The 207,616-nt window shown below is 47.0% G+C and overlaps 2 protein-coding genes, 1 long non-coding RNA gene and 1 pseudogene across 8 annotated transcripts, besides 13 other annotated features; 1 reads left to right on the top strand and 3 right to left on the bottom strand.

Moving 5' to 3' along the window:
- LOC124903667 (uncharacterized) lies at positions 7,537 to 10,583 on the bottom strand. The gene is made up of 2 exons (XR_007065030.1): positions 10,061 to 10,583; positions 7,537 to 7,856 (listed from the first exon to the last, which is right to left on the bottom strand). It is a non-coding gene; the product is annotated as an uncharacterized LOC124903667 (long non-coding RNA).
- Positions 9,808 to 9,857: an enhancer, noted in NCBI's record as "active region_10581". NCBI's record gives its function as "activates an Ori minimal core promoter by ATAC-STARR-seq in GM12878 lymphoblastoid cells {active_cell/tissue: GM12878}" and the evidence as "EXISTENCE:reporter gene assay evidence [ECO:0000049][PMID:35858748]".
- On the top strand, positions 10,137 to 74,833 carry COG7 (component of oligomeric golgi complex 7). Of its 2 annotated transcripts, none has more exons than NM_153603.4 (17): positions 10,137 to 10,500; positions 17,365 to 17,513; positions 18,162 to 18,278; positions 20,681 to 20,849; positions 28,608 to 28,690; positions 29,659 to 29,781; positions 38,379 to 38,577; positions 44,499 to 44,626; positions 46,205 to 46,359; positions 49,762 to 49,878; positions 52,966 to 53,031; positions 57,064 to 57,250; positions 59,492 to 59,632; positions 65,197 to 65,280; positions 69,979 to 70,093; positions 70,803 to 70,946; positions 74,240 to 74,833. In NM_153603.4, the coding sequence occupies exons 1-17, from the start codon at positions 10,332 to 10,334 to the stop codon at positions 74,404 to 74,406; spliced, it is 2,313 nt and encodes a 770-aa protein (NP_705831.1). In that variant the 5' UTR covers positions 10,137 to 10,331; the 3' UTR covers positions 74,407 to 74,833. The 2 variants fall into 2 exon arrangements, with proteins under 2 accessions (NP_705831.1, XP_016879359.1); XM_017023870.2 differs by lacking the exon at positions 10,137 to 10,500 and adding an exon at positions 10,564 to 10,583.
- Positions 10,148 to 10,477: an enhancer, noted in NCBI's record as "active region_10580". NCBI's record gives its function as "activates an Ori minimal core promoter by ATAC-STARR-seq in GM12878 lymphoblastoid cells {active_cell/tissue: GM12878}" and the evidence as "EXISTENCE:reporter gene assay evidence [ECO:0000049][PMID:35858748]".
- Positions 38,513 to 39,058: an enhancer, noted in NCBI's record as "H3K27ac-H3K4me1 hESC enhancer chr16:23435589-23436134 (GRCh37/hg19 assembly coordinates)". NCBI's record gives its function as "activates a minimal SCP1, AML or CMV promoter by ChIP-STARR-seq in primed H9 embryonic stem cells {active_cell/tissue: H9 hESC(primed)}" and the evidence as "EXISTENCE:reporter gene assay evidence [ECO:0000049][PMID:30033119]".
- Positions 46,646 to 50,946, bottom strand: RN7SKP23 (RN7SK pseudogene 23; annotated as a pseudogene).
- Positions 63,284 to 64,207: an enhancer, noted in NCBI's record as "OCT4-NANOG-H3K27ac hESC enhancer chr16:23410440-23411363 (GRCh37/hg19 assembly coordinates)". NCBI's record gives its function as "activates a minimal SCP1, AML or CMV promoter by ChIP-STARR-seq in naive H9 embryonic stem cells {active_cell/tissue: H9 hESC(naive)}" and the evidence as "EXISTENCE:reporter gene assay evidence [ECO:0000049][PMID:30033119]".
- SCNN1B (sodium channel epithelial 1 subunit beta) lies at positions 82,032 to 185,095 on the bottom strand. Of its 5 annotated transcripts, none has more exons than XM_017023525.2 (14): positions 184,986 to 185,095; positions 179,522 to 179,589; positions 114,416 to 114,734; positions 110,252 to 110,525; positions 107,837 to 108,027; positions 95,367 to 95,470; positions 91,864 to 92,027; positions 91,443 to 91,550; positions 87,471 to 87,588; positions 86,086 to 86,161; positions 85,940 to 85,997; positions 84,559 to 84,620; positions 83,157 to 83,232; positions 82,032 to 82,905 (listed from the first exon to the last, which is right to left on the bottom strand). In XM_017023525.2, exons 2-14 carry the CDS (start codon positions 179,568 to 179,570, stop codon positions 82,525 to 82,527), a joined length of 1,980 nt encoding a protein of 659 aa, XP_016879014.1. In that variant the 5' UTR covers positions 179,571 to 179,589; positions 184,986 to 185,095; the 3' UTR covers positions 82,032 to 82,524. The 5 variants fall into 5 exon arrangements, with proteins under 5 accessions (XP_016879014.1, XP_011544215.1, NP_000327.2 ...); XM_011545913.3 differs by lacking the exons at positions 179,522 to 179,589; positions 184,986 to 185,095 and adding exons at positions 139,748 to 139,772; positions 160,889 to 161,024; NM_000336.3 differs by lacking the exons at positions 179,522 to 179,589; positions 184,986 to 185,095 and adding an exon at positions 160,889 to 161,024.
- Positions 82,767 to 83,268: an enhancer, noted in NCBI's record as "H3K4me1 hESC enhancer chr16:23391379-23391880 (GRCh37/hg19 assembly coordinates)". NCBI's record gives its function as "activates a minimal SCP1, AML or CMV promoter by ChIP-STARR-seq in naive H9 embryonic stem cells {active_cell/tissue: H9 hESC(naive)}" and the evidence as "EXISTENCE:reporter gene assay evidence [ECO:0000049][PMID:30033119]".
- Positions 97,364 to 97,658: a silencer, noted in NCBI's record as "tiled region #1348; K562 Repressive non-DNase unmatched - State 22:ReprW". NCBI's record gives its function as "represses a minimal TATA promoter and a strong SV40 promoter by Sharpr-MPRA in K562 cells {active_cell/tissue: K562}" and the evidence as "EXISTENCE:reporter gene assay evidence [ECO:0000049][PMID:27701403]".
- Positions 97,441 to 97,500: an enhancer, noted in NCBI's record as "active region_10579". NCBI's record gives its function as "activates an Ori minimal core promoter by ATAC-STARR-seq in GM12878 lymphoblastoid cells {active_cell/tissue: GM12878}" and the evidence as "EXISTENCE:reporter gene assay evidence [ECO:0000049][PMID:35858748]".
- Positions 114,605 to 115,106: an enhancer, noted in NCBI's record as "H3K4me1 hESC enhancer chr16:23359541-23360042 (GRCh37/hg19 assembly coordinates)". NCBI's record gives its function as "activates a minimal SCP1, AML or CMV promoter by ChIP-STARR-seq in naive H9 embryonic stem cells {active_cell/tissue: H9 hESC(naive)}" and the evidence as "EXISTENCE:reporter gene assay evidence [ECO:0000049][PMID:30033119]".
- Positions 127,080 to 127,359: an enhancer, noted in NCBI's record as "active region_10578". NCBI's record gives its function as "activates an Ori minimal core promoter by ATAC-STARR-seq in GM12878 lymphoblastoid cells {active_cell/tissue: GM12878}" and the evidence as "EXISTENCE:reporter gene assay evidence [ECO:0000049][PMID:35858748]".
- Positions 160,792 to 161,308: an enhancer, noted in NCBI's record as "H3K4me1 hESC enhancer chr16:23313339-23313855 (GRCh37/hg19 assembly coordinates)". NCBI's record gives its function as "activates a minimal SCP1, AML or CMV promoter by ChIP-STARR-seq in primed H9 embryonic stem cells {active_cell/tissue: H9 hESC(primed)}" and the evidence as "EXISTENCE:reporter gene assay evidence [ECO:0000049][PMID:30033119]".
- Positions 161,309 to 161,826: an enhancer, noted in NCBI's record as "H3K4me1 hESC enhancer chr16:23312821-23313338 (GRCh37/hg19 assembly coordinates)". NCBI's record gives its function as "activates a minimal SCP1, AML or CMV promoter by ChIP-STARR-seq in primed H9 embryonic stem cells {active_cell/tissue: H9 hESC(primed)}" and the evidence as "EXISTENCE:reporter gene assay evidence [ECO:0000049][PMID:30033119]".
- Positions 170,318 to 170,397: an enhancer, noted in NCBI's record as "active region_10577". NCBI's record gives its function as "activates an Ori minimal core promoter by ATAC-STARR-seq in GM12878 lymphoblastoid cells {active_cell/tissue: GM12878}" and the evidence as "EXISTENCE:reporter gene assay evidence [ECO:0000049][PMID:35858748]".
- Positions 182,899 to 183,421: an enhancer, noted in NCBI's record as "OCT4-NANOG-H3K27ac hESC enhancer chr16:23291226-23291748 (GRCh37/hg19 assembly coordinates)". NCBI's record gives its function as "activates a minimal SCP1, AML or CMV promoter by ChIP-STARR-seq in primed H9 embryonic stem cells {active_cell/tissue: H9 hESC(primed)}" and the evidence as "EXISTENCE:reporter gene assay evidence [ECO:0000049][PMID:30033119]".

Raw genomic sequence — 207,616 nt, 5'->3', positions numbered from 1 at the left:
CATAACCCCGCTCTCTTCCCTGAGCTCATATGGTACAAATCAAGCACTTATGTGTTGAAAGTGCTGCATGTTAAAACTCTGGGGTAGCAGTTCCCTCATAGTTTCCTTGTATCCTCTCCCTCCCGCTGGCACCATTCCCAGGCAGCCAAGCAGGCCGGACTTTTCCCTGGCAACCCTCTCGCCTCAATTCTGGCAGCCCTGTGCGCTAGAGTGAACCAAGTGTGGGCTGGGGAGTCAGGTTTAATTTCTAGTTTTTTACCATCTATGTAGCATGTTGGGCAAGTCAGTGGTCTCTGGGCCTCAGTTTTTATATCCGTAAATGGTAAAAATGTTAGAAGTCTACTTCACACATTTTGGTGAGAATGTCATGAGGTGTACAAAATAGCAGATAGGATATTCTATAAATTTAGGTGCGCTAGAGTGAACCAAGTGTGGGCTGGGGAGTCAGGTTTAATTTCTAGTTTTTTACCATCTATGTAGCATGTTGGGCAAGTCAGTGGTCTCTGGGCCTCAGTTTTTATATCCGTAAATGGTAAAAATGTTAGAAGTCTACTTCACACATTTTGGTGAGAATGTCATGAGGTGTACAAAATAGCAGATAGGATATTCTATAAATTTAGGTGCTATTTCTCAAATCACCTTCACATCTGAGATTTTCTTAACTGTTGTAACAGTGGTGACTTCCATTTCATCACTGTTCATTTCACAGCCTCTCCTGCTCTCATAAAACCACAGAAATTGTTCTAAGAATACTGATAACTTATGAATATTTTTATAGGCAGCAGAAAAGGTTGATACTTTTAATAAAATCTGACCATACCAGCTGGGCGTGGTGGCTCACACCTGTAATCCTAGCAGTTTGGGAGGCCAGGGCGAAGGATCATGAGATTAGGAGTTCAAGACCAGCCTGGCCATGTACTAAAAGTACAAAAATTAGCTGGAAATCGCTCGAACCCAGAAGGTGGAGTTTGCAGTGAGCCGAGATCGTGCCACTGCACTCCAGCCTGGGCAACACAGCAAGACTCCGTCTCAAAAAAAAAAAAAAAATCTGACCATACCCTTTGTTAAGATCAGGATCAGCTGCAATAAACAAACCCAAAGTAACAGTCGAAATGTTTATTTTTCTCTGTATTAGTTCCTTAGAACTGCTATGACAACGTGCCGCAAGCTGGGTGGTTTAAGTCAACAGATGTGTTGTCTGAGTTCTGTGGGGTGGGAGTCTAATATTGGAGCCATGGTGCTCCCTCCCTCTTGGTGGTTGCTGGCTTCCACCATCTTTGACTTCCTTAGCCTGTAGCTGCATAACTCCAGCCTTTGCCTTCATTGTCACGTGGTGTTCTCCTTGTGCCTTCTTTACAGACCATTTTTTTTCTTTTTTTTTAAGAGACATGCTGGAGTGCAGTGGCATGGTCATAGCTCACTGCAGCCTCAAACTCCTGGGCTCTAGGGATCCTCCCAATTTGGCCTCCCAAGTAGCTAGGATTACAGATGCGTGCTGCCACACCTGACTAAGTTTTAGATTTTTGTAGAGATGAGGGCCTCACCGTGTTGCCCAGGCTAGTCTTGGACTCCTGGCCTCCCAAAGTGCTGGGATTACAGGCATGAGCCACCATGCCTAGCCTGACCCTACTGCATCTCTAATCATATTTAATTAGTACTGCATATCTTTTTGGATTAAATAAAATCAATTGCCCTAGCATTCAAGTTTCTCTACAGCATGGCCTCATCTCAGCTTTAGTTTCCTCTTTTGGAAATAGAAATACTACCTGCCTTAACTCAAAAGGCTGTGAGGAAACTGTGTGGTGGCTCGAGCCTGTAATCCCAGCACTTTGGGAAGCTGAGATGGGAGGATTGCTTGAGCCCAGGAGTTTGAGACCACCCTGGGCAACACAGTGAGACCCCTGTCTCTACAAAAAAATTACCTGGGAATGGTGGCATGTGCCTGTAGTCTCAGCTACTTGGGAGGCTGAGGTGGGAGGTTGGCTTGAGCCCAGGAGGCAGAGGTTGCAGAGGAGGCAGTGGTGAGACAAGATCACACCACTGCACTCCAGCCTGGGTGGCAGAGCCAGACCCTGTCTCCAAAAAGGCGGAAACTGTCATACTGGATTGAAAACACCACCACCACCAAATTCCAACTCTATGCTGTCTGCAAAAGGTACACTTAGGTTCACAAATCAGTTGGAAGTAAAGGATAAAAAATTAGCCATGCAAGTAGTAATAAGAAAGCTGGAGTGGCTGTGTTAATATCACACAAAATACTTTTTTTTCTTTTTTTTGAGACAGTCTTGTTCTGTCTCCCAGGCTGCAGTGCAGTGGTGTGATCTCACCTCACTGCAACCTCCACCTCCTGGATTCAAGCGATTCTCCTGCCTCAGCCTCCCGAGTAGCTGGGATTACAGGCGCCCACCACCATGCCTGGCTAATTTTCGTATTTTTAGTAGAGACGGTTTCACCATGTTGGCCAGACTGGTCTTGAACTCCTGACCTCAAGTGATTCGGCCTCCCAGAGGGCTGGGATTACAGGTGTGAGCCACCGCACCTGGCATAAAAATAGACTTTAAGACAGAAATATTACTAGAGACAGAAAAGAACATTTAATAATGATAAAAGGTGAATATACCAGGAAGACATAAAATTATAAAATGTATATGCACCTCACATCAAAGCCCCAAAATACCTAATGCAAAAATTAAATAGAATCAAATGTAAAAATGGATGATTCAATAATAACTGGAGGCCAGGTATGGTGGCTCATGCCTGTAATCCCAGCACTTTGGGAGGCTGAGGTGGATGGATCACGTGAGGTTAGGAGTTTGTGACCAGCCTGACCAACATTGAGAAACCCTGTCTCTACTAAAAATACAAAATTAGCCGAGTGTGGTGGTGCATGCCTGTAATCCCAGCTACTTGGGAGGCTGAGGCGGGAGAATCACTTGAACCTGGGAGGCGGGGGTAGTGGTGAGCCAAGATCACACCATTGCACTCCAGCCCTGCCAACAAGAGCAAACTCCATCTCCAAAAAAAATAAATAAATAAATAATAGGGCCGAGTGCAGTGGCTCACACATGTAATCCCAGTACTTTGGGAGGCCAAGGCGGGTGGATCACGAGGTCAGGAGTTCGAGACCAGCCTGACCAACATGGTGAAACACCGTCTCTACTAAAAAATACAAAAATTAGCCAGGCATAGTGGCACATGCCTATACTCCCAGCTACTCAGGAGGCTGAGGCAGAAGAATCGCTTGAACGCGGGAGGCAAGGTTGCAGTGAGCTGAGATCGCACCACTGCACTCCAGCCTGGGCGACAGAGCAAAACTCTGTCTCAAAATAATAATAATTGGAGATCTAAATACCTTACCTTCAGTAATGACAGAACAACTACATAGAAAATCAGCAAGTATATAAAATAGTTGAACAACACTATTAATGTAGCTAAAATATATATGACACTCCACCCAATAACTGCAGATATATATTTTCAAGTGCACATGGAACAGTCTTCAGGATAGACCAATGCTAGGCCATAAAACAAGTCTCAATAAATTTAAAAGAATTTAAGGGCTGGGCACGGTGGCTCAGGCCTGCAATCCCAGCACTTTGGGAGGCTGAGACAGGGGATTGCTTGAATCTGCAGGGGATTTTGAAACCAACCTTAACAGCAAAGCAAGATGCCATCTCTATAAATAATAAAAGAATATAAACCAGCCGGGTGCGGTGGCTCACGCCTGTAATCCCAGCACTTTTGGAGGCCAAGGCGGCTGGATCACAAAGTCAAGAGATGGAGACCATCCTGGCCAACATGGTGAAATCCTGTCTCTACCAAAAATTCAAAAATTAGCTGGGTAGGCTGGGCGCGGTGGCTCACGCCTGTAATCCCAGCACTTCGGGAGGCCAAGGCAGGCAGATCACGCGGTCAGGAGATCGAGACCATCCTGGCTAACACGGTGAAACCCCGTCTCTACTAAAAATACAAAAATTAGCCGGGTGTGGTGGCGGGTGCCTGTAGTCTCAGCTACTCGGGAGGCTGAGGCAGGAGAATGGCGTGAACCCGGGAGGCGGAGCTTGCAGTGAGTGGATATTGTGCCACTGCACTCCAGCCTGGGCCACAGAGCAAGGCTCTGTCTCAAAAAAAAAAAAAGCCAGGTGTGGTGGCAGGTGCCTGTAGTCCCAGCTACTTGGGTGGCTGAGGCAGGAGAATCGCTTGAACCTGGGAGGTGGAGGTTGCAGTGAGCCAACATCGTGTCACTGCACTCCAGCCTGGAGACAGACTGGGACTTCGTCTCAAAAAAAAAAAAAAAAGAATATAAATCATACCAAGTATGTTTTCCAATCACATGGAATTGAATTAGAAATCAACAACAGGAAATCCAAGAAATACCCAATTATTTGGAAATTAAACAACATGCTTCTAAATAACCCATGGGTTAAATGAGTCACAAGAAAAATTTAAAAACATTTAGAATCAAACAAAAATGAAAACATCAAAATTTATGAATTACAGCTAGAGCAATGCTTCAGAGGAAATTTTTTTTTTTTTTTTTGAGACAGAGTCTTGCTCTGTTGCTCAGGCTGGAGTGCAATGGCGTGCATGATCTTGGCTCACTGCAACCTCCGCCTCCTGGGTTCAAGTGATTCTCCAGTCTCAGCCTCCTGAGTAGCTGGGACTACACGTGCCCACCACCACGCCCGGCTAGTTTTTGTATTTTTAGTAGAGACAGGGTTTCACCATATTGGTCAGGCTGGTCGTGAACTCCTGACCTCAGGTGATCCAACCACTTCGGCCTCCCAAAGTGGTGGGATTACAAGTGTGAGCCACCGCAGCCGGCCTCAGAGGAAATTTTTTTTAGAGACGGTCTCACACTGTCACCCAGGCTGGAGTGCAGTGGCACTGTTATAGCTCACTGCAGCCTCAAATTCCTGGGCTCAAATGATCTCTGGCCTTTCAGGCTTTTGAGTAGCTGGAACTACAGTTGCAAACCACCATGGCTAGATAATTTTTTTTAACTTTTTGTAGAGACAGTGTCTTGCTTTATAATTTTATTTTTTGTTTTTATTTTTTCCTAGCCATTAGACTATGAGGGAAAAATTAGTAATTTTAGATGCCTATATGAGAAAATAAAGTATTTAAAATCAGTAACCTAAGATTCTACTTTAATATACCAAAGAGCAAACTAAATTCAAAGAAGGAAACTGATTAGCATAGAGATCAATAATAGAAAATGAAAAATAGAAAAAAATTAAAGTCAAAGTTGAATAGAAAAAAAATTAACAAAGTCAAAATAGGTTCTTTTTTTTTTTTTTTTTTGAGACACAGTCTTGCTCTATCACCCAGGCTGGAGTGCAGTGGCCTGACCTCGGCTCACTGCAATCTCTGCCTCCCAGGTTCAAGCAATTATCCTGCCTCAGCCTCCTGAGTAGCTGGGATTACAGGCGCCAACCACCACGGCTGGCTAATTTTTGTGTTTTTAGTAGAGACGGGGTTTCACCATGTTGGCCAGGCTGGTCTCAAACTCCTGACCTCAGATGATCTGCCCGTATTGGCCTCCCAAAGTGCTGGGATTATAGGCGTGAGCCACCGCACCCGGCCTGCAGCTGATTCTTTTAAAAGAGCAACAGAATTCACAAATTTCAGCAGACTGACCAAGGGAAAAAAAAATTACCAAAGTCAGGAAAGAACAGGCAGACGTCACAATTCTACAGATGAGAAAAGACTATATGAGGATCCTTTGAACAATTTTATGCCAACAAATTATACAACTTGGATGAAATGGACAATTATTTTTGAGATGGAGTCTTGCTCTGTTGCCCTGGCTGGAATGCAGTGGTACAATCACGGCTTCCTCCAACCTCCGCTTCCCAGGCTCAAGCAATCCTGCCTCAGCCTCCCTAGCAGCTGGGACTACAAAAAAAACACAAAATAAAAAAAAATTTAAAAAAATTAGCCATGCAAGTGTAATCATAAGAAAGCTGGAGTGGCTATGTTAATATCACATACAATAGACTTTTTTTTTTTTTTTTAGACAAAGTCTTGCTCTGTCTCCCAGGCTGCAGCGCAGTGGCGCAATCTCACCTCACTGCAACCTCCACCTCCTGGATTCAAGCAATTCTCCTGCCTCAGCCTCCCAAGTAGCTGGGATTACAGGCACCCACCACCATGCCCGGCTAATTTTTGTATTTTTAGTAGAGACGAGGTTTCACCCTGTTGGCCAGGCTGGTCTCGAACTCCCGACCTCAAGTGATTCGGCCTCCCAAAGTGCTGTGATTACAGGTGTGAGCCACCGCACCTGGCCTAAAACCGACAATTTTTTTTTTTTTTTTTTTGGGTGGAGTCTTGCTCTGTTGCCCAGGCTGGAGTGCAATGGCGCAATCTCCACCTACTGCAACCTCCGCCTCCTGGGTTCAAGCAATTCTCCTGCCTCAGCCTCTCGAGTAGCTGGGATTACAGGTGTGTGCCATCATGCCCAGCTAATTTTTGTATTTTTAGTAAAGACAGGGTTTCACCCTATTTGGGCCAGGCTGGTCGCGAACTCCTGACCTCAAGCTATCCGTCGCCTTGGCCTCCCAAAGTGTTAGGATTACAGCACTTTGTGCCTGGTCCCAAGATTCATTTGCCATCTTAAAATCAATTACTATATCATTTGAATAGAATGTGACAAGAACCACATGATTATCTCAATAGGCAGAGAAAAAAAAATACAAAATCCAACATCCTAAAAAAACTCTCAACAAACTAGGAATAGAAAGGGACTTCTGGCCGGGTGCGGTGGCTCACGCCTGTAACCCAGCACTTTGGGAGGCAGAGGCAGGTGGATCACCTGAGGTCATGAGTTCGAGACCAGCTTGGCCAACATGGTGAAACCCCGTCTTTAGTAAAAATATGAAAAATTAGCCACATGTGGTGGTGGGCACCTCTAATCCCAGTTACTTGGAAGGCTGAGGCAGAAGAATCGCTTGAACCCGGGAGACGGAGGTTGCAGTGAGCCGAGATTGCGCCATTGCACTCCAGCCTGGGCAAAAAAAGCAAAACTCCGTCCCCCCGCGCCCGCCCCCCCAAAAAAAAATTGCAAAGGAAAAAGTGTCTATTCACAGATGACATGATCCTGTATGTAAACAAATCCCAACCAACACCCCAACACACAAACTAGAAGACAAATTTAACAGTCAAATGGTACAAGATAAATCTATAAAAATCAATTGTTGCTGAGTGTGGTGGCTCACGCCTGTAATCCCAGCACTTTGGGAGGCTGAGGCAGGTGGATCACCTGAAGTCAGAAGTTCAAGACCAGCCTGGCCAACATGGCAAAACCTCGTCTCTACAAAAATTAGCTGGGTGTGGTGACACATGCCTGTAATCCCAGCTACTTGGGAGGCTGAGGCAGGAGAATTGCTTGAATCTGGGAGACGGAGGTTGCAGTGAGCTGAGATTGCCCTGCTGTACTCCAGCCTGTGTGACAAAGCAAGACTCCATCACACACACACACACAAAATCATTTTTCTGTAACAAGAAACTATGAAAATTAAGAAAATTCCATTCATGTTAGCATTAAAAGGAAATACTTATTTTATTTATTTATTTTTTGAGATGGAGTCTCACTCTGTCACCCAGGCTGGATAACAGTGGCCCGATCTCTGTTCACTGCAACCTTTGCCTCCCGGGTTCAAGCAGTTCTCCTGCCTCAGCCTCCTGAGTAGCTGGGATTACAGGTGCACACAACCACGCCAGGCTGTTTTTGTATTTTCAGTAGAGACGGGGTTTCACCATGTTGGGCAGGCTAGTCTTGTATGGAACTCCTGACCTTGTGATCCTCCTGCCTCGGCCTCCCAAAGTGCTGGGATTGCAGGCATGAGCCACTGCACCTAGAAAAGGAAATACTTATAAATAAATAAATTTAACAAAATAAGTGCAAGACTTGTATTATACAATGAAAACTACAAAATATTGCTGAGAGAAATTAAAGAAGATCTAAATCAGATCTAAATCCCCAGGGGTGATTCCTACTAGGGAACACTTGGCACTGTGTGGACAGATTTTTGGTTGCCACAACTTGGAGAGGATGTTGCTCCTAATGGGTAGCGGCCAGGGATGCTGCGAAATATCTTACAATGCATAGGACAGCCCCCATAACTAAAAATTATCTGGGCTCAGTAGTGCCAAGGCTGAAAAATTCCCATCTAAATAAATGAAGAGGCGTTTCATGCTATGGATTGGAACAGTCAATATTGTCATGATGGCAATTCTCCTAAAATTAATCCAACAATTCAACAGTTCAACATAATCCCTGTCAAAATCCCAGCAGGATTTTTTTTTTTTTTGGGGGGGATGGAGTCTCGGTCTGTTGCCCAGGCTGGAGTGCAGTGGCGGATCTCGGTTCACTGCAACCTCTGCCTCCTAGGTTCAAGCGATTCTCCTGCCTCTGCCTCCTGAGTGGCTGGGATTACAGGCGCGTGCCACCATGCCCAGCTAATTTTTTTATTATTAGTAGAGATGGGGTTTGACCATGTTGGTCAGGCTGGTCTCAAACTCCTGACCTCATCATCTGCCTGCCTCGGCCTCCCAAAGTGCTGGGATTACAGGCGTGAGCCACTGTGTCCTGCCTAAATTTTTAACAAGAGCAAAGTAAGAGGACTTACACTATCAGATTGCTCCCCTCGTCTCCCCTCCCTGCATTGCTCCCCTCCTCTCTCCTTCCCTCCTCTCCCCTCCCCCCAAATAACTGGGACTCCTAGCAGAAGGGTTACCCCAGTTAAAACCTACTCAACCCAGAAGAATGAGACAAACCAAGGGAGATGCCAATGAAAAACGAGTGACTATCAGGCCTGGAGATGGCAGCCAGCCACTCATACCCCAATGGCAGGCCAACCTGGAAAACTGTCCCCTGTAGGGTTTCCAAGGATGACATCTTGTCCTCCCCCTTGGGTTGGTCCCACTCTTGAAACAACATAAAAACTTAGAACCTAAAGAATACCCTCATACCTTCCCCTACCTTTTCTTCTTTTCTTTTCGAGACAGGGTCTCGCTCTGTCACCCAGGCTGGAGTGCAGTGGCGTGATCACAGCTCACTGCAGCCTCGACCTCCTGGGCTCAGGCAATCCTCTCACCCCAGCCTCTCGAGTAGCTGAGACTACAGGTGTGCGCCACCACACTCAGCTAATTTTTAATTTTTTTGCAGAGACGGGGTCTTCCTATGTTGCCCAGGCTGAGAAATTGTTTGTGATTATGGGTTATGCACAGATTTCTCAGCCGCAACACCAAAAGCATGATCCATAAAAAAAGGTGATAAGGAACTTAACAAACTTTAAAAGGTCTGCACCTCAAAACACATCATTAAGAAAATAATTAGTTAGGCCAGGCGCGGTGACTCACGCCTGTGATCCCAACACTTTGGGAGGCCGAGGCAGGCGGATCACCTGAGGTTGGGAGTTTGAGGCCAGCCTGGCCAGCGTGGTGAAACCCCATCTCTACTAATAATACAAAAAGTAGCCGGGCGTGGTGGCACGCGCCTGTAATCCCAGCTACTCGGGAGGCTGAGGCAAGACACTCGCTTGAACCTGGGAGGCGGAGGTTGCAGTGAGCCGAGATCGCGTCACTTCGCTCCAACCTGGGCGACAGAGCAAGACTCCGTCTCAGAAAAAAATAAAGAAAGAAAGAAAAAGAAAGAAATAGCCGGGCGTGTTGTCGCGCGCCTGTAGTCCCAGCTACTCTGGAGGCTGAGGTGGGAGGATCGCTGGAGCCCAGAAATTTGAGGCTGCAGTGAGCTGAGATCGTTCAATTGCCCAGGAATTTGAGGCTGTAGTGAGCAGAGATCGTTCAATTGCACTCCATTGCTGCCCACTGCGCTCCACTGTTGCCCAGGCTGTCCTAGAACTCCTGGCCTCAAGCGATTCTCCCGCGTCAGCTTCCTAAAGAGCTGGGATTACAGGCGCGAGCCACCGCGTAAATGCGCTAATGTATGTCAGGGCTTTATAGTAAGCATATAGTTTAGTCCTCGGCAAATGTTAGCAGACATGGGATATTTGTCGGTGCCGGGAGCTCTCAGTCCGGGGCGTTTTCCCACACCCACCTCTGCTCAGCGCTCCGGACGCCTGCAGTCACTATGGTAACGGCCAACGACTTCCGGAAGAAGAACGGCGGGCGGCGAGGGTCATTCCCAGCCGCAAACTGAGTGCGCTGAGCGGGGAAGCGCAAAGGGGCAAGTTACCCGTCCTGGCGTTTCTGGGGTTCGCCTCGGAGGCTAGCCTCGGTGCTCTCGCAGGCTCGCTCGCTTCTGCATCCCCGTTGCCGCCCGGAGCCAACTCTTAAGTTCTGGACGCCAGGCCTGAGGCAGTTCCGCCATGGACTTCTCCAAGTTCCTGGCAGACGACTTCGACGTGAAGGAGTGGATCAATGCGGCCTTCAGGGCCGGCTCCAAGGAGGCGGCGTCCGGGAAGGCGGATGGCCACGCAGCCACCCTGGTGATGAAGCTGCAGCTGTTCATCCAAGAGGTGAACCACGCCGTGGAGGGTGAGCCGCTCGGGGCCCTGGCCGCGGGACCCTCCCCTGCTCTCGGCTGGGCAGAGGTCACCGAACTTGCGTGAGGCACTCAGGTGGGCGGGGCACGCATGGACAGCAAATACCCTCGGCAAAAGAGCAAGCCCCGAACTCCTGATCACGTCAGCGGGAGTCTCAGCTGGGTGCCGGGCTGTCTTGAACACTTGCTAATTTTGGGTGTTGTTTTTCCTCCTCTGGCTGGGCTATAAGTTTCCTTTTTCTTTTCTTTCTTTCTCTTTGTTTTTTCTTTTGAAACAGGGTCTCTCTACAGTGGCTCGATCATAGCTCACTGCAGCCTCGAACTCCTGCACTCAAGCGATCCTCTCGCCTCTCGAGTCGCTAGGACTACAGGCGCGAGCCACCGCGCCCCACAAATTCTGTTTAAAAAAAAAATTGTAGAGATGGGATCTCACTGTGTTGCCAGGCTGGTCTCAAATTCAAATTCCTGGGCATAATGGGTTTTCCAGTCTTGGCCTCCCAAAGTACTGTGATTATACCTGTGAGCCACCACATCTGGCCTGAAGTTTCCTTTTGGAACTTAAAAGAGTGGATCTTATTGCAGTAGCTCTTCTCTAAATAATTCAATAGCAGATCTCTGGGATTCCCTTTTTATTATTATCCATAGGCACTGGAAGACAAGATGGATCTTTTTAAATGCTAGAAGTTTTAACCAGTTCTTAACATGTCTTTGTTGAGGCACCTTCCAGAATATAAGATAAAACAACTCCAGTTTCTGTTATAGTGACTTGAATCTCAGAGTCAAGAGCCCAGTGTCAAAGAAAATTGGCTTTGACTTTTTGTAATCTAGGAGCACGAGTCTGTGAGGTGTTTATTCAAAGAGTTAAAGAGCCTGTTTTGTACCAAACAATAAACTGTAAAAAGAAAAAAAAAGTGAATTTTGAGAGTATGAAAGAATAGCCAACAGATCCATATATCTGGAAAAAACGTATTATAGTATAGGTATAAGAGAATGACACAGATCTAGAAAACATTGTTTTAGTGGATTTTATTTCAGCTGAGGAAGATAGGCTGGTCTCAGTGGAGACTTAAACCTTTTTTTTTTTTTTTTTTTTGAGACAGGGTCTCATTCCTCATTCTGCTGCCCAAGCTGGAATGCAGTGATACCATCATAGTTCACTGCAGCCTCAAACTCTGGGTTCAAGCAGTCCGCTCGCCTCAGCCTCCCAAGTAACTGGAACTATAGGCATGTGCCACCATGCCTGGCTAATTAAAAAAAAAAATTTTTTTTTAGAGACAAGGTCGCACTATGTTGCCCAGGTTGATCTCAAATTTCTGACCTCAAGTGATCCTCCCATCTTGGCTTCCCAAAGCCCTAGGATTACTGGTGTGAGCCACCACGCCTGGCCTAAACCATTTGTTGAGGATAAGTTAAATTATAAAAAATAACATGCACTGGCAACCATTTCATGTAACTCCTCAACTTGACTTTTATTCACCGTGTGTTGATTCACTGTGTGTTGATTCAGTACGTACTGCACACAAGTCTCTCTCCTAGGCTCAGATGGAAAGACCAAACAGACTGCTTCCACTGGGAGTGGATAGTCCAAGAGATGTTCCCATTTTTGTTTGTTTTTTTGTTTTTTTTGAGACGAAGTCTCGCTCTTTCCCCCTGGCTGGAGTGCAGTGGCGCCATCTCAGCTCACTGCAACCTCCCCCTTCTGAGTTCAAGTTATTCTCCTGCCTCTACCTCCTGAGTAGCTGGGATTACAGGTGCGTGCCCCACCCCTGGCTAATTTTTGTATTTTTAGTAGAGATGGGGTTTCATGATGTTGGCCAGGCTGATCTTGAACTCCTGACCTCAGGTGATCCACCCACCTCGGCCTCCCAAAGTGCTGGGATTACAGGCATGAGCCACTGTGCCCGGCCAGATGTGCCCATTGTTTAAGAAAAGGTAGGGAGGGGGCTCTATTTCACTGCAGATTGTTTTCTTTCTTTCTTTTTTTTTTTGAGACAGGGTCTCACTTTGTCACCCAGGCTACAGTGCAGTGGTGTGGTCAGTGCTCACTGCAGCTTCACCTCTCGGGCTCGAGGAATTCTCCTGCCCCAGCCTCCTGAATAACTGGGACCACAGGCTTGTGCCACCATGCCAGATGGCACAATTTTTTGATTTTTTGTAGAGATGGGGTCTCACTATGTTGTCCAGGCTGGTCTCAAACTCCTGAGCTCAGGCGATCCTCCAGCCTTTGCCTCCTAAAGTGCTGGGATTACAGGCGTGAGCCACCGCGCCCAGCCCTTATTCTTTATTGTACCTTGCATCTTTTACTAATTATTGAGCATCTACTATGCATGTGTCCAGAAATGGGCAGTGGGGAGGAAAAGTTTATCTTGCTCGAGCTTGCTGCCTTTGGGGAAGATAGAAACAGTAAATTACAATGACGGATGGCTTTACTCAGAATAGAATCTGGAGTTGTGAGAACTGTCAGGAGGGTGCAGTTACTTCTTGTTTAGGAGAATCATAAAGCACTTGCCCTGTGTTAGACCTTGAAGGAAAACTTTGTAGGGCAAAGAGGAAAGGACATTAATAATAATATAATAGCAAATTGGCTGGGCGCAGTGGCTCATGCCTGTAATCTCAGCACTTTTGGAAGGCTGAGGCGAGAGAATCACCTGAGGTCAGGAGTTCCAGACCAGCCTGGTCAACATGGTGAAACCCCATCTCTACTAAAAATACAAAATTAGAGGTGGGTGTGGTGACATGCGCTGTAGTCCCAGCTACTCAGGAGGCTGAGGCAGGAGAATCGCTTGAACCCAGGAGGCAGAAGTTGCAGTGAGCAGAGATCCCACCACTACACTCCAGCCTGGGTGACAGAGTGAGACTCTGTCTCAAAAATAATAATAATAATGATATAATAGCACATATATGAGGTTTGGTACATGTCAGACACTCTTTTTGGTGCTCTATATGTATTAACTAAGTGATTCTGAAACATGGGTTGCAATGCTTTCCTTGCCTCCCCTTATCCTTGTTCCTGCCCTCAGGAACAGGGACTATTTGGAAATTGGTGGGAGGTTTTTTTTTTTTTTTTGAGATGGAGTTTCAATCTTGTTGCCCAGGATGGAGTGCGATGGAGTGCAATGGCGTGATCGCGGCTCACTGCAACCTCCGCCTCTCGGGTTCAAGCAATTCTCCTGCCTCAGCCTCCCGAGTAGCTGGGTGTATAGGCATGCGCCACCATGCCTGGCTAATTTTGTATTTTTAGTAGAGATGGGTTCTACATGATGGTCAGGCTGGTCTCGAGCTCCCAACCTCAGGTGATCTGCCTGCCTCGGCCTCCCAAAGTGCTGGGATTACAGGCATGAGCTATTGCGCCTGGACTGTGGGAGCTTTTTTATTTATTTTATTTATTTTTTATTTTATTTTATTTTATTTTATTTTATTTTATTTTATTTTATTTTAATTTAATTTTATTTTTTTGAGATGGAGTCTCGCTCTGTCGCCCAGGCTGGAGGGCAGTGGCGTGATCTCGACGCACTGCAAGCTCTGCCTCCAGGGTTTACACCATTCTCCTGCCTCAGCCTCCCGAGTAGCTGGGACTACAGGCGCCCGCCACCACGCCTGGCTAATTTTTTGTATTTTTAGTAGAGACGGGGTTTCACCTTGTTAGCCAGAATGGTCTCGATCTCCTGACCTTGTGATCCACTCGCCTCGGCCTCCCAAAGTGCTGGGATTATAGGCGTGAGCCACTGCGCCTGGCTGTGGGAGCTTTTTTAGTTGTTGCATTAAAGGGGTGACATTCAGTGGCATTCAGACATAAGACATTCAGTGGGAGGACCCAGTGATGCTTAATGTCCTGCAGTGCTTGGTACAGTCCTGCACAGTGAAGAATTGTCCTGGCCTAAATGTGAATAGTACCTGCTTTTGGGCATGGTTATCTAATTTAAACCTGACAGTTATCCTTAGAGGTAGGCACAGTTATTATGTCCACTGTAGACTTGTAGAAACTGAGGTTGAGAGAAGTTAAGTAACTTGCTCGGCATCATGTTCCTAATGAATGGAGAGCCTGGACTGAACCCAGACAGTTGGCTCCAGAGCCCAGGCCCTTAACCATTATATTTCACTACTTCCTTGGTATTAAAGAGAGAGAGAGAGTAACATATGCACAGGAGTGTGGCTATAAGAAGGCGTAGTCCAGGGAAAGGTGAGAAGTTCAAACAGAGCTGCATGAATAATATCAATAAACAGTCTGGGTGTGATCTCAGTGCTTTGGGAAGCTGAAGTGGGAGGATTGCTCGAGGCCAGGAGTTCCAGACCAGCAGTTCCAGACCAGCCTAGACAACATAGCAAGACCCTATCTCTACAAAAAATTAAAAAACTAGCCAGCATGGTGGTTCATGCTTGTAGTCCAGCTACTCGGAAGGATTGCTTGAGCCTAGAAGTTCGAGGCAGCAGTGAGCTAGGATTGCACCACAGCACTCCAATGTGGGGGACAGAGTGAGACAAGATAATTAGTAGTGTTATTATTAGAGAATCACACTTTTGTAGGGGAAATGTAACTGAAGATGAGGCAGATAAATAGATCGGGATCAGCCTGCGAAAGACCTTTCTGGCCAGCCTTGGGAGTTTGGCTTTTATCCCTTAGGCAGTAGGTAGCCTTCATAGGTTTAAAGCTTCATTTATTTTTATGCAAGATGAGACAAGGGCCCAAGTCTGCGATGAGGAAGGGTGATTGTAGCCGTTCAAGCACATGTTGAGGACCCCAAATTGGAGGACCAATTTCTCCATTTAGTCAGTCAACAAATATTTATTGGGCACAAACTCTTTTCTAGGTTCTAAAAATACACTGTTGAACAAGACCCAGTGTTGGATTGGAGAGGTCCACAGGGGCCACGTTATGCAGGGATTTTATTTTTATTTTTATTTATTTATTTATTTATTTTTGAGATGGAGTCTCACTCTGTTGCCAGGCTGGAGTGCAGTGGTGTAATCTCAACTCACTGCAACCTCCGCCTCCCAGGTTCAAGTGATTCTCCTGCCTCAGCCTCCCGAGTAGCTGGGGCTACAGGCACACACCACCACACCCAGCTAATTTTTGTATTTTTAGTAGAGACAGGGTTTCACCACGTTGGCCAGGCTGGTCTTGATCTCTTGACCTCGTGATCTGCCTGCCTCAGCCTCCCAAAGTGCTGGGATTACAGGCATGAGCCACCACGCCTGGCCAGGGATTTTATTTTATTTCTTTATTTTTAAGAAACAGGGTCTTGCTCTGTCACCCAGGTTAGAGTGCTATGCAGGGATTTCAGTGTCACATTAAAGAGTTTGATTTTAAGGCCAGGTGCGGTGGCTTATGCCTGTAATCCCAGCACTTTGGGAGGCTGAGGTGGGTGGATCACCTGAGACCAGGAGTTTGAGACTAGCCTGACCTACACAGCAAAACCCCGTCTCTACTAAAAATATAAAAATTAGCCGGGCATGGTGGTGCACAACTGTAATCCCAGCTACTTGGGAGGCTGAGGCAGGAGATCACTTGAACCTAGGAGGCAGAGGTTCCAGTGAGCTGAGATTGTGCCACTGCACTCCAGTCTGGGTGACAGAGGGAGACTCTGTCTCAATAAATAAATAAATAGAGTGTGAATTTAATTTAAAAATAAGGCATTGTAAGATTTTTAAGCAGCAGAGTAACATGGTTCAGGAGGCTATTGCTGAGGTCCAGAAAAGAGATGATAGTGGCTTCAACTGGGGTGATGGCAGTGAAGATGATGAGTAATGGGTATATTTAAGATATTTTTAGGCTTGGCATTGTGGATCACACTTGTAATCCCAGCATTTTGGGAGGCCTAGCCAGGCAGGTCCCTTGAGCCCAGGAGTTTGAGACCAGCCTGGGCAACATGGTGAAACTGTCTCTGCAAAATATATAAAAATTATTCAGTCCTGGTGGTGTGTGCCTGTAGTCCCACCTACTTGAGAGGCTGAGGTGGGAGGATCACCTGAGACCAGGAGGTTGAGGTTGCAGTGAGCTGTGATTTCACCACTGCACTCCAGTCTGGGCAACCGAGTGAGACCCTGTCTCAAAAATAATTTTAAAATAGGCCGGGCCTGGTGGCTCATGCCTGTATTCCCAGCACTTTGGGAGCCCAAGGCGGGTGGATCACCTGAGGTCAGGGGTTCAAGACCAGCCTGGCCAACATGGTGAAACCCCGTCTCTACTGAAAATACAAAAAATTAGCCAGGCGGGTGGCGGGCGCCTATAAAACCAGCTACTCAGGAGGCTGAGGCAGGAGAATCACTTGAACCTGGGAGGCAGAGGTTGCAGTGAGCCGAGATTGCGCCACTGCACTCCAGCCTGGGTGACAGAGCGAAACTCTGTATCAAAAAAAAAAAAAAAAAAAAAAAAGACCATGGAAAGCAGGCATTGGGGCCAGACCTATCTGAGGCTTACTTTTAGCTCTGTAAGATCTTGGGCAAGTTACTTTAACCTCTCTGAGTTTTCTTATCAGTAGGAGGTGGCTGCTAATGACCGCCGTGGACATTAAGTAATATGATGTATGCAAAGCTCCTGGGGCATGCCTCCTTGCAAGTGGAGTTATGATTTCACTGGTGGTGGCAAGTTGGTGTTGGGACAGGTTGATTGTTGATTCTTTGTGATATCAAAGGCCCTTTCCCATCAGTCTGGGGACGTGATCCCGGCAGGGGCCACCTCACTGCCCATCTCCTCTCCTGCCCCATATTTTCTGCAGGCTCCAAAAACCGTTTGGTTGGTCGTGCATTTCCTTTCTGTTGTCTGATTTGTTTCCTGTATTTTACTGGTGGCTGGTCCAACTTTCACCTTTTGTGGCTATCGCTGTTGTTGTTGTTTTTTTTTTTTTTTTTAACTACAGAAACAAGTCACCAAGCTCTCCAGAACATGCCCAAAGTGCTCCGTGATGTTGAAGCCCTAAAACAGGAGGCATCTTTCCTGAAAGAACAGATGATTCTTGTCAAGGAGGACATTAAAAAATTTGAACAGGACACATCTCAATCCATGCAGGTATTTTGGCTCCTTTTGGCTCCTGTTGTAAATGGTGATTCTTGCTTTGGGAAGGTGGTCACTCTCGTAAGGGCTTTAGAACAGCACGGTGTTTTGGGAGGCCAACCATCACTCAAGATTCTGCCCAGCACTCCAGCTATGCTCTTTTTTTTTTGAGACAGAGTGTCGCTCTGTAGCTGGAGTGCAGGCTGCAGTACAGTGGCGTGATCTCAGCTCATGGCAACCTCCACCTCCCAGGTTCAAGCGATTCTCGTGCCTCAGCCTTCTGAGTAGCTGGGATCACAGACGTGCAACACCATGCCCGGCTGATTTTTGTATTTTTAGTAGAGACAGGGTTTCACCATGTTGCCCAGGCTGGTCTGGAACTCCTGGTCTCAAGTGATCCTCCCATCTTGGCCTCCCAAAGTGCTGGGATTACAGGCGTGAGCCACTGTGCCTGGCTCCCCGAAACTATGCTTTTGCTTGGGTCTTTCAGCTGGTTCATCTCTTCAGCACTGCTGAATAAATTTAGCCAGATGATTGGTGTTTTGGGAGACAGAAGCTCCCTAAAGACAGAAGCAAGCCACCATACTTACATTTCAAGTCCCTGGTGGCAGATGGAGAAAAAGGACCTACCCCTTCATTTTTCACCCCTCACGCCTCTTTCAGGTGTTGGTAGAAATTGACCAAGTGAAGTCCAGAATGCAACTTGCTGCCGAATCTCTTCAGGAAGCAGATAAGTGGAGCACGTTGAGCGCCGATATTGAGGAGACATTTAAGACTCAGGTAGGTTTCTTGTTTAGGGGATGTTATGAAAGGTATTTAAGCAAGAACTTGAGGTTTGGAGAAAGCAAAAGAGATACAAAGTTGATAGCCAATAGCAGCATTCAGAAACCTTCAGACTCAGGGTGGGGAAGATCTGAAGCTGCTCGGTGTGTTTCCAGCCTCTTTAGCTTGCACCCTCTGTGTGACTGAAGCCTCTTAGTCACAGAATGAGTTCAAGAGAAGCCTTGATAAAGATGTACAGGCACCAGGCACTGTGGCTCATACCTGAAATCCCAGCTCTTTGGGATGCTGAGGTGGGAGGATCACTTGAGGCCAGGAGTTTGAGACCAGCCTGGGCAAAATAATGAGACCCCCGTCTCTACAAAAAAATTAAAAAATTAGCCAGGTGTGGTGCTGCACATTTGTAGTTCCAGCTACTCAGGAGGCTGAGGTGGGAGGATCTCTTGAGCCCAGGAGTTGAAGGCTACAGTAAACTATGATCATACCACTATGCTGAGGGACAGAGCAAGACCCTGTCTCAAAAAAAAAAAAAAAAAGAAGAAGAAAAGAAAAACCAGCACAGGCAGAGAAGGTTGGGGGTAAATGGACGAGAGGGTGGAACATGGGGAAAGGGGAGCCTTATATACCTTGGGGACTTGGTGGGTTATTGACCCCTTCTGAGGCTGCAAAGTGTGGAAAATAGTAACATTTTCCACCTGGGATGTAAGGATGAAGTAAGATGATGTCTTATGAAGAACTCTTACTCAATTGTAAAGCAAAATGAATGATTTATCAGTCAGTTTTTTTAAAAAGTTACAAATGCACATGGGAACAAATTTATTACACAGGAATAAACTGCAAAAAATAAGTTTTTTTCCTAACCCTGACCCCCACCTTAGTCCTCTAATTTTTCTTTTTTTTTTTTTCTTTTGAAACGGAGTCTCATTCTGAAGCCCAGGCTGGAGTACAGTGGCATGATACCTCCACTTCCTGGGTTCAAGTGATTATCCTGTCTCAGCCTCCCGAGTACCTGGGATTATAGGCGCGCACTACCATACCCGGCTAATTTTTGTATTTTTAGTAGAGATGGGATTTCACCATGTTGGCCAGGCTGGTCTTGAACTACTGACCTCAGGTGATCTGCCCTCCTCGGCCTCCCAAAGTGCAGGGATTACAGGCGTGAGTCACCATGCCCGGCCGGGGGCTAATTTTTCTTGTGCGGACAAGCCCTGTTATCAACTTTATGCCCATCCTTCCAGATATGCACATACATATTTATGTTCCCTGCCCCTTTTTTTCCTCACAAAGCTCATTGTGAACACTGCTTTTCACTTTATTTTTTCACTCAACAATCTATCTTTTATTTATTTATTTATTGAGACAGAGTCTTGCTCTGTTGCCCAGGCCGGAGTCCAGTGGCATGATCTCGGCTCACTGCAAACCTCTGCCTCCTGGGTTCAAGCGATTCTCCTGCCTCAGCCTCCCGAGTAGCTGGGATTACAGGTGGACGCCACCATGCCTGGCTAATTTTTGTATTTTTAGTAGAGATGGTTTCACCATGTTGGCCAGGCTGGTTGCAAACTCCTGACCTCAGGTGATCCTTCAGCCTTGGCCTCCCAAAGTGCTGGGATTACAGGGGCGTGAGCCACCCTTCCCGGCTGCCTGACCAATTTCTTAAAATGTTTTGTAAAGACAAGGTCTTGCTATATTGGTCAGGCTGGTCTTGAACTCCTGGCCTCATGCAATCCTCCTGCCTCAGCCTCTGAAAATGCTGAGATTTATAGGTATAAGCCATTGTGCCCAGCCTGGATGTGAATATTTTTAAAACTCTTAGCACATATTGCTAAATTGCCTTCCAGAAAGACAGTATAAATTTAAATTTATGATACCAGATTGTCTTTTTTCTTTGTACCCTCACCAACAATAGCTATTATAATTTTTCAAACACTTTTCCAATTTGTTAGGAGGAAAATGACACTTTATTGTTTTAATTTAATTTGCATTTATTTGAGTACAGGTTTTTTGTTTTTTTTTTGAGACGGGGTCTTTCTCTGTTGCCCAGGCTGGAGTGCAGTGGTGTGATCTTGGCTAACTGCAGTCTCCACCTTCCAGGCTCAAGTGATCCTCCTGCCTTAGCTTCCTGGGTAGCTGGGACTACAGGTGCGCATGACCACACTCAGCTAATTTTTACTGTTTGTAGAGACTGGATCTTGCCATGTTAACCAGGCTGGTCTTGAACTCCTGGCTTCAAGGGATCCTCCTGCCTCAATCTCCGAAAGTGCTGGGATTACAGGCATGAACCACCACGATGCCCAGCCCCATTTTCATACTTGATGAGTTGCCTTTTCATGTATTTTATCTATTCCCAATTGAGGCAGTAGGGATCATTTAAAATAAATATTCTCTATTCTGGTCTTTTCTAGGACATAGCTGTGATTTCTGCCAAGCTAACAGGTATGCAGAACAGCTTAATGATGCTTGTTGATACACCAGACTACTCAGAAAAGTGTGTGCACTTGGAGGCACTGAAGAACAGGCTGGAGGCCCTAGCCAGTCCACAGATTGTAGCGGCATTCACCTCTCAGGCTGTAGGTGAGTGCTAGCTGCTTCTCATCTCTGTGTATATCTCTCTATAAAGATAAGGCCTTGTAAGTCTTCAGTTTTTAGAATGTCTTAATGGTGATTGAATTACATAGATTAGAAGGAACTCTGTAATTTTTTTTTTTTTTTTTTTTGAGACGGAGTCTTTCTCTGTCACCGAGGCTGGAGTGTAGTGGCGCAATCTTGGCTTACTGCAACCTCCACCTCCTGGGTTCAAGTGATTCTCCTGCCTCAGCCTCCCGAGTAGCTGGGATTACAGGCGTGTGCCACCACACCCAGGTAATTTTTGTATTTTGAATAGAAACGGGCTTTCACCATGTTGGCCGGGCTGGTCTCAAACTCCTGACCTCAGGTGATCCCCTCGCCTCGGCCTCCCAAAGTGCTGGGATTAACAGACATGAGCCACCGCGCCCGGCCAGGAGTGTCTTTCTATTGCTTTTATGTGTAGAAAGCAATAACTGCTTTTGGAATTCTTGGGTCACACACTTTCTCCTTCAGAATTCTTCATTGTCTTCTGCCATCTATATTTATTTTTCTTTTCCCGCAGAATGTCTCACAAAACAGCCAAATATACTTCTGTAAAGGCAAAAGGTGAAATGCTACTTCTGTGAATTCTGTCTTCTAGTGCGAATGCATTTCCCTCTATATTCTGATAAGTATGAGATTGGCCTGCTGCTTCTTCCTATTATTTTTTTTTTGTATGTAGCTTGTTTCTTTTCCCTGAATAGTTATAACAGGACTGACAAACATTTCCTGTAAAGGGCCAGATCATAAATATTAGTATTTGGCGGCCTTGTGGTCTCTCTCACAGATACCTCTGCAGTTGTGGCACAAAAGCCCACTCGTAAATGGATGGGCTTTGCTGTGTGCCAGTAAATTTTTTTTGTTTTTTTAAGACGAAGTCTCGCTGTGTTCCCCATGCTGGCGTGCAGTGGCGTGACCTCAGCTCAATGCAGCCTCTGCCCCCCAGGCTCAAGCGATTCTCCTGTCTCAGTCTCCCGAGTAGCTGGGATTACAGACGTGCGCCACCACACCTGGCTAATTTTTATATTTTCAGTAGAGATGAGGTTTCACCATGTCGTCCAGGCTGGTCTTGAACTCCTGATCTCAAGTGATCTGCCCACCTCGGCCTCCCAAAGTGTTGGGATTAGAGGCGCGAGCCACCATGCCTGGCCAAGTAAAACTTTATTTACAAAAACAGATGGCAGTTTGGCCTGCTGGCGCATAGTTTGCCAAATTATGGCTTATAAGATTCTTTTACCTTGTAGTTTAGTAACTTCTCTAGGTTCTTTTTCAGTTTTGAAAATTTTTAACTTTTCCAGGACCCAGCGTCAGCCCTTTTCACCTACCAATTCATATCTTCATTTATAGAAAATCACCTTCCTTAAAAATTTTTTTTTTCTGTTTTATTTGTTCTCTTTTCTGTCTTTGAGAACATCAACTATCTGTTCATTAGCTCTCCTTTTTCCCTCTCCATATATATCATATTTTCTCTGGTCTCTTTTGGATGTTTGCCTGCTCCCTCTCAGTCCCCTCCTGCCATGTGTGGTTTTTCTAAAGCTTGTTTTTCATTTGACTGATGGGGTTTTCTGAAGTATCTGTTCCGGAGCATATATGCAGGGCAGCGTGAATCCATGACTCTGGTTTGCAGTCCTCAAACTTCACCCAAATAAACTCTCTACTTATTTAAAAAAATAAAGTATCTGTTCTCGGCCGGGTGCAGTGGCTCATGCCTGTAATCCCAGCACTTTGGGAGGTCAAGGTGGGAGGATCGCCTGAGCCCAGGTGTTTGAGACAAGCCGAGGTATCACAGCAAGACCCCGTCTCTACAAAAAATAAAAAATTAGCTAGGCATGGTAGCGCACGCTTGTAGTCTCAGCTGCTCAGGAGGTTGGGGCAGAAGGATCGCTTGAGCCCAGGAGTGACAGAGTGAGACCTTGTCTCAAAAAAAAAAAAATAGGTTTTGTTTTCTTTGTTCTTCTAATTAATTTTTAATTTTTGTTATGTCATGATTTACTTCCTAATTTTTTTCCTTAGCTCTGCCAACCTCCCTTTGTATCTCATTGTAATACCTTAGATTCTTTTTTTTTTTTTTGAGATGGAGTCTCATTCTGTCACCCAGGGTGGAGTGCAGTGGCATGATGTCTGCCTCCTGGGTTCAAGCGATTCTCCTGCCTTACCTCCCAACTAGCTGGGATTACAGACATGCGCTACCACACCTGGCTAATTTTTTGTATTTTTAGTGGAGATGGGGTTTTGCCATGTTGGCCAGGCTGGTCTTGAACTCCTGACCTCAGGTGATCTGCCTGCCTTGGCCTCCCAAAGTGCAGGTATTACAGGCGTGAGCCACCGTGCCCAGCCTATTTTTTTTTTTTTTTTTTTGTATAGATGGGGTCTTGCTATATTGCTCAGGTTGGTCTTGAACTCCTGGCCTAAAGTGATCCTCACACCTCAGCCTCCTGAAGCCTTAGGTCCTGTTAAAGAAAGGACATGTAATTTCTTTGAGAGTGTGAAGCAATTATTGCCTAAAATTTTCTTCTCTTTCTTAGGGAAAATCTTTGGAAGTGTTCTTTTTTAGAAAAAAATTTAAAAAATTGTGGCAAAATGCATGTAACAAAATCTACCATTTTAATAATTTTTAAGTGTGCATTTCAGTGGCATTAAGTACATTCACGTTGCTGTGCAAACATCACCACCATCCATCTCCAGAACTTTTTTCATCTTTCTGAACTGAAATTTCATACGCATTAAACAGCAACTGTCCATTCCTCCTACCCTCACCTGCCAGCAATCATCATTCTACTTTTGTCCCTATGAATTTGACTACTCTACATGCCTCCTATAAATGGATTCACATAGTATTTTTCCTTTTATGGCTTAGCGTAACATCTTCAAAGCTCATCCATGGTGTAGCATGTGTCAAAATTTCCTTTCTTAAGGCTGAATAATATTCCATCTCATATATTACCACATTTTCTCTATCTATTCATCTGTTGATGGACATTTAGGTTATTTCTACCTTTTGGCTATTGTGAAGAATGCTAGAATGATCATGGGTGTACAAGTGTCTGTTTGAGTTCCAGCTTTCAATTCCTTTAGGGATCTACTCAGAAGTGGAATTGCTGGATCATATGCTTATCTTTTTTTTTTTTTTTTTTTTTTTGGAGACACAGTTTAACTCTGTTGCCCAGGCTGGAGTGCAGTGGCATGATCTGTCTGTTTGAGTTCCAGCTTTCAATTCCTTTAGGGATCTACTCAGAAGTGGAATTGCTGGATCATATGCCTATCTTTTTTTTTTTTTTTTTTTTTGGAGACACAGTTTAACTCTGTTGTCCAGGCTGGAGTGCAGTGGCATGATCTCGGCTCACTGTGACCTCTGCCACCCAGATTGAAGCGATTCTTGTGCCTCAGCCTCCCGAGTAGCTGGGATTAAAGGTGCGCACCACCACACCTAGCTAATTTTTGTATGTTTAGTAGAGATGGGGTTTCACCATGTTGGCCAGGCTGGTCTCGAACTCCTGGCCTCAAGTGATCCGCCCGTCTTGGCCTTCCGAAGTGCTGGGATTACAGGTGTGAGCCACCACACCCGGCCATATGGTAATCTGATGTTTAATTTTTTGAGGAGCTGTTATACTGTTCTCCATAGTGGCTGCACCATTTTACACTACCACCAGCAATGCACAAGGGTTCCAATTTCTCCACACCTTTCCAACCCTTGTCATTTTTTGTTTTTTTTTGGATTATAGCCATACTAATTAGTATGAAATGGTATCTTATGGTTTTGATTTTCATTCCTCTAATGATTAATGATATTGAGTGTATTTTCATTTGCTTATTGACTATTTGTATATTCCTGGAAAAATGTCTATTCAAATCCTTTCCCCATTTTTGTTTTGTTTTGTTGTTTTTTGAGACAGGGTCTTGCACTGTCACCCAGGCTGGAATGCAGTGGTGCAATCATGGCTCACCGCAGCCTTGACCTCCCAAGCTCAAGTGATCCTCCCACGGCAGCCTCCCAAGTAGCTGGGACTACAGGTGTGCACTACCACGCCCAGCTAATTTTTTGTTTTTTGTAGAGATAGGGTCTTGCTATGCTGCTCAGGCTGGTCTTAGACTCCTGGACTCAAACAATCCTCCCTCCTCAGCCTCTCAAAGTCCTGAGATTACAGGCGTGAGCCAGGGTGCCTGGCCCTTTACCCAATTTTATATTGGGTTATTTGGTTTTTTGCTGGTGAGTTGTAGAAATTCTTCATATATTCTGGATATTATTCTTTTATTGAATATATCTTGCAAATATTTTCTCCCATTCCATGGATTGTGTTTTCATTCTATTATTGATAAAATCTTTTGATGCCCAAGTTTTTAATTTTTTTTTTTTTTTTTTGAGATGGAGTCTTGCTCTGTCTCCAGGCTGAAGTGCAGTGGCTTGATCTCGGCTCGCTGCAACCTCTGCCTCCCGGGTTCAAGCGATTCTCCTGCCTCAGCTTCCCGAGTAGCTGGGACTACAGGCGTGTGCCACCACACCCAGCTAATTTTTGTATTTTTAGTAGAGATGGAGTTTCACTGTGTTGGCCAGGATGGTCTCAATCTCTTGACCTCGTGATCCACCCGCCTCAGCCTCCCCAGGTGCTGGGATTACAGGCGTGAGCCACTGTGCCCGGCCCCAAGTTTTTAATTTTGTTGTAGTCCAATTTATTGAGTGCATAGGTACCGTGGTGGAGTTTTCTTTGTTTCTGCTGATTCATGTTTGTGTGTGATAGTGCTTTTGTTCTGGGCCTGGTATTCACTGAAAAATAGTGGAATTTCCTTGGAAGCCCCTCCTTGTTTAAGAGCGCTTTCCTTTAGCCCTTGATTGAAAGTTTATATTCTCCGCTGTGCTCTTCAGTTAGCTAGAGAGAATGGCCTCAGTACTCATCTCCAGCCCTGTAATTCCCTCTCTTCCTCATTTGTTAATTCTTTATTTTGAGTCTTTTCTTCATTCACAGAATTCTAAGGCTGGAGCTGGGGGGTTGGAAAGTTACCATCTAGGAGCTTTGTTCCTCACATTCTCTTGTGAATTTGTGGCTACTACAGAGCTCACTTTTCTGGTTGGGGTTACATCCAGTTCTGTGGGGTTGGGGGAGTGGGAGTGGGGATGGAGAGGTGGTGGCTCCATGCATTTAAGCTTTTTTGTTTGTTTCCTTCTGAGTGAGCTGGCTTCTGGGAGCTGGTGTTGGATTTGAGTGATGCCTGGTGGTTCAGCATCATGGGTTTGGTTTTGGAGATAAGCAGTTTTTGACAGCTTTTGTGCACAAATTTGAATCAGGCTTGACTCTAGGCAGGACATGGATTCAGAAGGCGAAAATGGCGCTTTTGAGCTCCATAGGCTGCCTCCTCTGCTGGGCCGCAGTGGAAACAGCCCTCCCTCCCATGCCTGGCCCAAGCCCCCTTGGCCCCCAGTCTTTGGCCCTTTGTACTGTTCTGCACCACCCTTAGCGCCCAGACTTTTACCAGCTTCCCCACCCATTGTGGCCCAAAGTGATTAGATATCTAGTTGGGATTCTCTGAAATATGTAGTACAGATATTTTCCTGGCTTCAACGCAGATAAAACAATGTTTTCTTTTGGTGATTAATCTTAATTTTGGCAAGCATCAGGAAGGGTTCCCCCGCCCCACAGGTAATGTGCTGTTTATAATCAGCCATGTTTCCTGGAAGGCTGAGGTAGTTCTTTATCTAACAGTTTTTACTTTTTATTTTTTTTGAGACAGAGTCTACACTCTGTTGCCCAGGCTGGACTGCAGTGGTGTGATCTCGGCTCACAGCAACCTCCAGCTCTTGGGTTCAAGCGCCTCAGCTTCTGGAGTAGCTGGGATTACAGGCATGCACCACCACGCCTGGTTAATTTTTTATATTTTTAGTAGAGACGGGGTTTCACCATATTGGCCAGGCTGGTCTCGAGCTCCTGACCCCAGATGATCCACCCACTTCAGCCTCCCAAAGTACTGGGATTATAGTCATGAGCCACCTCACCCGGCCTAGCTAACAGTTTTTAAAGGGAATTCTCTGATAAATTTGTTCATCCCCAACATGTTCCCCTTTTCCATCTCCTAAAATGACAATGTGAGTATAGCCAAGTATACATGCCCAGTTCATTTTATATAACCAATGAATTCAGCTGATACACTGAAGCAACTTTTTATAGAATTATTTTAATTAATTTTTTTGCTTCTCACTGGTCAAACCCAATTTATAGAATTTTGTTTTTTGAGCTAGAATCTTGCTCTGTCACTCAGGCTGAAGTGCAGTGATGTGATCACAGTTCACTGCAGCCTTGTCCTCCCAGGCTCAAGTGATACTCCCAGCTCAGCCTCCTGGGGTTTACAGGTGCACATCATGCCCAGCTAATTTTTTCTATTTTTTGTAGAGGGGTCCTGTGTTGCCTAGGACATTTTTGAACTCCTGGGCTCAAACAGTCCTCCCACCTCAGCCTCCCAAAATGCTGGGATTACAGGTGTGAGCCACCACACCTGGCCTATGGAATAATTTTAAATGTAACAGGAAGATTCACTTATTTAAGTGTTCTTATGAAAATAATAAGCATTTTAAAGGCAAATATTCGTTTTCTAACTCATGGATTTCTGCCCATTAAGTCAAGTTCCACTGGCAGGTCTCCAGCGCTTAGCTGGGTGTCCCACAGCGGTTGCTGTTACAACATTTCCTTCTCAGCAGTTTATTGGGCTTCCCAGAAGTGAAGGGGAACAGAGCAAATATAAGAAGTTTGGAGACCTGTTAGCTCAAGGCTTTTTTTTCCCTTCTTTTGATATAGTTCTAAGGCTGTGGCATGTACATTTTGGCCAGAAGGGGGCGGACAGGAGCCAGAGGTGGCGCTGCTGTGCACACTATTCAGAGACTGCACTGAAACCCACCTTCCTGTCTGTCCAGCGGTGAGCCTGGAAGCAAGTGCTTTGCCCAGTCATTTCCTCTGCCCTTAGGGAAATATGTCAGAAACTACTTGATATTAAGCCCATAACTTGGGTCTTAGAATCCATTGTTATGTGTGGAATGCTAATAGTTACCAAATTATTTGATTTTATGTTTTGTTTTTTTGTTTTGCTTTGTTTTAGAGGGAGTCTTGCTCTGTTGGCCAGGCTGGAGTGCAGTGGCGCGATCTTGGCTCACTGCAACCTCTGCCTCCCGGGTTCAACCAATTCTCCTCCCTCAGCCTCCCAAGGAGCTGGGATTACAGGTGTGCACCACCACGCTCAGCTAATTTTTGTTTTTCTTTTAGTAGAGATGGGGTTTTGCCATGTTGGCCAGGCTGGTCTCGAACTCCTGACCTCAGGTGATCCGCCTGCCTTAGCCTCCCAAAGTGCTGGGATTACAGGCATGAGCTACCGCGACCAGCCCAAATTATTTACTTATTCCTCAAACCACCAGATATGTTGACATATAGCAGTTCAGTGTGTTTGCTTTTTTAAAGTTCCCATCTGGTATAATCGAAGTAGGAATTTTGAAAGACATAAATAACCTCTCAGTATCATGTTAAAATATGAATTCTGTGAGGAACAGTGGGGAATACCTTGCAGTATCTGGTTTTCACGTCATGCTTATTTTTCAAATTTATGATCCTCATGCATGAGTTAATTCAGTATCTAGGCAGGAACTTGTGAATACTAGCTTCCATATATCCACCTTCATCCTGGTGAGTTTTTTCTCATGTCTACACCAGAAAGGCTGGTAACAGTATATATACATTGTATGTTCTTTAGATCAGTCCAAAGTGTTTGTGAAGGTGTTTACTGAAATTGACCGGATGCCCCAGCTCCTGGCCTACTACTACAAGTGTCACAAGGTAAGAAGCTGTGCGCGATGACAGTTGTGCAGTTGTGGAATGCTCATAACTCTGGGTCACAGAATCGCAGGTTCATAATTCAGAAGGTAAGAACATTTGTCTCCTTGCCCTCTGGCTGTTTTTCTCTTAGTTAGCCAGTAGGGGGTGCTCTTGGTCTAGCATATGGATTTGTTTAATTGCCAGTTGGAAAAAGTTATCCGTTTTCATTCTCTTTTCTGTTTACAGCTGGATTCATTATAGACTTGAAACGTTGTTTTAATTTATTCTCATTTTTGTCTTTTAAGGGAGATTTATGTCTTAAGCTTTATTACACCCTCAGAAGGCAGTAAGAATTTCTCTTTTTTTCTTTAGAGATAGGGTTTCACTATTTTGCCCAGCCTGGAGTGCGGTGACTATTCACAGATCCGATCATGGTGCACTACAGCCTTGAACTCCTGGGCTCAAGTGATCCTCCCGTCTCAGCCTTGTGAGGAGTTGGGACTACAGGCGCGTGCCACTCCACCTGGCTTGGAATTTTATGTTTTCTAGGTTTGCTGAAGTTAGATTGCCAAAAAACTTGACAGCTTCCTGAACTGACCTTAATTCCTTCAAGTCCAGTGCTCTGTGTCTTTTAAGCAGTGATGTTAGGACATGAAGCTTAAACATACATGTCTGCCCGCTCTTGCCCCAACATCTATTCAGAAGAGTGATGGTGTGCCAAGTGGTTGCACATTACATGTTTTTAGGGCAGGATAAATGGAGAGGGGATCACATCCGCAGGGTGACAGATTAAAGCTGTGAATCAGTGCAGATAACTGCAAATGTTTTTTTTTTTTTCCTGCCTTTCTTTGAAGTGAATGGACCTCACTGGGCTGCCCAGTGAGCCCATTGAGCAATCCGTGATTACGCTGGGTAGCAGGGCAGGGCAGTGTTCACAGGCAACCTATGTTGACGTACCCAATAAGGTTCCCTTTGTTCTGTCTCTGCAGGTGCAGCTTTTAGCAGCCTGGCAAGAGCTGTGTCAAAGTGACCTATCCCTGGACCGGCAGCTTACCGGACTCTATGATGCCTTGCTTGGTGCTTGGCACACACAAATCCAGTGGGCTACACAGGTAACAGCTCATTTTTGTTCTAGGGAGAACAGAGTCTGTGGTGACAAGGGAACGGGTGACTGCCTCGGGAGTGGCCACCCTCAACTGCAGAGCACAGCTCAAAGAACTTCCCCGTTTGTTGCTGTCATTCAAGGGGTTAAAAAATAACCAGTTAGGCCGGGTGCGGTGGCTCACACTTGTAATCACCACACTTTGGAAGGTCGAAGTGGGCGGATCGTTTGAGCCTAGGAGTTCGAGACCAGCCTGGCCAACACGGTGAAACCCCAACTCTACAAAAAATGCAAAAGTTAGCCAGGTGTGGTGGCACAATTACTAAGGAGACCGAGGCAGGAAGATTGCTTACGTCCAGGAGGTTGAGGCCACAGTGACTATGGTCGCACCACTACACTTCAGCTTGGACAACAGAGCAAGCAAGACTGTCTCAAACAAACAAACAACAAAAGAAAAAACGATAACCAGTTAAATGGTTTAAGTTTAAAAGATAAGCTTAGAAATCCACGTCAGTGAAATCTTTAGGTCTCCACTGAAACTCTTCTTACCACTCTTATCTATAACTTAAATAGGACCTAATGTGACAATGCCGCCTGTTGTCCAGCAAGGGAGCCTGTGGAATTCCTGAAGGCCATTTTCTTCCCATCTAAAAGCAGGAGGCCCCTCGTCAGGTGGTGTTCGAATGAACAGGAATGTTTTTATCTTTACTTCAGGTAAAATTTACCTACCTGAAGTGAGTCTCCCTTGTTCTCATGATACACCAAGAAGTAGGGGAAGAGATAATTTTAAAGGTACCCCCTGACTAGGAGTGAGGAGAGACAGAGGAACTTTGTTTCAAGTGGCAACTATCCATCATTTACTTTCCTCAAGTCTCTAGGCATTTCCAGCCATAAAGGTTTTAAACCGTTGTTCTCTTGCCTTGAGACAGGAGGCACAGTAGAACCTCTTGTAAGCAGGGGAAGAGCCTGTCTTACTTTGCAGTAATGACTTACTGGGCCTGTTTCTAGTGTGGCTTATTTTATTTATTTTTTTCTTATTTATTTATTTTTTTTCTCCAAACCCTTGTGTTGAGGGCTGATTTTCAATAGCACTCAGATAGAGAGCTATTGAAATAGATTGCAGTGAGGGAGCTGCTCTGCTATGTACGAAACCCCAACCTAGAAGCAGGTCATCTACGAGTGGTTTAGTGTCACGTTCCCCATATTTTATTTTTTACTATAGTTGTGAATCACTCTTCAGATGTTCATCAGTCATTTGCTGGAATGAATTTGACTAAGGTTGGAGAGAATTCCTTATACCGGGTCATGTCATTCAAGTTGTTGGTTAAAGCACTTTTCTCCATCCTTGTTCTTTTTCCTTGAACTAACCTAATTCATTCTTAGGATTTTGTTTTGTTTTGTTTTGTTTGAGACAGAGTCTTGCTCTGTCATGCAGGCTAGAGTGCAGTGGCATGATCATGGCTCACTGCAGCCTCGGCCTCCTGGGTTCAAGCTGTCCTCCTGCCTGAGCCTTTCAAGTAGCTAGGAATACACGTATGTGCCACCATGCCTGGCTAATTAAAAAAAATTTTTTTTGTAGAGATAAGGATCTCACTGTGTTGCCCAGGCTGGTCTCTAACTCCTGGCCTCAAGTAATCCTCCCACTTTGGCCTCCCAAAGTGCTGGGATTACAGGCATGAGCCACCATGCCTGACTTTATTTTATTTTTCTTAAGAAGAATATTTCTTTTTTTTTTTTTTTTTTCTTCAGACAGAGTCTTGCTCTGTCACCCAGGCTGGAGTGCAGGGACACAATCTTGGCTCCCTGCAACCTCCGCCTCTCTGGTTCAAGCAATTCTCCTGCCTCAGCCTCCTGAGTAGCTGGGATTACAGGCATCCGCCACCACTCCCAGCTAATTTTTGTGTTTTTAGTACAGATGGGGTTTCACCATGTTGGCTGGGCTGGTCTCGAACTCCTGACCTCAAATGACCACCCACCTCGACCTCCCAAAGTGCTGGGATTACAGGCATGAGCCACTGTGCCCGGCCAAGAAAAAAATTATTCATGTGTTCTTGCCTCTTCTACTACTTCTTGTATCACAAGGATAAAAACAGTTCATGTCCATACATACGAATGCCTTTCGTCATCTAAGAAAAAGAACTTAGACTTCTCAGACTTCTCTTTGGGCCTCATCCTAGATTTTGGGAGACATGAGTTTCTGCTGATTTATACTGTTGGCCTGTGGCCCATTTTCTTTTCAGGATGGAAGCATAATAGTTGGGCTGTCCCCTCCTGAAGGTCGGTATAGCACACAGGAGCCAGGGCACATGTGTCTCCTTCAGATTTTTCCCCTTAGCATTTTCATATGAGAAATTTCCAATATATAAAAATGTTGAGGGAATTGTACAGTGAATACCCATGTAGCCACCTCCTACGTTGTACAGTGTGCATTTTGCTCTATTTGCTTTATTGCAGATCTGCCTGTCTATCCCTGTCTCTGTCTGTTCATTAATCCATCTTATTTTTTAAAATTATTTTTATTTGTATTCTTTTTTATATAAAAATATTAAATTAAACAGAGATGGGGTCTCACTATGTTGCCCAGGCTGGTGTCGAACTCCTGGGCTCAAGTGATCTTCCCGCCTCAGCCTCCCAAAGTGCTAGGATTACAGACATGAGCCAAAGTGCCCAGTCAATCATCTTATTTGTTTTACTCATTTCAAAATAAGTTACAAGACTGGGCGTGGTGTTTCACACCTGTAATCCCAGCACTTTGGGAGGCCGAGGCAGGAACATCACCTGAGGTCAGGAGTTCGAGACCAGCCTGGCTAACATGGTGAAACCCCATCTCTACTAAAAATACAAAATTAGCTAGCCGTGGTGGCAGGCGCCTGTAATCCCAGCTACTTGGGAGGCTGAGGCAGGAGAATCGCTTGAACCTGGGAGGTGGAGGTTGCTGTGAGCCGAGATTGTGCCACTGCACTCCAACCTGGGCAACAGAGCGAGAATCCATCTCAAAAAAAAAAAACAGAGTAAGTTGCAAACTTCATTCACTTCAGACCATACATATTATTAACTAGAGTTCAATGTTTACTTACATTTTTTTTAGGTAAAATTGTGAAATACAATCTTTTTTTTTTTTTTTCTGAAACAGGGTCTTGCCCTGTTTTCCCCACTGGAGTACGGTGGCATGATCATGGCTCACTGCAGCCTTGACCTCCCTGGGCTCAGGTAATCCTCCCCTCTCAGCCTCCTGAGTACTGGGACTACAGGTGCGTGCCACCACACCCAACTAATTTTTGTATTTTTTGTGGAGACAGGGTTTTGCCATGTTGCCCAAGCTGGTCTTGAACTCCTGGGCTCAAGTGATCCTCCCACTGTTGGGCTGCACGCCTCCCAAAGTGCTGGGATTACAGGAGTGAACCACTGCACCCAGCCATAGTGATCTTAAATATGCCATCCCATTCATTTGACAACTACAAATACCTGGGTAGCCTAATCCCCTTTCAGGATCCAGAACATCCATATCACCATCGCCCTGGAAAGTTCCCTCATGCTCCTTCCCAGTTGGTCTGTGCACCAGCACCCTTAAGGCAACCACTGCCCTGATTTTTTCCATCATAAGTTAGTTTAATGTGTTCTAGAATTTCACCTAGATGGAATCAGACAGCATTTCATCTTTTGTAGGCTTCTTTCACTCAGCGTGTTTTTGAGATTTGCTCGTGTTGTTTGTATCACTAGTTTGTTCCTTTCTGTTGCTGAATACTGTTACATGGTGTGAATATACCTGTTTGTTTACACTTTTTTTTTTGAGACGGAGTTTCGCTGTTGTTGCCGAGGCTGGAGTACAGTGGCACGATCTTGGCTCACTGCAACCTCCGCTTCCCAGGTTCAAGTGGTTGTCCTGCCTCAGCCCCATGAGTAGCTGGGATTACGGGCACACACCACCATGCCCAGCTAATTTTTGTATTTTTAGTAGAGATAGGGTTTCTTCATGCTGGCCAGGCTGGTCTCGAACTCCTGACCTCAGGTGATCTGCCCACCTCGGCCTCCCAAAGGTGCTGGGATTACAAGCGTGAGCCACTGCACCCAGCCTGTTGACACTTCTTATTGGTAGACACTTGGTATGTTTCCAGTGTTGGGCAATTATGAATAAAGGTGCTTTGAATATTGTTCTGTAGGTTTTTTTTTTGTAGACACATGTTCCCATCTCTTGGGTAAATACCTAGGAGTGGAATTGCAGGGTCAAATCGTAGGTGTATGTTTAGGTTTGTAAGAAACTGCCGAGCCAGGCGTGGTGGCTCACACCTGTAATCTCAGCACTTTGGGAGGCCAAGGCAGGAGGATTGCTTGAGCCCAGAAGTTTGAGACCCACCTGGGCAATATGGCAAAATCTTGTCTCTACAGAAAATACAAAAATTAGTTGGGCGTGGTGGCACATGCCTGTAGTCTCAGCAACTCAGGAGGCTGAGGTGGGAGGATCACCTGAGCCTGGGAAGTTGAGGCTTCAATGAGCCATGATTGCTCTACTGCACTCCAGTCTGGGCGACAGAGTGAGACCCTGTCTCAAAAAAAAGAAAGATGGCTGGGTGTGGTGGCTCATGCCTGTAATCCCAGCACTTTGGGAGGCCGAGGTGGGCGGATCACCTGAGGTCAGGAGTTCGAGAGCAGCCTGGCCAACATGGTGAAAGCCTGTCTCTACCAAAAATACAAAAAATTAGCCGGCCATGGTGGCAGATGCCTGTAATCCCAGCTACTCGGGAGGCTGAGGCAGGAGAATCGCTTGAACCTGGGAGGTGGAGGTTGCAGTGAGCCAAGATCGCACCATTGCACTCCAGCCTGGGCAACAGAGTGAGACTCCATCTCAAAAAAAAAAAAAAAAAGAAAAGAAACAACCACATTGCTCAAAGTGGTTGTACTTTTTCCACTCCTACATAGTGTGTGAGAGTTCTGGTTGTTCCACATCCTTGCCAAAATTAGGTGTTGACATTCTCTTTAATTTCAGCCATGCTGGTGGGTGTGTAGTAGTATCTCATCATGGTTTTTATTTGCATTTCCCTGATGACTAAGGATGTTGAGGAACTTTTCACGTGCTTATTGGCCATTTGTGCATCTTCCTTTGCGAAATGTCTATTCAGGTCTTTTGTCCATTAAAAAAAAACAGGTTATTTGCCTTTTTATTATTGAGTTGTAGCAGGTTTTTTTTATTTTTTATTTTTTATTTTTTGAGACAGAGTCTTGCTCTGTCACCCAGGCTGAAGTGCAGTGGCATGATCTTGGCTCACTGCAACCTCCGCCTCCTGGGTTCAAGCAATTCTCCTGCCTCAGCCTCCTGAGTAGCTGGGATTACAGGCATGTGCCACCATGCCCAGCTAATTTTTTTTTTTGTATTTTTAGTAGATATGGGGTTTCACTATGTTGGTCAGGCTGGAGTACAATGGCATGATCTGGGCTCACTGCAAACTCCGCCTCCCCAGTTCAAGTGATTCTCATGCTGCAGCCTCTGGAGTAGCTGGGACTGCAGGTGCATGCTGCCATGCCCGGCTAATTTTTGTATTTTTTAGTAGAGACAGGGTTTCACCATGTTGCACAGGCTGGTCTCGAACTCCTGGCCTCAAGTGCTCTGCCCACTCGGCCTCCCAAAGTGCTGGGATTATAGGTGTGAGCCACCGTGCTAGGCCTTGAATTTTAAAAATAACATTTAAAAATAACGAATTTGGTGGTGGTCTAGAGGGTGAACTGATGAGGCTATGCTGGAGACAGGTAAGAACCTTTGGTAGAGGATGGTGATGGAAATGTTGAAGTTCAAGAAGAATAAACAGTTGTTAGGACCTGGTAACTGATGAATGGACCACAAGAACAGAGAGTCAGAGGGCAGTTTTCATCCTGGTTCAATGGAGATGTTACTGACGGGAACACAGAAGTTGGAGGAAGCAGGTCTGGGGAGGTCAGTGGCAAAACAATGAATTCCAATTCTGACTGCTTTTAAATTCCAAGTGAGAGTGACGCATCCTAATGGTGACATCCAGTAGGTGGTTGGAAGAAACACAAATTGGAGAGTCCTCAGCAGTTTAGCTGTTTTTTGTTTTTTTTTTTTCTTTTGAGACAGAGTTTCTCTCTGTTGCCCAGGCTAGAGTGCAGTGGCGCTATCTCAGCTCACTGCAACCTCCACCTCCTGGGTTCAAGCAATTCTCTGCCTCAGCCTCCCGAGTAGCTGGGATTACAGGTGCCCACCACCACATCTTGGCCTCCCAAACTGCTGTGATTACAGGCGTGAGCCGCCGCGCCTAGCCTGGTTTTTTTTTGTTTGTTTGTTTGCTTTTTTGCAACAGAGTTTTGCTCTTTCGCCCAGGCTGGAGTGCAGTGGTGCAATCTCAGCTCACTGCAGCCTCCACTTCCTGGGCTCAGGTAATTCTCCTACCTCAGCCTCCCCAGTAGCTGGGACTACGGGTGCACACCACCACACCTGGCTAATTTTTGAACATTTTTTGTAGAGACAGGATCTTACTTTGTTGCCCAGGCTGGTCTCAAACTCCTAGGCTCAAGCGATCCTCCCACCTTAGCCTCCCAAAGTGTTGGGATTAGAGGCATGAGCCACTCTGCACTTGTCCTGAATTTATTAACTCTAAAAGTATTTTGTGGATTAAGATTTTCTACACATAAAATAATGTCATCTGTGAACAGAGATAACTCTTGTTTTCAATTTGGATGCCTTTTCTTTCTTTCTTTCTTTCTTTCTTTTTTTTTTTTTTTTTTTGTCCAATTGCTCTGGCTAGGACTTCTGGTTCTTTGTTGAATAGAGTGGCAAAAGCAGGCATCCTTATCTTGTTCCTGTTCTTACCATCTCTTACCAATGGGTATCACGTTAGCTGTGGGTTTTCATATATGGCCTTTATTATGTGGAGGAAGTTTCCTTCTATTCCTAGTTTAGTGTTTTTCTCATGAAGGGTATGGAATTTTGTCAAATATATTTTCTGCATTAATTGAGATGATCATGTATTTTCCCTTCATTCTGTTAATGTGGTGTATTACATTGATTCATTTTAAAAAATTAGAGATTTATAATATTTTTATTTTTTGAGCCTGGTCTCAAATTCCTAACTTCAAGTGATCCTCCTGTTTTGGCCTCCCAGGTGCTGGGATTACAGGGCTGAGCCACCACTGTGCCCGGCCTTGATCCATTTTTGTTTAGTTTAACCATTCTCACATTCCTGGGTGAATCCTACTTGATCATGGTGTACAATGTTTTTTAATATGCTGCTGAACTCAGCTTACTAGTGTTTTCTTGAAGATGTTTACATGTGTATTCATAAGGCATGTTGGTTTACAGTTCTTCTCTTTTCTTTGTTTCTTTTGTTTTGAGACAGAGTCTTGCTCTGTCACCTAGGCTGGAGTGCAGTGGCAACATCTCAGCTCACTGCAATCTCTGCCTACCAGGTTCAAGCAATCCTCCTGCCTCAGCCTCCCAAGTAGCTGGGATTACAGTCGTGCACCACCATGCCCAGCTAATTTTTTTGTATTTTTAGCAGAGACGGGGTTTGACCATGTTGGTCAGGCTGGTCTCGAACTCATGACCTCAAGTGATCCACCTACCTAGGCCTCCAAAAGTGCTGGGATTACAGGCATGAGCCACCACACCTGGCCCATAGTCCTCTCTCTAGTTAATTTTTGGTGACCATCAAAAAAATGCCACATGAATGTGTTCGTTAGATTTGAAAATAACTAGACACTTGGGGCCACTGATAGACATGAACTTGCCAGTTGTTCTAGGCAAGTTGCAAGTTCCAAGTCTTGCCAGTTTACTTTCTGAGCATGTTCACATTTGCCATGAGGAAAACTTTGGGCTTATAGCTCTAAACTAGATCACTTTTCATCTATCAGGGGAGATCCTTTTGAGATGACCCAGGAGATAGCTTCTTTAAAAGTTATACTTCTTTAAAAGGTGATGTGGCTCACACCTGTAATCCCAACACCTTGGGAAGTTGAGGAAGGAGGATCACTTGAGGCTAGGAGTTTGAGACTAGCCTGGGCAACATAGTGAGACCCCGTCTCTACAAAAAAATAAAATAAAATAAAAAATTAATCAGGTGTGGTAGTGTTCCTGTAGTATCAGCTACTTGGGAGGCTAAGGTGGGAAGATCACTTGAGCCTGGGAGTTAAAGGCTGCAGTGAGCTATGATTATGCCACTGCACTTCAGCCTGGGTGGCAGAGTGAGACCCTGTCTCAAAAAAGTTTTTAATTTTTAATTTTAATTTTTATTTTTTTGAGACAGAGTCTCGCTCTGTCACCCAGGCTAGAGTGCAGTGGCACAGTCTTGGCTCACTGCAACCTGCACCTCCCGGGTTCAAGTGATTCTCCTGCCTCTGCTTCCCGAATAGGTGGGATTACAGGCATGCGCCATCACACCCGGCTAATTTTTGTATTTTTAGTAGAGACAGGGTCTTGCCGTGTTGGCCAAGCTGGTCTTGAACTCCTGGCTTCAAGTGATCCACCTTCCTTGGCCTCCCAAGGTGCTGGGATTATAGGCATAAGCCACCGTGCCTGGCATCTCAAAAAAGTTTTTTAAAAAAGGTGGGCTCCTATTTGGCTCCATGTGCTAAGGCAGGTACACCTCTCTCTCACTGCAGGTTTTCCAGAAGCCCCACGAGGTGGTAATGGTGCTGCTGATTCAGACCCTGGGGGCCCTCATGCCCTCGCTGCCCTCCTGCCTCAGCAACGGCGTGGAGAGGGCAGGGCCCGAGCAGGAGCTCACCAGGCTGCTGGAGTTCTACGACGCCACCGCCCACTTCGCCAAGGGCTTGGAGATGGCACTGCTCCCCCACCTACGTAAACATTCCTTCCTGCCAGTTCTCTAGCTTGTCTTTACTCGCTCTTTCTGAAGCTTCTGGGGCCTGGATTTGTTTGCCTTTTCAGATGACTGATTTTACAGAAATGGAAGGGATCGGTGTTTTCCTTCTCAGCAGATGTGGAGGGCTTTTCCATGAAAAAACATTGCCATCAAGGAAATAGTTGTTTAATATCTTTGCCTGGCTCCAGTGCTGCCTGGGTGCCTTACATGCTCTGGGGAAGTGATGGACACCTCTGTGGGGCTTGGGATATAAAAGAGGCATCACAGTGAGGCAGGTAGATGTTATGGCAAAGAGTTGGCGGCAGATTACACCAGGAGGCAAGTGTGCTTATCCTTTGAAGTCATCACGAAGCCTCAGACATTTCAACCTCAAAAGTCAGTTTTAGAGAACAAACAGGCTACAAGGGCTTTTTTTTTTTTTTTTTTTTTGAGATGGAGTTTCGCTCTTGTTGCCCAGGCTGGAGTGCAATGGTACGATCTTGGCTCACCACAACCTCCACCTCCTAGGTTCAAGCAATTCTCCTGCCTCAGCCTCCCAAGTAGCTGGAATTACAGGCATGCAGCACCACGCCTGGCTAATTTTGTATTTTTAGTAGAGATTGGGTTTCTCCATGTTGAGGCTGGTCTCGAACTCCTGACCTCAGGTGATCTGCCCGCCTCGGCCTCCCAAAGTGCTGGGATTACAGGCATGAGCCACTGTGCCCAGCCTACAGGGGCTTTTTGAAGGAGCAACAGCAAGTGTCCCAGGGCAGGGGAGCTGTGTTAGGACTACAGGTGGTTGTAGAGAAAATGGGCTTTCCCCGGTGGCCGACTGAGAGCAGAGCACCCCTTACTCCCATTTGGGTAAACAGTGCCTGGTGTGTGATGCTCTCCAAGCTCTTTCCCGTCTATGTTAAAAGCTTTATAAATTTTTAAAGAACACAGACCCCGTGACGCATGTTGCTGTCAAATCAGGAAATTGCTTCAGGAAGGCCTTGTTCTGCTGTTCGGCGGCTGTGTGTCACTGACTTGGTTTATTTAATAGTTCTTCTCTTTAATTACATCTGTGTATAATTGCCTTGTACGTTCCAGGGAGTGTGTTTATTGTTCGGATTCCTGATGACTCATCGGTGTTTTTGGCATGCTCACAGGTCAGGCCTTAGTTATGGGAAAGGCCCAGTGGATGGGGAAGCTTCCAAGGGACCGTGATGCCTTTGTGGAAGTGGCTAAGGAGAGTTGAGAGAGCTGGGCTAAGGCGAGTTGCTGCAGCACAGTGGGACGAAGGTGGAGCAAGGAATGGCTGCATCCTTCCCCTGGGGATGGATGTAGTGGGGAAGAGAACCACCCTTGAGACAGATCTGGAAGTGCTTTGCTAGTCAGCCATGGGACGAGTCTCACTCTCGCCCAGGCTGGAGTGCAGCGGTGTGATCTTGGCTCACTGTAACCTCCACCTCCTGGGTTCAAACAATTCTCCTGCCTCAGCCTCCTGAATAGTTGGGACTACAGGTGTGTGCCACCACACCAGGCTAATTTTTGTATTTTTTAGTAGAGATGGGGTTTCGCCATGTTGGCCAGGCTGGTCTCGAACTCATGACCTCAGGTGATCGACCCGCCTCAGCCTCCTGAAGTGCTGGGATTACAGCAGGTGTGAGCCACCATGCCTGGCTGGGACTTTAGATTTCATTTTTTTTTTTTTTTTTTTTGAGACAGAGACTTGCTTTGTTGCCCAGGCTGGAGTGCAGTGGCGTGATCTTGGCTCACTGCAACCTCTGCCTCCCAGGTTCAAGCAATTCTCCTGCCTCAGCCTTCTGAGTAGTTGGGATTACAGGCACACACTACCACACCTGGCTAATTTTTTTGTATTTTTAGTAGAGACGAGGTTTCACCATGTTGGCCAGGCTGGTCTCAAACTCCTTGCCTCAAGCAATCCACCCATCTTGGCCTCCCAAAGTACTGAGATTACAGGTGTAAGCCACCACACCTGACCTAGATTACTAATGATTCTCCCTGAGGTTTTCCAAAAGAGTTTTAGTTTTTCTTTTAACTTAAAAATTTTTTGGAAACACACACAAAAATAAAAAGAGAGCAAGAACAATCCATAAACTCATCAGTCAGAGCCACCAACAACATTATTTGCTTCCAGTAATACAAATATAAATATACATTGTTCACAAATATTAATATACTTAATATCTACCATATAAATATTATGTAATAAATACATAACATATTAAATATATTAAATACTTTTATATATTTACATGTAATAATATATGTTATATAATATATACAAAATATCTTAAAATATTGGTTGTAGACAGTCTTATATTTTCATTTTTTGAAATGCTCAAAATAATATAATGGGCATTTTCTTATGTCATTAAATGTTTTCCTAAGACATAGTTTTGTTGTCTTTATTTTTTTTTTGTTTTTTTGAGACAGGGTCTTGCTCTGTCGCCCAGGTTAGAGTGCAGTGACACTATCACAGCTTACTGTAGCCTTGAACCTTCTGGGCTCAAGTGATTCTCTGAACTCAGTCTCCTGAGTAGTTGAGACCACGGGCACATGCCACCAAGGCTGACTCATTTTTAAAAATTTTTTGTAGAGACAGGGTCTTCCTATTTTGCTCAGGCTGATCTCAAACTCCTAGGCTCAAGTGATTCTCCTGCCTTGGCCTCTCAAAGTGCTGGGATTACAGGTGTGAGCTACCACACCTGGCCAATTTACTACCATTTTTAATCACTATGATATATAAAACTATAATGAACTGTTTTATACATTAGTTTTTGAGCCTAGCTCCGATTATTCCTTAGGATAAGTTTAAATTTGCAGTTGCTCAGAAATGAAAACTTTGAAGATACTTGTCACATTTTGTTCTTTTTTTTTTTTTTTTTTTTGAGATGGAGTCTCACTCTGTTGCCCAGGCGGGAGTGCAGTGGCACAATTTCGGCTCACTGAAGCCTCCACCTCCTGGGTTCATGCCATTCTCCTTCCTCAGCCTCCTGACACATTTTGTTCTTTAGACCTGTTTTTGTATCTATCAGTAGTGAACGAAGGTGCCTGTGTTGCCATCCCCTCACCAGCACTAGATTCTTTTTTTCTCCTGTCATTGCCAGGTTCTTAGACAATTACTGATATGCCATTTTAGTTTTTCACTTTGGTTATTAGCAAGTTTGAAAGTTACATGATAAAAAGTATCTTTTCTCTTTTGAATTGCTTATTCTTTAGCCTGTTATTCTGTTTGGGAGTTTAACCTATTTCTGGTTAATTTATAAGAGCAATTTATTTAAAATAATATATTATTAAATATATTATAAAAAGCAACAAAATATGTATTATAAGAATTAATGATATAGAAATCTGTGACACAAAATAACTCTCCTATAATCCCACTTTAACCACTGTTACAAATTTGGTGCATATTCCTGAAAGATCCTTATATAGTGAGGAATTTTTACCATTGCTTATCAAATATGTTGTAAATATATTGCCTAACTTTTAATTTTACCCTTAACATTTTTTCTATTATTTTAATAGTTAATACATGTACCTAATACAATTCAAAATATAAAAGATTATGCAATATAAAGTAAATTTTTAAAAATTTAGGTTGACTTTATCATTATAGAAAAATCTAGGAAAAAACAAGGAAGGAAAAAGAAATCATTCTCAACTCACCATTCAGAAACAGCATTTTGGGCCAGGCATGGGGGCTCGCACCTGTAATCTCAGCACTTTGGGAGGCCAAGGTGAGGGAGTCATTTGATTCTAGGAGTTCAAGATCAGCTCTGGAAACATATACCCCATCTCTACAAAAAAAAAAAAAAAAAAAAAAAATTAGCCAGGTATAGTAGCATACACCTGTAGTACTAGCTACTCAGGAGGCTGGGGTGGGGAGATCTCTTGAGCCTGGGAGGCCAAGGCAATGGTGACCTGTGGTTGGACCACTGCACCTTAGTCTGGGGAACTGAGTGAGATCCTGTCTCGAAGAAAAAAGAAAAGAAGAAGAAAAAAGAAATAACACTTTGGATTCTATACATGTGCAGATTTGATTATTACCATGTTAGACCCACATTACTTTACCTAATCTCTACAAAACCTTGTAAAATTGGTGCCAGAAATCAAGAGCAGCAGACTTTAGCTGAGTGAGTATTGAAGGAGAAGTAGGAGTTAACTAGATAAAGAGGGGAAGGGACGAAGCCGGTCCTTCCAGACAGAGGATCAGCATGTGAACAGAAGGAAGCTTTTAGGAACTGAGAGAAGGCTGGGAGCTAGAGGAAGAGGGAAGGAGGATGAGGCTGTAGAAGTAATAATAAAACTAGCTGAAGGAGGGGACCAGAAGGATGTGAGGATACCAGTAAGTAGGCTATTACATTTACTAATCCCCTGTTGAGACTGTGTCCAAAGCTTTCTGATTCTGAGCCATGTTTCCATGAACATCCTTCTGTCTCTGTGTATTTGTTGATTTCTTTGAGATGATTTTCAGGAATTGAATTACTGTGTTGTAGAATATGCACATTTACATTCTGATACAGCGTGTTTTACATTTTTATGTGGTTGAACGTAGGAATTTTTGGAATGCCTGGGCTATGGGGTATCCTTTTGTTTTTTGTTTTTGTTTTGAGACGGACTCTCGCTCTGTCACCCAGGCTGGAGTGCAGTGGTGTAATCTCAGCTTCCCGGGTTCAAGGAATTCTCTTGCCTCAGCCTCCCAGGTAGCTGGGACCACAGATGCATGCTACCATGCCCAGCTAAATTTTTTTTGTATTTTTAGTAGAGATGGGGTTTCACAGTATTGGCCAGGGCTGGTCTCAAACTCCTAACCTCAAGAAATCCGCTCACCTCGGCCTCCCAAAGTGCTGGGATTACACGTGTGAGCCACCACGACCTGCCAGTGGGGGTATTCTGTTTCTAGGAAGTCCTAGGAACATGTGGCATGGGAATTGTTCTTCCTGTATTGCCTTTTCTCTGTGGCAGTTCTTTTTTTTTTTTTTTTTTTGAGATGAAGTCTTACTCTGTCACCCAGGCTGGAGTGCAGTGGCATGATCTTGGCTCATTACAACCTCCACCTCCTGGGTTCAAGCAATTCTCCTGCCTCAGCCTCCCGAGTAGCAGGAATTACAGGTGCCCGCCACTACGCCCGGCTAATTTTTGTATTTTTAGTAGAGATCGGGTTTCACCATAATGGGTAGGCTGGTCTCAAACTCCTGACCTCAGGTGATACGCCCACCTCCGCTTCCCAAAGTGCTGGGATTACAAGTGTGAGCCACCGAGCCCAGCCTCTGTGGCAATTCTTGAACCTGACCTTGATGAGGGTTATCTTTTTTTTTTTTTTTGAGATGGAGTCTCGCTCTTGTTGCCCAGGCTGGAATGCAATGGTGTGATCTCAGCTCACCACAACCTCCACCTCCCAGGTTCAAGTGATTCTCCTGCCTCAGCCTCCCGAGTAGCTGGGATTACAGGCATGTGCCACCATGCCCAGCTAATTTTGTATTTTTAGTAGAGACAAGGTTTCGGTTTCTCCATGTTGGTCAAGCTGGTCTCAAACTTCTGACCTCAGTTGATCCGCCCGCCTCGGCCTCCCAAAGTGTTGGGATTACAGGCGTGAGCCACCACGCCCGGCCAATGAGGGTTATCTTTTGAAGGGATTCTTATTTGTGGTGGGTCATGGGATTCAGGGGGCTGGTGTCTTTAATAGTGCTTTAGGCAAACAATGTGCAAAGCCCAAATTTATCCAGATATTTGCTGAACTGATTGTAGGAGAAGCTTCCATGAATGATAAAAGCTGCTTAACAAAATATAGTCCCCTCTGGAGATCAAATGGGGAAAGTTCTAGTAGAGCGCCTCTTGATTGTTGCTTTCCCACAGTTAATTTCAGATTCTTTGTTCATTATCGTTTTACATTTCTGATTCCCTAAAGATGAACACAATCTGGTAAAAGTCACGGAGCTGGTGGATGCTGTGTATGATCCATACAAACCCTACCAGCTGAAGTATGGCGACATGGAAGAGAGCAACCTCCTCATCCAGATGAGTGCTGTGCCTCTGGTAAAGTCGCAGTGTCCTGGGGCCACTGAGGAAGCATTCTGTTAGCCAGGGTCTTGGCCACGTCTGGGAGAGGGCTGGGGGTTGGGATCCGGGGTGCTGAAATATGACCTTTAAGCACTTGTGGGCTCTTGTAATCCCAATGTAAAATGAGACCATATATTTGCTACCAATTTTCTATTGATTGATGGATTGAGACAGAGTCTCCATCTGTCGCCCAGGCTGGAGTGTAGTGGTGCGATTGATTACAACTCACTGCAGCCTTGATCTCCTGGGCTCAAGTGATCCTCCTGCCTCAGCCTCCTGAGTAGCTGGGACTCCAGGCATGCACCACCATGCCTGGCTCATTTTTGTGTATTTTTTGTAGAGACAGTTTTGCCATGTTGCCCAGGCTGGTCTCAAACTCCTGGGCTCAAGCAACCCACCCACCTTGGGCTTCCAAAGTACTGGAATTACAGGCATGTGCCACCCTGCCGGGCCCTAGTTTTCTATTTAAAATCCCCAATGAAGGTTAAACAAAATGAGAGGCTTAAATCTTTTGGGGGATAAGTTGATTATCTCCCTGGTTTACTAATTTCTTACTAAGGCGGTCTTTTGTTTAAGGAAGACATGCAAATGGGCACAGGATCTTAGCACTCATGGGCAATGCTGCAGGGGCAGGTTCACTATGCTATGTGGGCACCAGGGGTGGAACTGAGGCCATTTCCATTTCAAATATTATTTTGTTTTCAAGTCATAAGGTTGTCTAGCATGAGGTACATTGATATTTCAGAATTGATCTTATAGTAGTTCAAATCTACTGCCTCTTACCATTTTCTTGTTTTCTAGGGATATACCTAGAAAGTCTATTGCACTTCAGTGCCATACTTGCACCTGAAGGAAGGAAGCATTTTCCTTTTGCCTTATTTTTTATTTTTATTTTTTTGAGAGGGTCTTGCTCTGTCATACAGGTTGAAGTCCAATGGTGCCCAGGTTGGAGTGCAGTGGCACAATCACAGCTCACTTCAACCTTGATCTCCCAGGCTCAAGCGATCCTCCCACCTCAGCTTCCCAGTAGTTGGGACTACAGGTGCATGTCACCATGCCAGGCTAATTTTTTGTAGAGATGGGGTTTCGCCATGTTGACCAGGCTGGTCTCAAACTCCTGGGCTGGAGCAATCTGCCCACGTCTGCCATCCAAAGTACTGGGATTACAGGCTTGAGCCACTGCACCCAGCCCCCTTTTGCTACATTCTTTGGAGCGTCTGATAAGGAGAATTTGAATCGTAGCTCGAGAGCCAGAGGAAGAGATGCCATCTTAATAATCACAGAAAAAGAGGAAAGCAATGAAAAACATTAGGATCAAGTAGACAGACATTCGATCATGCTTTTCTGCCAGGAGTGAATTTCCATGATCCCACTGATGACTTAGACTGTTCTCCCTTGATTCAGGCTCTAGAGAAGCATTCAAACGTTGGGACTATATTTCTGACATCGTTATTAAGTGATTTTACTACAGATGAGAAGGCTTGGAGGTCTTCCCCTATCTCAGCATTGTCTGTTCTAAAGCCTAATGCAGCTTTGTCTGTATTTGCTGACCAGGAGCATGGGGAAGTGATTGACTGTGTGCAGGAGCTGAGCCACTCCGTGAACAAGCTGTTTGGTCTGGCGTCTGCAGCCGTTGACAGATGCGTCAGATTCACCAATGGCCTGGGGACCTGCGGCCTGTTGTCAGCCCTGAAATCCCTCTTTGCCAAGTAAGGCTGGGGAACTGGGGACCAGACGGGCCACATTGGAGCAGTGTCTGTCCCAGATAAAAATGCACGTGTTCTGTATTTGTTCTCTGAACCCTGGGAAACACTTGCACCTGAACCCAAGAGGATGTTGTTAAGGATATTCATAGTGGCATTGTTTGTAATGGTGGAACATTTGAAACAACGTAAATGTCTACCCATTAGGGAAGGTTACTTAAGATGTGACATATTCATATGAGGGAAACTTGTGCAGCAGTTAAAGTATGTTAAGAAAAAAAAAGAAACCTTAGACAAGTTAAATTTAACAAAGTTTATTTGAACAAGAAAAAGGACCTTTGGCCTGGTGCGGTGAATCACGCCTGTAATCCCAGTACTTTGGGAGGCCAAGACAGGTGGATTGCTTAAACTCAGGAGTTCGAGACCAGCTTGGCCAACATGGTGAAGCCCTGTCTCTGATTGTTCCAGAAATACTGAGCATGCCTCTGTGAACTGTGGAGGCTCCTTGGACCCAGAGCTCCCTGGCATTGCCATCGGGCATCCAGCACCTCCCAGGGCAGTTCCACGTAGGCATTTCTATAGGAACACATCATCTGGTGTGGCCGGATGAGCCTGAATGTGTTCCTGCAGAAAAAGAAACATCAGGCTGGGTGTGGTGGCTCACGCTTGTAATCCCAGCACTTTGGGTGGCTGAGGCAGGTGGATCACTTGAGGTCAGGAGTTCGAAACCACCCTGGTCAACGTGGCGAAGCTCATCTCTACTAAAAATGCAAAAATCAGGTAGGCATGATGGTGGATGCCTGTAATCCCAGCTGCTCAGGAGGCTGAGACATAAAAATTGCTGAATCCAAGAGGCAGAGCTTGCAGTGAGCCAAGACTGTGCCATGGCACTCCAGCCTGTGCAACAAGAACAAAACTCTGTCTCAAAAAATAAAAAATAAAAAAAAATCAAAATAATACATTTCCATATTAAGCATTCAAACTGTACAAAAGTATATCTGGAAAACCCAGGCCATCTTCTCTAAAAGGGAAGATTTTGAAGTTACCAAAATAGCTGATGCTTATAAAATCAGGGAAATCAGGTTGAAGCTAACTTGAGCAGGGTTCAAATGGCACATTGTTCAGTAGTGAGGAGGGTTTGGGGAAGGGTATTAAGGGAGGCAGGGGCAAGGAGAACAGGGTACGCAGGAAAGGCAGGTGCAGGTTGGCCTAACTCGAACTAGGATGAAGCATAGAGTATAGTGGCCAACCGGTGGTTCAAGAAGGAGGGGTATTAAGACTGTGATGGGCATGGGAGCTCTGGACACTTACTAGTGGGGACCTTAGAGATGGTAGTGTTCCTCTCTGAGTAAACTGATGATGACAATATCTCCTTTCCAAGGAGGTTGTGAATATTAACCAAAAGCATATCATTAAAGCCCCTAACACGGTGACTCTGACATGGTTGACAATTGGAAATGTGTATTGTGAGAAACAGCTGGAGGGTTTGGGAACAAAAATGATGTGATGAAAGCTACACTTTTCCTCTGAGATTTCATGACAAACCATTTAGAATTCTGGATTGACAGCTAATGAAATAGAGAAAGCATTTGCTTATAACCATACCTGAGAATAGTGGCTAAACAAAACTCCTTCTCCTGCAGTGTGTACCTGCTCTTTCTGCAGAGCACATGGATATTTGCCATAGTTGCAGAGGTGGTGACATGGTTGTTTAACTTCCCATGGCTAAAGCACAATCATGTTCCTTAACATTCCCCTGTCAGTTTGTGCTTGAGGCCAGCCCCTCTCCTTCCTGGGACTTATAACCCTAGAAAGCTGTCACCTCTCTTGGTGCAAGGGGAAGGTGTTGTCAGTGGTACTCTGGGTTTTGCAGCTTTCCACCTGAAAGCATCGAGCTCTCTGTAAAGGGAGCAGCAGGATCATTTGCAGTCAGTGGAGTGACCTGAAGCCGTTTCTTCCAGTTGGTTCATTGAGTGGCCTGTGTCTCCACTGCATGGACTGACCTTTTGGGGCTGTGCCCTGGGTCCTCACATTTCACTTTCCTCATTTAGAGCTTCGTTTTGGGAGGGGCAAGCGGCAAGGCCTCTTGTGATGCATGCAAATGTCACAGGTTTCGTAGCTTTCAGAGGACATGACTCCCTCCTTTATGTCCAGCTCTGTGCTAGTTCCTGGGGATATAAGTATGAGGCACAGGTTTCGTAGCTTTCAGAGGACATGACTCCCTCCTTTATGTCCAGCTCTGTGCTAGTTCCTGGGGATATAAGTATGAGGCACAGACTCTGTTCTCCCAGAGCTTAAAGTCTAGCAGCAGCAATAAGCATCATACAAGCTATTTCTTTATCTGGAGACAGGGTCTTGCTCTGCCACCCAGGCTGGAGTGCAGTGGCGTGCTCATGGCCCACTGCAGCCTTGACCTCCTAGGCTCAAGCCATCTTTCCACCCCAGCCTCCTGAGTAGCTGGGACTACAGGCATGCGCCACCACGCCAGGCTAATTTTTGTATTCTTTGTAGAGACAAAGTTTTGCCATGTCACCCAGTGTGGTCTTGAACTTCCATGCACAAGTGGTCCTCTTACCTCGGCCTCCCAAAGTGCTGTGATTACAGGCATGAGCTACCACACCCGCCTAATTTTTTTGTTTTTTTTAGAGATGGGATCTCACTCTGTTGCCCAGGCAGGTCTCGAACTCCTTGAGCTCAAGTGATCCTCCTTCCTCAGCCTCCCAAGGTGCTGGGATTACAGGTGTGAGCCACCATGCCCTGTCTAAACAAGCTGTTTAATTACAGTGTTTTAGATGCTGTGAGGGAAAAGTATGTGTGTACAGTGAGAGCAAACAACGCAGCCTGTGAGGGAGGATCTCCTGGCTTTGAATCCACTTTCATGCGTCTGTCCCATTAAAGTCAGACACTTGCCAGCCGTGAAACTTTAATCTTTTTGCCACGGGTATTTAATCTAAATTTAGAGGATGAGAATGATGCAGAGGTACCTTGGATGTCATGACCTTCCTTACGTTATCCCAGGTCACAGTCAGTTATTACCATGGGACCGTGATGTTTAAACAGTTCTTCAAACCTGCTTTCACAGAAATGTACTTATCTGGATGAGGGGGGATTTATCAGCATCATCTCTCACCTGGTTGCTCCCTGGAGTCAACTTCACGATTATTCCTTCCTTCTCCTCTTGGGCATCTCTTTTAGAAACTGCTCAACCAGGTGGTGAAGACAGTCTTGCCACATAGAGAAGAACTTTTTGTGTTCAGAGGTTTACAAGCAGTTTCACTCGTCGGTGGGAGCCTCTAAAGATGCTCTCAAGGCCATTAGCAATTTGTCCAGAGCTGTAGAATTCCAGGTCTCTTTAGAGTTGGGGAATCAGTGGTGACCTCCCTACCATTTTCTTCCCTTTCCCGGCAGGTATGTGTCTGATTTCACCAGCACTCTCCAGTCCATACGAAAGAAGTGCAAACTGGACCACATTCCTCCCAACTCCCTCTTCCAGGAAGATTGGACGGCTTTTCAGAACTCCATTAGGTAAACCGGGGGTTGTAATTCAAGCTTGTTCCTAATGTAGCCAGCATAAACATGCATGATATAGTATATAAAAATGACAAATGTGTTTGGAAGGGGTTCGTTTTTTTTCTTTCACTGCCTTTTTAAAAAGCAAATACTCCAGACTCTAAACACAAACCAATAAAACCCAACCCAAACCAACCAACAAAAAGACCCCTCCAGCTCTTAAGATATTTTTAAAAGTTCTTTACAAATGCCTCATCTCCTTTAATGACTTAAATTTTTTATATTTGATGTGAGATTTTTTACCCCCACCTTAGCGTATAGTTTTTATAGACCTAAAATAACTTAGGGCTTATGTATTAGAAAATGCATAGGTGATCGGATCCTGTTTCTGGATCTGAGAACCATGGTACATGGTACTAAATGGTTCCAGGCAACGCTATTTGGCCTGGAAAGGGCCATTTAAGAGTTCAGTGAAAGGGCTGGGCTTGGTGGCTCATGCTTTTCATCCCAGCACTTTGGGAGGCTGAGGCGGGCAGATCACTTGAGGTCAGTAGTTCAAGACCAACCTGGCCAACATGGTGAAACCCCGTCTCTACTAAAAATACAAAAATTAGCTGGGTGTGGTGGTGTATGCCTGTAATCCCAGCTACCCAGGAGGCTGAGGCAGGGGAATTGCTTGAACCTGGGAGGTGGAGGTTGAAGTGAGCCGAGATCCTGCTGCTGCACTCCAGCCTGGGTGACAGGGCAAAACCCTGTCTCAAAACAAAAAAGGTTCAGTGAAAGGAATTGAGGTGACCTTCTCAAGTCGTTGTTGAGGGCCAGATTCTGGAATAGCCTGTGTGGCCTGTGGGCCACTAGGTAGACACCCTATTTTGCCCCAGTCCCTGAGGCTTGATGGAGGTTCGATCAGCAGTTGCCTGAGAAGATTTGGTCCTTGACATGTCCAGCTGGAGAGCATGGACTGTTGGCCTATGGCCAGATTTGACCTATGGACATGTTTGATCATTGCAGTTTTTAACAAGTGGATTTGTTGCCAATATTTAAAAACTAGATTTAACATGATCCGGATTTCTAATGTCACCTAAAAAATGAGATGCTCAGGCAACACTGGGCCTGCATTGTCATAGCCACTGGGGCTGGCAGCAGGGGTCCCTGAGAAACTGGGCACGGGTTCCCTGTTGTGCAGTGCTTCTCTCCTCTCCCAAGTGGGCTAATAGTGATACGATTAGGCTCTCAGACCACTTGGCAGAGAAGAGAAGCACCATACAACAGATGAAAAGCAGGCTGGGCACAGTGGCTCACACCTGTAATCCCAGCACTTTGGGAGGTCGAGGTAGGTGGATCATCTGAGGTCAGGAGTTCAAGACCAGCCTGGCCAACATGGTGAAACCCTGTCTCTACTAAAAATACAACAATTAGCTGGGCATGGTGGCACGTGCCTGTAATCCCAGCTACTTGGGAGGCTGAGGCAGGAGAATTGCTTGAACCTGGGAGGTGGAGGTTGCAGTGAGCCAAGACTGCACCATTGCACTCCAGCCTGGGTGACAGAGCAAGACCTCATCTCAAAAAAAAAAAAAAAAGCAATCTGGAAGTTTCTTTTTCTTAAAACCATTCTTCCTGGATATATTTTCCCAAGAGAGAAATGGCCGTTCACTTGGCGCACTTCACCCACTTTCATGTCTTACCTGACCCTTGCCCGTGACACATGTGGTTCTTAATGCGGTGGCCCATGCCAGAGCAGACCCAGACCCACCCAAGGCCGTTGGGTAGATCCAGGACCACTCAGGACCATTTTAGATTATTACCTCACCTCACAGGCTCTGTTCTGGATTGTTTTGATGAAATTTAATGTTCTATGGGTTGATAGGTGCAGCAAACCACGATGACACACGTTTACCTATTAACAAACCTGCACGTCCTACACATGTATCCCGGAACTTAAAATAAAATTTAAAAAAAATGTAATGTTCTAGATGCTAACTGTATCCCTTATCACCCGTGGTGGTTTGGTATTCTGGAAAATATTATGCACAAGTTTGTTCTGTTGCACGTAAGGGAAGTGGAATATTTTACCTTCTCATAAACTTTTCTTATGATGGAATGCCTAGATAGCCTGGTGATGATGCGCACTTTTAGAGAAGGTTAAAAGTTAACTAGACTTAAGATGTTTTTAATCCTTGGATTTGTCCTGACATTATGAGTTTGGTGTTGAAGGACCCAGCAGCTGGGAGTTTGAGGCTTGGCATAAAATTACTTGAAAATTAAAGGATCATTCAATACGGATATGATGGTCATTTGGGCTTATCTCTGAGAAACAAATGGATTAATCTTCATCTGCCTTTCATATGATCAGGGAAAGATACTTCTAGTACCAAAACATTTTCTGTGTCTGGAAACTAGCAGGCATCTAGCAAATATTAAGTGATACATTTTTTTTGTTTTTAATTTTAGATACAGGCAGGATGTGGTGGCTCACTCCTATAATCCCAGCATTTTGGGAGGCCAAGGCAGGCGGATCACTTAAGGTCGGGAGTTTGAGACCAGCCTGGCCAATATAGTGAAACCCCGTCTCTACTAAAAATAACAAAAATTAGCCAGGCGTGGTGGCGTGCGCCTGTAATCCCAGCTACTTGGGAGGCTGAGGCAGGAGAGTCACTTGAACCTGGGAGGCAGAGGTTGCAGTGAGCCAAGATGACGCCATTGCACTCCAGCCTGGGTGACAGAGCGAGACTTAGTTGCAAAAATAAATAAATAAATAAATAATAAATTTTAGATATAAAATATCTCTACCCTGTTTTTCTCAAGGACAAAGCTGAGTATTTTGGAAATGTAAAATTATTTGAGGGGGCCATGGATAGAATTGTGCTTTCGTAGCAGAGATGCCAGTGACAATGGAGGTTATTGGAAGGGACCAGCATTTTCTTTTTACATTAATGACTAATGAATGAAACATTTCAGGCCAGCAGATGTTTAACGGCTTTCCCAGAACCAGAACTACCCAAAGGAGCAAATAGTTAGGATTTTTATGAATAAGACAATGTTTGTCCTGTAAAGGCTGGCATTCCAGATACTTGAACTTGAAGTGCTTTTTGTTTTGTTTAGGATAATAGCCACCTGTGGAGAGCTTTTGCGGCATTGTGGGGACTTCGAGCAGCAGCTAGCCAACAGGTAGGAGAGAGGAGTCATTGTCCTCTACACCCTGGGGTTCCTGATCAGCACGAGCTTGGTCTAGTACACAGTACAGCAAGGACAGCATATGCCAGATGTGAAGGCCACAGGGCTGGAGGACTGTCTGTACCTAGATACAGCGTGTCATTATTGTCATCATTAAACGTTTATTGAGCACCTAAAAAGGGCAAGGCTTTGTCCTACTTGGCAGGGGTCACGTAATTTTGGTTTGATATGGTGGTTTCAGCCTAAATGAGGAAACAGTGCATCTTGTCTCCAAATTAGGAATGGGCTTGGTTCCGACTGCTTGTTTATAAATTAGTTGTTGGGACTAAAAATAAATTTCCATATAGAAACGGTGTGACAAGTGGTGGTGAAGTCCCTTGGGCCAGCCTTCAGGATCGGGGTGAACTTAGGCAGCCTGCCTTCTGGGTCCTGCAGTCAAATTCCGTGCTGCTGAAGGGCTGTGTATCAAAGGGGAATCTCTGGGGTCTGCCCTGGAAAAGCTTGTCCTACTCCCTTCCTCTCTTCTCATACCTGCCAGGGCTTTTATGTTGCCCTGAGGTGGCCTTCCTCAGACAGTTTTTCCCTTCAAGGGGCTCTGGCTTCCCACATTTCTTTCTTTATCCCTTTAAATGAAATCTCTTGATTCCCTTGGTATGGCTGATGCCTTTATTCCTTAGGAGTTAAGGGGAAGAAGTCTGTTTCATACAGTTGTTTGAGGGACCAGCAGCAATCCCTTAACCTCCTTCTTAGGTGATTCTTTATTGCCCTAAAGTAATCTCTGGGTGATGAAATTTTTAGTGGTGGTACAAAGTGAAATGAAAGCACCACTGTTCCAAAAGTAAGTAATGGGTGCTAGGAAAATACAGAGGAGCCACAGCAATCTCCCTATATCTGGCCCAAGCTGCCCAGGATGAGAGAAATCTCTCAGATGAGATTTCAACTCGGCCTTGCTTTACTCAGCCCGTAAATCACAAAATGATCCCTTTCTGCAGAGAAGTGATCATAAGAGCTGGGTGGCCAATGTCAATCTTGTCACTGGAGCGGCCCAGCGCGTTCTGACCTGTTGCCTCTGCCACCCGCCTGTTGGTGGGGAGTGGTCCTTGGTAGGAGTCTAGGTGCTGCTGGTGAGATTGATGGGGAGATAAGATAAGCTTTACAGGTGCCTGCCACATACACACACACACACACACACATGCACGCACACACACACACACACACACACACGCATGCACACTGTGCAGCCTTCCAGCCAGGAACACAGATGGTGACTGTCCCTTTCCAGGCTTAGTGCTTCCAGGATGACATCATCTCTTTCAGGAGCTCCCTTGGATACACCCAGGCTGTTCTTGACTTGAAGCTCAGCCAGGCTTTCAGCCTCTCTGGGCTGCAAAATGCAGCCCAGAGAGGCCCATCTTTTATCTATTGTGTCCCCATTCGTGCTCCTAACCAGTCTCTCCTTACCCTTCAGAATGTAATACTTGATTTCATTAAGAGATTAAGGAAAATCTGTGTCCTAGGAATTACCATTTACTTCATTTATATTATTTACACACACTCTACTGTATGCCTGTGGCACTTTGGTTTTATTCACTCCCGAAAGTCACGCAATTTCTGTGCTGGGCATTCAGGAGTGAGTTAGGAACAGCAGCAGCTGCTCCCACTCTATCCTGCTGTGAGCCTTTCCCCATAATGAGAACCATCACAAAAAATCTTGGACTAAAGACAGTTGGTGGTCTCAGAAATGACGGGAAACAAAGAATCGTGAGAAGAAACTGCCAACAAAGAGCACAGACCTTCCTTAGCAACTCGCCCCTACCTCCTGCCCCACCTCCCCCCGCCACTCGCCTCTCCCTTCTGCCCTGCTCACCCCCTGCCTCCCGCCCCACTCACCCCTACCTCCCGCCCCACTCGTCCCCTACCTCCCGCCCCACTCGTCCCCTACCTCCCGCCCCACTCGCCCCTACCTCCCGCCCCACTCGCCCCCTACCTCCCGCCCCACTCGCCCCCTGCCTCCCGCCCCACTCGCCCCCTGCCTCCCGCCACACTCGCCCCCTGCCTCCCGCCACACTCGCCCCCTGCCTCCCGCCACACTCGCCCCCTGCCTCCCGCCACACTCGCCCCCTGCCTCCCGCCACACTCGCCCCCTGCCTCCCGCCCCACTCGCCCCTATCTCTCGCCCCACTCACCTCTGTCTCCCACTTTACTCACCCCTACCTCCCTTCCCACTGTGCCACAGCTTTCCTGGGCTCTGAGCTAGGTCTTGGGGATATCAGTTAATTAAACTCAATCCTCGCCCTCAAAGAGCTTAGAAATTAATGGGAGCATCCAGCATGTGCCAGTATGCTCATTGCTGTGCCAAGAGAACGCAGTGTGCACAGAGGAGGGAGGATTACAATTCCATTGGTTCCCTCAACTGTGACAAGTTATTGCCCACTTCTCAGCCATGGGAACTTGTAAATTTATGCTAGATTTCCAGAACCTGACTGTCTCATTGAACTGTCCCCCGAAGACCTGGTCACTAAAGCCAGGGTCACCCATCCTTCAACAGTTGTGGAGCCCCTGCCACGTACCAGGCACTGTGCTAGTGCTAGTAATTCACAAATGAAGAACAGTCCGTGTTTTGTCCTCACCGTCCAGTTGGAGGGAAATGAGACAGCATGTGTTAAATGCAGAACAGAAGCAAGAGCCCTTTGGGAGCTCTGCCATTGGCTGATGGCGCAGAGGGCTGAAACCTCCTGGGGTCCTTAAGGCCTCTCCTCTACCAAGCCTTTCTAATGCCCCTGTGAAGCACTATCTTTGGGAAAAAGCCAAAATCAGATTTGCCTTCTGGGAAGATCATTCTGCTAACCCTTAGGAGGACAGATTAAGTAGAACTTCGAGGACTAGAGGAAGGGGAAGCCAGTTAGTTGGAAGCCTGCTGTGATCCAGACAAGAACTAGTGAAGACTGGAAGTAAGGCAATGGCAGAGACAGGCCACAGTTTGACAGATAAGAGACCCAACCAAAGTTACTGGTTGGCTCAAGCAACAGGAAGAACGAACTTGAACTTAATGGCAGAGGCAGGTAGCTGCTTATGTCAGCAGTGGCTTCTGAGGAAGATCGTATCACAGGGATTTATTTGCAAGTACAGGCATTTCTTGAACAACTCAAGGATCTGTTTTTGAAATAGTGAGTGCATCCTAAAAACTGCTATGTCCAAAGCAATGTTTTCATAAGAAATTACAGTAAAAGAGAAGGCAGGGAATTAGCCACATTTGGGATGTGTCATAATGTGTTACACATGTTCATGTAATTCTGTACATATTTAGATGGGTAGGATGGGTGGTAAAGTTGGGCTAAGGAAAACAGGGTGGAGGTCAAGATTCCACTTCCCCAGCAGTACAAGGGGTGGATTATCATATGAAACCTCCTCTAGGCGTTTGTCTTTCTCAAAGAGTTTGGAAAGTGCCAGCCTCAATAGATCTCTCTGTAGCACCTAAACCACAAAAATAAACCTCCCAGTGCCACCAAACACAAATACCATGCAAGCTCGGCATGTAGGACAGGTGGGCCCATGGGTAAAGAGGCGTGCAGCGAGCTGCTGTCACTGTTCTCTAGGAGCCAGCCAGCTGCTATCCTGCCCAGCGGTCTCTCTGATGGTGGTGCTGGTGGTCCATGCTGGCATTTGACTGTTCTACACCCTGATGCTCATATAGCAAGAAAAGTCTCCATAGAAGGTGCACAGTGTTCCAGACTAAACTGAGAGCTGCCCCTATGTAGGCTGTCGGTCATATTAGGGAGATAGCATGTTCTGGCACTGTGAATGTTCAGCAGGAATAAAAACACTGGGTTTTTTTTATTGTGCACCTGAGGTCCAGCTCACTCCTCAATGATGAAGGGCAGCCTTTCGTTGCCTTATAAACTGGACCTTAATTCAGTCTGTCTCATGAGGATTATCTTTGAATTTAGTAAGGAGCAATCTGACTGCTCCAAGAAGAAAGTTCCATGCAAATAGCTCAGGGCATAATGGTCATTCCTTTCATTACAGGATTTTGTCCACAGCTGGGAAGTATCTATCTGATTCCTGCAGCCCCCGGAGCCTGGCTGGTTTTCAGGAGAGCATCTTGACAGACAAGAAGAACTCTGCCAAGAACCCATGGCAAGAATATAATTACCTCCAGAAAGATAACCCTGCTGAATATGCCAGTTTAATGGAAATACTTTATACCCTTAAGGTATGAGACCAAATGAATGGCATTCTTGCAAATGAAAGGCTTCTTCTCATCACTCACCCTCTCCCTCTCTGGGTTACAGGCGGGCCCTGTGTGTGGCCCTGGGCTGTGACGTACCCTGCTACTACCTCTCTGTCTCATTTATGTTGGGATTTTAAGGAGCTAAGATATTAAACTTGAAACCCATTGAGATACAGATGTAGAGGTTAGAAGAGATGGATCTTTATTACTGATAAAAGCCAGGTTAGAGAATGTGGCTTTAGGCCAGGTGTGGTGGCTCACACCTGTAATCCCAGCACTTTGGGAGGCCGAGGTGGGTGGATCCCCTGAGGTCAGGAGTTTAAGACCAGTCTGGCCAACATGGTGAAACCCGGTCTCTACTAAAAATACAAAAATTAGCCAGGTGTGGTGGCACGCACCTGTAGTCCCAGCTACTTGGGAGGCAGAGGTGGGAGAATCACTTGAACCAGGGAGGCACCGGTTACAGTGAGCTAATATTGTGCCACTACACTCCAGCCTGGGTGACAGAGCGAGACTCCATCTCAAAAAAAAAAAAAAAAAGGAAAAAAGAGAATGTGGGTTTAGATCTGCGGCTAGGGGGACTTGCTGTAATTCACTCCAGAATGAAACTTGTCAGCCGGTCAGACAGAGCTGGACAGCCCCTGGCCCTGTTCAGGGTCAGCCTCCTGAGAGGGGACCAGATGTGTACTGCTTGCAGGCAGGCAGAACCTGTAATAGAGGATCCCAACCCAGGATACCAGGAGGAGCAAGAGAAGTCATTACTCTTTTCCAAGGGAGAAGCCAGGCTGCAGAGTCACCAGGAGTCTACCCAAGTACAAGTTCTTCCACATGGGACCATGAGGACTTGGGGATTGGTGTTCCCTCCTGGTTTTTTTCTTTAAACTCTTAGTTTGCCTGCCATAACGCTGCCCTTGACTTTGAGCCCCTTGGGGTCCAGGGACAGGAGAACTTCCTAACAAATGGAATGAGTCACACAATTCCTTGGGAATGGCTTCCAGGGTCATAAGAAGACCGTGGGCATCCTTTGCAGAACTGTCCTCCTCCCTCACTGGTCTGGCTTTAACTTCACTCTTGGTGATAGACAGAGGAGACATTGCTGTTCCTGGAGCACCAGATGCAGTAGAAAATTTTTTCTTTTGAGATGGAGTCTCACTCTGTCGCCTAGGCTGGAGTGCAGTGGCACAATCTCGGATCACTGCAACCTCTGCCTCCCCGCTTCAAGCGTTTCTTCTGCCTCAGCCTCCTGAATAGCTGGGATTATAGGCATGCGCCACCACACCTGGCTAATTTTTGTATTTTTAGTAAAGAAAGGGTTTCACCATATTGGCCAGGCTGGCCTCGAACTCCTGACCTCAGGTGATCTGCCTGTCTCAGCCTCCCAAAGTGCTGGGATTACAGGCGTGAGCCACTGCACCTGGCCAGATGCAGTAGAAAATTATCCACAGCCTAGAGCTCTGGAATGAACTGCACAGGGGGCCTGGACATGTCTGAGGCTTCAGTGCTATTCTCCCAGGGCCTCCCCATCTCTTTGCACCTTGACCCACCAACTGGTTGCATTGAGCTTGACAAACACTTCGTAAAGCAATTCTGGAAACTCATTCATCCATGCTTCTGTGATTAGGTTAAAGCAACTCTGTTTATCTTTATTGCTAATCTGATTTATGTCTGTTGTAATCAGTTCATTTATAATAACAAAACTAAGGTTACACTTTCCATCTCTATTTTCTCAGGCTATTTGGAATTCCTTGGGACTCATGGAGGTTGTACATACTTTGGCTTTCAGCCAAGTATATTTGACCTGACCTCCCCGGGAATTAGGGCTCTGTCCATCACTCTGATTTATATGTGAAGCTTCTGATCTTGTTTCCCCCCTCTTTCCCACCTCCTCTATCCCTGAGGGATGGTCACAGGTGAATTTTTCCTAAACTGCTTGTCCATGAGCTCATGTTAGCCCAAGTGCATCAGAATCACCTGGGAAAGTGAATTTAAAATCTAGATTTCTGGGCTCCAACCCCAGTGAACTCTGATGCAGTAGTTCTGGGGTGGAGCTTGGGAATCTGTAATTCAGCATGTTCTCCAGAGGGGCCTGGGGCACAGCCAGGTTTGGGAACCACTATTGCATAGAACCCCCAGTTCTCCTGTGAGTTTTCAAAATGGTTAACTAGCTAATACTTGGGTTGGGTTTCAGGCCTAACAACTGCCTTTTGCATTTTCTTGTCTTAGGAAAAAGGGTCAAGCAACCACAACCTGCTGGCTGCACCTCGAGCAGCGCTGACTCGGCTTAACCAGCAGGCCCACCAGCTGGCTTTCGATTCCGTGTTCCTGCGCATCAAACAACAGCTGTTGCTTATTTCGAAGATGGACGTGAGTTTCTCACTGACCACATCAATTTTTCCCGGGTCCTGCCTCCAACTCAAGCATACTGAGTGTGGGCTTAACCCTCCCTGTTCCAAGAGCTTTGGGAAGATCCCGCTTTAACTTTCCCAAGCCGGAAAGAGCCACTTTCCAATTTCACCTCATTGCTTAGCATGAATTTCTTATCTTTATTGTAGTTACTCTGATACTTTATTCACAGGCGGTTCTCAGGATTATTAAAATTGCTTGATTAACTTTCCCTATTTGGAGCAGCAGAGAAGTAATAGAGATTATGTGCAGCTTCGTAGGTTAGGCCAGGTCAGAAGAGCTAATTGTCTTTTGAGATTGAATTATTTTCACACCACACGAATCATTTCTGGAGAATTGGTTCTGGAACTTTACTCAGGGGAGTACCTTATCAGAATTGAACTTGTGTTTTTGAGGGGGCTTTGGAGGGTTCTGTTCCTTTCTTTCCTTGATACCTTTTCTGTTTGGCTGTTTCTAGAATCGACTCACTTTCCTTTCCTCACACCCTCTTCTCTTTTCTGGTTGTCCGAATTATTTTTCAAGGCATTGCCTGTTCTATTTTCTCTACTTGCTGTCTTTCCCCTGCTCCAGATCTTGTTACTTTCCTTTTGGATTACTGGGCGGGACAGCCCCCTGGTTAATGTATCTTACTGACCCTTCAGGGCCATTTGGATTCCAGTTATGGGCCTTTAATAACCAAGAGATCTTTTTACAAAATGACAAGAACTCATCTGGCAAAATCAAACGTGCTCTCCTTTCTGCCACCCTCTAGAAAGCCTGCAAGGCTGGGAGTCCAGGGCTCCTGCATGGTCTCAGTCAGGCCTCACCCCCTCACTGGGAGTCAGGATTCCCATCCGTAAAATTGCTCAGTTAAACGACATGATCGTGAGGTTCCTTCTACCCTTGAAGTTTGTGATTTTCACTCTTTATGATTTTTCTGTGCAAAATGCCATGAGATCTATTTCAATCAGATTTTGTATTTGTAGCGCAGAAGGGGACGTAAAGTGGAGGAGAGCTGTAGCAGAAATGAGGCGGGTGCCATCACATGGCTGAGTTATTCCTTCCTCCGTGAGCCTCCGTTTCCTCATCTGTGTGATGGGGATATAGTAATTCTTATATAGATTGATGAGGATTAAGTGAGATTTTGTATATTGATAGAATTTAGCATAGCACTGGCCACAGAGTAGATGTGTAATAAGTGGTAGTTTTCTTCTTTTCTGTGATTCTCATTTTTAAGAAGAATGACTTACTTGATTTTTTTAAAATAAAAATTGTATAGGTATTTATTTTTAGAAACTCAAGCAATACAAGAAAATACAAAAAAAAAAAATCTAATAAATACCTCCAAGATCCCACCATTGAGAAATAATCAGCGTCAGCAGTTTGATGTCCAGCAACCCAGACATCTCTTTCTGCACGCCTATACATGTTAAAGGCTGATTGGGCATCAGTGGATAGATCTATAGGAAGAAATGGAATTATACTATAATGCTGTTTTTAAGAAAAACAAGATATGCACAATATAATTTTATTTGAATTTAACCAGAAAAAAGAGACACTAAATGAATCTAAAGGAATTATTGAACTTGAGACATTTTTCTTTTCTTTTCTCTTTTTTTGAGACTGAGTCTCACTCTGTCACCCAGGCTGGAATGCAGTGGCACAATCTTGGCTCACTACAACCTCTGCTGCCTGGGTTCAAGTGATCCTCCTGCCTCAGCTTCTCGAGTAGCTGGGACTATAGGCGCCTGCCACCACTCCAGGCTAATTTTTGTATTTTTTGGTAGAGACGGGGTTTCGTCAGGTTGCCCAGGCTGGTCTTGAACTCCAGACCTCCAGTGATTCACCCACCTCGGCCTCCCAAAGTGCTGGGATTACAGGCATGAGCCACCAAGCCTGGTCGAGATTTTTTTTTTTTCTCCACGAAAGATACTCATTCCCCAGAAGCTCTCTCCAAGGTTATGAAAAAAAGATTATGAGTATGAAGAGATTGGAGTTGCCATTGCTTTTTGTTAATCCTGTTTCCATTGCAGACAGATACTGATACATATGATCCATTGAAAAACGAAAGGATTAGCTTTCTTTGTCTCTCTCCTGTCCCCTCCCTCACCTGCAGATTGGGTTGTTTGTATTATTTTTATTTTGTCAAAGCTGACGGTACTGACCTTCTGTTCTGAAACCTCAGTGCTTCCCAGCTTAGTTCTACATTTAAACAGGGGTGGTGCTTCCCCCGTCCTTTTCCCTCTACTTCTGCATTCCAGAGTTCATTATTGATGGTGGAGTTCCTGGGTGCTTGGCCCTACCTTCTCATTCCGGCTTCACCACAGCACCGTGGCCCCTTGGGAATGGGCGCAGGTGGCTTTGGAGATTAGGAGGAGCACTCCGAGGGTGCCAGCACACAATACCAAGGCAAACACTCTGGCCTTAAGGATTTGAAAATTAAACCCTGGTCATCAAATGTTTGTTTTCAGCATTTGCTGGTAAATTCTATTGCCCTTTTATATTCCGAGACTACAAACCAACGCTATATTTGATTTCAAAATGGATTATTGAAGTTTACCTATTTTACCTGGTGACAGATGGATAGAAAAGCCCATTTGAAGGACACTTTAAATAAATTTTGAACAATTAAAAAATGACCTGCAGCATTTCCCTATTGCCCTCAAGTGACATTCTCTGCTGTTTTCCCCCCCCCCTTTTTTTTTTGAGACAAAGTCTCACTCTGTTGCCCAGGCTGGAGTGCAGTGGTGTGATCTCCACTCACTGCAACCTCCGCCTCCTGGGTTCAAACACTTCTCATGCCTCAGCCTCCCAAGTATCTGGGACTACAGGCAAGCGTCACCACACCCGGCTAATTTTTGTATTTTTAGTAGAAATGGGGTTTCACCATGTAGGCCAGGCTGGTCTCAAACTCCTGGGCTCAAGTGATCCGCCCGCCTCAGCCTCTCAAAGTGCTGGGATTAGAGGCATGAGCCACCGCAGCCAGCCATCTGCTGCTTTTTAAGCACCCTCCTATTTCAAGCCACTCTGTCTTGCGCTTCTTCCAAACTTCTTTCCCACTCCAGCTGTTCTTTCCCTCTCTCCTCTGCCTGTTCATGTTTTGAGGCTGCTCCTCCTGCCTCCCCTTTGAGGCCTTTCCTGGGGCCTCCAGGCTGCAGTCCCTGGGATGGATGGCAGCAGTGCTTGTCTTCGCCCTGCACATTGTTACCTGCTCTTGGTCTCCTGGAAGCCGTTGCTTCTCCCCACACTCTGCTTCCCAGCCTGTCACCATCTGGGCTCCCTTGCTGCACCCCTCTTTGCCGACAAACCACCAAGGATTGCTGTCCCTTCCTTTTCTCTGTGTCCCACACCTGTTTCCACAGGGGATTCTCATCATCTCTGAGCTGTTTTTGAGCTTTTCATCTGCCCCCCACCCCAATTTTCTGCAGAGCTGCTGTATTCACCTTCACAAAGCATTGTTTTGGTTTTATCTCTCCTCATTCAAAACCCTCCCCAGGGCTAGTCTGATTGTCTGTTTTTAGCAACTTCTTATGGACCTTTTCACGCATACACAGAAGTAGGGAGAAGAGTATAAGGAACTCCATATACTCATCACCTGCTCCAACCATGATCCACTCCTAGCCATCCTGTTTCATACATACCCCCTCATCTGAAATAGAAGGACTCTAAAAATAATCACAGTACCATAGTCAACCCTAAAAAAGAAAAAGAAAAGGAATTCCTAATGTCATCAGTGTTCAAATTTCCAGTTGTTTTATAAATGGCATAATTTATTTTAACCCTTTGAGTCAGGATCTAGGATCCAGGATCCTGCACGTAGAGATTTATTGGGATGTCTTTTTTGTCATTTTTGAATGGTAAGTTTCCTCTCTCTTTCTTTTTCCCTTGCAATTTACTTGTTCAAGGTAAAGGCTTTACTTAGCCTGGTGTTTAAAGCTGTGCCTTCTCCCTCCAGCCTCTGTCTGCCTCTGTGTACCGCATACATCCTATGGCCAGCCGCTTCTCTAATCGCCCTGAGCTCTTCTTGCTCCTTGCCTCTGACACCGAGAGCTCTAGAAGTGGGAGGCAGCACTCATGTGTCTGCAGGGGGGAGAGGGGAGGGGCCAGAACAGGATAGGAGGTGTGGGGGTGTACAGGGTGGGAGTATGTCAGGGGGTCTTGCTTCCCCAAGTAGCTCCCTTCTAGAGAGCAAGGAGCAAATCTTACATTTCTTTGTCTCTTCTCTGCAAAGCTTAGCACAAGACACTCGACATCCTGGGTACTTGGTAAATGTGGATGGTTGGCGTGTTCCTTCTCGCTGGATTGGGAGTTAGCTGGAAAAAATGTAGGCTCTTTTGAGACAAAAGAGCATTCGCAGGCAAGAACAAAGAGTCTAGAAAACTGTAGGACAAGGGTTGGGGGCACCTGGGGTGGGGAAGAAAAGAGCTCATTTACATCAAAGAAAATAAGACCGAATCAAGTGGGCGCTAGAGAGCACGGGGAGGGCTGCCGAGGCTGAGCCTGGGCTGGGAGCCCAGGGTTGGACATGGTCATTCCTTTCCCGGAATGCTACTTAAAGGATCAGGCAACCGGATCCAACATCAGGTGGCTGCAGACAGCAGTTCCTACATGACCGCCGGAGTCACTCCCGGAGTTCAGCCAGAAAGGGCCTTGTTTTCCAGGGCTGGCTTTAGAGTGGCTCAGGTTGGAAGTAAGAAGCGAGATTTTTGTGTGAAGGTGTGCCACTCTGAAGTCTGTGAGCACATGTGCACAGGTCCTTTACCCAACTCTATATAAACTGCTGGGAAGGCTTCCACAACAACACGGAAGATGTTTCCACTCCAAATGGCAAGAAACACGTGTTAGTGCTGAGGTTCTCCTCGCACAGGGGGACTACAGAGAGGCCAGAGGGGCAGCTGTTGGGGTTTGGAAGTGCCGTCCCATCCCCATCCCTCTGAGTTCTGATGAGTTGAGAAACAGATCCAGAAGGTGGTGAGAAATAAAGCAGCAGCTTTAGTTGAGGTAAAGCAGTATTGCCGATGAGGCTTGGCTCTTCCTGCAGCCAGAGGGGCTTCCTAGGTCTCCCTCCCAGATAAGAGACTGACACGTGGCCTCTGTGGGGGACCTCAGGGTGCCCTGTTCTCCTTAGGGTGCTAAGGACCCACGAAGTAGTGAGGCTGTCTGCACCCAGCACCTCTCTACACAGTGGCCCCGCTACGCAGAGAAACTTGGACCAAAAATATCCAACTTTCTCCTGTTACAATCTCAGCGAGATAAATGAAAGGGATCAGTTCCCACCCCACAGTTCAGCCAATGTGGCAGTTCCTGTTTCATGGACCTGCAGGAATGCGGAGAGAGAAATCGTTGCCTTCTGTATGGCGGGCTTCCAGGTGAAGCTTTAAAGAAGAGAAGCCCCTGCCTGCTGAGTGGTGGAGGCTCCAACGGTCAGCTCCAACCAAAGACAGTGCCTCCAGGGAAGGCCATGTTCTTCTTGTGTATTTCTGGGTGGCGTCTTCACAGCTGCCTGGCTGCTAGGTACTGATTGTGTCCTCTCGTTCCACCCTTAGAGCTGGAATACGGCTGGCATCGGAGAAACCCTCACAGATGAACTGCCCGCCTTTAGTCTCACCCCTCTCGAGTACATCAGCAACGTAAGAGCTTCTGTGTGCTTCTCCAGGGTGGTCCAAGTCTTTCAGACCTTCCTTGTCTTTTGATTCTTGCCCTTATAGTCATTTCCCCATGGGTGCTATCTGACCCTTTTGGGTAGCCTGTGCTTTGGGGTAGTCTGCACCCAGATCCTGGACTTTAAGAAGATCAGCAGAGCCACATGGCGATTCCAGACCCCAGCACATTCTCACTCCTTCACCATCTCTCCCTATATGAGATGTGGCCAGTACCTGAGGGCGTCAGAGTTGAGAGTCTAATGGGAAATTCTGACTTGGGAAGACAGGAGGCAGATGGCCAATTCTTCTCTGTGACTTTCAGAAGAGTAGTGTGTGTTTGTGGTTGTGAATTCAAATTCAGCCAGCTTTTAGTGATCACCTACTATGTGCCAGGCTCTGTGTGGAGTGCTTTCATGTTTAACTTCATAGCAACAAACAAATCTCTTCAGAAGAATTGCAGTTATAGAGGCTTAATATTAAAAGAGAACAGAATAAACCATGCAGGGGAATGGGGGCACGTGGAGTCCTTGCTGCCCTCCCCATTCACCCCTGGGAATTGACAGTCACCCAGACACCTGCACATGGCCTTTCCTTCCGTTACTTCCTGCAGTCTAGCTCAGGTGCTCTTAAATGTCAGTGCGCACAAGAAACACTATAGAGGAGTAATATGTGCCAAACCACACTCACCTCACACAATGGGAGATTTCTGAGACTTTTCAAGGTGATTTCTGCCTTACGCTCTTGCCTTAGAATCCAACCCCTATGTGTAAGTTGTGACTCTGCCAAAATGACTAGAAAGGAATTTTAGAAGTATTATAAATGTTAGGCTGGGCATGGTGGCTCATGCTTATAGTCACAGCACTTTGGGAGGTAGAGGCGAGAGAATTGCTTGAGCCCAAAAATTTGAAACCAGTCTGGGCAACATAGGGGGACCCCGCCTCTACAAAAAAGTAAAAAATTATCCAGGCATGGTGGTGTGTCCTGTGGTCCCAGCTACTTGGGGTGCTGAGGTGGGAGAATCGCTTGAGCCCAGGAGGTCGACGCTGCAGTGAGCTGTGATTGCACCACTGCACTCCTGCCTGGGCCACACAGCAACCCCCTGCCTCAGGAAAAAAAAAGAAAAAAGTACATGTTGTATAATTGCAAGAAGTGCATGGCAGTCCCTCTGGCAGGCAGTGAGGTGGCTGGCTCTCTGCTCTCTGTTCATTTGGGGCAGTATCAAGTCTAAAACAACAGTCATTTCCCTTCTATTTCCCAGGGCACCTGATACCCTCTACTGATGAAACTGTTAAGATGTGGGTTGGTCTTTACAACCCATGGGAATAATCTGATTTTATTTTTATTTATTTATTTATTTTTGAGATGGAGCCTCTGTCACCCAGGCTGGAGTGCAGTGGCGCGATCTTGGCCCACTGCAACTTTGGCCTCCTAGATTCAAGTGATTCTCCTGCTACAGCCTTCCGAGTAGCTGGGATTACAGGCGCCCACCACCACACCTGGCTAATTTTTCTATTTTTAGTAGATACAGGGTTTCGTCATGTTGACCAGGCTGGTCTCAAACTCCTGACCTGAAGTGATCTGCCCACCTTGGCCTCCCAAAGTGCTGAGTTTACAGGCATGAGTCACTGTGCCCGGCTGAATGATCTGATTTTAGAGCAGAGATAGTATGCTTGCAGTCTAAATTGATTCAGAAAATGATGGTGCTGGAAGGGACCTGAGTGGCTACCAAGTTGATTCTAAAGTTGAAGAAACTGAGGTCTAGAGAGGGAATGAGGGCTAGGAGGAGTTTCCAGGCCCGGGCCCTTCCCTGCCTGCTGCTGTCCTCCTGAGCTGTACGGAGGCTGATGACCTGAACCCAGGAAAGGAACACCTAATTGAACACGTACTGTGTGCAGAGACAGTGCCAGGTTGTTTAGTGGCTGGGCCAGATCATGTCCATGAGACAGGTGTGGCAGCCCTCCTTCACAGTGGGAGTGGGGCTGGGAGGAAGCAGCGACTTACCCAGTGGCTGCTCTGTTAGGACGCCAGCTGCTTTACGTGCATAGCACACGTATTAATTCTACCCTCACCACAACCTTTTGAAGTAATATGAGGTCATCCTCATTTCAGCGATGATGATCCGAGGTCCTGACAGATTAAGTTGCCCAGGTTCTCACAGTGATAGAGCCAAAACTCCAACCCAAGTCTGTCTGACCTCAAAACTTTTCATTTTTCCCAAGTCAGTGAGTTAACCCAACCAGGATATCAAGAAATATTGATTGCATATGTGAGAATAGTAGACAAATACCCACAGGTGGGATGCTAAGCAGCCCTTTCCATATTGATTTCCAAGGAGTGAATAGAGACAAGATCCCTGAGAGAAACCTGCACTGTGAGATCTAGGAACCCCAGCAATCCCTACAGTCTAAGGCCAATTGATTGAAGTTAGAGATGTCAGATTACTGAAATTTTTCACCTAAATGATACTTTGCCTTGTTGGTGAAAGCCCTCACCCACACAGAATCATGTGAGCATTGTAAAGAGATGAAATAGGAGAAAATGCTTTGAAATTTAAAAACAATATATATGCAAGGTAAAACTGAGTCTGTGGACTTAGCCAAAGCTTATGGCTACAGATGAAAGGTATACCAAATATAGGAGTATGTCTGGGGTCTTTGTACGTAGTAGGTGTTCAGGAAGGGCTTGTTGAGAGGAATTATTGTAGTACAGAGAAATTCCAACACCAGAAATCAGCATCCTTCTCTTCCCCCAGCCTTGGGGAAAAATGATGAATTTGTTAACACTTCAAGCTGAAATTTACAGTAGCTGTTGTTATTAGTGAGGTAAGTGGCCACTTGCTTACTTTGGGTGAAAGATTATACTAAGTACATGAAAGAAAAAAATGATTTATTTTACCATCTGTGTACCTCTTATAAAGGGACGCCAGTCCAGGCACAGTGGGTCACGCTTGTAATCCCAGCACTTTGGGAGGCCGAGGTGGGCGGATCACCTGAGGTCAGGAGTTCAAGACCAGCCTGGCCAACATGGTAAAACCCCGTCTCTACTAAAAATACAAAAAAAATTAGCCAGGTGTGGTGGTGGGCACTTGTAATCCCAGCTACTCGGGAGGCTGAGGCAGGAGAATTGCTTGAACCCAGGAGGCGGAGGTTGCAGTGAGCCGAGATTGCACCATTGCACTCCAGCCTGGGCAACAAGAGCAAAACTCTGTCTCAAAAAAAAAAAAGAAAAAAGAAAAAAGGAACACCAAACTAATAATGGATGTTTACACTTACACAGCCAAACCATATTGAATGTTTGGAAAGAAGGGCATGATCATCCTGTAGTTCTCTGGTCTGGGTAGATTTTCGAGTCTGTGTTAACTTCTGGACACTACACCCTGAAAGGAGCCCGCTGTTACGTAGACATGTGTGAGGCCAGATTGAGAAGCTCTTGCTTTGATAGTCTCCTGACTTTTAGTTTACAGAGTTAATTAACAGTGACAGGAATGTCATGGAATGAATATGTAGCAGGAAGAAAAAAAAAACAACAACAGGCAGAAAGACCTTTTAAAAACATATATTATCATTTTGAAACCTGAAAAGTCAACCCCCTTATTTTGAAACAAAACACATACTTAACCTTAAAACACAAAACAATGAATTACAATAGAAATAGGAAACAGTGGTCTAAAATACACTCTTGGCATCACGTGGATATCTGACAAACACATGACCAAGACTGTGCTAATTGTGGGCATGTCCTAAATGTCTTTTAGGACAATTGCAAATGACCTTTTGCAATTCCCCACCAGCCAAGGTTTTGTCTATCTTTAGTTTCAAGAGTTTATATTATGAAAACAATATAGTTTTTTCTCCAAAGTAATTTATAGTTATAAATGGCTTTTTTTCAAACAGAATTCCTTTCTTCTTCTGGTTAAATTATCTAGGAGGGAGAGAATCAGATCCAAATCCAGAAGACAGGTTTTTTTTTTTTTTTTCTGAGACAGAGTCTCTTTTTTTTTGAGACAGAGTCTGCCCAGGCTGCAGTGCAATGGCATGATCTTGGCTCACTGCAACCTCCGCCCCCGCCGAGTTCAAGTGATTTTCCTGCCTCAGCCTCCCGAGTAGCTGGGATTACAGGTGCCTGCCACCATCCCCGGCTAATTTTTGTACTTTTAGTAGGATAGGGCTTCACCATGTTGGCCAGGCTGGTCTTGAACTCCTGACCTCAGGAGATCCATCCGCCTCGGCCTCCCAAAGTGCTGGGATTACAGGTGTGAGCCACTGTGCCTGGCCTCAGAAGACAGGATTTGAATTCTTGCTTGGCCCCACACATTCTGACACTAGTATCTTACTGGTTTTTCACCTATGAACAGTAATAATACTTATATTTACACAATGCTTCAAATTTTACAAAGCATTTTGATATCCATTACTTCATTGGAGATAGAGATTGTGTTGAATGCATTTCAAAAATATTGAGGTCATTATAAGAAGGATGAATCTATAATCTATATGCAAGCTACCAGTGATTCTTTTTTAGGGTACTGCCATAACAAGCATCGCCACATACTAGAAAGATCAGACTTGGGATCACCCGAGGTCTAGCAATTTTGTCTCTCTGCCGTTTGCCTTCACACAAATGTACCCATAAAGTAATAACCCGTATGTGTCAATGTCAGGCTAACAGCGCTTTCTTTTGTTTCAGATCGGGCAGTACATCATGTCCCTCCCCCTGAATCTTGAGCCATTTGTGACTCAGGAGGACTCTGCCTTAGAGTTGGCATTGCACGCTGGAAAGCTGCCATTTCCTCCTGAGCAGGGTAAGCGGGGACCGTTTCTGGCGATGTTACAAGTCAAGCTGTCAGTTTCCAGGGTAGAAACTCCAGATGACACCTTATCCTTGGGCTCATTTGTCACCAAGTCCTGTTTTTTTTTAACCTTCTAACATGTACTTTTTGTACACATGCTGTATCTAAAACAATATCACAACTTGAAAAATCTATAACCACATCCCACTGCGGAACGCACTGGTATTTCCACTTTCGCTTGTGCCTTCTGGCTCTGCTCTGTAAGCAGATGGTATTTTGTATGTAACTTTGTATTCTGTATTATTGTTATTATTGAGACAGAGTCTTGCTGTGTCACCTAGGCTGGAGTGCAGTGGCGCGATCTTGACTCACCACAACCTCCGCCTCCTGGGTTCAAGCAATTCTCCTGCCTCAGCCTCCTGAGTAGCTGGGACTACAGGCGCGCACCACCACGCCTGGCTAATTTTTGTATTTTTAGCAGAGACGGGGGTTTCACCATGTTGGCCAGGCTGGTCTCGAACTTCTGACCTCAAATGATCCGCCTGCCTCATCCTCCTAAAGTGCTGGGATTACAGGCATGAGCCACTGCACCTGGCCCTAAGATGTAACTGTTTTCGGTTTCCTGTGTTTGCCATTGAGATCAGAAGCTTCCTGGTACTTTGGTGCATTCAGCAGCTACTGCAGGCCTGTGTTTTCCTTGGTGACCTCCTTTTCTTTTCAGGGGATGAATTGCCCGAGCTGGACAACATGGCTGACAACTGGCTGGGCTCGATCGCCAGAGCCACAATGCAGACCTACTGTGATGCGATCCTACAGATCCCTGAGCTGAGCCCACACTCTGCCAAGCAGCTGGCCACTGACATCGGTGGGTCCCCACAAGACAGGCGGTGGGAGGGACAGCTCTTGCCTGCTGCATCTGTCAGTTTCTCCTTTGCCCTCCAGGAATCTCATCCCAAGTCTTCCCTTAGCTTCAGCTGTGGATTTGGCTCTGAAGCTGGTTGAAAATTCAGGTTCTCCAGGCCCTGCCCCAGAGATTCTGACTTAGCAAGACCGGGCTGAAGCTCAGACATCTATGTTTTCGAAGAGGACTTGAGAACCGTTGAGGGGAGCTTCAGTGAGATAAGATTCAGCGAGTCCTGCAGCCTGGCCCCACCTGGCCCGCTCCATTTGTGCCATAATTCCCAACCAGTGTTTAATGAGCTCTTACTGCATACCAGGCATGCCTGGCGCTGGACCAAGCACTCGCACCCATCGTCTTATGTAATTCCAAACTCCCCTGTGAGGTGGGTGCTCTCTTCTCCATCATACCGATAGGGAACGGAGGCCCAGGGCAGTTCCATAACAAGGCCATGTGGCCAGGGTCACTTTGTGGTCTCCATCCAGATAGCATCCTGCCTGCCAAGTCAGTGGGCGTGTCCCCTTTGCTCCTGCCTGCCCTCTTCACTGGAGGGCCTCACTGCCCAGGTGTACTCTGAGCATGGGGCTACTGCTGGCAGGTGGCAGGGAGTCTCCCCAGTCTCTTGATGCCATTCCAATACCTTGTCTGCTCTTTAGCCTAACGCACCTCTCGGGGTGGTCAGGAGAGCGGGTGGTAGAAGCCTGAAAGATCAGCTCCCTGGGGACACAGCCAGAGCTTCGTCCTCAGTGACCACAGGGCTGAGCCAGGCTCAACCGGCTTCTGGCTCTTGTTTTGCAGAAGAAGAACTAGAAGCAAGGTGCTTTCCTCCGGGTCCCAGAGCTGTTAGTGATGGAGCCAGGCCTGGGATCCAGCTTTCCTGAGTTCCTGACCCCTGCTCATTTCATAGTCAGCTCTCAGCACTTACCAGAGGAACAGGCAGCCTTTTGGCTACTGCCCTTCAGAGAAAGAGAGATGAGAGAATTCAAATGCGTGTTGGTGTTCCCTGTTAGTACAAGCAGCAGCAGGGGGAAGAACTGGAACTAGTGAGTGGAGTGAAATCTAGGGATTGCCCCTCAGTTTCAGTTGTCCTTGTTATTCCTCCCTGTTAAGCTCCCCCTGCAGATTCATTTCTTCACTCATTCAGCATTGCTCGAGCATCTGTGTGCCAGCTGTAGTTCTAGGAGATAGAGACAACAAAGCTTTAGGCAGCTCCCATGCTTAGTGAGCTTACACTGTAAGGATGTACGGTTAGGGGCAGGGAAGGTAAGGCTAGTATATGAAACTGACAGGGTATAAGGCGACAGAGTGGTGAGGTCTGTGGCAAAGCATGCACACCTGAAAGACATTCAAATTAAGCATGAGCACAAACAGAACAAAAAACACTGCTCGCCAAACAAAAATGTCCTAGTAGACTGTGGGCCCGCTCTTTGCAGCTCTTGGCTGACAGTCAAGTGGAGCTCACGGTTTTATGGATAAACTTGTAAAGGAGTAAGTACGTGCCTGGCGGCACCTTTGCTGGGAAGCAGCTCTTCCTGAGTCAGCCGTGACAGAGCAGGCATCTCCTCCTGGCCCTGCCCTGAGTGGGGCCTAAAAAGAAAACACAGGGGGCTGGGCACCATGGCTCATGCCTGTAATCCCAGCACTTTGGGAGGCCGAGGCAGGAGGATCGCTTGGGCCTAGGAGTTTGAGGCCAACCTGGGCAACATAGTGAGACCCTGTCTCTACAAAATATTAAAAACAAAACAAAACAAAAAACACAAGGAAAGTTGAGGCCTTGCCTGGAGCTCCACTTTAGTCAAGGAGAAGAGATGAACCCAAGATCAGAAAGTAGCCGGTGGGGGGGCACTGAGCGCGGTGGCTCATGCCTGTAATCCCAGCACTTTGGGAGGCTGAGGTGGGTGGATCACCTCAGGTCAGAAGTTTGAGACCAGTCTGGCCAACATGGCGAAACCCCGTCTCTACTAAAAATACAAAAAATTAGCCAGGCGTGGTGGTAGGCGCCTGTAATCCCATCTACTTGAGAGGCTGAGGTAGGAGAATTGCTTGAACCCAGGAGGCGGAGGTTGCAGTGAGCCGAGATCGCAGCATTGCACTCCAGCCTGGGCAACAAGAGTGAAACTCTGTCTCAGAAAAGAAAAAAAAAAAAAAAAAAAAAACTAGCCAGGGGCATATCGGGTGGTGCTGTCTTCTAGTCTTTCCAAGCATGAACTGGGAGGAGCTGGAGAAGGCTTTGCAAGGCTTCCCTTGGGTTGGGTTGCACTGCCCAGGCAGGAGGGAAAGGCAGCATTGATATATTGATCACCTGCGACACATCAGGTGCTCTCATGTTCGTTTCCCGCTTCATCCCCTATCCATGCTGCCGGATGGGTGGTAACTGTGGACAGATGGAAGCAGAGACTCAGGGAGGTAGAAGGGCTTCTCTGAGGTCACACCTGGCTGCACCTGGTTTGCTCCCCCATGCTGTCTGTTTTGCCCAAGCTTGCCTGGTGGTTAGAACCACCGGGGTCGCTTTGTAGAATGACAGAACCCTAGAATCCTCTCTTGGGATGCTCATCAACCTAGTCTGGGGGTAGGCTCAGAAATCTGTATCCGATTGTATCCCCAGTGCCTCAGGGGTCATCTGGGAAATGTGGAAACCTGTGTTATACCAGGGTCCCACCCCAGACACTGTCCTTGTCTTCACTGCGGCGTTCTGACTGGAGGTCTTTAGTAACTGCTCAGACAAGCTTGTGTGTCTCCTGACCCTCTGGGTTTTCCAAGTGGTCAGTGGATACCCTGGGGGCCAGGGCTTGGAACCCAGGAGTCCCCAGAACAGAGCTTTGGGTGAGGTCAGCTGGTCCTTCAGACTGGTGCTGAAGGCGGGTGTGTGCATGTGAGTGTGAGTGTGGATGTGAGAGTGTGTGCATGTGAGTGTGTGTACATGTGAGTGTGTGTGCGAGTTTGTGTGAGTTTGGATGTGAGAGTGTGTGTGCGTGTGTGTGCATGTGAGTGTGTATGTGTGTGGTTGGGGATGGGAGTGATGTTGGTTAGTTCTTTATTAAATTAGAGTTCCTAGACTCGAGCCAAGCTCACAGTCTGGTCTGACACTGTGGGAAGAACCTGGTGAGTAAAGGGCCTATTGAGGGCAGGGTTGGCGCCCCACATCTAGGGACTTGGCAGGGCAGCTTCTCTGTGTCGTATTCAGGGGAGGCCCTGTGGGGCTCTGACCTGCTTGGTGCTGAGTCTGTGGAGCTCTGTCTGTCTCCTCTCCGCCCCCACAGACTATCTGATCAACGTGATGGATGCCCTGGGCCTGCAGCCGTCCCGCACCCTCCAGCACATCGTGACGCTACTGAAGACCAGGCCTGAGGACTATAGACAGGTCAGCAAAGGCCTGCCCCGTCGCCTGGCCACCACCGTGGCCACCATGCGGAGTGTGAATTACTGACCCCACCACACACCGGACCACCAAGAGAGCCAGGGCTGCTGTTTCGCGACTCACCAGCACAGATTTGCTCAGAAACTCTGCCCAAGATTGGGCAGAAGTTACTTTAAAAAGACTTGGTTCAGCTGGTCACGGTGGCTCACGCCTGTAATCCCAGCACTTTGGGAGGCCAAGCCAGATGGATCATGAAGCCAGGAGTTCGAGACCAGCCTGACCAACATGGTGAAACCCCATCTCTACTAAAAATACAAAAATTAACAGCAGAGCGAGACTCTGTCTCAAAAAAAAAAAAAAAAAAGACTTGGTTCATTTGTATAATCAAAAAGAGTTGTAAATTAAAGATGTATTATTTATCAGAGAAGACTTTTTAGATAATTTTTTTAAAGGATCAGATCTTGAAAATGGAATAAATAACTACTGTGAAATGCAAGAAGACTGTTTCCTTCTTCTTTTTTTTTCCCCCTCACTCTTTCACCCAGGCTGGAGTGCAGTGGTGTGATCTTGGCTCACTGCAGCCTCCGCCTCCTGGGCTCAAGTGATTCTCCCCCTTCAGCCTCCCGAGTAGCTAGGATTACAGGCACCCGCCACCACGCCCGGCTAATTTTTGTATTTTTAGTAGAGATGGGGTTTTGCCATGTTGGCCAGGCTGGTCTCAAACTCCTGACCTTAAGTGATCTGCCTGCCTCAGCCTCCCAAAGTGCTGGGATTACAGGTGTGAGCCACTGCACCCAGCCTCTTACTTCTTCAGTGCATTTTTTAGTGCTTCCCACATGTCTGCCATGTTGTGCGCACTGGGAATGTCTAGGGATATGGGTCCTCCCCTGTAGCTTATGTTCAGTGGGAGAGGGAGGGAGAAGAAGGTAAATGGGGATAATTTCAGAGGTAAGTGCTAGCAGAAAAGCGGGTGTCAGGGTGGAAGCTGGCACTGCATAAAGTGGGCAGCCCGAGACCTACAGAGTAAGAGCCATGTGGCAGAGAGTGAAGGAGGAGGTGCGTTCAGGCCCAGGGAGTGGTGCAGACCGGGCCCTGAGGCATGTCCAAGGGCGGCTGGGGCAGGAGAGGAGGGGCTTCATGGAGGAAAGGGTGAAGCAGTATCCCTGGAGAAGCTGGGGGCCAGATCATAAGGGGGCTCGTCAGCCATGGTAAGGAATTAGGCTTTCAGTTTTTTCCTTTTTTTTTTTTGAGACAAGGTTTCACTCTGTCACCCAGGCTGGAGTGCAGTGGCACAATCGCAGCTCACTGCAGCCTCGAATTCTTGGGCTCAAGCAACTCCCCCGCTTCAGCCCGTTAAATAGCTGAGACTGCAGATGGAGACCACCATACCTGGCTAATTTTTTAAAACATTTTTTGTAGGAACGGGATCTTGCTTTGTTGCCCAGGGTGGTCTCGAACTCTGAGGCTCAAGTGATCCTCCTGCCTTGGCCTCCAAAGTGCTAGGATTACGGGTGTGAGCCACTGTGCCTGGCCCACATTTTTTCTTTTTTAAAATGTATGGTGTATGAACTTCAGTGTTTTTCATTAATAGCGTCTATCTGTTAAGATTATATTTGGCTATAAGTAATGGAATAACGTAATTTGAGTGACTTAAACAGAAATTAATTTTTCTTGATAACAAGAAATAAAAAGAAGTAAAAGGTGGCTGGGCACGGTGGCTCACGCCTATAATTCCAGCACTTTGGGAGGCTGAGGCAGGCAGATCACCTGAGGTCAGGAGTTCAAGACAAGCCTGGCCAACATGGCAAAACCCCGTCTCTACTAAAAATACAAAAATTAGCTGGGCATGGTGGTGCGTGCCTGTAATCCCAGCTACTCTGGAGGCTGAGGCAGGAGAATTGCTTGAACCCAGGAGGCAGAGGTTGCAGTGAACCCAGATAGCGCCACTGCACTCCAGCCTGGGTGACAGAGTGAGACTCCATCTCAAAAAAAAAAAAAAAAAAATAGTGGTGGCTACAGGCACTGATTTAGTGGCTGGTTGGAGTCAGGCCCTGTGATTTGAAACTTAGCCCCATGTGCTGGAGGCCTCATCGTGGCAGGTGACTCTTGCAACTGCAGGTGCTGCATCTGCATTCAGGGAAAAAGGGAGCAGAGAAGGTAGAGCAGCAATTCTGTCCCTTCTATCATGCAAGTGGCGGCTTCCCTGGAAGCCCTGGCCAGCCTTCTCCTAGCCCTCACTGGCTGTTTCTCAGTCATGAGGCATCCCCGCTACAAAGGAGGCGGGAAAGCCCAGGCTGGCTTCTACCAGCGTTTCTCAGCCTTGGCTATTGACGTTTTGGGCTGTACAGCTCTGCGTTTGACGCTGTTCTGTGCGTTGCAGGCTGTTTAACTTTCCTGACCCACTAGATGCCAGTAGTATTTTCCTAGTTGTGAAACCAAAAATGTCTCCAGAAACTTCCTCCAGTTGAGAAACACTGGCTTAGACCAATCAGGATTTATAGCCTGAGCTGGGCTTATTGGCTGCCTTGATTGGGTTTCTGTTAACAAGAAAGAAAGGGGATGGCAGTGGTGCCTGTCACAGGGGCTGTCATTGGAATTGAGCCCTGCCTGGGTCTCAGGGGCTGGGCTGAGCTCTGCCTCTCTCTGGGATGTCTCACTTAAACCTCACCACAGACTGGGCATAGTGGCTCACACCTGTAATCCTAGGGCTTTGGGAGGCTGAGGCGGGAGGATCGCTTGAGGCCACGAGTCTGAGACCAGCTTGGGCAACATAGTGAGACCCTGTCTCTACAAAAAAAAAATACAACAATTAGCCTGTGGTGGTGCACACCTTTGGTTTCAGCTACTTTGGAAGCTGAGGTGGGAGGATTGCTTGTGCTTGGGAGTTTGAGGCTGCAGTGAGCCAAGATTGCACCATTACACTCCAGCCTGGGTGATAGAGCAACACTCATCTCTATAAAAAATTTTTAAAAATTATCTGGGCTTGGTGGTGGGCACCTGTAGTCCCAGCTACTCAAGAGGGTGAGACAGGAGGCTCACTGGAGCCCAGGAATTGGAGGTTGCAATGAGCTGTGATCTCGCCACTGCCCTCCAGCCTGGGTGACAGTGAGACCCTGTGTCAATCAATCAATATATAAATAAATAAACAGACCTCACTCTAGCCTTGGGAGGCGGGGAGTCTTATCCACAGTGTGGCAAGGTTTAAGGACTTTCCTAGAGCCATTCAGCTACCCTGTGGCAGGGCCAGAGTTCAGAGTGAGCCTGGTGACCGTGGCACCTGTACTCTTGCCCGGCTATCAGGCAGCCTTCCTCATGTGGGACACGGTGGGCACGTGGCGGGACACATCCCAGCGGGCCGGCAGGTCGCCCAGGCCAGCCCTCTGGAGTGACCCTGCCATCCCCAAGGCCGTTCTTTTTTTTTGAGATGGAGTCTCGCTCTATCGCCCAGGCTGGAGTGCAGTGGGGTGATCTCAGCTCACTACAACCTCCGCCTCCTGGGTTCAAGTGGTTCTCGTGCCTCAGCCCCCCGAGTAGCTGGGATTACAGGCACATGCCACCATGTCTGGCTAATTTGTGTATTTTTAATAGAGACGGGGTTTCATCATGTTGGCCAGGCTTGTCTTGAACTCCTGACCTCAGGTGATCTGCCTGCCTCGGCCTCCCAAAGTGCTGGGGTTACAGGCGTGAGCCACTGCGCCCAGCCTCCAACACTCTTGAACCAGCCCCACTGGGCTACTAGGGCCAGTGTCCCACCGGCTCTGTCCTCACAGGGCTTCCCACACATGCCATCCTCACATCCTCAGAACCAGTTTGGCTGGCCCCGACAGCATCGGCTTCAAACCCACACAAAGAAAAATATTTTGGTTTCTCATGTGGTGGATCACAGGCTGTTCCTGGCAGGGTTTGAGCCTGGCTATTGCCTCGAAGAAGCGAGAGCCAGAAACCTGGAAGGTGACACATGCTGCTCGAAAGTGGAAGCTTTGTGGTGAGCTTTGTGCTGGGCTCATGAGAGCTACTAGGCTGTGGAGTGGGACAGGCTTGGGCTTGATTCAACGCTTCGCCAACTCCCAGCTGCTGTGTGACCTTGGAAAAGTCACCTCACCTCTTCGCGCCTCATTTCCTAATCTGAAAACTGGGAGTCAAAATGGTACCTAACTCACAGGGTTATTTGAAGAGCCGCTGAAATACAGTGGTGGTGGCCACATGTACACAATGTTAATTTCTTTCTTTTTTTTTTTTTTTTTTTGGAGACAGAGTCTCGCTCTGTGTCCCAGGCTGGAGTGTAGTGGTGTGATCTCGGCTCACTGCAACCTCTGCCTCCTGGGTTCAAGCAATTCTCCTGCTTCAGCCTCCCAAGTAGCTGGGATTACAGGCATGCGCCACCATGTCTGGCTAATTTTTGTATTTTAGTAGAGATGGGGTTTCACCATGTTGGCCAGACTGATCTCGAACTCCTGACCTCAAGTGATTCGCCCACCTCGGCCTCTGAAAGTGCTGGGATTACAGGCATGAGCCACCGTGCCCAGCCCACAATGTTAATTTCATAGTCTTCTGGCATCTGTAACCCTCCTTTCCTTTTGGGGTAGAGTTGGGAATTACAGAATGCTGTTTTTGGGCAATTTGGGCTCTGCAGGCCTAAGTTTCCAGCCGTGAAAAAGGGATCTCAGAGTAGGAGCGGGACAGCATTTCTCTTCGCTAGATCCAGAGGGCAGGGGAATGAATGACTTGGAGCCTGCTTTTAGCAATGAGGCCATTGCACCACAGCCTGGCCCTCATGGCCCCTTGAGAGCAGGGATGGCAAGCTGATGCTCACCCTCAGCCTGGTCCTGACCTCACAATCTACAGGCAGCTCCAAAATGTCTCTGAACAGGACCTCTTACAGGTGTCTGTAAAGGGCCGCCCTCCATAGATTCACTCAGGGCCGGCCAGGCAGCATCTTCATCCATTCCCTGTTGCCATGACCTGTTCAGGATGATCGTGGGCCCTGGGTGGGTCCAAACAAGCCTCATTCTTGGGGCTATTGCTGGGAAAATGTTCAGGAAGAGCTTTCTTCCCCCTGGGATTGCTGTGCTGAGGGGACAGGGCTGCAATTGCAGGTGTAAAGAGATATTCAGAAAGAACAGCACGTGGAGGAAACCTTTCTAAGAAGGACAGCAACACAGAATCACCAGATAGGGCCAGGCGTGGTGGCTCACACGTGTAATCTCAGCACTTTGGGAGGCCGAGGCTGGTGGATCGCTTGAGCCAAGAGTTCAAGACCAGCCTGGGCTACATGGGAAGACACCCTCTCTCCAAAAAATACAAAAATTAGCTGGACGTGGTGGTGCATGCCTGTAGTCCCAGCTACTGAGGGAGGCTGAGGTGGGAGGATTGCTTGAGCCCAGGAGGTCCAGACTGCAGTGAGCCGTGATTGTGCCACTGCACCGCAGCCTGGGCAACAGAGTGAGACCCTGTCTCAAAACAAGAAAAAAAGAAACCTTAGGCCGGGCATGGTGGCTCACGCCTGTAATCCTAGCACTTTGGGAGGCCGAGGTGGGTGGATCACCTGGGGTCAGGAGTTCGAGACCAGCCTGGCCAACATAGTGACATCCCATCTCTATCAAAATATAAAAATTAGCCAGATGTGGTGGTGGGCGGCTGTAATCTCAGCTACTTGGGAAGCTGAGGCAGGAGAATCGCTTGAACCCAGGACGGGGAGGTTGCAGTGAGCCGAGATAGCGCCATTGCATGCCAGCCTGGGCAATGAGCAAAACTCCATCTCAAAAAAAAAGAAAAAAGAAACCCCAGACCTAGGCGAGCCCCTGCATACAGCCATGCCTGAAACCCTTTTACTACAAGAGCTAATGAATTCCCTTTGTAGCTTAAGCCTGTTCAAATTGACATGTAACTGAAGAGCTGTCACGCGGGCTAGATAATAATGCCCCATAGCTTCAAATAAGATAATAAATATGAAAGCTCTGGGCTCCCGTAAGGGACTGGTATTGTTATGACCATTGGCACCCAGAGGGTGAGGCTGGGGTCTCAGCTTTGTCACTTAAAAACCTCGAGTACCTTACTTCACCTCTTAAGCCTCAGTGTTCTTACCTGTGCAATGGGATGCTATTATACTATTTCTCAGTGGTTATGAGAATGAAATAAAATTTAAAAAGTTACTGGCATAGTGCCTGGCATATGATAAGTACTTGATCCAATGTAGTCCTTGTTTAATAACAACAAATGGTAACAGTGATTGTGGCCACAACTACTACTGCTAGTAATAAAAGCGGTAATCACAGTAGTAAGTAATCACAGCGGTAATCACACAGTAAGTAGTAAGGGTGGTAACCACCAAGAGTTGTGGGCCCAGCCTGCGAGCTAGCCAGGCCCCAAGCTGGGAAACCCGGTTTCCTACTCAGCCCTCCCTACTCAGCCCCTAGCAACGTTGCCTTTGACTGAAGTGGCACCGACTCTGTGGCACCTCCTTCTTCCACAGGTGCCATCCTGAGCACTTGATGGGAGGCCAGCTTGTTTACCTTCCAGACCAAGGGACACAGGTGACCTAGGCCAGGAAGGCTGGGCCCTCAGAGGCTCAGGCTCTAAGCCAGCCTCTCCTTCATCACCAGGGGCCCGGTAGGTGACAGCAGGGTGCTGCAGTGCTGTGTGTGCACCTGCCAGACCGTACTCTGGTGACAGCTCCCTGATCTCTCTTTGGGTACCTTAAGCTTTTGGGGGACGGTATTTAGCAATTAAAAATACAGAATGAAAAAAATTAAAATTAAATTTTAATTAAAAAAAATTAGCCAGGCATGGTAGTGCACACCTGTAATTCCAGCTGCTTGGGAGGCTGAAGTGGGAGGATGGCTTGAGCCCAGGAGTTTGAGGCTACGGTGAGCTATGATCATGCCATTGCACTCCCACCTGGGCAACACAGTGACACCCCATCTCTATAAAAATATATATGTATAAAATGCTCAAAAAAAACAACAAATGATTTATTTGTATGTGTCTCTAGTATTGCATGGATGTACATATACTAAAAAAATCAGTTTTTCGGCTGGGGTCGGTGACTCATGCCTGTAATCCCACCACTTTGAGAGGCTGAGGCAGGTGGATCGCCTGAGGCCAGGAGCTTGAGACCAGCCCGGCCAACATGGTGAAACCCCGTCTCTATTAAAAATATGAAAATTAGCTGGGCGTGGTGGCATGCACCTGTAATTCCAGCTACTCGCGAGGCCAAGGCATGAGAATCACTTGAACCCAGGAGGCAGAGGTTACAGTGAGCCAAGATCGTGCCACTGCACTCCAGCCTGGGCAATGACAGTGAGACTCCATCTCAAAAAAAAAAAAAATCAGTTTGTCTATCTGAAATTCAAATTCAACCAAGCAGCCTGATTGTTATCTGGCAACCGTGGGTACTGTGCCCCCACCGCCCTTGGACCATGTGATTCTCCTGGGGGCCAAACTGGCTTCAGGTCTGGGCAGATGAATTCAGGTGTGACCAGTCAGAGCAGCTTATCTAACTGGCCACACTGACTGGGTCAGAGATGGGTACACAACCCAGGCAGGGATCAGTGAGTGTCAGCCTGGGAGCTGGCAGTGGAAGGAGGGGCTTGAGAGCCTTTCCCTTAAACCAGTTTGGGTCTCAAGCCACTATGGATGCCCTTCCGCCATCAGGGCACCTCGGCTGCCCAGTCAAACAAACAACACAGCTGGACTCAGTATTTTCTACTTTTATTTTCTAGAGTAAATCAGGTGCCACTTGGCAGGGTCCCTACACCTGATGCCCTTCCATCTCTCCACCACCCCTGCCCCAGAGGCCAGCCAAGGCCAGGAAGGAGAAAACCACATGGCCCACCCGCCTGTTCCTCTCTGGGGTGGATGGAGACTGGCACTGGGAGGGAAGTGGCCTGCCACCAGGAGAGGGTGTTCCGAGGGGTCTTCAGGACCAGGATCAGGACAGGTAGGGACGAGGGTAGGAACCAGGTGAAGATACAATTTATTCCTGCATCCTGTACCAGCACCGTGATTCTACAGAGCCCTTGGCCAGTAACGGACCAGTTGCCGCTGGCCTCTCTGTTGAAGGACACAAGCTCTGGCCTGGAGAGCTACCCTCCCGACCCTTTGGAGAGGGCACCATACAGTGAGGCCTCGGGCAACAGTCTTGGCTGCTCAGTGAGTTTCAGCCGCCCGGGGTGGGCAGGGGCAGGGTTAGATGGCATCACCCTCACTGTCAGACTCGATGACGTCCAGCGGCTGCAGACGCAGGGAGTCATAGTTGGGGGGCGGGGTGCCTGGGATGGGCAGGGCCTGCTCACTGGGGTAGGGCCCAGTGTTGGGGCTGCGGGGGGCCGTGTCAGGCTGGAAGCCAAAGTTGGTGTGGGCCTCCACCAGCTCGGCCACGGTGGGCGGTGGGCCAGCGTAGCTGGCTTGGGCTCGCCGCTGCCGTAGGCTCTTGGCCAAGGCCACCAGCTTGATGATGGTGATCCACACAAAGTCGATGATGATCTCCCCAAACTCGATGAGGCACAGCACAGAGCCCCCCATCCAGAAGCCAAACTGGCCACCCAGATTCGAGAGCAGCCAGACGATCTGTGGGGAACAGGGAGCTGGGGTGAGCTCAGGCCACACATTCTTGCCTCTAGCCCAGCCTCACAGCTTCCTGGGAGGTGATTCTTGGGTGGGAACGGGAGGGGGTGACCATCTTGGCCCAGGGGAATAACTTGGGACTGTCTTAGGGATCTTCCTAATTCCTTCATAGGGCTCAGAACCCTTCCCCCACCCTCAGGGTGCAGGGGTCAGGGCAGGGCAGGGCTGGGGTATTGGGAGACTCCTAAACTCACGTTATTGGCTGCTGATTCTTCAATGGTGCGATAGTTAAATTCTTGGAAGTAGATGTTGAGCTTGACAATTCCCTTCCTGCAGGAGGCAGCGAGAAGGGCCGGGACTAATGTATCCCCCTTCCAAACAGACAGACACACACACACGCACATAGACACATGCACACACATGCACGTGCACACACCCACATGTATGCACACACATGTACCCACACACCCGTGCACACATGCACACAGGAAGGCAGCCAGGGATGGCCGCCCCAGCCCTCCTCTGTCCTGAGCTTCTCTCATGCGTGCCCCCGTGAGTGGGGAGGTCCAAACGAGAACTGCAAGTGCAGCCCTTCCCGGCCCTTCTGGGCATCTCTGCCCAGCACCCATCCTATGGCCCCCTTTCTCCATCCCCTGACTACCAGTTCCCTACAGGACACTCTGGCCTGGGACAGCCCCAAAGATCTGCTCTGAGCTCCCCACTTTGTGCCATCAGGGTGGCCTGGGCTATACGGAGTGACTCCGCACAGAGCTCTTCACTGAGCCTTGAGCGCCTTCACTGCACCTGGGACAGAGAAGGGTGGCTGTGTGGGCATCCCCTCCCACCTGATCGTCCTCAGGCTGTGCTGTCTCGTGCCTCCAGGCTTTCCAGCTTTGTCTTCTGCCTGGACATTGGTACCTCTTCTTATCTGAACAGCACTTACTCCTCCTTGGAGAGTTCACTCAAAGCCACCTCCCTACGCAGACCTCCCTTATCTCTCAGGCAGACTGAGGCTCCTTCCCTGCTGTACTCCTAGAGTAGGGGGCTTGTACAGACCCTCCTCTCCTTGAGCCCTTTTTACATATGTTTGCCCCCTAGACTCCTGCTAGCTTGGACTGTGTGTCTTTCTTGTGCTCAACTAGTGTTTGTGTTGAATGGATGGAGAGATCCATGAATAAACGGAGGATGGCTGGGTGCGTGGGTGGGAGAATGGAGAGGTGGATGATGGAGGGATGAATGGGTGGAGGATGGCTGGCTGCGTGGGTGGGAGAATGGAGGATGAATGAGTGGAGGATGGCTGGGTGTGTGGGTGGATGATGGAGGGATGAATGGGTGGAGGATGGCTGGGTGGGAGAATGGAGGATGAATGAGTGGAGGATGGCTGGGCGCGTGGGTGGATGATGGAGGATGAATGGATGGCTGGTTGGATGCACAGTGACAGAGGGAAGCACAGGCTTCTCCTTAGCAGGTGGTAGACTCAGAGTCCCCTTGGCTGCCTTTCCTCTCTCTCACTCCTAGTGCCTCCTCCTCAAGACTTGCTCCTCGGTCTGACCCATGTGAGAATGTGTCTGAGGAGCTGTCCTGTGTCCAAACTCCTGCCCCGAGTTTCTGGACCCCTTCCCTGTCTTCCCCAGCCCCGCCCAGGCTCAGGCTCACCTGCTCAGGGTGATATTGGTGCTTTGGTCCCGCTCCTGAGACAAGACGTGGAAAATCCAGTCCTGGAACCCAAGAAGGTGGTTGCAAAAGTTGCCATCTGCAGCATCCCTCCCAGTCATGGCTCTGTTCCCTGGGGGAGGTAGACCACAGCCCTGTCCCTTCCTGAGGCCCCCGGGGGAATCACAATTTGGATGAGGAGCAGGAGGAAGGTCGTAGTGGAAGCTGTGGCTGCTGTTCTAGGGGAGGAAGGACTCGGGCCTCCAGACTCTTCCTCGGCGGGCCTGGCCACCCTGCCCGGCTCTCTCCCACCTCTGGTCCTCACACTTCCTGCTCCCTCTGCCCGGAATCCTCCCCAGCTCTGCCCATGATGGCTCAGCCTCTGCCTCCAGGTGTCAGCTCCAATGTCACCTTTTCAGAGAGGCCTTCCCTGACCACTCGGTCTAACATGCTTTCCCAGAAGCTGGGCATGGTGGCTCATGCCTGTAATCCCAGCATTTTGGGAGGCTGAGGTGGGAGGATCGCTTAAGGCCAGGAGTTCAAGACCAGCCTGGGCAACATAGCGAGACTCCATCTCTACAAAAAGTTTAACAATTAGCCAGGCCTGGTGGCATGTGCCTGTGGTCCCAGCTGAGGATCACAGCTGAGGCAGGAGCATCACTTAAGCCCAGGAGTTCGAGGCTTCAGTGAGCTGTGATCGTACCACTGCACTCCAGCCTGGGCGACAGAGGAAGCCCCTGTCTCCAAAAATAAAAAATAAAGTAAAAATACAAAAATAAAGTAGTTTCCCGCAGTTACTCTCTCCCATAACCTGTTTATTTATTTCACAGCCATAATCACACTTTGAAACGATTTTATTTCTGCTTGTGATCTTGGCCCTCTCCTATTAAAAGGATTATGTCTGTCTAATTCTGTGCTGTGTACACAGCACAGTGCCTGGGAGAATATTGGTGGAAGGAAAGAAGGAAGGAAGGAAAGAAGGAAGGGAGGGAGGAAGAAAGGAGGAAGGAAGGAAAGAAAGAAGGAAACAGAAGTGGGGAGGGAGGGAGAAGGAAGGAGGAAAGGAAAGAAGGAAGGAAATGAGAAGGGAGGGAGAAAGGAAGGAAGGAAAGAAGAAGGGAGGGAGGAAGGAAGGGAGAAGGAATGAAGGAAGGAAGAAAGAAGGAAGGAAGGAAGGGAGAAGGGAGGGAGGAAGGGAAAAGAGAGGAGGAAGGAAGGAAGGAATAAAGCAGAGAAAGAAGGAAGGAAGGAGGGAAACAGAGAAGGAAGGAAGGAGGGAGGGAAAAAGGCACCCCCTTCAAATTTCCAAATAGCCCACATCTTATGCCCAGACTTGTCCCCAGCCAAAGGTGGGAGCCAGGAGCTTGGCCCCCAACTGTCTCACCTCGGAGGCCTCAGAAGGCCAGTCAGCCATGGAGATGGTCATCTTGTACTGGGTGTCACTGAAAGAGAAGGCCAGGCCTGTTGTGGTCCCTGCCAGTGATGCCCCTCCATGCCTGCCCGCTGCTGTGCCCGCCCACCCGCACTCACTTGCAGGACTCCTTGCACATGCCAATGCAGGTCTCTCTCTGCGCCACGCTCATCTGTAGATCTGAGTAGCAATGGGCTGCGCAGGAGACAGAAAGGCGGCCAAGAGGTTTAAGGGGGCTTTTTAGGTGCCCCTGTTCCCTGCTGAGCCTCTGGCTGGCCCCTCTGCTCTCCTGGCCCTGTGGTTAGGTGGCAGGAGGAGGTGTCATGAAAAATCACCGCTCCCCACCCAGCCCCCGACCTCCAGCCATTTCACCCCAGCCTGGCCTGGGGCCCAGCTCAGGGGGGTCCCAGCAGCTTTCCCTTTGCCGGCCATCCCCATCCCTGCCTGGTGGACAGGGTTATGGGGTCATGAACAAAGGGTGGGTGACTGGAAGGAATAACGTTTTCCCATTTAGTTTGTGTTGGTTGTAAGTGGTGAGTCTCCGGCTGACAGCATTCTTTTTATTCTCTCTCTCTTTTACTTTTTTTTTTCTTTCTTTCTTTTTTTTTTTTTTTTATAGACGGGGTTTTGCCATGTTGGCCAGGCTGGTCTCGAACTCCTGGCATCAAGTGATCTGCTCACCGCGGCCTCCCAAAGTGTTGGGATTACAGGCACGAGCCACTGCACCCTGCTGACAAAATTCTTCGGTGGTTGGACTCCAGACCGCCAGGGCTCCCAGGCCCCAGCTCCAATTGGTTGTGAGCCCAGCAGGGCTCTTCTTCCTGCTGTGACTCCAGGTTTCGAGTCCTTGGAGGCTACCATCATGCTAATGGCTTCCTCACACTCCCCTTCCACCCAGCGCCTTGCAGAGAGACCCAATGAGCCCACATAGACATGAACACACATGCTGAAGATGGACACGTGGCCTTATACATACATGCACGTGCACACACACACACACACACACACACACACGTGCACAAAAGCCAGAGTGCACAAATGCAGACCCTGGAAGTGATTTGTGCCTGTGCATAAACTACATACAGCAACCCACTGCAGTCACGAACAGCTCCTGTGCATTTGGACGCAAGCATGGAAATGCCTTTGCACTTGTGCACTTGGAAACATGAGTGCAGGCACACACTCGCCAGCAGCCACATGCCCAGGGTTGCACATGTGTGAGCATTTGTGTGGCACACAGACACAGGCCCACAAGGACACGTGCATTCTATGCCTATGTGTTTCAAGCCCATGCTTCATGAAATTGAGGAGCAGAGAGAAGGCTGGGCTCCTGCAGAAAGGAGGCCTGGGAGGGGATCATAGGAGGGACCTCAGACTGTGGAGGAGCCACCCTGGGCACATCTCTGGACTCTGCTGAGGGCACTGAGCTCTGCCTCCTCCTCTATGGTCAGAGCCTCTGTGGCCCCAGATGGCTGGAGTGCCGATCCCCCGTGCCCCCGCTCACCCCAGTCTGGGAAGTCCCGGTTGTTGCAGTATTTCTCCCCACGGGGCAGTGGGTACAGGTAGTGGCCACAGTTGCAGTTACGGATCATGTGGTCTTGGAAGCAGGAGCGAAGACAGGCCTGGGGAGGGTAGGGGGTTCATAAGGAGAGAACACAGGCATGGTCAGTGATGTCCCCATTCCAGCACCAGGGGTGTCCAGAGAAGTGATGCCCAAGTTAAGGGAGGTAGGTGAGCTGGTGGAGGTGCTCCAGGGCTGAGAAGCTGTGGTGAGATGACTGGCTGCAGCTACAGACCCCACAGTCCTGGACGCTTTTGGGCTTCCCAGCAGGTCTCTGGACCCCACAGAGGGACCCAGGCCAGACCGCAGTATCCCAGGTCCCACCATTCAGAGCTGGGGTCCTCACCCTTCAACATGGGGAAGAGCGGCTTGCCCCTAATAATAAAGCCAATGCTCAGAGAGCTCTCATTATGAGGATGCCAGCCTCCGTCCAAGCACCTGACACAGATGCACCCTGACAGGCCACCGAGGAAGCTAGGCAGGCTGGCTCTGTGCTCCTTCCTCCCAGAGGGAATTGCCCAGGGAAAGCCAGGAGAAGGATGATCTCTGGGCGTCTTAATGCACAGCTGATGACAGAGGAAGTGAGTGGCCCACTGGTCTGCAGAATGTCTCCTGGTGGGGCGAGGAAGAGGAGGGCTCCCAGGCAGCCTCCAGGAGGCTGGACGTGATGAGTCTCCACTCACTCGGCCCCAACATACTGGGCTTTCAGGTCATTCTGACCTGGTTTCAGTCCACTCAGAGACCAGCTATGTGTCCTAGGGCGAGTCATGACCCTCTGGGGCTTGGTTTACTCATAGGTGAAACAGGGTGCTGAGGACACCTGTCTCCTGAGGTTGGGAGGGAGGATTCAGGGCCACATCAGGTGCTCAGGAAGCGCTGCACGGATGGAGGCAGTGGTTCTTGGTGTTTCATTGCCTATCCAGTTTCCTAGGTCCTGACTACCCCGGGCTCCTGGACACAGCCCTGGCCAGCTCCTCCCTACCTCTCTCCACTCGGCCCCGCCCCTCCACACCTGCGCTCCTGAGTCCTCTTCTGTTCCTCCTGCAGCCCGGGCTCCGTCTCAGGTCCCTATGTCCTGCCTTTCTATTACCCCTAACGAGTCTGTGGCTCTCTGAGGGCAGGAAATCAGGGCTGGAAGGCAGATTAAACGGCATGGCCAGGAGGAGCCAGAGCTCGGTTTCGGGCAAGTGTTTTACATTCTTTTTTTTTTTTTTTTTTTTTTTTTGAGATGGAGTCTTGCTCTGTTGCTCAGGCTGTAGTGCAGTGGCATGATCTCGGCTCACTGCAACCTCAACCTCCTGGGTTCAAGTGATTCTCCTGCCTTAGCCTCCTGAGTAGCTGGGATTACAGGCATGCACCACCACCCCCGGCTGATTTTTGTATTTTTAGTAGAGACCAGGTTTCACTATGTTGGCCAGGCTGGTCTCGAACTCCTGACCTCAAGTGATCCACCCACCTTGACCTCCCAAAGTGCTGGGATTACAGGTGTGAGCCATCGCGCCCGGCCTCTTTTTTTTTTTTTTTTTTTTTCCTGAGACAGGGTCTCACTCTGTTGCCCAGGCTGGGGTGCAGTGGCACGCTCATAACTCTCTGCATCCTCAAACTCTTGGGCTCAAGTGATCCTCCCGCCTCAGCCTCTGAATAGCTGGGACTATAGGCATGCACCACCACGCCCCACCAAGGCGTCTTATATTCTTGTAGACCTCTCTGTCTCATCTGGAAAGTGGGAGTCCTTCCAGGCCCTGTGATGGAGGCTGGGGTGGGCTCAAGCCTGCTCCTGGTTGGGGTGTCCATGGGGATGGGCAGAGCTCCCGATCAGGGCCTGGCTCTTGGCTGTTTTCTGGCCTGGGTGGCTACCACACCGGAAGAAACGAGAGATGCAGTTTTCCTGGAATGAGGTTTCTGGGGCTGGTACCTTCTTCTCCGTGTTTCCCACCTCCCTGTACTGTCCTGTCTGTCTGTCTGTCCCTCCAGAGGCTCAGATGACGGCTAGAGTTCTCCATAATGGGCAGAAGTCCCTCCAGACGCGAGGTGGCCAAACCAGCCAGGCAATGGGTGGGCAGGTGGGCACCAGGAGGGTCATTTCCTACGGGGAAAGGGCAAACCATGCCATGCTCGGGCACCCAGACACTGAGGCAGGCACTGGGCTGCCCTCTTGTTATGACTCAGTGCACTGATATGGCAAGGCAGACTGGGCTGGAGAGGAAGTATCAGCGAGTGGTCATTTTTGTCACCTTTGCAAGGATTCAGTCTGCCCTCTCCAAGGGGGCCAGGACTAGTGGCAGGTCTGGGTTAACTCTGGAGATCAGGATGAGAAGGAAGCCTCCAGCTACAGCAAGGGGGATTGAAGGCAGATGCAAAGAGGGACTTCCAGTGGGCGCAGTGGCTCATGCCTATAATCCCAGCACTTTGGGAGGCCAGAGTGGGAGGATTGCTTGAGCCCAGGAGTTCAAGACCAACCTGGGCAACATAGCAAGACTCTGTCTCTGCAAAAAATTTTAAAAATTAAGAAATTAGCCAGGGACAGTGGCTCATGCCTGTGGTCCTGGCTACTAGGGAGGCTGAGGCAGGCGGATTGCTTGAATCCAAGAGTTCGAGGCTGCAGTGAACTATGATGGCACCACAGCACTTCAGCCTGGGTAACAGAGCAAGACCCTGTCTCTCTTTTTTATTTTATTATTTTACTTTTTTGAGACAAGAGTCTCACTCTGTCACTCAGGCTGGAGTGCAGTGGCGTGATATCAGCTCACTGCAACCTCCGCCTCCCGGGTTCAAGCAATTCTCTTGCCTCAGCCCCCTGCACAGCTGGGACTACAGGCGTGTGCCACGACGCCTGGCTAATTTTTTTTTTTTGTATTTTTAGTAGAGACGGGGTTTCACCATGTTGGCCAGGCTGGTCTTGAACTTCTGACCTCAAGTGATGTACCCGCTTCGCACTCCCAAAGTGCTGGGATTACAGGCGTGAGCCACCATGCCCAGCAATCTCTTTTAAAAAAATAATAATAAAGTCCGGGTGCGGTGGCTCATGCCTGTTATCCCAGCACTTTGGGAGGCCGAGGCGGTGGATCACGAGGTCAGGAGTTCAAGACCAGCCTGGCCAACTTGGTGAAACCCCGTCTCTACTAAAAATACAAAAAAATTAGCCGGTGTAGCGGTGGGCACCTGTAGTCCCAGCTACACGGGAGGCTGAGGCAGAGAATTGCTTGAACCTGGGAGGCGGAGGTTGCAGTGAGCCAATATCACGCCACCGCACTCCAGCCTGGGTGACAGAGTGAGACTCCATCTCAAAAAAAAAAAAAAAGGGACTTCTCAGGTAAATTGATGATGCATTTGAACTGGGGTCTGTCAATCCCAATTTCCTCATTCCCAGAATGGGAATGATAATAGTATCTACATCTTAGGGTTGTTGTGAAAGTTAAATGATGTAATATACATGTAAATTACTTACAACAGTGACTGCCTAACACATGGTAACCCTGCTATTATTAGTTTATCAATAAATGCTGCTGTCATTACTATATTGTAGATTCATGGCAGGAGGCAGTTGAAAGATTAAATGACGATGGAATGTGTTCCAGCCCTTCGCACAGCATTTCACACACAATGGAAGCTTGATGGTGTTAGCTGCTATTTTTTGTTTTCATCTTGGGAAACCCCAGAGTAAGATCCCCATAATCCCCTGGGCTTCCCCAGGGGTACACCTGCCAATGTGGGGATGAGAAGTGGCCAACCCTAGGCCCTGGTGAGAGAGCCCAGGAAAGTGACTGGTCCCACAGGCCCGGGGTGCCCCGTGGCAACCTACAAAGGCCCAGCAGAGCCAGACTTGCTGGGGCCAGCTCTCCCGGAGTACTGAGGCCTTGGCCCCATAAACCCGGACAGGGGCCCCGGGGCATGAGGCGTGCACCACCTTCCCACCTGGATGGAGTAGGTCGTGTTGTAGTCACTGTAGAAGTTTTGGACGGGGACCTCAGAACCATTCACGGTGCACGGGCTGTAGGGCTCCCCCATGCGCTGAAGCTTGTCCTGTGTTTAGAGGGGTTGCTTGAGGGGGACACTGGTCACCCCAGGAAGCCCTTTCTGCACCTCCCTTCTATCAAGCATTTGGGGACAGAGGGCTGTGGACCCCTGCAGGTGCCAGGGGGGGCGCCAGAGGGGGCGCCAGAGGGCTCACCTTCCCCTAAAGCTTGGGCCACCCTGGGGGGATTCCAGCCAAAAGGAAGGAAGGCCAGGGCTGGGGGGCCCAGATCCCCTCCTCCCAGGCCAAGGGCAGTTGGCCCTGGACAGGTGGGCTCCCACCCTCAGACCCTCTAGGACTGCCCTTGGGCTCCGGCCATACCACGAGTACCCCGATGGACGTCTCTGTCCCCGACATGGCGTAGATGCCCTCATCTCTGATGAAGGGGTATGACCTCTGCTCGTGAAGCATCAGCCTGACCCCGGCCGTGGACGCAAGGAAGGGGACGTAGTCTTCCTGGCCTATGTCCAGGATCAACTTCAGGCCTGTGGGGAGGGTGGGGTGAGGGCTGCCTGAACTTTCTCCTGAGGCAGAAAGGAGACCCCACTACCCACTTCTCCAAGCTCCCTCCGGCCAGGGGACCTCCAGGGACCGCCAAGGAGGCTGGCTCCACTTTGCAAAAACTCAGTCCTCAAATACTGCTTGCCTTCTGCAAAGCCCCCATCATCTCTAAGGCAGGCTCTTACGTAGCCTCCTCCCTAGGTGTCTCTTGCCTCCCGTGATCTCTTTTCTGATCAGGAGGTAGATCAAGGAGGCATAGCATGGCCACGGCCCACCCATGCCACCCCACCTCACACCACAGGTGCCCTCGCTGTCCCCGTTCAATGCCTCCGAGCTTCTGCACGCCTTCCTCCTGCTATGCCTTTGCAAATGCTGTTCCCTCACTCTGGAATGCTGTTCCTCACTCTGGAGTGCTGTTCCCTCACCTGGAGTGCTGTTCCTTGCTCTGGAATTCTGTTCTCTCACCTGGAATGCTGTTCCTCAATCTGGAGTGCTATTCCCTAGCTCTGGAATGCTGTCTCTGCCCCTTCCCTTCCCCTAGAAACACATGCTCTTCCCTCAGATCTCAACCAGCATCACTTCCTCCAGAAACGTTCTCTGATGGCTCAGACGAGGTGTCAGGGTCTTGGTTGTACACTTTCCTAGCCCCGGAACTTTCCTTCTGAGTACCTGCCTCATTTGTGTGATTGCTCTTTTATTGTCTGTCTTCCTTCCCCTCTTGACTGTTCTCAAGGGAAGGGACTGGACCCAGTCTCCCACGCACCACGGTCCTGAGCTACGTGGAGTTGAGTCCCTCTGGTTAGGACAATAAGGGCTAGTTGAGCACTTGCTACCTGCGGGGTGATGTGCTAAGGGCCTCATTAAACATGAGCTCCTTGGCCGGGCACAGTGGCTCACACCTGTAATCTCAGCACTTTGGGAGGCTGAAGCGGGCAGATCACTTGAGGTCAGGAGTTCAAGACCAACCTGGCTAACATGGTGAAACCTCGTCTCTACTAAAAATACAAAAATTAGCCAGGCATGGTGGCGGCCACCTGTAATCCCAACTACTCGGGAGGCTGAGGCAGGAGAATTGCTTGAACCTGGGAGACAGAGGTTGTAGTGAGCCGAGATTGCGCCACTGCACTGCAGCCAGGACGACAGAGCAAAACTCCATATCAAAATAGAGAAAAAAAAATACAAAAATTAGTTGGGCATTGTGGCGCATGCCTGTAGTCCCAGCTACTTGGGAAGCTGAGGCAGGAGAATCGCTTGAACCCAGGAGGCGGAGGTTGCAGTGAGCCAAGATTGCGCCACTGCACTCCAGCCTGAGCGAGAGTGAGACTCCATCTCCAAAAATAAAATAAAATAAACATGAGCTCCTCGGATGCTCACAAGGGCTGCATGATGGAGGTACTAGTATTGTCCCCATTTTACAGATGGAGAAACTGAGGCACAGAGAAGTGAAGGGACTTGTCTGAGGTCTTCCAGTGAGGAAGTGCTTTTGCTGGGCTTCTGATACAGCAGCTGGCTCCCTGACTATAACCATCTGCCTCTGGGAGTAAGTTGACTGGCACCTCTGTGGCAGTGCTCTCAGCAGCATGGGGGCTAAGTGAAAGGCACTCAGCTCACCTGCCCTCTTGGCCAGCGGCCCCGATGGTCGCTGAATGAGAGCCTGCCTCTTGGTGGTTGCAGAGGTCAGAACCTAGAGATGGGAGGAGGGATCCACTCCCACCTGTGCCCGGCTCACAAGCCGCAAAACCACAGCCAGCCTGAGTCCACCAGCCCCTCTCTAGGGGTCAGTGCAACACATGAGCCCCGAGGGAGGGGGATCCGTCATCCACCATGCCCCACTTCCTCACTTCCATGGACTCCTTCAGCTTCTCTCTGTGTGTCTCTGTCTTTCTTTAAGAACTGTACAGCTGGGCGCAGTGGATCACATCTGTAATCCCAGTACTTTGAGAGGCCAAGGAGGGCAGATTGCTTGAGCCCAGGAGGTCAAGACCAACCTGGGCAACAGGATGAAACCTTATCTCTACAAAAAATTAGCCACCTGCAATCCTAGCTCCTCAGGAGGCTGAGGTGGGAGGATCACCTGAGCCCAGGAGGTTGAGGCTGCAGTGAGCCATGACCGTGCCACTGCACTCCAGTTTGGGTGACAGAGTGAGACCCTGTCTCAAGAAAACAAACAAACAAACTGTACACCAGAGAGGCAGAGAGACTAAGAGACTGTTATGTATTTCTTTTCTTTTTCTAATTTGTATAAATGTAAGGGGTTCAAGCGCAGTTTTGTTACATGGAATTATTATACAGTGGTGAAGTCTAGGCTTTTAGTGTAACCTTCACTGGAATCATATATACTGTACTCATTAATTTCTTGTCCCTCACCTGCCTCCTACCCTCCCACCCTCTAAGTCTCTGATGTCTCTCCTTCCACACTCTATATCCACGTGTGCACATCATTTAGCTCCCACTTACAGGTAAGAACATGCAATGTCTTTTGGTCCATGTATTAACTGCATGATCCTGGACAAGTTGTTTAAAAACTGCTCAGAATACTCAGCATATATGGAGCATTCCCTACTTCCTAGGCAGGTGAAACGATTTACCACATTACATCGTAATGACTCACAAGGCTTATACTATTTACTCATCATCATGGCTCACACGGTAGATACGATTTACTATACTAAATGCTCTGCTCTGCTACTATATACTAATCTATGATTGGGGAAACTAAGGCTTTGAGAAGGTTGCTCTGGAGCTCAGGAACACCACCCAAGTAAATGGTGGAGCTGCAGTGGTGTGATCATGGCTCACTGCTGCCTTGACCTTCCCAGCTCAAGCGATCTTCCTGCCTCAGCCTCCTGAGTAGCTGGGACTACAGGTACGTGCCATCATGCCTCGCTAATTTTTGTATTTTTTTTTTAAGAGATGGGGTTTCACCTTGTTGCCCAGGCTGGTCTCGAACTCTTGGGCTTGAACAATCCTCCTGCCTCGGCCTCCCAAAGTGTTGGGATTACAGGCATGAGCCACCACGCCTGGCTGAAGCTTGAGCTCTTGACCACGAAGCTGTGCTGCTTCCAAGTCCTCACTTTGCTCATCAGTAAAATGGGAACACCAGTTGCTACCCCACGGATTCTGAACATTGTGGGCGGGAATGGCTGAGGAAGCGCCTGGCCTGGCCTCCCCTGGCACACAGTAGAGCCTCGGTAGCAGCCACTCCTCTTGATGCCTTGGTCCCCCCTCAGTCCCACCCTGCAACAGCTGATGGTCTTTCAGTCCCACATTGTGGGGGTGGTTAAAGCCTCATGGCTCTGGCCCCACGATAAACCAAAACTCACCGAATTCAGTTCCAGGGTTGGCCGAAGGAAGTGCCTTCTCTGTCATGCCCCAGTTGAAGATGTAACAGTTGCCATAGTGAGGGTAGAAGATGGACGTGAAGTTCCTAAAAGAAACAGCATCAGCTGCAGGGCAGGTTCCACCACAGGCAATGCCTCCCCCGACTGTCTGCCGTCCACCTTTCATTTCCTCCTTGGAGGGGCTCCGAAAGGGAGAGGCGAGCAACAGGTCATTCTGTCCATCCTCTGGTCCAAACCAGAGGGGAGATTCCCAGGCTCCCTTGGGAAAGCAGGGGAAGAGAGTTTCTCTGGAGTTGGGGCTCAGGCTCTCTGGTTTGGCCATGAGTTATGAAAAAGAACTTTCTGGCCGGGCGTGGTGGCTCACGCCTGTAATCCTAGCACTTTGGAAGGCTGAGGCGGGAGGACCGCTTGAGGCCAGGAGTTTGAGACCAGGTTGGGCAACATGGTGAGACCCTCATCTCTACAAAAAATACAAAAATTAGCCAGGTGTGGTGGTGCATGCCTGCAGTCCCAGTTACTTGGGAGGCTGAGGTGGGAGGAACGCTTGAGCCCAGGAGTTCGAGGCTGCTTGAGCTATGATTGTGCCACTGCACTCCAGCCTGGGTGACAGAGTGAGACCCTGTCTCTAAAACAACAACAAACAACAACAACAAAAATGAAAAAGAACTTTCTCAGATGTTTTCATCTGTCTCGTATACACCTCAAAAGAGGCACATCCATGTCCTCAGCCCCGGAACCTATGAGTGTGACCTTATTTGGAGAAAGGGTCCTTGCAGATGTGCTAAGGATCTCGAGATGAGGTCATCTTGGATTATCCAGGTGGGCCCGAAATCAAATGACAAGCATCCTTAGAAGACACAGAAGAGAGACAGATACAGAGGAGAAGCTCATTGAAGACTGAGGCAGGGGCCTTCAGACACAAGCCGAGGAACTCCTGGGCCCACCAGAAGGCTCAGGGGAGAATTCCTCCTTGCCTCTTCTGATGACTGGTGTGCTGGAGTTCATCAAACTCTGTTCAGTCGAAGTGCATGTTCTCAAGTCTCCAAAGTAAGCAGCTTTAAAAAATATCTCTTGATGTTTCTATGTTGTTCTTTTTTTATTTATTAAAAATAAGAGGAGGTTGGGAGCGGTGGCTTATGCCTGTAATTCCAGCACTTTGGGAGGCCAAAGTGGGAGGATCACTTGAGCCCAGGAGTTTTGTTTGTTTGTTTGTTTTTGAGACAGAGTCTCACTATGTTGCTCAGGCTGGAGTACAGTGGTGTGATCTCACTCCAGGCTGAGGAGAATCTCAGCGATTCTCCTGCCTCAGCCTCCTGAGTAGCTGGGATTACAGGCACCCGCCACCACACCCGGCTAATTTGTGTATTTTTAGTGCAGATGGGGTTTCATCATGTTGGCCAGGCTGCTCTTGAACTCTTGACCTCGGGTGATCCCCACACCTTGGCTTCCCAAAGTGCTGCGATTACAGGCGTGAGCCACTGCACCCAACTGAGCCCAGGAGTTTGAGATCAGCCTGGCCAACGAATTGAGACCCTATCTCTACAAAAAATAAAAAATAAAATAAAATAAAAAGCCAGGAGTAGTGGTGAGTGTCTGTAGTCCCAGCTACTTGGGAGGCTGATGTGGATTGATCACCTGAGCCTGGGGAGGTTGAGGCTGTAGTGAGCTGTGATTGCACCACTGTACTCCTGCCTGGGCAACAGAGTGAGACTCTGTATCAAAAAAACAATAATAATTTGTAAAAAATTAAAAATAAAAACAGGAAGGAATGAGAGTAAGTACATCAAATAATGCACACACATAAAACGTCACCTGCCATGCAGTATTGTCTTTGAAGCCTTATGCTCCACAGCAAACATTCACTGAGTGACTTTTATGGGCCAGGCCTGTGCTGAATCTTTCTGTATTCGTGATCTCATTTAATTCTCAAAATAACCCCACAAGGGCAGGTGTTATTTTCCCGTGTTTTCAGATAAGAAAGCCATTTCCTGTATCTTTTGTCTCAGCTAGTTGACTTGCAGAATGACTTGGGTCCAGGACAGGCTGTGAAATGGGATATGGGGGCCGACCCAAGCTCTGCCACTGTCAACAGATTTGAGCTGCTTACTCAACCTCTGAGCTTGGGTTTCCTCAACGGTGCAAGGGGAAGCAGGAAGAAACCACATTTTTCCACCCAATAAATGTTTGTTGAGGTGGGTGCTAGGCTAGGGACACTGAGCAAAACAAGACAGGGCTGCCTTTTGCAGCTTCCAGTGTGGCAGAGGACAGAGAGTGGAATCCTATCAACCCCCCTCTCCTTCCAAGATGTGACTTCTTTCTTTTTTCTTTCTTTCTTTCTTTCTTTCTTTCTTTCTCTTTCTTTCTTTCTTTCTTTCTTTCTTTCTCTTTCCTTCTTTCTCTTTCCTTCTCTCTTTCTCTCTTTTTCTTTTCTTTCTTTCTTTTTCTTTCTTTTCTTCTTTTTCTTTCTCTCTTTTCTTTCTCTTTCTCCTTCTCTTTCTTTCTTTCTTCCTTCCTTTCTTTCTCTTTCTTTCTCTCTTTTCTTTCCTTTTCCTTCCTTCCTCCCTTCTTCCCTTTCTCTCTTTCTCTCTTTTCTTTTCCTCCCTTCCTCCCTTTTTCTCTCTTTCTCTCTTTTTCTCTCTTTCTCTCTTTCTTGACAAAGTCTTGCTCTGTTGCCCAGGCTGGAGTGCAATGGCGTGATATTGGTTCACTGTAACCTCTGCCTCCTGGATTCAAGCAATTCTCCTGCCTCAGCCTCCTGAGTAGCTGGGATTACAGGCAGGCACCATCACGCCCAACTATTTTTTTTTTTGTTTTTGAGATGGAGTTTTGCTCTTTCACCCCAGGCTGGAGTGAAGTGGTGCCATCTCAGCTCACTGCAACCTCTGCCCTCTGTGTTCAAGCGATTCTCCTGCCTCAGCCTCCCGAGTAGCTGGGATTATAGGTGCCTGCCACCACAACCAGCTAATTTTTGTATTTTCAGTAGATATGGGGTTTCACCATGTTGGCCAGGCTGGTCTCGAACTCCTGACCTCAGGCAATCCACCCACCTCAGCCTCCCAAAGTGCTAGGATTACAGGCGTGAGCCACCATGCCTGGCCTAATTTTTGTATTTTTAGTAGAGATGGTGTTTCACTATGTTGGCCAGGCTGGTCTTGAACTCCTGACCTCAGGTGATCTCCCACCTCAGCCTCCCAAAGTGCTGAGATTACATGTGTGAGCCACCACGCCAGGCTCCAAGATGTGACTTTAGTCTGTCCACCTGTCTCCACCTCAGACGCTCCCACCCTGGCCCAAGTCACCAGCATCTCATGTCTGGATTCTTGCTGGAGCCTCTGCCTCTGTTCATCCTTAAAGTCTTCCTTCTGCACAGCAGTCAGGGTGATTGTTTAAATTTGTGAGTCAGAGCACGGTACTCCCTTTCTGAGAACCCTCCAAAGGCTTCTTGTCACTCACAGAATAAAGTGCAAAGTCCCTATGCTGGCCTTCTATGTCTCATTCCCTACACTCCAGCGACACTCTAGATGTTTCCAAGCTCAAGGCTTTTGCCTCTGTTGTCCTTTGTGCCTGGAATATTCTCTAACCAGCTCTTCAGATACTGGCTTCTCCCCATCCTTCAGCTTTTATCTGCTCTGAGGCCTCCCTGAACCCCTATGCAAAGTGATGGACTAGAACTATTAGTTAATAGTACTTTATTACTAATAGTAATAGAATTTTCTACCTAGTTACTCTAGATCTTTTCCACCAGTTTATTTATATTTATTTATTTATTTATTTTGAGATGGAGTTTCACTCTTGTTGCCCAGGCTGGAGTGTAGTGGCATGATCTCAGCTCACTACAGCCTCTGCCTCCCCGTTCAAGTGATTCTCCTGCCTCAGCCTCCTGAGTAGCTGGGATTACAGGTATGCGCCACCACGCCTGGCTAATTTTTGTATTATTAGTAGAGACAGGGTTTCACCATGTTAGTCAGGCTGGTCTTGAACTCCTGACCTCAGGTGATCCACCTGCCTTGGCCTCCCAAAGTGCTAGGATTACAGGGTGAGTCACTGCACCTGGCCCTTCAACCAGTTGATTATCTTCTTTATCAGATACATCAGAATCTGAAATCAGCTTCCTTTTTTTTTTTGGTAGAGACAGGGTGTCACTCTGTTGCCCAGGCTGGAGTGCAATGGCGTGATCATAGCTTACTGCAGCCTCAAACTCCTGGCCTTAAGATATTCTCCTGCCTCAGCCTCCTGAGTAGCTGGGACTACAGGCATGTGCCACCACACCCAGCTAATTTGTAAAATTTTTTGTGGAGATGGGGTCTTGCTATGTTGCCCAGGCTGGTCTTGAACTCCTGGCCTCAAGTGATCTTCTGGCCTCAGCCTCCCTAAATGCTGGGATTATAGGCATCCACCACTGTGCCTGGCCTGAAATTATCTTCTTGATTTAATTGCTCACTTAGCTGTCTCCTGCTTAGAACATAAGCCCGGGGAGGGAGCATGACCTTGTCTGTCTGGAAGGAGAAGAGCTCAGAGGTCAAGAGCACAGGCCACAGAGCCAGCCTGCTTGATTTCAATTCTGGCTGTGTCCCTTAGCAGCTGGTGAGCTTTGGGATGGTTACATCACGTCTTCGTGCCTCACTTTCCCCATTTGTAACACCAGATAATACTACCTACATGACTGCGGCAAGGGGTGGATGCCTAGCATACTGTAATACTCAAAAAATCTTGGCTGCTACTGTTCACAGCTCCATGCCCAGGGTCTGGTACAGAGCACACAGACACTCAGTAAATATTTGATGAATAAATTACAATAGGCGATAAGAGCATCGACAGAGATAAGTATGGAGAAGTGACACCCAAGTCCCAGTGGAGAGTGGGGAGCGAGTCAGGGAAGGTTTCCTGGAGGAGGGGAGGCCTGAGCTGAGACTTTATGAACAAGTAAGCGATGGCTAAGTCTACAGGGTAGGGAGGAGAAAGGGCTCACCAGGCAGGGACACAACACAGGCAAAGCCCCAGAGGGAAGAAATAGCTCTGGGCGGGCACCATGGAGTCTATAAACTGTGGGATCAGGGCTGTGGCCACAGGAAAAGAACAGAGCAGAGCAAACCAGCTCAATCCAGGCCCTGCTCTTGAAGGAGAGACCTCGCCCCAGGGCATGGGGACACAGTGTTCCCAAGGAACTGTCTTGGTCAGATGCAGCCCAGGAGCAGGAGGCTGCATGGGGTGTGGCCAGGTCCCCTCCTGCCCGCGCCATGCTCTTGGTCTCCACGTGCGTGCCAACTATTTGCTTGTTGATAATACTCTTCACCCAGAGAGGCTGCTCCCAGGACTGGCTGCCTCTGATTCCAGAGCCAGGTGTTTCCCTACAGAAATCTCTGCTGGGCTGGGAGCCAGGCATGCAGACAGAGACCAGTGAGCCTCCAGAAAAGACTGGGAAATAGAGCATCCTAGCAGGAAGCAGTATAACCACTGTTGTGTGGTCAGAGGTCAGGAAAGACTTTCCAGGGCAGAAACTAGTTGGATAATCCCTGAAACAACAACAACCATAGTAATAATAATGCTTATATATGCCCAGATCTTGGTTTCTTTATTTTTAAATTTTATTTAACTTTATTTTTTTTTTTTTTGAGATTGCTCAGGCTGGAGTGCAGTGGCATGATCTTGGCTCTATACAACCTCTGCCTCCCAGGTTCAAGTGACTCTCCTGCCTCAGCCTCCCTAGTAGCTGGGATTACAGGTGCATGCCAACACACCCGGCTAATTTTTGTATTTTTAGTAGAGATGGGGTTTTGCCATGTTGGCCAGACCGGTGTCAAACTCCTGGGCTTAGGCAATCCTTCCACCTCGGCCTCCCAAAGTGCTGGGATTACATACATAAGCCACCATGCTTGGCCCAGATCTTGGTTTCTAAATACCATTCTTCAATTTAAAAAACCAGAGCTTGGGCAAGTCTTGTTGGCTCTCTCCTGTAATCCCAGCACTTTAGGGGGCTGAAGTGGGAAGATTGCTTGAGCCAGGAGTTTGAGACCAGCTTGGGCAACATAGGGAGACCCCATCTCTACAAAATAAAAAAATTAATCGGGCACGCGATTGTGTCACTGCACTCCAGTATGGACAACAGAGTGAGATCCCATCTCAAAAAAAACAAAAACAAAAACAAACAAACAAACAAAACAACCAAAAAACCAAACAGAGCTCTTTAGAGAAATGGCTGATTCTAGGGCGGGGGCATCCTGTAGTGCCAGAAAGTAGGCAAAAGTTAAAAAACCCACCCAGGTGAGGACATATCAAAGGCACACAGGTGCTAACTGACAGAGTGGCCAAAGCTAGAAGAATTTAAGCAAGAGAATAGATAACAAGGAATTGGATTACAACCTAAATCTACAGGAGTCCATACTGTGTCAATAAATGATGGAATAAATAAATAAATGGAGGAGATGAGACAAATCTTCCTTTACAGAAGAATTCCAAATAATATATATTCTTCTCTCTAGGAGGGGTGGAGCTCAATGCTCCTTTCCCACTGGCCACTCCCTTCCCCTTCCCCTGAGCGTAGTCTGAATTTAGTGACTCCTTTCCAAAGTACAGAGCAAAGGCCAGCACAGTGGCTCACATCTGTAATCCTAGTACTTTTGGAGGCTGAGGAGGGAGGATCACTTGAGTCCAGGAGTTGGAGGCTGTGGTTTTTCTGTAAATCTAAAACTATTCCTCGATAAAAAGTCTCTCTAGGCCAGGCGCAGTGGCTCATGCCTGTAATCCCAGCACTTTGGGAGGCTATGGCAGCAGATAACCTGAGGTCAGAAGTTTGAGACCAGCCTGGCAAACATGGTGAAACCCTGTCTCTACTAAAAATACAAAATTTACGCTGGGCACAGTGGCTCATGCCTGTAATCCCAGCACTTTGGAAGGCTGAGGCGGGTGGATCATGAGGTCAGGAGATCAAGACCATCCTGGCTAACACAGTGAAACCCTGTCTCTACTAAAAATACAAAAAATTAGCCGGTTGTGGTGGCGGCTGCCTGTAGTCCCAGCTACTCGGGAGGCTGAGGCAGGAGAATGGTATGAACCCGGGAGGCGGAGCTTGTGGTGAGCCGAGATAGTGCCACTGTACTCCAGCCTGGGCGACAGAGTGAGACTCTGTCTCAAAAAAACAAAACAAAACAAAACCAAAAACCAAAAACCAAAAACCAAAAATTAGCCAGGTGTGGTGGTGCATGCCTGTCATCCCAGCTACTCGGGGGGCTGAGACACGATAATCACTTGAACCCGGGAGGCAGAGGTTGCAGTGAGTGGAGATTATGCCATTGTATTCCAGCCTGGGGGCAAGAACAAAACTCCGTCTCAAAAAAAAAAAAAAAAAAAAAACCACCACCACCACCAACAACAAAGTCTCTCTCTCTATATTTTACTCTCACTCTGTCACCCAGGCTGGAATGCTGGAATGCAGTGGTGTGATCTTGGTTCACTGCAGCCTCAAACTCCGAGGCTCAAGTGATCCTTCCCCCTCAGCCTCCAGAGTAGCTGAGTCTACAGGTGTGTACCACCACGCCGGGCTAATTTTGTTATTTTAAAATTGTTTTTTGTAGAGATGGGGGGTCTCACTATGTTGCTCAGGTTGGTCTTAAACTCCTGGCCTCAAGCGATTCTCCCTCCTTGGCCTCCCAAAGTGCTGGGATTAAGTGAGCCACTGCACCTGGCCAAAAGCCTTTTTATTTATTTATTTATTTGTTTATTTATTTATTTATTTATTTATTTTTTTGAGATGGAGTCTCGCTCTCTCTCCCAGGCTGGAGTGCAGTGGCATGATCTCAGCTCACTGCAACCTCTGCCTCCTGGGTTCAGCCTCCTACCTCAGCCTCCCGAGTAGCTGGGATTATAGGCGTGAGCCACTGCACCCAGCTAATTTTTGTATTTTTAGTAGAGATGGGGTTTCACTATGTTTGCCAGGCTGGTCTCAAACTCCTGACCTCAGGTGATCTGCCTGCCTCGGCTTCCCAAAGTGCTGGGATTATAGGCGTGAGCCACCATGCCCGGCCCAAAAGCCTTTTTAAAAAAATGCTCCTATAATGTTTACTATGTGCCAGGCATTGCACCAGGTACTTTGCATATGTTCTCATTTAATCCCCCAATAATGCTATGTGGTTATTTCACTGTCCCCACTTTCCAGGTGAGGAAACTGAGGCACAGAAAGGCTAAGTAGCATGCCCAGTCACATACTGAGCTGACATTCAAGTCCAGGCAGTTTGGTGTTGGGGTCCACATGCGGCTCACATTTTCCTAATTCTGCAGCTGCTGCTTCTAGAGTGTTTGTCATGTTAGGAGGGGGACAGGATGGAGTCAGAGAGAGAGGGAGGAAGCAGGGGCCACAGTGTCTGTGGCCCAGCACCGGGAGAGCAGAGAGGCACATTCCCACAGCTGTGTCCAAGGCTGACTCAGGAAGGCAGATGACCAGTCAACTGTGGGAGTGAGGAAGAGCTCAGAGAGCAGTTGGCTGAGATCTCTATGCTAAGGTGCCTGGATGGTACCTTTCACTGGGACCTGCCGAGGGCTGGGGAAATAGGCTTGGGAGAGGTGGGTAGGGAGGGAAGATGACGATCACCCTTTCTGATGAGGCAATAGAGTGATGCGGGGTGGGCCTGGCCCAGACTGCTAGCTCTGCCACTCACCAACTGTGTGACTTCAGAGATGTTACTTAACCTCTCTGGGCAGGTTACAGCAACTATAAAATGATGGGGAAGGCTGGGCGCGGTGGCTCATGCCTGTAATTCCAGCACTTTGGGAGGCTGAGGTGGGAGGATCACTCGAGGCCAGGAGTTTGAGACCAGCCTGGGCAACAGAGTGATACCCTGTCTCTTAAAAAAATAAAATAAGGGGAAAATAACAGCTCCTTTCTCATGACTTTGTTGCCAGAGTGAAAGCAATTTTAACACACAAAGTGCTTAGAATAGTGCCTGACACCTACAGGGACGAGAAAGGCCCAGTAAATGTTGGCATAATTATTGAATTTGCATTCCTTGTCAAATTGGGGTTTTTGTTTTTGTTGCTGTTTTTTAAGAGAGTCTCCCCCTGTCGCCCAGGCGGGAGTGCAGTGGCACAACCTCGGCTCACTGCAACCTCTGCCTTCCGGGTTCAAGTGATTCTCGTGCCTCGGTCACCTGAGTAGCCGGGATTACAGGCATGCGCCACCACACCTGGCTAATTTTTGTATATTTAGTAGAGATGGGGTTTTGCCTTGTTGTCCAGGCTGGTCTCGAACCCCTGGTCTCAAGCGATCTGCCAGCTTCGGCCTCCCAAAGTGCTGGGATTATAGGCATGAGCCACTGAGCCCAGCCTAAAATGTGGGTTATAAAACTATTATAAAAGTAATAGTTATAACTATTATTTATTAAGCCCAGTAGTAGGGTCAGTTACTCATGCATATTAATTCACTTAATATTCAAAGTAACCATGTAGGGTAGGTATTGTTCTCTCCCCTATTTTACAGAGGAGGGAAACTGAGGCACAGCAAGGCTAAGAAACTTGTTCAAGGTCACACAGCTTGTAAGATGGAGCCAGGATTTGAGTCTAGGTGGTCTAACCCCAGACCCCAAGCCTTGACCCTTTCATTACACTTACCCCCTACCCCTCGCACATGGCAGAAGTTATGTGGCCAATATTTGGGGGTTTTAGTGGCCCATCAGCCAGCTATTTTCCCTGTTTCTGCTAACAGTTCTTTAGCTTCCCTTGGGGGACCACCCGTCCCTCACCCTCAGCCCATATGACTCAAATGGGGCTCCTTTTGGAGGGTGCTATGTTGACAACAGGCCAGCTATACCCAGCCCAGCCCAGCTACCCATGAGGTGGCCGGCACAGCTTTCGGGGCTGGGCTGTGAGTGGAACACAGGCCCTTGAACACTGGGATCCCGTTGGATGGGTAGGGAGTTGACAGCAGGTTCACTTTCCTGCCCCACTCTCGCTCCTGGGCGTGTTCTCACTGAGCAGATGGGCCATGCACTTGAAGTTGCAGTGTTACAGCTCTCTTTCAGCTGAGCGGGTGAGATGAATGTGCTTGTGGACATTACAGTAGTCTGTTTGGTATCCCTAGCCTTATGGCAGGTGTGGTTGGCGGGTGTGCCCTGAGCAAAGGACCCTGGCCAAGACAGTGAGGCTGAAACACAGACTGTGACCAGCTAGCCATGGGGTGGCCCTCAAGGAAGAGGGTATCCCATCAGCAGGGCGCCATCAGTCAAATCTTCCACCTATGGGAACCACCTTTTGCTAATCTGTACAATGGGACATATGTGCTGCTCTGTCCTGCTTAGTGGCCTTGAATTATTTGACATTGTGTGCAAGAACCCTGCCCATGTGTGCCTGTGCATTTGTTTTTTCCTTTTTAATACAGAGTCTCACTCTGCTGCCCAGGCTGAAGTGTAGTGGCGCGATCTCTGCTCACTACAACCTCCGCCCCTGGGGTTCAAGCGATTCTCCTTCCTCAGCCTCCCAAGTAGCTGGGATTATAGATGTGCACCACCACTCCCGGTTAATTTTTGTATTTTTAGTAGAGACAAGGTTTCGCCATGTTGGCCAGGCTAGTCTCGAACTCCTGACCTCAGGTGATCCACCCGCCTTGGCCTCCCAAAGTGTTGGGCTTACAGGCGTGAGCCACATGTCCGGTTGCACCTGTGCATTTTGAGGGGACAGAGGCCCCAGAGCTTTCTGAAGAATTCTCATTAGAGGTTCTGGAAGGTTCTGAGTTCAGAGAGCTGCCTGCAACCCCAGTCCCTCGGAGGTGAGCTTGGAAGCCTGTCACGTGCCCATAGCATTAAGATTCAGCTAAAAGCTCCTTTCCACAGAGGCCTGAAGTGTGAGCATTGGAGGCCCCAGATCAAGGAGGATACCATCGAATCTCAGAAACAGGACTGGCTGAAACCTGGGGTGGGGCCGAGGTGGGTGTGGCATACCCCACACCTGGAGGCTGGGTCAGGAGGCCGACAAGGGGCTCTGAGGCCTCAGCAGTGTTCCTGCCCATCCTCAGGCCTCCTTCCCACGTGCTTCTGCCAGCTGAGCTCTCTGGAGGCTGTTAGGAGGGGATAGAATGGAGATTCCCCCCGTTTCTGGTTGTCCTAGAGACTGGGACAACACCTGATGCTTAGGCCCAGGGTTGGTTTGCCAGGAGCTGGGAGGCCAAGGAGGTGGGAATCTGTGGGTCAATTGCAAGAAGACCTAGACCTCCAGGGTTACCATTACCCTCATTCTGCCAGTCTCTCATATTAAAGGTTGTTAGGGAAAAAGAATATTTACAGGAAACACTTTTATAACCTCGTGTTTTTTTGTTTTTTGTTTTTTTTTTTTAAGAGACAGGGTCTCATTCTGTCACCCAGACTGGAGTGCAGTGACGTGATCATGGCTCACTGTAGCTTCGACCTCCTGGACTCAAGTGATCCTCCCTCCTCAGCCTCCTGAGTAGTTGGGATTACAGGTGAGCATGACTATATCTGGCTGGTTTTTGATTTTTTGTAGAGATGAGGTCTCGCTATGTTGCTCAGGCTGGTCTTGAACTCCTGGCCTCAAGCGATCCTCCTGCCTTAGCCTCCCAAAGTGCTGGGATTCCAGGCATGAGCCACCACGCCCAGCCTCATAGCCTTGTTCTAGGTGCTGCCATGAACTTACTCATTTACTCTTCTCAATGACCCTATGAAGAAGCTACGATTATTGTTCTTGCTTCAGAGATGAGAAAACCGAGGCAACAGATGCCTGGGTGCCCACCCTGATCCCCTCATCGGGCTGGTGCACCCACCCCCAGCTGCTAGAAGTGAGGTCTGGGAGGTTAGGAGACACCTCATCAACCTGTTGGGAATGACCCACAGCCAGTGACCAGCTCACGGGGCACGCAGAAAGGCTGGTCCCCTCCTTCAAGGGAGGACCACTCTGGTTCAGTTTATGCTCCAGATCCTCCCACAGATCAAGCTGAGCCTAGACTTTACCTAAGACCACATCCTTGTTTAACTTTTTCCTCCTTCCTTTTAAAATTTAATTTATTTTACTATTTTCTAGAGCTGGAGTCTCACTATATTACCCAGGCTGGTCTTGAACTCCTGGTCTCAAGCGATCCTCCCGTCTCCACCTCACAAAGTGCTGGGACTACAGGGGTAAGCCACCCACCCACCACGCCCAGCCTTTCCTTTTTCTTTTTCTATTTTCTCCTTTTCCTACATGTTCCAAATCCTCCTTCCTTATCCCACTTTCCCTGCAGACTTTTCCTAACACAGTTCTCTCAATGCTTCGCGAGCTCTTCAATACATCCCTGCCTCAGGCTCTGCCTCCAGGAAACAGGACCTAAAAGACACCGAGGCACAGAAAACTGTGCTGCAGATAGCCGGTAAGTGGCTGGGCAGGATTGGAACCCTGGCAGGCTGTGCTCCCAACCGTAACATGCCACTGTCTCTCGGTGCCAGGGCCTGGCCGGGTGGGCTTGGGGTGGCTCTCACCGGTAGTTGCAGGGCTCAGCTCCGAATAGGCAGGCCAGGATCATCTGCTCGCCGGGGTAGCTCATCTCTACTAGCTCCTGCTGTGGCACCTGTGCAAAGATGTTGGTGGCCTGCAGGATGTACCACTCTGTCAATGCCTGGGTAGCACTGGTGAAGTTCCGGAAGGTACACTGGGTCCTGTTGAGGCTACACTGTGGAGGCCAAGAGGGGTTTTTGTGGGTGGCGTGGGAGCTGCTAGCAGGACCCCAGCCACTGCTCGAGGGCCCTAGCAGGGCAAGAGCTGTGCTTTGCCAGCCACCTTTCTGGCTGCAACTTGGTGGTGGGAAACGTTCACACTCATGCTCACACATGCTCAAGGGCTACTGCCTCATACACAGCTGTGTGCTGACCACAAGATCCCCTCATCAGGCTGGTGCACCCACCCCCAGCTGCTGAGGGTGAGGCCTGGGAGGTTAGGAGACCCCTCAGCAACCTCTTGGAAGTGACCCACAGCCAGTGACCAACTCATGGGCATGCACAGAGGCTGGTCCCCTCGTTCAAGGGAGGGTGACTCAGTGGCTCAGTTTACAGCCACCAGCCTCACCCCTACTTGTACCATTATGCATGGGCAAAAACACACACACGGTCATGTGTGCAGAGGCATGCACAGAAGATGCCCTCTCTCTGACCTCCACAGCCTCATGTCATTGTAACACACATCCATCCTAGCCCCGAACCCCATATACATAGATTCACACAAGTGGCCGCAACACTTATGCTCACACACACACGCACGCACACACACAGTTCTGATTCCTTTTCCAGCCTCTGCCAGAGACTTCCAGATGCAGCTCCCCTGGAGGCCATGAAGACCAAGAAGAAACTCAACACACAGGAAATGCTGCCTCTTATCTGTCCTGGGAAAGACACAGACCCAGTCACACTGAGCCCACCACAGGGTGCAGAGCACCCTTCCATCTGGTCACATCCGGCTTCTCATGACATCCAAGTCATCGCACAGACACGTGACAGACTTGGCCCTGGGACTCTGGCCTTGGCCACGAGGCTGCTGCTGGTTCTCCCTGCTGGAACCCGGGAAGCCGGATAGAGAAGCTTCCCCTGGCATTCTTACACCACCCTTCCCAACACGCCCGGCCAGCCCACTCCTGGGGGCCTCCCTGCCTCCCCTTGGGGAAGTAATGGCAGCCCTTAATCCTTACCCTGTTCCGGGCTTTGTTCCCAGTGTCTTACATCTATAATCCCATTGAAGCTTCACAGCAAAGCTAGGAGGTAAGTATCATTGTTATCCCCATCATCATGAGGAAATTGAGGCCCAGGAGGTTAAGGAAGGTGTGACCACAGCAGATCCCCCATATGACGTCGGCTAGTTTGTGTGGAGAGGTGGGGATAAAGCAGTTGTGGAAGTCATAACGCCATGAGTGTGAGCAGCAAGGCAGTGGCTCCCCATCTGGGGAGTGTATGGTCCCCTCCTGGATCCCCATCCAAGATTGATTATCAGAATCACCAGGGAGCCTGTTGTCAATACAGATTCCTGGGCCTGGGCCCAGAACTGCTCACTCAGATTCTCCAGGAGTGGGGCCTAGGGATGTGTATTGTGACAGAGCTCCCAGGAGATCCTGAGACACGGGCAGGGGACCTTCTCCCCACTTCTAGGCTTAAGAACTAATGGCATACCAGCCTCCCAGTGCAGGGCAGTTGTTTCTTGGCATGTGACTGTACTGCACAGCTGTGGCTTTTCACCTGCCCAATATTTATGCCCCTATCTTTTGATAACAAGACTTAGTTCCTCCCTCAGGGAACCACCTTCCCCCTTGCTCAGTCCATGTGGTCTCACAGAGGCTGACATCACTCCCAACTCCAGGGCACATGGCCCAGGACTGGCCAATCATGAGAGCCCCTGCTGTAGCCCACAGTGATTGGTTTAGGGGTGAGCATGTGATCTAATGAGTCTTCTTAGGACCTTTGCTGGGACTATAGGGAAAGAGCTCTTTTTCTGGGACCACTGCTAAGCAAGGGCACTGAGGGGATCCCTCCACATGGAGAGATCTTGCCTGAGAGTGAAGTCGCCTGAGAGAAAAGTTGAACCAAGACGGAGAAAGATTCCTGATGACCTCATTAGAATACCTGGATCCAGCCTTGCCTGAATGCAGTATACCTCTGGATTTCTTAGTCATGTGAGCCAATGAATCGCCTGTTTTGCTTAAGCTAGTGTGAGCTGGATCACTTATACCAAAGGAGTCTTGACTAACATGCCAAAAATTTCTATTTTTAAAAAATCTCTGCAAACAAGCAAAACAGGCTCTGGCTTCCATCTTGTCTTTCCCCCAGCGAGACTCAAATTACTACAGAAAAGAAACACCCATCAGCCTCACTGGGTGGGGCCCATTGCTTGATATGTGCCCAGGGACCACTTACTAGTCTCATGGCCATTTTGCACCCGTGGGCATTACAGATCTTTTCTGATGCTGAGCTGCTTGTTAAGCCATTGTGGTTGTCTCCAAAGAGATCAAGGACCATGGGGTGGTGGGGGTTCCGTTCATCAATAAGGACCAGGGGTGTGTGGTTCCAGATGGAGAAGTTCAGGTTCCTGGTGGCATTGGCATGGCTTAGCTCAGGAGCCAGGATTCTCTCCAGGACAGCTTCCATCAGCTCATCCAGGTCCTTCAGCAAATGCTTGATTTTGGAATACCTGGATGGGGAGAGGGCTGGTTAGGGGGAAGGAATGCATATCTGTAAAGCAGAGCAAATGAAATCTGGGACCCACTCCATAGTAGTCTGTTTTCACACTGCTATAAAGATACTACCTGAGACTGGGTAATTTATAAACAGAAGAGGTATAATTGACTCACAGTTCTACATGGCTGGAGAGAGGTCTCAGGAAACTTACAATCATGGCGGAAGGTGAAGGGGGAAGCAAGGCATGTCTTACATGGCAGCAGGAGAGAGAGAGAAAGAGAGTGCACAGGGGAGACTGCCACTTTAAAACCATCAGATCTTGTGAGAACTCACTCACTATCACGAACACAGCATGCGGAAAGCCGCCCGTATGATCTAATCACCCACACCAGGTCCCTCCCTCGACACATGGGGGTTACAATTCAATATGATATTTGGGTGGTGACACTGAGCCAACCATATCACACTGCTACTCCAGCATGGCTGCCACTATGTATAAGAAGAACACCCCACCTAAGCACCCACCTCTCCGTCCACCCACCCATGCATCCATCTTTCCACCACCCATGCACTCATTCATTCACCAACTTTTAATGAGCACCTACTATGTGCCAGGCACTGTGCAAGGCACAGACGATACAGTAGCAAACAAGAGGGACCTGGTCTCTTTCCTTATGAAATTCACATTCGAGTGAGGAAGAATTGTAATGGCTCATGGTTATTGATAGCTTACCATGTGCCAGGTGCTAGGTGCTTTCCAGGTCTTGTTTGCCACAAGTCTGTTACCGTCCCCATATATAGCTCAGGAAACTGAGGCTCCAGGAGTTGGTGTGATTTTGCAAGCTCACTCCACTGATAAAGGGCAGAGGTGAGTTTAGAATCTGGGTTTGGTGGGCTCCAGTGGGTATGTTTATGGGGGTTCTGAGATCTCCCTCCCAGGGGGGAGCAACTTTGGGAACAGGAGCCAGTTTCAAGAGAGAGAAAATGAATGGGACTGTGAGGCTGGCTCCAATGTCTTCCCTCAGCCCTGTGGCGCTCCCATGTTGGACATGGTGGCCAGTGAGAGATGGATCTATCAAGAAGTATCTCTGCGGGGCCGGGCCCTGCACCCCAGTCACTTCATGTCCAATTTACCCAAGACCCTGCCTCAAAGTGGGGTAATTGAGGCCACAAATGCCAACTCTGGCTGGAGAACTTCCTGCAGGAGCATTAAATGCTGGACAGAGGCCAAGGTCCTGGTACAAAGGTGTACAGCAGCCAGAGCTAACGTTGGCCTTCGATGCCAGTTCCCTGACCATTAAATCTGTGTACACAGGAACAGGAGGATGGGGAAGGGTGGCGTCTGTGCAGGTGGTGGTGTTATTACAGCCTAGATGTTCACAGCTTCTGGGAAGCTTGATGGGTCACTGTATGGGCTCCAGGTTTGAATCCTGGCATGCCACTTAATATCTTGGGCAACTTAACCTCCCTGAGGCTCTGTTCTCTCATCTACAAAACAGGGGGATAAAAATAAGTAACCCAGAGAATCGTTGGGAAGATTCAATGAGGTGCTGCTTATAAAATGCATGGATCAGTGCCCAGAAGGAGTGCTGTCGTTCCTATTATTATTAAAGATTCTCTTGAGCAGCTCTAAGAACCCACCAAGGCAGGAAGAACCCTATTAATAGAAAGAAGGGACTTTCTGATAATTGGGAAAGTAATCACTATGTGAGAATTCCCTTCTAGGACTTTTAAAAACAGAGATGCTGTCTCACCATGTTGGCCATGCTGACCTTGAACTCCTGGCTTCAAGTGATCCTTAAGCCTCGGCCTCCCAACATGCTCTGATTTCAAGCCTGAGCCACTGTGCCCGTGCCCAGTCAGGACTTTCTTTTGCTTTCTTTCTTTTCTTTTTTTTAATTGAGACAAGGTCTTGCTCTGTCACCCAGGCTGGAGTGCAGTGGCGAGATCTCGGCTCACTGCAACCTCCACCTCCTGAGTTCAAGTGATTTTCCTGCCTCAGCCTCCTGAGTAGCTGGGTTTACAGGCATGTGCCAGCACACCCGGCTAATTTTTGTATTTTTAGTAGAGATGGGGTTTCACCATGTTGGGCAGGCTGGTCTCGAACTCCTGACCTCAAGTAATCCACTCGCTTTGGCCTCTCAAAATGCTGAGATTACAGGCGTGAGCCACTGTGCCCGGTCAGGACTCTCTTTTGGATAAAAATGTTTTCTGTGACTCAGCCCTTCTTTCAGTTCCTTGAATGCACCAAGCATCTCACCAGCTGCACCTGCTGTATCCAAGACTGGGGGCACTCTCTTCACCATATCTGGCCAACTTCTACTCATTCCTTAGGGCACTTTTTTTTATTTTTTGTTTTTGGACTGACTCCCTGTCTCTCCATAACCCTGACTAGGTTGGGTCTCCTCTTGTGTCCCCTTCACAGGTCTTGCTATCAAGCGGAGAATGGAGAACGGGCAATCCGGAAGAATGGTTAAAAAGTAGCAGTTCTGGGATCACATCAGGCCTAGATTCAAATCCCACAGTCTTCCACTGTGCATCTCCAGGCAAGCTCACTTACTTCTCTGAACCTCCATCTCCTCACCTGTAAACTGGGGCTGCGACAGGAGTTCCCAATCCTAGGGTGGTTGTGTGGATTAGAATGACACCAATTATCCAAAGAACACTGAACACAGTGCCTAGCATATCATAAGCATTTGTTGAAGAGTGGTTTTATTTATTTATTTTTTAATTTTTGAGACAGGATCTTGTTCTGTTGCCCAGGCTGGAGTGCAGTGATGCAATCTCAGCTCACTATAACCTCTGCCTCTCGGGGTCAAGCAATTCTCGTGCCTCAGCCTCCTAAGTAGCTGAGATTACAGGCATTGCCTGTATTTTTAGTAGAGTTGAGGTTTCACCATGTTGGCCAGACTGGTCTCAAACTCCTGACCTCGAGTAATCTGCCCACCTCAGCCTCTCAAAATGCTGGGATTACAGGTATGAGCCATGGTGCCCGGCTGAGTTGTTTTATTTTTTATCATCATAATGATGATGAATTCGATATTTGTGGGGACAACTTTGTGGGGCATGTTTGCTCTGGCAGGCTGTGAAGAGGACAGGGACTCTGTTTTGTTAACTGTTGTATTTGTGTTGCCTAGGACAGTGCCTGGCACATAGTAGGTGCTCCGTAAACACGCGTGGAATCGATAAATAGGCACTGGCCTGCCTGAAGACAGAGGGTGCCCAAGGTTCTCTCTAAGCCTAGGAAACTTATGATTTTTTTATTTTTAAGAGATAGCATCTGTTACCCAGGCTGGAATGCAGTGGCATCTTCTTGTTTTTATTTTTAATTAATTATTTTTTCTTAGCCTTGACTTGAAACTCAAGTGGCGCCATCTCAGCCCACTGCAGCCTCGAGCTCCTGGGCTCAAGCAGTTCTCCCACCTCTGCTTCCTATGCAGCTCAGACCACAGACATGTGCCACCACGTCTGGCTAATTAAAAAAAATTATTTACTTTTTTTAGAAGTGGGATCTTGCTATGTTGCCCAGGCTGTTCTCCAACTCCTGGCCTCAAGGGATCCTTCTGTCTTTGCCTCTCAAAGTGCTGTTATTACAGGCCACTGCACCTGGCCAAAAGTTTATGAAGTTTGAATCTTAGTTGCTGCAAAAGGATGAAGGCAAATGGAAAGACAGAGAGGAGGAGAAAGAGAAAGAAGGAAGGAAAGAAAGAAAAGAAAAAAGAAAGGGAAGAAGAAGGAAGGAAAAGTAATAAAGGGAGAAAGGAAGGAAGAAAGGGGAGAAATAAAGAGAAGGAGAGAAAGGAGAAGGAAGGAAAGGAAGGAAAGGAAAGGTAGAAGGGAAGAAAAGAGAGAAAGAGAACCGCCTGTCTGCTGAGGCCAGCTGTGCACTCCGGGGCCACCTACTTGAAGGGGCTAGCATTGCAGATGGTGACGGCAGGGAAGTCCATGGTCTTGAAGCCTACGGAGAGGGAGACGCTGACCTCCCAGCTCAAGTAGGTCCTGATGAAGATGCCCCACTGCCAGCAGACGAGGGCGGCGAAGAGCAGGGTGAGCAGGAACCACATGGCTTTCTTCTTGGGCCCCTCACAGATGATGCGCTTGGGGCCGTGGGTGTTGGTGTTGTCGCAGTACCACACCAGCAGCTCCTTGTACGTGTAGCCGGGGCCCTTCTGCAGCCGATGCAGGCCCTTCAGCAGGTACTTCTTCACGTGCATAGTGGCACCTGCAGAGAGGCATGGGGACGCACATCAGCTGGGACACCAGCCTTGCCTGCGAGGATGTCCCAGTCACGTCCAGGAACTGGGCGGCGGTACGTCCCCGTTCTTCCTCCCTCTTTACCCTCCCCCCTCCCTCCCTCCCTTTTTTCCTTCTTTTCTTCCTTCCTTTGGCTATCTGTCATCAATCCATCCATCCATCTAATCAACCAAAATGCATTTATTGAATGCCTACTATATGCCAGGCACTCAAATGGTCCTTCTGGACTCAATGAGCAAAATGGACAAGGTTTTTTGCCCTTTGGGAATTCATAACCTAGTGAACAAGTGACTTAAACTCTCAACTCAGGTTCTCTGTGCATAAAATGTGGTATAGCAAGTCCTCAAACGACGTCGTTTTGTTCAATGTTTCATTGTAACATTGATGAGAAAAGAAAGTAGATTCCCAGCCAGGGCCACTGTCTATATGGAGTTTACATGTCCTCCCCATGATGTGTCTGCATGGTCCCAGGTGAGTGAGTGTGACTGTGTGTGAGTGCTCTGCAATGGAATGTGTCCTGTGTAGGGTGGGTTCCCGCCTGTGGCCTCAGCTGCAGAGATAGGCTCTGGCCACTGTGACCTTGAACTGAATAAGTGGGTAAATAATGATCTTACTTGTTTTTATTAATCTTTCTTTTTCTTTTTCTTTTTTCAGATAGGGTCTCACTCTCTTACCCAGCCTAGAGCGCAGTGGCGCAGTCATGGCTCACTGCAATCTCTACCTCCCAGGCTCAAGAGATCCTCCCACCTCAGCCTCCTAAGTAGCTGGGATTATAGGCATGCACACCACCATATCAGTGAATTTTTGTATTTTTAGTGGAGACGGGGTTTCACCGTGTTGCCCAGGCTGGTCTCAAACTCCTGAGCTCAAGTGATCCACCCACCTCAGCATCCCAAAGTGCTGGCATTACAGGCATGAACCACCGCACCTGGTCTTAATCTTTCTTAAATGTATGTATAGCTCATATTTATTTCAATGTTTAATATTAGAAGCATTTTGGTCTTTACTTAGAAATTTGGTGACTTTTTTTGTGACCAGAAATAGGCCATAGGAGCTTAACTCTTGTTGATATCAATTAGCCTATGGTGAAATTGATTTCATTAGACATCGTTTAGCCTAGAGTTGCAGTTTCCAAGAACATATCAACAATGTTAAGTGAAGACTTACTGTAACAATTACATCTAACTTACAGGATTGCTGAGAGGAGGAAATTCGGCGATGCACAAAAAGTGCTATGGACTGAGCCTAGCACAGGCCAGGTCCTCAGTATGCCAGTTTCCATTGTCACTAGCTGTCGGTGGGTAAGACAGATGTTAAGCGAAGAATCCATCAAAAAAGCAGAGCTATGAAACATGACAGGAAAGATTGGGACCCCATGCCCTGAGATGCTAGAGGCATTAAAGGCTGGTGGTTTAGAATAAGGATTCTGTAACCAAATTTTCTGGCTTTTTGTTTGTTTGTTTGAGACAGGGTCTCACTCTATCACCCAGGCTGGAGTGCAGTGGCATGATCATGGCTCACTGCAGCCTCGAACTCCTGGGAAATTTCTGGCTTTGACTCTCAGCCCTGCTGCTTCCTAGCTTGTGACTTTGAGCAAATCTCCTTCTCAGTCCTTCAGTTTCCTCATCCATAAAATGGGGATAATTACAGCTTCCACCTGATAAAGCTGTCGTGGAGGCTGGCTGCATGAAAATATGGAGAGGGTAGATTCATGCCTGGCACCTAAGTGTCAGCGATTTTTATTAGAAAACGGAGGCCTGGCCAGGTCTGAGAGTCCTTGGAGAAGTGATGGAGGAGCTGAGGTTAAAGGATAGGAGAGGGGAGGGGAAGGGGGAAGGCTGAAGTGGGGAGGGAGCCTGCAGGGGTGGGGAGGGAGCCTGCAGGGGTGGGGAGGGAGCCTGCAAGGGTGAGCAGGGCCAGGCCACGCAAGGGCTTGTGGACTGTGTTAAAGATTAGGGTTTCAATCCCAAGAGAACTGGAACCTTTGGAGGCATGAGGGTGTGATGCCATCAAAGCTGGGATTTGAAAAGGGCATTCCAGCCAGGTGCGGTGGCTCATGCCTGTAATCCCAGCACTTTGGGAGGCTGAGGCAGGAGGATCACCTGAGGTCAGGAGTTTGAGACTAGCCTGGCCAACATAGTGAAACCCTGTCTCTACTAAAAATACAAAAATTAGCTGGTGGCGGGCCCTTGTAATCCCAGCTACCTGGGAGGCTGAGGCAGGAGAACTGCTTTAGCCTGGGAGGTGGAGGTTGCAGTGAGCCGAGATTGCACTGAGCTGAGATCGCCCCACTGCACTCCAGCCTGGACGACAGAGTGAGACTCCGTCTCAAAAAAAAAAAAAAAAAAAAAAAAAAAAAGAAAAGGAAAAAAGGGTGTTCCATGGATACAAATTAGAATGGGGTGAGGTTGTGTCCGGAGCATGAGGTTGGAGAGTATGGGTCATGGATGAGGAATGCCAGAGTTTTCTGAGACTCTGTTTCCCATATGCATGAGAGGGCAGGTTCTTGTGAAGACCACCAGGTACTTGTTATGGCACATGAGGGTTTCTAAGGACATTCCTGCTTCCCCCTCCCTTCTCTCTGGACACAGAGCAGGAACCTGCGGCAGGAGCATCCCAGCTCTATTCCTGGAGCTCCAGTTGTATTTGATCTTTAAGGTCCAGACCAAAGGCCACTTCCTCCATGAAGCTCTCCTGACTTCAGGCTGGACCCTCACCCCCTCTGAGAGCCTTTCCCTTCTGGGGGCACCATGCTGGGCAGTGTGGTTCCTCTGTGCCCAGCATACTCTCCCCCTTGCACTGAGGTTTCAGGTGAAGATATCCCGCTGTCCCTTTCATCTCAGTTGGTGTGAGTTGCCAGGCTGATCTCTCCTCTTAGCTCTGGGAGATGTGCATGTGACTCAAAGTGGAACATTAGGACTCAATTCTATTCGTTTATATTGGAATAACTGAAGGAGAGACCTCACTTTTAACTAAGCCTACTAAGCTGGTGGTATTTGGCAGCCCAAACGGGAAGTCTTCCTGAGAATAAAGCCAATACAGAGGAAAGAAGAGGCACGAGATGGAGAGAAATTTCTGACTTTGCCATTTGAACACCTGGATCCAGCCATGCCTGAAGCCATTCATTCCTGGCCTCATCAGATATGGAAACAATACATTTTCTTTCTTATTTATGCATATCCAAATTGGATGCCTGCCATTTGCACCCATAAGAAGCTTAATAGTAAAATAAATTGACCCTTGTTTTATCCTGTGTTCTAGTTTCTTGTGCCTGTGGCTTCTCCCGGGAGATCGCAAGCCCCTTGAGGGCAGCAGCTCTGTATCCCTGACAAAGCCCAGCACAGTGCCTGACACCCCACAGAATATCCAGATGTATAAGGTCAGACCTTCACGTCTAAACAGAGATGTTAAACCTGCCCAAGCATATTCACTCCTGATCCAATTATCTGACACAGTAACATTTCTCACCTTCCTTCCCCAGAAGGAGTCTTGGCCAAAGCATGAAGTGCTTTCTTCTCCAACTCTGTTCTCTCTCTCTCTCTCTCTCTCTTTCTCTCTCCTCTCTCTCGACAGGCTCTCGCTCTGTTGCCCAGGCTGGGGTGCAGTGGCACGATCTTGACTCACTGCAACCTCCACCTCCCGGGCTCAGGTGATCCTCCCACCTTAGCCACTTGAGTAGCTGGGACTACAGGCGCATGCCACCATGCCCAGCTAATTTTTGTATTTTCAGTAGAGATAAGGTTTTGCCATGTTGCCCAGGCTTGTCTCGAACTCCTGGGATCAAGCGATCCACCCGCATTGGCTTCCCAAAGTGCTTGGACTACAGGTGTGAGCCACTGCACCCCACCTCCAACTCCATTCTCTGATAGGAATTAAACTCTATGTGCCTGCCCAAGCCATCATGGCTGTAAGAGGATGTTCATAGAGTAACCCCACTCCCAACTTTCCCCAGAAGGTCTATTCCCTGCTCTGAAATAATAAAGTAATAACAGTTATTATAATAGCAACTACAAGAGCAACATCAAAGTATTAAATGTTTGCCATGACTCAAGCATATGGGAAGAACCAAGGCTTCGTCTGCCTTATATAGTCTAGCACCCCAAAGCCACATAGGTGAACATCACATTAGGTTCCAATAGGTAGTTGTAGAAGATATAAAGGGCCTCTAGAATGTCTACCCTTTTCTATTCTCATGTAATTATTCTGATTTAGTCAAGGAGAAAGTCTCAGCTTGGTACCAACAGCTCCTTAACACCTCTCCAACCCTTCTAATCTCCGGGTTTAACAATGAGGCCTCAGGCTCAGGCAACAGTATCTAGTTAGAATGGGTAACATTCTGTTTTCACTGGGCTTACTTTTAAGAGCCACCTTCTACTTATGGCAAGAGATACTGACTTTTGCTTTATGTTCATAAACGTGCTTAAGTAAAAAAAGGGGAATTGATTTAAAGAAAAATGTTTAAGTAAACAACAGTACTACAGGTAGCAAAAGTTGTTACAATGGTAGGCAAATAACAGAAGTGTGTTGAGTATTGGCTGAGCATCTAACTAGTCTGGCCCCTTGGGTCATTAGCCAGATCAAACTCAGTAAGTGCTGCAAACAACTTTATGATGTTCTGGTCAGATTTCACCCCCACGGTGATAGATGGTCTGTGTTTGGAATGTATACACAGTTTATGGAGAAGGGATTGAATCAGTGTACAGCTTAACCCAATCCAAACAAGTAAAGTAGAGACTAAGTCCATGTGTGCACACAGAAAGAGACACCAATTGTCATGCTTCAGAGTCACAGATTGCTGACTATACATTGGCCCTGAACTCATGGTAAATGTTCCTGTTAGCAAATGCAAAAACAATAAATGTGGAAAAGTGTTTCGGCTTTTTTTTTTCTTCCTTCCTTCCTTTCTTTTTTTCTTTCTTTCTTTCTTTCTTTCTTTCTTTCTTTCTTTCTTTCTTTCTTTCTTTCTTTCTTTCTTTCTCTTTTTCTTTCTTTCTTTTTTCCTTCCTTCCTTCCCTCCCTCCCTCCCTCTTTCTTCCTTCCTTCCTTCCTTTTCCTTCCTTCCTTCCTTCCTTCCTTCCTTCCTTTCTTTCTTTTCCTTTTTTTATTTTTGGCAAACTTTTGCTCTTGTTGCCCAGGCTGGAGTGCGATCGCGTGACCTCAGCTCACTGCAACCTCCACCTCCCAGGTTCAAGCAATTCTCTTGCCTCAGCCTCCAGAGTAGCTAGGATTACAGGCATGCACCACCACGCCCGGCTAATTTTGTATTATTAATAGTGACGGGGTTTATCCATGTTGGTCAGGCTGGTCTCGATCTCCTGACCTGGTGATCTGCCCTCCTTGGCCTCCCAAAGCGCTGGGATTACAGGCATGAGCCACCATGCCCAGCCCTGTTTCAGTTCTCTTACGAGACAGGTTTTCTTCTATGCTTTCTTCTGAGTGTTTTATAGTTTTATTAGGTCTATGAACCATTTGAAGTTAGTTTTTGCATATAGTGTGGGGTAGGAGCTAAGATTCCCTTTAAAAAATATGGACAACTATTTGTTTTAGCATTTTTTGTTGTGTGTTCCATTTAAAGTGTAGAATTCACTGGATTTCAGTATATTCACATTGTTCAACTATCATCACAATCAATTTTAAAACATCTTTATTTCCCCTAAAGAAAACTCCATGCCCATTAGAAGTTATTTCTCATTCCTCTCTCCACCCTCCTCCTCCCCATCAGAAACCACTTATCTATTCTCTGTCTCTCTAGATTTGCCTGTTTTGGATGTTTCATATAAATCAAGCTTTTCCATCCTGCGGCCTGCAGGCCACAGGCAGCCCAGGATGGCTTTGAATGTGGCCCAACACAAATTCATAAACTTTCTTAAAACACTAGGAGATTTTTTTTTTTCTTAGCTCATCAGCTATTGTTAGTGTTAGTCCATTTTATAAGTGGCCCAAGATAATTCTTCTTCCAATGTGGTCCAGGGAAGCCAAAAGATTGGACACCCCTAATAGAAACAGAATTGCAGGCTGGGCACAGTGGCTCATGCCTATAATTCCAGCAATTTGGGAGGGTGAGGTGGGTGGATCACTTGAGGTCAAGAGTTCAAGGCCAGCCTAGCCAATATGGTACAGCCCTGTCTCTAGTAAAAATACAAAATTAGCCGGGTGTGGTGGCACGTGCCTGTAATCCCTGCTACTCAGGAGACTGAGGCAGGAGACTTGCTTGAGCCTGGGAGGCAGAGTTTGCAGTGAGCAGAGATTGTGCCACGGCACTCCAGCCTGGGTGTCAAGAGTGAAACTCTGTCTCAACAAACAAAAAACGGAATTGCACAATGTGTGGTCTTTTCTGACTGGCTTCTTTCACTTAGTGTGTTTTAAAGGTACGTTGCAGCATGTATTAGTGCTTCATTTCTTTCTATTGCTAAATAATATCCCATATTATGTTGAGACTACATTTTATTTATCCATTCATCAGTTGATGGACAGTTGGGTTGTTTTTACTTTTTGGCTGTTATGATAATACTGCTATGAATGATCTTGTATAAGTTTTGTGTAGAAATAGGTTTCATTTCTCTTGGTTATATATCCAGGAGTGGTCTCGAACTCCTGATCTGAGTCTGATGGTAATTCTATGTTTAACCTTTTGAGGAACTGCAAGACTGTTTTCCAAAATGGCTGCACTACTTAACAATTTCACCCGGTGTGTGAGAGTTCTAATCTCTCCACATCCTCTCCAAAACTTATTATCCATTTTAAAAAGTTATTACAGCTACCTTAATGGGGTGTGAAGTGATATCTTACGTTGGTTTCAATTTGCGTTTTCCTGATAGCTATGATGTTGAACTTCTTCTCATAGGCTTATATATTGGCCATTAGATCCATTATATGGCCAGTATATCTTCTTTGGAGAAATGTCTATTCAGATCCTTCATCATTTTTTAACTGGGCTATTTATCTTTTTATTACTGAGTTGCAAGAGTTATTTATATATTCTATACACAAGTCCCTTAACAGACAGGACTTGCAAACATTGTCTTTCCTTCTCTGTGGGTTGTCTTTTTACTTTCTTGATGGTGTCCTTTGAAGAACAAAAGTTTTTAAGTTTGATGATGCCAAATTTCTCTATATTTCTTTTTTGCGTGTGTGCTTTGGTTTCATATCTAAGACTCTATTGCCTAATCCAAGGTCCTGAAGATCTGTTTCTATGCTTTACTCTAAGGACTTTATAGTTCCAGCTCTTATATTTAAGTCTTTGATTCATTTTGAATTAATTTACATATATAGTGTGAGATAGGAATCCAACTTCATTGTTTTTCATGTACCTATCCACTTGTCCCAGCACCCAGACTATTCTTTCTCCCATTTAATTGTCTTGGCACCTTGTCTGATGTTTTAGCATTTAAATGAAAAGAAAGCTTAAATAAATGGAGATCTATACCATGCTCATAGATTAGAAGACTCAATATTGTTAAGATGTCAATTAACCTCTAGAGTCAACTCACACGTAATCTCTAGAGTCTACTCAATTTCAACCAAAATCCTAGCAGAATTTTTGTAGAAATTGACAAACTGATTCTAAAATATGTATGGAAAAGCAAAAGAACTAAAACAGCAAAAACAAAACAAAATCAGACACACATGCATGTGTACACATGCACACACACACACACACACTTCAAAGCAACATTTTAAAAAACTTATGAAAAATAAAAACAAGTTGAAAGACATTTCTATGTGATATCAACACTTACTGTAAGTTGCATTTATCAGGACAGTGTGGTATTGATGTAATGATAGATCTACCGATCATTGGATTAAGGAGCTCTGATAGACCTACAAATTTGCCAAGGTAGTTCAATGAAGAGAGTGTAGTCTTGGCCAGGCATGGTGGCTCACACCTGTAATTCCAGTTCCTTGGGCCAATAAAGTACTGGGATCACTTGAGCCCAGGAGTTTGAGACCAGCCTGGGCAACACAGTGACAACCTGTCTCTATTTAAAAGAAAGATTAAAACGTAAAAAAATAAAAAAGTGTAATTTTTTTCAACAACAAATGCTGAAACAAGTAGTTGTCCATATTTTTTTAAAAGGGAATCTTAACTCCTACCCCACACTATATGCAAAAACTAACTTCAAATGGTTCATAGACCTAATAAAACTATAAAACACCCAGAAGAAAGCATAGAAGAAAATCTGTGTAACCTTAGGATATGCAAAGATCTTCAGATAGGACACTAAAATCATGAATCATAAGAAACTTATAAATTGTACCTTATTAGAATTAAAATCTTCTGCTTTTCAAAAGACATGGTTGAGAAAATGAGAGAGCAAGCTCCTGGGAGAAAATACTTGGAATACATATGTCTGACAAAGAATTTCTATGCGGAATATATAAAGAACTCTTACAACTAAATAATAAGACAAACAGTTCAACAAAAAATGGGCCAATGATTTGAATAGACACCATAAAAGAGGAAATATGAATGGCCCATAAGCATGCAAAAAAATGCTCACCATCATTAGTCACTGGAGAAATGCAGATCAAAACCACCCACAATGAGCTATCACTTCACACCCATTAGAAGGACTGATAGTATCTAGTATTGGTGAGGATGTGTAGCAACCGGAATTCTCCTACACAGCTGGTTGGAATGCAAAATGGTACAGTCACTTTGGAAGGTAGTTTGATATAGTTTCTTGTAAAGTTGCCAGGCGCGGTGGCTCACACCTGTAATCCCAATACTTTGGGAGGTCAAGGTGGGTGGATCACTTGAGGTCAGGAGTTTGAGACTCCGTGGCCAACATGGTGAAACCCTGTCTCTACTAAAAATACAAAAAAATTAGCTGGGAGTGGTGCCACACGCCTGTAATCCCAGCTACTTGGGAGGCTGAGACAGGAGAATCGCTTGAGCCCAGGAGGTAGAGGTTGCAGTGAGTCGAGATCGTGCCATTGCACTCCAGCCTGGGTGACAGAGTGAGACTCCATCTCAAAATAATAATAATAATAATAAAAATAAGTTAAGGATGCCAGGTGCAGTGGTTCACGCCTGTAATCCCAGCACTTTGGGAGGCCAAGCCAGGAGGATTGCTTGAGCCCAGGAGTTTGAGGCCAGCCTTGGTAACATAGTAAGACCCTGTCTCTATATTTAAAAAAAAAAAGTTAAATGAACAGTTATCATATGACCCAGCAATTCCACTTTTACTTATCCAGGAGAAAAACATACTTTCACACACAGACTTGTACATATATGTTCACTTATTCATAATAGCCCCCACCTAGAAGCAATCCACACGTCCACCAACAGGGGAAGAAATAAATAAATTACGGCATATCCATAATAGGATTCCATTCAACAATAAAAAGGAACCAACTATTGATACATAAAACATGGACGTATATAAAAAATATTAAGCCGAGTAAAAAGCTAAACACGTAAGAATACATACTATAGAATTCCATTATATGAACCCCTAGAAAATATGAATTAATCTATTGTGACAGAAAGCAGATCAGTAAGTATCTGGGCCTTGGGTGAGTAGTGGATTGACTAAAAGTTGTACAGGGAGCCTTTTGGAGACGATGAGAATATTCTAGATCTTGAATGGGATGGTGGTTCATTAAATGCATACACTTGTGAAAACTCATCAAACAATATGCTTCAAATGGATGCATTCTATTATATGTAAATTATGTCTCAATAAAGTTCTAACAAAAGACTTTAATCCATTGCCATTTCAAAATGATGAGATTTCACATTTTTTTAAAACGTGGATTTTCTTCATCCTTTGAAAAGTCAGAAAGATGTGACGGTTGTCCCCGCATGACCATGTTCTGCTAGATTTGACTAGCAGCTGCTCTCCTTGGATGGGTAGTGTGTTCCCAGCTCACCCCAATTCTTCCCATTCCATGCTGTCTTATACCCAGCCCTCTTTACTCATTTTCATTAGCTGCTCTGGCTCATGTGGACATCTGACTTTGTGACTCCTGTAAATTGCAGGTCAGATGCTTTCATTAAAATCCCCTGTACTTATTTTCGCAGCAAAACCTCAATTATCCAAGATTACTGGGGAATATGGTTTCTGGTAGCTGGATTTTTAAAGTTAATTGAAGGTTAACCTGAAAGTGGATTTGACTCTGGTTATTGAAAAATCTTGCATGTTTCTGCCTCTGCAAGGGCAACCAGAGGACATGACTGACTCTTTATTCTCAAGCACCTGGCCAGGTGTAACAGCCACAGCTGAGGTTTAGTGTCCAGGCCAGAAAAAGTGAAGAAGAGTTTTAGGGAAGCTGTCAGGATCTCTAGAGAAGCCAGGGCATACCTTGGACACAATTTCTATTTATAAATTCAAATATTATGTGCATTCCCAGCACCAAGATTTTGGTCTCTAAATACCATTTTTGACTAAAAGAACCAGGGCTTCTTAGAAAAATGGTTGCTACCAGCTTTGGTGCAGGAAATGTATTAAATGAGCCTTTCTTTTTTGTTGTTGTGGTTTTTTTGACACGGAGTCTCACTCTGTCATACAGGTTGAAGTGCAGTGGCACAATCTCAGCTCACTGCAGCCTCAACCTTCTGGACTCCAGCGATCCTCCCACCTCAGTGTCCTAAGTAGCTGGGACTACAGGTGCGTGCCACCCGGCTAATTTTTGTTATTATTATTTTTTTTTGGTAGAAATGGGGTTTTGCCATGTTGCCCAGCTGGTCTTGAACTCCTGGGTTCAAGTGATCCTCCTGCTTTGGCTTCCCAAAGTGCTGGGATTACAGGTATGAGCCACTGTGCCTGGCCTATATGTTTTAAATGTTTAAATATTAACCATCTGGTACTTTAAAGAAGTTTGCTGATCTCTGATTTACTATGTCATATATATTTGCACTAAATAAGAAGAAACCTGGGGCCAAGCACGGTGGCTCAAGCCTGTAATCACAGCACTTTGGGAGGCCGAGGTGAGTGGATCACCTGAGGTCAGGAATTCGAGACCAGCCTGGTCAACATGGTGAAACCCTGTCTCTACTAAAAATACAAAAATTAGCCGGGCATGGTGACAGGTGCCTATAATTCCAGCTACTTGGGAGGCTGAGGCAGGAGAATTGCTTGAACCTGGTAGGGAGGTGGAGGTTGCAGTGAGCCGAGATCATACCACTGCACTCCAGCCTGGACGACAAGAGTGAAACTCCATCTCAAAAAAAAAAAAAAAAGAAAGAAAGAGAAAGAAACCTGGCCACTCCTGGTAGCTCATGCCTGTAATCCCAGTGCTTTGGGAGACTGAAGCAGGAGGATCACTGGAGTCCAGGAGTTTGAAACCAGCCCAGGTAACATATTGAAAGCCTCACCTCTACAAAAAACTTACAAAATTAGCCAAATGTGGTGGCATGTGCCTGTGGTCTCAGCTACCGGGGAGGCTGAGGTGGGAGGATTGCTTGAGCCCAGGAGTTGGAGGTTGCAATTAGCTATGATTGTATCATTGCAAGCCTAGCCTGGGTGACACAGCAAGACACTGTCTAAAAAATTAATAAATAAATAGTAAAAAGAAATATTTCAAATGAGTATTTCATATAAATATTTATAAGCTTGATTTTGTTATTTCCCTCTAACTACCTGCTAATTCAATGCTTTCCTTAGCATTGATCATTTGTATACCACTTTTGCAATTTTTGCTAAATCTGTGTAGCACTTGTATCATTATTTACTTACTAGATAATGCCACATCATCTCATTTTTTTATTTTTGGCTAAAATAAACTCAACTTCCTCCTAGGCACTACTATGAATACAAAGCAATATTACACCTGTGAAATAACAGGTTTGATGTGCTGAGCCATTTTTTCCTAATACACATGAACATACTTTCTTAACTATTCAGAAAAAGGTTCCTCTGAGAATCATTGAAAAAAAAATCATCTTGGCCAGGCTTGGTGGCTCAAGTCTGTAATCCCAGCACTTTGGGAGGCCGAGGTGGGCAGATCATGAGGTCAAGAAATCGAGACCATCCTGGCCAACATGGTGAAACCCCGTCTCTACTAAAAATACACAAATTAGCTGGGCATGGTGGCACGCATCTGTGGTCTCAGCTACTCAGGAGGCTGAGGCAGGAGAATTGCTTGAACCCGGGAGGGGAAGGCTGCAGTGAGCCGAGATCGTGCCCCTGCACTCCAGCCTGGCGACAGAGCGAGACTCCGTCTCAAAAAAAAAAAAAAAAAAATCGTCTTGCTTACCACCCTTTGGGAAATGCCCTGTTAATTGTCTTTCACGGGCTGAAGCATGTACTGGTCCAAGGACATATGCTCTCTTCCAAGGCATTTCCTGGTGTGGCTTCATGCCGTCCTTTTAAGTATGTTGGGGTGGGCATAATTATGCCCATTACACAGCGAATTTAGAGCACAGAGGGACTCAGAGGGACTTACCCACAGTCATGGTGAGTCAAAGGGCAGGTCTGAAAATAGAAACCAGATTGCCTGGCTTCCGGCCACCTCTCACCTACTAGCTCAGACGGGGCACCTGACATCTTGCACCTGTTCTGGTGGGTGTTGGGGAAATCTGAAGTGGGGCCATGCAGCTGCCCGCATCCTCTGTGTGCACCTATGAACCTCTTTTGCCCAAGGCTGTGGTTCCCTGACATCTAGGGGTGCTCCCAGAAAGCCAAACACAGCATGACTAATGGAGACGATAGGGAAAGTGGCTTCCTCCACAGCCCTCTAAGATACAGGTCTTATTTGAGCTGATCAGAGACAGTGAATGTTGTCAATATATACAGTTAAGTGAGAGCAAAGAAAGGGTAGAACAGCATATGAAGCACACATGCATTTATGTTAAAAAAAAAAAATAGAGGCCGGGCACAGTGGCTCACACCTATAATCCCAGCACTTTGGGAGGCTGAGGCAGGTGGATTACCTGAGGTCAGGAGTTCAAGACTAGTCTGGCCAAAATGGCAAAACCCTGTCTCTACTAAAAATACAAATATTAGCTGGGCATGGTGGCACACACCTGTAATCCCAGCTATTGGGAGGCTGAGGCAGGAGAATCGCTTGAACCTGGGATGCGGAGGTTGCAGTGAGCCAAGCCTGCCCTCCGGCCTGGGCGACAGAGAGAAACTCCATCTAAAAAAAAAAAAAAAGAAAATACAGGCTGGCACGGTGGCTCACTCCTATAATCCCAGCACTTTGGGAGGCTGAGGCAGGAGGATCTTTGAGCCCACAAGTATGAGGCCAGCTTAGGCAACATAGAGGTATTTCCTTGTATCTGTGCAGTCCTTCTACCAGGTCACACAAGAAAGTGGTAATATGAGTTGCCCTCAAGAAAGGAACTGAGTGGCTGGGGGAACAGGCAGAAAAGGAGACATAAAAAAATTATTTACTCCTTTTGCACCTTTTGAATTTTGCAGCATATCAATGTTTAATCTATTCAGTCAGCAAATATTGATTAATCATCCATTGTGTACTCTGCACTGTTCTAGGTGCTGGACATTCATCAGTGAACAAAACAGTCAGGCAATGAATCTCTGCCTTCGTGTAGCTTACATGTCCACAGGAAAGAGAAAAAAAATATTGAAAAGAGCAATTAAAATTTAAAATGTGGACTGATTAGAGTTAGAGCCAAAAAATTTGTATAGCAGTGATTAGATTTGCAAAGATTAAACTGTTCCATAATACTAAGTATGGGCCGAGCTCTGGGGAAAAAAACACGTTTATGTGCTGATGGGGTTGAAATTGGTGCAGTCATTTGGACAGCAATCTGGCAGTCCCTACTACATTTAAAATGTGACAGCCCATGACCCCACAGTTCCACTTCATGTAGTAAGTGTGCTTTGGTGCATTGGTGCATGCACACACGTGTGCACAGTTTAAGGATGTTGATTGCAACACTGTAATATTCTCAAATGGGAAACAGCTTGACCACTTAGAATGAGAAGGTTGCAGAGGGGTGAATGGGGTGCAAACAGCTTTACCACAAGAGCTGAGGAAGCAAAGCAAGGAAGAACAGCTGCTGCAGGTTAAGGCAGGACTAGGGCAGTCCAGACGGGTGTGCCTCAGGGTTTCAGGTGAGCTGAAGTGTTGATGTTCTAGACCTGTGGGCGGCTGGAGCACCCCTGTCCCCCACTGCCTGCCCTCCACTGCCATTGGTCACATGCCACCTTGTCTCTTTACTGTAGTGTGAATCCTGTGCATACAGTATGCATGTATATAGTCCATGACTCGAAAAAGGCTGGAAAGCACTGGTTTAGAAACACTTTATCACTCATTCGAGCCCTGAAATGCTAAGAATTTACAGCAATGTCATGCTGATGTCAACTCTGAGTTCTCCGGGGTGGGTCATGGGAGGTTCACTGTAAGGCAGTGTTGAGGCGGTAGCCACACTCCCACACCACGTGGAGATGTTCTCTGGGGTCGCTGCCCCACGTGTTGGGTGGTGTCTGGGGAATGTGGCTGTCCACCCTGTTGGGGGCATGTTGGTGGCTGTCCCACGGTTTCATTCCATGGTGTGGCAATGGCAGAGTCACCCTCTCATTCTATGGGGCAGGGAGCAACCTTACATGGTGATGAGTAATTCCCATCCACATCGCAGGCAAGCACAGCACATCTGGGCGTTAAGGACCTGGATGTGACTAACATTCCCATTCAAGGGCAGACAGGGTAGGGTTTGGGAGTTAGGCCCCAGTTAGGGTCTGGTTCTGCCATCTCCTTAAGGAAGGGGCTCAATCCATGACGTAAATAGGTTGGTCTCTCTGAGTCTTTATTTTTAAATTTTAACTTAATTTAATTTTTAAATTAGAGATGGGGTCTTGCTGTATTGCCCAGGCTGGTCTCAAACTCCTGGGCTCAAGCAATCCCCCCACCTTGGCCTCCCAAAGTGCTGGGATTACAAGTGCGAGCCATTGCATCCAGCCATGAGCCTTAATTTTATCATCTGCAAATGGGAATAATAGTACCTGTGCCTTCTAGGTTGTTGTCAGGATTCAATAAGATAAGGCATGGGAAGCAGTTTGCACAGTGCCCGTCGCAAAGTAAGTGTTCATAAATGGCAGCTATTGTTATTTTTAAAAATTATTATTCTTGGTATTAACATTTTATGGAAGGTGTAGAATTATTCAAAATGGCCCTGGGTGTTTACCATGGGTGGTTGGAACTGTCATTCACAGAGAAATGGCCAAGCAGAGAAGAGGTCTCTAGACTCTGCTTCTCGTGGGACTGAGTCACTCCCTGGCAGGGAAATCCCATACTCCCCAAGGTCTCTAGTTGTCCCGAATTCCTCAATGGCTGGCAGCTGGTTTTCCCAGACAACAACTGCAAACAGCTGCACCTAAACCTAGCCTGCCTGGCCCTGGTGGCCATCTATGCTTCAGCAATAAGGCCTTTTTTCTTTCTTCCTTCCTTCCTTCCTTCCTTCCTTCCTTCCTTCCTTCCTTCCTTCCTTCCTTCCTTCCTTCTTTCCTTCCTTCCTCCCTCCCTCCCTCCCTCCCTCCCTCCCTTCCTTCCTTCCTCCCTTTCTTCTTCTTCTTTTTTATTTTTTTGGAGTCTCACTCTGTCGCCCAGGCTGGAGTGCAATGGGGCGATTTTGGCTCACTGCAACCTCTGCCCCCCAGGTTCAAGCGATTCTCCTGCCTCAACCTCCCGAGTAAGCTGGGATTACAGGCGCCTGCCGCCGCGTCCAGCTAAGTTTTTGTATTTTTAGTAGAGGTGGGGTTTCACCATCTTGACCAGACTGGTCTTGAACTCCTGACCTCGTAATCCACTGCCTCGGCCTCCCAAAGTGCTGGGATTACGGGCATGAGCCACTGTGCCTGGCCAACAAGGCCACTTTTCTACACTTGGCTCCTTTGAAGGAAGACCCGTGAGGCTGGGGTCACTCCACTAGGATGGAATCCTCACCATGTCAGCAGGTGCCCTGGCCCTGGCAATGCCTATATGTGGGATTACAGGGAGCCTAGGGGATAAAAAACATCTCTGACCAGGCATGGTGGCTCATGCCTGTAATTCCAGCACCTTGGGAAGCCAAAGCAGGAGGATCACTTGAGCTTAGGAGTACGAGATCAGCCTGGCGACATAGTGAGATCCCGTCTCTACAAAAAATAAAAAACGAGGCCGGGTGCTGTGCTTTACTCCTGTAATCCCAGCACTTTGGGAGGCCGAGGTGGGTGGATTACCTGAGGTCAGGAGTTCAAGACCAGCCTGATCAACATGGTGAAACCTCGTCTCTACTAAATATACAAAAAATTAGCTGGGCATGGTGGTGGGCGCCTGTAATCCCAGCTACTCGGGAGGCTGAGGCAGGAGAATCGCTTGAACTCGGGAGGCAGAGGTTTCAGTGAGTCGAGATCACACCACTGCACTCCAGCCTGGGCAACAGAGCGAGACTCCATCTCAAAAAAGAAAAAAAAAAAAGAGCTGGGCATGATGGCATGTGCCTGTGGTCCCAGCTGCTTGGGAGGCTGAAGTGGGAGAATCATTTGAGCCCAGGAGGTTGAGGCTGCAGTGAGTTGTGATTGCACCACTGCAATCTAGCCTGGGCAATAGAGCAGGACCCTGTCTCTAAAAACAACCCAAAAAACAAAAAGACAAGAGATCCCATTCCTCAGAGCTCAGCACACCTTATCACAAACAAACAAACAAACAAACAAGCAAAAACCCACCCCCACACAAAACAGCCCTGTGGGTTTCCTTATAATGCCCTGTCCTTAGCTCACACTTCATGGTGGTGTAAGTTCCTCCCACCCCTTTATATGGCCAGTGTTGATCCTACAAAGAGGCCCCTGTTGAGACAGAACTCAGACCTGGAATAGATGCTCCCCCTCCTGTGCTAATTCTGAGCTGTGCTGGTGCTGTGATCTGAATGAATGTGTCCCCCCACCAAATTCATATTTTAAAATGAATTCATATGTTGAAATGAGGCTGGCCTTTGGGAGGTGTTGAATCATGTATCATGAGTGGGATTAGTGTACTTATAAAAGTGACCAGGAGGCCGGGCGTGGTGGCTCAAGCTTGTAATCCCAGCACTCTGGGAGCCCAAGGCAGGTGGATCACCTGAGGTCAAGAGTTCGAGACCAGCCTGGCCAACATGGCGGATCTACTAAAAAAAATACAAAAATTAGCTGGACCTGGTGGTGGGTACTTGTAATAGCAGCTATTTGGGAGGCTGACGCAGGAGAATCACTTGAACCCAGGAGGCAGAGGTTGTAGTGAGTAGAGATTGCACCACTGCACTCCAGCCTGGATGACAAAGTGAGACTCTGTCTCAAAAAAAAAAAAAAAAAGTGACTAGGAAAAGCTCCCTGGCCCCTTGAACTTTGTCATCTGGGCTGTTGGGAAAAGAAGGGAGTACTTAAGGCCAAACTTGCAAGTGCTACACACCACCCAGGAGCGCTGAGAAAGAAGGGAGTGATTCTGACAGGAGCCAGTGGGGAGGGTGAGCAAGTTGTGTGGGGCAGAGACCTGCCACCCTCTTCAACACAGCCCTGCCCTCCTGTGGGCTCAATGCAGCTCGGCTGTGCCCATCTAGCTGGTCCTGAGATGGAAGATGAATCATGGCAAGTATCAGATAAGAGCTCAGATGAAAGCTGCTGGCTGGTGATAAAGAACGCTGGCCACACCTTTCAGGGAGCATGTGCCAGGGTCCTTGGAAAACCTTGTCTGGTCTCCAGATGTGAAGCCATAACCCGGGTTATCTCCATCTCCTGCAGCTAGCTCCAGGGAAGCCTCGACTGCCCTTAAGAGATCTCGGCCGGGCATGGTGGCTCATGCCTGCCACTTGGGAGGCTGCAGCAGGAGGATCGCTTGAGGCCAGGAGTTCAAGAACCTGGGCAACATAGCAAGACCCCATTTCTAGAAAAAATTTACAAATTAGCCAGGTGTGGTGGCACATGACTCTAGTCCCAACTGTTCAGGAGGCTGAGGAGGGAGGATCACTTAAGCCCAGGGGTTGGAGGCTGCAGTGAACTATGATCGCGCCACTGCACTCCAGCCCGGGCACCAGAGCAGGACCCTGGTCTAAAACCACCCAAAAAACAAAAAGACAAGAGATCTCATTCCTCAGAGCTCAGTACAGCACACATCCCTGCCCCTCAGGCACTGCACAGAGAACAGGCTGCAGGATCCGAAAGCAAGGCGCTGGGGGAAATGCCCCTCAGAATCCTGTCTGGCCTCTTTCCTGTTCCTTCCAAGGCCCTCATCTCTCTCAGCCTGCTTTTGTCAATCCCAACCTCACACGTGGGCCAATGCTCCAAGCAAAACCGCTATAGCCTCAGAACAGCTGCTTGTGCCTGCTTTTCTTCCTAACCATCAAGGGACCAAGGGGATTGTTCACGTTGGGCCCATCCAGGTTGGAGGATGCCGGACAAGAGCTGGAAGTCCAGCCCATGCTCCACCTGCCGAGTCGGGGTCCCTGGGCACTACAGCCACACAAAGAAGTGACTTTTCCTAAGGCCCTCAAAGGCGACACATGGGTAGCTGCAAAACATGGGCTTCTGCCTGGAGCCACAGTCAACAATGTTTTGCTGAGCTGGGCCATATTTTCTTTTCTTTCTTTCGCTCTCTTTTTTTCTTTTTTTTTTTTTGAGACAGGGTCTCACTCTGTGACACAGGCTGGAGTGCAGTGGTGCAATCGCAATTCACCGCAGCCTCCAACTGCCTGGGCTCAAGTGATTCTCCCGCCTCAGTCTCCCATGTAGCTGAGACCACAGGCACATGCCACCACACCCAACTAATTTTTAAAATATTTTGTAGAGACAGAGTCTCACCATGTTGCCCAGGCTGGCATATTTTCAAAAGAAGAAAGCCTTCTATCGCCTGGTTAGAATGTGAGTGTGCATGACCCCCAGTATGGAAAAAAAGATGCAATAAAGATACAGTTTGAAGGAAGGGCTTTACCATGATTCCCCTTACTGGGGAGTTGGTCAGGGCTTGGTTGCTGGAGCCAAGCTTTGGGTGTGAATGCTCAGCTGTGCCATGTAACCCTGCACAAGCTACATGGTATCTCTGTGTCTCTGTCTCCTCAACTGCATGGAGAGGGCAGTATTACACCTACCTCCGAGGGTGCTTAAAACAATGTGTAGTTCACAGCACTATGGGTGCATCAGCTCTTATTAGCTGTGGTTCACTTCATTAGGCAAGTAGAAAAATTATTGTCTTCTAAATACAAAAGGAAAACTAGCGTTTAAAATAAACAGGCTGGATACAGTGGTTCCCAACTGTAATCCAAGCACTTTGGGAGGCCGAGGTGGGAGGATCGCTTGGGCCCAGGAGTTTGAGACCAGTCTGGGCAATACAGTGAAACCATGTTGGTGAAACAAAAAAATACAAAAATTAGCCATGTTTGGTGGCACACACCTATAGTCCCAGCTACTCAGGAGGCTGAGGTGAGAGGATCCCTTGAGCCCAAACCGATGAGGCTGCAGTGAGCCATGATTGCACCATTGCACTCCAGCCTGGGGGACAGAGCGAGACCCTGTCTCTAATAATAATAATAATGATAATAATAAACAAGCTAGGCATGGTGGCTCATGCCTGTAATCCCAGCACTTTGGGAGGCCGAGGTTGGAAGATCGCTTGAGCCCAGGAGTTCAAGACCAGCCTGGGCAAGACAGCGTGACCGTCTCTCTACAAAAAAAATCTTAAAAAATGAACTGGGTATGGTGGTGCGTGCCTGTAGTCCCAACAACTCAGGAGGCTGAGGTCGGAGGATCACTTGAGTCCAGGAGTTCAAGGCTGCAGTGAGCCATGATCATGCCACTGCCCTCCAGCCTGGGTGACAGAGCGAGACCCTGTCTCAAAAAACAAACAAACAAAAACTCACTTCAAAAATAAACGCTCAAGGTATAGCATGGGTGGCGAAACCACCACCCACGATTCAGAGGCATTTAACCAAATTGTTGCAGGACAGGACTTCCATGTTTGAAACTGACCTGACCCACTTCCGAATTTTAGGAACTCAGATGTTGCATCTGTGCTGACTGCCTGTTTCCAGTACCTCCTGGGTTCTTGAGTCCAGCTCATGCTTGTTAAGAAGCTCTGAGAAGCTGTCTCTGAAAACAGAGGCCTCTTGTAGCAAAGACAGACCAAAGATTGGAGTGAAAGATTGCTGGCTGTCTTTCTATTCTCAGGGACTAAGTACTTAATGCACAAGGGCTGACTTTGAGATGTACAAGGATGGACTTCGTGCCCATCATGATCTGGGCTGTCCCTGGGAACCAATTATACTATCATTTACTTAATATCTTTCTTTAAGTTGACTCACTCTTGTTTTTTACTTAAATATCTACTTTAGTTTTGTCCTAAGCAAGAATGTCCACAAAATCACAGGTTGGATGCTACTAATTATATATGTTTTCTAATACCCCTCAACATAAATAATTACTAATGAGATGAAAAGCAATTGTCTGTGCACTATCTAAAAGCCATCTGCACATGCCACTCTGCGTGGGGTGACAGATTCAGCAAAGATCCTTTCTTGTCTTGTAAACTCACCAGATTAGATAAAACACCTTCCCACTTGTGACTTAAAGACAACTGGCCCTACTGACCCCTCGGCCCCAGCTGCCATGCTTGGCGGCTTCCTTACAAGACTTGTTCTGTGGGTTTCTCCACTGCTGGCTCTAGGATGATATAGGCCTCCATCCCAGCAGCCTGACACATGTCTTGCCAACTGATCCGGAAGACCCCAAACTCTAAGACAGAAGATGTGGTCATAGCTGTGAGGAAAACCTTCCTGTTTATTCTTTTCTTTGTGAATGTCCTTTTCAAGGAAAAACAAGTGTACATCTGGCCTTTGGAGGACCCATCTTGTCATGAGGCCAGAAGGGCTCCTGGTTTGTCATTTTCTTGTTCACCTGCTAGCCAAGCACCACATTTTGGTTTGAGAGGTGACCACATTTTGCGATGGCTAAATCCTCTCTGCCCAGCTTCTCTGTATGGATACAGACACTCATGGCAAGAAACCTTAAACATGCAAGAGCAGAAGGGTTCCACAAACTACGATACAGGCACACAATGAGGTATTGGGGAGCCATTAAGAAAAATGGTTAGTTATTATTATTATTATTATCATTTTTGAGATGGAGTCTTGCTCTGCCTCCCAGGCTGGAGTGCAATGGCGCAATCTTGGCTCACTGCAACCTCCACCTCCTGGGTTCAAGTGATTCTCTCTGCTTCAGCCTCCTGAGTAGCTGGGATTACAGGCGTGCACCACCATGCCTGGCTAATTTTTGTATTCTTAGTAGAGATGGAGGTTTCACCATGTTGGCCAGGCTGATCTTGAACTCCTGGCCTCAGGTGATCTGCCTGTCTTGGCCTCCCAAAGTGCTGGGATTACAGGCGTGAGCCACCATTCCCAGCCAATTATTTTTGTTTTTTTAAAAAAACTATGTTAGGCCAGGCATGGTGGCTCCTGTCTGTAATCCCAGCACTTTGAGAGGTCAAGGTGGGAGGATCACTTGAGGCCAGGAGTTTGAGACCATCCAGGGCAATATAGCGAGATCCCACCTCTACAAAAAATAAAAACGTTAGCTGAGCATAGTGATGCATGCCTGTAGTCCCAGCTTCTTGGAAGGCTGAGGCGGGAAGATTGCTTGAGTCTGGGAGTTTGAGGCTGTGGTGAGCTATGATTGCACCACTGCACTCCAGCCTGGGCAATAGCAATAAAAGAACATAATAATCACTGGAGACTTGAGAGAGTAGGAGAGGGGTTAGGAATGAGGAATTACCTAATGGGTACGCTGTACACTGTTACACTGAAAACCCAGACGTCACCACTAGGCAGTATATCCATGTAGCAAAACTGCATTTGTTCCCCATAAATTTGTAAAAATAAAAAATAATGACTGAGTGTGGTGGCTCACACCTGTAATCCTAGCACTTTGGGAGGCTGAGGCAGGTGGATCACTTGAGGCCAGGAGTTTGAAACCAGGCTGGCCAACATGATGAAACCCTGTCTCTACTAAAAATACAAAAAAAATTAGCTGGGCATGGTGGCGCACACCTATAATCCCAGCTACTCGGGAGGCTAAGGCAGGAGAATTGCTTGACCCTGGGAGGCAGAGTTTGCAGTGAGCCGAAATCACACCACAGCACTCCAGCCTGGGTGACAGAGTGAGACTCTGTCTCAAAACAAACAAAGAAACAAAACAAAAAACAAAAAAACCATGTGGGTTTATATGCATCTATGTGCATAGGAAAAATAACACAGATGGCATTAACCAGAACGTTTATAATGATTATCTCTGGGTAGCAGGATCTTGAGTTATTTTTAAGAAATTGTTTTAGTTTATCTGTGCTTTGTAACTTTCCTACAATGAACATATATTGCTTGCATCATAAAAGTAATAAATGAGAAGATAATTTTTAATAGCAAAATGGAAAAAAGCTTATAATAGAATGCTGCTTGAAAAAAACCAGGATTCTAAGTATATGAAAAAATCTATTGTTAGGCAAAGATAGTTGTAGGGAAGCAGGAAATACAGACTTAAAAAAAAAAGTTAAGCTTCCAAGAATTTTTTTGTTTTGTTTATTTTAGAGACAAGGTCTTGCTCTGTTGCCCAGGCTGGAGTGCAGTGGTGCAATCATAGCTCACTGCAGCCTCAAACTCCCTGGCTCAAGAGATATTCCCACCTCAGTCTCCCGAGTAGCTAAGTAGCTGAGACTACAGCTGTGTGGCTTTTATTTATATTTATTTATTTATTTATTTATTTATTTATTTATTAGAGACAGGGTCTCACTATGTTGCCCAGGCTGGTCTCAAACTCATGGTCTAAAGAAATCCTTCCGCCTCGACCTCTCAAAGTGTTGAGATTACAGATGTGAGCCTCCATGTCCAGCCTCCTTCCTTGAATTTAGGTACAACCCTGGTGTAAGGATCTGGGGAGATGCTGGATGGGTTGGAATTAAGTTTCTACTATTTGGCAGAACAGGGGTTTGTATAAGAAGTTAAGATCGGATGCGCATTTCAACTTGCATTCTGATATTTGTACCTGTTTTCCAAAATTGTATTACTTTTATAGTTTAAAAAAAAATTCAAAAAAGAGGCTGGGCACGGTGGCTCATACCTGTAATCCCAGCACTTTGGGAGGCTGAAGTGAGCAGATCACTTGAGGTCAAAGGTTTGAGACCAGCCTGGCCAACATGGTGAAATCCCGTCTCTACTGAAAATGCAAAAATTAGCTGGGCATGGTGGTGCAGGAAGGTAATCCCAAAAACTCGGGAGGCTGAGGCAGGAGAGTCACTTGAACCTGGGAGGCGGAGGTTGCAATGAGCTGAGATCGCACCACCGTACTCCAGCCAGGGCGACAAAGTGAGACTCCAGACTCAAAAAAAAGAAAAAGAAAAAAGAAAAATACATAAAAGCAACCAAAAGGGAGAGCGTTCAATCAACTAGAAAAATCTGCCTTGGGTCTCTAGCAGCCTGACAACTCTTTTCATAATTTCTGGACCTGTCCTGCTGGGGATGGAGTGAACCAAAGAGGGATTTCAGAGGAGGTGGCTGCACCAGAGCTTGCATTTCCTGGATGGCTCCTTTCTCCCATACCCTTGTTGACAGAGTCTTATTGCTGTGTTTGCTTTCCTTATTGCCAGAGCACTCAGCTGCACCGGGCTTTACCCTGTATGAGTACAATTACACAGGAAAACACCCTGCCCACCAGGCCCCATGCCAGGAGCCATGTCATTGTGTCCCAATGGACAAAGAGGACTTGGGGGGGTGCCAATGGTGAGCACCTAAGCCCATCCCCAGAAATGGAAGTGGCCACTTGCCCAGGATGGGTGGTGTGTGTTGACAGCCAGCAGGGAAGAGTGTGGTCAGTTTCATCTGCTCCCTCCCTGCCAATGCTGGAGGCAACTTGGAGAGGGTAGTTTCTGCCAAGCCTTGAAAGATGCCAGGGGCGTGTGTGTGTGGGGTGGGGTAGGATGGGTAGAGGTGGAGAAGGGAGGTGGTTGTTCCATTGGGAATAAAATGCGGTATTCCAGAATAGAGTCAGAAAAATAAGGTCAACCTGATAATGTTTGGAGGCTTATGTAGGAGGACAAGCTATAGTTTCTTTTTCTCTGTTTCACTTTGAGAAACAGGAATGATCCTATTATTATTAAAAATGTGCCAGGGGCCAGTGGCTCAGGCCTGTAATTCCAGCACTTTGAGAGGCTGATGTGGGAGGATTGCTTGAAGCCAGGAGTTCCAGACCAGCCTGGGCAATATAGTGAGACCACCATCTCTAAAAGCAACAACAACAAAAAACAAAAGAAATTAGTTGGGTGAAGTGGTGCATGCCTGTGGTCCCAGCTACTTGGGAGGCTGAGGTGAGAGGTTCGCTGGATCCCAGGAGTTCCAGGCTGCAGTGATCTATGACTGTACCGCTGCACTCCACCCTGGACAACAGAGCAAGACCCTGTCTCAAAAAAAAAAAAAAAAAGTGAGCTTTTGAGTTAGACAGACTTGGGTGGCATCTTCATCCCATCTCTTACTGGCTGGGTGGCTGTGTGATCTTGGCAAAATCGCATCACCTCTCTGAGCCTCAGTTGTCTCATTTGCAAATGAGGCCAGCAATAGTACCTCCCTCCTTGCGTTTTTGTTTGGTTTTCAGTGAGGGTTAAAATGCATATAAAGCTCTCAGCATCCTGTTGAATGAAGGTTGGCTACTGTAATTCATTAGGGAGAAAGAAGGATGAAATGTGTAGGTGGTTGCTGAGTTTAGATACTTAATTGCCTTAGAAAGGACTGATGCTGGAAGGGGAATTTCCCAGCTTGGTAAATGAAAGATTCAGTCTTTGGCCTGCACTTCCCTGAGGCTTAGCTGTCTATGTCATGCTCCTGTCAGAAACTTTCAAGGGCTACTGGTGTCTATAGAATAAAGGCCCCTCAACCCTTAGCTGGCTTCTAAGACACCTTGCAACCTGGTCCCAGCCTAGATGTCTCCTTTAATTCCTTGCACTTTCCTTTACAATGGGGTAGTGGTTAAGAAGTTGGGTTCAAACCCCAGTTGGGTCACTTACTCACTGTGTGACCTTGTGGAATTTACTCACCCTCTCTGTGCCCTGGTTTCCCCATCTGTAAAATGAGGGGAAAATAGTACTGAGTTCATTGAGTTGATGTGAAGATTAAATTGTAAATATGAAGCACCTAGCACAGTGTCTGGCATGGAGAGAGATCAGTGCCTATGAGAGGCTTCTTATTTGCATATACCCATGCAACCACATGCTGGAGCCCTTGGGTACCCTGGGAATTCCCACCACCACACTTTCACTCATGCTGTTATTCAGTCCTGGAGTGCAAAACCTTTACCTCTACCCACAAATCCTCTACCTTTTTCTAGGTGCAGCTCCAGTGCCACCTCCTCCAAGAAGTCCTCTGTGAATGGAGGTCATCCTCCCTCCTCCGTAGCCCCAGTTTTTTTTTTTTTATTGAGATGGAGTTTCACTCCTGTCACCCAGGCTGGAGTGCAGTGCTGTGATCTCAGCTCACTGCAACCTCTGCCTCCCAGGTTCAAGTGGTTCTTCTGTCTCAGCCTCCCAAGTAGCTGGGATTACAGGCATGCGCCCATGGTGATGCCGAGCTAATTTTTTTTTTTTTTGTATTTTTAGTAGAGATGGGATTTCACCATGTTGGCCAGGCTGGTCTCGAAACCCTGACCTCAGGTGATCTGCCCACCTCGGCCTCCCAAAGTGCTGGGTTACAGATTACAGGCGTGAGCCACCGTGCCCAGCCCTCAGAATATTTTCTGAGGACCAATAATGTGGATGGAGTTAAGACCACTGAACTGCACACGTAAAAATGATCACAGTGTAAATTTTGCTATACACATGTATTTTCCACAATTAAGTATTTTAAAAGACATATTGAGCATTTAAAAACTCACAAATCATCTTTAATATTGATTATATGTTGAAGTAATATTTTGGATATATGGGTTCAATGAAATATATTAATAAAATTAGTTTGATCTGTTTATTTTTACTTTTTAAAATGTGGCTATGACAATTTTACATTGCTGGACTGGGCATAGTGGCTCACGCCTGTAATGCCAGCACTTTGGGAGGCCCAGGCAGGAGGATCACTTGAGGCCAGGAATTCAAGATTAGTCTGGGCAACATAGCAAGACCCTGTCCCTACAAAACATATAAATTAAAAAAAAAAATTAGCCAAGCATGGTGGTGTGCACCTATAGTCCCAGCTACTCGGGAGCTGAGGTGGAAGGATCGCTGGAACCCGGGAGGTCGAGGCTGCAGTGACCCGTGATCATGTCACTGCACTCTAGCCTAGGTGATAGAGTGAGACCTTGTCTCAAAAGAGAAAATGAAAAAAATTTTAAATTGCTTATGCCATTCCGATCTGTGGCTTGTGTTGTATGTATGTTGGATAGTGCTGACCTAGATCAATGGCTGGCACTGTAGGCACTTAAATGTGGGCTTAATACGGGAATGAATACAGTTGCAGCCAAATAGGTTCTTTTCAGGCATAAAACAAACAAACAAACAAAAACTGTTGTATCTGGAAGGCTCCAAGGGAATGGGAGAGAGTTTGTGTCGGGGCAGTTTACATAACTAAATCATCATAATTAATATCTATTATTATTATTTGAGACAGGGTCTCACTCTGTCACCCAGGCCAGAGTACAGTGGTGCTATCTTAGCTCACTGCAACGTTTGCCTCCCGGGCTCAAGCGATCCTTCCACCTTAGCTTCCTGAGTAGCTGGGACTATAGGTGCACACCACCATGCCCAGCTAATTATTGTATTTTTTCTGTAGAGGCAGGGTTTTGCCATGTTGTCTAGGGTGATCTCAAACTCCTGGACTCAAGCGATTCTCTTGCTTCGGACTCCCAAAGCGCTGGGATTACAAGTGTTAGGCACTGCGTCTGTCCAATATCTATTATTACGCTGATGATAGCAGCCACCGTCCGCGGAGTACCTAACGTGCCAGGAACTGTCATGGCACTTTAAGCCATCATCTCATTTAATCCTTGAGTCAATGCTCCGGGGGGTCATTGCCTCTGCAGCATAGACAGCTGCCCAAGGTCACTCTGCTGGAGAGCAGAGAGCAAGGGTTTGCCTGAAGGCCTGTCCAAGCCTCCTAATACCCCTGCCTTTCCCAGGGTCCAGGCTCTGTGTGCTGTCTTGTCCTATGGGACTTGATGGCCCTGCCTGGGATGGACAGCAGACACCAGCCCTGCTCACACCCCCACTCACAGGCGGGGCCTTCAGAGGAACAGGGAGCCCCAGCCAGAGGCAAGCAGATGATGCTGTTGAGAGTCCAGGAAGGAGGCCAGGCGTTGTGGCTCATGCCTGTAATCACAGCACTTCGGGAGGCTGAGGCAGGTGGATCACTTGAGGGTAAGAGTTCGAGATCAGCCTGGCCAACATGGTGAAACCCAGTCTGTACTAAAAATTCAAAAATTAGCTGGCCATGGTGGCACACCCCTGTAGTCCCAGCTACTTAGGAGGCTGAGGCAGAATAATCACTTGAACCCAGGAGACGGAGGTTGCAGTCGGCTATCATACCACTGCACTCCAGTCTGGGCGACAGAGCGAGACTCTGTCTCAAAAAAATAAAATAAAATAAAGTCCAGGAAGAGAATTCAGCAATTCATAATCTCTGATCTCCTTAAGCTCACTCATCTAGATCCGGCCACCACCACTCTCAAGTTCAAGGACTCTGGGAAACCGGCTGGGGCTTAGGTGGTCATTCTTGTTCAAGGCAGTTGAGGAGATGGCTCTGGGCCCAGCCTGACCCAAGAGAGGGCCCTGCCCCGTCCCTGAGGCTGCAGCAGCCACAGCTCTCTGTGGGGGTGTGGCCTTCCCCTCCCATCCCTGGGGCTCCAGGCCTGAAGCTGAAGGCCAGGGCCTACCCACGACTTCATACCTGGGGCTCAAATTTGTTTGTATAGAGGCCCACGGTGGTGTCTAATGTGAGAGCTCCTCAGAGGGGGCCTCGGCTGTAAACTGCATGGATCAGAACCCCCTGGAATGGGGAAGAGGTTTGCAACACATGGACGAGAACTTTTGCTGTCTCACAACTCCAATCATGTCTGTAAGTCATGGGTTTGAACTTGAGGAAACCCCTTGAGTCTGGTCAGAGACAGTTGACTGAAGAAGCCAACTGAGACCTAATTCCCTCAGTGAGAACTGGGTGTCAAGGAGTCTGGCCTCAGACACAGTAAAAATCCCACCTTGTGTGGACTGCGGGGCCCCCCAACCCTTGGGGAGAGTCAATGCAGAGCTGAGGGCAGTGGTTCTCCAAGTCTGGTCCCCAGATTGGCTGAAACAGCATCACCCGAGAGCTTGTTAGAAAGGGAAATCCTCAGTCTTCCCCCGAGGCCTCTGGGTTTTAACTAGCAATCTGGGTTTTAACAGCCTTCCAGGAGGCTCTGGCCATGCTAAAGTTTGAGAACCACCAGCCCGCCACCTTACTCTTCCAAGTAGGGCATCAGAACCAGCAGCACTGGCATCATCAGCTTGTTAGAGACGCAAAAGCTGGGTCCCACTTGACCTACTGAATCAGAATCTGCATTTTAACAAGACCCCTAGTGACTCATGCGCATGTTAACATTTGAGACGTGGCCGGGCAAGGTGGCTCACGCCTGTAATCTGAGCACTTTGGGAGGCCGAGGTGAGAGGATCACTTGAGCCCAGGAATTTGAGACACCCGTCACTACAAAAAAATACAAAAATTAGTCGGACGTGGTGGCGTGCACCTGTTATCTCAGCTACTCAGAAGGCTGAGGCAGGAGAATTGTCTGAACCCAGGAAGCGGAGGTTGCAGTGAGCCAAGATTGCGCCACTGCACTCCAGCCTGGGCGACAGAGCAAGACCCTGTGTCAAAAAAAAAACAAAAAATAAAACATTTCCTAGATAATTTGATAATATGTGCAGCAGAGTTTGGGAGCCACAAAGCTAGAGCAAGAGTCAGCAAACTTTTTCGGGAAAGGGCCAGGCAGCAGTATTTTAGGCTTTCCGTGCCATACAGTCTATGTTGTGGCCACTCAATGCTGCCATCATAGTGCAAAAGCAGCCGTAGATAACATGTAAATGACTGGGCGGGCTATGTTTCAACCACACTTCACTTATGAACACTGAATTTTGAATTTCATTTGATTTCCATGTGTCATGAAATGTGATTTTTTTTTTTCAACCATGTAAACCATTCTTAACTCACAAGCTGCACAAAAAACAGCTGGTGGATCAAACACCGGCCTTTGGGCCATAGTATGCAGACTGCCAGGCTGGAGGAATTAATTGAGGGCAAGGAAGCCCAGATTGGGCTGGGCGCAGTGGCTCACACCTGTACTCCCAGCGCTTTGGGAGGCCGAGGCAGGTGGATCACGAGGTCAGGAGATTAAGACTGAGACCATCCTGGCTAACACGGTGAAACCCTGTCTCCACTAAAAATACAAAAAATTAGCTGGATATGGTGGCACAGGCCTGTAGTCCCAGCTACGCAGGAGGCTGAGGCAGGAGAATCACTTGAACCCAGGAGGTGGAGGTTGCAGTAAGCTGAGATCGCGCCACTGCACTCCAGCCTGGGCACAGAGTGAGGCTCTGTCTCAAAAAAAAAAAAAACAAAACAAACAAAACCCCCAAAAAACAAAAAACCAGATTGCAGGACTCCTCCTCCTTCCTGGTGTTTGCACACAGAATCACCCCTGCACAATCTCAGAAACCTTAGTAGCACTTGACTATGAAAAGGTTATGTTGACAAGGCCCAATCAAGTACCAGCTTGATCTGGCCCTAGGCCAAAGACTTCAGGTTGGGCCCCAAATCCTCCATGATGCTGGCAGGATTTCAGGGAGCTGCCTTCCTATGGGTGACTCTGCGCCCCACCTTTCTGGCTGGCAATTTCGTTGGCCCTTAGTGATCTTTTACTGTGCAGCAGGCACTGTGCTTAGCTTTACTCACATGATCTCATCTCCTTCTTACAGCCACTCTGAAAGACAGGGAGAGCTAGAATACACTCATGCATATTATTATAGTCTTTATTTTATTTTATTTTTTTCTTTAGACGAAGTCTCAGTCTATTGCCCTGGCTGGAGTGCCTTGGCGCAATCTCGGCTCACTGCAACTTCTGCCTCCCGGGTTCAAGCAATTCTCCTGTCTCAGCCTCCTGAGTAGCTGGGATTACAGGCGTCCGCCACCACGTCCGGCTAATTTTTGTAGTTTTAGTAGAGATGGGGTTTCACTATGTTGGCCAGGCTGGTCTCAAACTCCTGACCTCAAGTGATCCATCAGCCTCGGCCTCCCAAAGTGCTAGGATTACAGGCATGAGCCACTGTGCCTGGCCGCATATTAGTATACACCTGTTTTTTAGACGAGGAGATGGAAGCACAGAGAGGTCAGGTGATTTGCCCAAATCACACAGTGAGAGTAAGTAGCAGAGCAAAATTGAAACCGTGTCTGTTTGCTCCAGAGTCTGCTCTCATAACCACTTTGCTATATTGCCTCCTGATAATCTATATTAAGGACAATCAATAATCCACCACCATCACCAGTCACCACAATGCCCAGACACAATCTTCTCCAGAACAAGCCTTGGGCAGCAAACCTGGGCCGTTTGCCTCTTGATTGGCATTTACACTCAACCTTTCTCTGCCTTGAGCTGCAGCTGGAGCTGAGGCACTCAAAACAGTTCTGTACCTTCTGCAGGAAGAAGGAGGCTGGCAGGGCAGCCCTGTGTGGTTGTGCAGACTGTGCCCTATACAACTCCAAGAAGCATCCTTCATCATGTGTGTAGTCTGTGTGATTGACAATGACATCCCTGGAGTTGGCAGCACACATACCCCACAGGCATTTGTGGCAGCCCTAGAGGCTGGAGGCAAGACACTCAGGATTCCCTGGCACAGCATTGCCCTTCGGTGCTCACCTTTACTGCTATTTAGAAGCAAATCATCAAAAAGGGAGATGAGCCCACAAGGAAATGCCATCATGCATGGTGGAGGTGTGTGCCAGCCGCTCTGGGGAACCCTTTGGGACAGGAGCAGGAAGGAGTTTTCCCTGAGAGCTCCTCCGTGCAGCCTGGAAAAGGATCCTGCTCCCTGCTCTCTCTCAGACCGGATTGGCGGCAGCATCAGCTCTGAACTCTCGACCCTGTTCCACACAAAAGCTCCCCTCCCATCCCTCCATACCCTGGCTCCTTGAGAAGAAAAAAAGGCCCTTGAGTGGTCTCTCCAGTCATGTCCCCACACTGCTCTCCAGTGCCCGTTCTCACGCTGGGCAACACCTACTTCTTGCAATCCAGAGATTGAGCTGCTGGGAACTACCAACCAGACACCCTGAGTGATTCCCTTAACTGCTGCCGCCTTTGCAGAGTGTTTGTTTTTCCCTTTTATGATTTCAGCCAGGCCCTGTGCCAGGGCCTCACAGGCATTAGCTCATGTGCCTCTTACCACAGCCCTGTGAGGAGGAACTGTGATCATCACCATTTTACAGACAAGGCCGCTGAGTTTCAGAGATGTTAGGTCAATTGCCTGAAGTCACACAGCTCAAAAGTGGCAGAGCTAGGAATCAAATTTAGGTCTTTCAGGCTTTAGAGCCCAAATTCTTAGCCATCTTTCTAGGAGATGACGTGTCATCATGTCCTTTGGGTCTGTTACCCCATCTGTGGGCTGCTTCTTGGGTCTGGGAAACCATGTGGGTGACCATAATGTTGCTCTGGTGGTGATGGTGATGATGGTGAGAATGGTGATGGTGATGGTGATAATGGAGGTGATGGTGAGGGTGATGGTGGTCATGATGCTGATGATGGTGATGATAATGGTGATGGTGCTGAGGATGATGATGGTGATGATGGAGGAGATGGTGAGGGTGATGGTGGTGATAGTGATGGTGTTGATGATGGTGATGGTGATGATGGTGAGGATGGTGACAGTGATGACAGAGGAGATGGTGAGGGTGATGGTGGTGATGGTGATGGTGTTGATGATGATGGTGATGGTGATGATGGTGAGGATGGTGATGGTGATGACAGAGGAGATGGTGAGGGTGATGGTGATCATGATGGTGATGATGGTGATGGTGGTGAAGATGGTGATGGTGGTGATGGTGAGGATGGTGATAATGGTTGTGATGATGGTGGTGATGGTGATCCTGATGGTGGTGATGGTGAGGATGGTGATGGTGATGATGGAGGTGATGGTCAGGGTGATGGTGGTGATGGTGATGATGATGATGGTGATGATGAAGGAGATGGTGATGGTGATGGTGGTGATGATGATGATGGTGATGATGGTGAGGATGGTGATGGTGATGATGGAGGAGATGGTGACGGCGATGGTGGTGATGGTGATCATGATGGTGATGATGGTGATGGTGGTGAGGATGGTGATGGTGGTGATGGTGAAGATGGTGATAATGGTTGTGATGATGGTGGTGATGGTGATCCTGATGGTGGTGATGGTGAGGATGGTGATGGTGATGATGGGGATGATGGTGGTGATGATGATGATGGTGGTGATGGTGATGATGGTGATGGTGGTGAGGATAGTGATGGTGGTGATGGTGATAATGGTTGTGATGATGGTGGTGATGGTGATCCTGATGGTGGTGATGGTGAGGATGGTGATGGTGATGGTGGCGATGGTGATGGTGATGATGGGGATGATGGTGGTGATGATGATGATGGCGATGATGGTGAGGATGGTGATGGTGAGAGGTGATGAGGGGAATGGTGGTGATGGTGACTATGAGGATGGTAATGGTGATGATGATGGTGATGGTAAGGATGTACCTACTTGATAGGGTTATTATGTGCAGATTAAATGAGAGGACTCAGGCAAAACATTGCTCCCTATGCCTGTACTTCGTTTAAGAGACAGGGTCTCACTCTGTCACCAAGGCTGGAGTGCGGTGGCACGATCACGGCTCACTGCAGACTTGAACTCCTGGGCTCAAGTGATCCTCCCACCTCAGCCTTCCAAGTAGCTGAGACTACAGTTGCCACAACATGTGGCTAATTAAGAAAAAGAATTTATAGAGAGAGTCTCACTATGTTGCCCAGGCAGGCTGGTCTCAAACTCCTGGGCTCAAGCAATCCTCCCACCTTGGCCTGCCAAAGTGCAGGGATTACAGGCGTGAGCCACTGCACTAGGCTCCCATGCCTGTTCTATAGTAAGTGCTTATACATGCTGGGTCAGCTGGGCTCCCTGTGCCCTTGGCCTCCAGAATGGGTTTCATGGCATCGCAGTTTATTAAATAAACATGTTATTTGCCAAACACCAGGTGGAAGGCATGAATCAGAGACAAGAAAGGGAAAGAATGGTGACTTTTTTTTTTTTGAGACAGACTTTCGCTCTTGTTGCTCAGGCTGGAGTGCAATGGTGCGATCTTGGCTCACTGCAACCTCTGCCTCCCAGGTTCAAGCGATTCTCCTGCCTCAGCCTCCTGAGCAGCTGGGACTACAGGCATGCACCATCACACCTAGCTAATTTTACATTTTTAGTAGAAACGGGGATTTCTCCATGTTGGTCAGGCTGGCCTCAAACTCCCAACCTCAGGTGATCCGCCCGCCTTGGCCTCCCAAAGTGCTGGGATTACAGGCTTGAGCCACCGCACCCAGCCGGTGGCATGTTTTTCTCTTAGCCCCTTCTGTTTCCTGCTCTGTCTCCATTTCCTGCCAACCTCTGAAATCCAGCTTTGTTTTTCCAGGCCCTGGTCTGGGCCACGCGTTCCCCACCTTGTGCCAGAGTTGGGCTGGCATAGTAGATGGCCTTGGATCCAAAACCTTGGGAGGGAGGCCCAGGGTCCATGGTCCCCTCAGCCCCTACAAAGGCCATCTGGCAGTAGGAAGCCAGGCCTCCAGGGAAAATTGAAGGCTGGGAATGTGGCGCCCTGAAGGCAAGGGGCTGAGTACCCTCTTTGTTGGGGGAGATTACAATCTTCACCCTCACAGTGACCCAGGGTGGTTCCTGGCATTGTGAAAAGCCGAAACCTTACACTTGGCTGTGGGTGAACCAAAGGCTTCGAGAGCCATGTCACAGAGAAAAAAATTCCCCTCCTCCTCCACACTCACCTCTCAGACGACACCAAGAAGCTGAGGAGAGGCAAGCTGGGGTGAACAGAGTGGGATCTACAGTCAAACTGCTTGGGTTTGAATCCCAGACACACCATTTGCTAGCTCTGTGTGACCTTGGGCAAGTTACTTAAGCTCTCTGAGCCTATTTTCTTTTCTGTGAAATGCAGACAATTACATTACCTGTTTCACTGGATTGTTGTAAAGATACATTGAAATCCTGCAGTGAGAGAGCTCAGTTTCTCTGTGTGTAAAAGGGGGATAATAATTGTACCTGGCCGGGCGTGGCAGTTCACGCCTGTAATCCCAGCACTTTGGGAGGCCAAGGTGAGAAGATTGAGTGAGCCCAGGAGTTCAAGACCAGCCTGGGCAACATGGCCAAACCCTGTCTCTACCAAAACAAATAAAATAAAAAAGTTAGCTGGCCGTAGTGGTGTGCACCTGCAGTCCCAGCTACTGGAGAGGCTGAGGTGGGAGGATCGCTTCAGCCTGGGATGTTGAGGCTGCAGTGAGCTGTGATTGAGCCACTGCATTCCAGCCTGGGCAACAGAGTGAGACCCTATCTCAACAAACAAGGAAAATGTAAAAATAATATTAATAATTAAAAAACTGTACCTACCCCCATATGGTTGCTGAAAGAATTCAATGAAAGAATGCACATGCCTGGCATGTAGTCATACTTAAAAAATGCTGCTGGCCGGGTGCATGGCTCATGTCTGTAATCCCAGTACTTTGGGAGGCCAAGGTGGGCAGATCACGAGGTCAAGAGATCAAGGCCATCCTGGCCAACATGGAGAAACCCTGTCTCTACTAAAAATACAAAAATTAGCTGGGCGTGGTGGCGCGTGCCTATAGTACCAGCTACTTGGGAGGCTGGGGCAGGAGAATGGCTTGAACCCAAGAGGCAGTGGTTGCAGTGAGCCGAGATCGTGCCACTGCACTCCAGCCTGGTGAAAGAGCGAGACTCCATTTCAAAACAAACAAACAAACCACACACAAAAATCGGTGCTTATTTTTATTATTATACTGTAGGGGAGAGAGCCATTTGGGCCCTATCAGAGTTGATTTGGCAAACGATAGCATGTGTTGAAAAAGAAACTGAGTCCAGTTCAGTCCTTGTACGTAAGGCAAACAAAACAACGGGGTTCCCAGACAAGGTGACCACACCTCCTCAAGTGAATGAGATCCTTTGTAGAGGGGTCTTCAGGATAGGGTTTTTAGCCAGCTGGATCATAAGATCCAACAAGAATACAGCCCTGCCCATTTCAGGCCCAGCCACCATTTGTGGGGCCCTACTGGTAGTTCAAGATTAGGGGTGAAGATGGGGAGGGGACCAGAGAATGGGGGTCCATGGAATTTACTGGAGGATGAGAGATGTGGCTGGGTCACCACTGTATTTTCAGTGTCTAGCCCAATGCTGATATGCATCCATCCATCCATCCATCATTCATTCATTTATTCATTCAATAAACGTTCACTGAGCATCTACTGGGAATTTGGACAATAGCAGTAAACAAAACACATAAAACCTTTCCTCTAAGTGTTTCAGTTCCTGTGAACTAGTGTTATAGCACTCAGGAAACACTCCCTAAATACTTTTTGAATGAATGAATGAATTGCAAAGAGAACTGCTTTGTATTGGGAAAGAAAGTATCTTCTGCCTTCCCACCCAAATGTAGGAAAATGTGCAGCCTCCTTCCCCTCCACCACAGCTCTTCACCAGGTTCTGCTTTCTGTGAGGGTTGGGGAGGGGAATCTGCCCAGTGGGCTCACCATCCTGTGGCCAGGATGGCGCCACTCTCTATCATCTGGTGCCAAGGGATCGGGGGAGGTGAGGCCCAGCTAGGCTCCTCTTCCAACAGCCGGCGACTTGTAACCAACCAGATTGTCATCCACTCAGACATTTGCCCTCTCTCCACTCACCCAAGGCCCTGATTCTGAGATTTCAATTTTCCCTGAATTCTGCAGATAAAGCTGTTTCTGGCTTCTCAGCCCAGAGTTCTCCCATCATGGCCCTACCCTCATCCCTTCTCCAAGCAGGGCAGGACCAGCATAGCAGCCATTTGGAGGTTATCAGAGCAATAGCCAGGGTGGGTCCAGTGCCTGGGGGTCAGCATGCTGTGCACTTGGCTTGCTAATGCCTCACGGTCCCCTCAAATTCCCCCCACCAAGTTATCCCATGGACTGGTGGGGGTCCACCTGTCCTGCAACTGAGCTCCAACTCCAGTCTGCCTGACTCCCAAACTCTTAACTGTTAAACAAACAGCCTGTCCTGGTACAGCTAAGGAGACTGGGAGACTTCTGCACCCAAATCTTGCCCTTAATGCTTTAAGGAGCCAGGCGAGGTAGCTCATGCCTATAATCCCAACACTTTGTGAGCTCGAGGTGGGAGGATTCCTTGAGCCCAGGAGTTTGAGACCAGCCTGGGCAATATAGTGAGACCCTGTCTACAAAAATGAAAGAAAGGAAAGAAAATGTTTTAAGGACAGGAATCGGCTCCCCAGACAGCCTGGGGTAAACCAGAACTCCCCTGGTCCCTTCTCCTAGGGCAGGCAAAGCTCTGCCTCCAATGTAGTGGGGTAATGAAGGCCTCCCCCTCCCTACATCAGCCTCTGCTCCCCCACCGCACCCCCAAATGCAACCAGGGAGGGAGGGTGGGTGTTGGGTGCTGGAGGCAGGGGTCTCTGCCCTGTACAGGCCCATGGCCATCTCTTGGGGCTTTCTCTGTCTTCCTAAATCTCCCCCTCTTCCCTATCTCCTTTCCTCTCCAACACTCCCCTCCTGGCCCCATTAATGAGCCAGGCATGTATCAGACATGTTTCTAAACTTTTCACATTTCCCCTCCCCACCAATCTCTAAAACAATCCTTGAAAGCTGCCTTGAAGTCCACAGCCTCAGACCCCAAGCCTCTTCATGGTCTCGCTCCCTAACCCAACCTGCCAAAGCCTCTCTCCAACTCCTTCTTGCTGGGGTGCAAACTTAGTCCTTGAGAAAGACAAAGGTAATCCCTCCTGGGGTAGGGGTAAGGTGGGATGGTGGTAGTGTTTTCCAATCAGGATTCAAATCTTGAGCTCAGTTAGAGAATCAACAACCTCCACACATAGACGTAGGTGAGACACCCACCTAGGAATTTCAAGAATCAGCCGGTGGGTGAGACAAAGCTAGTTTTGGGAGGGTGCAACCCAGCCCCTGCTTAAGGTCCTCAAATGAGTCCAATCAGGAGTAACTCTTGAGAGAGGCTACAGAAGACTTTCCAGATCTTAGTCCTCCTTCCAGATCTTGGCTAAGGAATGAGCTCCCTAGCATGTGGAGGGGAACGAGGTGGCCTACATTGGTCCTGAAGGTCTGAAAGGAAAGGGCCACATTTGCCAAGGGGCCACCAGTGGCTCCCAGTTCCAATTGCTTGTTCTCACAGTGCCGAATATCCTTGTTCTAACAAGTTGTGCCCAATGCAGAGATAACCACTGGGTCAATTCCTGCGGGTGAAATGGCAGATTCATAGGGTATGTGCATCTTCAGCATTGACATGTTTGCCGAACCGCCCTCAAAGTTAGGCCAAGAGCTTGCACCGATTTGCACCCTGACCACTGGCCTAGGCCATTCACTCCCTGGACTCCCTCATCCGAGGCTGGGCCATGGTGTGAGTTAGGCCAAGAACTTGCACCAATTTGTACCCTCACCAGCTGAGTTTGAGAGTCCTGGTTTTCCTGCATCTTCACCAACACTGAGTGTTACTCAACAACCTGACAGGTGGAAAATAATCATTTGTGGGTTTCTTTCTTTGGAGTGCAGTTGAGAATCTTTTCATCTGTGTGAATTCAATGTACACTTCTTTTCTTGTGATCAACCAAATTATAGCCTTTGCTCTTTAACTTTTTGGATGGGTATTTGGTCTTTGATTTGCAAGAACACATTTCTTTTTCTCCTGAGACAGGGTCTCGCTGTGTTGCCCAAGTTGGAGTGCAGTGGTGCAATCATAGCTTTCTGTAGCCTCCAACTCCCAGGCACAAGCCATCTTCCTGCCTCAGCATCCCAAGTAGCTGGGACTTGTGCCATTATGCCTGGCTAATCATTCTTTTATTATAGAGGTGGGGTCTCACTATATTGCCCAGGCTGGTCTCAAACTCCTGGCCTCAAGCAAGCAATCCTCCCACCTTGGCCTTCCAAAGTGCTTGGATTACAGGCATGAGTCACTGTGCTCAGCCTGCAAGAACCCTATCCATAAAATAATTATTGGTCATAACAGTGGCAAATATTTTAACTAGCTTGGAATGCCTGAGTTTATGTGGGTTTTTTTTTTTTTTTTTTTTTTTGGTCATGCAGAACATACTAACTTTTATGTAGTCAGACCCAGCAATCTTGAAGGCCTTTTATTATTTTTATTTTTAAAATAGAGACAGGGTCTCACTATGCTGCCCAGGCTGGTCTCAAGCTCCTGGCCTCAAGCAATCCTCTCGCCTCAGCCTTCCTGAGTGCTGGAATTACATGTGTGAGCCACGGTGCCTTGTCCTTCTGACTCTTAATCAGTGCTTCAAAGAGGATGTGTGGAGGGGCGTGCTTCTTGATTTGAAGTTATCTGCAGGATATGACTGTCCCCAACCTGAGCTTGACCTGGGGCCTCCTTAATAGTCCTCTTGTAGAGCTGAGATCATTCCCCACTGCCTAGGACTTGTGCCTTGACACATGCTCTCACGGGGGCCAAGAGAGAAGGCCCACAGGCACAGAGGAGCTTCTAGGAACAGGCTCTTTATAAGGTGGCTGTGATGCTTAATACTGAGTGTCAACTTGATTGGATTGAAGGATGCAAAGTATCGATCCCGGGTGTGTCTGTGAGGGTGTTGCCAAAGGAGATTAACACTTGAGTCAGTGGGCTGGGAAAGGCAGACCCACTCTTAATCTGAGTGGGCACCAGCTAATCAGCTGCCAATGCAGCTAGTATATAAAGCAGGTAGAAAAATGTGAAAAGCCTAGACTGGCCTAGCCTCCTAGGCTACATCTTTCTCCCATGCTGGACCCTTCCCGCTTTCAAACATCGGACTCCAAGTTCTTCTGTTTTGGGGCTCGGACTGGCTTCCTTGCTCCTCAGCTTGCAAACAGCCTATTGTGGGACCTTGTGATCATGTGAGTTAATATTTAATAAACTCCTCTTTAGCTATCTATCTGTCTATCTATCTATCTATCTATCTATCTATCATCATTTATCTATCTATCATCTATCCATCCATCCTATGAGTTCTGTCCCTCTAGAGAACCCTAACTAATACAGTTATAGTGGGGTGGGAGCAGGTCTTCAGCTGTCAGGGGCAGTCTTCACTAGAAAGCAACTCCTCTAAAAGTCGAGTTTGCCCCAGGCCCTCAGGTGGGGGCAGACTGGAAGCTGTAAGTATAGGATGGTGAGCAAATTTGGAAGAATAATAGTTCTAGGAACTCCACCAGCTCCCTTAGCAACTTTTCTATCTGAAAAAAAATTGGTTTCTTCCAAGCTCCAGGACCGAGAGGGACATGCCTTTATCTTATGATATACCCTCCAGATTATGTCTTTGCTGAGGACAGAACTCTGCACCATCCACCCTCCCTTCTAGTGCAAGTCAGACACAGACGGCTGGAGGAGATCTCATTTGAAGTTTTACACTAAGCCAGTGATTCTCACACTTGACTGTCCCTCAGAATCACTAAGAGAGCTTATTAAAATACAGATCGTGGCCAGGCATGGTGATTTACACCTGTAATCCCAGCACTTTGGGAGGCCGACGCAGCCACCTGGCCAACGTGGTGAAACCCCATCTCTACAAAAAATACAAGAATTAGGTGGGTGTGGGGGCAGGCACCTGTAATCCCAGCTACTTGGGAAGCTGAGGCAGGAGAATCGCTTGAACCCGAGGTGGAGGTTGCAGTGAGCCAAGTTCGTGCCACTGCACTCCAGTCTGGGTGACAGTCAGACTCTGTCTCAAAATAAATAAACAAATAAGATAAGATAAGATGAAATAAAATAAAATAAATTACAGATTGCAAGGCTCATTCTGAGAGTCTCTGATGTGGGAAGTCTGGGATGAGTGTGAGAACCTGCATTTCTGTTTTTTAGAGACAGGGCCTTATTCTATCACCTAGGCTGGAGTACAATGGCATGATCATGGCTCACTGCAGCCTCAAACTCCTGAGCTCAAGCAACCCTTCTGCCTCAGCCTCCAGAGTAGCTATGACTACAGGTGTGCACCACCATGCCTGGATAATTTTTAAATTTTGTACAGAGATGGAGTCTTGCTATGTTGTTCAGTCTAGTCTTGAACTCCTGGCCTCAATTGATCCTCTCACCTCAGCCTCTCTGAGTGCTGGGATTCCAGGTGGGAGCCACTGCACCCGGCTTGTACTCTGCATGTCTTTCTTTCTTGTTACTTTTTTAGAGACAGAGTCTTGCTCTGTCACCCAGGCTGGAGTGTAGCCTGATGATCACAGCTCACTTCAGCTTCAAACTCCTGGGCTCAAGCAATCCTTCCACTTCAGCCTTGTGAGTAGCTGGGACTACAGGCATGCGCCACCACACCAAAATTCATTATTTTTTGAGAAAAGGTCTCTCTCTGTTGCCCAGGCTGGGGTGCAATCAGATGATCATAGCTCACTGCAGCCTCAATCTCCTGGGCTCAAGCAATCCTCTCACCTCAGCCTCCCAAGTAGCTGGGACTACGGGCATGTGCCACTACACCCGGCTAATTTTTGAATTTTTTTGTAGGGTCTTGCTATGTTGCTTGGGCTGGACTTGAACTCCTGGGCTCAAGTGGTCCTCCTGCCTCAGCCTTGCAAGCAGTTGGGATTACAGGCGATGGCCACTGCGCCTGGCATTTCCAACAAGCTCAGGTGATGATTATGCTGCTGGTGGGGGGACTACACTTTGAGACCCACTGGCTTAGGTCATTCACTCCCTGGGTTCCCCCATCTAAGACTAGTCTACCATGTGAGTTAGGTCAAGGGGCATAAAGGAGCACAGGCAGCCAAGCGCAGCGGCTCATGCCTGTAATCCCAGCACTTTGGGAGTCCGAGGTGGGCAGATCACCTGAGGTCAGGAGTTCGAGACCAGCTTGGCCAACATGGTGAAACCTCATCTTTACTAAAAATACAAAAATTAGCTGGGCATGGTGGCGGACTCTTGTAATCCCAGCTACTTGGGAGGCTGAGGCAGGAGCATCACTTGAACCCGGGAAGTGGAGGTTGCAGTGAGCCGAGATCACACCATTGCACTCCAGCCTGGGTGACAAGAATGAAACTCCGTTCCCCACACCACCCCACAACCACCAAAAAAAAAAAAAAAAAAAAGGAGCACAGGCTTCATTCCAGTCAAAATAACGGCAGCAGTTGCTGTGTGCTAGATTCTATGCTAGGAACTGTGCAGTGCATTCACTCTGTCTTCGAACCCTCCCAGCACACCTGTAGAGTGGGTTTTTTTAGTACTAGTTCCACTTTACAGTGAGAAAACTGAGGCTCAGCAAGGGCTCACATGCTTTGAATCAGACAGATTTGGTGTCCAACTCCAGCTGTACCACTGACCCACTGCAAGATTTTGGGCAAGTGGTTTACTCTTCTTGAGCCTCAGTCTAACTCATCTGTAGAACAGAGATCACAAAACGTGACTCCCAGGGCATTATGACGACTACAGGGGTGATGATTACAAGAGAACCTGCACATACTAGTTACTCAAGAAATGCTCATCTCTATTCCTGCCTCACGCGCCATCACAGCCTCAAGTTCCTTTTCTCAATCTCCAGTTACATCTTCCTATCTTTCCTCCTACTCACCCTACTACAAAGTGACAACAGACTACATCACTTCTTAAACATACTTCCTTTGGTCATGCCTCTAGGCTTTTGTAAAGACTGTTTCCACTGTGTGGAATGCTTTTCTCACTCCACTGCTCCAGAAGAACTCCTATGCATCCTTTAAAACCCACCTTAAAAAGCCCTTCTCTTTGAACCTTTCCTTTAAATGTTCCCTTCTTGTCCTTGGCCAGAAAAGGTATTGCAGCGTCTTACTTGAAGAAGGGGCTCAAAGAGTTACTTTCCTTCCTTCTCCCTCCCTTACTTATGTTCCTACCACATTTTATAAGGAGTATAATTGGAGTATAATCCACTGTTACAGGGGCCAGGCAGGTGCTGATAACACCACCATTATCAGCATCAGCATCAGCAATGGTTAGACAGTGTTTACTTGAGTCAGGCACTGTACTAAGGGGTTCATGTGTGTTGACTCATTTAATGCCCAACATAACCGTTTGAGGCAAGTGCTATTTATTATGCCTGTTTTACCCATAAGGAAATGGAGTCACAAAAAATGCTAAACAATTTGCTTGAAACATAGGTTTTTTTTTTTTTTTGACAGAGTTTCACTCTTGTCTCCCAGGCTAGAGTGCAACGATGCAATCTCGGCTCATCGCAATCTCCACCTTCTGGGTTCAAGCGATTCTCCCACTTCAGCTTCCCAAGTAGCTGGGACTACAGGCACCCACCACCATGCCCAGCTAATTTCTGTATTTTTACTAGAGATGGAGCTTCACCCCGTTGGCCAGGCTGGTCTCGAACGCCTGAACTCAGGTGATCCACCCGCCTCAGCCTCCCAAAGTGTTGGGATTACAGGCGTGAGCCACTGCGCCTGGCCTGAAACTTGTAATTAATCCACTGCATAGCTGGGAGATAGAGATTGGCTGTGGAGTCCGTGGTGTTACCTTTTATATTAGCTGCTCTTTATGAATGAGGGGTGGGCCAGGTAGGGACTGTCATGCCCTGCAGGGTGCCTGCTCCATGTAAGGGGGCAGCTGAGTGTCTGGCCCAGAGTTGCCAGCTTTTCTTTTCTTTCTTTCTTTTCCTTTTTTGAGGCAGGGTCTCACTCTGTTGCCCAAGCTGGAGTACAACTGTGTGATCACAGCTCACTGTAGTCTCAACCTCCTGGGCTCAGGGGAGCCTCTCACCTCAGCTTCCCCTGTAGCTGGGACTGTAGGTACATGCCACCACACCCAGGTTATATATATATATATATATATAATATATATATATATATATATATATATATATATATATATATATAATATATATATTTGGTAGAGATGGGTTTTTGCCATGTTGCTCAGACTGATATTGATCTCCTAAGCTCAAGCAACTCGCTGGTCTCGATCTCCTAAGCTCAAACAACCCACCCTCCTTGGTCTCCCAAAGTGCTGGGATTACAGGTGTGAACCACCATGCCTGGCCATTGCCAGCTTTACTGATATCTCAAGAGGATCCAGAAATATGGAGTCTTATATGAACTGATTTTTAAAATCTTGGGAATAATCTAAAAATTTAAAAGTCCACAGGCCTTCTTTGTGACTTTTGCTATCTCTTGTATTCCAAAGGGGAGCACCTCAGCTCACTTCATTTCTGTGTCTTAACCCAGGACCAGGCACACCTTAGGCCTTTTGTAAGTAACATGACACTTCTGGACTCCACAGTAAGCTGGGCTTGGCTCTCAACAAGCGGAAATCTCTTCTTTGGCTCAGGGCTCAGTGCAAAGGACCCTCTGGTCTGTACTTGGGGTGTGGATGAAGTCACAAACAGTGGCTCTAGGCATCACCCCTGCGTCCCCCCACCACCCAAGGGCCATCTCCAGGTCTCCCCTGTTCAGGAAAAGACTTCCTGCTTACTGATGCTGATGAGTCCCTAAGCATTTTATTTACATCACCCCACTAATCCACCTAACAGTTTGGGGAGGGTGCCATTATTATCATGCCCATTTTACAGATGTGAAAACTACGGCTCAGGGAGGGGAAGGGAATTGCCTGAACTAGGAAGGGGTGAAGCTGGGATTATAATGTAGTGTCTCTGATTCTAGCTTTTCATCAACCCAGATCATGGGTTCCACCAAACTTTTAAGGGTCCTGTCAGTCTATAGCAAACACACTCTCTTTAGGCCACAGCCTGGACCTACAGTTTGTGGTACACAAACAGGACCCTGGACAGTCCAATCTGCCAGTCCGTGGTTCGTGGTTCTCAGCTCCTTCTGTCTGCTATTGGAGGCTGAGTTTGGCTTTGGAGGGCATCTAGAGAGAACCCCTGGAGGTGGCCCCGATGGAACCTCTGCCCATTGGGGCATGGCCAGGCAGAACTAGTGGCCTGGCTGAGTCTCAGCCTTAGGGACCTGCAGAGACTGCAGCTAGAGAAAGTGTGGTGTTTGTCCTTGGTCATAGACAGAATAGAGGTGTGTGCACACACCTGTGTGTGTGTATGCATGCATGTACACTTGCTTGTGTGTATGTCTCATGTATGTGTGCCCGTGTGTGCTTGTGTGTGAACATGCATATGTACACACATGTGTGCATGTGTGTGTGTGCATGCATTCATGGGTCCGTATGTGAGCAGTGGAAAAGAGAGGACCTCATCCCCTAAATTCAGATCCTGTGAAGTTAGTTTAGGATAAAGAAAAATAAATTGAACTTAACCCAGAGATAACAATTTATAGAAGATGCTGAAATAAAAACCAACCTGAAAATTTTTGTCACCTAAATTCCCATCGGTAGGCATTATCCACGGCGGGAATCCATGCAGCAGTTTAAATAAATAAGCTGGGTTTATATGCAGCAGCATGGATAACTGGTGATGAGAGGGCTCAAGTTGCAGAATGACATAGGTGGGTTGTACCATTTCTACTTCTAGTTCTATTTTTCTGAAACAGAGTCTTGCTCTTTCACTCAGGCTAGAGTGCAATGGTGCCATCTCAGCTCACTGCAACCTCCACCTCCTGGGTTCAAGCGATCCACCTGCGTCAGCCTCCTGAGTAGCTGGGATTACAGGCACATACCACTATGCCCGGCTAATTTTTTTTTTTTTTTTTGTAGAAATGGGGTTTCACCATGTAGGCTGGGCTGGTCTCAAACTCCTGACCTCAAGTGATCCGCCCTCCTCAGCCTCCCAAGGGTTGCATCATTTCTATTAAATATCCACCTACAACATTACTACATTACTAAGTATTTTACATATTTTCTATGGCTCTGTATATATGACTGTGTAGGTGGGGGAAAGGGTCTAGAAGGAAACACTCCAAATTATGAAGGTGTTTACCTTTGGGGAGCTGGGAGGGCAGGGGTGGAAGATTACAGAGGAAGAAGAATGGATCCCTGTGTTCTGCATGGAATTACACAGCTCAATGGGTAGGCAGGTTGGGTCACTCACGGATGCTGGGATCTGAGACAGGGGTGCTCAGGTCTCTGGGAGCTTTCAGACCCATCCACCCGGCTTTGTGAGAGCTGGGCTGCCAGGGACCAAAGCCAGTCTTGGTTGTTCTGCCCCTACTCCCTGGTGGAGGTGAGTGGGAAGATGTGCCTTTTGTGGACTGGAGGTCTCTGCTGCTTCCTCCCTAAACTCTGTGCCTCATTTTCCCCCTCCACGCTAGAGTGAGAATGTCCCTGTACTATATCCCAGACCCTTTCCCTCCACAGCACACCTAAGTCATATGACATTGTCCAGACATCAACTTAGCACTTGAGAATCCTCAGCGCAGACAACTGCAGGGCGTTCGGATCTGGCCTCCTCCACCACATCACCCCAAATGAAACCCACGTTCCCCGGACGCCACTGACAGCCCACGAGGTAGGCTCCAGGGTCGGACTGCCTGGGTTCAAATCTGAGCTCAGCAACTTGTTCCTGGGACGTAGGGAAGCTTCCCCACCCTCTGACCCTCAGTTTGCACCTCTGCAAAATGGGGACAGCAAGAGAACCACCCCACAGGGATGCCCTGTGAGCGAAGTTAGGTCGTTTGAGCAAGGCGCTCTGCTGAGCTGTGCCCAGCACGTAGAAAGCGCTCTCGAGTTTCATTGTTGTCACCTCTTGAACAACTTCTTGCCCCGCCCACTCTATGCCAGGACTTTGCCGCCGTCTCTGAGGTCCCAGACACGCCGGGGACCCTGGCCCCGTCTGCCTTCTGCACCCTGGGGGCTTTTCCCAGCCTCCAGCTCTCCCCTCCGCCCCCAACCCGTTCAGTCCCCAGGCCGGGTCCCAGGCGCCTCAGACAGGCACCCAAGCGCCCTCCCGTGGGAAACTGAGGCCGGGACAGGAGCTCGCGGGCCGGGGTTGGGCAGGAGAAGGCGCGCGCGCAGGGACTCCGGGCAGCGCGCGGGAGACCGGGTGCGAGCCAGGGTTCGCCGTCATACCTGCTCGGGCGGCGGAGCGGGGACACGGAGGATGCGCGCTGTCGGCGGTGGCGGAGGCGGCGGTGCGCGCCAAGCTGGCGGCGGCGGCCGAGTGTTGGTGACACTGGGACACCCGGCGAGCGCGGCGAGACCGACTGGGAGGGAGCAGGTTCAGGGGCGGGGAAGCACGGGGAGCGCCCGCGGGTGGAGCTTACTGGGCGCTACCGGCCTGGCCACACGCACGGTCCCGGCTCCCCTGGCCACCTCCCTCGCCTCCCAATAAGCTCCAGCCCCCACACGCCAGGTTCAGGGACACTGGACGCCCCCCGCACGCACGCGCTCCGCATTCTCCCTCCCCACCTCGGGACACCAGCGATACCCACATGCGCCACGAATATGTCCACAGACCCCTCATCCGAGTGTACCCCACGTCCCCTCAGTACATATCACAAGCCACATATATGAACACTCCATCCCACCCCACGCGTGTACCTGTCCCGTTCACCTAGGCGAAGCATCGCGCTCACCAGTACAGGCGCGCCCCCATCACATCCACACCCCTGCAGACACAGTGTCCTCTGGGCAAGTTGGTGACTTTAGGGGGACATATGCAGCCACTTTTCCCAGGAACGTTCTTCCCTCCGCCTCTTCCACCTCCACCAAGGTGGAGACCTCCCAGATCTCAGTCATCCCCGATAGGTCCTATCTTTGCATTAGAAATTCAAACAGCCCACCCCGAGATTGGGAACTCTGGCCCCCTCTGGAGTGCCCACTACACCTGTGCTCTAGCCTCAGGGCACTGGCGGGCCTTGCGCATTTCCTCGAATCTTCCCTTCCTTTTCTTTTCTCTTCTCATCAAGTCAAGGTTTCAGGACTATCATTTCAGCCACTTTCTTGCCAATATCCTTAACACTTAGTTTCCTGTATATTTCTCCATAGATTGTCTTAATGCAGTCATTCTCAAAATTTTTGGTCTTAGGAATCTTTTGTATTTTTCTTTTCTTTTCTTTCTTTCTCTTTCCTTTCTTTCTCTCTCTCTCTCTCCACCTCCCTCCCTCCCTACCTCTCTCTTTCTTCTTTCTTTCTTTCTTTTTTTTTTGACAGAGTCTCACTCTGTTGCCCAGGCTGGAGTGCAGTGGTGTCATCTCAGCTCACTGTAACCTCCACTTCCCGGAATCAAGCAATTCTCCTGCCTCAGCCTCCCTAGTAGCTGGGATTACAGGCATGCACCACCATGCCCGGCTAATTTGTGTTTTTTGTAGAGATGGGTTTTCTTCATATTGGCCAGGCTGGTCTGGAACTCCTGGACTCAAGTGATCCACCCGCCTCGGGCTCCCAAAGTGTTGGGATTACAGGTGTGAGCCACCATGCCCAGCCAGGAATCTTCTGTACTTTTAAAAATTACAGAATACCTGAGACTTTTTGTTTATGTGGAATACACACACACACACACACACACACACACGTGTTTTTAACACATATATGTTATTTTGTTTATATAATGATACTTTCCATATGAGAAACTAAAACTGATACCTAAAAATATTTATTAATGCATTACACTATAATAAACCCACTACTTGTTGACATAAATAAAAGGCTTTTTTACAATTTTTTTCTTTTTTTGGTAAAGAGAGACAGGGTCTCAATTTGTTGCCCAGGCTAGAGCGCAGTGGTGTGACCCCTGCAGCCTCAAACTCTTGGGCTCAAGCCATCTTCCTGCCTTAGCTGGGACTACAAGGTGTGTGTGCCACTGCTTCCGGCTAATTAAAAAAAGTTTATTTTTCTGGAGACAAAGTCTTGCTGTGTTACCCAAGCTGGTCTCAAATACCTGGCCTCAAGCAATCTTCCCACTTCAGCCTCCCAAAGAGCTGAGATAACAGGTGTGAGCCATCATGCCTGGCTGAAAAATATTTTTCAAAAAAAAAAAATCAGTGGGAAGGGCACTGTTTAGCATTTTTGCAAATCTCTTTAATGCTTGGCTTAATAAGAGACAGCTGGATTCTCGTATTCAGTCGGCTGCAATCTGTTGTTTTAGTTGAAGTAAATGAAGTAAATTCAGCTTCATATAACTTGACCCACCATTGCTTTTTTTTTCAGTCTTTTTTATTTATTATTATTATACTTTAAGTTCTGGGATACATGTGCAGAACGTGCAGGTTTGTTACACAGGTATACACGTGCCATGGTGGTTTGCTGCACCCATCAACCCATCATCTACATTAGGTATTTCTCCTAATGCTCTCCGTCCCCTAGCCCTCCACCCCCTGACAGGCTCTGGTGTGTGATGCTCCCCTCCCTGTGTCCATGTGTTCTCATTGTTCAACTCCCACTTATGAGTGAGAACATGCAGTGTTTGGTTTTCTGTTCCTGTGTCAGTTTGCTGAGAGTGATGGTTTCCAGCTTCATCCATGTCCCTGCAAAGGACATGAACTCATCCTTTTTTATGGCTGCATAGTATTTCATGGTGTATATGTGCCACATTTTCTTTATCCAGTCTATCATTGATGGGCATTTGGGTTGGTTCCAAGTCTTTGCTATTGTGAATAGTGCCGCAATAAACATACATGTGCATGTGTCTTTATAGCAGCATGATTTATAATCCTTTGGGTATATACCCAGTAACGGGACTGCTGAGTCAAATGGTATTTCTTGTTCTAGATCCTTGAGGAATCGCGATACTGTCTTCCACAATGGTTGAACTAATTTACACTCCAACCAACAGTGTAAAAGCGTTCCTATTTCTCCACATCCTCTCCAGCATCTGTTGTTTCCTGACTTTTTAATGATTGCCATTCTAACTGGTGTGAGATGGTATCTCATTGTGGTTTTGATTTGCATTTCTGTAATGACCAGTGATGACCTACCATTGCTTTTGCACTGTCAGGGAAAATGTCCACAGGTGAAAAAGGCAAATAACATCTTAGGATTCTTATGAAAGTGATTTTGACCTCACAGTTTCTCCTGAAAGGATCTCTGGGACCTCCCAGGGGTCTGTGGACCTCACTTTGAAAATCAATGCTTCCCAGGTGTATTTGGTTGTGACCATATAAAATTGTTGATATTTGACTATTATTGACCTATGAAAATAGCAATTTCGGCTGGGCGGGGTGGCTAATGCCTGTAATCCTAGCACTTTGGGAGGCCAAGGTGGGCGGATTGCCTGAGCTCAGGAGTTCGAGACCAGCCTGGGCAACATGGTGAAGCCCCATCTCTACTAAAATACAAAAAATTAGCCAGGCATGGTGGTGCGCACCTGTAATCCCAGCTTCTCAAGAGGCTGAGGTGGGAGAATCACTTGAACCCGGGAGGCGGAGGTTGCAGTGAGCCAAGATTGTGCCACTGCACTCTAGCCTGGGTGACAGAGTGAGACTCAATCTCGAAAAAAAAAAAAAAAAAGAAAAAGAAAAAGCAAAAAGCAAAAAAAAGAACATAGCAATTTCATATGGTTCAACCCAATACGTTATTTTTGAAGGTTTTCTTTTGGGGCCCTGTTGGACAGTTTTAGAATGAGTCCCCTGTGGAACTGTGCTGTTGTGACCAGCTTTATACAACTGACATCTTCATTCTGTGTCATGATTTCCATTGTTGGAGAGTTGGAGTTTTGGGATGTCTGGGAACTCCAGACTGGTTGATGTTAGGCTGGCAAGTTTTAAGGCATGAATGTTTAAGCAACTATGAACAAAGAGTGTTGTGTTCTGTAGTTAACTTGGCCTCCTGAGGAGAAAACCAACTTGTTTCCCCTTTTTATTAGGGTCTACAGTCTGACACCATTAGACAGCATCCATATGGACTTTAGCCAGCTGTTTAGAACTGTGGATCGTTTTGAGGTAGGAAGTAGGCAAAACTTGACTCTGGATAAGTTTGAATACTGGCCAAACACGGAAGAGGCACCAACAGCACCTCTCCATGAAACAAGGCCATCAGTGCCATTATAGTTTACCATTGTCATGGCAACGCCGGGAAGTTACCGCCCATTTTCTAGCTATCTCTGAATAACCTGCCCCCTTAATTAGCATGTCATTAAAAGTGGGTATAAATATGACTGCTAGGCTGCTCTGGCCGTCATGGGGTAGCCTTGCTCTGCAGGAGCAGGGACAGAGCCTAACACTGCTGCTGCCTCAATAAGGCATTTTCTTCCACCACCAGCTAGCTGGCTCTTGAATTCCTTCCTGAATGAAGCCAAGAACCTGCCCTGCATTAATTTGGCCAAATTTTAAAAAACTCTTTTTATGGATGAAGATTCATGGGTTAAATTATGGCACAGTCAGATGAATTCACGTCTGAAAGGGTTAATGACTGGTTTGGGAGGTCTCTCAGGGACCCCCCAAAAAATGTTCTATTGAATATTTTTGTAGTATTGTGGAAAGACAGTCCTTTTGCTTTCTTTGGGTTAGTGCAATTCTAGGAGATGAGATCAGCCAATCTAGCCCTAGAAATCCATGAGATGTTAGATGTTGAAGCCATATTACCCTTTATAACCACCATCTCACACAATACTTTGCATAGAAGACAAGGTGAATATTCTTTTTTGGGGGTGTGGGAGAGTTGGGGACACCAAACATCCATTCATTCTACTTCAGGTAACTGCACTTAGTTTAGCTCTGGGGTCACCACTCCTTTTTCACCCCTCATCTGTATTTTGATCTTAGGGGTGTTGACTTCATTCATTACCACCCCATTCAGGGTGGATATGGCCCAGGCCTATTAATTAGCATTTTGTATTCCTCTTAGGATAGTAATTTGTTCATATATGGGATATGACCCAAGTCAGATTAACTATGGTTGGTGAAACTCTATTCAAGGACTCTTTCATTGAGCTCTCAGGGAGTTTTGCTGGCTTGGGAGTTGTTCAGATGGGGAGCTATATTTTGGAAGAGGCTGTATAATAATGCATTCCACCCAGAAAGATGACAAAGAGAAACTAGGTCCCGATATCATTGTTTGACCCAACCAAAAACATACCAGAAGTTAGCCCTACCTCCTGCACATTTCAGATGCATAAGACTATAAATTTCCTTTTTGCTAAGCCATCTTGGGGTATCTGTTGCTTGCAACCAAAAGACTCCTGGCCGATTCTGGTGAAAATTGTATCCAAATTGCAAAAGAAGGAAGTGAGGAGGAATAGCTAATACATCCATTTGCAGAATCTTGACAGACTGGAATGTCTGGCTCTAAACTGAGAATGTAAACAACAACAAGCACAAATGTTAAGTCCAACAGTGAGTGAGGCTCAGATAGGCAACTGCCTGCCTAAGTCCTGAAAGGGAAGCCATGGCTTGAGGCATGTGCTACCCTCCTGAGACAGAGGGTTAAGGACAATCTCAGAGATGCAGTGCCACCTACAGGTCCGGAGGCCCCCAGGCGCTGGGTCTCTGGCTGGGTTGGTGGAATCCTTATTCCATTGATCAAAGGCAGATCCCTGATCTTCAATTTCTCTCTCTCTCTCTCTTTTTTTTTTTTTTTTTGTTTTGAGATGGAGTCTTGCTCTGTGGCCAGGCTGGAGTGCAGTGGCGAGATCTGGGCTCACTGCAACCTCTGCCTCCTGGGTTAAAGCGATTCCCCTGCCTCAGCCTCCTGAGTTGTGCGCCTCACCAAGCCCAGCTAATTTTTTGTATTTTAGTAGAGACGGGGTTTCACTATATTGGCCAGAATGGTCCCGATCTCCTGACCCCGTGATCTGCCCGCCTTGGCCTCCCAAAGGGCTGGGATTACAGGCCTGAGGCACTGCGCCCGTCCTCTGATCTTCGATCTCATTGCCCGAGGCCACAGCAAGCTCCGGGTGCTTCCCTGCCTGTGACCAAAACACGCCAGCTGACACGATCCATGTCCTTTTTGTTATCCCTCTTTCTGTCTCCAATATTTCCCAGCCCTTTAAATTTTTGTTCCCATTTCACAGACCTGGAGGTGTCAAGGAACTTGCCCTAACAGCCACAAAGCCCAAAGAACAAAACCAAAGTCCATGTTCTGAAATGTTTTGCTAAACTGCACAGTTGCAAACTGACAGCCCTCGAGTGGGGTGGGTAGGGGACCGGAGAGATCCAGCTTTTGTTAACCTGGTACATTTTAGATTTTCAAACCAATGTTTAAAAATCAGAAAATAACATACAAAGGCCAATTTCCCGATTTTCTGGAAAATAAGCAGTCAGGAGAATTGGTGAGATGAGAGGCTCCTATTCCTGCTTGGCTTGGATGGCCTCAGTTCTCTGGATCCCCGTGGCGCCCCCCACCTCCCTGAGTCCCATACCCAGCCTGGGCCTCTTGTTTCTGCCCCAAGGGGAACTGAGTGTGGGGCCTCTACTCCTGGTACGTCTGGGTCACCTCAGTCTGACTTCTCCTTCAGCCCGACTTCTCCTTCAGCCCGGCCAATTGGCCACAAAAGCCTCCAGCCACTACCAAGCTTGGCAGTTTTTTCACATTGTTCCCAGAAATCCAACCGCAGAGCCCCAGATCACACAGGGTGCAGCCAGCCTGACGCTCAGGACTCACCTGGCAGCTCAGAGCGCATACTTTTCCATTTTTCTCTTCCCGCTCGCTCAGACTAAAAATTTAATCAGCTCCTAGGGCCTTGACCTGGGGAAGAGGAGGATCTGGGAACAAACTGTGATTTTGCCATGCAGGTTTTCAGCTGCATCTGGAAACCCTGAGAACGTTCAGTTGAGGCTTGGAGACTTTAAAAGGCTCTAACACTGTACTACCCTAAGAACTTCCTAAACGTGCAGGGGTGAAATGAATGATAATATATATTCTGTCATTTTCAAACTGCTGAATTCTCTGAGGTAATAAAAAAGAATGAAGTAAGGCCAGGGCTGGGTGCAGTGGCTTATGCCTATAATCTCAGCACTTTATGAGGCTGAGGTGGGAGGATTGCGTGAGGCCAGGAGTTCGAGACCAGTCTGGGCAACAAAGTGAGACTCCCCATCTCTACAAAAATTAAAAAATTTAGCTAGGCATGGTGGCATGTGCCTGTAGTCCCAGCTACTTGGGAGGCTGATATGGGAGGATTGCTTGAGCCCAGAAGTTTGAGACCAACCTGGGCAACACAGCAAGATCCCACCTCTACAAAAAATAAATTGCTGGGCATGGTGGCACGCTCCTACAGTTCCAGCTACTCGGGAAAGCTGAGGTGGGAGGATTGCTTGAGCCCAGGAGTTGGAGGCTGCAGTGAGTTATGATCACACCACTGCACTCCAACCTGGGTAACAGAGTGAGACCTGGTCTCAAAAAAAAAATGAAGTAAGGCCAAACATTAATGATCACTGATTTTGTGTTCTGGGCACTAGAGATACACCGGTCAACAAGGCAAAAACTCCTACCCTTGTGGAGCTTGCATTCTAGTGAGAGGAGACAGACAAAACACAAGCAAGATAAAGAACTTCTAGATGGTAATAATGGCTATACAGAAAAACAAATGCAGGCCAGAGGAGAGGAGTGGAGGTTGAAGTTTTTTTGTTTATTTGTTTATTTTGAGACAGTCTTGCTCTGTCACCCAGGCTGGAGTGCAGCAGTGTGATCTCGGCTCACTGCCACCTCCACCTCCCAGGTTCAAGTGATTCTCCTGCCTCAGCCTCCCGAGTAGCTGGGATTCCAGGCGCGCGCCACCATGCCTGGATAATTTTTGTATTTTTAGTAGAGATGAGATTTCACCATGTTGGTCAGGCTGGTTTTGAGCTCCTGACCTGAAGTGATCCACCCTCCTCGGCCTCCCAAAGTGATGGGATAACAGGCATGAGCCACCGTGCCTGGCTGAGGTTGAGCTTTAAATAGGATGATCAGAGAAGGGGACTCATGAACAAGGACCTAAAGGAGGTATGGAGGTTGGCTCTGCAGATATCTGGAAGAAGAATGTACAGGCAGAGGGAACAGCAAGGGCAAAGGCCCTGCAGTGGGGTGTGTGCTGGGTGTGTTTGAAGAGTAGCAAGACCAGTGTGTCCAGACAGGAAGTGAACAAAGAGAAGAGACTAAGAGGGGGGTTCAGAGAGGTGATGGGGGGATGGGAACAAAGCTTGGGGGAGAGTCTTATAGGCCAGTGTAGGGACTTTGGTCTCTTTGTTTGTTTTTTGAGACAGGGTCTCATTCTGTTGCCCAGGCTGGAGTGCAGTGGTACAATCTCAGCTCACTGCAACCTTCACCTCCCTGGTGCAAGTGATTCTCGTGTCTCAGCCTCCTGAGTAGCTGGGATCACAGGTTGCACGCCATCTCGCGTGGCTAATTTTTGTATTTTTAGTAGAGACTAAAAATACAAAAATACCCTGTCTTTTAGTAGAGATGGGGTTCTGTTATGTTGGCCAGGTTGGTCTTGAACTCCTGGCCTCAAATGACCCATCAGCCTTGGCCTCCCAAAGTGCTGGGATTACAGTCATGATCCACCACATCTGGCCAGGACTTTAGTCTTGAATCAGAGTGAGGTGGGATCCTTGAGAAGGTTTGGGGTGATGTAATCTGACTGGAAAATTTTTTATATTTTTTTTATTGTGGCAAAATATACATATATGCATGACATAAAATTTACCATTTAACCATTTTTCTTTTTTTAAGACAGGGTTTCACTCTGTTGCCCAAGCTAGAGTACAGTGGCAAGATCATGGCTCACTGCAGCCTCCACCTCCTAGGCTCAAGAGATCCTCCTCCCTCAGCCTCCTGAGTAGTTGGGGACTACAGGTGCATGCCACCATGCCAGGCTAATTTTTTTTTTGTAGAGAAGGGGTCTCCCTATGTTGCCCCGGCTGATTTCAAACTCCTGCACTCAAGTGATCCTCATGTCTCAGCCTCCCAAAGTGCTGGGATCACAGGCATGAGCCACCACGCCCAGCTCATTTAATCATTTTTAAGTGTACATCTCAGAGGCATTAAATACATTTACAAGGCTGTGTAACCATCACCACTATCCATCTCCAGAACTTTTTCTTCTTTCCAAATTGAAACTTTATACCCATTCAACAATAATTCCCCAGCCCCTGGCAGCCATTCTACTTCCTGTCTCTATGATTTTGACTACCTTAGGGACCTCGTATAAGTGGAATCAAACTCGTTTTTGTTATTTTGTATATGGCTGATTGCACTTTGCATAATTTCTTCAGGGTCCATCATGTTGTAGCATGTGTCAGAATTTTCTTCTTTTTAAAATGCTAAATAATATTCCATTGTGTGTAGAGACCACACATTTCGTTTGTCCATTTATCTGTTTATGGACATTTGGTTTGTTTCCACTTTTTGGCGACTGTGAATAATGCTCCTATGAGTATGGGTGTTCACTGTTTGAGTCACTGGTTTCAATTCTTTTGGGTAGATCTGACTGAAAGATTGTAAGTCTCACTTTTTTTTTTTTTTTTTTTTTTTTTTTTGAGAATGAGTCTCCCTGTATTGCCCAGACTGGAGTACAGTGGCGCAGTCTCGGCTCGCTGCAAACTTCACCTCCCGGGTTCAAGCAATTCTCATGCTTCAGCTTCCTGAGTACCTGGGATTACAGGCACCCAGCACCATGCCTCGCTAATGTTTGTATTTTTAGTAGAGACGGGGTTTCACCGTGTTAGCTGGGCTGGTCTCGAACTCCTGACCTCAAGTGATCCACCCACCTCGGGCTCCCAAAGTGCTAGGATTACAGGCGTGAGCCACTGCACCCAAACATTATAAGTCTCACTCTATTAGAATTGCTGGCCGGGCACAGTGGCTCATGCCCATAATCTTAGCACTTTGGGAGGCCGAGGTGGGCGGATCACTTGAGCCCAGGAGTTCGAGACCAGCCTGGGCAACATGGCAAAAATGCATCTCAACAAAAAATCAAAAAATTAGCCAGGCATGGTACAGTGTGCCTGTAGTCCCAGCTACTCAGGAGGCTGAGAGATGGAAGGATTGCTTGAGCCGGGGAGATTCACTGCAGTGAACTATGATCGCACCTCTGCATTCCAGCCTGGGCAACAGAGTGAGACCGTGTCTCAAAGAAATAAAAAGTAAAAGGGATTGGCCAAGCACGGTGGCTTATGCCTGTAATCCCAGCACTTCGGGAGGCCAAGGCGGGCGGATCACGAGGTCAGGAGATCGAGACCATCCTGACTAACACAGTGAAACCCCGTCTCTACTAAAAATACAAAAACAAAATTAGCTGGGTGTGGTGGCGGGCGCCTGTAGTCCCAGCTACTCAGGAGTCTGAGGTGGGAGAATGGCATGAACCCTGTAGGCGGAGCTTGCAGTGAGCCAAGATCGTGCCACTGCACTCCAGCCTGGGCGACAGAGCGAGACTCCGTCTCAAAAAAAAAAAAAAATAAAGAAAGAAATAAAATAAATAAAAAATAAAATTAAATAAAAGGGATTGCTGAGAATGAACTAAGATGAACTAAGGGTGCCAAGGGCAGAGCAGGGGGCAGGGTGAAAGCCGTGGAGGTGCCCAGATTCTGGATACAGTGCCCAGGAAGAGTTGACGTAATTTGCTGAAGAATTGGATGTGGGGCGTGAGAGAAAAAAACAAGTTGCAGAACAACGGCTACAATATAACATTACAGTATTTACACAAAACCTTGTAAAACAATAGAATACATTTAAATGGGTATATATATTTATTTATATAAATGCAGAGACACAGGTTGGGTGCGGTAGCTCACGCCTGTAAACCCAGCACTTTGGGAGGCCGAGGTGGGAGGATGGCTTGAGTCCAGGAGTTGGAGACCAGCCTGGGCAACATGGTGAAACCCCGTCTCTACTAAAAAAAAAAAAAAAAAATTAGCTGCGTGGTGGTGGTGCGTGCCTGTGGTCTCAGGTACTTGAAACACTGAGGCAAGAGGATCGCCCAAACCTCGGAGGTTATGGGTGCAGTGAGCCATTATCTCACCACTACATTCCAGCCTGGGCAACAGAGCGAGACCCTGTCTCAAAAAAATATAATAAAAAATAAATAAAATAAATGCAGAGACAATGTTTTAGAAGGATACAAACTAAATATTTAATGGGTATGTATACCTACACACACACACACACACACACACACACTTACACACACACATATATATATGGATATATAAAAAATGTAGAACAAAAATTACAGTAGGATACATATCAAATTCTGGAAAGAAAGGGAGGGAATGGGGATAAATATGTGGTTGGGCTGGGGGCAGTGGCTCATGCCTATAATCTCAGCACTTTGGGAGGTTGAGGCAGGTGGATCACTTGAGGTCAGGAGTTTGAGATCAGCTTGACCAACATGGTGAAACCCTGTCTCTACTAAAAATACAAGAAATTAGCTAGGCTTGGTGGCATGCACCTGTAGTCCCAGCTGCTTGGGATGCTGAGGCAGGAAAATTGCTTGAACCTGGGAGGTGGAGGTTGCAGTGAGCCAAGATCACACCATTGCACTCCAGCCTGGGCGACACAGCAAGATGCTGCCAAAAAAAAAAAAAGAAAAAAAAATGTGGTAAAGAAGAATTTGATCCTTAGATTTATGAATTTTTTTTAAGGTGTGTGGTCAGATATCACTTAGGTAATTAAAAAATTAAAAACCCTATTAAACAGTGCTTATGTCTTTAAAAAGAATAGGAGGGGCTTGCTTTCATTTATGACCAAGTCTTTCAGACAATTGTATGCTTAATGAGTCAGATTCACTTTCAAAACTTTCGAAACTTTTAATTGCTACTTAAGTGGCCTGAAATCACTGGTTCGTGCTGGGAAGGAAAATAAGAGACCTTCACTAGGTTTGGTCTACTAAAAGAGAACACCTTTCTAGCTAGTGAGGGTTTACAGCTGAATACGAGCCAGAAAGTCTAATTTTTTTTAATTAAAATTAAATTTTTTACACGTAGGGGTTTAGAAATAAACAGTCTTGAAGAAGTCAACAGTTATGGGGCCTTAAAAGCTAGAGTTTAGGAGGGGTGCTATGGCTCGTGCCTGTAATCCCGGCACTTGGAATGCCAAGGCAAGAGGATTGCTTGAGTCCAGGCGTTTGAGAACAGCCTGGGCAACGTAGCAAGACCTGGTCTCTACAACAAACAGAAAAAGTAGCTAGACATGGTGGTGCACACGTGTAGTCCCAGCTACTCGGGAGGCTGAGGTGGGAGAATCACTTGAGCCCAGGAGGTTGAGGCTGCAGTGAGCCATGATCAGCGCCACTGCACTCCAGCCTGGTGACAGAGTGAAACCCTGACTCCAAAAGAAACAAAACCTAGAGTTTGATCACATAAGTGTTGCTAATAATAATTTCAATAACAATAATAGTAGCAGCAGCAAGTGGCAAGTGCTTACACTTAGGTAGCACTTAACTGTGCCAGCCATCGTCTTAAACATTTTCTATCTACTAACTCTCTTAATCCTCACAATAGCCCAGTGAGACAGAGACTATCGGCCTCATTTTATAGGGGAAAAAAACGGAGACGTGCAGATTTCTACTGGGTGCATGTTCTAAAAGTCAAATCCATTGTCTGTTGTTTTCCCCCAGCCTGTTTCTTGCCTTTTTACTTCATTTGTGAGGTTTTGATCATATTGAAATGTTACATATTGGGTCGGGTGCAGTGACTCATGCCTGTAATCCCAGCACTTTGGGAGGCCGAGGTGGGTGGATCATTTGAGATCAGGAGTTCGAGACCAGCCTGGCCAACATGGTGAAACCCCGTCTCTACTAAAAATACAAAAATTAACCAGGCGTGGTGGCGCATGCCTGTAATCCCAGCTACTCAGGAGGCTGAGGCAGGAGAATCGCTTGAATCCCAGAGGCAGAGGTTGCAGTGAGCCGAGATCGTGCCACTGCACTCCAGCCTAAGTGACAGAGTGAGACTCTGCCTCAAAAAAAAAAAAAAAAAAAAGTTAAATATTGGAGTAGTAAACAGTAAAGCTGTGGGGATGCCTACAGTAGGTCCATTTGATTCCATCCTTTCTCTCTGGTTCTATATTTGAGGTTGGGGAGGGATTTCTTTTTTTTTTTCTTTGAGATAGGGTCTCAAGCTGTCACTAAGGCTAGAGTGCAGTGATGTGACCACAGCTCAGTGCAGCCTCAAACTCCTGGGCTTAATCGATCCTCCAGCTTCAGCCTCCTGAGTATCCAGGACTACACACCACCATGCCCAGCTAATTTTTAAAAATATTTTGTAGAGATGGGATCTTGCTACATTGCCCAGGCTGGTCTGAGGCTTCTGGCCTCATGCAATCCTCCTGTCTTAGCCTCCCAAAGCACTGGGATTACAGGCATGAGCTACCACACGCAGCCTCCACTGGTTTAGAGTCTCCACACAGAGCCAGAATAATCCTTCTATGACTCAAGCCATATTAAAGAAACAGAGTGACACTCCTCAGTCATCTTCGAAGGGTGCTAGGTGTGGCCGGTAGGCTCTAAGGTGCCCCCAGTGATTCCGCCTGCTGGTGTCAACACCCCTGTATGGGGAGGCTGATCTAGTGGCTTGCTTCTAATCATCGAAGATGGCAAGGGTGATGGGATGTCATTTCTGTGATTAGGCTATGTAAGTTGCTCACTGCTGTCTTGCTAGCACCCTCCCTTGCTGCCTTTGATGAAGCAAGTTACTATGCTGGGAGGGTCACATGGCAAGAAACTGAGAGTGGCTTCCGGGCAAAAACCAGACAGGAACTGAGGCCCCGAGTCCAACAACTCTTGAGGAACTGAATCCTGCTAACAACCACCTTTCCCCAGTCGAGCCTTTAAATGAGACCCAAGTCCTAGCAGACATTCACTCTATCACCCAGGCTAGAGTGCAGTGGTGTGATCAGAGCTCACTGGAGCCTTGACCTCCCCATCTCAAGCAATCCTCCTACCTCAGCTTCCTGAGTAGCTGGGACCACAGGTGGGTACCACCACACCTGGCTCATTTTTTACAATTATTTTTTGTAGAGGCAGGGTTTCGCCATGTTGCTCAGGCTGGTCTTAAACTGCTGGGCTCAAGCAATCCTCCCACCTTGGCCTCCCAAAGTGCTGAGATTTACAGGTGTGAGCCACTGCACCTGGCCCCAGCAGACACCTTGATCACAGCACCATGAGAGACCACAAAGCAGAGCTCACAGCTAAGCCTTGCTGGGGTTCCTGACTGGCAGAAACTGTCACGTAATAAATGAGTAATGTTTTAAGCCACTAAGTGTGGTAATTTGCTACGTGGCAATAGTCAGCTAATACACTAGGGAACTGACTTATTATTTTGAAAATTTGTAATTAAAAGGAGAGAGTCAAGAATGTATTCTGGCTGTCCTATACAAATGGAATCTGAGGGTAGTCATATAACTGATACGGGGGCAGTTTTCTTTTATAGATATATCCTAGCTAATAAAAGAAGAAAAAAAAATCCATACTTTGCAACTTTTTTGTTTTTTGAGACAGGGTCTAGACAGGGTCTCACTTTGTCACACAGGCTGGAGTAAAGTGGCGCAATGTCAGCTCACTGCAGCCTCAACCAGGGCTCAAGTGATGCTTCCACCTCAGCCCACCAAGCAGCTGGGACTACAGGCACACACCACCATGCCCAGCTAATTTTTTTTTTTTTTTGTAGAGATGGGGTTTCACCATGTTGCCCAGGATAGTCCTGAACTCCTGGGCTCAAGCAATCAGCCTACCTCGGCTTCCCAAAATGCTGGGATTACAGGTGTGAGTCACTGCTTCAACCCAGGAGTTTGGAGACCAGCCTGGGCTACATAGCGAGACCCCATCTCTTAAAAAAAAAAAAAAGGAAACGCTACTTAGTTACAATACCATCATGTCACAAAACAAAATGAACCCCAGATCTTTTCTATTTTTAGACTGAGTGTCACTCTGTCATTCAGGCTGGATTGTGGTGGTATAATCATAGCTCACTGGAGCCTCAACCTCCCCGGGCTCAGGTGATCCTCCTTCCTCATCCTCCAGGAGGTGGATCTGTAGGCCACCCCCTGGGACTACAGGTGCGTGCTATCATGGCTGGCTAATTTTTGTAGTATTATTTTTTACTGTTTGTAGTGACAGGGATTTGCTCTATTGCCCAGGCTGGTCTTGAACTCCTAGGCTCAAATGATCCCCCCACCTCAGCCTCCCAAAGTGTTGGGATTACAGGATCTTTATTAACATGTAATTCCTCATATTAGCATTTCCCCGGTCACCCTCAAAATGTCTTTTACCATTGGTTTAAACCGAGACCCAGTCAATGTTCACAAATTGCATTTTATCATATCTCTCTCTTTTTTAAAAAAATTAATTTTTGGCAGGGCACGGTGGCTCATGCCTGTAATCCCAGCACTTTGGGAGGCTGAGGCAGGCAGATTACCTGAAGTCAGGAGTTTGAGATCAGCCTGGCTAACATGGCAAAACCCCATCACTACTAAAAATATAAAAATTAGCCGGGCGTGGTGGTAGGTGCCTGTAATTCCAGCTACTTGGGAGGCTGAGGCAAGAGAACCACTTGAACCCTGGAGGCGGAGGTTGCAGTGAGTGGAGATCACCCCATTGTACTCCAGCCTGGGTGACAAGAGCAAAACTCTGTCTCAAAAAAAAAAAAAACAACCCAGCAACAACAACAACAGCAACAACAACAACATCAACAACAACAACAACAAAAAACTAAATAAAATTTACTTTTAATAGAGACGGGCTCTTTCTGTGTTGCCAGGGCTGGTCTTGAACTCCTGGGTTCAAGCAATAGCCTGCCTCAGCCTCCCAAAGTGCTGGGATTACATGTGTGAGCCACTTGTAATCAGGCTCCTGGCTTGATTCCATCTCTTAAGTCTTTCTAAATCTAGACTAGCTTCCCTTCCCGTTCTCTCTCCTTTTTCCAGGTCATTGAGCTGTTGAAGCAACTAGGACCATTGTCTTGCTGGTAGAATGGTCTACCTTCTAGAGTTTGATTGATTTCTTGAGGTGTATTTAATTTGTCCTGCTGTCTGCTGTATTTCCTATAAACTAGAAGCTAAATCTATGGTTTGATCAGATTTTGGCTACACGTTATCGGCAAGAATTCTTCCTGGGTGGTGTTATAAGTATGCTCTTGCATCACACCAGAAAGCTCAAAATGAAAGGCTGTCTCATTAGCGAAGCTAAGATTGATTCATGGGTTCAGGTGGTGACAACCAGATCCTTCCATTGTGAAGTCGTTTCTTCTCTCAGAACCAGTAAGTTCTCTATGGCCTGATGACTTGGCTGCTTGTGAATCACAGGAACCCAGGAGGCGGAGGTTAAATATCCAGCCTCCCTTGAACCTTTCACCTTGCAGTTTCAGCATCCATTGATGATCATTGTCTGAGTCAATCATTTTGTTCGGAGTTGCAAAGTTCTAATGCTCTCATTCCTTTGACATTTGTGAGCAGGCATTCTTCCTTAAAGAAGAGCTTCTTTCCCTCACTGACTAGGGCAGAATAAATTCTTTCCTTGTTATCACTACTATTTTTAGAGTAAGGACTTGATGCAACAGCTGCCTCCAATGATGACAAATAGTTCCTCCTTTTCTGTTTTCTCTTTCTCTTTTAAAATATCATTATGAATTCATTGATCTTTAAAAATAGATTTAATATGTTTCATTCAATGGTATTTATTATTTTAAGACAGTGTCTCGCTCTGTTGCCCAGGCTGGAGTGCAGTGGCTCGATCTTGGCTCACTGCAACTTCTGCCTCCTGGGTTCAAGCGATTCTCATTCCTCACCCTCCCAAGTAGCTGGGATTATAGGCATGCACTACCATGCCCAGCTAATTCACGTGGTTTTAGTAGAGATGGAGTTTCGCCATGTTGCCCAGCCTGGTCTTGAACTCCTGACCTCCAGTGATCCTTCTGCCTTGGCCTCCCAAAGTGTTGGGATTATAGGCGTGAGCCACTGTGCCCAGACTATTATTGTATTTTTTATTATTTTTTTTTATTATTATTGTTTTTTTACTCTTGCTAATTAAAAATTTTCTGTACAGATAGAGTCTTGCTATGTTGGCCAGGCTGTTCTTCAACTCCCGGGCTCAAGTGAGTCTCCTGCTTTGGCCTGCCCAAGTGCTAGGATTACACATATAAGCCACCATGCCTGGCCCATTTATTATTTTTTAAAACATATTTTTTTAGGCTGGGTGCACTAGTTCATGCCTGTAATCTCAGCACTTTGGGAGCCTGAGGCAGAAGGATCACTTGAGGCCATGAGTTTGAGACCAGCCTGGACAACATAGCGAGGCCCTACCTCTACAAAAAATAAAAAATTAGCTGGGTGTGGTGGTGCACACCTGTAGTCCCAGCTACTGGGGAGGCTGAGACAAGAGGATAGCTTGAGCCCAGGAGACTGAGGATGCAGTGAGCAATGATCACATCATGGCATTCCAGCCTGGGTGACAGAGTGAGAGTCTTAACTTCTTAACGTCTAACATGACCATATGGTACCTTTGACAAAAGTGAGAAACCAATGTTCATACATTACTATTAACCAAACTCTAGACTTTATTTAAATGTTACCAGTTTCTCCACTAATGTGTTTTTTCTGTTCCAGGATTATTCATTCTTTCTTTTTGATACTAAAAAATGGTCCAAATTGAGCAAGTGGGAGCCCTGCCAGGCTACCTCTGTGTCCTTCTGATGGGACCATGAACTCGCATAGTCTTTGATAAGCTTCTTTGCTTTCCAGCCCAACAAGATGCCCCAGGCTCATTTGGATTTGATTTGTTTGCCAACATTTAAAAAGTAGCAGATCGAACTTGAAAATCAGGATTTTCTATTTCTCCTGAGAAGTCAGCAGATCTGGCAACACTGAACTTGCATTCCTTGGCAGAAATTGGCTGAAAGTTACTTAGTAGGGCTGCCCCATTTAGACATGGGGTGTGCTCTCCAGTTTGACATGGTCCTCACCTCTCCCTAGAACTGGTTCACTCCATGCTTTTGTATGCTCTGTCTGACTGCTGTAGGCATCTGAGGTTGCTCCCTCTGGGTTAAGAGCACAGACTTTAGTGTTTGTCTGCCCTTCCCTCTGCCTCCTAGCTTTCTTTCTATTTATGGAGTGCCTTCGTTGTGCCAAACACTATGTGAGGTGCTGGAGTTCTAACAAGACCAACATGTGGGTTGTTGACCTGTTTGATCTTAGATCCATGCTCTGCCATTTTATTTTATTTATTTTCTTAATTTATTTTTATTTATTTATTTTTTTGAGATGGAGTCTTGCTCTGTTGCCCAGGCTGGAGTGCAGTGGCACTGTCTCCGCTCACTGCAATCTCCTCCTCCTGGGTTCAAGCAATTCTTCTACCTCAGCCTCCCGAGTAGCTGGGATTATAGGCACGTGCCACCATACCTGGCTAATTTTTGTACTTTTAGTAGGCACAGGTTTTCGCCATGTTGGCCAGGCTGGTCTTGAACTCCTGACCTCAGGTGATCCGCCCACCTCAGCCATCCCAAATGTTGGGATTACAGGTGCGAGCCACTGCACTCGGCCATCCCTAACATTTCTAATGCAAGGTACATTTCCCAAGCTCTACTGCCAACTGGTCAATTGACTTCTATCTAAATTGGGCCAAAAAGAGGCACTGGCAGGAGATTGGATGGTGGGACAAGGGGAGGAGCCAGGGCGGTCCTTCGTTCCCCAAATTCAGAGAACATTTCCCAACAGAGGCTGCACCTCCTCCATGGTTTAGCTTCTCACTGGGAAGCTCCTGCTGTGGTTCTAGCTCCTTCTAGGTGGACCAAGTTCTGAGCATGACCCAGCTCTGGGCATCGGTAACACCACATCCTCCCTGTGTCCCTCCAGCCCTACCTGTGAGAGTAGTTTCCTGATGTTGCTGAGTCCAGGATTGCTTCACCATCTCCGGCTTGGCTTCTCAGCTGTTGAATCATTTGTGTAATTAATTTCTTGTATCAAATTTCCTCTATTTGAATTGCCTACAATGGTTTTGTTTTTCAGGGACAATGCAGACAATCCCTGATTTACAATGGTTCAATTTAGGATTTTCTGACTTTACCATGGTGCAAATGCCATATATATTCAGTAGAAATTGTACCTGGAGTACCTATACAACCATTCTGTTTTTCACTTTCAGTGCAATATTCAATACATTACACAAGACATTCAACACCTTCTTATAAATTAGGCTTGGTGTTAGATGATTTTGCCCAATTGTAGGCTAAAGTAAGTGTCCTTCTTATTTTTGGAGATGGAGTCTTGCTCTGTTGCCTAGGCTGGAGTGCAGTGTCGTGATCTTGGGTCACTGCAACATCTGCCTCTCGAGTTCAAGAGATCCTCATATCTCAGCCTCCCGAGTAGCTGGGACTACAGGCATGTGCCACCGCACCTGGCTAATTTTTGTCTTTTTGGTAGAGATGGGGTTTCACCATGTTGGCCAGGCTGGTCTTCAACTCCTGACCTCAAGTGATCCACCTGCCTCAGCCTCCCAACGTCCTGGGATTACAGGCGTGAGCCACTGTGCCCAGCTTAACGTAAGTGTTCTGAGCTTAAGGGGAGCTAGACTAAGCTATGATGTTTGGTAGGTCAGGTATATCAAATGCATTTCAACTTGATGCAGGATAGGCAAGCCCCCAAGTTGGGGCTTAGCCTAGGAGGGTTCTTGGCTTTGTCCAGGAGAGAATTCAAGGTCAAGCTGGTAGTGTTAAACAGCAACTTATATTGAAGCCACAGCACACAGCAGCAGCAGAAGGACTGTTTCTTGCAGAGCAGGGCTACCTCATAGGCAGTGTGCCCAGAAAAGCAGCTCAGAGGCAGGGCTGTACTTGTATTTACACCTACTTTTAATTACATACAAATCAAGAGGCAGTTTATGCAGATGTTTCTAGAAAAAGTGGTGGTAACTTCTGGGTTGTCAGGTTGTTGCCATGGAAGGGGGCAGGCGTTGCCATGGCAATAGTAAACTGACATGGCACACTAGTGGGTGTGTCTTATGGAAAGTTGCTTCTGCTCTGGCCCTGTTTTAGCTAGTTCTCAATTTGGTCCAGTGTCCAAGCCCCACATCTGGAATGGAGTCATGCCTCCTACCTCAATTAAGATATTTTCAACTCATGATGGGTTTATCAGGATGTAACCCCATCATAAACCAAGGAGGAGTATTCATAGATTCCTTTCTTTATCTGTACTTATTTGCTTTGTGAATCTTGGCAAGTTACCTAATCTCTCTTAGCCTCAGCCTTTGTATCAGGAAAATGGGATAATAATAGTGCCTATCTCATGTTATTGTTGTAAAGATTAAATTAGAAGACACATAGTAGATGCTTAGCTCAGTTCTTGGCACCTAATAAATGTTTGAAAACCCTATCTGTTCTTCCCCCTCATTTTGGGGGGTACTAATTCCATCACTGTTTTTATTTATTGAAATTAAATTTTCTATTTTTATGGATTTATGGGTACAAGTGCAGTCGTGGTACGTGGATATAGTGTGTAGTGGTGAAATCTGGGTTTTTAATGTACCCATCACCCAAATAGTGTATATTGTACCTAATAGGCAGTGTTCCATCCTTCATCCCTTTCCCACCCTCCCACCTTTTGGAGTCTCCATGCCAGGCTAATTTTTGTATTTTTTCTGTAGAGACGGAGTTTCCCCATGTTGCCCAGGCTGGTCTCGAACTCCTGGGCTCAAGCAACTCACCCACCTCGGCCTCCCAAAGTGCTGGGATTACAGGCATGAGCCACTGCACCCGGCCAGTAAGTATTACTATTATGATCCCCAGTTTTCCACATATAAACAAGCACAGAGAGGTTAAGTGATTTGCCCAAGGTCACACAGCAATTAAATGAATAATCAGGAGGCAAACTCAAATATGTCTGATTTTCATACAGTCCATACAGCAGTTAAATGAAGAATCAGGAGGCAAACTTAAATATGTCTGATTTTCAAGTCTTGTGTTTTGGATGAATAAAACCAGGACATGTCAGAAACTTCCTCCTCTGTATGTCCATGTGTACCCATTATCTAGCTACCACTTATAAGTGAGAATATGTAAAAACCCTTATCTATTCTTATTCTAGGTTACAGAGTGCCAACTGTACCTGACCCCACCAGGGACAGCCAGGGACTTCTTTCTCTGTGCCTCCATGGACACACAGCTAATGTTTACTGAACAGCTGTTATGTACCAGAGTCTTAACTTATTCCATCGTTTTTGTTTGTTTATTTGTTTTGAGACAGAGTCTTGCTCTGTCACCCAGGCTGGAGTGCAATGGTGTGGTCTTGGCTCACTGCAACCTCCCACTCCAGAGTTCAAGTGATTCTCCTGCCTCAGCCTCCGGAATAGCTGGGATTACAGGTGCCAGCCACTACGCCCAGCTCATTTTCCTATTTTTAGTAGAGATGGGGTTTCACCATGTTGGCCAGGCTGGTCTTGAACTCTTGACCAAAGATGAACCACCCACTTTGGCCTCCCAAAGTGTTGGGATTACAGGTGTGGGCCACCGCCTTATTTAATCTTAATAAAAATCTTTATGGAATGGCTATTACTGTTCTTCCCATTTTCCAGATGAGAAAATCAAATCACTGGGTCTCAGGGCTTGTACAGAAGAGGAGGCACGATTTGTGCCTAAGCAGTCCACCTCCAGGGTCCATGCATTTTAACCTGTACTCTAAATTTTTCTGGCATGTTGGACATCATTGTTACAGGATGTAAGGAAGTGTCTCTCTCCTCAAGTAGCCCACAGCCTGAGCTGGCTCATTAATTACTAAGCACAATGCAATGTGATATTTGCAGATCGTTTGTGTGCTTGTTAATTTATTCAGTCATTCATCCGTTTATTCATTCAGGAAGCTCTGAACACCAATTATGTGCCGATCCTGTGCTAGGGGCTGGTGAGGAGGCACATGGTCACTTGGGGAACCCAGACCACACCTTCTCTAGCCACTGACTGCATAGTGGTGAAAGAGGAAGCTTCTGACATTTCCTGGTGTTATTCTTCCAAAGCACAAGACTAGAAAGTCAGACATATTTGAGTTCGCCTCCTGATTATTCATTTACTTGCTGTGTGCCCTTGGGAAAATTGCTTAACCTCTCTGTGCTTGTTTAATACGTGGAAAACTAGAGCTCATAATAATAATACCTACCAGCCAGGCATGGTGGCTCACGCCTATAATCCCAGCACTTCGGGAGGCCAAGGCAGGTGGATTGCTTGATCCCAGGAGTTCCAGCCTGGGCAACATGGGGAAATCCCATCTCTACCAAAAATACAAAAATTAGCCGGCATAGTGATGCATGCCTGTGGGCCCAGCTACTCAAGAGGCTGAGGTGGGAGGATCACTGGAGCCTGGGAAGTTGAGGCTGCAGTGAACTGTGATCGTTCCACTGCACTCCAGCCTGGGTGACAGAGTGAGACTCTGTCTCAAAAAAAAAAATTAAAATTAAAAAAATAAAAATAAAAATGATACTTCCCTCTCAAGCTTCATGTAAGAGCGAAACAAGAGGATGAACGCAAAGCCCCTGGCGGAGTGCTGGGCACACGGAAAGGACTGAACCCATTGTTACTACTAACTGTTGGTGATGGTTGTTAACTGCGCATGACCACCAACAATGGAAGATTGTTGTTCTAAAATCTGCATCCCTTAGTTTGGCAAAATTTCGGTGGTGCTAGCAAACCAGGTGCATTCCTTCTGGCTTTTCAACCGACAAGTCTCAGCAGGATGAAAACAGTGCTAGTAGGCATGACAGATGCATCTTTACTGAATACACAAAGTCAGCTGTTGTTCTCCAGGGGCTCTGCAGAAACACTGGAGAGAGCTCGGAGCTCTGCAGGCTTCCTCCACCCTCCCAGCAAGCCCGGCCCTGCCTGGCTCCAGATCAGTCATGCCTGGCTGGGTTTAAAGAGCTGCAACCCATCTGAACGTAGAAGGTACGAATTTCACTCCACAATCTTGGACGTGCAACACATAAAAGTGTTTACTTTTCTGTAACGAAGTAATTTGTATTTCTGTCCTCTTCAAAAAAGAAGCAGAAAATTAAATATCAGCCAGTTCTGAGCCCAAAGATAAGCTATATGCGGAGGACTCCCAAATTTCTTCAGCATTTTCCCTGAAATCCAAGCACATCTATCTGTGTCCTTGACAATCTCACTTGGATGTTCATTAGACATCTCCAAATTAAGAATTATCCAGCACTGAACACCAGAAGCTTCTCCCTCACCCTCCTCCTTGTGTAAGTTTTCTCCATCTCAGTAAATGGCAACCCTGATCTTTAAGGTTTCAGACCACGGCTGGGCGTGGTGGTTCACACCTGTAATCCCAGTAGCTTGGGAGGCTGAGGTGGGCAGATCACTTGAGCCCAGGAGTTCAGGACCAGCCTGGCCAACATGGTGAAAACCCGTCTCTACTAAAAATACAAAAATTAGCCAGGCGTGGTGGTGGGCACCTGTAATTATTCCAGCTACTTGGGAGGTTGAGGCAGGAGAATTGCTTGAACCCGGGAGGCAGAGGTTGCAGTGAGCCAAGATTGCTCCACTGCACTCCAGCCTGGGTGACAGAGTCAGCCCCCATCACACACACACACACACACACACCCCACACACACAAAATTTTCAGACCAAAGACTTTGGAGGCTTTTTTTCAACACCCGCCCCCTCCCCTTTTTTTTTATTAAGGTGAGATTCACAGAACATAAAATTAGCCATTTCATTTCATTTTTTATTTTTTTAGAGGCAAGTTCTCACTCTGTCGTCCAGGCTGGAGTGCAGTGGTACGATCATAGCTCACTGCAGCCCCCAACTTCTGTGCTCAAGTGATCCTCCCACTTCAGCCTCCCAAGTAGCTGGGACTACAGGTGCATGCAATCAAGCTGGGCTAATTTTTTATTTTTTGTAGAGATGTGAGGGGTGGGGGGGTCACTATGTTGCCCAGGCTGATCTTAAGCTCCTGGCCTCAAGCAATAAAATTAACCATTTTAAAGTGAACAATCCAGTACCATTGAGTGCACTCAGATGTTATGCAACCATCACCTCTAATTCCAAAACATTTGTATCACCCTATAAGAAAACCCCATACTCATTAAGCAGTTACCCCCCTCCCGTCTCCCACTACCCCCTGGCAATTGGCAGTCTGCCTTCCATCTGCATGGATTTACCTATTCTGGACATTTCACATGAATTGAATCATACAATATGTGGACAGGCTATCCAGCCTGGGTGACAGTGTGAGACTGTCTCAAAACAAAGCAAAACAAAACAAAACTACAGATCATCTCTCTCTAAATGTCCCATAGGCACCACAAACTTGACAAGCCCAAAGTGAAACTCACCCCACTCCCAAATAGCCGAGGTTGTTGTCCTTCTTGGCAACAACTTAGAGGACCTGACTTCTTCCACTTAGCCAAGTGTTTTGAGGTTCAAGCATGTTTTAGCCTGTATCAGCACTTCATTCCCCTTTAGGGTTGATCCTACTCTCTTACAACGCACAGCCAATCAGCCAGTGAAGCCAGCTGAGTCTACCTTCAAAGTATTTCTAGAATGGATTCATTTCTCACCATTTCCACTGCTGGCACTTCATTCCCCCTCCCCAATATAGCATCACCTGTCACCTGGATCACCTGGATTTTCTTACTTCTGTCCTTCATGCTTCCCCCTCCCTCCCCACCCTGCCTGGTCCTTTTTTTTTTTTTTTTTTTTGAGACGGAGTCTCAGTGGCACGATCTCGGCTCACTGCAACCTCTGCCTCCCTGGTTCAAGCAATTCTCCGGCCTCAACCTCCCAAGTAACTGGAATAATTACAGGAGGAGAATCGCTTGAACCCAGGAGGTGGAGGTTGCAGTGAGCAGAGATTGCACTGCTGCACTCACTCCAGCCTAGGCAACAGAGCATCTCAATATATATATATATATTTGTTAAATTAATGAATTTTGGGATCTTCACTCTTTTCTCTTTGGTGGTGTCTGAGTTCCAAAGGGCTTACAAAGTGCCAAGATGTCAAGGAAAGGTGTCTTCTATATATATATATATATATATTTTTTTTTTTTTTTTTTTTTTTGAGACAGAGTCTTGCTCTGTTGCCCAGGCTGGAGTCCAGTGGAGTGATCTTGGTTCACTGCAACCTCCACCTCCTGAGTTCAAGCAATTCTCGTGCCTCAGCCTCCCAAGTAGCTGGGATCACAGGTGCACGCCACCATGCCTGGCTAATTTTTGCATTTTTAGTAGAGACAGGGTTTCGCCATGTTGGCCAAGCTGGTCTCGAACTCCTGGCTTCAAGTGATCCACCCGCCTTGGCCTCCCAAAGTGCTGGGATTACAGGTGTTAACCACGGTGCCTGGCTGCATCTTCTATCTTAAAATGAGGAATACCTTCCATGGACATGCTAAATTTTCCTCCGACACTGTTCTGAATTCTTTCATTCCTTCACAGCAATGCTCCTGATTGAGTGGCCTTCATCTCCCCTCCTCGTCAATCCGGGGCAATCTGGCTCTTACCAACACATCAACTTCCTTCCTGTCCAAAACTGATGGATGGTTTTCAGCCCTTGATTTAGTTTGCCTCTCTGCAAATACTGTTGCCTGCACATGCTTTCGTGAAATTGTCTCTTTCCTTGATCTTCATGATGTCACGCTCTCATTGTCTTTTGTCCTCAGATGCTACACTGCTTTGTATCAGATGCTTGTGTGAGCTCCACTTCCTCTGCTCACTCCTTAAATGTTGGCATTCCACAGGGTTTCAGTCCAGGCCTTGTTCTTTCTCCTGTTTCTCTCCTTCCTCCTCTCCCTGGAATGAACTTATTGACTCTCATGACTGTATCCTCAGCCTGAATCTTTTTCTTGATCTCTAGGCCCATATATAATTGACTACAAGGCTGGGTCCAGCTTACATCTGTAATCCCAGCACTTTGGGATGCCAAGGCAGGAGGATTGCTTGAGGCCACCAGTTCAAGGCCAGCCTGAGCAACATAGTTGGGACCCCCTCAAAAATTTAAAAAATTAACTGGGCATGGTAGCACCTGCCTGTAATCTCAGCTGTCTGGGAGGTCGAGGCAGGATGATCGCTTGAGCCCAGGAGTTCGAGGCTGCAGTGAGCTATGATTACACCACTGTACTCCAGCCTGAGCAATGGAGTGAGACCCTGTCTCTTAAAAAGAAAGAAAGAAGCCAGGCACGGTGGCTGATGCCTGTAATCCCAGCACTTTGGGAGGCCAAGGTGGGTGGATCACGAACGAGTTCAGGAGTTCAAGACCAGCCTGGCCAACATGGTGAAACCCTGTCTCTACTAAAAATACAAAAATCAGCTGTGCATGTTCACGGGCATCTGTAATCCCAGCTACTCGAGAAGCTGAGGCAGGAGAATCACTTGAACCCTGGGAGGTGGAAGTTGCACTGAGTTGAGATTGCACCATTGCACTGCAGCCTGGGTGACAAAGCAAGATTCTGTCCTCCCTACAAAAAAAGAAAGAAAGAAGTAAAGAAAGAAAGAAGGAAAGAAAGGAAGGAAGGAAGGAAGGAAGGAAAGAAAGGAAGGAAGGAAGGAAGGAAGGAAGGAAAGAAAGAAAGAAAGAAAGAAAGAAGGAAAGAAAGAAAGAAAGAAAGAAAGAAGAAAGAAAGAAAGAAAGAAAGAAAGAAAGAAAGAAAGAAAAATTAACTACAGAGCAATGCTCTCTAAATGTCCAGTAGGTACCACAAACCTGACAAGTCCAAAGTGAACTAATCCCACCCCCCAAACTGCTGGGATTGTTGTCTTTCTTGGCTAATGGAATCACCAACCATTCAGCTATCCCACAGGTAAACTCAGCCCTCATCCTTGTTTATCTGTTTTGCTTAGTTGCCCATCTCATCCATTATGAATCCTCTAACCCCATTTCCTGATATCTGGAACTCTCACTGCCCTCTGCAGCCACTCCTGTAGTTTAGACTGTCATCTTTTCTCACCTTCACAGCTGGTCTCCTGCTATCTTCTCTGCTTTTCCCCTCCAGTCTATTCTCCATATACAAACGAGATAAATTTTTCTGGAATGCAAATTTATCCTGAATTTCAGATCCTTCCATGGCTTTGATCATTATTGGGATAAATTCCTTGACCCAGCTTATAACACCCCGCCTGGTCTAGCCCCTGTGGTTGCTCCACCATCATGGCTTGCCTTCTGCTCTCTAGATAGACAGAACGTCCTTCTTGTCTTCAACATGCCATGATTTTCAATGCTTTTCATTTTTGCTTACATTGATCTGTTTGTTGGCAACATTGCCCTTCCCTTCCTCCCTTTCCTTCATCCTGATAACTCTTAACATATCTTCCAGGTATCAGCTTAGAAACCATTCTTCCAGGGAGTTTCCCCATCTTCCCAAGTCTGGCACAGCACAGACTGCTACGTGTTTACCAAACCCTGGTTCTTTTTCTTCTTGGGCTCATAGTTGGACTACATTTCCCAGGCTCCCATGCAGACGAGTGAGACCATGTGACTGAGTTCTGGCCAACTGAAAGTGGGTAGAATGATGTACATCTATTCAAGGTCTGTCCTATGAAAACCTTCCATGTTATCTTCCACAGTGTTCTTTCCCTCCCCTAGGTGGATGCAGAGGATCTGACAGGGAACTGACATTCTTATGGGAGGGCAGTGGAGCCATTAGATAGAAGGAGCCTGGGTCACTGAATGACTATGTGGAGCAGAGTCCCACCTACCCTTTCCTCAACCAGCATTAGATTGTAACATAAGTGAAAAATAAACTTTATTGTATTAAGACACTGAGATTGGAAGTTTGTCTGCTATAGCAATTAGCCTACCCTGATAAATATATCTGAATTATTTGGTCTCTTCTTCCCCACTCCCATTATCCCGAAGAATTCTTTCCTCCCCAACCACGGCACTGACTATATTGATAACAACATTCTCTCTCTCTTTGTCTGTCTACCTGACCATGAAGGTGTGGGAGGACCTGGATCATGCCTGTCTCTTCCTAGATAGAAACCAGCATTCAGCTCAGCACGTGGCCTGTAGCAGCCACTAAGTAAATATTTGTGGAATTGTTTATGTGGTTATTGAGTTATCTGTTCCTGAGTGCCTGTTTTGGTAACTTCCCTAGGACCAGATTCCTCCTACCTCTCACCATTCCTCTCCAAACACTCAGGTCCTGCCCTTGAACCAGCCCAGTGGCTGGAGCTCTCTGATATCACAGCTCCTGCAACAGATCCACCTCTTGGAATTCCAAAGAGTGCCAGGGTTCCCAGGCCTGGGCCTCCACCCACCTGTTAGTATCCCTGACATGGCCTGATTTTCTAGCACCTGCTGTCTGGATGTTACATTTTTCTCTGCTGAACTGGACTTCTTTTCAAGTCCTGCAACTTTATTGGTTCAGAGCCTAGGCTCTGGCAATGGGATAATTATTAAGATGTGTTGTTAAATGAAACGAAGTCAGGGACAGGAAGCGGGGTATATACTATGCCATCATTTGTAAAATATAACAAACATAAATATATACTGGAGTTTACATAAAACATTAGAACAGGGGTGTCCAATCTTTTGGCTTCCCTGGGCCACACTGGAAGAAGAAGAATTGTCTTGAGCCACACATAAAATACACTAACACTAACGATAGCTGATGAGCTAAAAAAAAAAAAAATTGCAAAAAAAAAATCTCCTAATGTTTTAAGAAAGTTTATGAATTTGTGTTGGGCTGCATTTAAAGCTGTTCTGGGTTGAATGCAGCCCATGGGCAGTGGGTTGAACAAGCTCACATTGGAAGAACACATCGGAAATCGGAAGTAATGGGTGGGTGGAGGATTAGAGTCCTCGGAGTGATTGAGGGAGGGAGATTTATCTTTTATTCATTTGCACTTTGTATAGCGTGAATAACAACCCCCCAAAGATGTGCACACCCCAATTCCTTGAGCTGTGAACGTATTACCTTACATTGCAAAAGAGACTTTGCAGATGTGATTATTAAGATCTTGGAATGGAGGCATCATCTTGGATTATCTAAGCAAGCTCAATATAATCACAAGGTTGGCTGCAAGAATGGAAGGCAGGCAGCCTCTAGGGCTGGAAAAGTCCAGGAACAGTTTCTCACTGGAGCTTCCAGGAGCAACACAGCCATGTGCACCCCTCAATTTTAGGACTTCTCATCTCCAACACTGTAAATAATAAATATGTGCTGCTTTTTTAAAAAAGTATTTTTACTTTTGTTTATATTTTATTTGATATATTTATTTATTTTTTTGAGATAGAGTTTCGCTGTTGTTGCCCAGGCTGGAGTGCAATGGTGTGATCTCGGTTCACTGCAATCTCCGCCTCCCGGGTTCAAGCGATTCTCCTGCCTCAGCCTCCCAAATAGCTGGGATTACAGGCATGTGCCACCAGGCCCAGCAAATTTTGTATGTTTTAGTAGAGATGGGGTTTCACCATGTTGGTCAGGCTGGTCTCGAACTCCTGACCTCAAGTGATCCACCCGCCTCGGCCTCCCAAAGTGCTGAGATTACAGGCATAAGCCACCTTGCTCAGCCTTTTGTTTATATTTTAGAGACAGTGCATTGCTATGTTTCCCAGGCTGGGCTTGAACTCCTGGGCTGAAGCGATCCTGACACCTCGGGCTCCCAAAGTGCTGGAATTACAGGCATGAGCGAACACACCCAGCAACTCGTGCTGTTTTAAACCACCACATTGGCCACATTCACAGTAATTTGTTGTAGCAGCAATGGGGAATTGATATTTGGAATTGTAATACTTGGAAACTTACGTTGAGAATGTTTTTCTATGTTTTCAAAATTTTAATGAAAATACATATGCAATCCAGAAAGCCTACTCTTTAGGCTTCGTCCCCTAGAAAGAAAAGCATCAGGACCCAAAGACATGAGTACCAGGAAGTTACTGCAGCATCGTTTGTGGCAAAATGCGGAAACAGTGACTGCCCATCAATACAGAGTGGGAGAACGCATACTGGTGCATCCATTATGCACCATTATTCGTACCACGGAATGTTATGCTGCCACGTGTTATGCTACCACCAAATGTTATGCTGCCACTACACTGTTGGATTAGAGTCACACTGGATAATCTGAAGAATTTCCGCCGGGCGCGGTGGCTCACGCCTGTAATCCCAGCACTTTGGGAGGCAGAGGCGGGCGGATCATGAGGTCAAGAGATCGAGACCATCCTGGCTAACACAGTGAAACCCCGCCTCTACTAAAAATACAAAAAATTAGCCGGGCGTGGTGGCGGGCACCTGTAGTCCCAGCTACTCGGGAGGCTGAGGCAGGAGAATGGCGTGAACCCGGGAGGCAGAGCTTGCAGTGAGCTGAGAACGCGCCACTGCACTCCAGCCTGGGCGACAGAGCGAGACTCCGTCTCAAAAAAAAAAAAAAAAAAAAAAAAGAATTTCCACAAGGCATAACTGAGTGGAAAAATTAAGAAAGGAAAAAGTGTATATAAGACGAATCCATATTTTTGTTTAAAAAAGGACAAAATTACAAAAAACTTGTGTATGTATATGCAATGTGTGTGTATGCGTATGCATGTGTGTAGGCATGTGTGTGTGTGTGCTAGAGAGAAACAGAGAGAGGGCGAGGTGTTGGGGGGATGAGAAGAGAATAGGATTATATAAGAATTAAGAAAAATGGCTGGGAGTAGTGGCTCACACCTGTAATCCCAGTGCTTTGGGAGGCCAAGGCAGGTGGATCACCTGAGGTCAGGAGTTGGAGACTAGCCTGGCCAACATGGTGAAACCCCGTCTCTACTGAAAATACAAAATTAGCCAGGTGTGGTGGTGCATGCCTGTAATCCCAGCTACTTGGGAGGCTGAGGCAGGAGGATTGCTTGAACCCAGGAAGCAGAGGTTGCAGTGAGCTGAGATCGTGCCACTGCACTCCAGCCTGGCTGACAGAGTGAGACTCTGTCTCAAAAAAAAAAAAAAAAAAAAAGAAAAAGAAAAAGAAAAATAGGCTGGGCACTGGCATTGTGGCTCACACCTGTAATCCCAGCACTTTGGGAGGCTGAGGCAGGTGGATCACTTGAGGCCAGGAATTCGAGACCAGCCTGGCCAACATGGCGAAATCCCATCTCTACTAAAAAATACAGAAATTAGCCAGGTGGGGTGGTGCACTCCTGTGGTCCTAGTAACTTGGGAGGCTGAGGCAGCAGAATCGCTTGAACCTGGGAGATGGAGGTTGCAGTGAGCCAAGATCCTGCCACTGCACCCCAGCCTGGGTGATAGAGTGAGATCCTGTCTTAAAAAAAAAAAAAGAAAGAAAGAAAAGAAAAATATAGAAGGTCATGCACTTGATTTTTATAAGTTACCTGGGAGGGACCCATGGGAAGAGGAGGAATGAGACAGGGAGAAGGAGCCAAGAAAGTAAGAAAAAAAAAAAGCGTGCTCTAAAAAAGCACTCATAGGATTACACTTCTGAACCTGTGTACGATGATGCATGAATGTGGATATACATATCGAAGGAAAAGATTCACTTGCAAGAGAGCCTACCAAAACAAACAAGACCACAACAACCATAAGATGTTTACCTTGCGTGCAGGATAAAGCAAAATCCAAAAGACCACAACAGTTTAAAAACTCAGGAATGTAAATCACAATTCAGCTACTGTGGAAAGCAGTTTGGAGATTTCCCAAAGAACTTACAACAGAATTACCATTTCACTCAGCAATCCCATTACTGGGTACATACCCAAAGTAATATAAATCATTCTACCAAAAAGACACACCCATGTGTATGTTCATTGCAGCACTATCCGCAATGGCAAACACATAGCATCAACCTAGATGCCCATCAACAGTGGAGTAGATAAAGAAAATGCGGTATATATATGCACCATGGAATACTACGCAGCCATAAAAAAGAATGAAATTATATCCTCTGTAGCAGCATGGATGCAGCTGGAGGCTGTTATGCTAAGCAAATTAACAGAGGAACAGGAAACCAAGCACCACATGTTCTCACTTATAAAGTATTATCTAAACATGAAGTACACATGGACACAAAGAGGGAAACAATAGATGCTGGGGCCTGCTTGAGGGTGGAGGGTGGGAGGAGGGTGAGGGTTGAAAAACTACCTCTTGGTACTATGCTCACTACCTGAGTGATGAAATCATTTGTACAATTGTTCAAACCCCAGCGACCACAATTTACCCATGTAACAAACCTGCACACATACCTGCTGAACCTAAAAGTTGAATAATAATAATAATAATAATAGAAGCGCAGGCTCCAGAAGATGGACTGGGATCATTATCTGGTTCTATCTATACCTTTCCTACTGGGAGATTCTGGACAAGTTCTGTAATTTCTCCAAACCTCAACTCCTTCCTCTTCTGTAAAATATGGATCATGGCTGGGCGTGGTGGCTCTTGCCTGTAATCCCAGCACTTTGGGAGGCTGAGGCGGGCGGATCACCTGAGGTCAGGAGTTCAAGACCAGCCTGGCCAACATGGCAAAACCCATCTCTACTAAAAATACAAAAATTAGCTGGGCATGGTGGTGGGCGCCTGTAATCCCAGCCACTTGGGAGGCTGAGGCAGGAGAATCGCTTGAGCCTGGGAGGTGGAGGTTGCAGTGAGCCAAGATTGCATCATTGCACTCCAGCCTGGGCAACAAGAGTGAGACTCCATCTCAAAAAAACACAAAAACAACAACAACAAAAAACTAGATCATAACAGTATCTTCTCCAGAGAGTTGCTGAAAGGAGTGAATATGAAATGAGATTGTAACTGTAAAACACTTAGCTCCATGCCTGATTGGCCATAAGTGGGCAATAAATTAGGGCCATAAATGTCTCAGTGCTGGTCTGGCAAGAGTGCACCAACATAGCATGGGGGTGATTTGACCAGTGGACAGGAACCTGGAAGCATGGCTCGCCCTGTTCATGCTAAGGACCAACATGTGATCAGTGAGGGTGTGGGTAGGAAAAACACAATGTCCCCACCAACTACTGGCTGAGCCAAAGTTTTGGGCAGAGCAGGTGTGGGGCTGAGTTGTTGGGAGGGGATACTTGATCTTAAGGGTGGCACCAGGTCCTGTCCTGGTGGTTCTCTGTGACTGGTGTCTCTGGCTGGGAAGTCCTGGTCATAGATTAGTCTTCACTGTGTTTCAGATGATGCAACCTGGGTTCACAGTGAGGAAACCTCCTCGGAGGCAGCATCACATATGAGGGTCAGTCCAACAAGTCTGGACACAGGAGAGAGCCTGCTTGTCACACTGCATGGGACAAACTAGGACAATATTTAGGAACAGCTCAGTGGACAGTGCGAGGCTTCTGTTGGCTTAGTATTATTTCTACCAAGCTTTTAACATCCGCATTGGTCTCCTTTCCTGGCTTCTCGTAACTGGATTCACTGATATTCCCCAACCCAGAACCAGATCCACCCCCGTTCCTGTACCAGTCCTGATCTCAACCTCATTTGCTTTCATTTTCTTAGCACTTGCCTGATGCTTTTCCCATCCTTTTATTTTCAAAACTTCTTTTATTTAAAAAAATGTATCTCAGCTGAGTGTGCTGGCTCATGCTTATAATCCCAGTGCTTTGGGAGGCCAAAGCAGGAGGATCACTTGAGTCCAGGAGTTCAAAACCAGCCTGTGCAACACAGTGAGTTCCTGTCTCTACAAAAATAAAAATATTAGCAGGATGTGGTGACATACACTGGTAGTCCCAGCTATTCGGCATGCTAAGGCAAGAGGATCGTTTGAGCCCAGGAGTTCAAGGTTGCAGGGAGCTATGATCATACCACTGTACTGTAGCCTGGGTGACAAAGTAAGATTCTATCTCTAATTTAAAAAACAGATCAAATCAAATGTGTGTGTGTCTGTATGTGTGTATATATATATCTTGTAAGTAATATGTAGCTGATTTTGCTTTTATAAAACAAAAGTCAGAGCATCTCTGAGTCTTTGACTTTACATGAGGGAATTTAACCCATTCACATATACTGTAACCATTGATAAGTTTCATGGTGTCCTTGTCATCCTATTTTATGTTTTGTATTTATTTTGCATAATTGATTTTTATCCCTTTTCTAGTCACTTGAAAGTTCCACATCTTATTTTAATTCTATTAGTGATATTATTATTTTTTTTTGAGACAGGGTCTCACTCTGTCACCCAGGCTGGGGTGTAGTGGCATGATCAAGGCTCACTGCAGCCTCAGCCTCCCAGGCTTAAGCAGTCCTCTCACCTTTCAGCCTCCTGAGTAGCTAAAACTACAAGTGCATGCCACCACGCCCAGCTAAATTTTTTTTTTTTTTTTTTGGTATTTTTCATAGAGATGAGATTTCGCCATGTAACTCAGGCTGGTCTTGAACTCCTGGGCTCAGGTGATCCTCCTGCATTGGCCTCCCAAAGTGCTGGGATTAAAGACATGCACCACCACACCTGGACAGTGATCATTAACCTTAGATTCTTTTTTTTTTTTTTTTTTTTGAGATGGAGTCTCACTCTGTTGCCCAGACTGGAGTGCAGTGGCTATCTCGGCTGGGGTGGGAGGATCTTTTGAGCCCAGGAAGCTGAGGCTGCAGTGAGCTGAGATTGTGCCATTGCACTCCAGCTTGGGTGACAGAGCTAGACCCTATTGAAAACAAATACATAAATAAAAAACCCAAAAAACCTCGCCAATCCTGAACTGTTTACCCTGCTCCCTTTTGCCTGTCCTGGGGAAACCCTCGCTCCTGCCTTCTGTCTCCTGACCACCCCGAGGCTTCCCCATGTGGCCGTGTGTGACAAGCCTTGCTTCTTGTTTCTAGAACCTGTGAGTATAATAAACGTTGTCCTCCTAGGCCTCCACTATGCTCCTTGTGGCTGCACCTGACCAGCACATAAAAGAACACAGAACCGCCTTCCTTCACAGGAGCACTGACTCAAGCACATGAGATAGACATTGATAAACTATTATGCAACTAAACATAAAATTATAACCACGTGGAAATTCTGTGAAGATGAGGTTCATGGTGCACTGAATGTTTGAACAGGGAGATGTGACCTAGGGTTGGGAGGTCAGGGAAGGCTTCCTTGAGGAAATGACATGTGAGTGAGATCTGAAAGGATAAGCATTAGAAATTAACCAGACAGAGAGGTGGCCAGATAGAGTAGCTCAAGCCTGCAATCCCAGCACTTTGGGAAGCCAAATTATGGGGATAGCTGAGCTATGATTCTACCACTGCACTCCATCTTGGGTGACAGAGCGAGATCCTGTCTCAAAAAAAAAAAAAAAAAAACTGCTGGAAGATTTCCCAGGCAGAAGAAACAGCGTGTGCAGCAGCTTCGAAGCTGGAGGGGGCATGTAGGGTGACCAACCATCCCAGTTTTCCTGAGGCTGAGTGGGTAGCGTGGGTTTTGGGCACTAGATTTTCAGTTTTTTGTTTTTTTGTTTTTTGAGACTGAGTTTTGCTCTGTAGTCCAGGCTGGAGTGCAGTGGTGCAATCTTGGCTCACTGCAACCTCCATCTCCTGGATTCAAGCGATTCACCTGCCTCAGCCTCCTGAGTAGCTGGGATTACAGGCATGTGCCACCATGCCCAGCTAATTTTTGTATTTTTAGTGGAGACGGGGTTTTGCCATGTTGGCCATGCTGGTCTTGAACTTCTGACCTCAGGTGTTCTGCTCGCCTCAGCCTCCCAAAGTGCTGGGATTACAGGTGTGAGCCACTGCGCCTGACCTAGACTTCAGTTTTATTTTATTTTTAATTTAATTTAATTTATTTATTTATTTGAAATGGAGTCTTCTGTTGCCCAGGCTGGAATGCAGCAGTGTAATCTCGGCTCACTGCAACCTCCACCTCCCGGGTTCAAGAGATTCTCGTGCCTCCGCCTCTGGAGTAGCTGGGATTACAGGCACGCGCCACCATGCCCGACTAAGTTTTTTGTATTTTTAGTAGCGACGGGGTCTCAGCATGTTGCCCAGGCTGGTCTTGAACTCCTGGTCTCCTGTGATCAGCCCACCTCAGGCTCCCAAAGTGCTGGGATTACAGGCATGAGCCACCATGCCTGGCCTAATTTTTTTTATTTTTTTGTAGAGACGAAGTCTTGCTATGTTGTCCAGATTGGTCTCAAACTCCTAGGCTCAAGCAATCTTCCCATCTCTGTCTTCCAAAGTGCTGGGATTATAGGTATGGGCCATCCCTCCTGGCGCATATATATATATGTAAAAGAGGGTCTTACACTGTTGTGTAGGCTAGCGTACAGTGGCTATTCACAGGTGTCAGGCACTGATGGTGGTAGCTGGGAGAATGGAGAGAAGACAGACTCTAGGGACATCCAGGGGACTAAAGCAACAGATCTTGGTTATTGGTCTGGGATATCCAGGATATTGGCAGTAGAGTGAAGGAGGGTATTGAAGCCAGCCTCCCTCCAGGAATCCTTGGACTTGTTTTAAAGACTTTTTCTGTGAATAGCTGGTGCCCTGATGTGGACCAAACAGCCTAGAAAGTTGCCTGCAACCAGTTTGGCCACGAAAATGACCTTAAGCTGATCTTGCCTCCTGGCTCACCTGTTTCCACATCCTAAGATGCTTATTGCATAACCATAAACCTTTTGTTGAAAATACAGCTGGAAGATACAAAAATGTAAAGTAACTGTGCAAAACATTCCTCTGATCTCTTAGCAAAAGAGCATGTCTCATAAAAAGACCAGGGGTGGTGTGAGGCTGAGAAATCAGATGCCCAGAGCTTGTCACCTTGAAACAAACACCCTGATCCTCACGACTAAGCTGTCCCAAACATCGGATGTTCCTTAAATTTCCACCTGCTTTTTGCGTCATATTTTGTTTTGTCCACTGTGTGGAACAAAGGATGGATTTACCTACTCTGTGGAGGGAAGCGATTAGGGAGGGGTGGAAGAGCAATGCACACTGGTACTTTTCCAGTTGTCCTTGGTTTTAAGGAGGCAGGTGTAAACAGAAAGCACCAGATGGTGGTGGTGTAGTTTCGTGAAATTGGAACTTCCCCACCTCTGCCCCCAGAATCATGACAGTCTTCCTCTGGAGGGGACTTTGGCCCTGATGATAAGCAAGAAGATGGGGGAAGGTCGTTATGACCAGACCATGCGAATGACTAGAAAACCAAATTGAGCTTTAATCTCCATTGGTATCTCTGAGCCCAGGCTACAGCGTTTCTCATTGTCATCCCCAAACAAATGCTCAGATTGGAACTCTCAGGGGAGTTGTGGATGGTGCCCAATGGCTCATGCCTCCTGGTATCCATGTCCTTGGGTGGTCCCCTCCCAATTGGTGTGTGTAGGCCATACACCATGGCTCATGCCTGTAATCCCAGCATTTTGGGAGGCTGAGACAGGCAGATCACTTGAGGTTAGGACTTTGAGACCAGCCTGGCCAACATGGTGAAACCCTGTCTCTACTGAAAATACAAAAATTAGCCGGGCATGGTGATGGATGCTTATAATCCCAGCTACTTGGAAGGCTGAGGTGGGAGGAGCAATTGAACCCAGGAGGTGGAGGTTGCAGTGAGCTGAGATTGTGCCACTGTACTCCAGCCTGGGTGACAGATCGAGACTCTCTCTCAAACAAACAATTGGTCTGTGTGGCAGGCAGAATAATGGCTCCCAACGATGTCCATGTCCTAATCCTGTGAATATGTTCTGTTCCATAGCAAGGGGGAATTAAGGTGGCAAATGGAATTAAGGTTGCTAATCAGTTGATCTGGAGATGAAAGATTTTTCTGGATTATCTGGGTGAGCCCCATATGATCACAAGAGTCCTTAAATGGGAACAAGGGAGGTGAAAGGGTTATCGCCAGAGAAATGGCATCATTAGAAAGACTCAATGGGAGAATTTCTGGCTTTGAAGATGGAGGGAGCCAAAGAACATAGGCAGCCTCTAGAACTGGGAAAGGCAAGAAAATGAATTCTCCCCTAAAGCCTCCAGAAGAGATGCAGCCTGGTTGACACCTTTGTTTTAACCCAGTGTGACCCATTTCAGACTTCTAACCTCCAGAACTTAAAAAATAAATAAATAAAGCTGTGTTATTTTAAGTCACTAAGTCTGTGGTAGCTTATTACAGCAGCAATAGGAAACTAATTCAGCAGGGGCCACTCCATGAATATTTGTGGCATTGATCGAGTAAAAGGTCTCTCCTGCTCCAATCCATCCCTGTCTTGTTACAGTGATATCTTTCTAAAATGAGGATCGAATCTCCTCATCTCCCAGCTCATGTGACTTTAACTGTCTCCCTTTAACCGAAGAGATGAGTCAAAGCCCCTTCAAGACCCTCTCAACCCTCAGTCCATCATTCCAGCCTCATCTGCTTCCCTATTTATGAGAGTCCATTTGGACATTTTGCTTCACCACAAGTTGGCCATGTTCTTCTGTGCCTACGTGCATTTTATTTTATTTGAAATAATTTTTTTTGTAGAGATGGAGTCTTGCTACGTTGCCCAGGCTGGTCTTGAACTCCTGGGCTCAAGAAATTCTCCCACTTCGGCCTCCCAAAGTGCTGGAATTACAGGCGTACCCACTGTGCTTGGCTCCTGTGTGCATTTTCATATGCCCTCCCCTCTTCCTGGGCTCTCATGCCCCACACCTGATGAAAGTCTCATCATCCTTCAAGATTCAGCTCAAATGTGACTTCTGGAAGACTTTCTCTAGCGACTCAGGTGAGAATGAGAAAAGAAAATGTTATTAAGAAAATCAAGAAGGTGTGGGCGTGGTGGCTCACTCCTGTAATCTCAGCACTTTGGGAGGCCGAGGGGGGCGGATCACCTGAAGTCAGGAGTTCGAGACCAGCCTGGCCAACATGGTGAAACCCAGTCTCTACTAAAAATACAAAAATTAGCTGGGGGTGGTGGCGGGTACCAGTAGTCCCAGCTACTCGGGAGGCTGAGGCAGGAGAATGGCTTAAATCTGGGAGGTGGAGGTTGCAGTGAGCTGAGATCACACCACTGCACTCCAGCCTGAGTGACAGAGTGAGACTCCGTCTCAAGGAAAAAAAAAAAAAAAGAAAAGAAAATCATAAGGAAGAGAAAATCTGTTTATTATTCATTAAGTGGAAGTGGATCATCACAAAGGTCTTCATCTTTGTCATCTTCACATTGAGAAGGCTGAAGAGGAAGAGGAGGGGTTGGTTTTGCTGTCTCACAGGTGGCAGAGGTGAAAGAGGTGGAGGAGGTGGAAGTGGAGGCAGGAGAGGCACGCACACTCCATGTAACTTTTATTGAAAAAAAATTTGTATGTAAGTGGACCCACACAGTTCAAACCCATGTTGTTTAAGGGTCAACTATATATAATCTATCTATCACCTATGTATCTATATCCTGGTGATCTAGGTTGTATCATAAACCTTCCCCTTTACCCCACTGCCCATATCCCAGATCAATAACCACAGTAATTTTCAGCACTCACCTATGCCCTGAATTGATCAGCCTGCACTGTACTAAGCCTCCTGCCTGTCTGCCTCCAATACCATTGGAATAGACGGCGAGCCACTCTCAAGTAGGGCTGGTGTCTTAGTTGTCCTTACATGCACTTAGGGTAAGGACCTTGGGGAGGAAACATCATCATTTCCAAAGATTAAGGACTAGCCCAGACATCCTAGTTTTATACTCATTTGATCTGTCCTCCAGAGATTTTTTTTTTTTTTTTTGAGACAAAGTCTCGCTCTGTTGCCCAGACTGGAGTGCAGTGGCATGATCTTGGCTCACTGCAACCTCCACCTCCTGGGTTCTCATGCCTCAGCCTCCCAAGTAGCTGGGATTACAGGCGTGCACCACCACGCCCAGCTAATTTTCGTATTTTTGGTAGAGATGAGGTTTCGCCATATTGGCCAGACTGGTCTTGATCTCCTGACCTCAGGTGATCTACCCGCCTCAGTCGCCCAAAGTGCTGGGATTACAGGCATGAGCCACTGCATCTGGCCCCAGATATTAAGTTAAACCTCTGAGTCACCTCTTTAAAAAAAAAAAAAGACAAAATGTAAATCACCTTTTCTTGGTTATAATAGTAATAGCTCATTCTTGTCCAGTATTTGGGAAATGTAGAAATCTATGCAGAAAAAAATAAACTCCTACCCACACCACCACCACAATCCATCAACCTATCTCCTATCATAATGGATAGGTAACATTTCTCCATCATTAACCCCACATACAGATGGAGAAATTGAGGCTTTGCAGGGTTAGGCGAGAGAGCCACAGTTTATATACTTGTGTCCTTCTGGGTCCAAGCCTGATGTCATTAACAGGCAGCAGGACTTATCTGTATGCTACATCTGTTTGTTTGGTTTTTTTTTGTCTGTTTTTGTTTTCAATTTCTGATGATCATGAACTGGACTTGAAAGGATGATTTGTATTATAGGATGCAAACCTAGAGGCCTCCAGGGGACAGGTGGGTTCCTTAATGGGCAAAGGGGCCAGGGAGGCTCTGATAAATATGCTTTCCCCCAGTTTATAGCTTAGCTTTTAATCACTTTGTTTATGATATCTTTTATCAGGTGTAAGTTGGAGTTTTCATGTCATCAAATCTAGGCTCTTTGTCCTTTATGGCTTTGGAACTTCCTGGAAAGCTTTGCAAAAGCCTTCCTTTCCCCTGGGTTATAAGATTACCTTCCTCTACTTTCCTCTAGCTCTTTCGTGTTTTTATAGATTTTTTTTTAACGTAAAAATTTAAATCTGACTGGTCTTTTAAAATATTTGAGGGTGGGATTTTTTTCTTTCTAAACAAAAAGTCAAATATCTCTATACTTTTATATAGCATTTTACCACTGATGTGAAAAATCACTGTTTATAATAAAGAAAGCTTTTTAATTACGAGAAATGTCAAATTATACAAAAGTAGCATAATGGTATAATGATCTTCTGACTTCAACACTTACCAGTGTAGGACCAATCTTTTTATTTAAATTGTGGGAAAATGAAACATATAAAATTTGTCATCTTAACTATTCAGGTATACAATTCAGTAGTGTTAAACACATGCATATTATCATACAACCAATCTCCAGAAAAACCATTTTTATTTCCTTTGTTTTTTGAGATGGAGTGTCGCTCTGTTGCCCAGGTTGGAGTGCAGTGGCATGATCTGGGCTCATTGCAACCTCTGCTTCCAGAGTTCAAGCAATTTCCAGCCAATTTTTGTATTTTTAGTAGAGATGGATTTTCACCATGTTGGCCAGGCTGGTCTTGAACTCCTGACCTCAAGTGATCTGCCCACCTTGGCCTTCTAAAGTGCTAGGATTACAGGCATGAGCCACCACTCCTGGCCTCATATTTACTTCCTAATAGCCTTATGCATATAGACTAGCTCTGATTTCAAAGATTCTATTTGTTTACTATTATATTACCACTAAACTGCTTTGTGTATTTTATTTTTAAGATTATCATGTAATAAAATTAACTGCGTACAGTTTCATGAATTTTAACACATGTATGTATTTGTGTAACTACCACCACAACTATCACCCCAGAAATCTCCCTCAGGCCACCCCTACATAGCCACATCCTCCCTCTGTAACCCTGGTAACTAATCTGTTGTCTATTAATATAGTTTTTTTCCAGAATGTCACATAAATGGAATAATATAATTGGTAACCTTTCCAGATTGGCTTCAATTACTCAGTGTAATGTCTTTGAGATTCCTCTAAGTTGTTGGGTGTATCAATAATTTGCTACCTTGCCAGGGCGTGGTGGCTCAAAGCTGTAATTCCAGCACTTTGGGAGGCTGAGGCAGGAGGATCGCTTGAGCCCAGGAGTTTGAAACCAGCCTGGGCAGCATAGTCAGACCCTGTCTCTACAAAAAATACAAAATTAGTTGGGCATGGTGGGGTGCATCTGTAGCCTCAGCTACTCATGAGGCTGAGATGGGAGGATCACTTGAGCCTGGTAAGTCGAGGCTGCAGTGAGCCGTGATCATGCTGCTATACTCCAGCCTGGGCAACAGAGTGAGACCCTGTCTCAAAAAAAAATAGTTTGCTTCCTTTTATTGCTAAGTGGCATCTCACTGAATAACTGTACCACATACAGCTGCTATATGACACTGTTTTAGCGACTGTGACTTTATAGTGGATTTCTCTATTGGGTATGGTAAGTTTCCTGCCCACCAACATTGCTCCTGTTAGTTTCCCAAAAGTGTCTTGGCCACCCCAGTGTACTGATTCCTGGGTATTTTGTGGACTTGGTTGCTATTGTGAGTGATTCCTTTATCCACCCAGTTTTCCAAGCTAGAAAACTCAAAGATATCTCAGGAACAATAGTAACAAAAAACTGTGCAAGACCCTTCTGAAGAAAACTATAAACCTATACAGAAAGGCCTGAATAAAGACTTCAATGCTTAGGACATGTTCCTGAATGTGGCAATTCAGTATTGGAAAGATGTTTATTCTCTCCAAATTAATTGAGATGCTTTGTAAGTTTGATTGATTTTAATCTCTCTCTTTCCCCTTCCTTCTCTCCATTCCTTCCTCCCTTCCTTCCTTCCTTCCTTCGTTCTCTCCCTCCCTCCCTTGCTGCCTCCCTCTCTCTCTCTCTTTCATTTCCTTTCTTTCTTTTCCTTCCTTCCTTCCTTCCTTCCTTCCTTCCTTCCTTCCTTCCTTCCTTCCTTCCTTCCTTCCTTCCTTCCCTCCCTCCCTCCCTCCCTCCCTCCCTCTCTCTCTCTCTGTCTGTCTCTCTTTCTTTCTTTCTCTTTCTTTCTTGACAGAGTCTTGCTCTGTCACCCAGGGTGGAGTGCAGTGGTGCTATCACGGCTCACTGCAGCCTCCACCTCCTGGGCTCAAGCAATCCTCCAGCCTCAGCCTTTCGAGAAGCTGGGACCACAGGTGCAAGCCACCACACCCAGCTACTTTTTGTATTTTTTGTAGATATGGAGTTTCACCATGTTGCCCAGGCTGGTCTCGAACTCCTGGGCTCAAGCAATTCTCCCACTTCAGCCTCTCAAAGTGCTGGGATTACAGGCATAAGTCACTGCGCCTGGCAGGTCTTTCCTCTATCAAGTCTGCCCTTTTCCCTCTTTCCCTTCTCCAACTTCTGTTTCTAATTTTACATATTTTCCCCTTCTACTTTCTTTTGATTTCTTTTGTTTTACTTTTCCTAATTTCTTGAGTTGAATGCATAGTCCACTTACTTTAGAATTTTTTTTTTATTAACAAAAGTATTTAAGGCTAGGCATTTTCCTCTGAATACCACCTTGGCAGCATTCTCCAAAACAGTTGATGTGCACTTGAATGGCATTACTTGAGGTCAGGAGTTCGAGAACAGCCTGGCCAACATTATGAAGCCCTGTCTCTACCAAAAACATACAAAAAAGTGGGCGCCTGTAATCCTAGATACTCTGGAGGCTGAGGCAGGAGAATTGCTTGAGCCCAGGAGGCAGAGGTTGCAATGAATTGAGATCCCGCCACTGAACTACAGCATGGGCGACAGAACAAGACTCCGTCTCAAACAACACAGAACAAAAATCCCCATATATTCTGTATGAATGGGGACTCATTCATTTAATGTGACAAAAACCTGACTCAATCCAGCTTAAGCCAGAAAAAGGAAACTTATTGGAATTAATTGATATTTATCATCATAGGGAATATTGGTATCCCTGTGTCCACTGGATCCGGCACTATGCTGACGTCCACAGAAGCTGTTCCTCATGTCTCCACCTGCTGGCTCTGTTCTCTGAGCTGCCCTTCCCTCCAGCCAGTGTGCAGTTCTGCAAACCTCTTTCCCAACCTCTCCAAGGAAAGCCCCAGCCCTGACTCTCCTTTGTCTGGCAATCATCAGGCCTAGAGAAACAGGGCTGGGTATAGTGGCTCACCCATGTAATCCCAGCACTTTGGGAAGCTGAGGTGGGGGGATGGCTTGAGGCCAGGAGTTTGAGACCAGCCTGGGCAACATAGTGAGACCCCATCTCTATAATGAGAGAGAGAGAGAGAGAGAGAGAGAGAGAGAGAAACAGGATGATCTGGTTAGGGTTGTGGATGCTGGGCTGACAGAACACCTGGTGTCCAGTACCTGGTTTATGTGGCCACCCTCTCTTCCTAAATACCTCTATAATCATGGCCAGGTAGGCCCATCTCAAAATTTTACTGTCTCCTTAACGGGGTATAAAATGTTTCGTCACTTCTTCCCAGCCTCTCTTTACAGCCTTGGCTTCCCGTTGTCTTCCTTTCTCCCACACCCTGTGTTCTAGCTACAGCAAACTACTCCTTATTTCCAAACAAATGTGTACTTTCTTTCTCTGCCTTCGTACATGCTGTTCCTTTGGCTAGGAATACCTTTTTCCCCCTTAGTCATCCTTTAAGATCCTAAGTCACGCCCGAGAATCACTTGGGCACAGTTGGGGCACTTCCTCTCTGAGTTCCTACCTGCTGCTGCTATTGCACCTTGCGTCCTGAACAAGACTAACTCATGTGCAATTGTCTCCCCTTCAAGACATCAGGACCGGGCCAGGCGTGGTGGCTCTTGCCTGTGATCCCAACACTTTGGGAGGCCAAGGCAGGAGGATTGCTTGAGCCCAGGAGTTCAAGGCTGAAGTGAGCTGTGATCACACCACTGCACTCCAGCCTGGGCGACAGAGTGAGATCCCGGCTGTGGGGGAAAAAAAAAAAAAAAAAAAAAGACATCAGGACTGGATCGCTGAAGGCAAAGACTGTGCCTGGACAATTTCCATGCAGCATCTATAATGTAATAGATATTCAGTAAAAGTCTGTTGAAAGAATGTGCAGATGCTCTCAGCTCTCCTGTACTCTGTATTATTTTACCATTTTTGTGCACTGTAGGTTTCTGTGTACTTTTCCTCCCAATGGCCAGTACCTTTGGCCTTCACTGGAGGGCTGCACATAGGCTGCTAGGACCTGCTTTTCCTGCATGTTCAAGAAAACCAGAAATACCTGAAAGTTTTCATGCCCCGGGGACAGCCCTTAACTCATGACTGACAGTGTGGGGATAGAAATCCTCCAGTTCCTTTGCCCTAATGACCCACAGTGTCCCAAAGCTCCCCTGGAGGGTCAAGCCTCAATTACCCTCTGTGTGACTTTACTTGATAACACACCTTTGTCTAACCTTCTTTCTCGCCCCATTCCCCTTCTCCACTTCTCTACCAATTTTCTCTGGGAACACTTATGAATCACTTTCACACAGCCTGGCTTTGTGGTGTCCACCTGCTGCCCGAGCTACTCAGGCTGAAGTGGGAAGATCTCTTGAGCCCAGGAGTTTGAGGCCAGCATGGACAACATAGCAAGACCCCATCTCTGAAAAAAAAAAAAAAAAACCACAAAACCAAAAACCAAACAACAACAACAACAACAAAATCACTTTCATATAAATTCTCTGTCTCAGATCCCCAGATCTGCTTTTGGGGAAACAAATCTAAAACAGAGTTAATGATTCAATGAACAGAAAGAAAAGAATAATAGCTGAGTGCGGCAGCTCACATCTGTAATCTCAGCACTTTGGGAGGCTGAGGCAGGAGGATGGCTTGAGCCCAGGAGTTGGAGGCTGCAGTGAGCTGTGATTGTGCCACTGCACTCCAACCTGGTTGACAGAACAAGACCCTATCTTAAAAAAAAAAAAAAAAGAAAGAAAAAGAAAAGAAAGAAAGAAAGGAGAGAAAATAATAATGAATCCAGAAACCAATAAATATTTATTGATCACCAACTGCATTGGAAGAAACAGGAGCAGGAGGAGGTTCTTTGCCAGGATTTATCTTCTTAAAGAGACAAGATTTGCACATTTAGAAAATGAACTAGTCTATAAATATATATTTAGTACATGAAATGAAATGTGAAGAGGACGCAGGGACATGACTTGAGAAGAGGGGACTGAATGTGAACATGGGGATGTCAGAGACTAATGAGACTTCAGAGGTGGAAGTGGGACTTGATTTGGGGTTTGAAGGGAGGATGAGATGGAGCAGGCAAAGACCCAGTGAATACAGTGGTGGGACCAGAGTAAAATGATGAGAGTTTAAGGCCGGGTAATGCAGACTTGGAATCCATTCAAATAAGTCTGGACTTTATCTCATAAGGTGATGGTGGAAGGTGGTCAACATTTATTTCTTCACTCAACAAACATTTATTGAGAGTCTATAACTTGCGGCACACCCAGACAGGAACAAGGTGTACTCTTAGAAGGGTGTTCCTTAAGTGAACTGCCTGTTCTGGCCACAAGAATCTTGACTGTATTTGTTTGTAGGATCCACCTATAATTTCTGGAGAGATTTTTTTTCTTACACACGCAGTTTTATCAGTTGTATATCTAATCTTCTGATTATAGGGGAAAGATCATCATTATCACTACAAAAATTCAAATATTTGGAGAGCTCTGCACCATGGAAAAGGAACGTCTTCTATCCAGAGAGAGGACTAGAAATCTTTTTCCTGTGTTTCAAATAACTTTTATTTTCTCAAATAGAACCTTACTTGATAGTATAATTTGATTCCATGCTTATATAATATAATATAATATTTAATTTTATTTTTATTATATATTTTTAAGACAGGGTCTGATTCTGTCACCCAGACTGGAGTGCAGTGGCATGATCTTGGCTCTGCAAGATCATGCCTCCCACTATCCTCCCACCTCAGCCTTCCAAGTAGCTGCGACTACAGGCGTGAGCCACAACACCCAGCCAATTTTTGTATTTTTTTTAGAGATGGGGTTTCACCATGTTGCCCAGGTTGGTCTCGAACTCCTGGGCTCAGCTTCCCAAAGTGCTGGGATTACAGGTGTGAGCCATCATGCCTTGCCAGGCTTATATAGTATTTTTATTTATTTCTTTATTATTATTATTACTTTGAGAGGGAGTCTCACTCTGTTGCCTAGGCTGGAGTGCAGTGGTACGATCTTGGCTCACTGCAACCTTCGCCTCCTGGGTTCAAGCAGTTCTCCTGCCTCAGCCTCCCGAATAGCTGGGATTATAGGCACGCACCACCATGCCCAACTAATTTTTGTATTTTTACTAGAGATGGGGTTTCACCATGTTGGCCAGGCTAGTCTTGAACCCCTGACCTCAGGTGATCCGCCCACCTTGGCATCCCAAAG

This window comes from Homo sapiens, chromosome 16 (assembly GCF_000001405.40).
Source record: "Homo sapiens chromosome 16, GRCh38.p14 Primary Assembly".
Classification (NCBI taxonomy): domain Eukaryota; kingdom Metazoa; phylum Chordata; class Mammalia; order Primates; family Hominidae; genus Homo; species Homo sapiens.
Note: the sequence above shows the minus strand (reverse complement) of the source record. Positions and strands in the feature narration are given on the sequence as shown.

What these genes read in the sequence shown, in the direction of transcription:
- SCNN1B (XM_017023525.2), bottom strand. Translation starts at nt 179,570, where the DNA reads ATGGTGAAGCAATCCTGGACTCAGCAACATCAGGAAACTACTCTCACA. An exon ending in TCAGGAAACTACTCTCACAG is followed by an intron (nt 114,735 to 179,521) that starts GTAGGGCTGGAG and finishes GCCTCTCTGCAG; the next exon opens with GTGCCACTATGCACGTGAAG. An exon ending in GCTGAGCCCTGCAACTACCG is followed by an intron (nt 95,471 to 107,836) that starts GTGAGAGCCACC and finishes TGTTTCTTTTAG; the next exon opens with GAACTTCACGTCCATCTTCT.
- COG7 (NM_153603.4), top strand. Translation starts at nt 10,332, where the DNA reads ATGGACTTCTCCAAGTTCCTGGCAGACGACTTCGACGTGAAGGAGTGG. An exon ending in ATTCACCTCTCAGGCTGTAG is followed by an intron (nt 20,850 to 28,607) that starts GTGAGTGCTAGC and finishes TATGTTCTTTAG; the next exon opens with ATCAGTCCAAAGTGTTTGTG. An exon ending in GGCACTGCTCCCCCACCTAC is followed by an intron (nt 38,578 to 44,498) that starts GTAAACATTCCT and finishes GATTCCCTAAAG; the next exon opens with ATGAACACAATCTGGTAAAA.